The sequence below is a fragment of the Orcinus orca genome, chromosome 14 (assembly GCF_937001465.1).
Source record: "Orcinus orca chromosome 14, mOrcOrc1.1, whole genome shotgun sequence".
Taxonomy (NCBI): domain Eukaryota; kingdom Metazoa; phylum Chordata; class Mammalia; order Artiodactyla; family Delphinidae; genus Orcinus; species Orcinus orca.
This window is the reverse complement of record NC_064572.1, coordinates 31,386,182-31,599,509: the sequence shown is the minus strand read 5'-3', so window position 1 is coordinate 31,599,509 and position 213,328 is coordinate 31,386,182. Positions and strand designations below refer to the sequence as shown.

Genomic DNA, 213,328 nt, shown 5'->3' with positions numbered 1-213,328 from the left:
CTATCGCGAGATATACTTAGCCGTCTCGACCCTGACTCATTTACTTTCTTGCGAGAGACTCTTCCCGGCCGTTCTCGCCGTAGCTGAGGAAAGTGTCGCGAGAGCTGGTTGCCTTGGCTCCCTGTAGCTATAGCAGCCGCGGCGGTTAATGATGCGGCGGCAGAAGCGGTGAGTGCGACACTCAGGGGGGCGGGGCCGGAGGTAACAGGGTGCTGGGGGGTGTGTGTGGTAGCGCTTGGGGAGGGGGGTGGGGAAGGTCGGGTCGCGGGAGAAATGGGCTCGAGTGTGACGTGTGGGGTAGGACCCGGGTCCAGTAGCTATAGGGACAGGGCGCGTGTCTGCACTAGGGCACGCTGTGAGGGTTGAAGCTGGTGGGAGGTCCAGGGGGAGGGACCGGGGTGTATAAGGGTTCAAGGGGCAGGGCCCGGACTGTAAAAAGGGTGTTCGTGTTGGGAGCAAGATGGTTATGGGGACTCAGAATTGGGTAAAGTAAGTGGGAAGAAATGGGGTACAGCGAGGAGGAGGGTACGTTGAATAGGAGCCTAGAGGTTGGGCCCGGTTTGCTTTGCCCTGGCGGAGATGGGGGGTGCGGTGTCAGACCTTCGCAGTTTCCTGGGGTCCGCCTGAGGCTGGTCGGGGACTGCGCGCTAGGACCTGGGTCCTATAGGACATGGCGGGAATGGTGGCGTCCCGGAACTTTACCGCCCACCCCCCTTCCAAAGAAATCCCCCACGGACTCTGAGATGTGAAAGGAGGGTCCTGGTGAAATAGTATTAGTTGGAAAGGTTCTTTCGGTAGTGGTGAGTGGGATAATGAATGATGCTGCTCTGAAATAAAGTGTGGGGTGGGGGCGGGAGAGAGAAATTCTTGAGAAAAAAAACCTAAGATGTGCGTATCGAGTTGGAAGAAGGGGGTGTGCGCTAAGTTCACGTTTCTTTCCAGTTTCATTCAAGTGTAGAATTCCTTTACGGTGTACTTATGAAATTATATATGCGGTGTAAAATCAGTTTAGATCATACAGTGAAAGAATGTACAGTACGACATTTAAATCCTCCACGAATGTAATTTAAAAACTAAGAAAAGTGTTTCTACTGCAGCAGCACAAGGCTGAACACTAGGGATAGTTTTAGTTACTTGAATATAAAAACCTAGTGTTCCGAAAGTGTGTCTTTTCAGGTTGTTTGCCTTTTAAGAAATGGATGCAGTTTTATTTTTAGGAGACAGAAAGAGTTTTGAATATCCGTCAGTCTGGAAATAAAAGGAGTCTTCCGGGAGTTAAAAATCACTGAGAGGCAAAACATTTACTCTCTGAGTCTCAAGGACTGTTTTCTAGAGACAGGTTTGGATCACTATGCTGTTAACTCTTATTTCTAGTGAAAACAGTGGCATCAATTCAGGCATAAAAAATAATTTGTTCATTTCAATATACAGATACAAGCTTTCTGATAATTATTTCTCACTATCTTTTGTAGGTATAAATTGCAAAGGCATAACCTCTCTTTTTATTTATTTATTTTTTTTGAGAATTAACGTTTTATTTGACGGACTTGCTGAGGACTTAAGCCTGGAAGACAGCCTCTCAGATGACTCTGAGGGACTGCTCTGAAGATGTAAGGGAGGAGCCAGGATATATAGGAGTTTTTGCAAGAAACCAGGTAGTAGGAACATCAAAAGATCATTGTTAATTAAAGAAAAACAGGGACTTTCCTGGTGGTCCAGTGGTTAAGACTCCAGGCTTCCATTGCAGGAGGTGTGGGTTCCATCCTTGATAACCTCTCTTTTGATTATGTAACTGGCTTTCTCCATGCTGAGGTTCACAAATTCATTAATTAGAATAGTGGATTTTAATCCTTCTAGAGCTAGCCTTGATGTGGTTAGTTATTGAACCTATTCATTTGATATATGTTAGACTAAAACTTTTAATTTGTAATGTTAGTAGCTAACCTTTAAAGTCGAAATGCTTTTCTGAGGCAAGATAAAGCTTTATGTGGTTGAGTCCAAAAGATTTCTCCATGAATCCATTAAGGAGCTTTACTGAGTTCCTATTATGTGTAGAGTACTGTGTAAGGCACTGCAGGGGGGAAAAAAGATTAATTCATTCATTTATCCCTTCAACAAACGTTTATTGAGACCTATTTTGTTTCTGATTACTAAGTCTCCAGGATACAAATATAAGTAAGCCTTGCTTTTTGCCTTGGAATTGCTCAGAGCCTAGGAAGGGAGAGAAATAGAGTAACAAATCATTACATTGTAGTAAACACAATATATATGTGAACACAGGCTTATGAAACAAGGTTCTGGCCCTGAGGAGTTTACATAATAGTTGACAAGATTAAAATGGAAGAAATTATTTAAAAAAATATTAAGCAAATTCTAAACTATGCTGCATCAATAAAACACATTACGTTTTTCAGAAGAGATAAAATTAGAATGGAAGCTTGAGGAGAAAATTCACAGATCAGTTCATAATTTAATAGTGTTTTTAAAGTACTCTTAAATATCACTGAACATTTTTTTTTTTTTAATTTATTTATTTTTGGCTGCGTTGGGTCTTCGTTGCTGCGCGCGGGCTTTCTCTAGTTGCAGTGAGCGGGGGCTTCTCATTGCGGTGGCTTCTCTTGTTGCGGAGCACGGGCTCTAGGCACATGGGCTTCAGTAGTTGTGGCTCGCGGGCTCTAGAGCGTAGGCTCAGTAGTTTTGGCGCATGGGATTAGTTGCTCCGCGGCATGTGGGATCTTCCCGGACCAGGGCTCGAACCCGTGTCCCCTGCATTGGCAGGCGGATTCTTAACCACTGCGCCACCAGGGAAGCCCCTGAACATTCTTAAGTCAATAATAATGATAATAATAAGCATAAATGCTAACATTCATTGATTGATTATTAATGTCCTAGGCACATTATTTCATTTTATTTATTTATCCCCCCACACCCCCAATTATCTCATTTTATCTTCACAGCACTCTGCTAGTCAGCTGGTACTAATACTTCAATTTTAAACGTAAGAAAACTGAAGCTTAAAAAATTAAGGAAGTTGCAGAAGATCATAGAGCTAGTAAATGGCAGATTAGGGACTGGAGTTGGAAATATATGTGACTGGTAATCTAAGCAAGATTCCTTTCTTTTGCAGTAAGGGGGCCTTGGAATGGGGGTAGGGGGCCAGTCATTGAACGTGGAATTGGTCAGAAGATCAGAATTCAATCTCTGTGTCTCTTTATTCATAGAGTTTTCTCCCTCAAATATTGACACTACATATGAGGAACTAATTTGAATATTAGCATGATGCTGAATATGAGGTTTGTATTGTACAGAGAATTGAGTACATTACCATATTCATATTGTATATGATTGTATTGGGAGCTATGCTTGGGAAAATAGTTATAATAAGCAATTGTTAACATCTGTAAACTTCCAGAAAGTGATCATTTTAACAGTGGAAATGGTTATCTATATTCATATACAGGGCAAATGTTATTACAGCAGACTAAGGGATTTAGGTAAAAATTTTTGTACACTACATTTTTAAAAATTTTTATTTTTTTGTATACTTACTTTCAGGTTTTTAAAACTCTATATTCCAAAGTCCAAAATCTGATTTTCTGGTTGAAATTCAAATTTTATATCTTCCTTTTATATTGAGGAAACAGAACTTTTAAATGACTTGCCCAAAGTCATTTAATGCAGTGTCCCAGATATTCTTAAGAATTACATGCAGATTTGACAGTGAGTCAGTGATTTTTTTTCATTGAGTTGACTTTCTGCATCAGTCCCTCGTCAGTATAGATTTTAGCTGGAATAGCACGGGGGTGTGAATGAGATTCCAATGTTTTCTAACATCTTTTAACTAAGTGGGCTGTGTGCCCATATTTTAATGTGAGTTATTTTTGAGGCATTGAGACATTTTTCCAAGAAAGGTTTAGAGCAAGAGAGTGAGATGATAGGAAGAGCCTTCAGTGGTGAGAACGGGAACTTCTCCAGAAGGGTTGAAAACTGAAAGCAGTTGATGATGTGTAAAGAGAATAATGGTCTAAAAGCTTTCTGTAACTCCACCCACGACAGGAGAGCCTGGAGACTTTTTCTTCTACTTTGATACATACAGCCTCTGGAAAGATTCCGTCCACTGGGAGAAAGTATTACTTTCTCAGCATTTATATTAGCAATAGTACATAGACATTGAACAAACCAAAAACAATTTACATGGTAGCTGAAAAGTGATATCTCATTTTGGATTTCCATCTCTTTGGTTACCTGTGAAGTTGAACATTTTCCCGTATTTATTATTTTTTATTAGGCAAAGAATAGAATAAGCAGTTTCAAAGAGAGAAATATAAACAGCCAATAAAGAAATAAAAAACAGACTGACAGGCATAGAAAACAAACTTATGGTTACCAAAAGGGGAGGGAGGGGAAGTTTGGGATTAACAGATACACAGTACTATATATAAAATATTATTATTATTATTATTTTGGCTGCGTTGGGTCTTCATTGCTGTGTGCGGGCTTTCTCTAGTTGCGGTGAGTGGGGGCTACTCTTTGTTGCAGTGTGCAGACTTCTCATTGCGGTGGCTTCTCTTTGTTATGGAGCACAGGCTCTAGGCGCATGGGCTTCAGTAGTTGTGGCATGTGGGCTCAGTAGTTGTGGCTCATGGGCTGTAGAGCGCAGGCTCAGTAGTTGTGGCACACGGGCTTAGTTGTTCCTTGGCATGTGGGATCTTCCCAGACCAGGGATCAAACCCGTGTCGCCTGCATTGGCAGGTGGATTTTTTTTTTTAATACTTTTTTTTCTTTTTCATTTATTTTATTTATTTATTTTTGTCTGCGTTGGGTCTTTGTTGCTGCTCACGGGATTTCTCTAGTTGCGGCGAGCGGGGGCCACTTCTCGTTGCGGTGCGCGGGCCTCTCCTTGCAGTGGCCTCTCTTGTTGCAGAGCATGGGCTCCAGGCATGCAGGCTTCCGTAGTTGTGGCTCACGGGCTCCAGAGCGCAGGCTCAGAAGTTGTGGCACACGGGCTTAGTTGCTCTGAAGCATGTGGGATCTTCCAGGGCCAGGGCTCTAACCCGTGTCCCCTGCATTGGCAGGCGGACTCTCAACCACTGCACCACCAGGGAAGTCCCCATACATAAAATAGATAACCAACAAGGACCTACTGTATAGCACAGGAAACTATATTCAATATCTTGGAATAACCTATAATGGAAAAGAATCTGAAAAACAATTTGTTCTATCTATCTGTCTACCTATTTATCTATCTATCTCTGAATCACTTTGCTGTATATCTGAAACTAGCACAACGTTGTAAAATAGCTACTTCAATTAAAAAATGAAAGAAAGAAAAAGATGCTCAAACTCACATAATCTGGAAACTGCAAATTAAAACAATATTTTTTGTTGACTTCTTTGTCTTTTTTATTATTTAAAATATTTTTAATTTTTTAAATTAATTAATTTATTTGTTTTTATTTTTGGCTGCGTTGGGTCTTCGTTGCTGCGCGTGGGCTTTCTCTAGTTGTGGCGAGCAGGGGCTACTCTTCATTGCAGTGTACAGCCTTCTCATTGTCGTGGCTTCTCTTGTTGCAGAGCACGGGCTCTAGGCATGTGGGCTTCAGTAGTTGTGACACATGGGCTCAGTAGTTGTGGCGCACGGGCTTCGTTGCTCCGTGACGTGTGGGATCTTCCTGGGCCAGGGGTCGAACCCGTGTCGCCTGCGTTGGCAGGCGGATTCTTAGCCACTGCACCACCAGGGAAGCCCCTGTCTTTAAAAACATTTAAAAATCTTACGAATGTTTAAATTGTATACTTAATTTGAAGAAAGAGAAAAAAGTACATTCTTTAAAAAAATAATTCTTTATGTAGAGGCTAAGAAGCAAAGGTTCCTCTTCTAGAACTATCCTGTTTGGTGAATTTTCTTCTAGTTCTTTTTCCTGCAATATATGCAATTTCTATATCTATTTATATCTTTTTTAAGTCCGTGGATTGATAATTTTTTTTCCTGTAGTTCTTTTTTTTTTTAAAACCTAGCAATATGCTTTTGAGATCTCATCCTGTCAGTACACACTTTTTAACAGCTGATTGTATTTCAGTTTGAATGTCTGTAATTTATTTAATTGTTTCTTTATCTATGGACATTTAAGTTTTCTCAGATTTTTGCAGTTATCAGCAACACTGAAATGAACATCCTTTATTCTTGTCTCTTGTGCAAATGTCCTAGAATAACTCTAGAGTAGGTGCCTAGAATTGTTGTTTAAAAGGTATACATGTTTCTAATTTTGAAAGATACAGCCAATTTGCCCTACAGTCTGTGTACCATTCTTTATTCCATCAGCAGTTGATGAAATTGCCTCTGATACTTGATATCAATCTTGTACAGTTTTACTAATATAATGGGTAAATTTTAATTTATAGTTTCCAGATTGCTTGTGAGTTTGTGCATCTTTTTGTTTCTTTATTGGCTGTTTACATTTCTTTCTGTGAAATTTCTTATTCTGTTCTTTGCATATTTTTTAACTGGGTTTTCTTTTTTCTAAAAATTTATTTATTTTTGGCTGCGTTGGGTCTTTGTTGCTGCGCGCGGGCTTTCTCTAGTTGCGGCGAGCGGGGGCTACTTTTCATTACGGTGCGCGGGCTTCTCATTGCGGTGGCTTCTCTTGTTGCAGAGCATGGACTGTAGGTATGTGGGCTTCAGTAGTGTGGCACGCGGGCTCAGTAGTTGTAGCTCGCGGGCTCTAGAGTGCAGGCTCAGCAGTTGTGGCGCATGAGCTTCGTTGCTCCGCGGCACGTGGGATCTTCCTGGACCAGGGCTCAAATGCGTGTCCCTTGCGTTGGCAGGCGGATTCTTAACCACTGTGCCACCAGGAAAGTCCCACCCAGGCTTTTTGGTTTGGTTTGGTTTTCTGTGGCCGCACCAAGAGGCTAGCAGGATCTAATTTCCCAACCAGGGATCGAACCTGGGCCCTGGCAGTGAGAGTGCAGAGTCCTAACCAGGGAATTCCCAATACCACCCAGTTTTAATTATTGCTGAAGGTCAGGTCCCCCTCAGTCTTAGAATATATATAAGAACAGATTTTTTTGGGGCTTCCCTGGTGGCGCAGTGGTTGAGAGTCCGCCTGCCGATGCAGGGGACACGGGTTCGTGCCCCGGTCTGGGAAGATCCCACATGCTGTGAAGCGGCTGGGCCCGTGAGCCATGGCCGCTGAGCCTGGGCATCCGGAGCCTGTGCTGCGCAACGGGAGAGGCCACAACAGTGAGAGGCCCGCGTACCGCAAAAAAAAACAAAAAACAGATTTTTTTTTTTTCTTTCAGAAACAGTCTTTCAGGTTTTGTTACAAACAAAGATTCTGTTGGAAATGTAATTGGGATTGATTGCAACAAATAAATTACTTTATGGGTGAATTTGTACACCCATGAATTTACAATGTTGAGACTTTCCATTTAGAAACAGTGTATTCTCTTTATTTAGGTTTTAAAAAAATCCTTTAGAAAAGTTTATAGTTCTCTTAATAGTGGTCTTGCACATGTCTACTTTTCTAGTTATTTTATGGTTATTTAAAGTTGATATGGCAATTGGGATCTTCTACTCATGACATATAAAAACTTGGTTATTGCTGGCATATAGGAAAGCTATTGATACTTCTGTGTTGATCTTGAATTGGATAACATAGTAAATCTTTTTTAAAAATGATTTAAATGTTTTTTCATTTGATTCTTTTGGATTTTCAAGATAGTTATCTTTTTCAGCTCTTCATGTCTTTGCCAATTTTCATTTTGGTGTATGCAGTTTTTTTCTTATTTTGACATGTTTTATAGCTCTTTATGGTAAAAATATTAATCATTTATTATATAGCTTGCAATGTTTTTTAGTTTGCTCTTTGTTTTTATGGGAAACCTTTTTTTTTTTTTTTTTTGCGGTACGCAGGCCTCTCACCGTCCGTTGCGGAGCACAGGCTCCAGACACACAGGCTCAGCGGCCATGGCTCACGGGCCCAGCCACTCCATGGCATGTGGGATCCTCCCGGACCGGGGCACGAACCCATGTCCCCTGCATCGGCAGGCAGACTCTCAACCACTGCGCCACCAGGGAAGCCCTATGGAAACCTTTTGACCATCAATGGGTAAAACACTAGAATGGGCTACTGCAATAGTTCGAAGTTATCTTGACAATAGGAAAATTCTAAGAGAGTTAGAATTATTCAAACCAAGTCTGGTGAATAAAACTATGAATTAAAAATAGAGGAAAAGGGGTTTCCCTGGTGGTGCAGTGGTTAAGGATCCGCCTGCCAATGCAGGGGACATGGATTCGAGCCCTGGTCCGCGAAGATCCCACATGCCGCGGAGCAACTAAGCCCGTGTGCCACAACTACTGAGCCCGTGTGCCACAACTACTGAAGCCTGTGCACCTAGGGCCCGTGCTCCCAACAAGAGAAGCCACCACAATGAGAAGCCCGTGCACCACAGCGAAGAGTAGCCCCTGCTCGCCACAACTAGAGAAAGCCCGTGTACAGCAGCGAAGACCCAACACAGCCAAAAACAAAATAAAATAAAATAAATTAATAAAAAAAAAAAATAGAGGAAAAAAGGTCACTTCTGGGTTCAAGTGGGATTTGATTAGAAAAGTCAGAAACTCTTTTAATCTTGTGTATAGTGATGTGTCATCTGAGTTAAAGTAGTTGAATTTAAATTTGGGGAGACAATAGCTGAATAAAATTGATCAGGTTGAAAATACACAATAGAATATATAAATAATAATCATGTCTGATATTTAATCATACATATGGAAGAAGCTGGTTTTTCTGATTACTGTTATACCTGGGGAAAAAGGATAACTCTTTAGCAGCAATGTTCCTTCACAGCTCACTTCTGAAGGGAAATCCTGACATGTGGACATTCCTGAGTTTAGCATTGAGGGGGTGGTTGGCATAGCAGAAAGAATGTGGGCTTTGGAACCAAACAAACCTTGGTTCCCATTCCAGTTGTTCACTTATTAGAACTGTGATCTTTAGCTCATTGTCATAGCCTCCTCTGTAAAATAGTATGCTTAAAAAATGGTCTATCACATCAAATAACATCATCTACTGCTCAAAATTGATACTGCTGTGCAGCTTCATTACATGGTGCAAATATTTGTTCAATGAAAAGCATACTATGAGGAGGTCTGAATTCATATGTTTGCTGCTGAACCATCAGTAACACAAGTCAGATTAGGGATTAGGAGAACCAAGAACCTAGGGTTAGTACCATGTAGGTTAGGTACCAAGCACCTAGAAGCATGTTAGAAATGCAGAATTAGAATCTGCATTTTAACAAGATCCCCAGGTGATTCATATACACCTTAAAGTCTGAGAAGCAGTGATCTAATGTGCAGTATCTAAAGGAAGGTGGTAACTCCAACTCAAAGCAGTAGGGGTTGAGATGGTAGGAGCTATAGAAGATTAGGCAGGTAGTCACTCTGTGGTTCCAGATTATTCATTTATTCACTGTAGGACCCTCTCACCAAGCTGGGGGATACAAGGAACATCTTCTAGAAGACAGGGCTAGCATGATCCTGGTTGGGTGTCTGGTCACTAGCCAAGGGGTTTGGCATTAGAGCAATAGCTTTAGTCTCTGCAGGAATCTAGGCTATCTGTGCTGTTCAATATGGAAGCCACTAGACACATGTGGCTATTAAAATTAAATAAAAATTCAGTTCCTCAGTCATACCAGCCACATTTCAAGTACACGGTAGTCACATGTGTCTACTGTATTGAACAGTGCAGTGCAGATATTGAGCATTTCCATTAGTGCAGAAAGTTCTGTTGGATAGCACTTGAGAGGAATAGGCAGAGCTACCAAGGTAGGCTGGGTATTTGCCTTAAAGGCTGTGTCAAAATGGCCAAGTATAGAAGGCAGAGAAAAATCCATGAATTGCTGGTCACACACATAACTCCCCATCCCGTTCCAGAACATTTCCATTGCTGATAGCTGCTGATAAATTCCCTGTCCTGTTAAGGCCTGGGTGTGCCTGCAAGTGAAAGCATCAACTAAAAGGTAAGAGAGGGCAGAAGCTGACAAGGAAAATTTTCCTGACAAGGAAAATGTTCTGGAGAAATTGCTGAACATTGGGAAGAGTAGGAATGGCTGGGTATGGAGTTAGGAAAATCACATGAAGTACTAAAAGAGATAATTTAGCTGCTAGTAAAACACCATTGTTCCTAGAAGAAATAATACTGAAAATAAATTCTAATGTCCACGTTAATGCCGAACCAGTCACCAACTTGATCACATCTTCACTAAAGTTTTTTTTTTTTTTTTTTTTTTTTGGTGTATGCGGGCCTCTCACTGTTGTGGCCCCTCCCGTTGCGGAGCACAGGCTCCGGACGCGCAGGCTCAGCGGCCATGGCTCACGGGCCCAGCCGCTCCGCGGCACGTGGGATCCTCCCGGACCGGGGCACAAACCCGCGCCCCCTGCATCGGCAGGCAGACTCCCAACCACTGCGCCACCAGGGAAGCCCTTCACTAAAGTTTTTAAGTTGGTCTATCAATGTTAAAAATATGAACATTTTTTTAATGTTTAATGAGAATTAATGGGAAAGTAGAATTCAGTTTGAGGTTCAGTTTTCAGTCTTTCCCCCCAGAGAATGCATCTATAGAAAAGGCTATCCAAATTCTATTTATTTTTGTTTTGAGGTTCACTTTTCAGTCTTTCCCCCCAGAGAATACATCTGTAGAAAAGGCTATCCAAATTCTATCTGTTTTTTTTTGGGGGACAGTGCCATATAGTAAATTTGTGAATTCCTGTACTTCTCTTTCTTTATTGATGGTTTATATCAGACACATACATGAATGTAGGATTGTTGTATGTATAAAAATGTTTTAAATTTTGTGTTACTCTTTCAGAGTTTTCCTTATTTCAGTTTGGCTATGTAGGCAAGTGGCTTTGGCCACACCGCGCAGCATGAGGAACTTCCCGAGCAGGGATCAAACCTGCGCCCCCTGCAGTGAAAGCACGGAATCTTAACCACTGGACCACCAGGGAAGTCCAAACCAGTGGCTTTTAAGAAAAACCTATTACATTTGTTTTGCAAATAGAAAATATAGTCCTTTCATTGTTGGTATGCAACTAATGAAGTTTCTGACATTGACATTTCAGTATTTTAACACTTTCCCTTAACAGTACCTTCCTGTACCACATTGAAAGGAAGAAACATGTTCCAAAAAGCACATTTTTCAAATAACATTTCTTTTTTTTTTTTTTTTTTTGGCTGCACTGCAGGTCTTGCGGGATCTTACTTCCCCCACCAGGGATTGAACCCAGGCCCCGGCAGTGAAAGCGCTGAGTCCTAACCACTGAACCGCCAGGGAATTCCCTCAAATAACATTTGAGTTTTTAAATGAAAACAGAAGCTGAGGATAAGACTGTATTGGACTCTTGCAAAATATATTTTTGTCAGTCTTATTCTGACCTGTGTATAGATTCATTTTTTCCTAAGACATGAAAAGTAGGCTTTTAATATAAAGCTGGTGGTAAGTCAGTGACTTCCCAGAAGAAAAAAATGTTCATTTTCTCCTGAGAAGAAAATTTGGATAAATACTTTTTAGTTAATACATTAGTTTCATAGTAGGTTTGTAGAAAAATTCACTTACTATAGAAACAGAGCTTTCTCTTTGTATGTCATTGTCTCATTTCTGACCTGGGCTCAGCTCTTGTTTCCCTGTGCAGATCCACTTCCTTTGGTGGTGCATCCTGTCCTGGGTGTTGGCCCCAGTCAAAGCTGTATGGTGCCAAAAAAAAACAAGTTCCTTGATCCTTTTTTGCTATTTCAGCCTCTTATTTATCTTTACTTGTGGTCTTTGAAGACCAGAAAGGTGTTTGTGAACAATTGAGAATTACATCATGGGTGTTCCTACAGTGTTGGGGAACACCAGAGAGAGGCAATATCATTTTAATCTTGGGTTTTTCCCCTTCTTCGGGCCCACCAGGTCTAAGGAAACTTCTAGTTATTTAACAGAATTGAAATAAGAAATTTTGTAATTACAAAGGTAGGTTTTAGACACCTCAGAGTTACAAAGTATTTATTGATATTGAGAATACACGTTTAAATTATTCATGCTTTATCAGTCAACACCAATGTTTAAATCACAAATTGCCACATAGCAAGTTATTTTGGGTAGGAAATCTGTATGAACCAAACTCTGGTAATGATTTTAATTGGGCAAAGTATAGAAGTCTGATTTAGAGGTGTCTTTTCCTATGCCACCTCTAAAAATTCATGAAAAGAAACAACTCCCTTTAAAAATTGTACTTGTTCTTATTTCACAATGACTTTCATCCTTTTTATGCCTTATTTCAATAGATAGTTACTAAGCATCTGCTTTTTTTAATGTATAAAGTGAATTTTAAAAAAAATAATTTTATTTTTGGCTGTGTTGGGTCTTCATTGCTGTGCGCAGGCTTTCTCTAGTTGCGGCGAGCGGGGGCTACTCTTCGTTGCAGTGTGCGGGCTTCTCATTGCAGTGGCTTCTCTTGTTGTGGAGCATGGGCTCTAGGTGCATGAGCTTCAATAGTTGTGGCACGCGGGCTCAGTAGCTGTGGCTTGCAGGCTCTAGAGTGCAGGCTCAGTAGTTGTGGTGCATGGGCTTAGTTTCTCTGCGGCATGTGGAATCTTCCCAGACCAGGGCTCGAACCCGTGTCCCCTGCATTGGCAGGCGGATTCTTAACTACTGTGACACGAGGGAAGTCCCTGGTTTTTAAAAAAAATTATTTATTGTATTTTTGGCTGCGTTGGGTCTTTGTTGCTGCGTGCAGGCTTTTCTCTAGTTGAGGCGAGTGGGGGCTACTCTTTGTTGCGGTGCGCGGGATTCTCATTGTGGTGGCTTCTCTTGTTGTGGAGCATGGGCTCTAGGTGTGAAGGCTTCAGTAGTTGCAGCATGAGGGCTCAGTAGTTGTGGCTTGCAGGCTCTAGAGTACAGGCTCAGTAGTTGTGGCGCACGGGCTTAGTGTTCTGCAGCATGTGGGATCTTCCTGGACCAGGGATTGAACCCGTGTCCCCTGCATTGACAGGCGGATTCTTAACTATTGCACCGCCAGGGAAGCCCTAAGTATCTGCTTTTAAAATAAGTTTTATTAAGGTATAATTCACATATCATACAATTCACCTATTTAACGTGTATAGTTCAAAAGTTACTATATGTGCAGAGTTGTGCAACTGTCACTTCAATCAATTTTATTACATTTTATCAGTCCAGAAGGAAACTATATATCCATAAGCAGTCATTCTCCATCCCAACCCCTCCCTCCCTTGGCAGCTACTAATTTATTTCTCTCTGTATAGATTTACCTATTCTGGACATTTCATATAAATGGAATCATAAAATACCAATATGTGGTCTTTTGTGACTGACTTCTTTCATTCAGCATAGTATTTTCAAGGTTCATCCATGTTGTGGCATGTATCAATGTTTTATTCTTTTTATGGCCCCCAAAAATATTCCATATTCCATTATATGAATAAAGCACATTCTTTTTATCTGTTCATCAGTTGAGACATTTGGGTTCTTTCTGCTTTTTAGCTATTACGAATGAGATAAATGAGGTGCTTAGCCCACAAAATAAGGATACTAAGGGTTGTGCAAGTGCAACATTTAAGGAGGCAGTCACTTACTCTCAGGGTTGTGCAAGTGCAGGGTTACTTGATTGACCTTGAGAGTGAGTGCCTTCTTAAATTTTGTACCTGGGAGCCTCCAGTGTCCCCCCATAGTCTTGGCAGTGGATTGGCTTTCCTTGAGCTTCACTGAATATCAACCACCTAAAAACACTGAGTAAGAAGGTATGCTTTACTCTTTGTCACTCTCCTGTTCAGTAGCGTTCAGTGATCTGCCATTGACTATCAAAGACTAACCTGTGATTTGTGATTCTAGTTTTATTTCTAGTTAGATTTCCACTGTCTTATTTCAGCCAGTGTAAACTACTTTCTATTCCCTAACAAGTCAAAAGCTTTTCTATTATCCTGAGTTTGCCAAGTGCCATTTTTCACCTGGAACTGATACATTGAACAGAACCTATTTGTGGTGGCATTGATGAGGGTGAACCACTATTTGAGCTTATGAAACTAATCTTGTTCAGATTCTAGTTCCCAAGTATTAGACATAATCTCCTTCCTCTCTAGATCACAGGTATTTTTCAGGAAACTAGTTAGGAACTTTCTGACTAGATTTCTTACTCAGAATGCAGAAAGATGTGTGTCCCTAGTCAGGACAGATTCCATAGTTATGGTTTAAATTTTTCTCTTTTTTTTGTTTTGGCCACGCAGTGCAGCATGTGGGTTCTTAGTTCCTTGACAAGGGATTGAACCTGTACCCCCTTAACCACTGGACCACCAGGGAAGTCCCCAAATTGTTATTTTTCCTACATTTCCTACAGTATCCTCAAATTGCTTTGCTTAGTTCTTGCTGAGCAGTGCCCAAGGGGATTACTAACGTTATGCAACTGATTTGTTTGTGCCAATCTCTGTGCCAATAAAGCCATGCAAATTTGAGGCCATTAAAAGTAAAATCAAGTCATAGTAATGCATGTACATTATTTAAAAGTGAAATGATACTTTAAGGCTTATAAGGAAAAACATCTTTCTTCTGCTCTACTCTTCCTTACCGACTCCTGATTCTTGTTCTTCAGAGCACTTTTTTTTTTTTTTCTTTTGCAGTACACGGGCCTCTCACTGTTGTGGCCTCTCCCGTTGTGGAGCACAGGCTCCGGACGCGCAGGCTCAGCGGCCATGGCTCACGGGCCCAGCCGCTCCGCGGCATGTGGGATCTTCCTGGACCGGGGCACGAACCCGTGTCCCCTGCATCGGCAGGCGGACTCTCAATCACTGCGCCACCAGGGAAGCCCCAGAGCACTTTTAAATGTTGTCTTTTTTTTCTTTTTTGTATTTACCTTCATATATATTTCTAAATAGTATGCTTAAACTGCTATTTCCTACCTCCACCCCCATACACACACACTTTCTCTCCCAATGTAAGTATAACATTTTTTTTTTTTTTTTTTTTTTTTGCAGTACGCGGGCCTCTCACTGTTGTGGCTTCTCCCCTTGCGGAGCACAGGCTCCGCAGGCTCAGCGGCCATGGCTCACGGGCCCAGCCGCTCCACGGCATGCGGGATCTTCCCGGACCGGGGCACAAACCCGTTTCCCCTGCATCGGCAGGCGGACTCTCTACCACTGCGCCACCAGGGAAGCCCACTTTTACTTTTTTTTTTTTTTTTTTGGTTAAATTAGTTGTGGTAAGCAGAATAATAGCCCTCTCGAATATATCTGTGTCCTTATCCTCAGAACCTGTATGTTCCCTCATGGCAAAAAGGAATTAAGGTTGCTAATCAGCTGATTTTAAAATAGGGAGATTATCCTGTATTATCCAGATGGGTTCAATGTAATTAAAAGGATTGTTAAAAGTGGAAGAGGGAGGCAGAAGAGATGCTATGTGAGAAGGACTCAATCTCTGTTTCTGGTTTTGAATATGGAGGAAAGAGGACCGTAAGCAGAGGCATGCAGGCATCCCTTAAGCATCTGGAAAAGTCAAGGAAAGATTCTGCAATAGAACCAGAAGAGAACAGTAGCCTTACTACCACCATGATTATAGCCCAGTGAGAGTGTGTTGGGACTTTTAACCTCAGAAGTGTAAGATAAAAAATTTGTGCGTTTTTTTAAAAAAATTAATTTTTGGCTGCGTTGGGTCTTCGTTGCTGTGCGCGGGCTTTCTCTAGTTGCAGCGAGCGGGGCTACTCTTCGTTGCAGTGTTCAGGCTTCTCATTGCGGTGGCTCCTCTTGTTGCGGAGCACGGGCTCAGTAGTTGTGGCTCGTGGGCTCTAGAGCGCAGGCTCAGTAGTTGTGGTGCACGGGCTTAGTTGCTCCACAGCATGTGGGATCTTCCTGGACCAGGGCTCGAACCCATGTCCCCTGCATTGGCAGGCGGATTCTTAACCACTGTGCCACCAGGGAAGACCTCCATGTAAATTTTAGAATAAGCTTGTTTAGGTCTAAAGAAGGCCTTTCTGGGATTTTTATAGGAATTGCATTAAACTTATAGATTAATTTGGGGAGAATTGACATTTTTATCACGTTGAGTCTTCCAATCAATGAACAAGCCTGTTTATTTATGTCATCTTTGATTTCTTTCATCAAACTTTTAGCATACAGACCCTGTACATGTTTTTGGAAAGTGTATATACTTAAGTATTTAGTTTTTTTTACAGTGATTGTAAATGGTAATGTGTTTTTTATTTTGTTTTCTGCATTTCTGTTGTTAGTACAGTTCACCCTCCAACAGTACAGGTTCGAACTATGCAGGTACACTTATAAATGGATTTGTAAAAATAAATGCATACTGTAGTACTACATAATCCTCTGTTGGTTGAATCCGAGGTTATGGAACTGCCCATACTGGAGGGTGACTGTAAAGTTATAAGTGGATTTTCCTCTTGCTTAGGGGGTTCTGCACCCTGACCCCTGTGTTGTTCAAGGGTCAACTGTATATAGAAATGCAATTGGAACTTCCCTGGTGGTCCAGTGGTTAAGAACCCACCTTCCAATGCAGGGGATGCGGGTTTGATACCTGGTCAGGGAACTAAGATCCTACATGCCGTGGGGTAACTAAGCCCAGGCAACACAACTAGAGAAGCCCACGCCCCGCAGCGAAGACCCAGCGCAGCCAAAAAAAAAAGAAAAAAGAAATGCATTTGATTTTTTTGGTGTTAATCTTGTATCCTGTGGCCTTGTTATTACTTCTAGGAGTGTTTTTGTAGATTCCTTGGGATTTACTATGTAGACATTATGTCATTTGCAAATAGAGTTTTATTTCTCCCTTTCCAATCTGTATGCCTTTTATTTCTCTTTCTTGCCTATTACAGTGCCTAGAACTTCTAATATTATGTTGATTAAGAGTAGTGAGAGCAGACATCCTTGCTTTGTTCCCAACCTTAGGGGGAAAGTATTTAGTATTTCACCTTTAAGTGTGATGTTAGCTGTAGGTTTTTGTTTTTGTTTTTTTGTTTTTTGGCTGTGCTGGGTCTTTTGTTTTGGTTCGTGGGTTCTTCTTTGTTGCAGTGCACGGGCTTCTCTAGTTGTGGCATGCAGGCTCCAGAGTGTGCGGGCTCAGTAGTTGCGGCTTGTGGGCTTAGTTGCCCTGTGGCATGTGGGATGTTAGTTCCCCAACCAGGGATTAAACCTGCGTCCCCTGCATTGGAAGGTGGATTCTTAACCACTGGACCACCAGGGAAGGCCCCTGTAGGTTTTTGTGTAGATGCTTTTTTATCAAGTTATAAGCACATATTTTAAAAATTTCGGGTGAAATCATATTTCTTCTGCAGTGCTTCTCCAGATTCTCCCAAGCTAATATTTACCCTCCATGTTTCAACAGCATTCTGCTTATATTACTGTTACTGAACTCTTTCTTAATTGTTTTCTGGTTGATTTGTGTTCATGCATCCCTCCTTCAGACACATACACCCTCTAGGCTATGAGGGCAGATGCTGTTTTACTAATTTTCATATCACTAGTTTAGAACAGTGTGCCTGGCACCATTGAATTGTTTGATTGAGTGAGGGAGTGAATGAATGAGTAATTGAACAAGAGAATAAAAAACTCTCTCTCACAGGGCTTAAGATAGTTTTTAGTGATAAGGGTATGAACTTTGGAGCCAGACAGCATTCAAATCTCAGCCCTTCAATTTAATACTACTGTGCAAAGTTGGTCAAATTATGAAATATTTCTGAACCTTAGCTCTCTTATCTGTGAAATTAGTATAATAATAACCTACTTGAACAAATTAAGTGAAATAATAAATGTTAATTCTCAGTGCAGTAGCTATCATGTTGTAGGCACTCAAATTTTAGTTTTCTTTCCTTTTTTTCTTCATTGAACTGTATTTAATGATAGTGATTGTAAAATCACTTTGTGAACCGCAGAAAGTTTTTTCAAATACTGTTCATGTTTGTGTTAAAAACAGTCAAACTGGTCTTCCCTGGTGGCGCAGTGGTTGAGAGTCCGCCTGCCGATGTAGGGGACGCGGGTTCGTGCCCCAGTCTGGGAAGATCCCACATGCCGCGGAGCGGCTGGGCCCGTGAGCCATGGCCGCTGAGCCTGCGCGTCCAGAGCCTGTGCTCCGCAAAGGGAGAGGCCACAACAGTGAGAGGCCCGCGTACCGCCAAAAACAACAACAAAAAAAACAACAACAAAAAACAGTCAAACTAATTTTGATTATGTTGGTTTAAGGGGAAAAAATAGGGACATGAGAAAATGGAGAAAGTTTGAATAACTTTTGTTGAGCAATATAATGTGCCAGCCACTATGCTCAACACTTTACATATAGTAATCCATTTAATCTTTACAATAACCTATGAAGCACATACTTCCTCTGAAGGATTATTTCTTAGTTTTTTAATTGTAGTTTCCTTACTTCCACCCTTTCTAAATAAGCCTCAGGAATGGGGCTAATACACTTTAATGCAGATTTCAAACTTTGTATAGAATATGAAGAAGAATAATTATTTTATTTCTAAGCTTTCATTTTAGTATTTGGGGACTGTGTACTTTAGGTTAAGTCTTTGTTTTTTCAGCAAACCTTAGTGGTGATATTTATAGGCATTGCAGGTTTGGTTCCAGACCACCACAATAAAGAGAATACTGCAATAAAGTGACTCACCTGAATTTTTATATCCCACTGCATATAAAAATTATATTTATACTGTAGTCTACTAAGTGTGCAATAGCATTATGTCTAAAAAATGTACTTTTTTTTTCCCACGCTCCGAGGGCTGCAGTATCTTAGTTCCCTGACCAGGGATTGAGCCCGGGGCCGCAGCAGTGAAAACGCCAAGTCCTAACCACTGGACCGTGAGGGAACTCCCAAAAATGTACATATCTTAATTAAAAAATACTTTATTGTTAGAAAATGGTAACCATCATCTGAGCCTGTAATGATTTGTAATCTTTTTGCTGGTAGAGAGTCTTACCTCAGTGTTTATGGCTGCTGACTGATCAGGGTGACAGTTGCTGAAGCTTAGGGTGGTGGTGATGGTTTCTTAAAATAAGAAAACAATGAAGTTTGCCACATCAATTGACTCTTCCTTTTATGAATGACTTCTCTGTACTATGCAGTGCTGTTTGATAGCATTTTACCCACAGTAGAATTTCTTTCAAAATTGTCAATCCTCTCAAACCCTGCCACTGCTTTATCAACTAAGTTTATGCAATATTCTAAATCCTTTCTTGTCATTTCAGCAATCTTCACAGCATGTTCACCAGGAGTAGATTCCACCTCAAGAGACCACTTTCTTTGCTCCTCCATAAGGAGTAACTCCATATCTGTTCAAGTTTTATCACGAACCCCTCAAAGTCATCTATGAAGGTTGGGAATAAACCTCTTCCAAACTCCTGCTGATATTGAAATTTGACCTCTTCCCATGAAGCACAAATATTCTTTTTTTTTTTTTTTGGCCACGCTACGTGGCTTGTGGGGTTTTCGTTCTCCAACTAGGGATCGAACCCGGGCCCTTGGCAGTGAGAGCATGGAGTCCTAACCACTGGACCGCCAGGGATTTACCCACAAATATTCTTAACAGCATCTAGAATGATGAGTCCTTTCCAGAAGGTTTTCAATTGACTTTGCCCAGATCCATCAGAGGAATTACTATCTATTGCAGCTATAGCCTTACGAAATGTATTTCTTAAATAATAATGAAGCTGCACACCCAGATAGGGACTTGAACCCACTGTCTTTTAATTGTGATCACACACTTGGTCTCAGGACTTAATGAAGCTCAGGTTCTTTTTCTTTTTTCTTAATAAATTTATTTATTATTTTTATTTATTTATTTTTGGCTATGTTGGGTCTTCGTTGCTGCGCGTGGGCTTTCTCTAGTGGCGGCGAGCAGGGGCTACTCTTCGTTGCAGTGCGCGGGCTTCTCATTGCAGTGGCTACTCTCGTTGTGGAGCACGGGCTCTAGGCACGTGGGCTTCAGTAGTTGCAGCACGTGGGCTCAGTAGTTGTGGCTCACGGGCTCTAGAGCACAGGGTCAGTAGTTGTGGTGCACGGGCTTAGTTGCTCCGTGGCATGTGGGATCTTCCCGGACCAGGGATTGAACCCTTGTCCGCTGCATTGGCAGGCGGATTCTCAACCACTGCGCCACCAGGGAAGCCCTGAAGCTCAGGTTCTTTATGTCTCATCACAGAAAGAATTCCGTGAGAGACAAAGTGATAGATAAGGAGTGGATTTATTTAGAGATACACATTCCACAGACAGAATGTGCTCCATCTCAAAAGATGAGAATGGTTTTGGGAGAAACACACTCCACAGACAGAGTGTGGGCCATCTCAGAAGGCAAGAGGCCCTGAAATATGGGGTGGTTAGTTTTTATGGGCTGAATAATTTCATAGGCTAATGAGTGGGAGGATTATTCCAACTATTTTGGGGAAGGGGTGGAGAGTTCCAGGAATTGGACCACTGCCCACTTTTTGACCTTTTATGGTTAGCCTCCAAACTCATGGCACCAATGACACTGTAGGTGTGGCACTTAGATGCTAGTGTATTATAGTGAGCATATAATGAGGCTCAAGGTGCACTGGCAGTCGAATCTTCTGCTGTCTTGGATGTAGTTGATTCTAACCAGTTTATGTCATATCCTCAAGGGCTATGTCCTTTTTTTTTTTTTGGCCGCGCCCTGTGGCGTGTGGGATATAGTGCCCTGACCAGGGATCGAATCCACGGCCCCTGCGTTGGAAGCGTGGAGTCTTGACCACTAGACTGCCAGGGCAGTCCCTATGTCATTCTTTTAGAGGTTGTTCCCTGCCCCCTTCCCTTCTATTTCAATAAGACCTGAAAGTCAGTATTACTCGTTGATCCATGAGCTGCAGAATGGATGCTGTGTTAGCAAGCATGAAAACAACATTAATCTGGTTGTACATCTCCATCAGGACTCTTGGGTGACCAGGTACATTGTCAGTGAACAGCAATATTTTGAGAGGAATCTTTTTTTCTTATCTCAACAGTGGACTTAAAATATTCAGTAAACCATGTTGTAAACAGATGTGCTGTCATCCAGGCTTTGTTGTTCCGTTTGCAGAGTAGACTTAGCATAATTCTTTTTTTTAAAAAATATTTATTTATTAATTTGGCTGTGCCAGGTCTTAGTTGCAATATGCGGGATCTTTGTTGCAGCACGCAGGCTCTTTAGTTGTGGCGTGTGGGATCCAGTTCCCCAACCAGGGATCAAACCCGGGCCCCCTGCATTGGGAGCACAGAGTCTTGACCACTGGACCACCAGGGAAGTCCTGACTTAGCATAATTCTTAAGGGCTCTAGGATTTTCAAAATGGTAAATGAGCATTGGTTTTAACCTAAACTTGAAACTGTGCACCTCAGATTGGGACTTGAACCCACGTGCTGGGACTTGAACCCAGCCTAAACCCAGATTGGGACTTGAACCCATGAGTCTGGGACTTGAACCTGGCCAAAACACTGATTGGGACTTGAACCCACGGTCCTTTAATTAGAATCTCTCACCTGGTGTCTGGACTTACTGAGGCTCAGGTTCTTTGTGTCTCAGTGCAGAAGGAATTCAGGGAGAGGCAAAGTAATAGGCAAGAAGTAGATTTATTAATAAAGGACGCTTGTGAGAGATGCAAGTGGTCAGGCAAGGAGGCTCTGCCCCAAGGATTAAGTGGGCTACAATTTTATAATAAAAGGAGAGTAGGGGAGGGGAAAAGACAGCCTTCTTCAAGTAGACCTCAGGCTTACATCACTAGCTCCTCCTTCGTATTGGGCAGGACAGTGTCTGACCGTATGGGTCAAACTAGGACTGTCATTGCGCTTATTCAAATCAGTAGAAGGGTGGTAACATTTTTCTTTCACCTAATGACCTGGGACATATCTCCTGCTTTTATTTATCACTTTATAGTTAAGCAAGGCTGCTGTGTTCCACGACATTCTGATAGCTTTCTTGAGCGATCATTAACTTACAGTGGTCTCCCAAAGTTTCCTAGGTTTCCCTCTCTATAATCCCATACTGGGACTTCTACAACTACCTGTATAACTATCCTATCCTATCCCTATCAAAGTCACCAGTTGCATTGAAACCGAGCAGGACCTTGTGGGGCCTTCCTGGGTACAAAAGCCCCTCTGTGTCCCCTGTTTCTTGTTTGTAGAGAAACGTTTTAGTCTCCTAGGCCTTCCTTGAGTTCCACAGAGTAGACTCAAGCAGTTAGTAATTAGAGAAGTGAGGGAATGCAGAAGCAAAGGAAAAGCAGTCAAGCAAGAAAAGTAATGATAGCTTAAACAATAGTTCAGCTATAAAACAGAATCACGGGCTTTGCTGGTGGCGCAGTGGTTAAGAATCCGCCTGCCAATGCAGGGGACACGGGTTTGAGCCCTGGTCCAGGAAGATACCACATGCCATGGAGCAACTAAACCCATGTGCCACAGCTACGGAGCCAGTGCTCTAGAGCGCACGAGCCACAACTACTGAAGCCCGCATGCCTAGAGTCCGTGCTCCACAACAAGAGGAGCCACTGCAATGAGAAGCCCGCGCACCTCAGCAAAGAGTAGACCCTGCTCACCACAACTAGAGAAAGCCCATGCAGCAACAAAGACCCAACTTAGCCATAAATAAATAAATAAATAAATAAAAACAGAATCACAGGACTCCTAGTTCCTCCTCAGGTGATATACATAACAATCTGATGCATATCTTTGAGTTGTTCTGCAGAAAATAAAACCACCACCCAGGTGGAGGTGACTGCATGCTGACCACAAGTGCTAGACCCCAGACTGGTTAGAACCAGAAAGTTGATGATTAAAATTTCCAAAATGTCATCCTGTTATCTCATCTTCAACCAACCAGAAGAAAGTCCATGAGCTGATCTTGGCACCCTGCAACCCTCACCCCTAATGTTGCCTTTAAAAACCCTTCCCTGAAAGCCAACAGGGAATGCAGGTCTTTTGAGCATGAGTTACCTGTTTGCCTTGCTTGGCACCCTGCAATAAATGCTGTACTTTCCTTCACCACAACTTAGTGTCAGTAGATTGGCTTTCCTGCCTATTGGACAAGTGGACCTGAGTTCAGTTTGGTAATAGCATTAGCCCCTAACAAGAGAGTCAGCCTGTCCTTTGAAGATTTGAAGCCAAACTTTGACTTCTCTCTAGCTATGAAAGTCCTAGATGTCATTTTCTTCTAATAGAAGGCTATTTTGTCTACATTGAAAATCTGTTGTTTAGTGTAGCCACCTTTATTAATTGTCTTAGCCACATCTTCTGGATAACTTGCTGCAACTTCTACATCAGCACTTGCTACTTCACCTTGCACTTTTATGTTATGGAAGTGACTTCTTTCCTTAAACTTCATGAGCCAACCTCTGATAGCTTCAGACTTTTCTTCTGCAGCTTCCCTACTCCTCTTAGCCTTCATAGAATTGAGTAGAGTTTGGGCCTTGCTCTGGAGCAGGCTTTGGCTTAAGAGAATGTTGTGGCTGGTTTGATCTTCTACCCAGACCACTTAAACTTTCTCTATATCATCAGTAAGGCTGTTTCACTTTCTTATCATTTGTGTGTTCACTGGAGTAGCACTTTTAATTTCTTTCAAGAACTTTTCCTTTGCATTCACCACTTGGCTAACTGTTTCATGCATAAGGCATAGCTTTTGGCTTATCTCGGCTCTTGACATGCCTTCCTCACTAAGCTTAATCATTTCTAGCTTCTGATTTAAAGTGAGAGACATGTGACTCTTCCTTTCACTTGAACACTTAGAGGCCAGTGTAGGGTTATTAATTGGCCTAATTTCAATATTGTTGTGTCTCAGAGGATAGGGAAGCCCTTGAAGAGGGAAAGAGAAGGGGGGACAGCTGGTTGGTGGAGTGGTAAGAAGAAAGCAACATTTATCAAATTTGCCGTGTTATATGGGCATGGTTTGTGGTGCCCCAAAATAATTACAATAGTAACATCAAAGATCACTGATCACAGACCACCATAACAAATATAATAATAATGAAAAAGTGAAGCACAATAAAGTGAGGTGTGTTTGTACTTTCGACTTCCTTCTATAGGTGTACATTAGCTACCCCCAATATATTAGGTTCTTCAGTTTTATGAAATTGATCAGAGCAATAAATTCATTTATTGCCTAGGGCACATCAGTTTTTTTCAACAAATATCACAGTAAAGCTTGAATTGATTTTTGTTTTTTTCTTCGGCCGCACAGCATGTGGGATCTTAGTTCCCCCACCAGGGATCAAGCCGGTGTCCCCTGTAGTGGAAGTGCACAGTCCCAACCACTGGACCAGCAGGGCAGTCCCAAGCTTGAATTGATTTTTGAAAGAAGAGAAAAGCACCAGACTGTTTGAACTAGGATTTAAAATATTTCTCACTCAGTAATTTATATTTAGCAGGTTTAGACCTATTTTGATTAGTTCTCTCTCTTTTTTTTTAACTGTGGTAAAATACACAATGTAGAATTTACCACCTTAACCTTTTATAAGTGTACAATTCAGTGTATTAAACATATTCACATTGTTGTGCAACCAATCTCCAGAACCCTTCTCATCTTGCAAAATTGAAACTCAACACCCATTAAACAACTCCCCATTCCTCCCTCCCTGTAGTGCTTGGCAACCACAATTCTATTTTCTGTTTCTGAATTTGACTCTTCTAAGTACTTAATATAGATGGAATCATAGAGTATTTGTCCTTTTGTGCATGGCTTATTTCACTTAGCATAAGGTTCATATATGTTGTAGCATGTGTCAGAATTTCCTTCCTTTTTAAGGCTGAATAATATTCCATTGTATGTGTATGTTACATTTTGCTTACCCGTTCACTTGCATTTCTTCCATCTTTTGGCTATTGTGGATAATGCTGCTATGAACCTGCTTTCAGTTCTTTTTTTTTTCCCCAGTCTTATTGAGATATAATTGACATACAGCACTGTATAAGTTTACGTTGTACAGCATAGTGATTTGATTTAAATACATCATGAAATTATTATCACAGTAAGTTTAGTGAACATCCATTATCTCATGTAGATACAAAATTAAAGAAATGGAAAAAAATTTTTTTCCTTGTGATGAGAACTCTTAGGATTTACTCTCTTAACAACTTTCATATATAACATACAGCAGTGTTCATTATATTTATCATGTTGTACATTACATCCCTAGTACTTATTTATCTTATAGCTGGAAGTTTGTACCTTTTGATTGCCTTCATCCAATTCTCCCTCCTCCCCCTCCCCACCTTGGTAACCACAAATTTGATCTCTTTTTCTATGAATTTGTTTGTTTGTTTTTGAAGTACAATTGACCTACAACACTATGTTAGTTCCTGTTACACAGCATAGCGATTCGATATTTCTATATATTTCAAAATGATCACCATGCTAAGTCTAGTTATGATATGTCACCAAAGATATTACATAGATATTGAATATATTCCCCAGACTGTACATTTCATACCCATACTCATTTATTTTGCAACTGGAAGTATGTACCTCTTAATTTCCTTCACCTATTTCTTTTCTCCCCCCAGCCACCATTCCCTCTGGAAACCACTTATTTGTTCTCTGTATCTATAATTCTGTTTTGTTTTGTTTACTCATTTGTTTTGTTTTTTAGATCCCACATATAAGTGAAATCATTCTTCTTTTGATCTTTTGCACTGTAATTTGATGACTAGTGTTCTGTTTGGATTCCTTTCTCTTTTTTTGTGTGTGGTTTTACTATAGATCTTTGGCTTGTGGTTACCATGGGGTTCATATTTTTTAATATCTTTTAAAAACATTTTATTTATTTATTTATTTTATTTTTCTGCATTGGGTCTTTGTTGCTGCGTGTAGGCTTTCTCTAGTTGCAGCAGGTGGAGGCTACTCTTCATTGTGGTACGCAGGCTTTTCATTTCGGTGGCTTCTCTTGTTGTGGAGCACGGGCTCTGGGCACGTGGGCTTCAGTAGTTGTGGCACAGAGGCTCAGTCATTGTGGCTTGTGGGTTCTGGAGCGCAGGCTCAGTAGTTGTGGCACACGGGCTTGGTTGCTCTGTGGCATGTGGGATCCTCCCAGAGCAGGGCTCGAACCTGTGCCCCCTGCATTGGCAGGCGGATTCTTAACCACTGTGCCACCAGGGAAGTCCCTACCATGACGTTTATATATAGCTATATATCTATATGTATGTGATTATTTTAAGTTACTGATCTCTTAAATTCAGATGCATTTTGACAGCCCTGCATTTTTACTCCCCCCTGACTCCCCACCCATGTTTGCTGGTTTTGACATCATATGCTACATCTGTGTGTATCCCTTAACTACTTATTGTGAATACAGATGATTTTAGTACTTTTGTCTTTTCACTCTTCTACTAGCTTTACATGTGGTTGGTTTACTATCTTTACCAATGAGATTTTTCTTTTTGTAGTTTTTATATTTCTAGTTGTGGACTTTTTAAATTTTACTTAGAGAAGTCTGCTGAACATTTCTGTAAAGTTGGTTTGGTGGTGCTGAACTCTTTTAGCTAGCTTTTTCTTGTCTGTAAACTTTAGATTTCTCTATCAAATCTGAATGAAAGCCTTGAAAGGTAGAGTATTCTTGGTTGTAGGTTTTTCCTTTTCATCACTTTAAATATATTGTGCCACTCCCTCTAGCCTGCAGAGTTTCTGCTGAAAAGACAGCTGATAGCCTTATGGGAGTTCATCTGTAACTTGTTGCTTTTACATTGCTGCTTTTAGTATTCTGTCTTTATCTTTAATTTTTGCCACTTTGATTACAATGTGTCTGTGTGTTGTCCTCTTTGGATTGATCCTCTTGAGACTCTCTGTGCTCCCTGGACCTGGATGTCTGTTTTCTTTTCCAGGTTAGGGAAGTTTTCAGGTATTATATCTTGAAATATGTTCTCTGTCCTTTTCTTTCTCCTTTCCTTCTGGGACCCCTACAGTGTGAATGTTAGAATGCTTGATGTTGTCTGAGAGGTCTTTTAAGCTGTCCTCATTTGTTTTTTCTTTTTTCTGTTCAGCTTCAGTGATTTTCACTACTCTGTCTTCCAGCTTGCTGATCCATCCCTCTGTATCATCTAATCTACTGTTGATTCCTTCTAGTGTATTTTTTATTTTATTTATTGTATTCTTCAACTCCATTTGGTTCTTCTTTATATTCTCTAACTCTTTGTTAAAAACTTCTGACTTCTGACTCTTTTCATCCAATCTTCTCCTGAGTTCTTTGAACATTTTTTTTTTCTTTGAACATTTTTACAATCATTACCTTGAACTCTTTATTGGGTAGATTGCTTATCTCCACTCACTTAGTTCTTCTGGAGATTTATCTTGTCCCTTCATTTGGAACATATTCTTCTGTCACCTCATTTTGCCTAATTTGCTGTTTTTATTTCTATATATTTGGTAGATTGGTTATGTTTCCTGATCTTGGAGAAGTGGCCTTTTGTAGGAGACATCCTATGCATCCCAGTAGTGCACTTCCCTCTGGTCACCAGAGCTATGTGCGTGGGTCCTTCTGTTGTGGTGGGTTGACTACTATGGGTGGTCTGGTAGGTGTGGCTGGCCCCCTCTCTGGTTGGTTGCCATGTCCTGACTTGTGCAGAGGCTACTGGCTGCTGGTGTATGGGGCCAGGTCATGAGGAGGCTGGCTCTGGGGCTCCAGGGGTCCTGGGGCTAGTGCTGGCACACTGATGGGCAGAGCCATGTTCCAGGGTGGGTGGTTGTGGGGCTGGGGGTCCTGGATCTAGTGTTGGCCTGCCTATGGGTAGGGCTAGTTCCTGACAGAGCTGGCTGTGGGGTCTGGGGTGTCCCAAGCTGGTATTGGCCCACTGGTGAGTGGGGCTGGATCCTGAGGCAGCCAGCTGAGGGGTCCAAGGTGTCGCAGAGCTGTTGTCAGCTTGCTAGTGGGTAGGGCCAGGGCCCAGGGGCGTGGGGGTGGGCAGGTTCCTGATATGGTTGACTCTGGGGTCCTGGGTATCTTGAAGGTGGTATCAGCCTACTGGTATTGGATTCCTCTGCTGGTGCCTGCCCACTGGTGGGAGAGGCTGGCCCTGAGGCTAGTGCTGGCCCACTGGTGGGTGAGGCTGTGTCCCAGTGTCTCTGGCCAGTCTACTGGTAGGTGGGGCTGTGTTCCTGCTTGGCTAGCTGCTGGACTGAAGTGTCCCAGTACTGGTGCTGAGAGGCTGGTAGGTGGGGCTGGGTCTCGGCATTAATAAGCTAAAGGGTGGATTCCAAATTGGCGCTTGCCAGTACCAATGTCCGCATGGTAGAATGAGCTCCCCAAAATGGCTGCTGCCAGTGTCTTTGTCCCCAGGATGAGCTCCAGTTGTCTCCTGCCTCTCCAGGAGGCTCTCCAAGATCAGCAGGGGGTTCTGACCCAGGCTCTTTTCAAATTACTTCTTCTGTGCTGAGTCCTGGAGTGTGTGAGATTTTGTGTGTACCCTTTGAAAGTGGAGTCTCTATTTCCCACAGCCCTCTGCCTCTCCTGAAAGTAAGCCCCACTGGCCTTCAAAGCCAAATGTGGGGCTTGTTGTCCCGGTGCAAGACCCAGGCCTGGAGAGCTGGTTGTGGGCCTTGGACTCCTTGTTCCTTGAGAAGAACCTCTTCAACTGTAGTTGTCCTCCCACCTGTGGTTTGCCTACCTGGGGATATGGGTTTTGACTATACCATGTCACCACCCCTCCTACCCAACTTTTTGTGGTTCCTTCTTTATTTCTTTAGTTGTAGAAGATCTTTTCTCCTGGTCTTCCAGTTTTTCTCATCAGTATTTCCTCTGTAAATAGTTGTTATTTTGGTGTGCCCGTGGGAAGAGGTGAGTTCAGGATCTTCCTACCTCACCATCTTGGCCAGTCCTCTCAGTTCTTTTGGATATATACCCATAAGTGGAATTGCTGGATCGTATGATAATTCTGTCTTTAATTTTTTTGAGGAATTGCCTTACCATTTTCTATGGTGGCTGTACCATTTTACATTCCCACTAGGAGTTCCAGTTTCTTCACATCCTCATTCACAGCTGCTATTTTCTGTTTTTTTTTTCTTTGATAGTATCCATCCTAATGGGTGTTTTCAATTTTCATTTTGGTTTTGATTTGCATTTCCCTAAAGACTCGTGATGTTGAGCATCTTTTCATATGCTTATTGGCCATCTGTATATCTTCTTTGGAGAAACGTCTATTGTCCTTTGTGCACTTTTCAATCACTTGTTGTTAACTTCTAGGAGTTCTTTATATATTCTAGATATTAACTCCATATCAGATAAATGATTTGCAAATATTTTCTCCGATTCTGTGGGTTGTCTTTTCACTCTGTTGACTGTCTTTTGATGCTCAGAAGTTCTCTGTTTAAAAATTTTTATTATTTATTATTTAAGACATTTAAGAAGAATAATACAATAAGGAACCTTGTGTCTACTATCCAGCAAATTAAATATTGTTGTTGTTTTTTTTGTTGTTGTTGTTGTTGTTTTTTGCGGTATGCGGGCCTCTTACTGTTGTGGCCTCTCCCGTTGCGGAGTACAGGCTCCGGACGCACAGGCCCAGCGGCCACGGCCCACGGGCCCAGCCGCTCCGTGGCACGTGGGATCTTCCCGGACCGGGGCACGAACCCGTGTCCCCTGCATCGGCAGGCGAACTCTCAACCACTGCGCCACCAGGGAAGCCCCAGCAAATTAAATATTACTAAATAAGTTGAAGCCTCCTTGTTTTCTCCTTCTTGATCACAAGTCCCTTGCCATCTCTCAAAGGTAACCACTAATGAATTTGATGTTATTCCAACTAGTTTATATTCCTAACTCAGCCTGTTAGTGTATTAGAAGCTTACCATGACAGAGGTGAAAATACTGCAAAGGTCCTGTGGAAGGCTGAGATGCGAAGGGCTATTTATTAGATTTTTTTTTTTAAGTTGAAAGCCCAGTCCAGCACCGTCAGACAGTTTTATATAATAGGTGCACAGAAATATTTGTTGAATGACTATTTGGTACCCAGGTACTTTTTTAAAAAAAAATTTATTTTAGGGCTTCCCTGGTGGCGCAGTGGTTGAGAGTCCGCCTGCCGATGCAGGGGACACGGGTTCGTGCTCCCGTCCGGGAAGATCCCACATGCCGTGGAGCGGCTGGGCCCGTGAGCCATGGCCGCCGAGCCTGCGCGTCCAGAGCCTGTGCTCCGCAACGGGAGAGGCCACAACAGTGAGAGGCCCGTGTACTGCAAAAAAAAAAAAAAATTTTATTATTTACTTTAGGCTGCGTTGGGTCTTTGTTGCTGTGAACGGGCTTTCTCTAGTTGCGGTGAGTGGGGGCTCATCTTTGTTGCGGTGCGCTGGCTTGTCATTGCAGTGGCTTCTCTTGTTGCGGAACACGGGCTCAGTTGGTCTGCAGCATGTGGGATCTTCCCGGACCAGGGCTTGAACCCATGTTCCCTGCATTGGCAGGCAGATTCTTAACCAGTGCACCACCAGGGAAGCCCAATATCCAGATACTTTTGATTGAAGACAATTAAAGTACCAATATTACATCACTTTGAAGTGAATTCTACGTATCTTTTGAGTTAGTATTATTATGTGTTTTACCAATAAATGGACAGCTATGGCAGAGTAAATGTTTTCTTAGAAGTAATGAAACTGAGGGGCAAACTTGGGTTTGGAGCATTTAGCTGTAAATGCATATAGTGCATTTAGCTGCCTCTGTTAATTGAGACTTGTAGACAAGACAAGCAGAATAAGAGAATGGAGAAGTATTACATTCCTGGTTGAAGAAAATGAGTTGTAAGTTCTGAAAAGGGTGATTCGTCAGGTCTGACTCTGGGCAAGGACCTGTTGAAACAAATAGTGTGATGTTCACAGGGTAGAAGTGAAGAACCTGACCTCCATTATAAGCTGAAAATGAAATCCTTCTCTAGTGAGGCCATACTGGGAGCAGCAGCAGCTGCTACTGCTATGCTGCCGCCTGAATTTGGTGGCTATGTGAGGTGGCCAGAGCAGGAAATGATTCCGTGGCAGTAGGCATGTATAGAGAAGGACTTGTTCTGGCTCTGTCCAAGTGGTTACACAGGTTGTGGGTGTCACTTTAAACATACAAAGACCTGCTGGCTGGAGGAGGAGCAACTTCCTGAGGATCAGGTGCACATCTGAAGGGATGAGCTCATCCTTCTAACCAGACCTGCTCTAGATGCTGAGTGAATGTTTTCCTAATTGCAAGTCCTGCAGCTGGGAGAAGCAGGAAATGGTTGAAGCTTCAGGCACTTTGTGAGTAGCAAATAAACAGAAGCAATTTTGGGACTCTTTTGAAATGTGTGGTTGTGAATATCAAGTTGAAGGTGACACATGTGCACATTCATTTTTTTCTCTAAGTTGAGGTTTGCAGTAAAGTGTGTCGATGGTTGAGGAAAGCTTTGGTGGTTTTAACTTTATTCTAGTGATTCGTTTTGAGGTGACTTAATAGTTTATTTCCTATACTGTCTTGTTTTATTTTGCTTCTTTGGGAAACAAAAATCCTGGGGGTTCCTTTTTAATTTCCAGGGATCTCTATGGCTTTTTTAAAGCTTTAGTTAATGGGACTTAGCCGCTTTTTAAGTCCCCTGTGCTGGCTTTCAGAGCCCTATGCATGATTGTATTTTGTTTTAATTTACCTAAACTATTCACTATAAGTAAGCTTCTTTAAAATTAAGTTGGCTTAAAAAAGAAATATCAATTATTAATTATTTTTTAGTAAACTTTTTTCTTTTGAGATACTTCTCAAAATTCACACAGAAATAGAGGTCTGATATACTCTTTACCCAGTTTCATCCAGTGGTAATATCTTGTAAAACTGTAGTGCCAAATCACAACCAGCATATTGACATTGATACAGTGAGGGTACAGAATATTTTCATCACCACAGGATACATCATATTACCCTTTTACAGCTATACCCACTTCCTTTGCATCTACCCACTCCTTAACCCCTGTCAACCACTAACTGAAAAATCAGTTTTTAAGCAAGAAGCTTTGTGTGCTGTCTTAAGTAGTTTTGTGTTAGAGATCTACATGACCTTATGAAAAGAGCCCTAGGCTGCAATAGGAGATTTTGGTTCATTGTAGCTCTTTGACCTTGGGTAAATAATTTAAATTTCTCTGTTCTTCGGTTTCCCTATTGTAAAATAGGATAATGGTATATTAATTTCTATTTAACCTATTTATAGGATTTTTGAGAAATTCTAAAGTTCTTTAAAAAATAAGCACTCTATAGATTATTACTAGCAGCAAGGACAATAGTTTTCAAACTAGGAAGTATATAGCAAATTGTAAACTACAAACTATCCCAGATGGCAAGAATGATCATTTTAAAGTGAATTTAAATTTTAAGGCTCAGTTGAATTTCAGAGTACTGAATTAACTGGCTGATGATCTCAGAGTCACTGTTGTTAATCTTTGAGAAATCATAAAAACCAGAGAGAGACAAATGTCCTGATATCCAAAAAGAGGAAAGTAGTTGGAAAAGTGCAGACCTGTAAAATTAATGTTAAATACAGAAAAATTAAATTATAAGTGATCAAACAGATGATATGGAGTATTAACCCAAAAGATTTAGTATAGGCTGATTTATCATAACAAATTTCTTCTATTTCTATTCTTAAATTCTATTACTTCTATTTAGAATTACAAGGTTAATAGATCAAGAGATTGTTCTTGTTACAGTCATAATCCCACAGTTTCCCAGTCTTTCTTTCTTTTTTTTTTTAAATTAAGGGTACTTTAATTAATTAATTAATTTTTATTTTTGGCTGAGTTGGGTCTTCCTTTCTGGGCAAGGGCTTTCTCTAGTTGCGGCAAGTGGGGGCCACTCTTCATCGCGGTGCGCGGGCCTCTCACTTTCGTGGCCTCTCGTTGCGGAGCACAGGCTCCAGACGCGCAGGCTCAGTAGTTGTGGCTCACGGGCCTAGTTGTTCCGTGGCATGGTCTTCCCAGACCAGGGCTCGAGCCCATGTCCCCTGCATTAGCAGGCAGACTCTCGACCACTGCGCCACCAGGGAAGCCCCAGTCTTTCTTTTTTTAACAGCTTTATTGAGATATAATGCACATACCATATAATTCACCCATTTAAAGTATACAATTCAATGGCTTTTGGTTTATTGCATTTTTTTTTTTTTAAAGTAGATGTACCATTACATTCTCCTAGAATTGTACAAGGGCTCCAGTTGTCAGGGTTTTTTTGTTTTTGTTTTTTTAATTAATTAATTTATTTTTGCTGTGTTGGGTCTTAGTTTCTGTGGGAGGACTTTCTCTAATTGTGGCAAGCAGGGGCCACTCTTCATCGCGATATTAATGTTTTTTAATGTTTAAATTAATGCAATTTATTTAAACATCTTTATTGGAGTATAATTGTGTTACAATGTTGTGTTAGTTTCTGCTGTATAACAAAGTGAATCAACTATATGTATACATATATCTCCATATCCCCTCCCTCTTGCGTCTCCCTCCCACCCTCCCTATCCAACCCCTCTAGGTGGTCACAAAGCACCGAGCTCCCTGTGCTATGCAGCTGCTTCCCACTAGCTATCTATTTTACATTTGCTAGTGTATATATGTCCATGCCACTCTCTCACTTCGTCCCAGCTTACCCTCTCCCGCTCCCGTGTCCTCAATTACATTCTCTACGTCTGTGTCTTTATTCCTGTCCTGCCCCTAGGTTCATCAGAACCATTTTTTTTTTTAGATTCCATATATATACGTATTAGCATACGGTATTTGTTTTTCTCTTTCTGGCTTACTTCACTCTGTATGACAGACTCTAGGTCTGTCCACCTCACTACAAATAACTCAATTTCGTTTCTTTTTATGGCTGAGTAATATTCCATTGTATATATGGGCCACATCTTCTTTATCCATTCATCTGTTCATGGACACTAAGGTTGCTTCCGTGTCCTGGCTATTGTAAATAGTGCTGCAGTGAACATTGTGGTACATGATTCTTTTTGAATTATGGTTTTCTCAGGGTATATGCCCAGTAGTGGGATTGCTGGGTCATATGGTAGTTCTGTTTTTAGTTTTTAAGAAAAAAACTGTTCCATACTCTTCTCCATAGTGACTGTATCAAGTTACGTTCCCACCAACAATGCAAGAGGTTTCTTTTTTCTCCACACCCTGTCCAGCATTTATTGTTTGTAGATTTTTTGATGATGGCCTGTGTGCGGTGATACCTCATTATAGTTGTTTTTTTAAAAATTAATTTAATTTATTTATTTTTGTCCGTGTTGGGTCTTCGTTGCTGCGTGCAGGCTTTCTCTAGTTGCGGAGAGCGGGGACTGCTCTTTCGTTGCGGTGTGCGGGCTTTTCATTGTGGTGTCTTCTCTTGTTGTGGAGCATGGGCTCTAGGCACGTGAGCTTCAGTAGTTATGGCACGCAGGCTCAGTAGTTGTGGCTCACGGGCTCTAGAGCGCAAGCTCAGTAGTTGTGGTGCATGGTCTTAGTTGCTCCACGGCATGTGAAATCTTCCTGGACCGGGGCTCAAACCCATGTCCCCTGAATTGGTAAACGGATTCTTAACCACTGCGCCACCAGGGAAGTCCACCTCATGGTAGTTTTTTTGTTTGTTTGTTTGTTTTTGTTTTTGTTTTTGCTGTACGCGGGCCTCTCATTGTTGTGGCTTCTCCCGTTGCGGAGCACAGGCTCCGGACGCGCAGGCTCACCAGCCATGGCTCACGAGCCTAGCCGCTCCGCGGCATGTGGGATCTTCCCGGAGCCTAGCCGCTCCGCGGCATGAACCCATGTCCCCTGCATCGGCAGGCGGACTCTCAACCACTGCGCCACCAGGGAAGCCCCTCATTGTAGTTTTGATTTGCATTTCTCTAATGATTAGTGATGTTGAGCATCCTTTCATGTGTTTGTTGGCAATCTGTATATCTTCTTTGGAGAAATGTCTATTTAGGTCTTCTGCCCATTTTTGGATTGGGTTGTTTGTTTTTTTAATATTGAGCTGCGTGAGCTGCTTGTATATTTTGGAGATTAATCCTTTGTCAGTTGCTTCGTTTGCAAATATTTTCTCCCATTCTGAGGGTTGTCTTTTCTTTCTCCCAGTCTTTCATGATACATTTATAGCTGTTATATAGTAAAATATGGTTTGGTTGATTGACTAAATGAATGTGTTGAAGATTGAATAATTGTATCCACTTAGACTCTTGATTTCACCAGGAAAAGCCTCTGGTGGATTTTCTTTGGACCTTGGATAGAGTAAAACAATTTTATTTTTATTTATTTATTTATTTATTTTTGGCTGCGTTGGGTATTCATTGCTGCACGTGGGCTTTTCTCTAGTTGGGGTGAGCGGGGGCTTCTCTTCATTGCGGTGAGCGGACTTCTCGTTGCGGTGGCTTCTCTTGTTGCGGAGCATGGGGCTCTAGGCGCATGGGCTTCAGTAGTTGTGACACATGGGCTCAGTAGTTGTGGTGCATGGGCTTAATTCCTCCGCAGTATGTGGGACCTTCCCGGACCAGGGCTCGAACCCATGTCCCCTGCATTGGCAGGCAGATCCTTAACCACTGCGCCACCAGGGAAGTCCCATTAAAACATTTTTAAAACAAGTTAATCAGAGATGTAAGTATTGCAAAGATGCAGGAGTAGTTAATTTGACAGATGATAAATAAAGCCTTAAAAATTACGTCCATAGGGTGAAATCATGGGCTCAAACTGAAATTATACTTAGCAGGAGTAAGTCCTTGAATATTTAAATTCAAAACTTCAAATGCACAATAACAGGATGAGGAAGAGCTGGTTGGGCAGCAGTTCATGTGAAAAATATCTGGGAATTTTGGTTAATCACAAATGTAGCAGCAACTGCCTGTGCAATGTGGCTGCTAAAAGCACCTTCAGCTATATTATGTTTATCCAGGTCATAAAAGTTTTGGTTCCAATATATTTTTGTGCTAGGTTGGAAATACATTTTGCATATTGGTTTAAATGGACACTGATAAAGTTGAGAGCATTCTAAGGAAGGGAGACTGGACCAAAAATGGTCTGAAAACCATTTATGTAGGAAATTGTTGGGATTTGAGGAGGGGAGTATTGAGAAATTTTAAAATAATTTTAAACATTTATTTAAATTTTATGCAATTTAAAATGGAAACATGGGTATTTGTTATATAATTTTTCTTTCTGTCTTAGAAATAAAACAACAGAGATAAAACCAAAGCCCCTTCCCTCTACCTCCCTACAAGGAACTTTATCTTATTTTTATCAAAGTAATACATGTGCATAGTTTTAAAAATGTGGGTCTTCTCTGGTGGCACAGTGGTTAAGAATCCGCCTGCCAGAGCAGGGGACACAGGTTTGAGCCCTGGTCCAGGAGGATCCCACATTCCGCGGAGCAACTAAGCCCATGCACCACAACTACTGAGCCAGTGCTCTAGACCCCGTGAGCCACAACTACGGAAGCCGGCGTGCCTAGAGCCCGTGCTCCTCAGCAAGATAAGCCACCGCAATGAGAAGCCCGCGCACCGCAATGAGGAGTGCCCCCCGCATCGCTGCAGCTGGAGAAAGTCTGCGTGTGGCAGCGAAGACCCGGCGCAGCCAAAAATAAAATAAATAAAAATAAATAAAATTTAAAATGTGAATAGTTTATATGTGTAGAAGGAAAAATAGCAGTTATCCCCCCCCCACAGAGGCAACTATAATCAAGTGTCTTAAATATTTCTAATAATATAATCATATCAATTGCTTTTAAAAACTGTTAAATGTATATAAAGTGTTCAATATAAAGAATATGAAGTGTTGGCGCTTTTAAATACATATATGTGTTCTCCGGTATATTTTCACCATAGTTATGTGATTTGGGGTCGTTATTTATTATTTATATTATACCAATATTGAACCTGAGCTACATCATGTACAATGATGATAATTCTTTTTTTGTTTTGTTTTGTTTTGAAAAATTTCATCTTATTTATTTTTAAAACCAAACCACTAGGAAAATATATCACCGTCTTGAAACAGCAAACAGACAGGCTATATTATCAAGTAATAAGTTGCTAAAAACACAACAAGGTCCTTAATAAAACGATAAGGTGCCAGAACTGGGGCAAGAACAACCCATGTCGCAAAAGTGGTATTTGGTAACGGGGGCGGGGGGCTGTGTCCCATTTTTTGCTCTAAAAGAGTCACAGCTTGCCCCTGAGTTGCTTACTTTTTCTCCTTTGACCTTCATGTTGCCAAGGGTTTGTTTCAACAGAGCTTTGTTATTACAGGGGGCAAAGTAAGCAATACTGGGTTTAGGCTTTCATTCTATTTTGTTTTATGAAAACCAGATTTTTCCAAAGCCAGTACTTCATAACTCTCTTAATTAAGCAGCTAACAATTCATCTTTCGCTGTTCATTCCTGAATACTAGCATATAGCACAATCAAAATCCCATTTCCCTTCAAGGGTGAGTGTCACTGCAAGATTGTCTTGTGATTCGGCTGGCTCTGCTGCAGACAGCCTCAGGGCTCATCATGGCTGCCAGTTAGAGGGAAAGTTTGCTTCCCCTACCAGTGTGATAGCGCTTCTTATATTTTTACAGGGTCTCCAGGCCGAAAGATGTCATGTGTGAGAATTTTAAGAAATGCGCATCCACATTTTGACGGCCAGAAATGAATACCTGCAAGGACCCTTTCAAAGTTTTTATCCAAACTACCTCCCCCAACTCTACATCTTAAAGTAACTTCATGCCCTTGTATATAAAACAAAACCAAGCAAAACAGATCCCCAGAAGCCCCCTTCTAAATTAGTGACCTCATGGATTTTGTTTTATTTCCAGTTTGTGGAAAATGTTGTAGTGATCCTTCTGGTAAACAGCTCATAGTATCTGTGCCAGGATAAGCACTTGCCACATGAAATTCAGGCTCACAAAAACTCTCCTGTGCTATCTTGTGCTATCTCTGACCCAAATTTTAGCACCAATTTTTTTCACTTTCTAGGATTCAAACACAAGGGAACCAGTGTCCAGAGGCAAGTGACATAGGCCTTAAACTTGAAGCCATCCTTAATTTCCTCATTCATAAACTTTCCTTAGAAAACTCAAATCCCCATTCCTCTTTTTAAACAGATTCCTGCCTTCAGCCCGAATGGCCAATAGCAGACATCTATTTCCCAATGGACGAGAGACACTCCTTCATCTTCTTGGTCATGGTTGGGGTGAGGTTCATGTGGTCATCCACACACTTGTTCACGCAACTCTCCAGCTGCTGCTTCGCCTGAAGCTCTTTACTCCCTGCATCTATTGAATCTTTGGCTTTGTCGTTGCAATGCATAGTGCACCGGGCCAGACCATCCTGGAACTTCTCCAGCTCGCTGGTCACCAGGGCCTGGGCTTGAGCCAGAGGTGCATGGCAGCACGCAATGCACTGGTGCACTTGCTGCATGGACGCCTGGCTGTCCTCACAACAGATGGCGCTGCAGTGGGACATGAGGCCCTGCATCTTTCCCAGATGTTCTGTCTCTCCAGACTCTTCACCATAGAGTCTACCGCCTCCTGCACCAGGAGCTGCTGCAGCTCTGCCATGGCGACCTGGCGCTGCTCCCTGCTGGCCGGCACCCACATGGACTCCCGCTCAGGAGCCCGCTGCCTCGCTGCTTCCTGGGTCACTGTGGCCCGCCCTTTCCAGATAATTCTTTTCTTATACAATTTTTCATTTTCCTAAGCATAATTGCCTTGCTTTTTTCATTTGCTCGGTTTTTAAAGTTCTAATCATTATTAAATCATTCCCAGACCCTTAGCTAGGACCTAAAACTCTGCTCCATTCATTCAAATGCAGTAGATAAGTTATCAGTCCTTTTTTTCACCCTTAGAGATCTACCTTGTATATTCCATTTTTAAAATGATACATAGCATTAAATCTTAAGACTGTATCACATTGTATTTATTCATTCCCCTTTGATGAACATTTAACTTGTTTTCAGTTTTCCTCTAATTAAGGAAGATACATGTGTGAGAATTTTTCTAGGCTATGATGAGAAGTGAAATTACTAGTGTATTATTCATCTATTGCTGCATAACAAATTACCTCAAAATTTTGCAACTTAAAGCAGCAAATATTTGTTATCTGTGTTTCTGTGAGTTAGGAATCAGAGTGTGTCCCTCATAGGCTGTAATCAAGTTATTTATTTATTTATTTATTTATTTGGCTGCTTTGGGTCTTCATTGCTGTGTGTGGGCTTTCTCTAGTTGCGGAGAGCGGGGTCTACTCTTTGTTGTGGTGGGCCGGCTTCTCATTGTGGTGGCTTCTCTTGTTGCAGAGCATGGGGTTTAGGTGTGTGGGCTTCAGTAGTTGTGGCTTGCGGTCTCTAGAGCACGGACTTAGTAGTTGTGGTGCATGGGCTTAGTTGCTCCGTGGCATGTGGGATCTTCCGGGACCAGGGATCGAACCTGTGTCCCCTGCATTGGCAGGTGGATTCTTAACCACTGCACCGCCAGGGAAGTCCTTGTAAACAAGTTTTTAACAGGAGCTTTGATTTCATCTGAGGACTCAACTGGGGGAGGATCAGCTTCCAAGTTCTGCCTCTCCTGTGGCATGATTCCGCTTCTCACGGGTTAACTGACGGAGGACCTTAGTTCCTTTCTAGCTTGTTGGCTGAGGCATCCTTCAATTCCTTGCCTTGTGGGACTCTCCATACAACATGGCAGCTGGCTTCCATGACAGTGAAGAAGATGGAAGCCAGAGTCTAATCTAATCTTGCAAATGACATCCCATCACGTTTGCTATATTTTGTTAGAAGCAAGTCAGCAGATCCAGTGCATACTTAAAAGAGTGGGGATTACATGAGGGGATGAATAAAGTTGTGAACTGCTCCGAGTCTTGGTTGTACTAGAGTATTTAGCCTGGAAAGGGCGACTAAGGGAACACATGAGTTTTGTCTTATATAATTTGAAAGGCATATGTAAAGAGGAAATAGTAGATCTCCTCTGTTTTTGATCAGAGATTGAACTAAGAGCAGTGGGTGGAAATTAAAATGTATGGCCTTATAAGATGATGTGATTTCTGTTCTTGAACATAGTCTGTTAGGGGCTGGGTGACCTCTTGTAAAAAAGATTACAAAAAATTTTCTTGCATTAGATTAGAAACTTTAAGTTCTCCAAAGATTATTTCTACTCTAAAATTTTATAATTATAAATGAGTGAGTTTCAAACTGTTAGTATTTGAGTAGTCTGTTAATCACTAATCAGGGAGAAGTGTATAGGCTTACATGTGTATTTGCACATACGAGGTTTCATTTAGAAGATCCAGGTTAAAAAGTTAAGAGGAGAGCTATAAATTTACACTTTAATTATTTAAAATCACTGTTCTTTTCCTGCTTTTTTTTTTTTTTCGCGGTACATGGGCCTCTCACTGTTGTGGCCTCTCCCGTTGCGGAGCACAGGCTCCGGACGTGTAGGCTCAGCGGCCATGGCTCACGGGCCCAGCCGCTCTGCGGCATGTGGGATCCTCGCGGACCGGGGCACGAACCCGTGTCCCCTTCATCGTCAGGCGGACTCTCAACCACTGCGCCACCAGGGAAGCCCTCTTTTCCTGTTTTTATATTCCTTTGGCTACCATAGAATGTTTACTACTATAATTCTTATTTTAAAATATTAGCAGCAACTCAGTTTTTTCTTCTAACAAAAAATATTTTCATTGTAAAAGAAAAAATAGAAAATACAAATAAGGAAAAAATAAGAATACTTTATAATCTTCCCACCCAAAGATTATATTAACAATAACTATGTTAACCTCATGGTATAATGGTATATAATCTCTCTGACCTTTTAATTTAATTTTACATGTACAAATACGCACAGATTTATTATTTGTGCTAATATGTTCTATAGCATCACAGCAAACACTGAATTAATGAATACTGAATCATTGCTCCTAGGGGAAATACAGGATTAGGTTCCTATGAGTCTCTGGTCCCATTTTTGTTAACTAATCAACATGTAACCTTGTTTTATGTGTGTTTTTTTTAAAGGCACATTATTTAATATATATTATTGATTCACTAACATTGAACTCATGGTGAATAGCACTGTGACTTAATGCCTGAATGAACCTTATCTAACACACATATTTTCTCCAGAAGGCACATCACAGCCTTCTTGCACTTAGAAACAATAGACTTCAGTACTACACTTGGGGGTTATTTTAAACAGTGAAATCACCAACCAAAAGCACAAAAATGTGAAAAATGTTGTACTAAATAAACCACTAAAAGGACACTAGTTAGTAGTATGAGAGCTGAAACAGAAGGCTGAGTATTGCCTTCAGGCTTTGACCTAGTTGGGAATGTGCACCTCAGGCAACTCAAAATTTTCACCATTCTGTGCATTCACATGTCCATGAGTGATCACAGAAGTGTTGCAAATATTGATTTTGAGGTTACAAATTATTTTAGTGAGTAGGAAAATTGGCATATGAGGAATCCATGTAATGAGAATTGACTCTGCGCGTGTATAGTAGCTTTTGTTTTCCATTTTGCTTGATTTTATAAAAATGAAATATTTTTGAAAATACTGTTATAATCTGCTCTTTTCACCTAACACCCTAATCATTTATTCATTCAGCAAGTTATTTATGGCATGCCACTATGTGTCCACATAGTGTACTAGACTCTGGAGATACAGTAGCAAATAAGATAAACAAAGCCCTTGCCTTATGGAGCTTACATTCTAATGGGGAAGGTAGATAATGAGTAATGTCTGGTAGTGATAAGTACAATTAAAAAAACTAAGGCAGGGTAAGGAGATAGGGTGGCAGTTGGTAATTTTATTTTATTATATTAATTAAAAATTTTGTTTTTCTTTTTTTAGAAGTTTATTTTTTGGCTGCATTGGGTCTTCATTGCTGTGTGTGGGCTTTCTCTAGTTGCGGTGTGTGGGCTTCTCATTGCGGTAGCTTCTCTTGTTGAGGAGCATAGGCTGTAGGTGTGTGGGCTTCAGTAGTTGTGGCGCATGGGCTCAGTAGTTGTGGCACATGGGCTTAGTTGCTCTAAGGCATGTGGGATCTTCCCGGACCAGGGATCGAACCCTTGTTCCCTGCATTGGCAGGCAGATTCTTAACCACTGCGCCACCAGGGAAGTCCCTATTATCTTAATTTAATATACTCTTTTTAGGTAAACAAATATTGACTTTATTCGCAATTGGCCATTTTTAAAAAAAATTTATTTATTTTACTTATTTTATTTTTGGCTGCGTTGGGTCTTCATTGCTGTGCACGGGCTCATTGCTGTGGCTTCTCTTGTTGCAGAGCATGGGCTCTAGGTGCACAGGCTTCAGTAGTGGTGGCTCACAGGTTCTAGAGCACAGGCTCAGTAGTTGTGGTGTTCAGTAGTTGCTCTGTGGCATGTGAGATCTTCTCGGGCCAGGGCTCGAACCTGTGTCCCTTGCATTGGCAGGCGGATTCTTAACCATTGAGCCACCAGGGAAGCCCTGGCCATTTTAATTAATTAATTTTTATTGAAGTATAGTTGATTTACAATGTTGTGTTAGTTTCTGTTGTACAGCAAAATGATTCAGTTTTATATATATCTATATATTTTTTCTTTTTCAGATTCTTTTCTATTATAGGTTATTATAAGATATTGAATATAGTTCCCTGTGCTATACAGTAGGACCCTGTTGTTTATCTATTTTATATATCGTGGCGTATAGCTATTAATCCCAACCTCCTAATTTATCCCTCCCCTACTCCTTTCCCCTAAGTTTGTTTTCTAGGCAGTTGCCAATTTTATTTATTTTTTAAATTTTTTGTTAAAAATTTTTATTTTTTTTTTTACGAAAAGACAACCTACAAAATGGGGGAAAATATTTATATTTTCATTTATAACATTTATAAACATTTATAAATGATACAACAGACAAGGGCTTAATTTCCACAATATACAAAGAGCTCCTACAGCTCAACAATAAAAAAAACAAATAACTCAACTGAAAAATGTGCAGAAGACCTTAATAGACATTTCTCCAAAGAATACATATAGATGGCCGGTAGGCACATGAAAAGATGCTCAACATCACTAATTATTAGAGAAATGCAATTCAAAACTACAATGAGGTACCACCTCACACTGGCCAGCCTTAAAATGTCTACAAATAACAAATGCTAGAGAGGGTGTGGAACCCTCCTACATTGTTGGTGGGAATGTAAGTTGGTGCAGCCACTATGGAAAACAGTATGGAGGTTCCTCAGAAAACTAAAAATAGAATTACCATATGATCTAGCAATCCCACTCCTGGGCATATATCCAGAGAAAGCTATAATTCAAAAAGTTACATGCAGGGCTTCCCTGGTGGCGCAGTGGTTGAGAGTCCGCCTGCTGATGCAGGGGACACGGGTTCGTGCCCCGGTCCAGGAAGATCCCACATGCCGCAGAGTGGCTGGGCCCGTGAGCCATGGCCGCTGAGCCTGCGCATACGGAGCCTGTGCTCCGCAACGGGAGAGGCCACAACAGTGAGAGGCCCGCGTACTGCAAAACAAAAAAAAAAGTTACATGCAACCCTATGTTCATAGCAGCACTATTCACAGTAGCCAGGACATGGAAACAACTGAAATGTCCATTGACAGTTGAATGGATAAAGAAGATATGGTACATATACACAATGGAATACTGCTCAGCCATAAAAAAGACCGAAATAATGCCATTTGCAGCAACATGGATGGAACTAGAGGTTATCATACTAAGTGAAGCAAGTCAGAAAGAGAAAGACAAATACCATATGATATCACTTATATGTGGAATCTAAAATATGGCAAAATGAACCTATCTATAAAACAGAAATAGACTTATAGAGAACAGACTTATGGTTGCCAAAGGGAAGTGGGAGGGAGAGGGATGGACTGGGAGTATGGGGTTGGTAGGTGCAAACTATTACATTTAGAATGGATAAACAAGGTCCTACTGTATAGCACAGGGAACTATATTCAATATCCTGGGATAAACCATAATGGAAAAGAATATGAAAAAGAATATATATATGTATATATAAAAAATGGAGTCACTTTGCTGTACACCAGAAACTAACACAACATTGTAAATCAACTATACTTCAAAAAAAACATTTTTTTTTTTTTGGCTGAACTGCGCAGCATGCGGGATCTTAGTTCCCCAACCAGGGATTGAACCCATGCCCCCTGCAGTGAAAGCGTGGAGTCCTAACCACTGAACCACCAGGGAATTCCCCAGGAATACATTTCTTTAAATTGGTATGGACTCATAGATATTTATCTTATTCTTTAGCCTATAACCCAATATTACTTTCTTTTTCTTCTCAAATTGTTTCAGATTTGGCCATTGGGCACTCCTTTGGTTGTCTCCTGTGTCCCTTTGATATACCTCTATCAATTTAGGATATTTGTTGTGTTTTGTTTTTAGCATTTCCTTACTTTTTGACATTATAAGATGCTCCAGGCTCATCTCATGTATTTCTTGTCCCAGGCCTAGAATTAGCCATTTCTCCAAGGAACCTTGGATTCCTTTATTGGAGAACAGTATTTGAAACTAAGATGTCAGGTCTAGGTGTGCTTGTTGCAACTGGTGTGTCATTGATTCTAAACATTCTCAGCTGACAGCAAGTAAATATATGCGTGTATACATATACACATCTGTAAATATTTCTAGATGTAACCATCTTTATTTATTTATTTTTAAAAAGTGTTTTATTTTTTGGCCACGCCATGCAGCATGTGGGATCTTAGTTCCCTGACCAGGGGTCGAACCCACACCCCCTGCATTGGAAGCGCAGAGTCTTAACCACTGGACTGCCAGGGAGGTCCCCCATCTGTATCTTTATTAAGCTAAACACAAGTTTATACTCCAACTCTAATCTGTTACCACATGGATAATTTTAGCCTTTTCCTCTGTCTTATCTGTAACTTCCCATTCCAAACGTGAGAAACCTTCCACTATCTCCCATTCATTTACTTAATTGTTCAATTCCAGTATACATGTATAGTGTTTTTCAGAATTGTTAACTTGTACACCTGTGGGAAGCATCTGTACTAGCTAGAATGGCAGTGGTAACGTTCAGTTTCTTTGCCGTTAGTCTTAAAAACTCCAGTCATTTCCATAGTTGCTTAGGTCAGTACCTTTATCCACTACCCCCTTCAGTGAGGTTGTTTATACATTTGTATGTTTTTATTATGGAAAATTTCAAACATATACAAATGTAAGGAGAAGAGTGTGTTGAACTCACCTGTACCCATCACCAGCTTCATGAACTATTAAATACATGGTAAGTTGTGTTTCATCTATCCTTCCCCCACTCCTCCTTAGTCAACCCATAATTATTTTGAAGTAAATTTCTTACATATTATTTCATCTGTAAATATTCCCAAATGAGACTTACCGTAATTTAACCAATCTCCTATTGACAGACATTTAGTTTTTACTTATTACAAACGGTGCAACTGTAATATCTTTCTACATTATCTTTGCAAACTGCAGGGTAAATTTCTGGAAGTTGAATTGCTGAAACAAAGGGTATAAGGATTTTTTTTTTTTTTTTTTTTTTTTTTGCGGTACGCGGGCCTCTCACTGTTGTGGCCTCTCCCGTTGCGGAGCACAGGCTCTGGACGCGCAGGCTCAGCGACCATGGCTCACGGGCCTAGCCGCTCCAGGGCATGTGGGATCTTCCCGCACTGGGGCATGAACCCGTGTCCCCTACATCGGCAGGCGGACTCTCAACCACTGCGCCACCAGGGAAGCCCCAGTATAAGCATTTTAAATTGAGAAATACCACCAAATTAATTTTATTTCTACCAGGAGTGAATGAGAATTTACCCCTCCCCTCACCCTCACCTGCTCTGGTTTCACCAAACTTTTAAATACTTGGCATTCTGAGATACAAAAGGTGATAGTACTTTTCTTTTACATTTCTTTAATATGAATGAGATAGGACATTTTCCTTATCTTTATTGTTCATCTATTTTTTCTCTCTGTGAACTGGACATTTAAATTCTTTGTTTAAGGAAAGAAAATAAAGTGGCACAAAGGACCAGTTCCTTTCCCAAACCATTAATACCATGCTGTCATGTCTCCCTTTTCCCGTGTTCCCAGTTCAGATCACCAACTCGGGAGTGGTGTTTAAGTCTCTTTAATGAAGGTAAATACTTGCCCATCTTTTCCCCCTATCCTTTTGTCCCCCTTTTCACTCACCAAAGGTTCATTAGTTCTCTGCTTTCTTTGCACCTTGAGCACAGTCAGATTGTTTTTCAAACAGACGGTTTTAAGTCAGCTTCTGAGAGTACTCTGGGGAAATTTGCCCAAAAAGCAACAGGAAGGATTTCTACAGACATGTAGGGAAATGTTTGTAATTGTTTAGCAAAGGGTGTGCCCAGCAAGTGTCGTTTCAGGCTGCCTTGTTCATCTGTTCTGTCTTTCCACCCAAACGTAACACTTGTACTCTGACTTTTGCTGCTGTGACATGTTGGTGTCATTTTCAGCCTTATTTTTGTCACAGTGAATTATCTGTGTCCATTCACTTTGGACATACATGTAATCAGTACTGTTGACTTCTTGATTAGAGAAATCGTGATTGCATTCTGTCCTGAACTAAATGACAATGTCAGACAGTAAGAATGCCCTGACAGCCTGATTTTCTTGCTTATGTATTCTTTAAAAACAGCTATTCAAAATCTCATACACACATAAGTTGTTTGCCAAGCATTTGAAGCCATCTAGTTTTACCAGGTGGCAGCTGCTGTTGTTTATGGGAACCTAATTTAAACCACAGACATGGAACAGTGTCCTTGTTTTGCAAAGAGGAAAACTGTGATTTTTTAAAATAATAGCTTTATTGAGATATAATTCACATACCACACAATTCATCCATTTAAAGTTTTACAATTCAGTAGTTTTTAATATCTTTACAGAGTTGAACAACCATCACCACAATTAATTTTAGAATATTTTTATCACCTCCAAAATTAATGGTATATCTATTAGCAGTCACTTTCTATTTCTTTCACACCTCCTCTCAGTCCTAGGCAACCATTAATCTACTTTCTATCTCTGTAATTTGCCTATTCTGGATATTTCATATAATTGGAATCATACAATAGGTGGTCCTTGTGACTGGCCTTTTTCACTTAGCATGATATTTTCAAGGTTTATTCATGTTGTAGCATGTATTAGTACTTCATTCTTATAATGACAGAATACTGTTCTATGGTATGAATATATCACATTTTATTTATCAATTTATCAGTTGATATACATTTGGGTTGTTTCCACTTTTTGGCTATTATGAATAATGCTGCTATGAACATTCATGTACAAGTTTTTTTTTTTTTTTTGCTGTACACGGGCCTCTCACTGTTGTGGCCTCTCCCGTTGTGGAGCACAGGCTCCGGACGCACAGGCTCAGCAGCCATGGCTCACGGGCCCAGCCGCTCCGCGGCATGTGGGATCTTCCCGGGCCAGGACACGAACCCGCGTCCCCTGCATCGGCAGGCGGACTCTCAACCACTGCGCCACCAGGGAAGCCCCATGTACAAGTTTTTAAGTGAACATATGTTTTAATTTCTCTTGGAGATTATCTCTCTACCTACCCACCTACCTACCTAACCTACCTACCTACCTATCTATCTCTAGGAATAGAATTGCTGGGTCATATGGTAACTCTATGTTTAATCTTTTGAGGATCTACCAGGCTGTTTTTTACAGTGGCTGTACCATTTTACATTTCCAACAGCAGTGCAGGAAGATTCAGATTTCTTTCCACTCTTGTTAACCCTTATTATTTTAGCCATTTTGGTGTGAAGAGGTGGTTTTGATTTTCATTTCTTTGTTTAATTTAACCATGTTTTTTAAAAATTATTAATTATTAACAAGCTAATAAAAAGCAGTTTATTTTTTAGAACAGTTATAGATTTATAGAAAAATTGAGCAAATAGTGTTACCAAATTCAGATTCTGCTGCTCGCTCACTGCTCAAAAGCTGATACTTGACAGACATGTTGGTTGGAAAGGAAAGGTTACTTTATTCAGGAGGCTGGCAATCTGGGGAGATGGCAGACCTGTGCCTAAAAACCAACTCTGACGATTCTGCTTAACCATGAAAGTGTTCTATTTATTTATTTATTTGTTTGTTTGTTTATTTATTGGGTCTTCGTTGCTGCACGTGGGCTTTCTCTAGTTGTGACGAGCAGGGGCTACTCTTCGTTGCGGTGCGCAGGCTTCTCCTTGCGGTGGCTTCTCTTGTTGCTGAGCATGGGCTTTAGGCGCGTGGGTTTCAGTAGTTGTGGTGCACAGGCTTAGTTGCTCTGCGGCATGTGGGATCTTCCTGGACCAGGGCTCGAACCTGTATCTCCTGCATTGGCAGGTGGATTCTTAACCACTGTGCCACCAGGGAAGCCCCATGAAAGTGTTTTAAGGGAGAATCATTTGGGGAGGAGGTCAGTCTTCCTTATTTTGTGTGCAGGCTTTCTTCTGATTGGTTGGTAGTGAAGTAACAGGGTGGTGTTCCAAGAATCTTGTGCACAGCCTGAAGTTACCCTCCTCTACCTAGGTGGGGGCCTTATTTCCTACAGAAGCCCTCAAAGGTATTATTATGTATATTCCTTGAGGAGGAACCAGGACCCTGCTTTTATTGCTGCACTGTTTCTTTCTTTTTAAAAAATATTTATTTATTTATTTGGCTGCATCGGGTCTTAGTTGCGGCATGCGGGATCTTTCATTGCAGCGCACGGTCTTCTCTCTAGCTGTGGCCCTGACCAGGGATTGAACCCACATCCCATACATCGGAAGGCGGATTCTTAACCACTGGATCACCCGGGATGTCCCTGCACTGTTGTTTCTTAACTGCTCCTCCTTTGTTTCTGCATTCACTCCCTTCCCTGATAAGCAACTGTTTGAATCTGCCCTTTGGAACTCAGGGAAAGTCAAGGTGGCTGAATGAAGCCTGTTTCCTACAAACAGGAAACAGGGGACATGGAAAGGATTTATACCCAGGTGGGCCTCACAGGGTCCCGCTTCCTTTCAGTAGTAGAGAGTTACCCTATTGTGTCTCTCCACAGTTTCCCCTATTAGTAACATCTTACACTAGTGTGGCACATTTGTTGCAGTTAATAAACCAATATTGAAACATTATTAACCAAAGCCCATAGTTTGTTAAGATGTCTTCATTTTTTTTTTTTTTTGGGTATGCGGGCCTCTCACTGTTGTGGCCTCTCCCGTTGCAGCGGATGCGCTGGCTCAGCGGCCATGGCTCTCGGGCCTAGCTGCTCCGCCGCATGTGGGATCTTCCCGGACCGGGGCACGAACCCGTGTCCCCTGCATCGGCAGGCAGACTCTCAACCACTGCGCCACCAGGGAAGCCCCAGTTTTTAAAAAAAATATCTTTATTGGAGTATAATTGCTTTACAGTGTTGTGTTAGTTTCTGCTGTATAACAAAGTGAATCAGCTATATGCATACGTATATCCCCATATCCCCTCCGACTTGTGTCTCCCTCCCCACCCTCTTTATTCCACCCCTCTAGGTGGTCACAAAGCACCGAGCTGATCTCCCTTTGCCACGTAGCTGCTTCCCACTAGCTATTTTACATTTGGTAGTGTATATATGTCAATGCTACTCTCTCACTTCATCCCAGCTTAGTTATTTTTCTGTTTAAGTCCACATCTAAAATTCCACATTGCATTACTTATCACCACTCCTTTTGGTTATAATGGTTTTGCAAACTTTGATTATTTTTGATGACCTGGACAGTTTGGACTACTACTGGTCAAGTATTTTGTGGGATGCCCCTCCATTGGAATTCATCTGATACTTTTCTCATGATTAGACTGGGGTTATGGGTTTTTGGGTGGAAGATCCAGATATATAGTATCATTCTCATCACATCATATCAAGGGTAAATGTTGTCAACATGATTTATCATTGTTGATATTGACCTTGATCACCTGCCTGAGGCACTGGCTGTCAGGTTTCTTCACTGTAAAGTCACTCCTCTTGACTATTTCCATACTGTATTGTTGAGCAGCTTTTCATGTGCTTATTCATTTGTGTATCTTCTTTGGAGAAATGTCTATTCAGAACTTTTTTTAAATTGAGGTTTTAAGAAATACCCATTTTTAAATTGGATTGCTTTTATTATTCAGTTGTAAGTATTCTTCATCTATTCTAGATACAAGTCTCTTATCAGAAATGTAATTTGCAAATATTTTCTCCCATTTTTTTGGTTATCTTATTACTTAAAAAAATTTTTTTTTAATTAACTTATTTTAGGCTGCATTGGGTCTTTGTTGCTGCGTGTGGGCTTTCTCTAGTTGTGGCAAGCGGGGGCTACTCTTCGTTGTGGTGCATGGGCTTTTCATTGCGGTGGCTTGCCTTGTTGTGGAGCACGGCTCTAGGCGCAGGCTTCAGTAGTTGTGGCACACGGGCTCAGTAGTTGTGGCTTGCAGGCTCTAGAGCGCAGGCTCAGTAGTTGTGGTGCATGGGCTTAGTTGCTCCGTGGCATGTGGGATCTTCCCGGAGCAGGGCTCGAACCTGTGTCCCCTGCATTGGCAGGCGAATTCTTAACCACCGTGCTACCAGGGAAGCCCCATCTTATTACTTTCTTGATGGTGTCCATTAAAACATAAAAGTTTTAATTGTTATGACGTCAAATTTATCTATTTTTCCTTTTGCTGCTTGTGTCATATCTAAGAGGACTTTGCCTAACCCAAAATCATGAAGTTGTATGCTTAAACTTTCTTCTAAAAGTTTTAATAGTTTTAGCTCATTTATTTAGATATCTGACCCATTTTTATTTATTTATTTAAAATTATTTATTTATTTATTTTCGCTGTGCTGGGTCTTATTTGCTGCATGTGGGATCTTCGTTGTGGCCTGTTTAATTGTGGTACGCCAGATCTTTAGTTGCGGCATGGGGGCTTCTTAGTTGTGGTATGCAAACTCTTAGTTGTGGCATGCATGCAGGATCTAGTTTCCCGCCTGACCAGGGATCGAACCTGGGCCCCCTGCATCGGAAGCATGGAGTCTTACCTACTGGACCACCAGGGAAGTCCCTGATCCGTTTTTAGTTAATTTTTTTTCATATGGTATGAGATAGGAGTCCAGCTGCATTTTTTTGCATATGGATATCCAGTTCCCTTGTAAGCAGGTAGGGTTGGGGTTCCCCAGAGAAAGAGAACCAGGCATGGCTTTCTTGATATAAGAGTAGCCATTTTTGGCCTAAGCCATTTTATGATCTAAGCCTGGTCACAGTGCTAGTCCTTGAACAAGTCTCAGTAATTAGTGATCTTAAGGGAACAAAAGAATGCAAAAATAAGCAGACCAGTTGTCAGACAAGAGAAGTAACAATAGCAAAGATAATATATCAGTTGTAAAGACTCCCAGTTCTGTTTCAGTGGTAAAGATTAGCATGAAGTGCTCAACCACCAGAAAAGCTGGAACTTGAGGGATGATTATGTTGACCTTTTCTGACCCTTGTGACTTCAGTCAACTAAAGCTTGGACTCTGTCGTTGGCCCAAGTCCCTTCATGAATATGCATGTACTCTTAGCTTAAAACTTTCCCAATTTTGCTATTTGGGGAGACACTGCTTTGGGAAAGATCCTTGGTGTTCTCCTTACTTGCTGCAAGTAATAAATCCTTCCTTCTCCCAGTCTTTGGCTTGGTTGTGTCTTTTGGCTGGACATGCATCAAGAGGCGAACCCAATTTTCGGGTAACAGCCTCAACGCTATTTTTTTAAAAAATATTTATTTATTTAATTTATTTATTTGGTTGTGCTGGGTCTTAGTTGAGGCAGGCAGGCTCCTTAGTTGTGGCTCGCCGGCTCCTTAGTTGCAGCAGGTAGACTCCTTAATTGTGGCAGGTGGGCTCCTTAGTTGTGACGTGCAAACTCTTAGTTGTGGCATGCATGTGGGATCTAGTTCCCTGACCAGGGATCGAACGTGGAGTGTTATCCACTTCGCCACCAGGGAAGTCCCCAGTACTGTTTGTTAAAGAGACTGTTCTTTCCCCCTTGAATTGTCCTGGCATGATGGTGTGACTTTGTTTTTTTAAAGGATTTAAAAAAATTTTTTATTTATTTATTTTTGGCTGCATTGGGTCTTCGTTGCTGTGTGTGGGCTTTCTCTAGTTGCAGCAAGTGGGGGCCACTCTTTGTTGCAGCGCACGGGCTTCTCATTGTGGTGGCTTTTCTTGTTGCGGAGCACGGTCTCTAGGCATGTGGGCTTCAATAGTTGTGGCATGCGGGCTCAGCAGTTGTGACACACGGGCTCTAGAGTGCAGGCTCAGTAGTTGTGGTGCACAGGCTCAGTTGCTCTGCGGCATGTGAGATTTTCCCTGACCAGGGCTTGAATCTGTGTCCCCTGCTTTGGCAGGCAGATTCCTAACCACTGTGCCAATGATGGTGTGGTTATTAAGGTTCAGTTGAACATGGGGAAAAATTTAGCACGTGTGTGTGTGTGTATGTATATATATATATATATATATATATATATATATTTTGGCCGTACCACGTGGCTTGCAGTATCTTAGTTCCCTGACCAGGGATTGAACCCAGGCCCTGGCAGTGGAAGCATGGAGTCCTATCCACTGGACCACCAGGGAATTTCCCCTAGCATGTATATCTTAATACATTATTAGTAACTCTACCCCAAATCAGTTATAAAATGCTGAAATGTGGTAGAAATCTCAAAGGCTTTCACTACAGCTAGAGAAGACCAGAGACGATTTAGGATAAATATTGCCCAAAATGTAAATTACTCTGCTGACAGCATAGCACAACTGTAGACTCAATTTGGTTCTTGTGAAACCTCTTAAGGAGAGTTTTTGCCTTTAGAATCTTCTGAGTTAACACGCATAATTATTTCAGTGACATAGCAAGGTGTTATCAGAACTGGGAGCAAATTGCTCTTCATTTTATTCACAATTTTAGTTTGTGGCCATCCTGAAATTTTGGCACAGTCACCACTGTCCTTTAGTCCTCTCATTATGTGCCTGCCCTAAATCTTCACAGATTTGGAGTAAGAGCACTAGAAGAAAGAGCTCTAGAAGTTGCGCTCTGGTGCCGAATTGAATCTTGGAGACAGAGTTTTGGGTGAAGTAGAAAAGAATAGCTTTATTGCTTTGTCAGGCAAAGGGGGACACAGAAGACTTGTGCCCTGAAAAACTGTGTGTCCCAATGTGGGGGGATTTGGTGAGGATTTTTTTTTTTTTTTTTTGACCATGCCACATAGCTTGTGGGATCTTAGTTCCCTGACCAGGGGTTGAACCTGGGCCCTCAGCAATGAAAGCAAAGAGTCCTAACCACTGAATCGCCAGGGAATTCCTGATGAGGAGTTTTACAGCAGTGGTTCAAGGGTGGGGTTGCTGATAAGGATCAGGGTGTGTGCAGGCCCTGCACACCTTTAATCTGGCCTCAGGTGGTTTCCTGATGAGCTTCTGGAGGTTATTAAACTGTGACCTTCTCTGGAATAAAGAATGCTAATATCTTCCATTTGTTGGGGATTTTAGTTCTGTAAAAGAGCTCAAAGATATCATTATGAGTATCCCTTGAGGACCCTGCCCCAAGGCTACACTGTTGTTTGTTGGCTGCTCCTCCCTTGTCTCTGCATCCCCTCCCTTCCCTGATTAGCAACTGTTTGAAAGGCTTCCAGGCCCAAGAGCCCCACAGAGTCCTGCTAGGTTTCACTAGCATTTAGGTGATTCTGTGGTGCTTGAGAGATATTTGACATCCTTACTCCTCTCTAGAAGCTTTCAGTCTCTTTGAAGAAATTTTAAACCATTGTTCTAGAGATATGTTGGCTATATTCATAATGACATAGTGCTATTTCAAATAATTTTTAGGATAATGCAAGATGTAATTAAATATATGAATTTAAATGATAATGATATTATGACATTAGAAACTCAAATAAGTGGCCCCTGACTGCCTTTCCTCTTTTTTCAGAGTCCATTTGTGTGAGAAATACACAGAACTGTTTTTGGATGGTTTGTTGCTTAGGTCTGTGGTTAACAGCCAGAGTTTATCCGAAGTATGTCCTTAGGATCATAATTGTTTGGTTTTTTTTTTCTTCTCTCTTCCTTTTTTGCATTATACCTCTTCTTAGTAATGGGTACTTGAGTAAAATAATCAGCTATTCAAGGTACATATGCTATTTACTGACACTAAATAAATCTCAGAATATAAACTAGATACAAATTAGCTATATAGTTTTTATTGTTTTCTATGGACTTTCCAGTATATTCTTCTTTACAATCTAGAGTCAAAGGCTAGAAGATTTTCTCTTGGGTTCCTTGTTAACTAAGATCAAGTCCATATTTTATTTTCATTTTCCAAACTCCAGTTTAAGCTTTTTTTTCCCCCATGTGAACACATAGCCAGGAGTCAAATGCTACTGTTCCATGGGCTTCCACTTGATATAAAGCAGTCTTTACTCTGCCCCTCCCCACCTCAATCCTCCATAATTTATTTAAAAGTCTCCAAATTTCCTCACTGCTCCCTAGAGTGCTAGAATCAAGGCACTTTTATTTTCCAATCTGGCTCCTACTCTGGAGCCACTCAACTCCTTCCTTTCCACAAATATCAGCATTATCATTAGCATCTCAGAAATAAAACCCAACAAAAATGATTTTTGGGGTTACTCCAGGAGGGAGTCACCTTGGTTTTTCTTAGAGAAATTCTGTTTCTCTTTTATGACTCTAAGAGAAGCAAAATATTCTCTTATTAAATTGAACATTCTGCTGTACCCTACCCCTCTGGATAGTGGATGTGACCAAGTGGGAGTTTTCGGCCTATGTTCTTCCATATCACCCCCCCACATACCCCACCCACCCACACAAGGATTTCTCTTGATTGTTTTATTCAAGTCTTAGAAGTAGTTTCTCCCTGCTAAAATTTTTTATATTTTTTCAGAGGTCTTTGTCTGTATAGTCAAAGGTGGACTCTTATGGTGTAACATTCCCTGCAAAGTACTTGAAAAATAGGACAAGTTTTGTTGAAGCACAGTTTTACAAAGTACTGTTGTTATTGAACCGAACTTGAGTTCACATGCTTGGAGCCTAGGAAAGCCAATCTGCTGATACCAGGTTGTGATGAAGGAAAGCACAGCATTTACTGCAGGGTGCCAAGCAAAGAGAACAGTCAGTTGTGCTCAAAAGACCTGAACTCCCCAGTGACTTTCAGGGAAGCTTTATTTGTCTAAAGTTTTTTTGATGTGGACCATTTTTAAAGTCTTTATTGAATTTGTTACAATATTGCTTCTATTTTATGTTTTGGTTTTTTGGCTACGAGGCACGTGGGATTTTAGCTCCCTGACCAGGGATCGAACCCGCACCCCCGGCATTGGAAGGTGAAGTCTTAACCGCTGGACGGCCAGGGAAGTCCCAGGGAAGGGTTTTTTAAAGGCAACATTATGGGTGAGGGTTGCAGGGTGCCTGATCAACTCATGGACATTCTTCTGATTGGTTGATGGTGAGGTAACAGGGTAATGTTCCTGGAATCTCAGTCATCAATCTTCTGGTTCCAGATAGTCTGGGGTCTAGTGCTTGTGGTTAGATGTAGTCACCATTCTCTACCTGGGAGGTCGGTGTGTGTGTGTGTGTGTGTGTGTGTGTGTGTGTGTGTGTCTTAGTTTCTGCAGAACAGCTCGAAGATATGCATCAGATTGTTATCAGTATCCCTTCAGGAGGAACCAGGAGTCCTGTGACTAATCTAATCATTGATTGCATGAGGCTGCTCTTTGGAACTCATGGAAGGCCTAGGAGACTAAAGCCTTTTTTCTACAACCAAGAAACTGAGACACGGAGCGGCTTTTGTACCTGGGAAGGCTCTGCAGGCTCCTGCTCAGCTTCACTGTTGTAACCAGTGTCATCCAACTTCAGGATCCCTGAACATTTAAAAATGACATCTAAACCCATATATGTTAGTCTCCCTCTTTGTTTGGGAACCCTTGACTGAAACTCCCCACCTTGGCTGGGGAGGCAGGATGATAACTGCTTGCCTGCATTGTCTCACAGTAGGAGGTCCTGAAGAAGAACATGGTTCTGCCGTGGAAAACTAACTGGGAGAATTTGGGAGGAGCTGAAAGGAGGGAGGACACGCCAGTCCGTAGTATGTCTTGTAAAACTAACCTGGAAAAATTTGGGAGGGGCCAGAAGGAGGAGGGAGGAGACAATGTGTCCTGGCAACCTCCCATAAACCTTCACGATGAAATCCATCTTAGCTGAGACATGCCTGTGCCACCAGGAAGGACCCTGAGTCAGACCGAATATGGGCCAAGCAAGATGATTGGCCACCTGGAAACTGATCCCCTTACCTTAAAACCTGAGACTGTGAACCACGGGGCAGAGGAGTTCTCCTAGGTTCCCTTACCCTGTTGCTCTCTGCTCGGGCGCCCCTTCCCAGTAAAGTCTTTTGCTTTTGTCAGTATGTGTGTCTCCTCGGATTCATTTCCGAGTGTTAGACAAGAGCCCACTCTCGAGCCCTGGAAGTGGTCCCCCTTCTTGCAACATCTTGACCTAGCAATCATGCCCACAAAAACACTCCTATAAGCAATTTGGCACTCATCTAGCACAAAGCTGTAGTTACTCAATTTATTTTGGGTTGAGATGCCTAGTGGTTGACACAGGGTTCTCTTTATATGAGACAGAATCTCCTATGCAGTCTTGAAAAGGAAATAAGAAATGTCCAAAAATAACTTATACAAGGCAGAATGTGAGTATGTAGGAGAGTTTTGCATGAAGTATTTTCTGAGGGGCTTCAAAAGAGATTACAGTTCATAAGGTAAGATTTCCCTGTGGATCGCCTCCCTTGCCTGGCTGAGATGAGAAGTCATGTTACCTAGTTGCATTGTAACCAGGGTTGCCCCAGTATTCTTAGTTTTATTTGATTAGTTCCACAAGGAGTATATAACCATCTCTTAAGGACTTGATTGGAGAGCTTGACCTTGATATTTGTACACTCTTTTTTTGTATTTAGCACTGATCGTAGAAATCCTGTGTTTCACATTTTGAAATGACACTAACATCTCCACCACCCCCTCCACCAAGCACTAGGAGACCTGAATTAGAATGCTAATGGTTAGCAAAAGAAAAGCAATAGTTTCTTTCTTTCTTTCTTTCTTTTTTTTTAATTTGGGCACTTCCCTTCTTGTGAAAGGACTACTTTAGACTAGTATATTGTTAAAATGTAAGAGCTTAATTAGTTTTGGGTAGTGCCTGCTTTTGTTTAATTTTGCCAATAAATCTTAATTAAATCTTTAAAAAAATCAACCCATACATTTTCTCTCAACCTATAGAAATACAACAGAACTTCCTATTTGGCAAGGATTCTGCTGATGAGTTTTTTCATCAGTATGCTTATAAAACAACTCCTTTCAATAAAGCTGTTTTATAACAGGGAGTAGTACATAGAAGGGTGTGCGTTGGTCCTCTGGGGCCTTTGTGCCCTGCCTGCAAATGTGAGTTCTGGGTGGAATGATCACATGTTTGGGGGTAGGACTCTGCCTGCTGTTTGTTCTTGGTGATATAATTTGGCCTCTTCCCTGAGAGAAGGGGGGAGATTTTTCACTGTCCTCGCCTTTCAGGTTGGGAATCTTTGAGAGTCCAAGCTTTTAAAAATTGATTCCTGAATCCAACCTCTCAGTTTACACATTAATTTTCTTTAAGAGTGTGTCTTGTTTAAGATAGTTGGAAGAGTTTTGCGTCTTAAAATGATTTAATTCAATTTAAGTCTAGACAGTCTTGGAATTATGAATTAAGGATTCAAACATGACACTGTTTTGGTTTTCTCAAAAGCACTACGAAAGCGTCTTCAAGTGCTCCTTTTGACTTAGTGCAAAGGACTTTTTTAGTGCTGGCCCTCCATTTGAAAGCAGCTGCCACTCCGCAAACCTTATTGTTATACTGCTGACCTCTGTCATCAGGAATGCTCCGGGAGGAAACAGACTCCTAAATGTTTTTCTTAAGCCTTTATGAAGTTTGTGGTGTGTCCTTTCAAGTTACTTGTGGTTAGTTTCTTAAGTTTACTTTGTGTTTCGTTGGAAGCTCCATGTTTTTAGCTTTATCATGAATTGTCAGTGCTGAGTTCCTGGTAGGTGGTAAAAAGAATTGCCCTTTCCCTGTTACTCTGTTCTGCGGGAAGCCTTTGTGGTTTAAATTCACAGTTTCCCATTGTTGCTAGCTTCAGTTGTCTCCTCCCAACGTACCCTTCCCTCCCCAGAACTCTAGCTCTTCCCTTGCCCCTCCCCATTCCTGTATCACTGGTCCCACAAATGCCCTTGTGATTTCTGGTGGCCTTTTGCTGGAGGTTTGAGTGTGCTCTCTGGTAAGTACGTGCTTATGGTAAAACTGGGTGGGTGGAGGGATGTAGGGAACTGGTCAGTCTTTGTGAAGTGTTGCTTTTAACGGGCAAAGTTTAAACCTTGAAAGTGAGGTTAACTTCTTAACTTTCAGAAGGCTTCTTTAATGCTGACTGTTGTTTCTGTGCTTCCCTCCTCTTATTCAATTATTAAGGCTTTGGAACTTTGATTTTTATTATTGGTTTAAAAACCCATTCTCATAGATTTTCTTGAGCTCATAGAATTAAAGGGAAGGGTTGTGGGTTTAGTATTTTAAATTTCCTTCAGATAGAAGGTTATTTGTGATTTCTTTATACTTATTTTCAGTATTAACATACTGATAAAAGAAATAATGAAGAAGAGGTCTTATTTTGTGGCTAAGCTGGAAAGTAGCATTTATTTCCAGAATTGGAATGATTCTTTTTTCTTCTCAGCAAATGTTGGCAAAATTCACTAAAATTTTGGCAATATATTGTCAATTCTGGGAAATGGTTTGCTGAGTACTGAGGATAACAGATGGTTCTGGGAATTACTTTTGGGAAGTTAGATTTGTTCATTAGCACCTTCTCTCTTGAGATGTGAGGTCTATAATCCTTTTGAAAGTAAAATATTTAATATTCGGTGTTCAGCTTAAGTCAAATATCACTTTCATAATGGGCTTTCTATTTCCTTGGATTATACGTTTTGATCTTCAACTAAGAAACAGTGTGTGTGTGTGTGTGTGTGTGTGTGTGTGTGTGTGTGTGTATGTGTTGACATTGAATGGATGATATTCTGGTATTTCAAGCAGTTATAAAGTTATAAGCCTTGGGTTCTTCAGAAGTACTGCTAATTAAAAGTCATTTTTATGGTAGATGATGTGAGGGAAAACTTGTTTGTGGTATTTCATTGCGGTTCAATTGAATCACTTACTCAAGTGATAGGTGCACTTGTATAATAATGAATTCCTGAGCTCTACTACCATGTGGCAAGTGCTAGTTTCTATGCTAAGTGCTTTGCATTTACTTCTAATTCCCAATATGACCTTGTCAGATAGGTAGTATTATCCCTTTGGGAAACAGTCATGCATAGGTAGAACATGGGTTTTTCTTTTTTTGGAAAATGAGGGAAATAATCCCTACTTGGTAGATTAATTGTGAGAATTAAAGGACGTACCATGTGTCTGGTGCCTAGCATAAAGTTGGTGTTCACTAAGTGGTGGCTACTGTTATTATAATTTTACAGCTGAAAGAGCTGGGGGGTAAGTACTTTGCTTAAGGTCTCTCAGTTGTCAGAAGTAGAGGTGGGATTCGAACTGGCTCAAAACCAGGAGTCTGGCAGCATGATTTTGTTTGAGTATTAGAAGGCTTTTAGAGTAGATTTCAGTGGATCCCCGCCCATCCCTCCACTCCTGCCCCCAGAGAGGAGGGGTTCTTGATACATGCCTTTCTTTCCTTCGTATCCTCTGTCACCTTCCCAGTCATGTGCTTGGTCTCTCACACTGGAGTTGCTTGTGCCATTCAGTGCCAGTGTTCTCCTAGCAGAAACGAGTCAAGCCAGTGCAGTCAGTGGCTTTAGATAGAGCCATCATGCTTTCATTATTGTTTGTGCTCAAATAATTTGGGCAGTGGTATGTTTATTTTTTTTTAATTTTTTAAATTGTAAGCTCCTTTTTTTTTAAGTGGTATGTTTATAATGATTAATAAATACTGCATGGTTGCAATTGAACATTTAAGTTGAAAAACAATCTTAGGGTTTAAAAAATTACGAAAAAACTCTCTAGTTCTAAGTTACTGAACTAGAGGATAATATAAGGCAACTTTATGGAACTCATAGTTATCATTTTGCTATCCTGGGGCCTAATGTATTCACTATTGACTTTTTTCCCTTTATCTACCACAGTTACTAGTTTGGCGCTACTAACAGTATGTTTGTTTTACATTTATTTATTTATTTATTTATTTAAGTTTTGGCTGTGTTGGGTCTTCGTTTCTGTGCGAGGGCTTTCTCTAGTTGCGGCGAGCGGGGACCACTCCTCATCGCGGTGAGCGGGCCTCTCACTGTCACGGCCTCTCTTGTGGCGGAGCACAGGCTCCAGACGGGCTGGCTCAGTAGTTGTGGCTCACGGGCCCAGTTGCTCCGCGGCATGTGGGATCTTCTCAGACCAGGGCTCGAACCCGTGTCTCCTGCATTGGCAGGCAGATTCTCAACCACTGCGCCACCAGGGAAGCCTTACTAGCAGCGTGTTTGAGGAAGAATGTTGTGTTTGTTCTACTGGCTATTAGGTAGAGTATCTTTCTTCCATAGACCTTTGGGAAACAGAAGGTATGATTTAGGTATGATACGATTTAGGCAGGAGATTCAGGGAAGAAATAAAGAGATGACTGGTTATACTTATAACTGAGTTATCTCTAAATTGAAAAATGTATTTCAAAAAACTTAGTCCTTCATTTATTCTTTTATTTAACAAGTGTTGAACATCTGCTGAGTGTAAGGCAATGTCACTTTCTGCTTTTTATTCTAATAAAGTACTCGGGTGTTGGTTAAGAACTGATTAACAAAATGTTCCTGGGAGGGAGAGATTAAATCCCAATTGGTAGGGGACAGTATTTAGAAAATCTTTTGGGAAATGAATTAAATATAAATGACTACTCCTTCCTAATAGGGTGTGACTATCATTAGTCTTTATTACTATAAATTGCCAGCAGGATGGCTTCTTCAGACAGGTTTGCTGAGTGGAGTGGATTATTAGTATTAGGAAATACTGGGAAGATGGGGCTGGGGGAAGGGTAATACAGATGACCCTTGAACAACAGGGACTGGAATTGCATGGGTCCACTTATATGCAGGTTTTCTTCAATAAATATACATTTTCCTTATTGAGCAAAATGCCGGGTGTATACATAGAACAACTCATTTTTTTGTGTTTTAAGTGTAAGTATTTTGTCACTGAAGTTTTTTGAGCTAAATAGTAATTGATCAGAGATTGCTTTTGGCACCATTTTATAGGTAGGATTAGAAGGGGGAGAATAGTTTGGAAGTTACCACAGTAGTCGAGGTGAATTGTATTGAAAATGCATTATTTTTAGAATACATTTTCCCTCATTTTGATGTGGCTTTTGGTTTGTGCTATCTATTATAGTTTAATCTCATAGAATTTTTACAGTAAGTGTGTGTGTGGGAGGGGGGCGGTGTGTGTAAGAGAGAAAGGGAGAAGGAAAGAGAGAGGATGGGTATAGGGGATGCAGTTATCATAATCACAGCTACTATTTATGGAGCTCCTATTTTGTACCTGGCCCTAAGTGTTATAATTTTGTTGCAATACTCTCAAGAAATCACATTTATTACATGTAGTAAATGACCTGAAAGTGATGTAGCAGGATTGGAATTTAGATTCATTTTATCCTGCTTCTTCATAATTATCATCAAAACATTTATGTCTCATTTGCTAGATACTGGGCTAATTATATATATATATATATATATATAAAATATATATACACATATATGTATGTATACACACACACTATTTCATTTAACTCTCGTAAGAGTTGTATGAGAGACATATATATATTTTTAAATTCCATTTTACTGATGAGGTACCTGAGACTTCAATAATTGATTCAATAAGTTGGTCAAGATAACACAGTTGTTAGGTGGTAGAGTCCAAACCTGTTCTACCATGTGAACTCTAGGTCCCTAAGTTTTATTTCTATTTATTTATTTATTTTGAAAATTTATTTATTTTATTTATTTATATTTGGCTATGTTGTGTCTTTGTTGCTGGGCATGGGCTTTCTCTAGTTGTGGTGTGCGGGGGCTACTCTTCATTGTGGTGCGCGGGCTTCTCATTGTGGTGGCTTCTCTTGTTGCAGAGCGTGGCCTCTAGGCCCGTGGACTTCAGTAGTTGTGGCTCACAGGCTCAGTGGTTGTGGCTCGTGGGCTCTAGAGCATAGGCTCAGTAGTTGTGGCACATGGACTTAGTTGTTCCACGGCCTGTGGGATCTTCCCGGACCAGGGCTCGAACCCATTTCCCCTGCATTGGCAGGCGGATTTTTAACCACTGCACCACCAGGGAAGCCCGGTCCCTAAGTTTTATAAATCACATTGTGTTCCCTGGGAATGGTGCCTCCTGGATCTCCACTATGATCATGGTGTTTCCTGAGGTTATATAATGTGGTTGGCCCTGCAAAGGCTGCACTTTAAACCACTATGTTCTTTCTACTATCATGCTGCCTCCCTTGGAAGTCAGTAGATTATCTATATAGCTCTGGATCTTTATAAGGAGGGGCTAAGTAGCCTGCAAATGTCATTTCTTTTTATTTATTTTTAAAATTAATTTATTAATTTATTTTTGGCTGTGCTGGGTCTTAGTTGCAGCATGTGGACTTCTTAATTATGGCATGTGGACTCTTGATTGTGGCATGTGGGCTCTTAGTTGTGGCATGCAGACTTCTTAGTTGTGGCATGCATGCGGGATCTAGTTCCCCCACCAGGGATCGAACTGGACCCCCCTGCATTGGGAGCACGGAGTGTTACTCACTGGACTACCAGGGAAGTCCCCAAATGTCATTTCTTAGTCGTTACATTTGTCACTTAATAGTAAAGTGAAACATGTCTTGTTTTTTTTTCCAGCTGCTTTTGGACAAATTTATTGTAAATGACAGTTTTCTAAGCTCTTACAAAAAGAAAAAATATAAGGCTTTCTCTCCTTTATCAGCATACAGTTTTTCTTGTTGTACATGATGTAATAATTTGAAGCTGCCAAAGTCCAACCCTCAGGAAATTGTTTGAGTTGAGTAACTGTATTCACTGGGGAGTTTGTGATAACCAGCCCATAAATCAACAAATAACGTGGACTTTTTTATGGTTGTAGATGCTATCTCTTTTTATTTTTAAGCTTGAATCAGAGCAAATATTGATTGAGTTGATACAGTCTTCATTAGAAAAAACCATCTGTGATATCTCAAGCTAGATATGGAGATTTGGAGGACTCTTATTTAAGGAGAGTCAGAGTTTATCAGAATGTTGGAATTGGCTGTTCTAGGTACTTATCCCTTCAAACGAGAAGTTTTCTCTTTAAATTAAACTTTCAGTGATTCAGTGCCTATTATATTCAACTTCTGTGTGGAATAAAAAGATACCCTTAAGGAATATGTGAGGTACTCCATGTACACAAATAACTGTAATATGGGGGAGGATGGGAATGCTTATCTTAGAGTGGAGGATGAGTGAGGGGCACTTAATAGGTGCTCAGTGAAATGTCTGATGAATAAATGAGTGAGTAGATATAGCTGGAAAATGGTGGTAAGGTCTAATGATTCTCAAACTTTGTGTAGGTGCCAGACATATTTAATTCAATCTTATAAATTAGTAGTTAATTTTACTAGCGGACTATGTGAATGTAAAAATATGCAATAAAAAAAACACAATCATGGACTTCCCTGGTGGCTCAATGGTTAAGAATCCGCCTGCCAATGCAGGAGACATGGGTTTGAGCCCTGGTCTGGGAAGATCGCACATCCTGTGGAGAAATTAAGCCCGTGCGTTACAACTACTGAGCCCACATGCCACAACTACTAAGCCCGTGCGCCTAGAGCCTGTGCTCCGCAACCAGAGAAGCCAATGCAATGAGAGGCCTGAGCACTGCAATGAAGAGTAGCCCCTGCTCGCCACAACTAGAGAAAGCCCGCGCGCAGCAACAAAGATCCAGCACAGCCAAAAATAAATTAATTAATTAAAAAAAAAAGAAAGCACAATCATGAACATGAGTCAATAAGAAAAAAAACCTGTCAAAATAGGTCCTGTTGACTGCTTTGGGATTTTTTTTGTTTTTGTTTTGTAGAAAAGAATAGTTTTATTGCTTTGCCAGGCAAAGGGGGACACAGCGGGTTCCTGCCCCCGAAAAACTGTCCCTGCTTTTTTTTTTTTTTAAGTTTACTCTTTGTTCATGTTTTTGCCTTGTAAGCAGTGGAATAAGTGGACAAGAAAAAATTATGGGAGAGAAACTTGTGAAAACTCCATCCATTAATTTCTCCCCTTGTGAATTATAAAAATACCATTTTTCTCTAGCCAAAAGAATACCCATCTCTGGAAGCCATTGAAAAGGTGAGTGTCGTGGTATTTTAGGAGTCCTCTGGTAGTCACATATATAGGAATGGAGACCTGTCAGAGAGTCAGAATGTGTTCCAGTAGTCCAGAGGGGAGAGGATCTGGACCTCAGCAGCAGCAGCAATGAAAACAGAATGAAAGGAAATAGAAATCCACATCTGGCCCCCTGTTTCTAAATAGGAAGTAGTTACCAATTATTAAACAGCTTTCTCAATGGTTGGTTACCTCTGGTCCAGAGTCCTTTCATTCTGTTTTTAGGGAAAATGAGTTTAAATTCCAATTTTAGTTTTACTTTAAGTAAGGAAACTATAAATTAAAGATAATTCATCTATGAATTATAGATAATTTAGAAAATAGAGAAAAGAGGAAAAAAAATAATTCATCACCCTAACAAGACCCCTGCTATTTTACATTTACTTATCCTTGATCTTGTAGATTTAAAAACTTTTCTAATAGTTCATTCTAGGTAAATCAAGCTCTGAGAAACAGGTTTCTGAACTAATAACCCATTAACTGCTAAACTTTGATGTTAAACATGATAACCCCAGACATTTCACACAAGCCTTCATTGGACTCTAAATTTCCCATGATCACAAACTATTAGTCCACTTACCTTTATAAGTATAGATGTTAATCCTCCAATTGCCTCTATTCCGCATTGGGCCCAAGCTTTCATCTCCCTCAATGAATTATTTGCACATTTAAAAAGTTTTTTATTTGAACCAATTTTGGACTTACAGAAAAGTTGCAAAAATAGTACAGTTTTTATATAGCCCTAACCCAGCTTCCTCTAATCTTATCATCTTATATAAGCATAGTATAATGATCAGAACCAGGAAATTAGCATTGGTTCAATACTGTTACATAAAGACCGTCAAACTTCAAGTTTCTTCACCATTGTTCTTTATTGAGGATCCTATCTAGGATCTCACATTGCATTTTAGACTTTTCTCCTCCTTAGTCTCCGAGGTTCTGTAAAAGTTTCTCAGTCTTTCTTTGTCTTTTATAACTTTGACATTTTTGGAGGGTATTAGTCAGTTATTTTGTCAAATATTCCTCAATTTGGATTTGTCTGATTTTTTTTTTTTTTCCTCATGATTGAACTGAGATTATATGGTTTAGGCAAGAACGTCAAGAAATGTGTTCTCAGTGCATTATTACCATGGGATTCATGATGTCAATATGTATTATTGCTCGTGATGTTTGACTTGATCACTTGGTTAAGGGGGTTTCTGCCTCATTTCTCTACAGTAAAGTTACTATCTTTCCCTTTGTGGTTAATAAATGTCTTGGTGGAGATACTTTGATACTATCATTTGCATGAATGTCATGGAATTCTCTACGTATAGAATTAGTAGTATTACTTAGAGACCTCATTGAACTTCATTTAATGATTATGAAATGAATTCCCTTAAGGGAGCTATCCCTTTCTGAGATATCTGCACCTTACTCCTGGTTTCATCAAAGGACCTTCAGGTTCTGCAGGAATAAATCCTTTCTAGTCAGTATTGGTCTCAGTTACACTCATATCCCATTCATAAAGAAGTCTCCAATGCTAATGCTAATAAGCTATAGATCTCTGAACCTCCTTTACCCCACTGTCTCTTAGGGTGACAGGCTCTTCCTGTGGCCCAGTGTCCTTCCAGGCCTCATCTCTCTTTATGGTTAAGCCAGTTTCATTTTGCAAACAGTTGAATGACTGTTTTTTCAGGGTTTTTTCAGACACAGAGGCTAAGAGAAGCTGACTTTGTTGGTGAGGAATATAGTAGTAGATAATTAGGGCGGCTACGTCTATAGCCTGGTTTAATACTTTGGCCTGAGAAAAATGGCAGCACATTATGATGCATTGTGTATACTCGTTGTGAAGTAATCATTCTCTGTATTTCATTAATATAGAGAAATGTTTTTTTCTAGAGGTCTTCATTTTCTAGAGGTCTTCATTTTCTAGAGCTGTACCTCTAATACTGGCAGTCTTGAGCCATGATCTTTTAAATTTAGCCCTGCCATTTCTACTCTGTCAACTGTGTGTGGATCCCTAGTAGAATTATTACAGTCAGCCCAAGAATGAAAAATTCAAAGAGTACAATTTAGATCTATTTAGTGCTAACAAAATTTATATAACGCATAATGTATTAGATGGCTTTGATTAGTAAAATACATATTTATTACTATTACCGAATTTAAAGTAGATTTTTTTTTTTTTTTTTTTGGTGGCCTCTCCCATTGCGGAGCAACAGGCTCCGGACGCGCAGGCTCAGCGGCCATGGCTCACGGGCCCAGCCGCTCCGCGGCATGTGGGATCTTCCCGGACCGGGGCACGAACCCGCGTCCCCTGCATCAGCAGGCGGACTCTCAACCACTGCGCCACCAGGGAAGCCCTAAAGTAGATTTATGAATCATATATTTTCTCAAGTAACGTATACTATAAAAGCTCAGTTTCTGTAATATGATTCAGAGTCTGTGGGACCTGGAGCTTATATAATTCAGAGGGCCCACTTTAAGGGAAACAGTTTTTTTAAAAGAGAAAAGTAGATATTGGGCCTGAGGGCCTGTGCAAGAGAGGGGCCCTTAATCTTCATGGTTTCTTCTTCTTTTTTTTTTTTCTTAATTCTACCCCACCTTGCCCTTGCCTTTCAGTGTTGTCTGCACATATGGTGCCTCTCCCTTCCCAAGGAATTGCTTTTACTAATATCATTTCCTGTCACAATTCATGGTTTTTTCTTAAGCTTGCCTCTGGATGTGGGGGTCTGCAGAAAGGTTGGGACCCACTGTTTTCTGTCATTTCACACATGGGAAAGGTTTTTTAGCCTGCTCACAGGAAGTTAGTGTGTTCAGATTGGGAACAATGTGGGACATACAATTTAGTAACTCTACTACATAAAGAAATAGGTAATAGGTGATAAGATGACATGCTTCTTTCCCAATTCTGGCTTCTAAGCTTCCTAGTTTACCTGATGTTAGAGACAACAAGGTAATGCAGGCTGTTTTGACTTTAGTAAAGCCCAGGAGCTAGGTCGTAATGATGATTAAATAAGTATAAAGTAGATTAAAGATTAAATAAATATAAGTATTTATGTTCACATTTTTTATTTCTTCATGATTCAGACTTGGTAGGTTGTATATTTCTATATTTTAATTTATTTCTTCTAGATTATTCAGTTTGTTGGTATATAATTGTCCACTGTAGTTTCTTATGATCCTTAGTATTTCTCTGTTATCAGTTGTAATTTCTCCTTTTTAATTTCTGATATTATTTATATGAACCTTCTCTCTCTTTTTTCTTAGTCTAGTTAAAGATTTGTCAATTTTATTTATATTTTCAAAAACCCAGCTTTTAGTTTCATTGGTCTTTTCTGTTGCCTTTCTAGTATGTGTTAATCAACTTGATATGAGAATCCCTTCACACAATGTATTCATATATAAAATCATCACATTGTACACTTTAAATACATTACAGTTTTATCAATTATATCTCAATAAAGTTGGGAAAAAAGGAATTTATGAACAAGCTTATTCAGAGTCTATTCAGCAATAGTAAAATATAGGTTGCTGTATCTTCTTCAGAGTTGAGAGCAACACGGCAATAAGATTCTTGTAGGCTCTTTCTCCTCCTTCCATCTTTGATTGAATATTCCATTTTGTTTGGAGTTGGCTGGAAACTAATAAATGTGGATATAGATAATGATACATTTTCTGCAAAGAGTTTGGGAATAACTAGCTGACAAATAGCCTACTATTTGTTAGTTTGTTGTAGTCTAGGACTATTCTCTGCAGGATGCTGCATGCCCTTTGGTTGCTACTGCTACAAAGGCAAAATCAATCAGATAGGAGTATTAGATAATGGACTATGGAGCCATTTAAATTTAAATTTGAATAAATTTGCATCTAGCACTTAGTTACCAATATCAGGTGGTGGTTGTTTTTAATCATCATCTAATTGGCTAACCTGAAAACTAAGCAAGATTCCGTATTGAAAACTGTATATGGGGCTTCCCTGGTGGCGCAGTGGTTAAGAATCCACCTGCCAATTCAGGGGACACGGGTTCGACCCCTGGTCCCGGAAGATTCCACATGCTGCCGTGTGGCACAACTACTGAGCATGTGCTCTAGAGCCCGCGAGCCACAACTACTGAGCCCACGTGCCACGACTACTGAAGCCCGCATGCCTAGAGCCTGTGCTCCGCAACAAGAGAAGCCACGACAATGAGAAGCCTGCACACCGCAACGAAGAGTAGCCCCCACTCTCTGCAACTGGAGAAAGCCCTTGCTCAGCAACGAAGACCCAAAGCAGCCAAAAATAAATAAATTAAAGAACAACAACAAACAAACTGCATATGGACAACTTCTTTGGAAAAGATTTCCACTAAACAAATAATGCAATGCTCACCAAGTTTGTTTAGCTTTGGGCTTTTTGTTTGTTTGTTTTTTTAAACTAAGTATCTAAGGATATGACTCAGATGCATTTATACAGAACTACCTCACTAGGATCTCATCTGCCCAAAGCTGTGTGATGTCCCTTAAAATGTTTATATTGACAGCGAGGAAAGCCTGAAGTTTTAACTGAATCACATAAATATTAGAATACCTTGCTTTATAAGATGAAGTAATTATGGAAAGTTTATGTATATGTGTACACATACATACATACATATATACACACACATATATATTTAGAATCATGCTTTTTAGTTAGAATCACAATTTATAAATAGAAAGATAGATTATATGACAAATAAAATAAACTATAGTGAACTATGTAATGTATCCCCACAATAACAGATATTTGTATATACACAATAACAGATATTTGTATATAACACAATTGGCTTCTGACCTCCATCCTTTCTCTATTCTCAGATGGGATGGAGGGGAACAGGGAGAGGGGAAGGACCCTAGAAACAATGGTCTGATAGAAACATTAATTTCCCTTACAATTATAGAAAATTTATATAGGAATTCAGAAATGGGGGAGATCCCTTCAGGCTTGGGGTAGTCAAGGAGTGTTTTACAAAGGTTTTTACAAGGAGGCTGGGTTACCTATAGAGGGGAAGTAGGTTACTGAGCATCCCAAGTAGGTAAAACTATTAATAAGATCACAGAAATGGGAAAAATGTTTGGGTAGAAGTTTTTTTGTTTTCTTTTTATAAATTTGTTTATTTTTGGCTGCATTGGGTCTTTGTTGCTGTGTGCGGGTTTTCTCTAGTTGCAGCGAGCAGGGGCTACTCTTCGTTGTGGTGCATGGGCTTCTCGTTGTGGTGGCTTCTCGTTGCAGAGCACACGCTCTAGGCGCACAGGCTTCAGTAGTTGTGGTGCACGGGCTTAGTTGCTCCACGGCATGTGGGATCTTCCCGGACCAGGGCTCAAACCCGTGCCCCCTGCATTGGCAGGTGGATTCTTAACCAACCACTGTGCCACCAGGGAAGCCCTGGGTGGAGAAGTTTTATGTAGTGAGATAAAAAGAGATAAATATAAAATATAAATTAAGGTCAGATTATGTTATTAAGAATCAGACTGAGAAGTTTGGACATTATTCTTCAGGAGGGACCTGGGAAAGGTTTTTGTTTTTTTAATTGACACTTTAAAATATGCTTTAAAAAGTGTTTTTTAGAATCTTTGGTAGTCTATATAAAATTACAAAAATTTATATTAAAATACCACAATCTTTTTGGTATAGAGTTCTGAGTTTTGCTAAATGCATAGAGGTAGTATAGTATAACTACCAGCACAATCAAGATACGTTAACAGTTTCATCAGCCTGGTACTGCCCCTTTGCAATCAACCCCTACTGTCACCCACAACTTCTGGAAACACTGGTCTATTTTGACTTTTAATTTTGACTTTTCCAAGATGTCATAAAAGTGAAATCGTATAGTATATAGCCTTTTGAGTCTCATCATAGTACATTTGAGATTCATCCATATTTTTGTATATGTCAGTATTCTTTCCTTTTTATTGTTGAGTTTAATGTATGTATGTACCACTTACTAGTTGAAGAACATTTGGGTTGTTTCCAGTTTTTGGTGATTATGTGTAAAGCCACTATAAACACTTGTGTAAAGGTTTTTATGTGGCATAAGCTTTCATTTCTTTTGGGTAAAATACCTAGGAATGGGATTGCTAGGTCAGATGGTAAAAGTATATTTAACATTATATGTAATTGCCAACAGTGTCATTTTGCATTTCTATCAACAATTTAGGAGACTTCCAGTCGCTCTGATACTTCCTCATTAGCCTTTGTTATTGTCAGGTTTTAAATATTTTTGTTTTTGTTTTTAGCTACTTTAGTAGGCATGTAGTGTGGTTTTAATTCCATTTCCCTAAAGACTAATAATATTGAATATCTTCTTATATGTTTATTTGCTATCTGTGTATTTTTTTAAATTTATTTATTTTTGGCTGTGTTAGGTCTTTGTTGCTGTGCACGGGCTTTCTCTAGTTGCAGCGAGCGGGGGCTACTCTTTGTTGTGATGCGCGGGCTTCTCATTGGGGTGGCTCTCTTGTGTAGCACAGGCTCTTGGTGCGTGGGTTTCAGTAGTTGTGGCTCGTGGGGTCAGTAGTTGTGGCTCGCAGGCTCTAGAGCACAGGCTTGGTAGTTGTGGCGCACGGGCTTAGTTGCTCCATGGCATGTGGGATCTTCCTGGATCAGGGCACGAACCTGTGTGCCCCGCATTGGCAGGCGGATTCTCAACCACTGTGCCACCAGAGAAGTCCTGTGTATTTTCTTTTTTTTTTTTTTTTTGCGGTAATTGGGCCTCTCACTGTTGTGACCCCTCCCGTTGCGGAGCACAGGCTCCGGACGTGCAGGCTCAGGGGCCATGGCTCACCGGCCCAGCCTCTCCGCGGCATGTGGGATCTTCCCGGACTGGGACACGAACCTGTGTCCCCTGCATCGGCAGGCGGACTCTCAACCACTGAGCCACCAGGGAAGCCCGCTTTGCCTGGTTTTGAGTCCGTATTTGGTATATATCAGGGTCCTCCCATGTGTGCGCACACATCTCTTAGCCAAGATGGATTCTAGTGAAGCGACCTATAGGTAGGTTGACATCTCTTGCTATGAGGTGATGCCCCCTCCCTTTTGACCTCCAAAGAGCCTTTCTGTGCATGTATAGTCAGGAAGGTCTTCTTGACCTCAAGAAAGAGAAATATGTTGTCTCTATCTTTATCTGGGCAGTGCTCAGCTCTTCTCTCGTGCCTGCTATTTTGGAGTATCTGTCCACAGGGGACAACTCCAGCTGCCCAGCCTGGGGCCCATCTATCTCCTGCCTCAATGCCATTAGTAAAATAAATAAATAAATAAATTTTAAAAAATGGGGGATAAAGAGGAGGGACTGTTTTGGGGGGGAAGGCGGTGACTTCAGATTTGGACATGTTAAACTTGTTTTGAAAGTGGGACAGTGTGCACATAGTTGGTAATTTGGTTTCAGAGTTCATAAGATTTGTGATTTATCAAACCAGAAGTTATGGTTGAAGTTCTGATGGAAAAGGGGATGAGAACACTCATGGAAAGTACTCTAGACAAGACCAAGAAGGTCTAATTTTAACTTTAGGGAATGTTTAGGTTTTTTTTTTTTTTTTTGGCTGTGTTGGGTTTCATTGGTGCACGCAGGCTTTCTCTAGTTGTGGCGTTGCAGAGCATGGCCTTCTCATTGCAGTGGCTTCTCTCGTCACAGAGCAAGGGCTCTAGGCACGCAGGCTTCAGTAGTTGCAGCACATTGGCTCAGTAGTTGTGGCTCACGGGCTTAGTTGCTCCGCGGCGTGTAGGCTCTTCCCAGACCAGGGCTTGAACCTGTGTCCCCTGCATTGGCAGGCAGATTCTTAACCACTGCACCACCAGGAAAGTCCCGGAATGCTTACTTTTAAGAAAGCAACAAAAGAGAGAGAAAACCGACTGTCAGAGCAGTAGGAGAACCAGTGTTTGTCATTCTCTCATTTTTGTCATTCTTTTATTTTCTTATTAATTCACCCTATGAATTCACGATTGTGTTACATCAGGCAGCCAGTGTTAGGTGCTGCAGAAAAGTTAAGAAGAATGAGGCATATGGAAAAAGCCAGTGGGTTTTGAAATTAGATTTCTTTAGAAGGCAAATGTTCCATGAAGTAGAATTGTGATGGTGGAATAAAGGAACAGTACCATGTTCTGAAGACATTAATGATGAGCAAGGAGAAGCAGCAGTTGTAAATTATTTTACAGAGACTTTTCGCAGTGAAAGGTTGAAAAAAATTTAGGACAGTAGGCGTAAGGATTTAATAAGTTCAAGGTGGTCTTTGCTGTTACTGGGTTTTTAAAGAATATAGGATATCTATGTGGTTATCTTTAAAGGGAAAAGAGCTCATGAGAAGGGAATGTTTGGATGGTAATAATAACAATAACAATAATTTATATAGCAGTTACTATATGCCAGACATTGATATCCTCATAATAAGCGAGAAGATACTATGGATATAGTTTGTAATTATTGACATGTGGAGTGTACCAAGGAATTGAGGTAATTGCCTGCTGATTTATCAGTGCAAGTATAGATTCTTCAGTAAATTATAAGTAAACTGCTATATAGAATAACAGAACCAGAAATGTGGGCAAATTTTCTGGAAACTGTTGGGATATCTCAGTGTTGTACAGTTTGACTTCCTATTGTTTGGGTTACTTTTGACTTTAATCACTAGGGATGGGGCTACTGTTCCTTCCTTAGAAACTGAGATACTCTTCATGGCTTTTCCATTTGAATCATTGATCAGTTGAACATGGTCAGTGTTTGTAGACCTTCTAAAATGTTACCCTATTCCTTGTAATAGACTCAGTTGTTTACCTTTTTATGTTAAACTTTTTATTTTATTTTTTTAAACTTTGTATTTTTTAAATAATTGTAAAATTCAAATGTTTCTTCAAGCACATAGCTAAATCATACTGACATGTACCTTGTTCTATGTGAGGCCTATTGTTCTTTTTATATAATTAGAAGACTTATTCCTGCTGGCTTACAACTTTCTAGTATCCTGAGGTCCCCAAACAGAAATTTACTTTTCAGTTTTTAGGCTCAGCAATTCACTCATTCAGTGAACTCATTATTAATTCTTTGTTTTGAAAACTTGCTTTCACATACCTAGCACGTTAAATCTTAGTCACTGTGTGAAATACGTATTGTGCCACCGTTCCATAGACCCAGAAAACAAAGTTCAGGACACCTAAGTTATTTGGGATTACATAAAGTAGTAAAAATGTAGAATTTGAACCCATGTTTTTCCAACTCCAGGTCTAGTCCTAGTCCTCTTAATAATATCACAGTTACTCTACATCACTTGCTCCTGACAACAGCTTGAACTTACACTGTGTTTCGACCTCTCCTTGTCATAGAAATAGGATTCAAGCTTTATTTCCTTTTAATTTTTCCTCATATCTATACATTTTTGTATTTTTCTTTTTCTTTCTTTTATTTTCAGTTTGGGATTGCCAATATCATCTGGCATGGTTATTATCTACCAGCTTAATGATTTTAGTCATGATTTTGCATTGAGTTACTAATACTTCATACAGTACAAGCTAATTCTTACATAATTTTAAGTTCTTGTATTATTTGCAGATATCAATTCCTTTTCAACTTAAAAAATAATTTAAAACTTACAAACAAGTTGCAAGAAATGGAACAAAGAATTTTCATATACCCTTGAGCCAGATTTATTTATTGTTAACATTTTGCTATATTTGCTTTACTATTTTCTCTCTCCTTCTCTCTCCATATATACATAAGTATACATGCATACACACAAATTTTTTTTTTTTCCTGAACCATTTCAGAGTAGGTTACAGACATTATGCTCTTTTACCCCTAAAATACTCTGGTATTGCCTAGGAAGTTCTTTTTCTTTTTAAAAATAGGTTGTTAGAGCCATGTTGGTAGAACTCTTTATTTTCTCATGTATCTTTAGTAGATGGACTATATTGTTTGGTGCTAGACCTGTAATTTAAGTGAAATATTTTGTCATCAGTATTTCTTGGACCATTTGTTATTACCACTCTTGGCTTTGTTCTTTTTGGCTCTCACCTCTGGTTTCTGACACACCTAGCTCAAGTGTGAGAGCTTTTTGCCTTACTCTACATAATGCTGCCATTCAGAGCCTGAGAATCTTTTTTTCTGCTACTGCCTTTTTTCCCTTTGCTCCCTGAACTCAGGGGTGTGTATCATAGGGCAGGCTGAGTTTCAGTGAGCTCCTAATGTGGATACTGGAAACCCCACCTGCCTGCCAAGTCCTTTTGGCTTTGAGCAAAGTGGAGGGTTGGTATTTGTCATTCTTTTGCAGCAGTTGAGCTGAAGGAATGCTGCATGGCTTGTTGGAAGTTGCTTAGTGGCCTCGAGTGGGGTGTGTATGGGGTGTGTGTAGAGGGTTGAGGGTCATGTAGTCTGTGTAGGAGACATGGGGTCCTGCCTGGTGCTATATGCTAATCATCAGGCAGTGTTTATTGAGTGCCTGCTTATGACTAGACTAGCACTGTGTTAGGAGCTTTTGGAATAGTATAATAAAATATATAATTAAGTCACAGTAAGTAGTCAAACAATTCTAGCTCTGACACCAGCTTTGATTTGGGCAAGTTAATGTCTTTAAGCCTCCCTTTACTCTTCTGTGAAACGGAACTATTAATACCTACATGATAGGGCTGTTATGAAGATAAAATAAAGAATATCGGTATTGTTTAGCACATGTCTGACACTAGTTAGTATTTCATTTCATACAGTCATAGTCAGGATATATGACTGACACCATATAAAACAAATAGAGATTAATAAAAACAAATACAGAATAATATGACACTATAATGTATAATCTAATACTTTAACTGTGACCTGTAGATTATAAATAGTCTGGGAATTTAGAGAAGGGAAAGAACAGTCTGTGCAACCGTTTAATGTTCCTGTGCCTCAGCTTTTCCACTGAACACACTATGGATAGTGCTAGGTGAACCAAGAATGATTAAGATGTTATAGCATTTTTGCTTTTTTAGGTCATCCATACGATGGTGGGAAGGAAGGGAGAAGCTTGGGAAACTGTTAGAAACCAAATTTAATATTTAACATTCTTAATTTTTTCCTTCTGTGGACCTGGCAGCCTTACAGGAAAACTTAAAGGTGAATATTAGAAGCATTTCCTTCCAAGGAAATTTTCCCTTGTTGCCTCACTGGCATTTTAATTAGTTGAAAATTAATGTTGGTCAATGGATGGCCTCTGATTGTGAATGCCTTGGATATAATCTGAGGATTAAGTGATTTGTAACCCAAATTATCTCTCTGATCCTCTGGCAAAAAATGTAACATACAAACAAACAGGTCAGAAGAAGATTTAGTTCTTTTGGACTGGATGTTAAGGACATATGGTTTACTCACCATGAGGGTTTCTCTGGGATGGGACATCTTTACTCAGAGCCTAGACTGATAACATGACCCTCCCACCTTTAAATAGGCTTTTATAGCCATGAGCATTTAAAATACCTTGAAAAATTTCTGTACTCACAACATCCAAAACAAACTGTTTCAATTTCTAGTTTGGTGTGTGTTTACTTGGTAACTTTTTTCTTAGCCTGATTTTGGAAAGTTTGCATTCAGTTCTTATTTTTGTCCAGGTCCACTTTCTTCTCCTCCTAGAAAATTTGGGAGGAGGCTCCTATGAGACTAAAGCTGCGCACACCTTTTTCTTCCCACCTCTTTGGTTTGAGTGTTTCTCCTTTTTGTTGTTGTTAGGATTTCTTTGCAGGGGTGGGGTGGTGAGCATTGTTTGTCTCGGTTTCAAGTTTTAGTGAGAGGTGAGGCAACGCTGATCTTGGCAGAAGCGCACAAAGCTAGTAGAGTCATTAAATGACGCAAGCTTTTGATTGTTTTTTTTTTCTTTCTTTAAAGCTCTCTGGCACAGCTGGCTAGTCTAGTCACAGAGGAAAAGAGAAGAGACTTTCTGAAGTTCTGGATGGAATACTAGAAAATGTTGGGGGCATATTAAAAAACAGCAGCAGAACAACAACAACAGAAACTCCATTTATTTCAGACAAGCTTCTTAGCTTTGTGGAATCTATGTCAGTTGCTTAGAACTTGGGTTTTTACTTCAGAGGATGATGGGACGAGGCAATAGAAGGCGAGGAGGGTTGCGTTGGATTCTTGCTTATCCGTCTGCCTCTCCTTCCAGTTGGAAAATTCTTCAATCCACAAGAAGCATTATAAACAAGCCTAAAGAACACATCCTACCCTGATCCTGGATTCTGTTGGAGTTGAGAAGTACAGCCACTTCACCAGGGTTTTATGGAGGCAGTTCAAGAAAAATCGAAGGAAGGATTTCTCTGTTTGAATTAATCCTGTGCCATGTTACATTTTGGGCATTGCTTGGAGCAAGTAGAGGACAGCTCTGTCATGTGGATCTAAGGATACCTGAGTTTCTTGAGCTGCATATATGATGTTTGAAATGTTGTCAATTTAAAATCTTTCAACATAAATTTGTTAAAAATTCTGGATTCTCTTTATATTAAGGACTTCAGCAGACAGAAACTCCCTCCCCAAAAGATACAAAACTTCCTCTGTGTTTTCAGGCTAAATGTGAACAATAATGTCTTGGAAGAGAAATTATTTTTCAGGGGGCCGTGGTAGTGTCCAAGGGATGTTTGCTCCTCGAAGCTCAACCTCCATAGCCCCCAGCAAAGGCCTCAGCAATGAGCCAGGACAAAACAGCTGCTTCCTCAACAGTGCCTTGCAGGTAAGGGTAATTTCTTTCTTTTTGGTGAACTTTGACTTTCACTTGCTGATGCTGTATTTCTGATTACTCTTTTAAATCTAATACTTGATAGTCTCTGTTTGAGGTCAGCAGCCTAAGATCATTTTTTAAGTTAATCTCTGTGATCGTAGGCAAGTCACTTTATCTCTTTGAGTCTCAATTACCTCATTTGTAAAAGAGGAGAGTAATAATGATAGTAGAAATAATAACTGTAACTACTACTACTTAGCTGTCTAAAGGGAGGTACATGGACTAGATGATCTTACTACTTGTTTATTGACTTTTTTCCTGAACAGTCTCTACTGTTTCCTTTTTTTCCATTTGAGACGAAGGTGTCTCATCACCCTAGTTGCTTTCCTCTAGTATAGAAAGCAAAATTCTTTCCACAAGTGAAAGATTCTCAGGTATGTTATTCTTTTTTACTTTTTATTGATGTATAATATACATACAGGAAAATGCATGTATCATAATTATACAATTCAGCTTTCAAAACTGATCACAACCATGTAAACAGCACCCAGATTAACAAAGAGCTGATTTCCAGCTTCCAGAAGACTCCCTTGTGCTCTCTTCCAGTCACTAACCACTCCCCAAGGGTGAACACTATTGAAGGGTAACCACCAACCATAGATTAGTTTTGCCTGTTTTTGAACTTAATTTAAATGAATCAGGTATATTATTCTTGTCTCATAATATTCAGGCTCTTAGCACACGTTCTGATCGGGGTCCAGTCTTTGTCTACTTCTTCATCTCCTTCCTCTGAGCTCTCCTGCAGTGTCTGGTCAGATATGCTTGCACAGAGCTGGTAGAAAATAAATTCCTCTAAGGTGATTATCTACTCTAAATTTTCCCTTTTTGTCTTGCTTGCCACTTTAGCTGTCTCAGAATCCCAAAGCTTCCTGTCTGTCTGCCTGCCCTGCCCAATCAGGGCCATAGCGTGTTCGGTTCATCCCCCTTGGTCTAACTTTCAAGTGATTGCTTTCCCCTTTTTTCTCCTCTTCACAGTAAAAGTAAATGAAATTTGCCACCCAAGATAATTATGCTTGGGTAAAATATTAGCTTTACACCTCAGATGTATGAGAAAATAAGTTGTTATGAGAGAAAAAAAGACAAGACAATTGGGAACATATGTATATGTATAACTGATTCACTTCGTTATAAAGCAGAAACTAACACACCATTGTAAAGCAATTATACCCCCCCCCCCCAAAAAAAGACAAGACAACATATTTGATATAAAAAGCACTGGACTTAGGAGACCTGGGTTCTAGTTTTAGCCTTTCTTTAGACTAGCCTTGTGACCTTGTACAGGTAATAGTATTTTAATTTCCTCATTTGTAGTACAAGGATCTTGTCAAGCTTATTTATTTATTTACTTATTTATTTTGTATTATGAATCTTCATGTACACATCAACCAGGCTCAACAATGATTAATATTTACCAGTCTTAGTTCATTCACTGGCCCCCTTTTTTTGCTGAATTATTTTAAGCTACTCCCAAGCATTATGTGATCTTTAAATACTTCAGTGTATTTCTCTAGTACATAAGGACATGAAAAAAACCATAATCTTAAAGACTTTATCACACCTAAAAAGTTTAGCTAAAATTATTAATATTATCTAATACCCAGTCCATGTTTAGTCTTCTCAGTAGTATTAAAAATGTCTTTAAAAAAAAATTGAGGTAAAGTTGATGTACAATATTATATAGGTTACAGGTGTACAACATAGAGATTCACAATTTTTAAAGGTTATACTCCATTTATAGTTATTATAAAATATTGACTGTATTCCCTGTGTTGTATGGTATATCCTTGTAGCTTACTTATTTTATACAGAATAATTTGTACCTCTTAATCTCCTACCCCTATCTTGCCCCCCACCTTCCCTCTCCTCACTGGTAGCCACTAGATTGTTCTCTATATCTGTGAGTCTGTTTCTTTTTTGTTGTATTCACTAGTTTATTTTATTGTTTAGATTCCACATATAAGTGATATCATACAGTATTTGTCTTTCTGTCTCTGATTTATTTCACTTAGCATAATAACCTCCAAGTCCATCCATGTTGCAAATGACAAAGTTTCATTGTCAAGATTATTTATGTAATGAAACTTCCATACTCTGTTTTCAAATTTTTATTTGAAAACATTAAAAAATTCTATGCTGTCAAGAGTCAAAAATTCTATGCTGTCAAACTAAAGAAAGAGTGTAAGTACCTTCACTAATTACTACCACAAATTGTATGCAGTTGCAGCAGGGGCGGGGGTGGGTGTGGGTGTTTGGTTAGGCTATTTTCCCCCCACGTATTAGTTTTTTGAGTCACTTTGCATAAACTAATAATACTTTTGTAATTTAGAGGAAGGTAAAAAAAGGTGTTGATATAGATGTGTGTGTGTTTAGCTCCTATCAGGCCATAGTCCTGTTTTTATAATTCTGTTTTTTTCTATATGTTCTATTTTTATTGTCAGTCTAAGCAATAATATTTACAAATTTCTGTTCTAATTTCCAGTGCCATATAGAACATATAACTTACACACACATACCTATTTTTATATTTATACTTGGAAGACATTGATAGTTTTGGAGTGCCTGTTATAATCATGTTACAAGCTGAAAGTAATTGTTTCAATGAGCTAATATTCTAACTTTTGGTATGAAAGCTGTGTTCACCACAGATGTATTGAACCCATTACATTTATTATAAAAAGGCGTTGCTTATTTGGAAGTGTAACGTGTTTCAAAGAACTTTTGGAAATATATATCTATAGACACCAAAGTATGAAGAAGCCTCGGAGGTGTGCTATAATCTGGTGCTCCAAAAGTAGTGCCTTTTCATATATGGTGCTATTTAAATGTTTTCCAGATAAGAGGAGCTTCCTAAGGCATTTATGCTATATATTACACCATTTCTCTTTCAACTGAACTCATAGTTTACTCAGATTTCGTGAGTTTTTTTATGAAGTGTCTTTTTGTATTCCAGGATCCCATCCAGGATACTACATTTACATTTACTTGTCCTGTCTCCTTAGGCGCCTCTTGGCTGTGACAGTTTCACACAATTTCCTTGTTTTTGATGATTTTGACAATTTTGAAGGGTACTAGTCAAGTATTTTGTAGGATGTCCCACTACTGCAGTTTGTCTGATATGCTTCTCATGATTAGATTGGCGTTATGGGTTTTTGAGAGGAATACCATAGAAGTAAAATGTTGTTCTCATCACATTGTATCAAGGTTACAAACTATGAACAGATTTTCTTTTTAACATCTTTATTGGAGTATAATTGCTTTACAATGTGTGTTAGTTTCTGCTGTATAACGGAGTGAATCAGTTATATGCATACGTATATCCCCATATCCCCTCCCTCTTGCGTCTGCCTCCCACCCTCCTTATCCCGCCCCTCTAGGTGGTCGCAAAGCACCAAGCTAATCTCCCTGTGCTAGGCAGATGCTTCCCACTAGCTAGCTATTTTACATTTGGTAGTCTATATATGTCAGTGTTACTCTCACTTCATCCCAGCTTACCCTTCCCCGTCCATGTGTCCTCAAGTCCATTCTCTATGTCTGTGTCTTTATTCCTGTCCTGCCCCTAGGTTCGTCGGAACCAATTTTTTTTAATAGATTCCATATATATATGTTAGCATACAGTATTTGTTTTTCTCTTTCTGACTTATTTCACTCTGTATGACAGACTCTAGGTCCATCCACCTCTCTACAAATAACTCAATTTCGTTTCTTTTCATGGCTGAGTAATATTCCATTGTATATATGTGACACATCTTCTTTATCCATTCATCTGTCAATGGACACTTAGGTTACTTCCATGTCCTGGCTATTGTAAATAGTGGTGCACTGAACATTGTGGTACCTGACTCTTTTTAAATTATGGTTTTCAGGGTATATGCCCAGTAGTGGGATTGCTGAGTCATATGGTAGTTCTATTTTTAGTTTTTTAAGGAACCTTCATAGCGTTCTCTATAGTGGCTATATCAATTTACGTTCCCACCAACAGTGCAAGAGGGCTTCCTTTTCTCCTCACCCCCTCCAGCATTTATTGTTTGCAGATTTTTTGATGATGGCCATTCTGACGATACCTCATTGCAGTTTTGATTTGCATTTCTCTAATGATTAGTGATGTTGAGCATCTTTTCATGTGTTTGTTGGCAATCTGTATATCTTATTTGGAGAAATGTCTATTTAGGTCTTCTGCCCATTTTTGGATTGGGTTGTTTGTTTTTTTGATATTGAGCTGCATGAGCTGCTTGTATATTTTGGAGATTAATCCTTTGTTGGTTGCTTCGTTTGCAAATATTTTCTCCCATTCTGAGGGTTGTCTTTTCTTCTTTTTTATGGTTTCCTTTGCTGTGCAAAAGCTTTTAAGTTTCATTAGGTCCCATTTGTTTATTTTTGTTTCTATTTCCGTTTCTCTAGGAGGTGAGTCAAAAAGGATCTTGCTGTGATTTATGTCATAGAGTGTTCTGCCTATGTTTTCCTCTAAGAGTTTGATAGTGTCTGGCCTTACATTTAGGTCTTTAATCCATTTTGAGTTTATTTTTGTGTTTGGTTTAAGGGAGTGTTCTAATTTCATTCTTTTACATGTAGCTGTCCAGTTTTCCCAGCACCACTTATTGAAGAGGCTGTCTTTTCTCCATTGTATATTCTTGCCTCCTTTATCAAAGATAAGGTGACCATATGTGCATGGGTTTATCTCTGGGCTTTCTATCCTGTTCCATTGATCTATATTTCTGTTTCTGTGCCAGTACCATACTGTCTTGATTACTGTAGCTTTGTAGCATAGTCTGAAGTTCAGAAGCCTGATTCCTCCAGCTCCGTTTTTCTTTCTCAAGATTGCTTTGTCTATTCAGGGTCTTTTGTGTTTCCATACAAATTGTGCAATTTTTTGTTCTAGTTCTGTGGAAAATACCATTGGTAGTTTGATAGGGATTGCATCGAATCTGTAGATTGCTTTGGGTAGTATAGTCATTTTCACTATGTTGATTCTTCCAATCCAAGAACATGGTATATCTCTCCATCTGTTTGTATCATCTTTAATTTCTTTCATCAGTGTCTTATAGTTTTCTGCATACAGGTCTTTTGCCTCCTTAGGTAGGTTTATTCCTAGGTATTTTATTCTTTTTGTTGCAATGGTAAATGGGAGTGTTTCCTTAATTTCTCTTTCAGATTTTTCATCATTAGTGTATAGGAATGCAAGTGACTTCAGTGCATTAATTTTGTATCCTGCTACTCTACCAAATTCATTGATTAGCTCTAATAGTTTTCTGGTAGCATCTTTAGGATTCTCTATGTATAGTATCATGTCATCTGCAAACAGCTTAGTGACAGCTTACTTCTTCTTTTCCCATTTGGATTCCTTTTATTTCTTTTTCTTCTCTAATTGCTGTGGCTAAAACTTCCAAAACTATGTTGAATAATACTGGTGAGAGTGGGCAACCTTGTCTTGTTCCTGATCTTAGAAGAAATGGTTTTAGTTTTTCACCATTGAGAACGATGTTGGTTGTGGGTTTGTCATATATGGCCTTTATTATGTTGAGGTAAGTTCTCTCTATGCCTACTTTCTGGAGAGTTTTTATCATAAATCGGTGTTGAATTTTGTCAAAAGCTTTTTCTGCATCTATAGAGATGATCATATGGTTTTTCTCCTTCAATTTGTTAATATGGTGTATCACATTGATTGATTTGCATATATTGAAGAATCCTTGCATTCCTGGGATAAACCCCACTGGATCATGGTGTATGATCCTTTTAATATGCTGTTGGATTCTGTTTGTCAGTATTTTGTTGAGGCTTTTTGCATCTATGTTCATCAGAGATACTGGCCTGTAGTTTTCTTTTTTAGTGACATCTTTGTCTGGTTTTGGTATCAGGGTGATGGTGGCCTCATAGAATGAGTTTGGGAATGTTCCTCCCTCTGCTATATTTTGGAAGAGTTTGAGAAGTATAGGTGAATGTTTGATAGAATTCGCCTGTGAAGCCATCTGGACGTGGGTTTTTGTTTGTTGGACGATTTTTAATTACCGTTTCAATTTCAATGCTTGTGATAGGTCTGTTTATATTTTCTATTTCTTCCTGGGTCAGTCTCAGAAGGTTATGCTTTTCTAAGAATTTGTCCATTTCTTCTGGGTTGTCCATTTTATTGTCATATAGTTGTTTGTAGTAATCTCTCATGATCTTTTGTATTTCTGCAGTGTCAGTTGTTGCTTCTCCTTTTTCATTTCTAATTCTGTTGGTTTGAGTCTTCTCCCTTTTTTTCTTGATGAGTCTGGCTAATGGTTTATTAATTTTGTTTATCTTCTCAAAGAACCAGCTTTTAGTTTTATTGATCTTTACTATTGCTTCCTTCATTTCTTTTTCATTTATTTCTGATCTGATCTTTATGATTTCTTTCCTTCTGCTATTTGGGGTTTTTTTGTTCCTCTTTCTCTAATTGCTTTAGGTATAAGCTTAGGTTGTTTATTTGAGATTTTTCTTTTTTCTTGAGGTAGGATTGTATTGCTATAAACTTCCCCTTTAGAACTGCTTTTGCTGCATCCCATAGCTTTTGGGTTGTCGTGTTTTCATTGTCACTTGTTTCTAGGTATTTTTTGATTTCCTCTTTGATTTCTTCAGTGATCTCTTGGTTATTTAGTAGCATATTGTTTAGCCTCCATGTGTTTGTGTTTTTTAGTTTTTTTCCTGTAATTGATATCTAGTCTTGTAGCGTTGTGGTTGAAAAAGATACTTGATACAATTTCAATTTTCTTAAATTTATCTAGGCTGGATTTGTGACCCAAGATATGGTCTATCCTGGAGAATGTTCCGTGAGCACTTGAGAAGAAAGTGTATTCTGTTGTTTTTGGATGGAATGTTCTATAAATATCAATTAAGTTCATCTTGTTTAATGTGTCATTTAAAGCTTGTGTTTCCTTATTTATTTTCATTTTGGATCATCTGTCCATTGGTGAAAGTGGGGTGTTAAGGTCCCCTAGTATTATTGTGTTACTGTCGATTTCCCCTTTTATGGCTGTTAGCATTTGCCTTTTGTATTGAGGTGCTGCTATGTTGGGTGCATAAATATTTACAATTGTTATATCTTCTTCTTGGATTGATCCCTTGATCATTATGTAGTGTCCTTCTTTGTCTCTTGTAAGTCTTTATTTTGAAGTCTATTTTGTCTCATGAGAATTGCTACTCCAGCTTTCTTTTGATTTCAATTTGCATGGATTATCTTTTTCCATCCCCTCACTTTCAGTCTGTATGTGTCCCTAGGTCTGAAGTGGGTCTCTTGTAGACAGCATATATACGGGTCTTGTTTTTGTATCCATTCAGCCCTTCTATGTCTTTTGGTTTCGGCATTTAATCCATTTACATTTAAGGTAATTATCAGTATGTATGTTCCTATTACCATTTTCTTAACCGTTTTGTGTTTGTTTTTGTAGGCCTTTTCCTTCTCTCGTGTTTCCTGCCTAGAGAAGTTCCTTTAGCATTTGTTGTAACGCTGGTTTGGTGGTGCTGAATTCTCTTACTTTTGCTTATCTGTAAAGGTTTTAATTTCTCCATCAAATCTGAATGAGATCCTTGCTGGGTAGAATAATATTGGTTGTAGGTTTTTCCCTTTCATCAGTTTAAACGTGTCCTGCCACTCCCTTCTGGCTTGCAGAGTTTCTGCTAAAAGATCAGATGTTAAACTTATGGGGATTCCCTTGTATATTATTTGTTGTTTTTCCCTTGCTGCTTTTAATATTTTTTCTTTGTATTTAATTTTTGACAGTTTGATTAATATGTGTCTCTGCGTGTTTCTCTTTGGGTTTATTCTATATGGTACTCTTTGTGCTTCCTGGACTTGATTGACTATTTCCTTTCCCGTGTTAGGGAAGTTTTCAACTATAATCTTTTCAAATATTTTCTCAGACCCTTTCTTTTTCTCTTCTTCTTCTGGGACCCCTATAATTCAAATGTTGGTGCATTTAATGTTGTCCCAGAGATGTCTGAGACTGTCCTCAATTCTTTTCATTCTTGTTTCTTTATTCTACTCCCTGGCAGTTATTTTCACCATTTTATCTTCCAGGTCACTTATCCGTACTTCTGCCTCAGTTATTCTGCTATTGATTCCTTCTAGAGTAATTTAATTTCAGTCATTGTGTTTTTCATCACTGTTTGTTTGCTCTTTAGTTCTTCTAGATCCTTGTTAAATGTTTCTTGTATTTTCTTCATCCTGTTTCCAAGATTTTGGATTATCTTTACTATCATTACTCTGAATCCTTTTTCAGGTAGGTTGCCTATTTCATCTTCATTTATTTGGTCTTGTAAGTTTTTACCTTGCTCCATTGTTTGTAACATATATTTTTGTCCTTTGATTTTTTTTTTTGTTGGGTGGCGCTGTGTTCCTGTCTTACTGGTTGTTTGGCCTGAGACATCCAGCACTGGAGTTTGCAGGCAGTTGGATTAGAGCTGGGTCTTGGTGCTGTGATTAGGACCTCCAGGAGGCCTCACTCTGATTAATATTCACTGGGGTCTGAGGTTCTCTGTTAGTCCAGCGGTTTGGACTCGGAGCTCCCATCACAGGAAGTCGGGGCTGACCTGTCACCAGCCTGGGAACCAAGATCCTGCAAGCTTTGTGGTGTGGTAAAAAAAAGAAAAAGAAAAGGAAGGAAAGAAAGAAAGGAGCAGTAGAATATCAAAGTGTAAAAAACAAAATTAAATTAGAAAGATAAAAAATGTTAGGAAAAATAAAACTATAATTTAAACAACTGCAACAAGGTAAAATAAAACCACAACAGAAAAAAGAAGAAAAAAAAGGGGTGGGGTGAACAAGCCAAAAGGAGAGAATAATAACAAAGTATAAAGAATATAGTAAAATTAGAAAAAGTAAAAGATTTATTAGGAAAAATAAAAATATAAAAGCATCAACAACAGTGAATCAACAAGGTGAAACAGAACCCCAATCTGAAAGAGGAAAAAAGAAAGAAAGGAAAAAAAGAAAAGCCTTGGCTATGGGGGCGGAGTTTAGGTGGTGGTGGAACTTAGCAGGGGTGGAGTTTAGGGTGGGGCAGGATATAGGTGAGTTGGGGAGTGACATTTGGGTGTGGGGCAGGGCCTAGGCTCCAGAACCCACTCAGCCGTAAAAGGCCTTGGGGGTGGGGCCTTGATGGGGCAGTGTTTAAACATGGGGCGGGGCCTCTGCTTAGGACCTGCACGGGAAGGAGAGAAGCTGCACGTGGAAAGGAGGGCCTCTGAAGTGTGGAGTTCTGGAGTTTGGAGGTAGGGCCCTTAGTGAGGGTGTATGGGTGGGGTTTAGGCCCAGTGTGTTGGAAGGTGTCTCTGAGTGTAGAGGTGGGACCTTTGGTGGGGGTGTGGGGGCGGGGCTTGTGTTCTGCACGGCAGGAGGGAGGCTCTGAGGACAGAGGATTAGGCCCGGGAGCCCAATAGACCCCCTGGTGCATAAGTGGACAGAGAAGGTGCTGGCCTGGTTCCCTTCCGTTCCTTTGTGCCCCTCCCCCATTGTCTCCCTCAGGGTCCCCTCTGCTGCTGATGGACCCCTAACCATGGGTGGGCCCTGCTGGGTGTACCAACTCCTCCCCTCCCTCAGCCACCACTCAGGGTTGCCAGTCCCAGAGGTCCAGCCTTTACTTTTGCTCCCCCTTCCCTCCCTCCCACTCCTGCAGGCCCGTGCGGCTGTAGGGGGCCTCAGTGGGCAGAGGATCAGGCCTGGCATCTCAGCAGGCTCCCGGGGGCCCAAGTGGGTAGGAGAAACCTGGCCACGATCCCTGTTGATCCTCTGCCCTCCCAATGCTCACCCAGTTTCCCCCTTCAGGCATGGGATCCCTTCCCCCAGCCGCCCCTCAGGGATGCCAGTCCCCTCCCTTCTCCACTTCTCTTCCCCCTTCACTCCCCCCAATGGCCCACATCCTACCTGGTTGCTGGGGGTTCCTCCTGTCCCCTTAGGTGTCCGTGGTCCCCCACCGGTGCCTGGTAGGTACCCTAGTTGTGCAGAGACGTGAATTCCGCGTCCTCTTAGTATGCCATCTTGACTCTGCCCCCTATGAACCGATTTATTACTGTTGATATCACCATTATTTTTTTTATTCTGTTGACTTAAGGAGGTCACACCTCTCTCAGAAAGGTCCAAAAATTGAGAAATCTAACAAAGACAAAATTCCACACTACCATTCAAGCTTCTAAATAAGTTTTAAAATATTCATGGTTTTCCTGTGTGGACCATTGAAATAAATCCTTATTCCGCAGTTTTTAACCCATAACTTCCCTCTTTAGGATCACATTTGATGTATCTAGTATCATATTTTCTCTGTGTGACCTACTTTATGTTCGAATTAGTGTGTTTTCCAGAATATGGTCACCTATCCCTCTGGTTGGATACCTCACCGTTTTTGACCTTTTTTTTAATACACTAGAATGAGCTTTTCTCTTGGGAGTAACAATGTCTATTGTCTACCTATGTTTGCTTGACTTCTTGAATTTGAAATTAAATGGGGTTTTTTCGTAGAGTAATGAAGTATTTTCCCTTTTCATCAGGTTTTATGGCACTTGGACATCTTCAGACGTAGCTTTAGGCAGCTTACAACTCACAAATGCATGGGAGATTCCTGCATCTTTTGTGCTCTCAAGGTAAATACTTCAAATTTGTTTCTTCTCACTGTCATTAGGTTAATGATCAATATTAAGGTGGTTTGGTTATTCAGGTTGATGCTAAAGAATTTGTTACTGCATTATTTGCATGTGGTTTAGTACAAAGGATAAGTATGATTAGTTTTGCTTGTTTCAAAGAACTACTACTTGGTTTAGGTATTCTGTTTCTCTGAACCTTTTGCCCTTACAACTCTATTTAATGTGATTGGATACTATTCAAACTTGCTTAGACTTTGAGTATTTATCCGAAAAGCTAACACTAAATTTTCGTTTTGAAAGAATAAACAACCAACTGTTTTTCATGGAATTAACTATTGTCTATTAAAGCTAAATTTAGCAACAAACTCTTTCTATTAAGAAAAGCCAGGGGGCTTCCCTGGAGGCACAGTGGTTGAGGGTCTGCCTGCCAGTGCAGGAGACATGAGTTCGAGCCCTGGTCTGGGAAGATCCTACATGCCACGGAGTGACTAAATCCGTGTGCCACAACTACTGAGACTACGCTCTAGAGCCCCCGAGCCACAACTACTGAGCCCGTGTGCCACAACTACTGAAGCCTGTGCTCCTAGATCCTGTGCTCCGCAACAAGAGAAGCCACCGCAATGAGAAACCTGCGCACCGCAATGAACAGTAGCCTCCGCTCGCCATAACTAGAGAAAACCCGCGTGCAGCAACGAAGACCCAACACAGCCAAAAATAAAAAGAAAAAAATTTATTAAAAAAAGAAAATCCAGGGCTTCCTTGGTGGTGCAGTGGTTGACAATCCGCCTGTCGATGCAGGGGACACGGGTTCGTGCCCTGGTCTGGGAGGATCCCACATGCTGCGGAACGGCTGTGCCCGTGAGCCATGGCCACTGAGCCTACGCGTCCGGAGCCTGTGCTCTGCAACGGGAGAGGCCACAGCAGTGAGAGGCCCGCGTACCACCAAAAACAAACAACAACAACAACAACAACAACAACAAAAAGAAAATCCAGTACTAAAATTTTCCCATTTTCCCATTCCCTAATATTTCCTATTATCACATGTAATAATCAATAGGTTCTTTATATCAGTTGCGTACCCCATTATCTGACTCCGAGTTTTCCATTTCTGAATAAAATGAAACTGAGGATTCATTTAGAGACAAATAAAATGCCCTAATGTGAGAGAGTTCTCTTTAGGTAAGTTGCTAAAGAGAAAGAACTAGGATGTGGAAGGGCCCATTCTCTATTACTTTTCCAACACTTATCCTTGCTGTTTTCTTGGTCCTGATATACAATGGGTTATTTATGGTTGGATGAGTATGCCTAAGTTCTGAGTAAGCTTCTAGAGTCATTTTTCAGTCTGATGAAGTCTGAATTCTTGGTTTGTCACAGGGATGCTTGGTTGTGATCATTATTAATTTAGTTGCTTTTATACCTGAGAGCAGGAATTGTGACCAAAAAATCCAGGAGAATTTCACAGTTAAATTTGCAACAACTGACTCAAAACAGTTTTTTGACCAACATCAGTTTGAAGTTTTAGTCCATGGTAGGCAGATATTTCTGGAAAGAGATAACTGAGTCTTCTGAACTTTTTGCCACTAGGGTCACAAATATCTTTTTTTTTTCCACCCTTTGTTTGGAACCATTATAACTTTTAGCAAAATATAGAATATAAATTATTGGTTAATAATTAAAAAAGAGTCATGTACCACAATGTTCATTGCAGCTCTATTTACAGTAGCCAGGACATGGAAGCAACCTAAGTGTCCATCAACAGATGAATGGATAAAGAAGATGTGGCACATATATACAATGGAATATTACTCAGCCATAAAAAGAAATGAAATTGGGCTTCCCTGGTGGCACAGTGGTTGAGAGTCTGCCTGCCAATGCAGGGACACGGGTTCGTGCCCTGGTCTGGGAAGATCCGACATGCCGCGGAGTGGCTAGGCCAGTGAGCCATGGCCACTGAGCCTGCGTGTCGGAGCCTGTGCTCCGTAACGGGAGAGGCCACAACAGTGAGAGGCCCGCGTACCGCAAAAAAAAAAAAAGAAACGAAATTGAGTTATTTGTAATGAGGTGTTTGGACCTAGAGTCTGTCACACAGAGTGAAGTAAGTCAGAAAGAGAAAAGCAAATACTGTATGCTAACACATATATATGGAATCTAAAAAAAAAACATGGTTCTGAAGAACCTAGGGGCAGGGCCGGAATAAAGACGCAGATGTAGAGAATGGACTTGAGGACATGGGGAAGGGGAAGGGTAAACTGGGACGAAGTGAGAGAGTAGCATGGACATGTATACACTACCAAATGTAAAATAGATAGCTAGTAGATAGCTAGTGGGAGGCAGCCGCATAACACAGGGAGATCAGCTCGGTGCTTTGTGACCACCTAGAGGGGTGGGATGGGGGGATGGGAGGGAGACGCAAGATGGAGGGTATATGGGGATATATGTCTATATATAGCTGATTCACTGTGTTATACAGCAGGAACTAACACAACATTGTAAAGCAATTATACTCCAATAAAGATGTTTTAAAAAATTATTGGTTAATTGGGGAGTTTAAATATGAAATTTTAATAAAACCAGATATTTTACAGTTGTAACATTTCTGACTATGCCCATTCAGACAGAAGTCCATCCAAAAGAGCATTCGGCTTGATTTTTCTGAAAGGTACATTGGCATTAAGTATCTAACTTTAGATAAACAAGAAACATAGTGGTCCTTTGGTCAGCAAGTCCAAGGGGAGTCTGGTTCATGGCATTAAAACCAAAAAAACAAGGCAAGTTACTTGCTAGAGATCTGAATACTGGAGAAATCCCTGGTAGAACAATCTCCTGAAACTGGAAACTCCTATCTGTAACAAGAAGGGATGACGGAAATTACATGACCCTCTGACATGCCTTTGATTAGTCAGGACTGTGCCATATTCTTCACTGACCCAGATGGGACTCTGGAGAATTGGCTGTCATAATCTTGCTATGTTTCATTTTCCACAGGGACAAATTGTTACTTTAATATAAATCAATATAATTATATAAGTCAGAAAGATGAAGGAAACCAATCACCAGACCTTATGGGACACCTTCTGAAATAGCCAGTTACAGAAAGGAAGTTGTTTTTCAAGCTAAAGGGGCTGAGGTTGTATCTTGGGAGTTTTTCAGAGAAGCAGTTGCTTATGATGGATAGGTAAATGGGCTTAGTGGATCAAAGGCTGTGTTTTGGGTCTTTTTATAAGCTGAGGATGTGTTGCAATTCTGATGCTTTCCTCATCACATCATTGCCTGATCTATCCATTAGATTTCTTTTCCTTCACTGCCTCTTTTGCTGTATTGGAAGATTAAAAATTTGATTTTTTTTTCCCCTAAAGTGCTTTTCAATCTCTCAGTGCTAAATAAATGTTAAATAATTAGGCTCTAATTTGCACATACTTTGTTTTAGATGGCATTGTTTGCATTCTTTTAATTATTGTGCACTTAATTTGAAAATTATACTCTTAGACTTTCCAATAAACGTGCTTAGATAACTCTTTATTTGTATAGACAAAAAGGAAATTAGATCCCTACTTCATGTTATACCAAAAGTAAGAATTTCAGATGAATTAAGGAGGAAAATGTGAAAGACAATATACTTCATTTTAGAAGAAACTATGAGAGAATATCATGGCCTAAGAGATAGAGAGGATTTAATAAATAAGACATGAAAAATGCAAAGTTAAAAAACTTGATACGTTTTACTATAGAAAATTCAAGAACTTCTATTCATCAGAAGACTCCATAAAGACAATAAATATACAAGGCTACAAATTGGGAGAAAATATCTGCAATATATATAATCAACAGAGGACTGGTATCCAACATAGAACTCCAGAGAAGAATTCTCATGAAGAATAAGTAAATAATAAAATGAGTCAACAGGAAAATGGACAAAACACATAAACAGGCATTTCTCGGAATGGGAAACTCAATTGATATTTAAGCATATGAAATAGGCTTACCCTCTTTAGTAATGTAAGAAATGTAGATTAAACCATACCCTTCAGATTAGTAGAAATTTAAAAGTCAGATAAAATTGTTACCTACAAGGTAGAATAATGAGAATTTACATAAATTTTTGGTTGGAATATAAATTGATACCACTATTTAGGAAACCAGTTTGTCATTACATTTGTCAAATAAAATTGAAGTAGCAGGTACCCTACTACTCAGTAATTCTACTCCTGGATATTCATTGTAAGAAACTTCCTTGTACATACATACCAGAAGATATGTTTGGGGATGTTTAAGGTAGCATTTTTTTTGTGATTACAGAAAAATGAAACAACCCATTCCAACTCTAATATAATCGATTAAAAAATGATGGTTTATTCCTAGAGTAGTAGTTTATTTCACTTCTATATAGTTGTGAAAATGGATAGCCTGCAGCTACATGTATCATTTTGAGTTAATCACACAAGCATTATAGACAGCCATCAACTTACGATGGTCTGACTTAACGATTTTTTGACTTTATGATGATGTGAAAGCAATATGCATTCAGTAGAAACCTTACTTTGCATTTTGATCTTTTCTTGGGCTAGTGATATATATGGTATGATACTTTCTTGTGATGCTAGGCAGCTGTAGCACGCCTCAGCTCCCAGTCAGCCACACAATCATGACGTTAAACAACCGATACACTTATAACCATTCTGTACCCATACAAACGTTCTGGTTTTAACTTTCTGTACGGTATTCAATAAATTCGATCAGATATTCAACACTTTATAATGAAGTAGGCTTTGTATTAGATGATTTTGCCCAACTGTAGGCTAATGTAAATGTTCTGAGCAAGTTTAAGGTAGGCTAGGCTAGGCTATGATGTTCAGAAGATAAGTTAGCCATGTTTTCAATTTACAGTGGGTTTATTGGGATGTAACCCCATCATAAATCAAGGAAGATTTGTATATTGAATGAAAAAAGCAAGTCACAGAAGACTGCTAAACTATGATTCCATTTATATACAAATCCAAAACAGGCAGAATAAATAACATATTGTTCCGGGATACATACATATGATAAAATTGTAGAGAAAAAAGGAATGATTTTCACAAAATTCAGGATAATGGTTACCTCTGGAAGGTGGAATGGGTAGGATATAATCATTTGTGGATACTCAAACTCAATTTTTCCATTCTTAAATTGTGTGGCAGGCACATGGGCATTTATTTATTATTCTTTGGCTGTGTATACACATCATGTTTGTTCTTTATTTGAATGATGATTTTTATTATAAATATAGAAAAATACTGCAATCATTCTGGAAAGTATACTAAAGTGTAAAGAGGAAAACTGAAAATAGCCTGAATTCCACCACAGGAATTATCATTTCTCTTTATGCCTCTTCTCTGGTCTATAATATTTCTAGTAATAGGTCTTTTTGCCCACCGTTTTAGTAAAAAGAGTACTTCTTTTTTTCAGGCCCTTAATTGCCTTTCCATCTCTAGTATCTTCCTATTTCATTTGTTCTAACCTAAGACTACCCTGGAGTGCTATTTTGAAGTTACTACCTTCTTATAATCTTGAAGTGGCTCCCAGTTGTCTCTTAAATCACTTAGAAAAGCAGGATTATGGACATTTAAAAAACTAATTTCACACTTCCTTTTCCCTTCCTCTCCTTCCCCAGGCACTCCATTTCATCTATGATAGCAGATGGTATACTTACTATGCCTGCCTCTTAGACATTGCATTGCAGACAGATGTCATTCACTTTGCCTGCATCCCTTGGCACCCAAAATAATAACAAAAATAATAACAATAAACAGAACAATAACACATCCCTTTTAAGCCAAACCACATCTGCCTTTCAGAAATTTATCTTCTTCATGAAGTTTTAAAAATACTATATCTACATCCGTAATTGATTTTAACAGTGTTTAGCATGGCTGAATGGGTTTTTGGGAAGGTGGCCCAGCTTTTCTTCTCTTTTGGTGTTCCTCACAGTGCCTGGACCATAATATAAACACAACTTTTCTGGGTTCATATAGTCTTTTAGTACTTCTTGGTATTTTAGTTATGGAGTTTAGGGTATTGCCTTTTCCTTTTCTTTTTCTTTCTGTCTTTTATATTCTCTCTCACTCTTGTCCTGTTTAATAGAGATTTTCATATTGTGACTTTTGGTCTCATACTTTTTTTACTAAGTCTACTAATCTAGGCCTTCATGCCTCATTTAGTAAGGGAAGGGAGAGATGTGGGGGAGGGGAGGAGGGAGGCAGGAAGGGGGGTTGATGGTGGGAAAGATCTGCTGATGTAAGAAGTCAAAGTCTGGGATTCTGTCTGCAGAGCAGTTATCTGGTATCCTGCCGTTAAGTTACATGTTAACTTTGTGGTGTCCCAGTGTGGGTGTATTCTATATATTTTTTTCTCTATGGGTGTAATTATATATATTTTTCTCTGCCTCCTATTTAAAAAGGAGGAATATTTGATGAGGCTAATAAGAATTCCTTTTTGCTGATACTTCATGACCTGTTTGCATTCTTTAATGCTGTTTGATTTGTAAAATTCTTATTTCTTAGATTTTTTTTAAAACAAGAGATTCCAAACTTCCTGAATTTGAAGTACTCTGCAAAACTTGCCAGTTCTTTATAAAGTCAGAATTATTTATGTTAGAGCATAATTGCTTATCTCTAGAACCTACTATTAAGTACAAAAAGAAACACAAACATGTTCCTTGATGAGTCAGAAGCTAGCTAACTTTCCCTTAATCTGATGTTTGGATGAAGGATTTGCCCTTCCAAGTCTGGCTGAAAGATATGTGTCCCTGCTCTCTCTGCAGTTGTTTACTTAAAATGCATTTACTACTGGCCTTATGTGAATACCTTTTGGATCATGTCTTCTTCAATATTTTTGTTTTTTTCTTCTGCTCTATGAACGTCTGCCAGTAGTCCTGTGCCTAGTGATCTTCATTGGTACCATAGTATATGTTGCATCCAGTACTTTTTGGTGGTTTGTACACAGTGTTTATGATAATCCATTTCTTTTGGTCCTGTAAAATATACTGTTTTTTTTTTTTCTGTGTTACTTGACACTAAGTCCCTAAAGTAATTACAGTCTCAAAATCTTGCATGCAAATTATTAATGAAGAATTTGTGTTAGTTTGTCTTTCTGCTTACTTTGAACCGCAATGCATTTCAACTCTGACTTAGCAAATAGAAGAGATTTGTGGGGGACTTCCCTGGTGGCGCAGTGGTTAAGAGTCTGCCTGCCAATGCAGGGGACACCGGTTCGGGCCCTGGTCTGGGAGGATCCCACATGCCGCGGAGCATCTGGGCCCGTGCACCACAACTATTGAAGCCCGCGTGCCTAGAGCCCATGCTCTGCAGCAGGAGAGGCCACCGCAGTGAGAGGCCCGTACAACGCAATGGAGAGTGGCCCCTGCTCACCGTGCAACTAGAGAAAGCCCTTGCGCAGCAGCGAAGACCTAGCACAGCCAAAAATAAATAAATGAAAACATAAATTTATAAAAAAAAAAGAGAAATTTGTGTGCTAATTACCCTGTCCCTTCTAAAATACCAAATTTATTCCCACCTAGTATTACTGAAAGATTTTTCCTGACCTAAACTGTTGTCATGCCTATAGCCCAGAGCTCTGATTTATTATTCATATTGAGTCTGCTCTTACACCCTGGCCCCCAGGGTATGACTTGACTTTGGTATTGGTTTATTTATTTATCTCTGTCCAGAGGAGGAAATCCGTCCTCTGTACTTAGTATGCCACAAAGATTTTGTTCTCCTTCCAGGGATTGTACTAGAGGCTTTACAGTGCCAGGATGTAGGACAGAGTGTTTTTTGTTATAGGCAAAGAAGAATGCTGCATTGATTGATTAAATCCAACAAACCTTCTCAATTAGTGATTTTTTTTAAAGGATGTTAGTATAAGGAATAAAAGCCAGGGAATGGTGGTGGTGATGGAGGTAGGTAGGTAGGAAATAGGTTTTTGTATATAGGGGTCCTGGAATGTAAGTCTGTACCTGTAGAACAGTAAGACTGTTGTGAAGGGGCAGGAAAGTCTGTGTTCTGCTGATAGCTCACTTGTTAATTGAGGGGAAATTTGAGAGTTCAGGGAACAAATCTCTCGATATTTTTTTATTGTGTACCATGTAGCTATTCCTTTACTGGGGACTGAAGCATAAACATATCGAGTAAAGTGGTATAAGGAATTAGTCTGGTCATTTTTTTGTAGACTGTAGGAATGGAAGGTTCTTCATTGTCCTATAGTCATGGCCACTATAAGAGGAGTAAACCCATTATCCTAGACTGGCTATTTATTTAAGCCAGGAAATTAGATTTCTAGTATGTTACCTGGAAATTTTAGCTAGTAATAAATAGCCCTCACATAAGGAAGGTATGTCCTTATGTCTAATGCACCTATCCATTTGAATTGAACTTCCTTCCTGTTATGCTTATCTATGTGATATGAACATATTCATATATGAACATGTGGTCTTTTGGTTAACCTTTCTTTTTTTTTTTTTTTTTTTGCGGTACGCGGGCCTCTCACTGTTGTGGCCTCTCCCGTTGAGGAGCACAGGCTCTGGAGACGCAGACTCAGCAGCCATGGCTCATGGGCCCAACCGCTCCGCGGCATCTGGGATCTTCCCAGACCGGGGCACGAACCCGTGTCCCCTGCATCGGCAGGCGGACTCTCAACCACTGCGCCACCAGGGAAGCCCTGGTTAACCTTTCTTAAAGTTGTATTAGGCTGTACCTAAATATTCTTCTTTTTTTAAAATTAATTTATTTTATTTTTGGCTGCCATGAGTCTTTGCTGCTGTGTGCGGGCTTTCTCTAGTTGCAGCAAGTTGGGGCTACTCTTCGTTGCGGTGCGCGGGCTTCTCATTGCGGTGGCTTCTTTTGCTGCGGAGCACGGGCTCTAGGCGTGCAGGCTTCAGTAGTTATGGCTCGCGGGCTCTAGAGTGCAGACTCAGTAGTTGTGGCACCCAGGCTTAGTTGCTCTGCATCATGTGGAATCTTCCTGGACCAGGGCTTGAACCCTTGTCCCCTGCATTGGCAGGCAGATTCTTAACCACTGCGCCACCAGGGAAGCCCTGTACCTAAATATTCTTGACTAATTTAGTCATTGACATAACTTGGATAGTATAAAACTCAGGCTCTTATCCTTTTAAAAATTCTGGAGTTCAGAATTTTACATGGTATTTCAAATAGAGGGGTATGACTATAAGGAAAAATATAGCAGATCATCATGATTCTTTCCAGAGTTTATGGCAGAACCTGAAACTTATACAATCTCAAAATCTTTGTTCATGTCCAGACGGGTCCCCCTTTTTATTTCCCCTGTGGGGTAAGTGGCTTTGATATTGATTCTTAAAATTTGATTTGAATACTGTTGGTCATCTTTAAGGTCCTACATTTCTGATCTTGGCAAAAATTCCAGAATGACTGTTACATTTTTATAAATCTCAATATTAGTTTATGATTTCCCACTAAAAGCAATACTATTCCCTGGTGAATTTGGCCTGTCTCTGTCTGTCCACTGTCTTGAGGTCTTGTTGTTTCTATCTGTGTCTCTGCCTTTGTGTATGTGGGTGTCATTTTTGCATAGGTAGCAGGAATGCGTGTGAAAGGTAAGTTTATGATGGTCTTTTGCTTCACCACTGTAAGTCCAAGGTATTGGGTTATAAATTGAATGCAAATAAAGCCCTAAACTCATGGGGAGATATGGTATTGGTAACTGAATTTGATTTAAACGGACTGATATAGGATATGTGGGTAATTTTCTAATAAGGAAGTCTAGAAGGTAGCTATTTTAAGACATAAGGTTAAAGAATCTCAAGAGAGAAACTGGCCAGCTGTTCTCTGCTTTCTCTTCCTGGAGCAAGAATTTCTGTTAAACTGACTGCATACCTTTTTCTGAGTGTGGTAGTGGTATTATGGTTAAGTGTTTTTTTTCAGTTTTATTGCGGTATAATTCACAAATAAAAATTATGAGATTTAAGGCACACAACTTGATGTTTTGATATATACATATATTGTGAAATGATCACTACAACAAGCTAATTAACATAGCCATCACTTTACATAGGTACCTTTCCTTTTGTTTTTACTGCATAAATGTCACTTCAGAATTGTCACTGAATTGTCACTAAAGTTGTTATATTTAACAACTTTAATTTGAAGAACACATATTTGGTCAGCTCATAGACTACAAACCTTGGGAGTTGCAGCTCACACTTGTCAGGGGAGATGTAATCACTGATTCTGTTATATCACAAAAAAATCACTGAACACTAGAGAAAGGGTTTGTTATATGGTTATGTTTTAAACAAAAAGGGTTCTTATTTTTTAGAGGCATATCCTGACGTATTTACAGATGAATAATGTCTGGCATTTGTTTCAAAATGATCTGGGAGGAGGGTGGGTGGTATATATGAAATGAGATTGGCCACAGGTTAGTAATGGTTGAGGTTGGATGATAGGTACATGGGAATTTATTGTGCTATTTTGTCTACCCTTGTATGTTTGAACTTTTTTTTTTTTTTTTTGCGGTGCGCGGGCCTCTCACTGCTGTGGCCTCTCCCGTTGCGGAGCACAGGCTCCGGATGTGCAGGCTCAGCGGCCATGGCTCACGGGCCCAGCCGCTCCGCGGCATGTGGGATCCTCCTGGACCGGGGCACAAACCCGCGTCCCCTGCATCGGCAGGCGGACTCTCAACCACTGCGCCACCAGGGAAGCCCTGTTTGAACTTTTTGGCAATAAAATGTTAAAAATCCAGTGTTACTGGTTTGGATGCCAAAATGGTAAACATTTCAATATTCTTTCCCCTCTTGAAAGAAAACGTTCAAAATTCTTTTGAACATACAAATCTAGGGTGAAAGTTCTATTTTCCAGCAGTCAGTGACTCTCAAGGAGTAGCTCCTTTATTTTCCTTTCAAAGGGTTGTGTTTACAAACAGACTCGATTGGCCACATCTAGGTTTATGGTTTATTTAGGTCTATGATTTACAGGAGGTGTGGAAAAAAAGGGATAGTTATGAAAGCCAAAATGATAGATTTGGGAAGCTTAGATCAAGAAGAGAAACTCTAAGAATTGAGTTAGTAGTAGTGTATAACATGTGTCACGCCTTTGTAGAAAGTGTTGCTGGACACCTCTCAGGGATGAGTTGAACTGCTGACTGGGGCACTTTTCAAAGACCTTGGGCCCATAAAGCATCAAATTTAGTGACAGCCCTTTTTCTTGACCTGTATCTTCTCTACTCATGACTTCTTTTTGATGCAAAGATAGGAAATTCTGAGAGAGAAATAGACAGCTGTTCCCTCCTTAAAGACAAAGTCTGTGTTTTAGGGGGAAAAAAAGGAAGAACTTAAGCAACAGCTGCATTTGTAGATGACAAAGCACAAAGACTTTCTGTCTTTATGGCACTTTTATCTTATTTACATGGTTTTTACTAATCCAAATAATTATATGCTCCTGTGGGTAGAATTGTTTGCTACTTGATCCAAGAGAGATGGATGGGGAAGCACCTGCTTTTAGTCATTAGTCTTGTTGCTTTTGCACTGCATCCAAGAAAATAGTTAACAGACAAAAAGTAATTTGCCTTTTCCTGAGAGTGAAAAGGAAGACCTCTTTGGTTTCACTCTGTGAAGAACGGCAGAGAGAAACCTCAAAGGTGGGTTTTTTCTTTATTGAAGTGAAACCATCAGGGACCCCACAGGGGAAAATGATTCCTGGGTTTTGGTTCTTCCTGCCCTTTCTCCCTCTCTGCCATAGAACTCAGCAATTGGAAGAATACCAGTTTTTGTTCCTTATTGGTGCTACCACCTGTTCTTATTGCTGAACTAAATGTTCTTGGCTTTCTTTGGTGTGAACAGGATCTCCCTCTGGGAAAGGTGGGAGGAGGGTGAAAAAGGGAACAGGAGGAGGCCCATTCCTGCCTTGTGCTCATGTGAGAGGGACACACAGGGGTTAGTGTGCTGCCCTAACAGAGGGGCTTTGTGCTACAGCTTCTTCCAGAGCTGCAGCTCACAGATGCATGCTGGGCAGGCTCAGGCTGCGTCATCCCTGATACACTTGCTTCTTCCTAACAGTGGCAGAGCAATACTGGTAACAATAATTAAAATATTGAATAAGAAAATAAAGAAGATGCAGGCAGAGGCTATTCTGAATACATTCAGATACTCAGTGTGTGTGGAGAAAGCTGTTCGTAATTAAGAGGTTAAAAAAAGAGTAGCATGGAGATGATGCCACTGAACACAAGAGCCAGATCTGTTGTTGCATATCCACTATGGGCGCAGTCAGAGCTCTGACTTTAAGTCTTTCTTTTTCTGTGCTAAAACCCTTGTTATCTAGGTCATGGGAAATCTGCCTCTCTTGAATACAAGCAGCAGAATAGAGAAGAATTTCTTCCTTTGTACCTAGACCTTAGAGACTGGGTAGGTAGCTCAAGGTAGAAGCCTTTCTGACTCTCAAGGCCCTTCTTCATACATCAGTAGCAGGCAGTAACCTAAAATGAATCCCAAATAGAATGATTATAATAACAGTTAACACTTAGATAGCACTTTGATACGGTCAGACTTTAGTCTAAGATATAAGTAGAAAGATAGATAACTTATTTAATCCTCAAATAATCCTAGGAGGTAAATACTATTATTAATTCTCTTTTAGAAGAGGAAACTGAAGCATAGAGAAGTTAGGTAACTTGTCCAAGGTCATATAGATGGTAAGTAACAGGGCTGGGATTTTGAACCCAAATACTATGGTTCCAGAGTCCATACTCTTAACTATTACTCTATGCCATCTCTCAGTGGATCTCTGTCCTTTCTCAAACAAGGTCATCTGAACCACAGAACACAGAAAGTATTTTGAGTGACTATTTTCTTAATTCTCTCTAGGATGGTAACATAACTAGTACTATGCATAGGAGAGAAGTTAATTCATTAGGAACTGTTGCTTTAGAGTATTAATTCTTGAGGAAACCCAGTTGAGAGAGACTAAAGGGGCTGCAGTTTGCATTTGTTGTGTTTGTACAGAACTATCCTGAAACTAATTTTCCATCGGTTTGTCTTGGAACCGGTTTGAGACTCTGAACAAAGGACCAAACCTCATCCATCCCTTGCTCTAGAGGTAGAGCCTTTGTCAGCATTAATGTCTTACCATTAACAGTTGAGAAGAGTGGCAGGTTAGGATATGATAGTGGTCACTAAGTTTTGCAAAGCTGAGGTGACTTCCCTTCAGCATATCATTAAGTGTTCAGATCACCTTATGTAGAAGCAGCCACTACTTCTTTTCCTACCTTCCTTTTCCTTTTTTCTTCACATTTCCCCAAGTTTCAAAATCCCATTGGTCACTTGGCAGATATCCAGTTGCCCTCTAGGAGTGTTTAACTGTGGACCCAGACCTTTACTTTTGGTCTAGTTTAAGGAGTCACTGATAGACATTCTTCCACTTCCAGCACAAATTATGGAAGGTCTTGCTTTGTCTTTACCTGATCTTATAATAGACTTGTTAAAACTTTCTAGGTCACTCCAAAATAAAGTAATTATAATAGATTTCCCCCCAGCCCCATGCTTATTAAGTAATACTAAATATGTTTTTCTGGTGCTGCCTCCTCCACATCATATGGAATTGTTTGTAGGGAAATAATAGCAGAGTTCATAGTAAATTGTTCTCAAGTTGCTATAGGGATAGATGTTCAGTGTGTATGAGGTGGAATGATGCTAGTAAGAGAACAGAGGTCTCTTGAAATTAGCAGAACAAGGTTTAGTCCCATTTTGCTTGAACCAGTTGTGTTACCTTAAGAAAAATTTTCACCTTTTCTAGGTGATTCTTTATGTGCTTATAAAAGAGAAGGGAGGGCTTCCCTGGTGGCGCAGTGGTTGAGAGTCCACCTGCTGATGCAGGCGACACGGGTTCGTGCCCCGGTCCGGGAAGATCCCACATGCCGCGGAGCGGCTGGGCCCGTGAGCCATGGCGGCTGAAACTGCACGTCCGGAGCCTGTGCTCTGCAACAGGAGAGGCCACAACAGTGAGAGGCCCGCATACCGCAAAAAAAAAAAAAAAAAAGAGAGAGAGAAGGGAGTTAATATTTTCCCTTAATAAGATCTAACCATATAAAATCATTCATTCAAAACTAGTTGTTGATGGCCTACATGCCATTACTATTATAGATGCTGGGAGTGTAGCAAGGAATTTAAAGGGCAAAAATTTCTGTCTTCATATTCTAGAGAGTACAGTTAGACAATAAATAAGTAATATACATGGTATGACTGCTGGTAAAAGTGCCAAAGGGAAAAATAAAACAAGTAAGGGTGGGAAGTTTAGAAAGAGTGGGTGGAGCTTGCAATTTTAAATAAAATGATCCAGAAATACTATATTGAGAAGGTAATATTTGGGTAAAAATCTGAAGGGAATGAGTGACTGAGCTACTGCAAGTAAAATGTCAAGTAAAATGAGGACCAATAATTAGCCATTCTAGGTTGGTGGGACCTCCTATTCTTAGCTCACATAAGTAGGTTTATAAAAGTGATCTAATTTCTGGTCTCGTTAGTAAGTCTGAGAGTAACCCTGGAATTTTTTAATATGAATAAATTACTAATGAGGATTTCAAGCTGGTGACATTCTTTGGCATGTTGACATGTAACTAATTTATCTGGTGGTTTAGTGTGGATCTGGGCTATGTGATGTCAAGGAGCACATTCTAAAATCTCTGTGCAGAGGATCCAATACCACTTGAGAAGGACACCTCAAAGCAGGTGCCACTTGTTGCCACTCTTTGTTTCCATTCTCTGGATATCATATTCATCATTGTTTCAGATATAGGTAAAGATGGAGAAGGTAGATACATTTAGTTACACCAAAATAAAAAACTGCTGCACTTGAAAGATACCAGAAGACTAGAAGAAGGTATTTTCTGCAAGTAATACTCATAGAAGACCCAGAAAAACTAAATGTAGTTAGAAAGACTAAAATTAACCAGTCTGACTGTATTAATTGCTGATAAGGATATGGGGAAATTTATTTATATTCATGCACTGGTAGAAGTTTAAGCTGGCATAGCCTCTTTACAATAGCAAAAAATTGGAGACTGTTAAAATATCTGTCAATAAAGAAATGGATAAATAGATGTGATATAGTAACATGATATAATACTATACAAATGGATAAATAGATGTGATGTAGTAACATGATATAATACTATACAGCAGGGGAAAAGGATGAAATATATGGCTAACCTCAAAAAGAATGCTGAATTTTTTAAAAAATTAAAATTCAGTGTGATACTTTTTACATGAAAGACACATACACACAAGCATACTATGTATTATTGAGGGTTATATACATACACACACACATATATACACACATACAAATATATGTAAAAGTATTATAAACAGAAGATTGTGCAACAAACTCATAGTGAGTGACTGGTCTTAAAGGGGACTTTAGCTTTATCTGTAGATTGGAAGTAAACATGATAGAATGTTTATTTCTTAGTGTTAGACACGTAGGTATTTGTTATATTATTCTTTTTACTTTTGGGTAATTTTATAGTAGCTAAACAATTTAAAAGAAGGGGCCAAGTTTCATACGATGAGCCCCCAGAGAATAATTTACCAATTCAGTGACATATAATTTATCTTTATTTATTGTAGACCATCTACCTCTTTCTATATCAGAGGAAATCAGAGGTAACTGCATTGCATTAACTCATGACAACCGTCTCTCCTAATGAGTCCTTGATGGTATCACACTCAGATGGAAGAGCAAGGATCCTTATTAGCACATATCATGCCCTTTATTATGAGTCTCATTTTTTTTTACTTTTTTATAACTAACTGCAAGCATATCAACACATTCAAAGTACATTTGGCTCCATAGCTGTAAGCATGGAGATCCTAGCATGACAGACTGGGATGCCTCGAAGCTCAGTAACAGCATTGTGCTTTTCCCCTTGTCTAACCTCTTCCCTACAGGGAATCTTTAACCAGTTTCAGTGCAGTACTGAAAAAGTGCTTCCATCTGACACTCTCCGCAGTGCTCTGGCAAAGACTTTTCAGGATGAACAGCGTTTCCAGCTGGGAATTATGGACGATGCTGCGGAGTGCTTTGTAAGTGCTGGCCTCTGGCCCTCTTTGATATGGGGTGAGACTGTGGATGGTCTCCATCAGGGACTGGCTACTTTACTGTGCTCCTGGTCTCTACAGTTATAACTAGGAATTTCCCTAGTTTCTATAAGTTGTTTCTGCTACTAAAGTATGAATTGCCTAGTGGATTTATTCTTTTTCCTTCAGGCTTAGGGTAGTTTTGTGCTTGCCATCGCACAGAACAGTAGCTCTCACCTTCAGAGGAGACAAGGCCCATTAAAATACAAATTTCTGGGCTCAACTCCCTTGAGTTTCTGTTTCAGTATGTCTGGAATGGGTCCCAAGAATATCTCTTAACAAGTTCCTAGGAGATGCTAACACTGATGCTGCCGGTCTGGGGACCACAGTTTGAGAGCTCCTGCATAGTAAAGATAATTAAACAGGGAATAGCTGAGTCCTTAGCACAAGTGTGATGTGCTATGTACATGACTACTTTGCTCCCAGTGACTTTTAGTAGAGGACCCTAACTCTTCTCAACTCTGGGTTCTATTCATCAACCTTCAAAAGACTCTATGCAACCATTAAACAATCTGAGTGATATATATCCTATTATAGGGTAAAATATAGGCCAAAATCAGGGGTGCCCCTGAGAAACTGGATCACTGATTTATTGCTGGTAGGAATGAGCAATGGTATACCACTCTGGAAAACACTGGCAGTTTCTTAAAAAACTAAACTTGCAAACTACCATATGATTCAGCAGTTAGATTCCTGTACGTGAATCCCAGAGAGATGAAAACATATGTTCATACAAAAACCTGTACGTGAATGTTCAGAGAAGCTTTATTTGTGATAGCCCCAAAGTAAAAAAGCCCAGATGCTTTTAATGGGTAGATGGTGAAACAAACTGGGGTACTTCTATATCAGGGAATACTGTGCAGCAATAAAAAGGAATGAACTGTTGATTTATGTAACAAGTTGAATGATCTAAAGGGAGTAATGATGAGTGAAAAACGCACTATCAATAGGTTATGTACTATATGATCTCATTTATTTAACATTCTTGAAATAATAAAATTATAGAGATGGGACAACATGTTAGTGGTTGCTAAGGGTTAGGTTTGGAATTGAGTGGGTACAGTGTTAAAGGAATAGCAGAAGGGAGCTTTGTGGTGATGAAAGAGTTTTATATCTTAATTGTGGGAGTGTTTACACGACTATACATGTGATAAAATTGCATGGAGCTACACATACACACAAATGAATGCATGTAAAACTGGTGAAATCTGAATAAGCTCTGTGGATTTTATTGATGTCCATTTGCTGGTTTGGATATTGTATTATAGTTAAGTAACATGTCACCTGTGGAGGAAACTGGGTGAAGGGTACATGGAGCTCCTGTATAATTTTTTTGAAAACTTTCTGTGAATTTATAATTATTTCAAATTAAAAATTAAAAAAAAAAAATCAGAGGTATTCCTCCCTTCAAGGAGGATTGCTGTTTCTCTGAGTAAACTGCCAACAAATTTGTACTTTTGTCTACGTACTGCTTTTTGTCCTTCCCTGTTAGGAAAACCTCCTGATGCGGATTCACTTCCACATTGCTGATGAAACCAAAGAGGACATATGCACTGCCCAACACTGCATCTCCCACCAGAAATTTGCAATGACGTTGTTTGAGCAGGTGAACCTTATTTCTATTCCCATCACTTCTTAGACCTTTTCTTCAAGAACACTTTATCCTAGGATGTAGGATGTCAAATGGGTGCCAAAACAGTTAATGACTGTGGCTGCTGGTTTTGCTTTTTTCTCCCTGGGCTTAGTGTGTATGTACTAGCTGTGGCGCCACTTCTGATCCGCTGCCTTTCATCCAGATGGTGCATTATATCTCCACTACTTCCCTTTGGTGAGTCTTATAGGGTTCTCTGTTTGTATACTTAGGCAGTCCTTCAGTTGACTGGGTTTTAACTGAAGGTACCCAAATAGCTTGTATCCTTATTGCTGAGTATTTGCTGTATTGTAGGAACTCAGAACAGTAATTTAAAAATAACCTTGTTTTCCTTCTTTCCTCTCCCATCTGTCCCCTTTTCTTAGTCTCAGGTTCTGGCCAGCAGAGTGGGAGGAGGAATGGGGATTCTATGAGCTTTGGATTTAGGGACAGGCAGGCACACTTACTCTGTGGGATACTGAGGCTGGTCAGGATGAGGGGCTTTGGCATAGTGGGCAGAGGAAGAAAGTCAAACATGTGAGTTAGGAATTTGCATGAATGATTTAGCTATAACCCTGTACAACTCCCAACATCATCCCCCTTCAATTCTCCATCTCGAAGCAATCAGGCTATTTGTATGCTGGAAAGACGAGAAAAACCCTCACCAAGCATGTTTGGTGAGCTGCTGCAGAATGCCAGCACCATGGGGGATCTGCGGAACTGCCCGGTGAGTTAAGTGAGGGGTGGGGTTCAGAGTGGGGAGGGAAACCCTGAGATTAGTGGAATTGAGGCAGAGTCAGTGGGCAACATTTCTCACTAGCATTATATATGTATTTCAGAGCAACTGTGGAGAGAGGATTCGGATTCGCCGTGTGTTGATGAACGCTCCACAGATTATCACAATTGGGCTGGTATGGGACTCGGACCACTCAGACTTGGCAGAGGATGTCATTCACAGCCTGGGCACCTGCCTTAAGCTGGGTGACGTGAGTGTTAGTTACCTTTATCTCTTACTTGGAGTTCTTCTAACTTACTATTGCTCAAGGGCAGTGAACTCTGAACACAAAAGTATATCCTAAATGACAAATATTAAAGAGTTTTGAAAAAATATATTGTGTGTATCTGTACACTCAAAAGCAAAGGCTTTTGGGAAGATATGGGATGATCTTGGCCTTGAAAGACAGAATGGGCAGAGCTTAGCTACTGTTAAAAATCAAATAGAGTTATCATATGCTCTACTTATCATTAGTTAATACCAGTGTAGAATAGGGAAGTGTATTCAACCATGGGAGGTAGTAAGGTCAAAGAAGTGAGCAGTCCTGACTAGTTCTGCTATGGGAGGAGAAGAAGGTAGAAGTTGATGACATGAGTCCTAGAATATTAAATTCATGGTAGGAACCAACATCTGCTGAGAAGGTAATGAAGTGGCTTGGAAGAGAATTCTAGTGGAAACAGACTTCAGACACGGGCTGTTTACCTTATCAGCGGCGTACCCTATTATAGGTACAGCCAGGGTTTTCCTTCAGTCAGAAAGTCTGTGGTTTCTTTTCTGCTGGTTTCCCTCTGGGAGGGTCCTGTGACTAAGGAGATCCCTTGTTGTTTTTTAATGTCATTAAGCCATGGTTGAGAATAAGTGAACCATCTGGGATCTTACTTTAGGTCTCCTTGCCAAGGAGTCTCTGACATAGTAGGCTATGCACAATTAAAGATCATTTTTCTAAATTTCTATAGCCTACATATTCTGTTCTATTCTAGCTTTATTTTTATGATTGATTTTTCAACCAAACAGATTCCTCAAGGCAAGAGTCCTTGCCTTCAAATATTTTGTATGTCTCTTAACACCTAGGACAGTGCTAGATATCTAGGAATTGAAATGTTGGTAACCAGTATGGTGGGATTGCTCCCCCTAAGGGCTTTCTTACCTTCTACTTAGTGTCTCAACAGGAAATTTATATTTGTGGCACCAGCTGATAAATAACCTTTGAAACTTGAGAATGTTTTGTTTTTATGTTTTTTTTAACATTCCTGGCTCATATTAGAATAGGCCCCAGCAAGAAAATATTATTAAAAGGTATGAAGAGGACTTCCCTGGTGGCACAGTGGTTAAGAATCCGCCTGCCAATGCAGGGGACACGGGTTCGATCCCTGGTCCAGGAAGATCCCACATGCTGCGGAGTAACTAAGCCCGTGCACCACAACTACTGAGCCTGCACTCTGGAGCCTGCATGCCACAACTACTGAAGCTCACGCGCCTAGAGCTCATGCTCCACAACAAGAGAAGCCACCGCAATGAGAAGCCCACACACTGCAACGAAGAGTAGCCCCCGCTTGCTGCAATTTGAATGAATGAATGAATGAATAAATAAATAAATAAAATAAAAGTTATGAAGAAACATCACCACATTACCAGTTTGGTCACTATCTCTCTGACATTTCGCTAAAATTTTGCCTTTTTATGTTCATTTCTGATGATTAATATGGATTAGCAAAAGGAGAAGCAAGTCAGTACCTTAATTAAGAAATGATGGAGTCTGCTGAGAGATGATGTGAGAGGGCTGAGTATGTGACTATTCTTTCCTTTCTCCTCTTTCCCCACAGCTGTTTTTCAGAGTGACAGATGACCGGGCCAAGCAGTCTGAACTGTACTTAGTAGGAATGATCTGTTACTACGGCAAACATTATTCTACATTCTTTTTCCAAACAAAGATCCGCAAATGGATGTATTTTGATGATGCTCACGTCAAGGAGGTAGGAATATTCAAGTCCTTCTTGACGTGTTTGGTGAATGGAACAAAAAACTGTGGACAGTTACTTGTCTTCAGTGTTTCATTTTCATAATTTTAATGTCTGTCTGCCTATCTATTGAATTTATGAGAGTGTCAGTCTTGTCTTCCCCAACAGACCAAGTTCCTTGAGGACAGGATCAATTTATCTTCTGTTATTTTCTCGGAATCACCTCACCAGCATTCAGAACCATTCTGAATTTATAGTTGAAAGGGCTTTTCAAAAAATGTGTTAATTCGTTGATTTGAGCGAGAACAATCTAATGCCTCAAATTAGGTTATAAGCTTAGCACAGAGTTCAGAATTCCAAATCTTGTAATTAACAGTGGGTCATACTTTGTCCCAGGGCTGCTATAAATTATTCTCTGATTGTTATCTCCCTGAAGTACTCTATCACGGATTAACGTATTTTGGGGATAGTGTAGAGAAAATAAGGCTATAATGATATTTAAAGCTGGAAATTTGGTACTATCTAAACCACAGAGTGTGTGGCTGAAGTAGTTTAGGTGATCTGTGTGAGTTAGGAAGCCTTTTGTGATAAGATTAGCAGCTAGGAGACTGCTGACTATAATCTACACCAACCCATGGGCCTTATGTAGTGTCCTCTACAAATAGTAAAGTCTTTGTTAATTCCCTGATTCTCTTCTCCATCTCTTTTTTACTGTTGTAATCTTGGGCAACTTATGTAAATTCTTTGAGCTTTAGGTTTTTCATTTGAAAAATAATACCTGCCTTATAAAATATTAAATCAGATTTGTATGTAAAAAGTATATAAATGTTTCAGTTAAAATGATAATTCAGTTATAAATTTACTGAACGTCTATTATGAAATAAACACTGTGCCAGTGGTCTGACTCCAAGAACACACCATCTAAGAATGTGACTGGATCAAACTTAAAAGAGAGTGAGTTTGGGGATTTGATTGGATTGTTGTTTCCATGGCTCTTCTGCCACTTTTTTCCACTGCCATGGCAGCGCTGAATCCAGCACAAAGCTAAGGCTGAGAGGTTCAGCTGTATATTCTAAGCAGTTTGACATTTTATGTCCTGCCTTGTGTGAACTCTGAGACGGAATGTCATTTATTTTCAGGAAGTCTGTGAGAGGGTTTCTGTCTGCTCTTTAGCTTCATGAAGGTGATTTTAATATTTAGGAGAAAATTATAGAAATGCAAATTTCAAGCAAGGGCTTTTATTTGATGTCTGTGAAAAGAAATTGATCACCAAGTCAACTGAAGTCCCCTCACATAGCATATTCAGCTTTGAGAACTTTTATTCATAATTGAATTGATGTTTCACAGGAATAAAAGTAATTTTATTCATCATTCCTATCTCTTATAGGGTTTTAGTGCTTTCTAAAAGGATTTCATTAAAAAAGACTTAACAAAAAATTCATTGGGGGCTTCCCTGGTGGCGCAGTGGTTGAGAGTCCGCCTGCCGATGCAGGCAACACGGGTTCGTGCCCCGGTCTGGGAAGCTCCCACATGCTGCGGAGTGGCTAGGCCCGTGAGCCATGGCCGCTGAGCTTGCACGTCCAGAGCCTGTGCTCCGCAACGGGAGAGGCCACAACAGTGAGAGGTCCGCATACCGCAAAAAAAAAAAAAAAAAAAATTAATTGGGACTTCCCTGAAGGTCCACACTTCCACTGCAGGGGACGTGGGTTTGATCCCTGGTTGGGGAACTAAGATCCTACATGCCACATGGCGCAGCCAAAAATTAAAAAAAAAAAAAAAAATTCATTAAGTTTAGGTCCAAGATCTCTTTTGTTGTTTCTTTACCCAGTTCTTGTCTTTTCATCTCTTTTATTTTCTTTAGAAAAATAGAGTAGAAAGATATGTGTTGAATTATGGATATGAAGTATAATTTTCATGCTTTTTCTGGTTGTTTCTGGTTCAGATTGGGCCCAAATGGAAGGATGTGGTGACCAAATGCATCAAGGGACATTATCAGCCTTTGCTGCTGCTTTATGCAGACCCCCAGGGTACCCCAGTGTCCACCCAGGACCTGCCCCCCCAAGTTGAGTTCCAGTCGTACAGTGGGACATGCTACGATAGTGAAGATTCAGGTGAGCAGCCTAGCTCTTTACTTCTCCCTCCCCACTCCAATGTGATGACTGGACAGTAGGGTCTCACAGTCATGAGCCTAGCACTTAACCTAGCTTGGAGAAAGAGGATTCATCAGAAATAAGAAAGAAGTGCCAACTCATGCTGAAGCCCAAGTTGTGTCAGGCTTTGTTTCCTTCAGTGTTTAGGAATATATTGTCTAGATCACCTGGCCCCGTTTCAAAAATGAGAATGAAATTATGTTCATTTCTCAAAATGAGAAGGAAATTATGTTCAAATTATGTTCAATTATGTTCATTTAGAAGGAACTTATGAGGTATTAAGTTTGTGAGGGAAACCTCACTATTTAACCTTCTAATATCGCTAAGATGACTCATTCTTACTAGCAATTTAACAGTGACTTGAGTTGTTAAGACCCAGAAAATGATATGAGTTACTACAAAGCTCGTCATTTTGTTTGGGATGAGAGATTTTTGTTTTAAAATGCCAAGTCTGGTAGCAATATTTCTTAGCTTATGAATCAGCTGTTCACTTCTAATTCAGTTATTTGGAACTTAAATCATGTTTTCCTGTAGAAACAGTTGCAGCTTTATTACTAAAGTCTCAGGCTATCCCTCAGAAACTCATCCTGTAATAGAAATACAACCCTAATGGTTTTGGCTTGATTCCTAAAAGGAGGAAAAAGTAATGTTCTTTTCCTCTTCTGGATCTAAGGCTGGCTGGCCCTGAGTATAATGAAAGAGAAGATACTTATCCTTGGAATCTTTTCCCCTCCCTTTTGTACCTCCCTCCTGTTTGGTATGTTCTTCCCACCCTTGTGCCCCACCCAGACCTGCTCTGCTGCTTCTCCCTTCAGTCAAACACCCATTTACACTGTTGTGCTTATCTCAGCTAGGTGTTCAGAGGAAAGTAGTCTAATTGAACTAATTCACACCAAAGTATAAATAACTGCCCCATAATGTCTCATAGATATTAAAAATGCTTTTAAATTTTTAAAAGTGACTTTTCTGGCAGTATAGGAGAAAAATTATGGGATAGGGAAACAAGGGATAGGGAAACAACAGGTTATGTGTGCCAGGTTGGCCTGGGACTTGCCATCTAAGTAGATCTTACTTTTCACAACTTTTTCCTTTCTTCTACTTTTCCCCCCTGTAGGTTTTCTAAAAGCCCCACAGTTTTTCACAATGGCAGGCAAAGGGAGGGCTTCAGCAAGGTAGGGGCAGGAGTGGGAGGAATTGTGTGTCTGGGTTATCTGAAGTTGGGTGTTGGGAAGAACGGCTCTGGTATATCCTTCTCACCCTTCCATTTAGGAAATTCTTACGTTGTGAACCTTTGTTGCCATCCAGCTCTTCGCCCCCTCTCTATCACTGTCCTCTCTTTCCTCACCTTTGCATGTCTCCTCCTTCCCTCAGGGAGGGAGCCCTCCATCTCAAGTGATACTCGAACAGATTCCTCAACGGAGAGCTATCCCTGCAAACACTCCCACCATGAGTCTGTGGTCAGTCACTTCTCTTCTGATTCTCAGGGAACAGTCATCTATAATGTGGAGAACGATTCCATGTCTCAGAGCAGTCGGGACACAGGTAGGGACTTATACAGTGGACCCTGCTTGCCTGATTCAGTTCTGCATAGAGGGTCTCCCAAGAAAAAGAAACTGGGGCAAGTCAGAAATGTTTGTCATGCAAAGGGGGAAATGCACAGAACTTGGGTAATTGAGAAGGATGAAAGAAAGCAACTCACTTCTGAATGAATGATGATGTTCCCGTCAACAGCAGCCTATCAGTAAGGACAATTGTAATGTGATTATTTATTCTGAAATCTTTTTCTGAAGGCTTTTTTCCTGCTGTGCTCTTGATCCCTGTCATTCTCATAGTGCCCCATTAAACCTTGTGGTCTTGCACCTCATTTCCTTCTCATGCCAGGCTTTGTTTCAAAGCCCTGAAGGGTTTTGAGAGAAGGGGCATATTTATGGATGGGGAAACCTGCTCATCACCTTGCTGGGCTTCCTGAAGGACAGAGAAATAAAAGGATGGAAAGCTAGCCTGTTTGTTATTGTGAGTTCCATGCAGAGAACATTCTTGAATTGCTCTGTTAATCTACAGAAGATTGTGCCTGTGTTAGTGGAAGAAATCATTACAGGGCACAAAAGTAAGAACAGTAAGTGACTGACTGCTGAGATGAAAAGTTCATCACCTAAGGCATAGGACAGTGCCCATACTCTTAGAGACTTGGGAATTAGTGATCCCATGGCTTCAGATTGGTGGTTTACATCCTGTGCATGCCCTTTAAAAAAAAAGAGAGAGAATTTCAAACATATTCAAAAGCATACAGAATAGTATACAGCCCCTTCATGTACCCATCACCTAGTTTCAATAATTATAACTCATGGTCAGTCTAGTTTTATCTGTACCTCTGCCCACTTCCCCTACTCATGGATTATTTTGAAGCAAATCCCAGACATTATATCACCTTTTCCATAAATATTTTAGTATATATCTCTAAAAGAATCATTTTTTAAATTAATAACTTCTTAACCAATGAGCATTCAAATATCCTATTATCTCATAAATGTCATATTTTTTAATGGTTGGTTTGTTTTTGACTCAGAATCCAAATGAGGTCTACACATTGTGATGGGTTAATAAGTCTTTTACATTTCCTTTAATCTGTAGGTTTTGCCTCTGTTTCTTCCTTTCTATTTATTGTTGAAGAACTAGGTAGTTTGTGCTGTAGTTTTCCCACATTTTAAGTTTTGCTGATTGTGTCTGTATGGTAAACTGTAGAGTGTTTCTCTCTCCTCTATATTTTTTATGAATTGGTAGTTGGATCTAGTGGTTTGGTTGGATTCATATTGGATTTCTTTTGATGACTATTGCATAGGTGACTACTGCAAAGTGTGATTTTTTTAGATTGTATTTCTGAAACTGTGAAACAGGGAGAAACCAAGTCACAGGATAAATAAGGAGAGTCAGGTTTATTTTAAGGGTTTGTGAATGGCTGGGGGTGGAGGAGCATGCCCATTGGATTTTACATTAGTGGATTTCGTTGTTCCAACTGATAAGTCTTTCTTATGGGCCCAGAGATAGCAAATGATTAGATAAAAGCAATAAGAGATTGCGTTGGTAATTGAAAATATGTAGCCATATCATTGCATATCATACCTGAATATGTACAAGGATTTTCATAACTAACATATGGAAGCAAATTTCTGTTAGCTCTCAGATGTTTGAGAACCCTAGGGGATTTCCTATAAGCCTATATTCCAATTTAATTCAGTTGCTTAATTCACCTTTGGCTTCTAGCAGCTTAGATGATTATATCCTTTAGAATCTGACCTTTGCTGTTGTCAGATCACACTTATACATTCACATACTGTGGGCGTGAAGTATGGCAAGTTACATAAAAGAGCCCAGATCTCCTGGGTTTCCCAGTGATTAGTATTGAGGAACTATGAAGTGTAATCTCTGGGCGAAGTCAAGTTTGGTAAAGCATGGGTTATGGCTGGGAATGAGAATTATTCAAAGTTCAGATGTCCTTTGGAATGATTCACATTTAAGGAATGTTTAGAACTGGGTCTTAAAGCCATATACGATCAGAGCTCTTGTGGGCAAAGGCTGGGGCACCTAGGATAATACCAGATGTAATAAAAATTAAACTTCACTCGGTATGTGTTGCTACCATGATATTCTTATATAATCTTTAAAACTTTTGCCTTTTAAAAACTACCAAGTAATGTGTCCTTCTGGGTCACTGGGAAGGATTATGAGTGGGATCGAGATTGGTAATTGCTCAGGAGACATTGTAAATTTGGAAGTTCCCACTAAATACTTGAGCTTTTCTGCCTTTATCTATTGAGAGATTCCTGCTACACTTAAATCACATAGTCTTGGCCTCTACAGCTTCCGATCCACTAAGTTTGTGGTACTGCCATGAATCCCAAAGGGAGAGTAGGTTCTCTAAAGGATGGAGGTCAGTCTCAGATACCAGCTTACCCCCATTTCCTTGTTTTTTTCAGGACACCTGACTGATAGTGAATGTAATCAGAAACTCCCATCCAAGAAAGGGTCACTGATAGAGCGCAAGAGGAGCTCTGGTCGGGTCAGAAGGAAAGGCGATGAGCTTCAGGCCTCAGGGTACCACAGTGAAGGCAAGCCCCCCTGCATAGTTTCTCTTTCTTTACTCACTCTGTCACACTCACACTCCAACTGTGGCTTCTCCTGTCTGCTCAAAGGCCTTTCATTCTTTTTTGACTCTGGGGTCTGGGTGCCCGTGATGACTTTAAACATTTACAGTTGTTTCATCCTTTGTGTTTTTAGGAGAAACACTGAAAGAGAAGCAGGCTCCTAGGAATGCCTCCAAATCATCCAGCAGCACCAACAGGCTAAGGGATTTTAAAGAGACAGTCAGCAATATTATCCATAACAGACCATCCCTGGTTTCTCAGACCAACCTAGGATCTCCCTGTGGGGGGAGGGGAGGAGACCAGACTGACAAAAAACCTCCTCGGAACCTGCCTTTACACTCTCGTGACTGGGAAGTAGAGAGTACCAGCAGTGAGTCAAAATCCAGTTCTTCTAGCAAGTATCGTCCAACATGGAGACCCAAACGGGAGTCTCTCAATATTGACAGTATCTTTAGTAAGGAAAAAAGGAAGCACGCTGGCTATACGCAGCTTAGCCCCTTTTCTGAGGATTCAGGTAAGGAGATAATTAGGGAAGAATTGAGCTTTTGAATAAAGTTGATTTTTGTATTTTTAAAAAAACCTGGGTTTTCTGGTAGACTTGGCAAGGTGCATTTTTACCTTGAAGGGTAAAAATTTTACCCTCATGGGTCGCCTTTTGGGGATATGAGTTCAGTGAATGAGTAGCTAGAGGGAAGGGTTAGTTATATCTTGATTTGAGGCAGATGCTAAATCTACCTCCTTTTCCATACTTGTTCTTTCATTGAGATAGCTAAAGAATTTACACCAGACGAATTAAGCAAGCCACCTGCTTACGACATTAAGACTGGCGGACCAAGACCCCAGTACAAGATCTGGGGCCCATTACGGCCAGGCTGTCACCTTTTAGAGCAGCACCCTCGCCTAATCCAGCGAATGGAATCTGGCTATGAGAGCAGTGAGAGGAACAGCAGCAGCCCTGTCAGCCTGGATGCAGCCCTGCCTGAGAGCTCGAATGTCTGCAGGTATTGTTTGGCCTTTGAATAGCTACATTGTCCCTTGCAGAAATGTGAGCCAGCAAGAGGCTTTTAAACTCAGACAAGTGAAGAGATGGACTTTATTACCATCTTGTGGGCAAGCAAAATGTGCTCGATCAACTTTCTATGGCAACAGTACCCTCTGCTGGGAGAAGCAGCAAAGACATTTGAGAAAGGAGAGGCAACTTTTAAAGTATTATATATAAAATAATTGTTTAGTAAATAACTTTTTTTTTTTTTTTTTTTTTTTTTTTGCGGTACGTGGGCCTGTCACTGTTGTGGCCTCTCCCGTTGCGGAGCACAGGCTCCGGACGTGCAGGCTCAGCGGCCATGGCTCATGGGCCCAGCCACTCCGCGGCATGTGGGATCTTCCCGGACCGGGGCACGAACCCGCGTCCCCTGCATTGGCAGGCGGACTCCCAACCACTGCGCCACCAGGGAAGCCCAGTAAATAACTTTTATTGAAAGAATGAGTTAGTGAACCAAAACTTACATAGTTATACAATCAGAGAGAAAACCCAATTTTTATTTATTCTTGCCTTTTATATTAGGCTTTTTTATTTAAGATCACCGGGGATTCTGTGTCTTACGAAGCCAGTGATATTCATAATTCCATAAGATAATGATGACAGTTTAATAGTGGTCATTGCACCCTGTCCATAGGGCCCATTTGCTTTATAACTTTCAGATCTCCATATATTGTTTTTACTGAGTTGCCTCAGAGACAAGTTTCCTAACAGTATATAGCTTTGAAAGGAGTGATATCTTCTGTAAGAGTGATAACTGTATCCTCATACTTTCCCACTGCTCTTCCCTGACATCAGACCCTGTTTAGTTTTACACATGAGAAGATGCTACAAAAGTATAAGAAAGAGGAAGCCAATCCATATGAGAGCATTTGTTTATTAATTCATTAAATAAGTTTTGTGCCAGACACTGCTAGATGTACAAAATGTGAATGAGGTGAGATAAGATGGGGGAACGAGTCAGTATTTCAATTTTCAGAAGTAGTTTTGCAGATATTTTAATTATATTAGTTCGATGTTTGGGGTTTTTGTTGTAGTTTTTGGAGGGAATTTAGTCCTAGGAATGTTGCTAGTTATCTGCCTTCTGATGCTTTCACTAGACTGGTTTCTGTTTTGAAGGGATACAAGTGCTAAGAGATCAGCTGGGTTGGCCCCTTCCTGGCGTCACATCCCAAAGTCTCACAGTAGTAGCATCCTGGAGGCAGACTCCACAGTATCCAGGAGTGGCTGGACAAAGAATCAGCCCTTCTCAGGTAAGCGCAAGGACGTTGGATTTGGAGAACTGGATTTTACTGCCAGTTCTATTTGGGAAACAGCCTAACCTGAGCACATTTGAAATTAGAGGACAATTGTACTTTGTTCCATCAGAATGTAAATGTGAAGACGTTTGATCTGCTCCATCTCTGGATTTATCTTTTTTTTTGTTGTTGTTCTCTATCATGGCTTGCCTGCTTGCTCCTTTCCACCTTGGAGAGAGCCCTGGAGGGAGCAAGAAGGAACAGAAATATGGTGAACAGTATCAGTAGCACCTGCTTTCTTCAGGAGAATAACTCCTAGGGCTTTCCTTGGTATAGAGGCATTCTTGTGGGAACGGATTTTTTATTGTTTAGTATTATGAATTGAGATAACAAAGGGGACATGTAGGCTATGGGCAAAACTGGGAAATAAGCAGGTCAGAACTCCCCTTGCCCCTGCCTCTATATCCTGTCTAGTATCCCTGCTTTGTTTTTCCTTCTTGAATGTGCCTGTCCCTCCTTCTCAAAACAAGCTTTAAAGGAATGATCTAACTCTTTTACACTAGATGAATGTGACTGAGAATAGTTTAAAGTATGCTTTCTCTAAGAGAAACTAGCATTTTAACAAGTCAAAGCCTGAAGATAAAGGGATATTGGAATTTCAGGTATGAGACACCAAGCATAGACATTTGAGGTAGTCATAGGTTTTATATCCTTTTTACATTCTTCTCACAGCACACATATATACTTACAGTGCGTATTCAAATAAGTAAAATAAATCCTTTACTTACTCACAGCTGAAAATTGAGGTAGTAACTATGTAGTCTCCCGAACATGGAGACTTTTTGTGATGCTTGAAGGAAGGTGGTGAGTATTCAGTATTGTTTAGTTGGCTGAGGAGTTTTGGGGTCCATTCGTCTAACTTAGAAATCAACCTTCTCTGAAAGATGTGTTTCATCCCTTTTTTTTCTGTATGTTAGATCAGTTGGGAGTAGGGTGTGTGGGCAGAAACCTAACTATGGTCTGGTTTAATGAGCTTCTGAATATAGATATGTGGCCAGCTCACTAGGGAGACCAGGACAGAATATTATGTGCCAACCTGTAGAGATGACACCAGGAACATTACTAGTCTGACCACCAGTTCTCTTAATGGCCACTGAAAGTTCTTAAAGGTGGCTGGAAGGGTGATATGCAGCAGAAATAAAAAGGCATGAACACTTTTAGGTGTGAGTGCCATAGGTTGCTAACATCTGGCAGAGCAGAACAATGCCTGTAGAAGCAGATATCTCTGAAATCCTGGGCTAGAGTAGGTTATAGTGAGAAATCCATGGAAGAGATTCATTCTTCCTAATGAAATTATAGGTTTGGTTTATTTCCCACATTTTAATTTATCTCATATTGACTAACATTGCTTTGAGAAACTTGTGCTCTTCCATGAGCCTGTTCCCCCTTCTCTTTCCTTCGACAGCCAATAGTTTTTCAGCACACTAAAGACTGAGTCTCATGATTTCACTGATAGCCCTAATTCTAGATTAGCTGGATAGAATTCACCAACTGGATTCCTCAACTGGTAAAAGATATTTGGCAAGGAGTTAGAATAAATTCCTCACACACCAAACACCCCACCATCCTCTTTGTATAGTAAACCCTATTTTTTTAATCTGGTGACACTGACCACCCTTTTAAAACATTACAGAAGTAAATGTTAGCCCAACAATTCAGTAACTTGCCCATTGCCTCTTCAAACTGAAGGAACCACTGTTATCATTATGGCATGTATCTTCCTACATCTCTTTCTGTGCTTTCTATTCTATGTAGAAGTACATAGATAAGTTTTTTTATTTATACATCTTTATTGGGGTATAATTGCTTCACAATGCTGTGTTAGTTTCTGTTGTACAACAAAGTGAATCAGCCATATGCATACATATATCCCCATATCCCCTCCCTTTTGAGCCTCCCTCCCACCCTCCCTATCCTACCTCTCTAGGTCATCGCAAATCACCGAGCTGATTTCCCTGTGCTATGCTGCTGCTTCCCACTAGCTATCTATTTTACATTTGGTAGTGTATATATGTCCATGCCACTCTCTCACTTCGTCCCAGCTTACCCTTCCCCCTCCCTATATCCTCAAGTCCATTCTGTAGTAGGTCTGCGTCTTTATTCCTGTCCTGCTACTAGGTTCATCAGTACCATTTTTTTAGATTCCATATACATGCGTTCACATATGGTATTTGTTTTTCTCTTTCTGACTTACTTCACTCTGTATGACAAACTCTAGGTCCATCCACCTCGCTACAAATAATTCAATTTCGTTTCTTTCTATGGCAGCGTAATATTCCATTATATATATGTGTCACATCTTCTTTATCCATTCATCTGTCAATGGACATTTAGGTTGCTTCCATATCCTGACTGTAGTAAATAGTGCTGCAGTGAACTTTGTGGTACATGTCTCTTTTTGAATTATGGTTTTCTCAGGGTATATGCCCAGTAGTGGGATTGCTGGGTCATATGATAGTTCTATTTTTAGTTTTTTTAAGGAACCTCCATACTGTTCTCCATAGTGGCTGTATCAATTTGCATTTCCACCAACAGTGCAGGAGGGTTCCCTTTTCACCACACCCTCCTCTCCAGCTTTATTGTTTCTCTCTCTCTCTCTCTCTCTCTATATATATATATATATAATTTTATTTTTTTTTGCGGTATGCAGGCCTCTCACTGTTGTGGCCTCTCCCGTTGCGGAGCACAGACTCCGGACACGCAGGCTCAGCGGCCATGGCTCACGGGCCCAGCCGCTCTGCGGCATATGGGATCTTCCCAGACAGGGGCACGAACCCGTGTCCCCTGCTTCGGCAGGCGGACTCTCAACCACTGCGCCACCAGGGAAGCCCTCTATATTTTTTGATAATGGCCATTCTGACTGGTATGAGGTGATATCTCATTGTAGTTTTGATTTGCATTTCTCTAATAATTAGTGATGTTGAGCATCTTTTCATGTGCCTCTCAGCCATCTGTATGTCTCCTTTGGTGAAATGTCTGTTTAGGTCTTCTGCGCATTTTTAATTGGGTTGTTTGTTTTTTTGATATTGAGCTTCATGAGCTGTTTGTATATTTTGGAGATTAATCCTTTGTCAGTTGCTTTGTTTGCAAATATTTTCTCCCATTCTGAGGGTTGACTTTTCATCTTGTTTATGGTTCCCTTTGCTGTGCAAAAGCTTTTCAGTTTCATTAGGTCCCATTTGTTTGTTTTTGTTTTTAGTTTCATTACTCTAGGAGGTCGGTCAAAAAAGATCTTGCTGTGGTTCATGTCAAAGAGTGTTTTTCCTGTGTTTTCCTGTAAGAGTTTTATAGTGTCTGGTCTTACATTTAGGTCTTTAATCCATTTGGAGTTTATTTTTGTGTATGGTGTTAGGTAGTGTTCTAATTCCATTCGTTTACATGTAGCTGTCCAGTTTTCCCAGCACCACTTATTGAAGGCTGTCTTTTCTTCATTGTATTTTCTTGCCTCCTTTGTCATAAATTAGGTGACCACATGTGCGTGGGTTTATCTCTGGGCTTTGTATGCTGTTCCATTGATCTGTATTTCTGTTTTTGTGCCAGTACCATACCATCTTGATTACTGTAGCTTTGTAGAATAGTTTGAAGTCAAGGAGCCTGATTCCTCCAACTCCATTTTTCTTTCTCAAGATTGCTTTATCTATTCAGGGTCTTTTGTGCTTCCATACAAATTGTGCAAATTTTTGTTCTAGTTCTGTGAAAAATGCCATTGTAGTTTGATAGAGATTGCATTGAATCTGTAGATTGCTTTGGGTAGTATAGTCATTTTCACTATGTTAATTCTTCCAATCCAAGAACATGGTGTATTTCTCCATCGGTTTATGTCATCTTTGATTTCTTTCATCAGTGTTTTATAGTTTTCTGCATACAGGTCTTTTGCCTCCTTAGGTAGGTTTATACCTAGTTATTTTATTGTTTTTGTTGCAGTGGTAAATGGGATTGTTTCCTTAATTTCTCTTTCTGATTTTTCGTTGTTAGTGTATAGGAATGCCAGAGATTTCTGTGCATTAATTTTGTATCCTGCAACCTTACCAAATTCATTGATTAGTTCTAGTAGTTTTCCGGTGGCATCTTTAGGGTTTTCTATGTATAGTATCATGTCATCTGCAAACAGTGACAGTTTTACTTCTTCTTTTCCAATTTGTATTCCTTTTATTTCTTTTTCTTCTCTGATTGCTGTGGCTAGGACTTCCAAAACTATGTTGAATAAGAGTGGTAAGAGTGGACATCCTTGTCTTGTTTCTGATCTTAGTGGAAATGAGTATGATGTTTGCTGTGGGTTTGTCATATATGGCCTTTATTATGTTGAGGTAGTTTCCCTCTATGCCCATTTTCTGGGGAGTTTTTATCATAAATGGGTGTTGAATTTTGTAAAAAGCTTTTTCTGCATCTATTGAGACGATCATATGGTTTTTATTCCTTAATTTGTTAATATGGTGTATCACATTGAATGATTTGCGTATATTGAAGAATCCTTGCATTCCTGGGATAAATTCCACTTGATCATGGTTGATGATCATTTTAATATGTTGTTGGATTCTGTTTGCTAGTATTTTGTTCAGTATTTTTGCATCTATGTTCATCAGTGATATTGGTCTATAATTTTCTTTTATTGTGATATCTTTTTCTGGTTTTGGTATCAGGGTGATGGTGGCTTTGTAGAACGAATTTGGGAGTGTTCCTCCCTCTGCAGTTGTTTGGAAGAGTTTGAGAAGGATGGGTATTAGCTCTTCTCTAAATGTTTGATAGAATTCACCTGTGAAGACATCTGGTCCTGGACTTTTGTTTGTTGGAAGATTTTTAATTACAGTTTCAATTTCATTACTTGTGATAGGTCTGTTTATATTTTCTAATTCTTCTTGGTTCAGTCTGGAAAATTGTACCTTTCCAAGAATTTGTCCATTTCTTCATGGTTGTCCATTTTATTGGCATATAGTTGTTTGTAGTAGTCTCTTATAATCCTTTGTATTTCTGTGGTGTCAAGTTGTGATTTCTCCTTTTTCATTTCTAATTTTATTGATCTGTATCCTTTCCCTTTTTTCTTGATGAGTCTGGCTAATGGTGTACCAATTTTATCTTCTCAAAGAACCAACTTTTAGTTTTATTGATCTTTGCTATTGTTTTCTTCATCTCTATTTCATTTATTTCTTCTCTGATCTTTATGATTTCCTTCCTTCTACTGACTTTGGGTTTTCTTTGTTCTTCTTTCTCTAGTTGCTTTAGGTGTAGGGTTAGATTGTTTATTTGAGATTTTTCTTGTTTCGTGAGGTGAGATTGAATTGCTGTAAACTTCCCTCTTAGAACTGCTTTTGCTGTATCCCATAGGTTTTGGGTTATTGTGTTTTCATTGTCATTTGTTTCTATGTATTTTTAATTTCTTCTTTGATTCTTCAGTGATCTCTTGGTTATTTAGTAGCACGCTGTTTAGCCTCCATGTATTTGTGTTTTTTACAGTTTTTTTCTGTAATTGATTTCCAATCTCATAGCATTGTGGTCAAAAAAGATGCTTGGTACGATTTCAGTTTTCTTAAATTTTCCGAGGCTTGATTTGTGACCCAAGATGTGACCTATCCTGGAGAATGTTCAGTGTGCACTTGAGAAGAAAGTGTATTCTTCCACTTTCAGGTGGAATCTTCTATAAATATCAATTAAATCTATCTGGTCTATTGTGTCATTTAAAGCTTGTGTTTCCTTATTTATTTTCTGTTTGGATGATCTGTCCATTGGTGTAAGTGGGGTGTTAAAGTCCCCTACTATTATTGTGTTACTGTCGATTTCCCCATTCATGGTTGTTAGCATTTGCCTTTTGTATTGAGGTGCTCCTATGTTGGGTGCATAAACATTTATAATTGTTATATCTTCTTCTTGGATTGATCCCTTGATCATTATGTAGTGTCCTTCCTTATCTCTTGTAACAGTCTTTCTTTTAAAGTCTATTTTATCTGATACAAGTATTGCTACTCTAGCTTTCTTTTGATTTCCATTTGCATGGAATATCTTTTTCCATCCCTTCACTTTTAGTCTGTATGTGTCCCTGAGTCTGAAGTGGGTCTCTTGTAGACAGCTCATAATGGGTCTTGTTTTTGTATCCATTCATCCAGTCTGTGTCTTTTGGTGGGGGCATTTAATCCATTTACATTGAAGGTTATTATCGATATGTATGTTCCTATTACCATTTTCTTAATTGTTTTGAGTTTGTTTTATGGGTCTTTTTCTTCTCTTGTGTTTCCTGCCTAGAGAAGTTTCCTTTAGCATTTGTTGTAAAGCTGGTTTGGTGGTGCTGAATTCTCTTGGCTTTTGGTTGTCTGAAAAGCTTTTGATTTCTCCCTTGAATCTGAATGAGATCCTTGCTGGGTAATCTTGGTTGTAGGTTATTCTCTTTTATCACTTTAAGTATATCCTGCCACTCCCTTCTGGCCTGCAGAGTTTCTGCTGAAAAATCAGCTGAAAAATCCCTTATGGGGATTCCTTTGTATGTTATTTTTTGCTTTTCCCTTTCTGTTTTTAATATTTTTTCTTTGCATTTAGTTTTTGTTAGTTTGATTAATATGTGTCTTGGTGTGGTTCTCCTAGGGTTTATCTTGTATGTGACTCTCTGCAGTTCCTGGACTTCAGTGACTATTTCCTTTCCCATGTTAGGGAAGTTTTCCACTATAATCTCTTCAAAAATATTTTCTCAGACCCTTCTTTTTCTTCTGGGACCCCTACAATTCGAATGTTGGTACATTAAGTGTTGCGCCAGATGTCTCTGAGATTGTCTTCAATTCTTTTCATTCTTTTTCCTTTATTCTGCTCCTCAGCAGTTATTTCCACCATTCTGTCTTCCAGCTCACTTACTCGTTCTTCTGCCTCAGTTATTCTGTTATTGATTCCTTCTAGTGTATTTTTCATTTCACTTATTGTGTTGTTCACCTCTGTTTGTTTGTTCTTTAGTTCTTCTAGGTCTTTGTTAAATATTTCTTGTATTTTCTCAATCTGTACCTCCATTCTATTTCTGAGATTCTGGATCACTTTACTATCATTACTCTGAATTTTTTTTCAGATAGATTGCCTATTTCCTCTTCATTTATTTGGTCTTGTAGGTTTTTACCTTGCTCCTTCATCTATGACATATTTTTTTGCTGGCTAATTTTTTTTTTTTTATGAGTGGGGTTGTGTTCCTGTCTTACTGGTTTTTTGGCCTGAGGCTTCCAGCACTGAAGTTTGTGGGCTCTTGGGTAGATCTGGGTCTTGGTGCTGAGTTGAGGACCTCTGGGAGACCTCACTCCGATGAATATTCCCTGGGGTCTGAGGTTCTCTGTTAGTCCAGTGGTTCGGATTTGGAGTTTCCACCACAGGAGCTTGGGCCCAGCCCCCGGTTTGTGAACCATGATGCCGCAAGCTGTGTGGGGTGGCAAAAAATAAAACAGAACAATAACAAAGAGTAAAAATAAAATTAGACTAGGAAACTAACAGATATGTTAGAAATAAAATGAAAATAAAAATATAGATGAAACAACAACCAGAAGGTAAAACAGCACCACAATAGTAAAAAAAAAGAGGAGGGGGAAAAAAGAAAAAAAAAGGCAGAAAAGGCCTTGGCTGTGGGGGCAGGGCTTAGGCACAGGTGAGGTTTAGGTGGTGGGCGGGGCCTGTGCTTAGGACGCACAGGGCTGGAAAAGGCCATGGGGGGGTGGGGCTTAGGCTCAACATAACAGTAGGGGTCCAGGCATGCCTCTGGTTTTGGGAGGTGGGGGACCCAGCCTGGGAGCCAGCAGGCTTCCCAGCCCAAGTGGGCAGGGCACACTCCCTCTGTGACTCTCCTGTTCCTCCGTCCTGGAGGGCCCCTCCATCCTGCCTGCCTCTTCTGTTCTCCTCCAGCCTGCCTCATATGCCCCCAGAACCAGTGTAGTAGAAGGGGCCTTTTGAGGGTGTAGGACCGGGCTTGAGAGCTGGGCAAGTTTCCCGGGCCAATTGGGCAGGGGAAACACCAGGCATGCTCCCCCTGATCTGAGCCCCCGAGGCTCCCTCCAGACATGGGAACCCCTCCCTGCTCCCAGCTACCCCTTGGGGGCGCAGGTCCTGTCCTGCCTCCACTTCTCCTCCCCCACTTAGTCCCCCAATGTCCTACCGGGTCGCTTGGGGGTTCCTCCTGTCTCCTTGGGCATCGAGGTCCCCCACCAGCATCTGGCAGCTGCCCTAGTTGTCCATAGGTAAGTTTATTACTAGCATTTAAAAATAAATAAAAGGGAGTCATACTATAGATATTATTCTGTCACTTGATTTTTCACTTAATATATCATGGACATCCTTTTAGATCTGTTTGGTTCCATCTGTGAACACTGAAAAAATTAAATTTTTACTACTATCAATATTTTCCAAACTCATTAAAAAGGTGGTGGAAATTAAGAGGGAGAAATTGACTTGTTTGAAGCTTCCTGGTGAGTCACTGGTAGCACATGGTAGAGAATGCTCTCTAGTAGTTCAAAGCATAGATTATGAATTTAACCTATTTGACTTTAATTCAGCTTTACCGTTTGCCATTTTTGTTACCTTGGGTAAGTTATTTATCATCTTTGTGACTCAGTTTCTTCATTCTTAAAATGTGGGCAATTATAGTATCTACCTCACATATTATTGTGAGAATTAAATAACATATGTAAAAGTGCTTACAGCTATGCCTGTCACGTAGTAAATACTCAACAAATGTTAGTTGTCATGTTGTTATTGTTGTTATAATGCACCCAATAAATATTATTATTATTCATGGCCTAGGTATCATCCTGAATCTGAAATGGAAAGCACTATGCAGATATGAACTCCAGACTGAAGCCAAGAGTTCCAAAGGAAAAGCAGTGCTGTGGCCATAAATACAGCAAGTGCTTAGTCTTGGTTATGGAAATGTGGCGACTTCTCTTCTCCCTTGCTTTTATTCCAGGTGGGGAGATATCTTCCAAAACTGAACTGGATGAATTGCAGGAAGAGGTGGCCAGAAGGGCCCAGGAACAGGAACTTCAAAGGAAACGAGAGAAGGAATTAGAGGCAGCTAAAGGGTTTAACCCTCATCCCAGCCGCTTCATGGACTTAGATGAACTGCAGAATCAGGGTAATTGTTGTGAGCATTAGGTTGTGGGTGATGGGGACAGAGAAAGCTGGGAGGAAAAAAGTATTCAAGCTCATAAATTCTGTCTTCTCTTTAGCCAAGTTATATTTTATCTTAATTCAGCCATTTCAGTGAGAGCTAGTTAAAGTAGGAGGTGACAGGCCTATTGGTTAGAGACAGGCACTGATTTGGGGCCCATTTATTAAAAGCTTGTAGATTGGAGATAGTATATTGTTCATGAAAAATATTTCTGATGAACAGCTATATAAGATGTAAATTAAACTACTCACAATTCAGAAACAGCAGAAAAAGGCAGTGAGTGAGCCACACTGACAGTGAGGGGAATTCTTCTCGCTCAGCAGAAATATGCCCTTGAGATTTCCTACCTGGAGCTTCAGGGAAGTGGATCTACCAAACAGGTTCTAAGAACACAGAGCCTGATTTCCTTTTGATCCTCTGATGATTCATATCCCAATCTCACACGATTTTCATGGACTTTATTTCAGCTTCTCCAGCTGCCCCACATTAGTTACTTTTTCTCCCTTCAATTGCTTTAGGACATCACTTTGTACCAGCAGAGACTAGCCTTCAAAATAAGAGTTCAAAAAGGCTGAGGTATCTATTTTAAATAGGCCCTGAAACCTATATCTGTGTTTTTCTATGAAATGAGTTTATTATTCAGAACCTCCAGATGCAACAAATTGTGCTAAAGTAGTGTAAAGAATAGGAGCCGATGCTGTTTTGGGTGGCTGCTTTCTTTTGATCACTTCTTTCTTCTTATCAACTCTTAGGAAAACTTCCTGGGCTTATTTGGGGACTACTTTTCTCTTCTAATCCTACTGTCTTTTGATTCAAGGCAGTTGTTGCTTTATACTTTCCAAGGCATTGTTTTTTGTCTCCAAATTAGTTTACCATTCCTAATTTCTTAGATGTCCCTATGTTTCAATAGTTTTTTCTTCCTTTTTGTCCTTAAGCTATATCACATTGGTGTCTCAGGTTCATATTGCTTCTGAAAGAGGGGTCTTGTCATCTTCCTCCCTTGCCTTTCTCCCCGCTCTGTCAGTTGGGTAGTACCTTAGAGTTGAGAGTGGATCCCTCTGGCTGTATTTCATTGTCAGTTCTCCATACACTTTGGTTTAGAGCAAGGAATGGAGTGCTAAGATTCTAGAGGATAAGAATTAAAATTTAGTACAATCATTGACCAACTATATAGTTTGCCTATATCTCTGTAGAGAACTTTTTTTGTTTTAATTGCTCTAGCCACCACCTCTGATTATAAAGGTTGTATAGATTCAATTGATTTCAGATATAGTGAGAAAACTTCAGGCCTGAGTACCCCCTACCCCAGGGACCATACCTCTAGCAGTGGAGTAGAACCCAAATGTCAAGATCTTCAGAACCAACTTGTTACTTCTACTTCCTTCTCATTGTTCTCCGAAGCTATTGGTGAATTAGGGAGTGAATGTTAGGGGTATGGAAGAGCTTTTCTTACCATGTACAGCTGGAGGTTAATGGAGGATAGGTGCATGAGGGGAGAAATGATTTTTTTTTTCCTGTGAGCTTGTGAAAACTCACCGTTAATCCCATTGTAGGTGAACTTGGGTTACAGGTTACTACTAATTTATGGTTATGAGTGAGTAAAAGGCAAGGGGATATATAAACTTGAGAATTCTTTTACAAAAGTTGCCCTTACAGTACTTTCTTGCTTTTCATGTGGCGCTGTCCCTAGACTGTCCTGCACCTGCTTTGGCACACATTCACTTTCAGGGGAGGAAGCAACATCTTATGCTCACTGCAAGGGAAGGTGACTTTTTTACAGTAGGTTTGGTGAGCAAGGGCGTGATAGAAGTAAATTAGCAGTGCTGATGAAAGGTATGTGTGTGCAAACCAAGAACAAGGGCATTTCCACTGGCCTGGTAGATACATTGAAGTTAGGAACCGTAGAACACCTGTGCCCAAGAGGGGTATTGATTTTCCAGGTGCAGGTGGTACAAAGAAAACTATGAATTATGTAGGAAAGAAGTGTTACAGATGGCTTTTCACAGAGTACTGAAGCCACTTTTGCCTTAACACAGCAGTGGAGGTCTTGGTGGAGATCTGGGGCGTTGAACACAGGTTGCCAAGATGTATCTTGTTGCACTGTAGAGAAGCACGTCAGTTCCAGGCATAAGAACCCACCCTTCTATTATAGACAGTACTTTGTTCTTTCCTTGAGGGCCTCCCTTAGAGGTCTTGGAGTTGGAATATGTGGTGGACAATGACATGCCCCTCTTTCATGGCTTTGGTAAAGTCTCAGCTAAGGCAAAAATGGATGTCCTACGTGTTTCAGAGAATTCTTAATAGTTATGGTCAGTTGGAGTAAGGGTGGACCAGAGGCTCAGCAGCAATGATCTATGTGCACTGAAGGGAAAAAACAGCACATAGGAAAAGTTGGAACAGATTGTTATGAAAATGAAAAGTGCTGGCCCTTTCAGGGAGGAGTGACGGCTTTGAGAGGTCCCTACAAGAGGCAGATTCAGTGTTTGAAGAGTCGCTGCATCTGGAACAGAAGGGAGACTGTGCTGCCGCTTTGGCTCTCTGTAACGAAGCTATCTGTAAGTAACTTTAACCGCTATGGCTATGGCACTTTTCACTAACTTCACAATAGGTATTATTAGTGTCGTCACTCAGATAGGATAAAAACAGCTTTTAAGTCTCCTCACTGTCACTCCCCCAAACTGAGGCACTTTAGCTATCTTTTGCCCTTCAGATTTCTAAATGTGCTAGGCGTTGTCACTGTGGCCTATGGATATTTACTGGGAAAACCTCAGCAGAAGTCTACAAATGAACTATCCAGCCAGACCTACCTTCTAATCCCAAAATAAAGTTAGATCTCAGATGTGAGGTTAGTCTGCTCTTTCTCTAGTTACTGACTAGTGAGGTGGAGCTTAGGGCAGGAAGAAATGAATAAATTGACTGTGACTTCCCAGGCCTGTGACTTTGTATTGCATATTTGATTTTTTATGTTTCTCCCCTGCCTTCCTGTTATGCTGCACCATAAGGTTACAGCAAGGGACTAAGGCTTAGAATTTGTATCTGGTTCTTTAATGTGACCCACAAGAAACTGTGTTCTATAAAGACAGATGCAGGTTTGGATCTTATTTCTGCTGTTGGCCATCAGGAAGGGGGAGATGGGAGCAGAGAATGGAGACCAGAGTCGGACAGGTCAGTTGCAAAGGACAATGAGAGTGGCAACGTCTAAGATGGAAGCACCAGTTTATCTTCCTGACTCATTTTAGTTTAGCTTTTTGTTTGTTTTTTAAATTTGAATTAACCTGTTTGGCCTCCATGGCTTCCATGAATGTTCCTTATAGCCAGAGGCAGCTCTGTGCCCTGGACAACATATGCATGGTCCACGCCTTGTATTCCTGCTGCATATTTTGAGTTTTACTGCATATCTTTGCTCATTTTTGGTTGAATTTTATTCTTTTTATTTTTGTTTGTATTTTTGTGTTCTGTTTCTGCTATATTTTCTTTTGCATTTTAGCTAAACTAAGACTTGCCCTGCATGGTGCCAGCTCTAGCACGCACAGCAGAGCCCTAGTCGATAAGAAGCTGCAAATCACTATTCGAAAAGCACGGAGCCTGCAGGATCGCATGCAGCAGCAGCAACCATCTCAGCCGCCGTCGCAGCCCTCAGCCTGCCTCCCCTCACAGAGGGGAGCCCTCCCTCAGCCAACAAGGTAGTGCCTGGGAACCATTGTAGTTTATGGACGCCAGGGGAGGAAGTGACCATGGGTGCTCCATAGCCAGCTCTCATTGTCTTGGCGACTCCAGGGGAGAGAGAAGAGTCCTCTGAAAAGATTTCTTCTCTCAGGTCAGACATACAATGAAAAGCTCATCCCACTGCTGAGTCCTTTCCTTAATAGTTCCTAGAAAGATGCAGAGAGTATAGCATAATAAATAGACCACTTGTCTATATTTCCTGTGGGTGAGTTTGTCTCTGGACTTGTGTAATAACATGACTATTAAATTTGTACATATTATGGTCTTAGACATGGCAATCTGAATTACATTTCACTTTGCAGTAGAAACCGTGTGATTTATTTTGGGATTTCAGTGCTTCCTGTCCCTCAAGGAAGTAGAGAAAGCAGTCTTCCTTGCTCTGATTGATCCGTTGAGAGGAGACACAAAGATTCCCTTTGTTTTGCTTCCCTATGGTCAGGAGTAGGAAAAAAGTCCCCATGGCCATTGGTGTAGTTTCCCCATTTTAGCCCTTGAAATTGGCTGTTACTGAGAATAGATAGATTTAAGTAAGAATTAATTTTGGCTGTTAACAAGCCTGAGTAGTTTTCAGAATATAAACATTATAAAAGAAGCTAACATTTTTTGAATATTTGCTCAGGCACTAAGCTAAACTCTTTTATGTTTTATTTTATCTAATTCTCACAATAACCTTAGGAGACAGGGATTACTATTTAGCAATGGTTTATAAATAAGAAAACTCAGGCTCAGAGAGGATGAGATAAGTAAGGTACCCAGGATTACTCAGCTAGTAAGTGGTAGAAGCATGGAATTTAAATCCAGGTCTGTTTGACTCCATTAGGCTTTCCTTATAAGTAATATCATATTCTTCAAAATGTTGTAAGGGTGATTGAATGACTATGCCCACAAAAGTTTATAGTGTATTATCATTCAAATTTAATGCTCATAGCTAGGATCTTCTTCTTTCTTCTTTTCTCCTATTGTTTACCCCATTCGCTGAATGCTAATTTGAGAATCTGATCAGAGATGTGTTTTGATTATAAGCAATTTAGGCAGCTAAACTCTTTTCAGAAAACTTCTGCCATTAGATGTGTGTGAGTGATTGAGGTTTTATCTAAGTGCTTCTAGCCCTGAGTTCTTTAGGTCAGAAATACAAAACAATTAGTAAGAAATCTAACTGCAGTTAATCCCTACTTCCACTCCCAAATCTCAAGAGAGTCACAGCACATTACTTTGGGGAAATATCTCAGTAAACAAATACAACCAAATCCAGATTATAAAAATACATTTGAGGGCTTCCCTGGTGGCGCAGTGGTTGAGAGTCCGCCTGCCGGTGCAGGGGACACGGGTTCGTGCCCCGGTCCGGGAAGATCCCACATGCCGTGGAGCGGCTGGCCGTGGAGCGGCTCAGAGCCATGGCCGCTGAGCCTGCACGTCCGGAGCCTCTGCTCCGCAACGGGAGAGGCCACAACAGTGAGAGGCCCGCGTACTAAAAAAAGAAAAAAAAAAAAAAAATTGAAATGGTTGATTTTTATATTAATCCCAGGAGCCCAAATCATCCTGTACTCTGTAAATGTGGCCTTCTGGTTCTTTTGGCTGATCTGCCTCTCAGGACCCTAGGGATGAGTGATTTCTAGGCTTTGCTTACCTTCTATTGTCATTTGCATATGGCATGAGCAATTTTTGTTTTTGAATTTGTAAGTAGAATATGATTGGAATGGGACTTTACAGGGAATGAAGAATATTAGCAAGAGCTTTATTTACTATTACTGTGGGCAACTTTGATGAGGGTATTTAATAAAGAGAATTAATATTACCTGTTACTTAGGTGTGAGCCGACTATGTGCCTTCTCTTGTGAACCTCTGATCTGTTGACTCTACTTATGCTTGTCTTTCCATTTATTTTCACTATTACCTCTGTGAGTAGCTAGAAATGGAAACCAAATGAACAGTTATTTTTGTAAGTGATCTTGTCAATTAAGACAGCTTATGACTGGCTCTCTCTGTTTATTTCAGTGAACAGCCTATCCCGCTCCAAGTATTGTTAAGCCAGGAGGCCCAACTGGAACCCTACATGAATACAGAGTTTGGGGCCAGTTCTTTCATCTACTCATCCGCTTCCTGCCATGAGTCACACTCGCCATTATTCCCAGAGTCATCTGCCCTGTCTGCTCCACAGCACAATTCCTCTGGTGGGTCTGCCTCGAACCTTCTTACTTCTGTTGAGGTGGACAGCATTGACCCCTCTGTGTTCCACAGGCAGGGCTTACATAAAACACCAGGGAGAACTGAGAAGAATTCTCATCATGGTTGGGAACCAGAGGGTGAGCTGCAAAGCTACAGGGGGGACAACAGCAGCTGCACAAGGTTCCCCCAACAAGGAGGAAGAGGCACTGATCAAGAACAGCTATTTCAAGAAAAGAGGGATCCTGCTGACTCATCCCAGGTGATGCCTTGGCTACACCCAACTGGAACAACCACCTCTGAGAGAGGAGATGCACACAGTCTAGGCTGTGGTCCTTCAAGTTCATCAGCTCAGTCCAGCCTTTCTCTGTACAGGGCCTGCCACTCCATAATGCCTGCTCCTTCCTCTTCTGTGCTTCACTCTCCTAATACCTTACAGAAAACTAACCAATGCCTCCAAACCCAAAGCCTCAAAACTTCATTGACTTCAAAAGTGGACGGAGGCAGCGAGGAGCCCTATAGGCCAGAGTTTCCTACCGCAAAGGGGCTTGTCCGCTCTCTGGCAGAGCAGTTCCAGAGGATGCAGGGCACCTCCACAAGGGTTGGTACAGGTTCCCAGGATAGAAGTTTGCCCAACAGTCTAAGGAAGGACTCTTCCCTTTCTGACTCAAAGCCTCCATTCCCACAGGGTCAAGGGAAAGGTCATTGGCCTTGGGCAAAACAACAACCCTCTGTGGATGGTAGGAACAGACTGCCTTCCTGGGGAGAGCCTGCTGATCATCCTTCTCTTGCCATGAACTCTGGGCTGCCTAATGGTGAAACTTCTAGGGGAGGACAGTCCAGGTTGGCAGAGTCAGGTATTTACCATGGGAAACCGTCTCAAGTGAGAGATGCTAGGCCTAAGGAGCTGGGCAGCAGTGTCAACTTGGGAACTTCCTTGCCTTTGGATTCCTGGTTGAATGTTACAAGGCTTTGTGATTCTCAGCTTGGGGTCCCTGGGCCAGGAATGAAGTCCTCCCCTCCTGATTCCCATACCTGTGTAACTTATCCAGAAAGAAACCACATCCTTTTGCATCCACATTGGAACCAAGACACAGAGCAGGAGACCTCAGAATTGGAGTCTCTCTACCAGGCCAGTCTTCAGGTTTCTCAATCTGGCTCTTCTGGATGGGGGCAGCAGGAAGTGGCCTGGAACCCACTGAGCCAAACAGGTAAGAATGCAACCAGGGGCAGGGGGTGTGGGGGGCATCGAAAAGCTGAAGGCAGGAAGATAAGATCAGAAGGGGGATGGTGTTCTATGTAAATAATATCCTCAGCTTAGGAGGCAGCAGTAGAACTTCTGACTTTATTCATAAAGACTTCATGACAAGGGCTAGACATTTTTCTGGCTAGAGTGGAGAATGGGGGCAGAATCATCACTCACAAGCTAGTTCCCTCCTTCTAAAGAGACCAGTGAGTATTTGCCCAGGGCTGCTGAGTATGAATGCTAAGGAGTGGTTCCTAGGCCTTTGAGAGTGACTTAGCATGAGGTATGGGAGGCTGGGAGGAAAAGTCATTCTTCTATGGCTTAGGAACAAGCTCCAACTTGCAATGAGGATGTTCACGTTGAGCCAAGTCTCCAGTGTGGCATATCCAGATCGTACTGAACCAGCAATATCAAGACCTTCCCTGATCCGTTCAGGAACTACCAGGTTTAGAATTTTCAAGGTGGTATGCTTGTAGGGTACCTGTTCACCAACTCTTTGTGAGATTATGTTGTGTGAAGAGTGAAGTCTAATGTTAAATGCACAGCACAGAATTAGTTCTGTAAACTGAAGACATGAAGGATATTTATAACTTAAGATTGATGTACTTAAGAACTCCAAAGCCTGAACTATTGTTCTGTCTCCATCATTAACTGTCAGTAAAAATTTGGACAAGTCATTTAATATCCAAGTTTTTACTTATAAGATGAGAGAATTGGTTCAATGATTTTATTTTATTTTATTATTATTATTTTTAAAATTTATTTATTTATTGTTTTTGGCTGCATTGGGTTTTCGTTGCTGCGCGTGGGCTTTTCTCTGATTGTGGAGAACGGGGGCTACTCTTTGTTGCGGTGCGCAAGCTTCTCATTGCGGTAGCTTCTCCTGTTGTGGAGCACGGGCTCTAGGCGCGTGGGCTTCAGTATTTGGGGCATGTGGGCTCAGTAGATGTGGCTCGCGGGCTCTAGAGCGCAGGCTCAGTAGTTGTGGTGCAATGGCCCAGCTGCTCCGCGGCATGTGGCATCTTCCTGGACCAGGGCTCTTCCCAGACCGTGTCCTCTGCATTGGCAGGCAGATTCTCAACCACTGTGCCACCAGGGAAGCCCCAATGATTTTATTTTTTAAAGATACCTTCCAACTCTTTAAATGATATGTATGATTCTGTAAAATTAAACTCAGAAATTTATCTTCAGTTTAGGTGGTATAGTTCTTTGCATGCAGCCAACCAATATTTAATTATAACCAAACAAGTGGTTATTGAAAATCTGCTATATTCCCAGGAGCATCAGAGTGGGGGATATCATATAAATATAAGATTTAATATTAAGATATGTTTTTTAGCATCTCCACTCTAGTGTAAACTTTGCAATAACATTTATTAAGTGCTCCTTAGGTATTAATACATAGGACAGGGCAGTATGGGAAGATTACAAAGAATGAGGAAAAGTTGGAGTTTGCCTCAATTAGCTTCCTCTCATATAAGGGAGAAAGAATATACGAATGTCAAGTATTTTAAGAATCATAAACACATATAAAAGTATATTGCAATTAAAACTGAACTAACCAATTGAATGTCAAACATTATATTACAAACAAAACAAAACAAACCTTATGTTACCCCAGATAGCAACATTTTTTATTGTAGATGGTTTTGAAAATATATAAAGTAACAAAAATCATTGATAACCCTGGCAGTAGTTTCATGAGTTTACTTCTGGCTTTGGGTTGCCGCCCCCCACCTCTGGTTGACATACTTTTTTTTTTCCAAATTTCCCCTAGTTTACTTTTTTTTTCTAATTAATTTTTATTGGAGTATAGTTGCTTTACAATGTTGTATTAGTTTCTACTGTACAGCAAAATTAATCAGCCATACATATACATATATCCCCTCCCTTCCGGACTTCCCTCCCATTCAGGTCATCACAGTGCACTAAGTAGAATTCCCTGTGTTATACAATATGTTCTCATTAGTTATCTATTTTATACATAGTATCAATAGTGTCGTGACATACTTTTTTTTAAATTGAAGTATAGTTGATTTACAAAGTTGTGTTAGTTTCAGGTGTACAGCAAAGTGATTTAGTTCATATATATATGTATATATATATATATATATATACATATATATATGTGTGTGTGTATATATATATATATTCTTTTTCAGATTTTTTCCATTATAGGTATTACAAAATATTGAATATAGTTCCCTGTGCCATGCAGAAGGTCCTTGTTGTTTATCTATTTTATATATAGTAGTGTGTATATGTTAATCCCAAACACCCATTTTATCCCTCCCCCTCTTTCCCCTTTGGTAACCATAAGTTTGTTTTCTACGTCTGTGAGTCTGTAGTATTTCTGTTTTGTAAATAAGTTCATTTGTGTCATTTTTTTAGATTCCACGTATAAGTGATATCGTATTATATTTGTCTTTCTCTGACTTACTTCACTTAATATAATAATCTCCATCTATGTTGCTTCTGGTTTTGTTTTTTATGCATATATACTATATATTTATTTGTTTTGTTTTTACAAAAAGCTGGATTATAATATATGTATATAGTTTAGTCCCATGATTTCTTACATTATATCCATAAGCATTTTCCCTTTGGAAAAAACTGCTTTTAATGACTATAATATGCTGCATATAAATACACCATAATATATTCAACCATTCTACTGTGGTTGAATATTTAGGTTACTTAAAATTTTTTGATAATACAGCATTGTGATGAATATCCTTATACTTAAGAGTTTGGCCACATTTCTGATAAACTCCTTAGGATAAACTTTTTGAAGGGTAATAACTAGTTGAAGGTTATAAACTTTAAAAAATCTCTTGATACATACTGGCAAACTCAGGAAGATTATACTTCTGGTTTTTTTTGTTTGTTTGTTTGTTTTTTGCGGTAAGCGGGCCTCTCACTGTTGTGGCCCCTCCCATTGCGGAGCACAGGCTCCGGACGCGCAGGCTCAGCGGCCTTGGCTCACCGGCCCAGCCTCTCCGCGGCATGGGGGATCTTCCCGGACTGGGGCACGAACCCGTGTCCCTTGCATCGGCAGGTGGACTCTTAACCACTGCACCACCAGGGAAGCCCTATACTTCTGAAAACAGTATGAAAGCGTACCTAGCAACCATTAATTTTTACTTAATAGTGAACAAAAACTAATTTAAAAAATCCAGTTAATGAATCAGTCCTCAAAACAACTTGTGAAACCAAACTAGGTTTTATTTTGGTTAGAGTCTCTTTTTTATTTTTATTTTATTTTTATTTTTTTTAGAGTCTCTTTTTTAAATTGAGTCTTTCAGAACTGACGTGGCAGAATAAAGAAGAGATCAGTGGAATAAATCAAGAAGTGGACGATGAAGGAAAATGCCAGTTAGGATCCATATATGACAGAATATATCTTTAGGGGAGTCTTGCTTTATCTTATTGTAAAGCATTTATTAAGCACCAAATTACTTTTTTTCTCCAATTTTATTGATATAGTTGACAAATAACACTGTATAAGTTTAAGGTCTACAGTGTGATGGTTTGATACATGTATATATTGCAAAATGATTACCACAGCAAAGTTAATTAACACAGCCATCACCATACCTAATTACAATATCTTTCTTTCTTTTTTTTGTGGTGAGAACATTTAAGATTTACTGTCTTAGCAACTTTCAGGTATATAGTAATACAATATTGTTAACCATAGTCACCATGCTATACATTAGATCCTCAGAACTTATTCATCTTATAAGTGGAAATGATGTGTACCCTTTGATCAGCATCTCTATATTCCCCCCACCCCCTGGCTCCTGGCAGCTACCATTCCATTCTCTGTTTCTATGAGTTTGGCTTTTTTAAAGATTCCACATATAAGTGTGATCATATAGTATTTGTCTTTCTCTGTATGACTTATTGCTTTAAAAAAAAGAAAGCTTTATTGATATATAATTTATGTACTGGACAATTCACCTATTTAAAGTGTACAATTTAGTGGTTTTTTAGGATATTGACAGAGTTGTCCATCCATTACCACAATCAGTTAAAGTATTTTTTCATCACCCCCAAAAGAAATCCTGTACCCATTAGTATTCACTCCCCAGTAAACCTCTAATCTATTTTCTGCCTATAGATGACCTATTTTGGACATTTCATATAAATAGAATCATATAGAATGTGGTATTTTGCAACCAGATTAGTTTTGACATGACTGTAGTTCCTAAAGGGTTATGTGAACACTGCCCTTGACCTATATTCTAAATTTCATAGTATTTTGAAGTTGCTCACACATCATCTTAAAAACTAAAAATAATGTTTTGTTATGGATAACTTCAAATATATTCTAAAGTAAAGAGTAAATGCTATAATCACCCCCTTGTTCTTATCACTAACTTCCAAGATGATTATCTTGCCCAATTATCAACCGATGGCTGATTTTGATTTAGGGACCCCTCCCCCGCCCCTGCCACTTTCCCTCCCCACTGGATTATTTTAAAGCAAATCCCAGACATTATATCATTTCCTCCATAAATAGTTTGGAATGCATCTCTAAGAAATAAAGACTCTTTTAAAACGCAGAACTATAATATTATTATACCTAAAAAATTAGCAATAATTTCTTAATATAATACAGTAACTAGCCAGTATTCAATTTTTTTCAATTGTCCCACAGGTGTCTTTTCACAGTTGGTTTATTTCGAATCAGAATCCAAACAAGATCCACACATTGCATTTTGTTGATGTGTCTCAAGGCTTCTTTTAAGCCTGTAAGATTCCTGTCTCTTTTTTCCCCTTGCCATTTATTTGTTGAAGAAATTTGGTCATTTGTCTTCCGCGTTTTAGATTATATTCTAGGAGAGGTTTTTTTGTTGTCATTTTGTTTTTAAAACATGTTCTCCTAAGACCCTCTTTTTCCCTATAACTTGGTACTTAGGGCTAGAAGGTTTGATTCTTGATTAAAATCAGGTTTACTTTTTAAAAATAAGAATATTTCATAGGTAGTACTTAGACTTCTTATATCATATCAAGAAGTACATAATGTCTGGTAGTCTTTCTTCTTGTTACTATTGATCAGTGAGTAGATGTCACCTTAATTCTATCAAATCAAGAAGTCCCCTCAACAGTACTCCTTACAGAAGGCCACCTCCACCTCTGTTTAAGTATCTTTAAAGGAATCAGTGTCTACTCTCTTCAGGAGGTTCCAATGGCTACCTTCTTGTCTAGGTAGGAATCACACTTGACTTGATTAGAGGAGCACCAAATTCTAACCATTACAGCTGTAATTCTTAAATCTGGCTGTCCATCATAGTCACCTGAAGAATGGGTTTTTTTAAAAAAGGAAGAAAAATTTTATTATTATTATTTTTAAAATAAATTTATTTATTTTTGGCTGCGTTGGGTCTTCGTTGCTGTGCGCGGGCTTTCTCTAGTTGCAGCGAGCAGGGGCTATTCTTTGTTGCAGTGCGCGGGCTTCTCATTGCGATGACTTCTCTTGTTGCAGAGCATAGGCTCTAGGCACATGGGCTTCAGTAGTTGTGGCACGTAGGCTCAGTAGTTATGGCTCACGGGCTCTAGAGCACAGGCTCAGTAGTTGTGGTGCAAGGGCTTAGTTGTTCCGTGGCATGTGGGATCTTCCTGGACCAGGGCTCGAACCTGTGTCCCCTGCATTGGCAGGCAGATTCTTAACCACTGCACTACCAGGGAAGCCCAGAATAATTTTATATAAATGGGATCATAGCACACATGATTGTTGTTGTTGTTGTTTTATATTTATTTATTTATTTTATTTTATTTTATTTTTGACTGCGTCGGGTCTTAGTTGTGGCATGCAGGATCTTCCGTTGCGGTATATGTGCCCCTTGCTGCGCTGGGCAGGCTTCTCTGTAGCTGTGGTGCACGGGCTCCAGAGCGTGCAGGCTCCAGAGCACGTGGGCTCAGTAGTTGTGGCACATGGGCTCTCTAGTTGTGGCCTGCATGCTCAGTAGTTACGGGGCATGGGCTTACTTGCCCCATGGCATGTGGGATCTTAGTCCCTGACCAGGGATCGAAGCCATGTACCCTTCATTGTAAGGCAGATTCTTAACCACTAGACAGCCAGGGAAGTTCCTATGTTGTTTTTACTACAGACAATTTTTGTTTCTCTCTCCTTCCCTCAAATCAATCCCTACCATTTATCCCCCACCACCTTCTCAGACAATAGTCTAATGTGCATATTTCTGTATTTCTCTGTTCATATAATCCTATATAGACCTACATATATAGTGTTTTTTTTGTTTGGGGATAATATTACAGATTTTTTTCCTTTATCTCAACAATACTTGATGAAAATTCCTCTAAGTCATCTAGTTTAACTCAATTCATTCTTTTTAGTGGCTGGACAATATTTGATATTGAGGATACTGTAATGTATTTAGCCATTCTGCTATAGATGGGCATTACTTTATTTCTAGTTCTTGGCCACTACAAACAAGGCCGCAATAAACAGATAGTTTTGCTTCTTATTCCCAGGAGTAGAACTGTTGGTTAAGAGGATAAATATATTTTCAGTCTTAATGGTTATCTCTAGATTGCTTTTTAGGAAAACTATAACATTTCACATTTCTTCCAACAATGTTTGAGGATATTCTCCCACACTTTTTGTGGAAACCTTTTAAAAATAAATATTCCCAGGCTCCAGCCAGAAAGATTCTGATTCAGTAGGTCTGCAGAGAGGTACACAAAGCTGTATTTTTTAAAAGTTCTAGATGAATCTGAGGTAGTATTGGAACCACTGCATTTAAGCACAAGGAAATATTGAAAATAACTGGCCTTCTTGCTTAGTATATCAGCAATATCAGAATCAAAATAACAAATCAAGACATGAATTGGCAATAGACATATATATCAAATGTAGGTCAAGGATGTGTGCATTTTCAGAATGGAAGGCTTAATTAGTTGTATTGGGGTGAGCGCCTTGGGAGTCACATATCCAGTTTGGAACAGCTCATCTCTTAATAGTCTCGCAAGATTTTGAGGAAGAGATAAACATTTAGAATTTGTTTAGAATTTAAGTGAAGAAAAGAGAGAAGCTGGGGCTTCCCTGCTGGCGCAGTGCTTGGGAGTCCGCCTGCCGATGCAGGGAACACGGGTTCGTGCCCCGGTCCGGGAAGATCCCACATGCCGCGGAGCGGCTAGGCCCGTGAGCCATGGCCACTGAACCTGCGTGTCCGGAGCCTGTGCTCCGCAACGGGAGAGGCCACAACAGTGAGAGGCCCGTGTACAGGAAAAAAAAAAAAAGAGAGAAGCTAATGGGGGAAGTAAAAGAGCACTGCACATACAAAATGTTGCTGAAGAGCTCCTGCTCATAGTATATAACTGGAAGTGTAAGTGCAGAGACTTGAGTTTTAATCCTGGTTAAACTACTTACTACTTGTCAGATCCTGGAACTCATTTTCCTGCTTTGTAAAATGAGTCGGTTTAATATGTGATTACTATGATAATTTTCAATTCCTAACCAGACTGGAGATAATAGTTCCTTTGTCATCACAGACACTCTAGAGAATCACTATATCAGATAATTTCCTCTGTATGTATTATAAGTCTTGGGCCCAAGGCTGACAGAAGCAAAGCTGATTATATTTACTATTCAGCTATCTGTCCACAGAGCCCTTTCTCAACAAGGTTCTTCAAGGCCTGTGTTCTGAGATCCTTATGGTCTTATAGGAAGCTATCCATATTCTGAAACTCCTGTTTCTACATTCCAGGAGCCCATCCTCCAGTGGATTCAGAGATGCATATTTGTTATTTAATGAAACAAGAATTCCTGAGTTTTGTGCTGCCAGGCTGAGTTTAGACTCCAGGAGAAGAGATGGCTTCAACTTGTATTTATGTTTTCCTCCTCAGGCTCTACAGATGGTGTAGGAAGGAGGTTGCGCTCAGCCCCTGGCCTTGATCTCTCAAAGACCCCAACAGCAGAAATAGAGCACAGTCTCCATGAAGCCAATACAGTGTCCACTTCTCAGGTAGCCACCTCAGGTGCTAAAGTTTTGGGCATGGGGTGATGTGTTGGGAAAGAATTATGGAGAGAGATGAGTGGTAGGGTTGGTGGTAAAGCAGCGGCATGGTAATGTGGGGCTGTTGGAAGAGAAGAAGGTCTATGATTGGGCTTCTTCTTTTTCTTTTTTTTAACATCTTTATTGGAGTATAATTGCTTTACAATGTTGTGTTAGTTTCTGCTGTATAACAGTGAATCAGCTATACATATACCTATATCCCCATATCCCCTCCCTCTTGCATCTCCCTCCCACCCTCCCTATCCCACCCCTCTAGGTGGTCACAAAGCACTGAGCTGATCTCCCTGTGCTATGCGGCTGCTTCCCACTAGCTATCTATTTTACATTTGGTAGTGTACATATGTCAATGCTACTCTCTCACTGCGTCCCAGATTGGGCTTCTTTTGAGTGAGAGGAGATAGCCACATGGCCACTACCTTTTAAATACGTCTAATTCAGATATCTACTAGTGAGTCTTACCCTATTCTCTCCCATATCCCTCGGGACAGGGTCTGTGGGAAAACCACATGTCTGGTGTTCTGTGTCTGCCTGTGTGTGTCTGTGTGTTTGAAGGCTGCACCTGGCCGAGGCCCCAGCAGGGAGTGTGGGGAGGATGATCAGTATGGTGCAGAGAACTTTCGGCGCATCTCACGCAGTCTCAGTGGCACCGTTGTCTCAGAGAGGGAGGACGTCCCAGTCTCTTCCCACAGTTTTGTAAGTAGAATCAGGGTCTATCTATTCAGAGCATCCTCTTTCTCTTGCTAGGTAAAAATATACTGCAGGTGAAGGGGCAGGAGAAGCTGAAAGTTGTAATCTGGGGGAAAGCCATATGCACTCAGCAAAAATGAGGACACATAGTCATTATTTTCTTGACACACATTTACTTGGAGCCTAGAAGAATGTCCCTTCTCTGTAGCAGTTCTGGAAGGTGTATTATAGGCTTCCCCAGGATGAGAAGAGTACTAGCAGCCTCAAGAGGAGTCTTGGAGAAGCCACTGCTGCTGACTGGGTTAGAACCCACTGTACTAATCAAAGGAAGAAGATAAGAGAGGGGTTGGAGTATTTTTTTGCCTTTTCTTCCCCATCCTAGTACATGACTGAGTAGGGTCCAGTGTGCTTTCAAGCTGAAATGAAGCATGTACATTAGCAAGAGAAGGAAAATGATTTAAAATCCTCATCCTTGGGGCTTTTCATATGGCATTAATGCAGTAGTCTATATGTGAAAGGGACAGGGACACCCAAGTCAGCAGAGATCAGCTAATTCAAATAGTTTCAGTGGTTGGGTTTCTAAAATGTGCCTTTTGAGAATTTCACACACTTGCCCAAAGCAAGTTGAATTTTTATTTCAGTAGGGGTCAGGATACAAAGCACCAGTATATTGAAGCATGCTCACCAGGTCAGTTTGATAAATACTAAAAAACAGGTCTTAAATATGTGATATAAAAATGTACAAAAAGAAAACTGTCTCTTCCACCACTTCTTCAGATCCAACTTCTTTCCCTAGAGGTAGTCATTTTTTCCAGTTTATTGCTCATAAGTTTCTAAAGAGCTCTGAACAGTTGGCCATTCTTTTTGGAAAAGGTGGCCTTTTCTTCCCAATATTTGTTCTCATATACCTTTAATGGCGAATTGTTATTTTCCTAGGAGAGTTGGCTTCCTTTGTCCTGACTTCTGTATCATTCATTTATTCATTGATTCGTTCTTTTTTTTATTTTTTTGATGTGGACCATTTTTTTAAAGTCTTTATTGAATTTGTTACAAAATTGCTTCTGTTTTATGTTCTGGTTTTTTGGTCACGAAGCCTGTGGGATCTTAGCTCCCTGCCAGGGATCGAACCCACAACCCCTGCATTGGAAGCCGAAGTCTTAACCACTGGACTGCCAGGGAAGTCCCGATTCATTCTTTTAAACAAATGCTTTTTGAGCTTATGTTCTAGGTATTGTGCCAGATGCTGGGGAAGTGGTGGTGAGTGAGCTAGATACAGTCCCTGCTCTCATGACTTTACAGTCTACTGGGGGAGACAGATAAATAAACAATTGTAATATAATATGATAGGATTTAATGCTATGGAAGCATAATAGAGGGGACATCTAAACCAGGCTTGAAGAATCAGGGAAGTCTTCCTACAGGAAGTAAAAAGAATGTAGCAGATAAAGGGACCTGAAGCAGACATTAACTGAGTTAAAAGAAGCTCATTGGTATGGCATGATTAGAGTCTGGTGAGGGAAGGATGGAGAGTATTGACAAGTGGGACTGGAAACACTATAAACAAGGGTCATATCATGAACCACAGTAAGGAGTTCAGGAGGATAGAAGTGGACATACTGGAGAGCCAATTAGGAAGTAAAAATTAATGTGTTTGGTACCTGCTTGCCTGGATATGGAGAAAGGAGAATCAAGGATAATATCTAGGAGTTGTAGGTTGATAATGATAATATTTGAGGGAGGAGAAGCAGGAATATATTTGGGGGGAGAGATATCTGCAATTTTGGATATATTAAGCTTGAGTGGAGACAGGTATCTGGTAGGCCTTTGGTTGTGAGACATATAAACTTGAAATTGAGATTCGAGAATCATAGCCACTAAAAAGAGGAAAAGAGTATTACAAAAAGAGGCGAGGAACCAGGACATATCCCTGAAGAGTATCAGATTTGAGGTGGTTCTTCTGAAGAACCCAAAAACGAGACTTGGTAAAAGAGACCAGAGAGATAGAAAGGAAACCAGTGAAGAGTGGTGTCTCTTTCTTCTATGGCTGTGTCACATGCCGAGAGGACTAGCACCTGGTCCTTATGCTATATGGTAAATGCCTCCCATGTGCCATGCTGTTGTTAGGTGCTATGAGCACACACTGATGGAACAACACAAAATATCTTACAATCTAGTAAAGGAAATAAGATATACTGGAATATAGATTATTTTATTTAATATATTATTTATTAAGTGCCTGTAATGTTCCAGGAGCTGTTCAAGGTGCTGGGGATACTGGAGTGAAAATAAGTGTATTCTACTAGGAGAGAAAGACAATAAACAAGTAAACCCCAGACAATGTGTGATAAAGAAGAATAAAGCAAAGGAAGAGGATAAGGAGTAAAGAGGTAATAGTGGTTATTCTCAGGGCTATTTTTGATAGAGTAGTGAGGGAAATCAGCTCTAAGAAAGTAACATTTGATCAGAGACCTCAGTGACATGAAGGTGTAAGCCACGGGAAGAACATTCCCGGTAACAGAAACGCAGAGTGTAAAGGCCCTGAGGTGGAATGAGCTTGGTGTGTCTGAGGAATGTTAAGAAGGTTAGAGTGTAAAAGGCACAGGAATGGTAGGAGATAAAGTGAGAAAGATCAGCATTGCCATATCACATAGGAACTTGCAGGCCACACTAAGGAGGTAGTGGGCTGGAGATAGGAAGACTAAATTGGAGGCTGCTGCAGTGGTCCAATTGAGTTTAAATATAAAACCTATAGGTAGAGGGCTTCCCTGGTGGCGCAGTGGTTGAGAGTCCGCCTGCCAATGCAGGGGACACGGGTTCATGCCCCGGTCCGGGAAGATCCCACATGGCGCTAAGTGGCTGGGCCCGTGAGCCATGGCCGCTGAGCCTGCGAGTCCGGAGCCTGTGCTCCACAACGGGAGAGGACACAACAGTGAGAGGCCCGCGTACTGCAAAAAAAAAAAAAACCTATAGGTAGAAATGACATTACATGGCATAGGTAACTAATGGAATTGTGGAAGAAAAGTGCAAAATCAAGGGCAATGTCAACATTTCAGTCTAGGTGACAAGAAAATACGGTACCAGGAGGAGGAGTTTGGAAGAATGTTGGTTCAATTTTGGACATATTAGTGTTTCATATGTTAAAGGGGATATTTCAGAGATTTTGCCACAGAAGTGAATGTTGAATGGAGCATAGAGCAGGTCATAAGCATCAATGGGTACAAACTTGACAGGCAGCACCAAAGTGGAGACTGTAGAGTGTAGCAGTAATGGGAGAGATGGAATAGAGAGTTTTTGATTGTACATTTAGGGAGATATATATTAGTTCCCAATATTTAGAGAGAGTGTAGAATTTTCTTTTTCAATCTCTCAGGCTTTCTGAATTTCTCTCATTTCTTCTCTATTTTTAATTTCTTAATTTTTAAATATGTATTTTTTAGAGGCTTTTGTTACTTTTTTTTTTTTTTTTTTTGGCCATGCTGAGCAGCTTGTGGGATCTTCGTTCCCTGACCAGGGATTGAACCTGTGCCCTTAGCAATGAAAGCACATAGTCCTGGACCGCCAGGGAATTCCCCTCTTCTCTATTTTTAAATTTCTATCACAATCTCTCTAATTCTACTATTAGCATTAAGGAGTTTGCTAAAGACCTTGATGTTAGGTTTGGGAAGGTGAGGGTTATGAGGAAGATAGATTAAGGGAAGAGAATCTGTAGTTTGGTGTCTCCAGTTCATAGTGGTCAGGATGTTTCCTAGAGGGGCTGATAGGGAGAGTGACAAGTAAATTGGGTCCCTCTCTAGATTAAGGAATGCTTGTACTCTAGTTCCTTCCATCTCCCCCTGCTTTCCTCACTGTTTACCCAACCATATCCTGCTCTGTGTTAATCCTCATCTCTATGTTTTTTTGTCTTGTCTCATTATAAGGATTCATCAAACGCGAGGAAAAAGCCTTTGGAAACCGGGCACCGTTGTTCCAGCTCCTCTTCCCTCCCTGTCATCCATGACCCTCCTGTGTTTCTCCTTGGTCCCCAACTCTACCCATCCCAACCACAGTTCCTGTCCCCAGATGTCTTGATGCCCAGCGTGGCAGGGGAGCCCCATAGACCCCCAGGTAACTCTCCCCACAATCTACTATTATGTGCTGGAATGTGGTACATTTCCAGGGACTTGGAAGAATCAAATCAGTACACCTGTTGGGGGGTGGGGGAAGAGGGGTCACAGGTGGGGTTGTAAAGGGATATGAATGACTGCTTTAAAGATGAATTATGATTGAATCATTTCTTGGGCAACATGGTCTAGACCAGAGTTCCCAGAATCTAACTACCCATGAAAATGAATTGCTTCAGTCATGATAGGATATGCTTTTTTTTTTTTTTTTTTTTTTTGACGAGCAGGCTCAGCGGCCATGGCTCACGGGCCCAGCCGCTCCGCGGCATGTGGGATCTTCCCGGACCGGGGCACGAACCCATGTCCCCTGCATTGGCAGGCGGACTGTCAACCACTGCGCCACCAGGGAAGCCCAGGATATGCTTTTAAGTGACCAAGGGGAGTTAATACCTAGTCTTTAAGATCCCCCAAAACAGGAAGTGTCATCTCTATCAGCTAGTTTCCTCTCCTTCTATCCCGAGTCTCAGTTGAGCGATGGTCTAGGACAGCGGTCCCCAACCTTTTTGGCACCAGGGACCAGTTTCGTGGAAGACAATTTTTCCACAGATGGGAGGGGCAGGGGGGATGGTTTGGGGATGATTCAAGCGCATTACATTTATTGTGCATTTTACTTCTATTACTATTACATTGTAATATATAATGAAATAATTATACAACTCGCCATAATGCTGACAGGAGGCAGAGCTCCAGCGGTAATGCGAGTGATGGGGAGTGGCTGTAAATACTGATGAAGCTTCGCTTGCTCCCCTGCTGCTCACCTCCTGCTGTGTGGCCTGGTTCCTAACAGGCCATGGACAGATAGCAGACCGTGGCTCCGGGGTTGGGGACCCCTGATCTAGGAGGACGAGGTGTGAATGGGAGACTTGGAAAGACCCTTGGAATATCCATGCCATGTATAGAGACCCAGACAATCCTGGGGAAGGTGGACAGTATCCTTTTGGCTTTGACCCTCCACAGCTAGATTTGTTCCTTTTCCTCCTTATGGGCTGAATCTACAGTTTAAGGCAGTGATTCTCAACGGGAAAGGGGAGGTGCTACTGGCATATAGTGGGTAGAGGGGCCAGGGATGCTGCTAAACATCCAGCAATGCACAAGCAGTTTCTTTGCACACCCCATCCCACCCCCAAAACAAAGAACTGTCAGCCCAAAATATCAGTAGTGCCGAGGTTGAGAAACCTGTCTGTGGATATGTAAATCCCCAGGGCAAGGGATGGTTGTCATTCTTAGAACAGAAGATAGAGTAGTATTGTTGATATTTGTGTCCAAATTTTAGGGAGCTTTGGATACGCAGGCCTTCTGGACGAATGGACTTCATATTACTCAGTGGAACAGCCAGGTAGCCAGCCTCCTTTGACAGTTATTAGGGGTATCTGATTAGTCAGGCAGCATTTATTGCAACTTGTTCTGCACCAAATGCTACAGTGAATACAGGGAAGAATGAAGGCAGCTCTCTGCTCTCAAAGAGCTCAGAGTTTCAATAGTCAGATATACATATGTGTAAGTATAGTACAGGTGTTGATGGAATTTTAAAATAAAGAATGAAAAATATTGTTTAGAAGTGATTTTTTGAAAATTAGTTATTTTGTTTCTTTTAAGTAAAGGGGAATCAATGTATAGAAAAGGCATTTCACATTATGTATGTGGGAGTGGTGCAAACAAAAGCAGAGATCTTGGAGAATGAGCAAGAATGTAAGCAGACACAGCTTAACTTCAGTGAAGGTACCATGTTCAGAAAAACTGAGTGATGTTTTGGAGTGGTGGCTCTTAAGGAGTAAAGTTGTCACAGTGAGAACATACATTTGCAATATTAGAGAGCCATTTGTGTGTGACTGTGTGTGTGTGTGTGTGTGTGTGTGTGTCTTTTGGAGGAAGGATTATAGTGCAGTGAGACAGAAGTATGGCAACATCCAGGAGACTGTTTCATTTGCACAGGCTGGAGGTAAGAGACTTGATTTTAATGTTTATTAAGAATTTTAAAAAATGAAATTAAAAGCAAAACTAGGTTCCTTCTTTCCCTTATGTGTATGTTCTTGGAGAGGTGGGGAGTTAGAAGGAACAGCCAGAAATGGTCCTCTGGAAAGGAGAATGGTTTTACTGAAGATGCTCAATCGTTGGGTTTCTTTTCTCTTCCCAGGAACTTCGAGGAGTGTCCAGCAGTTTCTGGCTATGTGTGACAGGGGTGAAACTTCCGAAGCGGTCAAGCACACAGGAAGGACTTTGAACTACCGGAGTCTCCCCCATCGAACCAGAACAGATGCCTCCTGGGGAGCATGGTCAGAGACCAACCAGCATATTGGCGCCAGATTCCTGACTACTCCAGGGTGCAAGCCTCAGCTAACTCACACTGCCACACTACCAGAGAGACACCAGGGCCTTCAGGTTCCTCATGCTCAGTCCTGGGAGGATCTTTTCCATTCACCCTCCCACGTTCCCATTGTTTACCCTGTGTCTCTGCCGTCAAGCAGTCTTCGTGTACCCCTGAGGTCAGCTTGGAATTCAGGTCCTGTTCCAGGGTTTCGAGCCCCTGGTCCTCGAAGAGTAGATATGCCCCCAGATGATGACTGGAGGCAAAGCAGTTATACCCTGCAATCTGGGCACAGGAGGACAGGGAGAGAGGAGTTTCTGTTTGTTCTAGCAGATGCCCCTGGAAGAGAGCAGATCAGGGCTAGAGCCATGCAGCACAGCAGGTGGTAAAGGTCACCCCTTTCCTCTCCTGGAGCCACAGCTTTCTCTATAGAGTTGGTACCCTGCATCCCTGCTGGGGCTGTGCTAGTCTCATCTCAGCATAGAGTTGGCACCTTCTCCTAGGGGTGCCAGGAACCGCTAAAGAGACCTGGCTCTTTGAGAGGGAATATTTGAAATTCCAATTTCCATTCACCTAGCAAAAGGAAGCAGCTGCTGTTTAGGGCTTTATTTGACCCACCTTAAAGATGAATCCATATTACTCTGGACACTAGCCATTCCTTAGGATCTTAGGGTCACCGTTTTATTCCTGAATACTCTATGCCCCCACCTCCACCTGAGCCCTCGTATTCTGTTCCTTATTATATTACCAACTTCTTTGTTTTATCCACCTGTCCCTATTACCTGACCTTCTGTCTTCCCAATCCCCCATCCTTGGAGGGACATGTAGCCCTGTAGTCTTGGTCTTGACCACAACATTCAGGCTAACCCACCTGCCCAGATTGTCCCTCTGCCCTCAAACTTTTGGCCTAGAATGCGAGGCTGCCAACATAACAATTGCTCTTCTGAACAGATGGAGTCAGGCACACTAACATACCCTCCTGTCCTCAGCAGCAGAGCCATTACTGCCACTCGCTCAGTCGCCGTTGTAAACCCTGAGAGTCAGCTGAACTATTTTAGGGCCAAACATACTGTTTTTGTAAAGTATTTTTCATTAATAAATCTATAAGATAGTTCTATTTAATTCCTTGTCACTTAATTGTCTATTTAATCCCTTTTGTATGCTCTTGCTCTTTTGTATTGGGGTGGGGAAGCCTGGAGAAGCAAGAAATACCAATTCCCAGAGGCCTGGGGCTCTGTATATGGCTTTTGACTGAGTGAAAGTGAGCAGCCAAAGAGGAATTGAAGGATAGTTGAAGGGTATATATTCAAGGTAGGAGTCAATGGGTCCTAATATGGAGTGACTTTCCTTGTTATTATTGCCACTAGTATATTTTCTATCCCTTTCCTGCCAAGAGGCACTCAACACATTACACACTTTCTCCTTCCCTCCTTAGGGAGATTTTCTGGGGATTCAAACTCCTCTTACAAACTCACTCCTGATCTAGGTACTCTTGGTGCCCTCCCTCTACAAGTTTGTGATGCGCCTCGTATCCTTTCCTTGCTCTCTTCACATGGCTGCCCCTCCCCTTCCCCTGTGGAATTATTGCACTTCCATGCCAGAAAGATCCATTTTCACCCCTGCCTCACTCCCAAATTCACCTCCCTCTAAAAAATATTTTGTGAGTTCCCTTTGCAAAGAATACCCATTGGGCATTTCTCTTGTTTTACCCCAGCTCTCACGATCACTGAGATTGACGAAATGAAGAGGTAGAGAGGTGCTCTTTGAGACCTTTGAACAACTGCTTATCTAATTATCTCCATCTATTATGAACAGATTCTGAGCACATGTAGTATTGAGCAGGAGGATGTGCAGGCATTTCTCACCCTATGCTACTTGAATCCTATGCCATCAAGATATATAGATCTTAGTGGATATGCTGGTCTCTGTTCATGATCCAGTACCTTTCCTGGTGTCATACACACTTCTAATAATTATTGATTGAACAGTCAGTTCTTTTTTTTTAAAATTAATTTATTTTTGGCTGCACTGGGTCTTTGCTGCGCATGGGCTTACTCTAGTTGTGGCGAGCGGGGGCTACTCTTCGTTGTGGTGCACGGGCTTCTCATTGCGGTGGCTTCTCTTGTTGCGGAGCACAGGCTCTAGGTGCGTGGGCTTCAGTAGTTGTGGCTCTCGGGCTCAGTAGTTGCGGCATGCAGGCTCTAGAGCACAGGCTCAGTAGTTGTGGCACACAGGCTTAATTGCTCCACAGCACGTAGGATCTTCCCGGACCAGGGCTCGAACCTGTGTCCCCTGCATTAGCAGGCAGATTCTTAACCATTGTGCCAGCAGGGAAGTCCCGAACAGTCAGTTCTTGTCCTACTACTCCGTTCCCCATGAATGTCCGTCTCTATAAAGTTTCCATAGAAAACCTGGGCCGACATTTCTGTATACGCAGAGAAATATCCTGTGAGGTATTTCTTATGAGGAACTAATTTCCAGTTCCCTACTTACTCCTCTGCCTTCGGAATCTCTGTTTTCTGAATGAATCAAGAGGGAGGCTGTGTCCTTTTCAGGTGAATTCTGTACTCTTTGAACGTCTCTTGGTGTCATCCCTTTCTTTCCTCTTACGTGTTTTGATTCTTAACCCTTGGAGCCTAGTCTGCTCTACCTGCATTGTTACTCTGTGCCTCCAGACTCTTGACAGTTCCAGGCTCTAAACACAAGGGTCAGTCAGGTTCTCTCTCAGACTCCATTCTGAACTGTTGCTTTGCTCTAGAATCTAGAATGCTTCCTCTATTTCTCCTTTCAGTTACCAACCAAAGTACCCGGATTCGGTAGTCAAATTGTTATATATTTTTTCTCTATTAGTAGAAGATTCTTAGGTTTGATCGTCACCCCATCTTACTGGGAGCTCCATAAAAGCCGGTGTCCTTTTCCGTAGCACTCATTCACCGCAGCAACTAGATGCAGACAGCCATCTCTTCTCACTCTTTTGTTTCTGCCTGCCCAGAATTTTCACCTGATCCCTTGGCTCGTCCCGTTTCTCTCCTAGCCTCAGTAATTTTGCCCAAGTCCCTAGAGCCTGCTCCGCCCCCGCCCCCGCACGCGCGGTGCATGCCGGTCTTAGCCCCTCTGTAGGGAAAGAGGGTCCGCCATGTTCCCCAGCGGCGCCGCCGCTTGGCTCTGGTAGCCGCCGCCCCCGCCCCCAACCCCGCCCGGCCCAGCGCCTAGCCGAGCCCCGGGCCCAGCATGGCCGCCCCGGAGCCGGCCCGGGCTGCACCGCCCCCACCCCCGCCCCCGCCGCCCCCTCCCGGGGCTGACCGAGTCGTCAAAGGTGAGAGGTGGACGAAGCCTTGAGGGCCTGGCCTGAGGAGGTAGCTGTGTGAGGGCGGGCGGGAGACCGTCCCCTCCGGAGCGGGCCCGGAAGGGCGGGCGAATGACTGGCTGCCTCCCTTGGGGAGTGGCCCCTGGGCGGGCCCCTGCTGGGCTGGGCTGAGTTGGTGGCGGCGGCTCCGCGGTCTCTCGCTTGCCTTCTGGCCGTGGCGGGGGTTTCGCCCTGGGGGGTCTCCTAGCCGAAGGGGTGAGGCTACTAGTCGCAGAGCCCCTTTCTTTTCCTGCCCGGTCTGTCAAAAGCGGCCCAAAGGCCGCGATTAGCTTCCTGCACCGCGACAGCTGCACGCCTGGCTTGCCTGGGCGGACCGAGGGGCTCGGAGACCTTCAGCCACGCGGCGCCGGGCGATGAGCAGTCAGAAATCACCTCGGCTTTGGCCCACGTCTGCTCCCCAATGACAGCCGTCTGCCCTATTCGCGCCTAGTTAGCGCCAGCCGCAGGGGTTCGGCCCTCAGGTGTCACCCCGCGCGGAAATTGGGGGAACTGTATGGGATCGGACAAGGGTGAAGGGACGAGCCAGAATTTGGGGGCCCCGGCTTTAAGTGCAGAATAGATGGAAAAAAGACAGCATAAAAGAGAAAAAAGCTTCAGGGATAGGAAGAAGCATTTACGTAGAAAACCGTCAACACTTTTTGGTCAAAGGCCAAGAGGGGTTAGCCCTCCTTTGCAGGCAGACACCCACACACTCCCCCTAGAAGAAAAAATTAAATATTTCTCAGCTGGTGCAGAATTTATGGTTGTTTAACGACCACAGGTCAGCAGATTAATTTAAAATAGAGAAATTGAGGGCTAATTGAGAGTTGCTTAAGATTTCCACGCTTTCTGGGAGAGCCCATCAACTTGAAGCACTGCTGCGGAGGTGAAAAACATAATTTGAAATGATTTTTCTTTATCCTGTAGCTTGGTCAGTAAATTGAAATCATTTTAGAATAAAGGTTTCCTTATTGTATCACATTTATTTTTGAAAGATAGATACTTTTGTTTTATTTATTTATTTAATTCAGCTTCTTAAGTATACTGGCACAATGTAAACACTGTTAGCCCAGTTTTGGAAATCTGACTAGACATGTTTCCATTAAAATATTTAAAAACAAGAAAAACTTTTTCCTTTGTGTTTTTTTAATTTTAATTTGTCAATTCGAGTCTCCTTTAATAATAATAACACTAATTTGTATCTAGGCTATGTAGATAATTCAAAAAACTTAATAGTATATCTTTTCAGGCCAGTTATTGGAATGAACTTAAAAAAGAGTTTATGGAATCCTTGTCCTGAGAAATCTTTTAAAAAAGAGAAAGAAAAATGATTGGTAGTTCAGGCATTCATCCTATTGTGAAATCCTGAAGTTCTGTGGGGGTGGGAATAGGAGACATGGGCTGCCTGTTAATTTCCTGACAGTATACTTGTGCTGTCTGTTAATTTCTCTGGGTACTTTTCACCCTACTATTAGATGGGACAACCAGTCACATTGCTGAACAGTGAGTTTATGCTCTCCTTATGCTTGTGAATCTTCTTGTTTCTTGTCAAATATGTGGTAATATTTCCCTTGTACTGCTTTAATACAGTAAAAATAAGATTCCAGACATAAGGCATATTCCTTAGGGGTGAGATTTGAATGCAAGACACAGTCATGTTTGCAGTTTATTGGTATGAAATAAAAGTCACTTGATTTAGGTAAATAGGAGTTTGTTGGTAAGAAAATTATAGTTTAGTAGAGCTCATGGATATAAGATCTCATGTGCTTTGTAGTATATTCTTCAAGACAATTTTCTTCATGGAATTTGTTAGCTAGTTGGAATGACTGATATGGATCACATGCTTTAGATATAGTGTGCAACAGACTGGTTTGTGCTGCTCATGGAGTCTCTGGCTTCCTTGGAAGTTACTGGGAAACTTACCTTTCGTATACAAATCTCCTTTTAGATTTCATCTTCAAGCTTTTCTTGTCTTTCTCAGTCAATAATTGTACTCTCATGTTGCATTTGATGACAAAGAACACCAGTTTCCTGAAGATATATGACCACAGTGCTAGTTCAACTTAGGTTTAACTTGTTAAAAATCCAGATTTCTTTTAAGTCCAGTATGTGCTAGTTTTGCATCAGTACCATTTCATAGTAGTAATGTTATGGAGACCATCGTTGACGTTGAATACAAGTAGTCTTTTTACTCCCTGAAACTTTTCCTTGTTGTCTCTAAATTTTATACTCTTACACTTCTAGTCAGGAGGCCTATATTTTATGGTCACATAGGTTTTGAAGGGGAAATAGGTCTTTCTGTATTTAATATCAAATGCCTGAAATTCACATCATGTGAAGTTTGAGATCTTGGGATACTATAGGTGATTCATGTATAAATTATCTATTCACTGAAATTATTAGTGGTAATTCCATATCACTGATTATGGGTGATTAGGTTTCCTGGTTAGTTAAAGAAGTTCAGTTCTGAGCCTGCTCCAGCTGCTGGCTCTGGTCAAATTCTGTTGGAAAGTTGGTGTAGCCCAAGTGGTTTAGGTGAGATAGTATGCCCTCTTGACAATTTTCTGTTAAGCATTTTTCTATCTTTAGCTAAGATAGGAAGTTGAAAATAAGAAAATAGAAACAAACTAGGAAAAACAGCTGACTGTATTGGCGTGAATGCCTTATTGACACATCAGCAAAATTGGTGTGTGTAATTTAAGCATAAAACCCTGAATTTATGTATATTGCTCTCCCTCCTCGCCCAGAAGTTTGCTTGACCTGAATTGTTCAGGTACTTCCTTTTCTTTCCAGATACTTTTAAAATGTACTTTTTGCCGTATAGATCAGGTCCCAGATTTGTAAAACTAGATTATCCCTTGAGATTATTAAATCTATTACTCCTGATACAAAAATTCACCTTTATCACTTAGAATGCATTGTCTATATTGTGTATATGTTCATTTTAGCACCCACAATGTGACTCTCTTTTGCATTCAACATGTTTTCTTTATTTCATAGGTTATATTATCCTTATCTCTTAAATTATCAGACTTTCAGATTGAACCAAAATGCTAAAGAGTGTGTGTTGTAAGTTTTTTAGCTATTATATATCTGATGGGCAGCCTTATGATTCATTTAGGTTCTCTTGCCAGCTGCCCTGCTTATAAATCTGAGGCTAACGTGTTTTCCAGTACCTTAGCTTTATTAGGATTGCTTATTTTCATTACAGATTTTTAGATGACCCACAAAGGTCTCGGGGTCACATAGCTACTTCAATGTTTTTTACTAGTTCTATTTCATTATATTTTAAAGCAACTTGCATTTTAATTTTTGTTTACAAAAGCTATTTTGTGGACTTACCTATCTAAAAAATATAACTCTTGAAAATGATTTTTCTTTTTCTTTCCACCTTTGTTAAACTGTTCAGCATACTAAACTAAATCTTCAGTACCATGTGTCCTATAGAAAGCAAAGGAACAGAGAATATTGTGTGTGTGTGTGTGTGTGTGTGTGTGTGTGAGAGAGAGGGCGGGGGGGAGAGAGAGAGAGAGGGAGAGAGAAAGGGAGAGAGAGAGAGAGAGAGAGAGAAAGAAGGAAAGAGAACACTGGCAACAGGTCATCTTAGAAGGAAAATGCCAAGGAGGAAAGCTGTTCAGTAGTGAGGCAAAAGTTTTAGGTTCGGAGCTATTGAATGAATTGGCAAGAGTTATAAGGAAAAGTTTGGTGAAAGAATTTTGATTTATTAGATGAGGTGTGTTTTAGTGCCAATCATATGACTTCATTTCATTATAAAAATGTTTATTTATACACAGAGATGAAATAAGCTAAAGCTAATTGGCATCCTTGTATGGTATGTAAAATTTATTTTGGAAATTCAGAGTAATCAAATAGCAAATATTTATTTAATGCCTGCTGTATAGCTAAAAACTGTAGGGAAACAACAGAAGTGTGAAAGATAAATTACAGTCTTGGTCCTTGGGGAAATAAGTACTCATAAAAAGTTAATCATTTATGTCATAAGGCTGGGTGTGATTAATAATTGCCAGATAAGTGGCAGACCCAGCAAGCTGAGTTCAAAGAAGGTAGTGATGATTCTGGACTGGAGTGGTCTAGCAAGGGTTTGTATAGGAGGAAAGAGGTCTTGAAGAATGGGTAAGATTCAAATAAGCAAAAGATTGGGACCATTTATTTGTGCAACATTTATCGAGTATGTGCTTTGTACCAGACATAATACTAGGCATTAGGGATACAGAATTGAAATAAGTAAGATAGATTCTCTTGGAGGCAGTCTGGTGGGGGAGACATTATTGCAAATAAATAATATAATGAATTAGATACAAAGTGCTGTTGGAGCTGTAAAAAAGGAATTAACTGTCTTAATTGGAGGGAAACTTTACTGAAAGGATTATGTTTTGAGTGGAGCCTTAAAGGATGAGTAGAATTTCTTCAGATATAAGGTAGGGCTGGGATAGAGAAAATATTTTCTGGTAGAGAAAACAGCAGCAGAAAGGCATGGAGTTTGAAAAAAGCATGAAATATGTGACAGTATTGTGTGAAGTTCTTGGCAAGCAGGAGATGAAGTTGGAAAGGATTTTTTGTACACCAAGTTGAGGATCTGAAACTTAAGCTAAGCAGTATAGCCTCTGGATAATTAAGAACACTGGATGATTAAGCCTCTGGAGTCAGACTGCCTGGGTTTGAACCTAGTTCTACTTTAACCTTTTCACTGAGGACAAGATACTTAATATCACCAACCCTCAATTTTCTCATCTGCAAAATAGAGTTAATAATATGGGATTTTTGAAGGATTAATAGAGACAATTCATGTAAAATTTGTACCGCAGTGCCTGGCCTGACACATGGTAAGTACTCAACTAATGATAGCCATCACCATTATTATTATTGAAGGTTTTAAAGTAAAGGAATGACCCAGTATTTTGGTTTTTGAAAGCTAACGTGATATTGTGTAGAATGAAATATTATAATGGGAGAGGCTTAAATCAGGATGTCAGAAGATTAATGGAGTAGTCCAAGTGCAGAATGACCACAGTATGAATTAAGAGAAGGAGAAAAACCAGATATGACACAAATTCTGAGTAATATTAGAAAGTAGATATATTGGATCAGTGACTGGGTGTGGGAATGAAACAGGTGGAAGAGCAAACCTTTTTGAGAAAACAGTAATCAGACTAATTTTGCTTTAGTGATTGTTTGAGCATTGGTAGTTGAAAGCAGAAGAGATTGGAGTGACATGGAAGATACTGGGAATGGTTAAGAAAGACTTTGAAAATAAGTTTCAGGCTGTTGTTCCCTTTATTCTTTAGTCCTTAAGAAACCACCCCAAATTTTGGGGTAGATTTATCTACCTATGCTTTGTACAAAAAAGGGGAGGGAAAGTAGAGATTTTAGTTAGAGTTTTCTCGTACACAAAGTAATAAGAACTTGAACTAACATTGCAGCAATGGAGGTGTTAAAAAAAAAAAAGAGAGAATTTGAAGAATCAGTAGGACTTGGAGTCCAGAAAGAGAACAATGACACCAAAATTTTAAGTCAGAGTAACAGAGAATGATGATACCATAACAAAAATAAGCCAGGAAGGGGAACCAGTTTTTGAGGGAAGATTATTGTGTTCAAAGAACCACCACACATTAAAAGGAATCCAAGGGATACCTGGAAATTTTGAAGACAGTGTTGTAGGATCTGCTGAAATCTTTCTTTAGAGCATGCTTCTACCTGTGGCATCTGAAGGGGTTATACCGTTCTTGGTGAAGAGGAGAGTTTTGATGACTCTTTTAGTCAGAAGAGCATTGTCATTGTGTTGGTATAAGACAGGTAGTACTGGAGTAGCATTCTGAAGAACTCAGCTTCAATCATGGCTCTACCCCTTACTAGTTGAAACACCTTGAGAGAGCCATTAACTTATCTGAACGTGTTATCCTATTTGTGCAATTGAGATAAAACTTGCCCTACTGAACTCACAGGATGTCTCTGAGAATCATAGCGTTATGTATGTGAAAGCAGTTTGTAAACTGTAAATAAAGCACTATAAATATATTGTCATTGCTACATAAATTAGTGTAAGATAAGTAATTTAGAAACTGTAACTAATGTATCATTAATTCAGTAGACATTAGTATACATGTTCAAATCACTAGGTATGTAGAGATGAAAGACAGCTCCCTCGCCTTCAAGGAGCTCATAAACTTGAGGGGGAGACAAGATACTTACAGTACAATTGATAAGTGCCATGATGTAGGTGTGCATCAAATGCTTTGCTATGGGACCACAAGGAGGGGCACCATTAACCTAGCCTGGGAACAGGAAACGTTTTCAAGAATTGGAACACTGAAATGAGGTTTAAGGACAAGGAGAAGTTAGGCAAAAGGTGGGACTAGTGTACCCCCAAATAATAGGGCGTGCAAAGTACAGAGATTTTTTTTAAGTGATGTAACTTTAAAAATGAAGATTAAATATCTGAAGTATAGGATGTGTCCGGAATGTGAGTTAGTGGCAAAAGATGAGGGTTGGAAATGTAGGGAAGGGTCAGATTACAAGGGATCTCATATGGTATGTTAAGAGACACAATTTGGATTTTATATGATGAAGCCAGTCTTGAAACAGGAGGATGTTGAGATTTGAATTTTAAAAAGTATTCTGAGTTATTGTGAAGCATGGGCAAAATTGAAAAGATTTTAGTAATTTTAGAAAAAAAAAAAAGTCCTTATTCAGTGTCCCAGGACCAAAGAGACAAAACCAGATCAGAGAATTATTTAGGACCTATTGACCATGTTAGGGCGAGGAAGAAAAAGACTTCTAGGATAATTTCCAGATGAGTAGCTGTATTGGTGATAGTTTAGAGGACATTAAGTTTTGGACATATTAAGTTTAAGATACTTATGGAACATCCAAATGAAGATATTTGATAGTTTAATAAGGATTTGGAGTTTAGTTAGGGGCAGGGTCTGGACTGAATAATATATTTGGGAGTCCACAAAATACAGATTTTAGTTGAAGCCATAGTTATGAATGAGAGGAGTGTGATATGAGGGCCAAGGACAGAATCCTAGGTCACACTGTCCTAGGACCAGAAAAAGGACTAGAAGTTCATGAAATAGGCTGATCAGGTATGACCAGAGAATTAAGAGAAAAACCAGGTGAGTGAGTTCAAGAACCCAAGAGAGGAGAGAGATATAAGGTGAAGGAATAGAGCAGAAGCCAGATAAATGTGGATTGAGGAAAGTAGACAAAAAAGTGATAAAATGAAGCTATACCCTGTAGATTACTCTTTCAAGAAGCTTAGTTGTAAAATAAGGGATATATATGGTAAAAACAGGGATGAGAAGTAAGGGAGAATTACTTGTTGGGGTTGTTTTTAAGATCATAGAGACTTTAGTACAGTCTCCCCTCGGTATCGGTGGGTATTTGGTTCCAGGATACCCCTCCCCATTCCAAAATCTGTGGATGCTCAAGTCCTTTATGTAAAATGTTTTAGTATTTGCATATAACCTACCTATATCCTCACATTTACTTTAAATCATCTCTAAATTACTTATAATACCTAATACAATGTAAATGCCATGTGAATAGTTGCCAGAGAGGCAAATGCAAGTTTTGCTTTTTGGAACTTTCTGGAACTTTATTTTTTAAATATTTTCTATCCGTGGTTGGTTGACTCTGCACAGGAAAGCCTGTGGTTGTGGAGGGCTGGCTGTATGTTTATCTGCTCAAAGGGAAGAACCAATGGAGAGTCAGAGGCAGAAGAAACAGAATAGGGGCATGGGTGGGTGGGAAGGGTGAACTGAAGTGAAGAGGTTGGGATAGTGGGATTCAGAGCACAGTAGAATGTTTAGTATTGGATGGATGGAATACCTCTTCCTTGATAGGAAGAAATGTAAAGTGGATACTGGCATAGATGTGGATGGAGAGGGACAGAAAAGTGACATTTGGTCTGAAGGTCTCAATTTTCTCTGAAAAAGATTCAAGTTGACTACTGAGTAAGAGAGAAATTAAGTGTAGGGTTCAAGGAAGAGGTGATCATTTGAAATCTCCACTGAGGAGAATGGGAGAGAGCACAGACTAGAACGTTGAATAGATTGATGGCAAGTGCTAGTGACCAACTAAGTTGGAGACCATGAATTTGTAGTAGCACTGAGCTGTTTTGATGATTTTTTTTTTTTTGCGGTACGCGGGCCTCTCACTGTTGTGGCCTCTCCTGTTGTGGAGCACAGGCTCCGGATGCGCAGGCTCAGTGGCCATGGCTCATGGGCCCAGCCTCTCCATGGCATGTGGGATCTTCCTGGACCGGGGCACGAACCCGTGTCCCCTGCATCGGCAGGCGGACTCTCAACCACTGCGCCACCAGGGAAGCCCTGTTTTGATGATTTTATACTTAGCATCCAAGTTTAGAAATTTAACTCATCCAAGAATCGGAGTTTTGTAAGTAGGGTAAAAGGACAAAAGGACTTTAAACAATTCAGGATGTTGTTTAAAAAGTGGGTGGGTGATGGAATAGCTTCAGAATTGCAGCAAGCAAAGGTATCCAGAAGGGGGTTGATTAGGAGAGGCTGTCCACGTTCTTGATATAATTGGAGAACAGATGAAGAAAAGGGAGTGAATCTGAAAGGATTAGAGATTTTGATCATGGAGTAAGAGGTTAGAATTCAGGATTTCAGAGCTGGAGCAGAAATTATGGCTAAGGCTAGGGGAGTTGAAGTAGAATGGAGCTCCAACCTCTCAGTTCTTGGGTTTACATAGGTCATCCACATGGACATTGATGATGGTGGTGCTTAGAGTGGAGAAAGCTTTCGAACCAGGAAACTGAGTTTCATGTGAGAGATGACCAGAAATTTAGTAGATGGCTGGGACAAGAATAAACTAGCCAGAAATCATGAACCTCAAACGAGGAAGCATTTTCTTCTTCACGGGAGTGATGATGTTGGAAGTGGTAGTGGGGAGCTGAAAGAAGACTGTAGCCTTTTCTGCTCAAATAGTGGAGTGTGGAAAAATGAGCATCGTCAACTTTGGAAAAAGTGTTTCAGAAGTGTTGTCCTTCAGGAGGACTAAGATTTAATTAAGCTAGAGAGATGAAGACAGCATTCTGTGAAGAGCTAAAATGTGTGTGTGTGCGTGCCCACGCATGTGCACACAGGAAAGAAGGGTGAATTTTTAAAAAATTTTTTATAATGGGAATTCTGCAGGCCTCAATGAAGAGGATTGGGAGGGAGGAGAACAGCCTGAGGATGGTATGGTGTGAACAAAAGAAACACAGAGAAAAAAATCAGGAGGAACTTTATTTTGGACAGTTGCCAGTAATGGCAATGGTGAGCAGCACAGACATCTGAATGATATTTTGGAGTAGTTTTTAGGTGGCACAGGCTGCACCCCAGTTGGTGTTGGAGGCCTCACGGGGCTAATAGTCTGCAGCCTTTGCTTAGAGTTGGGCAACAGGATTAGTTAAGTCCCAGGATTTCTTACCATTAGTAGAAAAAATAAGATCTCTGCTCTTCCCCCATCCTTGATCAGTCTGTGTCCCTGGTTTATTTTTTCAACTTCCTACATTAAATTTTTTGAGGCCTTGTCTATCAGCCACCATATATTAAATCTGAATTAAAATAGCTTGTGAAGGTTATTGATTACTATACAGATATGACCTTCATGCCAAAATTTGTGTTAAAGGAAATTTTTCAACAGAACAGTTTGGTTAAAGTGAATATTACCAAATCAAGTTTTCTAGTGTTGGAAACTTGGTGATTTTATGATTTTATAGCTCTTTAGGTTGTTCAAGCTAATCCTCCATTTTACCCATTTCAGTTATTGACCATTCACATTATATTTACATACATTTTATGTACTGGTTTTTCCCTATCTCAAACATAGAAGAGTTGGAAAAATACTCTGAAAATAAGGAGAAAAAAATATATAGGATGAAAACCCTAGAAAAACAGGAATAGTTGGCTGAAGATGAATTAGAAATGTAAAAAACCATTTAGGGCTTCCCTGGTGGTGCAGTGGTTGAGAGTCCGCCTGCTGATGCAGGGAACACGGGTTCATGCCCCGGTCCGGGAAGATCCCACATGCCGCGAGCGGCTGAGCCTGTGAGCCATGGCCACTGAGCCTGTGTGTCCAGAGCCTGTGCTCTGCAACGGGAGAGGCCACAACAGTGAGAGGCCCGCGTACCGCAAAAAAACCCCCCAAAAAACCCAATCATTTAAAACCTGAACTTAAATGGAAATGCTTTAAAGTACCTTAGGAGTTGGTGGTAGTAGTTGAGAATATTAATTTTTGATGAAAAAAATTTAACCCTCTATTGACCAACAGGGTCAGTAATTAATTTCCTATTAGGCCAAATTCTATTTGGTTAGTTTTCTTTTGCTTAGTTAGATCACCTGCTATGGCTCCTTTCTCCAGCTGCCAAAGAGCACAATGCCTTTGCCTCTTATTTTCTTATTTACTGACATATTAAAACATTCTTTTGAAACTCTCTATTCTCCACTATCAGTGTTGTGTTGTTAGAACAACAGTTTTCATCTACTTTCACCTATGGTGGCATTTCTTCACCCCTCAACCTGTACCCATTCCTTAAAAAGTATACCAACTGGTGTTGAAATTTAAAAGTATGCCTTGAATTGAAAAAGAAGTAGAAAACATAGGTCTGGAGGCAGTTTATACTTTTTTTCCCCAGATGAATAAAGACATTCTGACTCTTGGTTAAAGAGGAGCAATAATAGCTCAGTGTGACTTGCAGTGGGGCATTCGCAATGTGCATGAAAACATGTAGTACCACAGGCGACTGGCTGAGTGGGGCAGAGAGAGATTGTCTCCCAGATCGGTTTTTAGGAAGTTCTGTATTTTGAACAGAATTCACCTGTTAGTTGACTTATGTTGTTGATTATTAGGAAGTATGCATAATCTAGAATGCAACATTTTAAACAGTATCTTTTTTCCTAAGTAGAGGAAAAATTCTCTTGGTCTGATGAGAAAAATATGACCCCATCTTGATCTCAGAAATTTGTATTTAAGAGATATTTAAACTTTTCATTTTCATGATGTCCCAGAAGTAACTTTTATTTAGTAATTGTTAAATTTTGTAGGTTTTTTTTTTTTTTTTTTTTTGCGGGACGCGGGCCTCTCCCGTTGCGGAGCACAGGCTCCGGACGCGCAGGCTCCGGACGCGCAGGCTCAGCAGCCATGGCTCACGGGCCGGACGCGCAGGCTCAGCAGCCATGGCTCACGGGCCTAGCCGCTCCACGGCATGTGGGATCTTCCCGGACCGGGGCACGAACCCGTGTCCCCTGCATGGGCAGGCGGACTCTCAACCTAAATTTTGTAGTTTTTAAACAATTGGTTTACTGTTAGGGGCAAATTTGGTTATAGCATATAGTATGATGGTTTGTTTAATCTTTGGTTGGAGAAGAACGTACGTTAAGAAAGGTTTTTATTTTTTTGGAATCTGACATACTATATTTGGGGGAACAAAATGTATTTTAATGTCTTATTCTAGATGCAGTAAAAAGTAATGGGAATAGATGTGTTCTAAAGAAGGGGGGGAAAATGCAAGTTCAAGTTTTGTTTTACTAAGTATCAAAAAAGATGAAAGCAACAGGGATTGATTATTTCAAAGTCTTTTCGAAATGGTTGATATCCCTCTGCCTTAGTTCTTATCTCACTTATAAGAACTGAGTTCTTCCTAACTTTTTTTCCTCCTATGAGAATGTGGTTATTTACTCTTCTTAGGTAATTGATGTAATTCTAACCCAGCCCCCTGCTTTTAGTTTTTTTTAAGTTGTACTGTGAAGAAACAGTTTGTCCTATACTTTTCCAGTCTTCTGCATAATAATTGATGATCCCAGTGATGGCCCTGAAACATCAAGAAAATAGTATGTACTGTATGCCCAAATATAAAGTGACTTTTTTCTTTAAAAATTTTATTTCAGAAAAGAGAGATCTGCCTTACATTTGAGTCTATAGGTAGACTAAATTCTTACTATAAATTTCTCTCTTGCTTTTTTTAAAAAAAAAAAAATATATATATATATATTTATTTATTTATTTGGCCGAGTTGTGTCTTTGTTGCTGGGCACCGGCTTTCTTTAGTTGCAGCGAGTGGGGGCTACTCTTTTGTTACGGTGCGTGGGCTTCTTGTTGCGGAGCACGGGCTCTAGGCATGCGGGCTTCAGTAGCTGTTGCTCGCAGGCTCTAGAGCGCAGGCTCAGTAGTTGTGGCTCACAGGCTTAGCTGCTCTGGGGCATGTGGGATCTTCCCGGACCAGGGCTCGAACCCGTGTCCCCTTCATTGGCAGGGAGATTCTTAACCACTGTGCCACTAGGGAAGCCCTCTTGCTTTCTTTATTTTGAAAAGCAAAGTACTGTTTGGTAAAGGGCCTAAAACTACTTCAATCCAAGCTGATTTTGAATGCATAAAGAGGTCATTTGTTGGATTCAGTAAAGAAGGAATAAAAAATTTTAACAGATATGTAGTAACTTTTCCTAGGTATATGACCTCAAAATTGTGGTAGATACCATTGAAAATGGACCTTCACGTTTTCCATTCCATTTAACAAATATCAGTTTAAATTCAGTATTTTAAATCTCATTTCATTTGAACAGGAGCAAAGTATTTTCAATTATAGTGAAGACAAAAATCATTGTACTATTTTTTGTTGAAAATTCCCAGTATATGAAGAAGATAATAATGTTTAAAGACAATAATGTTTAAAGAGAATGGTAATACAGTCATGAGAAATGAATCACAGGCATGAGAGAAAAATATTGATTTTAACATTATAAGTAAGAATAAGTGACTGGATTATTCAATGACAATGGATTTAGAGCTTTAGGTTGAAATCAGTTTGTCTTTTGTTTTTTCATCTGGCGTTTCTTATTATGATTAAATTCTTACGAATAGAAAAAAGCAAATATCAGTTTAAAACAATACAGTTGGTAATTACTTGTGGAAATCGTAAATATATGCTACAGGAGTAAAAAGGCCAACTCTTTCAGTAGTTAGACAAATGGAAATTGTGGCTTAGGATAAATTTGCAGTGATAGCATTGAATATGTATTTAAAAAGTGCTGTATCTCAAACAACTTAAATGGGAGTGAGGATGATTTGCTTTTGAAAAGTATGTTAGATGACTCAAAAAATGAATCCAGTGATAAGGAATACACTGATGTCAAAAATTTGTGTAAAGATTTTGAATGAAAGTATTTTATGAAACATGAAGGTAAGAGAAAAAGCAGTATTTCAAAATTATCGTGATTTATTAATGTTATTTCAAATCTATATGTGCATTTGAATTAATTTAAATTCCATCAATAAGCATTTGGCTGTTTTAATCTATATCCCTAGAAGTTTCTATTCAAGTTGGCTAGCAGGCATTGTTTTATATATTTTTAATAGGAAGTTGGTAGATCACCTTATATTTGGGATTTCTTTCTATTCATGCCTATGTGGTATTAAATTATATTTATTGTACTTCATTTAAGATGAAGAATATATGTTTTGAGAATTCTACCAAAAAATGTTTTTGCTTAAAGAAAAAAGCTTTAGTTATCCTGAAAGAACTTTTAATTTTGTGAGACAGTTTATTTCTCTAATAATTCTTCTGTTATTATATATAGATTATTAATAAGGAAGTATAGTTTGATTACTCTTTTTTTAAAAAATTAATACCCCATCCAGTAAATGAAGAAGCAAAACTTCAGCTTTTCAGTTTTTACTCTTATTTACCTAGATCCATTGATTAGTTTTTATGTTAATATATTAATAGTGATTTATTTTTTATTAATTAAAAAAAATTGCAGCTGTCCCTTTCCCCCCAACGCATCGCTTGACATCTGAAGAAGTTTTTGATATGGATGGGATACCCAGGGTTGATGTTTTGAAGAACCACTTAGTAAAAGAAGGTCGGGTAGATGAAGAAATTGCACTTAGAATTATCAATGAGGGTGCTGCCATTCTTCGGAGAGAGAAAACCATGATAGAAGTAGAGGCTCCAATTACAGGTACACTTATTTATGTTTTGGATATTATTTTTTTTACTGCACCATTATTTACTTACCTAAATATAAAGCTGTTTCTTCTTCATTCATATTGTATACTAAATTAATATTACATGGACATTATCTTGAATTTCCAGATTATTTTCTTTTTAAAGTTTTTGCCTGTTTTCAATGAATAAACATGATCCTAAATAATCTGAGTGCAGAAGTTAGTCTAGTATGCTTTTGTGAAGGTTTCATTAGTTGTGTTGGCCATCACTGAATTTGATTCAACAAATACTTATTTACTTTGTTTTCAGTCATTAGGGGCAAATACCTCAATGCTGTATCAGATACCAAAAGTGATCATTTACAGGTCAACAGAAAGTATGGAGTTAGAATGGAGATTTTACTGCCACCATTATAATTTTGTCATCCTAAGACATGCATGCTTGGCTTCCTAAAGAGGAGCTTTATAAAGTTAGATGAAAATTTTGTCACTGACTACAAATTTCATTACTTTTGTTATATCTCGTTCTAGATCTTGAGCACATGAACACTTGTATACACATCATCCCTATCATGACTCCTCATAGATTACTTCCTTCTTAGACCTTTCTTGATATAATTTTACACTATCTCTTATGTAAAATAAATTAGAATTTAAGTAAAATTTGTTATTTCAGAGTTTTTTTTTCATATCTAATAATCTTCTTGTTTCAGTGTGTGGTGACATCCATGGCCAATTTTTTGATCTGATGAAACTTTTTGAAGTAGGAGGATCACCTGCTAATACACGATACCTTTTTCTTGGTGATTATGTGGACAGAGGTTATTTTAGTATAGAGGTAATAATCATATACTGTCATTTGATTTGCTTTTAAGTGTTATCATAGATGATTTCCATTAATTCCTAATAAAATAAGTTCCTTAAATTACCTGTATTGGGTTGTTTTTAATACCTCTGCATATTCTAAAGTTTTTAGTAAAACTACTATTTATTACTCTTCTGTCTTTCAAACTATTCTTTTAATTTTCTTTGTGCCACTCTTAATGTAATTATAATTGCCATTTTTCCCAGTGGAAATTGTAAGCAAACTAAGGGGTCTTTATTGCCCTGTTATCTAGTGGCCCTAAGGAGCTAATGCTGTTTATCTCTCTTGCCCTTAAAGGCATTCACCCATGCAAAAAAAAGATTAATTATATTTTTTCCGATTAAATAAAATATATTACAGTGCGTTTATTGCTCAAACTCTAGTACTTCTATCCCTCCTTCCATAGCAATTAAAACCCAAATATATCATATAGAATCTTTATGCATTCTGAAAGTATTTGTTTTAAAAAACTTGAGACATTAAAGTGACCTGTTGATTATCACTTAGCAGTAGATGGTTCTTTTTGCTCCTTTTACTTTTCTAATTATATAAATTAAGATATAAATATAGAACAATTTGTATTTTCTAATATATGCATCTCTTTCTTTCCTTTTTTGAAATGAAAATGGAACCCTATTATAAGGTTCTGTAACTTCCTTTTTTCATAAATCCCTATGCTGTGATGTCATTCCAGGTAAATAATTATAAATTTATAGCATCATTTTTAATAGCTGCATTGTATTCCATCGACTAAACAAGTCACAGTCAATTTAATCAACTTATTATTAGGCATATAAGGTGTTCCCAGTTTTTTGCCATTATAGGTGATGCTTCTGTGAGCCATATTATTTATACATCTTTATATACTTTATATATATATATTTATACATCTTCATATACTTGCCCAATTATTTCTACAGGACAGATTCTTACAGGTAAAATTGTTGGGTAGAAGCTCTACAAATAGATAGGTGTGTTAGCATTAATGTGTTTCAAGCATATTCTAAGCACTTAATACACATTGATTAATCTTTACAACAAAGTTATGAGGTAAGTACTATTATTTTATCCATTTTATAGAGGAGTCTGAGGCTTGGAGAGGTTAAATAACTTGCCCATGGTCATATTGTTAGTAAATGGTGGAGCTAGGCAGTTTGACTCTAAGCCTGTGCTCTTAACCATCTCCCCCACTAGATACTGAAGCTTTACCTGGTGAATTTCCATGCCGATTACTGTTGTTTAATTCTCCTCCAGTGTTTTCAACCTCCTTTCTGAGGTATGCTAGGATCCTTAGTGGGGAAGAGAGCTCAGGGCTCTGTCCACCCAAATTCCCTTGGGAATTTTATTATCCTTAGTTGTTCCTCTTTCCATTCATAGTTTCATCATCAGCCTCCTCAAACTTCCCTGGAGCCTTCAAGAAAACTAGAAAATTGCCCTCCTTAATATAAAGATTGGGGGCTTTTTTTTTTAAATTCTATTCTGATTGGGGGCTTTGACAAAAACAATAAAATAAAAAATTTTAGGAAGATTACTTGGTACCTGAGCATGTTGGTATGTATGTCTTTGTATTAGAGGGTTTAGTAGCTGACTGTTAATATATTTTATTGTTATAAAAGGAAAATAATAAAGAGTCAGAATAAGGAAAAAGGACAGGTGTTTAATAAGTATTTCCCCAGTTTAATTATTTTTTTCTTGTGAATAAAATGAAGATGTGAATAGTTACACATTTCATATACCTTAACTTGTTTAAAATAAAGTTTGTGGGAATTCCCTGGTAGTCCAGTGGTTAGGACTCTGCGATTTCACTGCCAAGGGCCCGGGCTCTATCCCTGGTTAGGGAAATAAGATTCCGTAAGCAGCACGGCCAAAAAAATAAATAAATGAAGTTTGTTTTTTCTTTTTGTATATGATTATGTAAACCAAGCTTATTTACATATGAAATAGTCTTTCCTTTTTTTTTTTTAACCAAATAAGTAAAATGTGAGTCTGTTTCTTTTTTTATTTTTTTAAATTTTATTTTTTTAACATCTTTATTGGAGTATAATACAACGGTGTGTTAGTTTCTGCTTTATAACAAAGTGAATCAGCTATACTTAGACATATAACCCCATATCTCCTCCCTCTTGCGTCTCCCTCCCACCCTCCCTATCTCACCCCTCTAGGTGGTCACAAAGCACTGAGCTCCTTGTGCTATGCAGCTGCTTCCCACTAGCTAGCTATTCTACATTTGGTAGTATATATAAGTCCATGCCACTCTCTCACTTCGTCCCAGCTTACCCTTCCCCCTCCCTGTGTTCTTAAGTCCATTCTCTATGTCTGCATCTTTATTCCTGTCTCTAGGTTCCTTTATTCCTGCCTCTAGGTTCTTCAGAAACATTTTTTTTTTTTTAGATTCCATATATATGGGTTAGCATACGGTATTTGTTTTTCTCTTTCTGACTTACTTCACTGTGTATGACAGACTCTGGGTCCATCCACCTCACTACAAATAACTCAATTTCGTTTCTTTTTATGGCTGAGTAATATTCCATTGTATATATGTGCCATATCTTCTTTATCCATTCATCTGTTGGTGGACACTTAGGTTGCTTCCATGTCCTTTCTATTGTAAACAGAGCTGCAGTGAACATTGTGGTGCATGACTCTTTTTGAATTATGGTTTTCTCAGGGTATATGCCCAGTAGTGGGATTGAGTCTGTTTCTTATGTTAGGTGTATTTAGGGAAAAATAGTTGCTGTACTGTTTTAATATTCTTTTTATTAAGAAATTGAATTATCTTTGAATCATTTCACATAATAAGCACCTACATTATATAAGGCAACATTCATAACCAACAATGTAAACATAAAGCATGGTTATTCTCTTCATTAGGCAGCATGGCATAATGTTTAAGATCAGAGGATCAGAATCCTATCTCCATTACTTAGAGGTTTTGTGATTTCGGACAAGTTACTTAAGCTCTTTGCTTCAGTTTCCTCATTTGTAAATAGAGATAATATTATATACTTCGTAGGGTTGTTTGAGGAATAAAGGAGGGGAATTAATTATATAGTGCTTGGCACATTATAAGTACTCAATAAATGTTAGCTGCTATTATTTTTGACATTGTTATTGTTTTATTTATTGGTATACCTAAGGAGGAGCCCAATCTGCTAATTGTTTTTACAGCAAACAATTTGTAAATCTAAAGTAATTAAATTATTTGACTCATTCATTCAACAGATATTTATTGCTCTTCTGCTATTTGCTAGGTGCTTTTCTAAGAGTGGAGAATCAGAAGTGAATAAGATGACAAAGTCCCTAATTTCATGGAGCTTATGTTTTAGTAAGGGACAAAGAGAAAAAGATAATAAAAAGATAATGAAGAGTGATAGAGATTGTAAGGGTAATAGGGTTAGAAGAAAAGAAGCAAAGATCAAACAGCTTAGTTAAACAAAAATATAAGATTAATTCACTGGAAACATTTTCTTTTGTAGTGTGTCTTATATTTATGGGTCCTGAAGATTCTATACCCAAGCACATTATTTCTTCTGAGAGGCAACCATGAATGCAGACACCTTACTGAATATTTTACCTTTAAGCAGGAATGTGAGTACTGCCATGAGAAATATTTTCACTTCCTCAGTATTCTTTTGGAGTGATGTCGGTAGTAAGAGTTTGACGATTTTTACAGTGCAACATGTAAGAACAGATTTTGTGTCCGAATGTGTCAAGCTTTGAGGAAGATTGTCTAGTGATCTCTAGTGTTTAATTTTATTCAGATATTTTCATTTCAGTATTTCCTATTAAGTTTGATTTTTACATATGTACCTAGGAACAGTTTTGAGCTCTGTATGTAGTTTTAACGTTAGAATTATTTTTTCTAACAGGATGAATATAAACCAAAAGAAAAGAAATGTTGCGTTGGAGATTTCTCTCCATCAATATTGAGGCGTTCCCATGAAAATTCTTAGCAGATTAATCATCATTGCAGATTGTTTTACTTATTTTTTAATTATGCAGATGGTTTTAAACACACTATTAATGAATGGAAGGTCATAACCTACAAAGTTTACCCCATTTCTCTCTTAAATTATTATGGCTGTGGTAATCTAATAGCTATAAGCAACCATATGGTATGGAGCAGTGTTTGACCTTTTTTCACACCTCATAGCTGTGTACTTGTTAATATTCATGGCTGTATTAAGTCTTAGAGTTAAGATTTAAAATTAGAAATAACTTCAGAATTATTGAGGCTCAATACATGATTCAATAAAGATCGATATAGTGATGGATAATGGCAGAGGTGGCAAGCTCATATAACTTCAAGGATCAGGTGGGTAACCTAAAGAATATAAGATGAGACCTGGGAAGTGCATGCTTGACCTAAAAGCAATCAAATTAAAATTTTTATTAAACCACAGTGTTGGAAAACAGATCTGTCAGCAGACTATCAGTTTATAACCTCTGCTTGCTGGATATAGATTTTCTCGTATTTGAATGTTACAATATTAAAAAGTGAAGTAGGAACTAAGTTCTTTTTTTCCCTTAGATAAGGAACAAGCGGTCCGCCAAAATCCCACCCAAAACATAAAATATCCAGGAATTTAAAAGTATAAAGGAGCAAGAGAATGTGTATGATATCTACTTAAAAGTAGATGAGAGTTTAGTTTGGTAGTCTTTCTTGTGTTATATTGGCTTCTTGCTTCACTGCCCATTTTAAGTGTTCATTGTAGGCTAAAGGAAAGCCTCTGCTCCTGCAACATATGAATAAAATCTTTTTTTTAATTGGATGGACCTTGAGTTTTGTTGTGGTGATATAGTAGTCTTGCCTATAACAACAAAGTAGTCACTGACTCTTAGAATAAAATAAAGTATTAACACTTTTAACTTTTAGTTCTAGTTTTGCCTTTCTTGGCCTATAAAGGTGAAGAGTTTAACTATTTTTAGAGATTTGACTTATTTATTTTTAGTAACATTTTATGACTATCTGCTGCATACACAAAATAAATTTAGAGAGAGCACATATTTTGTCTTCACAAGATCAATAACATTGCTTATCCTTCTTGATTCAATGGGGCAAGATGCTGGCCTTTTTAAAAAAAATTTTTTTACGCAGTAAAATTTACTCTTTGTGGTGTTTAGTTCTGAGTTTTGACAAATGAATAGAGCTGCCTACCACTACAGTCATGATACAGAAAAGTTTTATTGTCCCTTAAATTTCTCCTTGCTGCCTTTTTAAACTCACCCCTTTACCCAGTCGGAACCCCTGGCTGCCACTTGGCTGTTTCCCGTATCTTTAATTTTCTTACCTTGGTTTTAATAGTCGTGTGTATACACACACACATGTTTTCAAAATGATCAACAAGTTATGCAGTTTTCAATTATTGAATTTTTTTCTTTTTCTAGGTAAAATTAAATATTCAGAAAGAGTCTATGAAGCTTGTATGGAAGCTTTTGATAGCCTGCCTCTTGCTGCACTTTTAAACCAACAATTTCTTTGTGTTCATGGTGGACTTTCACCAGAAATACACACACTGGATGATATTAGGAGAGTGAGTATATATTTTAGTTCCAAGAGTTGATTCCTATTTATAGTATTTTGTTGGATAGAGACTAGAAGCTTCAAACCTCTCTTCACTGCCAAGATTAGGTAATGGTAAAAATTAATATACTGATATTTTATGGAAATATCTTCTAACCATTCAGAACAATGTAGTATGGACGATATTTAAAGTTGGTACCACTTTCCTATGTCCATTCCATTCTCACTTTTTGACAAGTTATTTCTGTTCTTTATTTCTTTTCTTCTTTCACAGTTAGATAGATTCAAAGAGCCACCTGCATTTGGACCAATGTGTGACTTGCTATGGTCTGATCCTTCTGAAGATTTTGGAAATGAAAAATCACAGGAACATTTTAGTCACAATACAGTTCGAGGATGTTCTTATTTTTATAAGTAAGGAAAAAAATCCAAGTTTAATCACATTGTAGTTGTTAAAATAGCATATGCTTCATATAGAAAGTCATTATTTTACTTAATTTACTCTTTTTCCCCACAGCTATCCAGCAGTGTGTGAATTTTTGCAAAACAATAATTTGTTATCGATTATTAGAGCTCATGAAGCTCAAGATGCAGGGTAAGAATTCTGTTTCCCTGACCCAAATTAACACCTTATATACAAATCAAACTTAGTAACCATGATTGATGCTTTACGATGCATATTAAGCTATTTGTTTTGCAGCTATAGAATGTACAGAAAAAGTCAAACTACAGGGTTCCCTTCATTAATAACAATTTTTTCGGCACCTAATTACTTAGATGTCTACAATAATAAAGGTAAGATGTTGTTGATAAAAAAATTGTTAAACAACTTAATATATAAATTGACTTTTTTTTGAAAATATAATAGAAAAGGGGTATTGTTTGAAACTGTAACTATCCAAATCTTATTATAAAAAAGTATAAGATATAAGGGAGGGGAGAGGGCAAGAAATAAAAATCCAAAATGTGAAACTTAAGTCATATGTAACCAGTCCACAACTTGTCATTCACAAAAGCTGCCTTGTGAAAGAATGTTCTGAGGTAACTACGTCAAGCAAAAATAAACATGATTTTCTCAAACTCCCCTTTCTTAAATCTTCCCCCTTATAGTCAAGAGAATGTTTTCTTGTTTGCATAAAGCTGCTGTTGCTGCTTTGACCATTTCATGTATTTGTACCGCATAGTTGTTTTTCATGTCTCTTGTTTTATGTTCACTGATCTAGGTTTGCTTTCCCTTTCTTATTCCCTACTTTTATCTCTACTGCCCCATGATGATTTGTAGTTGAGGCTTTGATTAAGTCAATCTGACCTCCTTTCTGGGATACATTCTTCCCTTTCCTTTCTTTTTACTGATCTTTCTTCCTTTTTTCTTACGTCTTTTTTTTTTTTTTTCGGTACGTGGGCCTCTCACTTTTGTGGCCTCTCCCGTTGCGGAGCACAGGCTCCGGACGCGCAGGCTCAGCGGCTGTGGCTCACGGGCCCAGCCGCTCCGCGGCATGTGGAATACTCCCGGACCAGGGCACGAACCCATGTCCCCTGCATCGGCAGGCAGACTCTCAACCACTGCACCACCAGGGAAGCCCTTTCTTACGTCTTTTTAATTTCCCTTCTTTCTAGTGGTTCCTGTTCCCCCTTCTTCCCTCCAAATTTGCTCTGTCTGTAATAACTGGGTTTACTTTAACTTTGAACACAGTTTATTGAGAGATAATACCAAAGGATCTTAATCTAGTTAAGTGTGTGCCAGGGACACTAAAGATGAGCTTGAGTATGTTTACGTAGTTCACATTTTCAGAAGAGGAAATTAAGAAGCCAGCTTCTATTCTGTCTTGACATGTCTGGAATTCAGTTGACTATGCCATAGTTTCCAGGGTCACACTGGAGTGGTTGTACCAGGAGGAAAGAACAGAAGGTTAAAGACTTTTAAAAGTACGTTTAGAGAAATAATGAGGTCGTTGCTAAATATGGGTTGTGGTGTGAGTTCAAAAGAGGAGTGGAATAAGAGTTTTTGGAAGAGTATAGATCATAGTTAAAAGATTAAAACATTTGCCAGAGATCAGACAGTAGCAAGCTGTATAATAACTTGGATACAGAGTATGCTACAAGAACTCCATACTGTATTAATTACCAAAACAACCATACCATTGACATTAACTGAGTTGGTAATCTTTAGAAGCTAGTATCATTGTAGCCTCCAAGGATTATGCCAGTGCTAAAATAGTCTTTTAAATTGTATTTTGGTTTATAAATTTTGACGCTTCTATAAAGATACCTAATGAAGCATGGCTTCATTTTTGAAGAGGAACATATCTAAGTTTGGATGCCATCCTCAGAATTGATTTGTTACATTTAACTTTCTACCTGTAACCTCCCCTTGTCAGTACTAAAGGAGATAGTGTTCAGTGCTCTGTTGACTACTGACTTACTGGTTGTCCTTTGTCAGTTTAACTCAGGAGGTTAAGGGATCAGTTTTCTTAGTACTCAGAAAAGAAACTCAAACCATTGAATCTGTCTTGTCAGAATCAAATGTCTCTTGGTAGTTCTGATTCTGTACATAGTGTTAATGACTTGAGTGCTTACATGGTATGGGATATGTTTGTAATGTTTCATTCCATCTGTAAGGCAATTTTCTAGATTCTTTCTCTCTCTTTTTTAAAGCCGAATGCTTTGTATCAGCCCTTAATTTCTGAGGCTAAATTTAAAATATGTTTATTTCATGGGAATTTCATAAGGGAAACAAACATATTACTTTTGACTCTATATGAGCTAGAATCCCAAATCTTGGAATTTAACATCTACATTTCAGTGCTTTACATTAAAATGAAAAAAGAAAAGTAACCACATAATTATTATAGTATCTACAAAGCATTTTATACTTTTATGTACTTTCATGTGAAATACATTCTCTGACCTTAAACTTCTGAGGTAGGCAGGGTGAACATATTAGTCTTATTTTATAAATGAGAAACAGATTAGTTAATTTGCTAACTATTGCACAGCTAGTATATGCTGTAGCTTAGATTAGAATCTAGCCCATCTAGTCCAGTGTCCCATAAAATAATATAACTAGTGACTGAAATCTATGTCAGATTAATTTAAGGTATTGTTTATATCAACTTATGAAACATTAAAAAGATACCTGAAATTGAGAAGAGTATGTTACCTGTATAATATTTTCTCTTTCGGTATTTTAATGGAATTTTTTTCTATATGAAGTAAAATATTTTTTGTAGTAGTTTCATTTGATTTCTTATAATACATGAAATAAGTACATTCCTACATTCATAAATAAAATGTTCCAAATTTTTTTCTTTTTTTTTTTTTTTTCTTGCTTTATTTCCATTTAGCTGTCCTTTTCAGGTTGCCTGCAACTAAAAACACCCTCTTAAATTCTTCCAACTTGTATGAAATTTTAAACCTAGAAAATTGCTCATTGTCATTCTGTGTTTCCTCTAAAAACTGAGTTTTCACAATTTTGGATTTAGTAAAAGTGCATGTTTATCATTGGATTATAAAGTAAAATAAACATTCGAGAAAGACTGGGAATTTCATTAATAATGACAAGTGAAGATCTGACTATGCTCTACATAAGAGTGTGTTAAAAGCAAAAGTGTGTTACTACTAAAAATTTCTACCTCCCGCCACTAGCCCTCATTCTACTCACCCCTTGATTCCCCACCCCCTTAAAAAGATATTTTTCTGCTTATATGTGTTTTTAGACTTTTAGAGCTAAAGGCAAATTGTTACATTGACATTCAGACTTATCTTGCAGCTGCTGTATTAAAGTATGAAAATAATGTGATGAATATTCGACAATTTAACTGTTCTCCACATCCTTACTGGTTGCCCAATTTTATGGATGTCTTCACATGGTCTTTACCATTTGTTGGAGAAAAAGGTATGATTTTTATTTTAAAAAATTGTTTTATTACTGTTATATTTGCTCCAGTGTACTATTGCAGGCATATACTACTTGCTAAAGGAAGCTGAAGGCTAATTTCACTGTGGCTACAGCTCTACTTGTGTCAGTGGGTGTGGATATGAGAGCCTCAAAGATATTTTAGTTAGCTGTTTACAGCCCCCATCTGAGGGTGTCTGGAGGACTGGGAGAAGACTTATAAATAGCCTGATGTTGTCTTCAGCTGTTGGGTTTTCTTTCTTTTTTTCTTTAGCTTAAATATTTTATGAAGGAATAGAGGAATAGCTTTGCTTTGGAATGGACACTTTTACATATTTTAACACCACTTTTGGGGATGTCATGGCAATTCATGGGAGAATTTAATTGCCCTCATTTGAGGCAATATTAGTCATTTTGTAGCAGTTCTGTACTCTCAAAAATGATAAAGAGAAATTCAGATTCTGACCTGATATTTCTTCTCTTATGTAAAAAAATATGTATACAATTTTAGTGGTAATGCTTTTCTGATAATTTAGAGATTCCTATTACTATGTATTTAATAGGCTTTTTAAAAAAAATAAATGCTATTTAAGAGATTTTGTTTTTGTATTTTATTCTAGTTCTTTAGAGTTCCTAAGATTTCCTTACCTTATCACATTCTTCTTTTTCCATTTTAGTGTTAATTTTCCCACAAAGCAATACCTCAGTTTCCATACGTGGAATATAAGAATATTAGAGTACAGACATGATTGTAAAACATTTTGTTCTATATCCCTCTCTATTTTTTCTCACCTCTTCTGTGTTACAAAATGTTCCTTTCTGTCTGAGATATGTTACTTCTGCCAAGGCAATTTTTCGTTCTGCATTTCAGAGTTAATACTTAAACTGTGTATGTTAAACAGTTTTTTTGCAGATTGCCTTTGGTCTTTGTCAGTTATTCCGTAGGTCAACATTAATATGGGGATAGAATTACCCACTTTAGCATTTGAGAAGGGGGCCAGTAAAGGGCTTAGGTGCAAGGGATGCATTACACTTATAACCTTCTATCTTTGGTATATGAGAAATAGTTCAATGATAGCATCATCAGGCTAAAGGAAATTTAAGAATTCATCTTACTCATTCTCCTGCCTCCAGGCTAGACTGCAACACAAATATTTTAATGAAGAATGAGTGGGGTGGGGGGTGGGGAGAGCAGGGAAGATAAGGTAGGAGGAGAATGGATATTTCTAATTTGATTTTCTTATGCCTCCACAAAAAAGGAAATATTTCATTATATCTAATCTAAATGTTTATGCTATGAGTATTCAAACAAGGAGAGAGAAGATAATAGGTTTTCTCAACGAATGCACCTATCAAAAACCAGGACATCATAGAATTTTAGATCTCATAGTATACTTAACAACCATGTCGTCTAACTCCTTTTGAGAAATGAGAAAATTTAATCTAGTTTCTGTGGCTCTCTCATAAGTGAAGAACAGTGGAATTCAGTGATCCTACATTTGAAGTCTGCTACTAAGTGATCGTCTGTTCTTTTTTGCCACTCTAAATCATCTTAGCTATTGTGAGGACGTATTCAAACCCTTTGACCATTTTTGTTGTTTTTCTGTGGATCTTCTCTAAATTATTCATATCTTTCTAAAAATGGGAATCTCAGATTTGAACATTATATGCAAATAGAATCCTAACCAATGTTGAGCACAGTAAGAAAATTTTCTCAAACTCTTTGCCTAGTTTTCCATTTTAATACATGTTAGCTGTTTAAATAGCCTAACTACTTCTTCATTCTAATGAAAATGTTCTTTTGGTGTGAAAAGCAGCAAATGGCACTTCATTTGATTCCGCATCGAAAAAGCCAGTTTGACTCTGATCTAGTCCCTGGGAAGCAACTAACCTAACTAAGCCAGAGGCTTCCTTGGAGGCTGGTTTAATCCCAAAGTTAGATGAAAGTAGTGTTTTTTAGCCTTTTGGGGGCTTTTTATTTTGTTTTTAAAAAATGTTAGTTGTAAAATTTCCAGCACGATACAAAGGTAGAGCGAATAATATGATGAATTCCTATGTACTAATTACTCAGCTTCGACAGTTATCAAATCATGGCCAATACTGTGTCATTTATATCGCCATCCACTACTTCCCATGCCACACCTCAATTATTTTGAATCAAATCTCAGCTGTTATTTTTTGTATCTATAAATATTTTAGAATGAATCTCAAAGATAAGGACTCTTAAAAAATTAAAGTACACAAATACATTTATTAATTTCTTAATACAAAACCCTTTTGAGAATCTCGTGAAAGTTACAGACTTTTCCTCCAGAAAATTTCATGTACGAAATATATGTACCATCTGTACGTATGTAACATTTTGAGGATGTTTACAGATCTGAAGTGGATTGGTAACCCCACTCAGGCTTATTGGCCCCAATTTAAGAACCTCTGTTTCAGAGAGTCCAGCATAGTGTGATCTTCTGTAGAAGGTCATACATGTAGGATTTGTTCATTTGCTAGATTTTTTTGGAAAGTCTGTTTTATTCAAGGTACTAAGGATACACAAATACAAGTAAGATATTGGGTCTCTGCAGATTAATAGGGGACTAAAGATACATAAGTAATGATAAAATGTAATATGGTAAGCGCTCCAAGACAAGCATAGTTTTATAGGAATTAACAAGAGAGAGGAGATTATATCTGTCAGAGGGATTAAAGTAGCATTTGAACTGGGGCTTAAAGAATGGTGGAATTGTGCTGGTAGATCTGGGCAAGAGAATTCTAGGTGAGAGAACTTCCCAATCCTGAGTCTGAAAGGAAGAAAGCATAACATCACTGACAAATGTTGAGGGGTTCAATTAGATTAGCAAGTAAGATGTATGAAGGACAGTAGTAGAAAAAGAATGAAAAGTTAAGTCAGGGTTAGATCAGGAGGATCTTAATCACTTAAACAGAGAATCTGGAACTTTGATAAATGGTGAGAAGCAACTGCAACAGAATATAATCATGATAGTCATTTAGAAAAATTACTCTGGTGAAGTGAACTGCAAGGAAGACTAGAGATTGGGAGACCTGTTGTGAAGCTTCATCAGGAGTCAAAATGGAAACATAATGAAACCCTGTTAGCATTAGGAATGGAGAGCATGGGAGAACTGCAAGAACTGTAAAAGAATCAGTGAGACTTAACAAGATTGCATGTTTAAGAGGAGGGAATGGTTGAAAATGGCTTGGATGTGTTGAGTCTGGTAATGATAGTGCTATTAACACACTCTGATGAAACTTCTGTTATTCTAGCAACCGCTTACTTCAGTTATAGCTTCTCTTCATCTTCATTGGGATTGCTAGGCCTTTGAACGTGTTTTCTTTTTTAGTCAGATCCCCCCTTGCCTCTCTTTCTTCTTAACACACCTCCAAACTCCTTTCTCTCGTTTTTCTACTTTGTTCTATAAATGTTAGCCCCAGTAAAGTCTAACTATCCATTTTTTCCATTCTTACAGTCAACATATAAAGCACTGTTGGAGATATTTATACAGCCTTATGATTTGGTACCACCCTTTGATTTCTAGCATTAGCTAGGCTCTCAGTAGTACCCAAACATCCTTTATATCACTAGTCTGCTTCCTCACTCATTTCCGTTAGGATATATTCTAAAATTTTATCTTTTTTACTTAAACATTTTCTTTTTCTAGCCACTTCCGTTACTCTCAGAGAGAACACGTACCATTAATGGGAGCTTTCTGTACTGACTGTTCCCCTGCTTTATAAATTGCAGTCTTTTTTTTTTTGTCCATGCCACACCGCTTGCAGGGATCTTAGTTCCCCAACCAGGGATTGAACCCGGACCCTTGACAGTGAAAGTGTGGAGTCCTAACCAATGGACTACCAGGGAATTCCTAATAAACTGCACTCATCTTGAATTCTTATCCTGCTGAAGATGTGACCCTTCTATCCAGGGCTAGCCTTTCTAACTTGTCCTTATATTTCATTACCCTTCTGCTTTTTCAGGAAAGTTACTGTATTATTTACATCTTCTATATCTTCAAACTCTCTCTTCTAAGCTCTTTTGTAAATTGTTCAAATGTATATGATCTTTAAATAAAAAATAAATAACATTTCCTTTTTCTGATATCTTTCATTGACTACTACTGTGCTATGATTCTCTTGCCTTTCCTTCACAGCTAAGCTTCTAGATGGAAAGCACTACACACTTAAAAGCTACTATTTAGTATCCATAAATGACTCTGGTAACTTTCAGGATAAACCTTAGCCTGTCACATGTGGACCTTCCCTACTTTCTCTTCAGCCTCACTTTTTGTCTTTTTCTTTCACGTTCTCTATGTTCCAGGTATGAAACAGCCCAGCCAACTTCCTTAATGTACTATATGCTGTTTAAGTTTCATGCCTTCTTACTTTTTCTTTATTTTTTCATAACAGCTTTAGTGAGGTATAATTCAAATACCATACACTTAACCTATTTAAACTGTGTAATTCAGTGGTTTTTAGTATATTCAGAGATGTGCATCTGTCACCACAATCAGTTTTGAAACATTTTCACCATCCTCCCAAAGAAACCTTGTGTCCATTAGCATTCACTCCCCAGTTCCCCCCACATCTTCTTTCCAGCCCTGTGCAACCACTAATCTACTCACTATTTCCATAGATTTTCCTATTCTGGGTATTTCATGTAAATGGAATCATGCAATATGTAGTCTTTTGTGACTGGCTTCTTTCCATAATGTTTTCAAGGTTTATCCATGTTGTAGCATGAATCAGTACTTTATTCCTTTTTATGATCAAATAATATTCTATTGTGTGGATATACATTTTATTTATCCGTTCATCAGCTCATGGACATTTGGTTGTTTCCACTTTTTGACTACTATGAATAATGCTGCGATGAACATTCCTGTACAATATGGTTTCATTTTTCTTAGGTATGTAACTGGGAGTAAGCATTGCTGGGTCATATAACTCTGTGTTTAACCTTTTGAGGATCTGTCAAACTGTTTTCCAAAGGAGCTATACCATTTTACAATCCTACCAGCAGTGTATAATGTTTCCAGTTTTTCCATATCCTCGCCAACACTTGTTATTATGTATCTTTTTTTATTATAGCCATCATATTGGATATGAAATTGTATCTCATTTCCCTAATGAATAATGATGTTGAGTATATTTTTATATGCTTATTCGACATTTGCATATCTTATTTGAAGAAATGTTTATTTCTAAATGGATTCATTTTTAAAAGGATTATTTGTCTTTTTACTATTGAGTTGTAAGAGTTATTTGTATATTATAGAGGCAAGTCCCTTATCAGATACACGATTTGCAAATGTTTTCTCCTGTTCTGTGACATTGTCTTTTCACTTTCTTGGTGATATTCTTTGAAGCACAAGAGTTTTTAATTTTGATGAAGTCCTCTTTATTTTTTCTTTTGTTGCTTGTGCTTTGGTGTCACATTTAAGAAACCATTGCCAAGCTCATGAAGATTTACTCCTGTGTCTTCTTCTAAAAACTTTATAGTTTTAGCTCTTACTTTTAGGTCTTTGATCCTTTTTGACTTAATGTGTGTGTGTGTGTGTGTGTGTGTGTGTGTGTGTGGTGTGAAGTGGGGGTCCAACTTCATTCTTTTGTATGTGGATATCCAGTTGTCCTAGCACCATTTGTTGAAAAGACTATTCTTTCCCCAGTGAATTGTTTTGGCACCCTTGTAGAAAATCAGTTGACCTTAAATGTGAGGTTTTATTTCTGGACTCAATTTTATTCCACTGATCTATATGACTTCTTCATAGTTTTTCTAACTTCTGTTTAGAGTGCTTTATCTACCCTCTCCACCTGGCAAATTTCTGCTTCATGATTCCTCTACCAAAAGCCTTCTTTTCTTTTTTTTAAATAAATTTATTTATTTATTTTTGGCTGCGTTGGGTCTTCTTTGCTGCACGTGGGCTTTCTCTGGTTGCAGTGAGCGAGGGCTACTCTTCGTTGCGGTGTGCGGGCTTCTCATTGTGGTGGTTTCTCTTGTTGCACAGCACGGGCTCTAGGTGCGTGAGCTTCAGTAGTCATGGCATGCGGGCTCAGTAGTTGTGGCTTGCGGGCTCTAGAGTGCAGGCTCAGTAGTTGTGGCACACAGGCTTAATTGCTCTGTGACATGTGGGATCTTCCTGGACCAGGGATCAAAATTGTGTCCCCTGCATTGGCAGGCGGATTCTTAACTGCTGCTCCACCAGGGAAGTCCCAAAAGCCTTCTTTTCTTCAGCAGATCTTGTGCATAACTCTGCGTACTTTCAGCATAGTGCTCATCACTTTTTTGTGATGTAATATGTATATATATAACTATTTATCCTTAGTAGTTAGTAAGCTTTTACAGGGTAGAGACTGGACCTTTTATATCTGAATCCCAGAACTTGAGCACAGTGCCTGACATGTGGTGTGCTATTAATATACTATAGGGGAAATAATAGGGGCAGTATTGAATTTTGTTTGAATGTGTTCATTTCAAGGTGCCATCAGGACATCCAGGGGCTAATATTCAATAGGCGTTTTTATGATTAATTGAAATTTGCTTATACCTTTAATTTTTTTATTTACTCATTTGTCAAATATTTACTGTATGCCTCTCATGTGCCTGGCATAGTACCAGGCTCTGGGGATGCAGTAGTAAACAGAACAGCACCCTGCACTCATGAAGCTTTCATTTTAGTAGGGGAAACAGACGATATACAAATAGTCTGAGACAGTTGGCAGTAAAACCAGCAGGGAAATCTAGAGATTGAAGGAGAGGTCGAGACTGGCAATAAAGAGTTTGGAATCATCTTCAAAAGGTGGTAGTTGAAAATATATAATAATGGATGGAATCACCAAGAGATTGAACATATAAAAACAACAGGACTGCAGAGAGAATCTTGAGAATGTCCAAATTTATGGGAAAAATAGTCTGAAAGGTAGAAAAAACAGAAGAGTAGAATCCTGGAAACCAAGGGAAAAGAGAAGGCAAAAAAATATATAGAACGGTGAAGGAGAATTAAACCTAAGAAAGAACCATGGGTTCCAGTTGTTAGATAGTCATTAGTAGTCTTAGGAATTAAGTTTCAGGGGAATTGCTGGAGCCAGTTTTTAAAAGATTGAATCCTGAAACGTTTTGAAACAGTGGAACTGTGCCATGGTTTTTTCTTACTCCTTTTTTTTTTTTTTTAAATATGTATTTATTTACTTGGCCGTGCCGGGTCTTAGTTGCAGCATGCGGGATCTAGTTCCCTGACTGGGGATCTAACCCAGGCCCCCTGCATTGGGAGCACGGAGTCTTAACCGCTGGACCACCAGAGAGGTCCCTTTCTTACTCCTTAATGCTGTATCCATAAATGAAGAATTTAAATGTATGTATTTAGATGTTATTCATCCCTGTTCTTAGCCCTGTGGGGGCTTCATTTTTTTTTTTTTTTTTTCCTGAGAGACCTGAAAACTTATTCCATAAAGAATCTCTCAGGCTCGTTAGCCACTTAATTTCTTTCATTTTAAAAGCCCTCATAGCTTTTAATTCCATCATTTCTGCTATCAGAATATGTTCGTCTTCTTGGATCATTTGTATAAATAGTTGCCCTGTATACATATAGATAGTTGAATATGATAAACTAATGTGTAACTTTTTTTTTTAATAGTGACAGAAATGTTGGTAAATGTTCTGAGTATTTGCTCTGATGATGAACTTATGACTGAAGGAGAAGACCAGTTTGATGGTATGACTATTCATTTTACTGTTTTTTATTGTGAAATAGAATCTTTTAACTGCCCAGCTTTAATATACTCTTGTAAAATATAGTCATTGCTCTCAAATGGCTATGCTATTTGATAAGTGACAAGTCAGTTTTTCAGATATTATTTATTTTAAGATTTTAAAATCATTTTAGTAATTTTTTTTTTCTGTTGGTATGGGGAAGAAAATGAATTTAGGGAAAGGGGAAATCTGGAAGAAAGAACAGAAGGAAAGGAAAATTGAAGTGCTAATAGAATGTGGTTCTTCATGAATATGGACACTACTTAGAGAAGGGAGGATAAAAAGGCTTTTTTTCCCTTGGTACTGTATTCTTAGTGCATCAGAAACATACCTGAATACCCAATGCCGTTGTCACTTCTTCCTTTGAAAACTCAAAGTAAGCTGTTCTCAATTTATGAGTGGTTATGTTCTAAGAGACCACTTGTTAGTTTAGTTTAAAATTCAGCAAGCATTTTTTCCATACAAAGTTATACATGGTTGTTAGTTCTTATGTAAGCCAACCAGCCTATGTACCTAATGCACATTTATAGTATAAACTAATACAATAGAAACAAAATTACTTTTATTTTTATGTTCTGAAGTTTTTATTTAGAACTTAAATTTAAATATTTATATTAATTAACTGAATGAACAAAAACATAAACAGTTTGTAAGCTGAAAACTCTTTATTCCCTTCCATATGCCCCTCACATCTTTGTTGCAGCATACTTTTCATAGTTTTAATTCGCATATAAATGTTTCCATGTATTAAACATGGTCTACATATTGGTAAAATTCGATACCTACATATTTCTAAGTATATCAATATACCATAATCTTTGTAGTTAGTATTATATTGTTTGGCATTTGGGTTGCTTTAAATTATCTTTATTATGAATAGCATGCAATAAACATTCATACAATAGTTTTAATTTTCCTTCTTGGAATAAATTTCTTGAAGAGAATTACAGAGTTAAAGAGAATGAAGAGTTTTAGCTTCATTATTTTAGCTATGAACTGCCAGATTACTTTGCATAAAAATTGGACCAATATGAAGTGTTTCTAGCAATGAATCTATAGACCTGTATTTCTTCACAGGCCCACCTAATTGGGTTTTGGTTGTTTTTACTTATTTTGCTTGGTGGCTATAAATTACAGTTGGTTTAATTTACATTTCTTTGAATTCTCATGATGCTAAGGGAGAAATTACTATCTGCTTTCCCAACTATGTAAACTGTCCCTATCAAGTGACCATTTAACAAGTAAAATCTGAGTAAAAACTGTTTAGAAATTTCTCTACTTACCAACAGGTTTGATTCTTAACCACAATTTTAAGTCCATTTGTTGAAAGCACAAAGTGACTATATACAAGTGTCTGCTAGTGCCATCTGTTGGTGGCAGGCAGGGATGTGCTTTTACTCTGGTTTATAGTTTTGTTCATTGAAATAAATTATATCAGTTCTTTTTTTGTTTGGATAATAAGATTTAATGAATAATATTAATTTTTCCTTATTTTAATTCTCTATGATATTTTGTAGACGCTTTTAGTTCTAACATATTTCATCATATCTGTCTTTTCCATAAAATTTTTAAATAGTTTTAACTAAATATTTATTTTCCATGTTCTGCAATCACTGTTGTAAGACTAGTTCTGGGTTCAGATTCTAGTTCCTCATAATGGCTATGTGACCTCGGGCAAGTTACTTAACCTTTCTGAGCCTCAGTTTTTTTATCTTCAAAATGAAGATAATAGTTCCTACTTCATAATGTTATAGGTACTGATGTAATGATCAATAATATAATGAAATCATTTTTGTACATGTTCCACTAATTTTTTCAATAGAGTTTTCTGTTAATTTGTCAAATTCTGTGAACTATCTAGTAGGGGTTTTAATTGGTGTTACATTAAATCTATATCTGAATCTAGGAAGTTTTTAAAAAATAATATTTAATTTTCTAAACTAAGATCAAAATCTCTTGCTCTATATAATTAGTTCATTTACTATAATTTCTCCTTTTAATATATTTAATATATAATTATTTAAAATTATATAGTTTTTCTTTGGGAAAAATCTGTTATTACCAAGTTAAATTAATATTTCAGTGTTTTATGTTCTTATTACTATTGCAACTGGTATCTCTCTTATATTTTCTGACTGTATAAAGGAATTATATGTTTGTGGGTTTATCTTATGTTCAACAAGTTGGATCAGCAGAATTACTTCCTACGGTAATTTTTGTTTTCCTTCACTTTAAAAAATATGTCATTTGCATAAGGCTGATATTGTTTATTTTCTACATTTTTACCTTTTATTTCTTTTTCTTCAAAAATTTTGTATCTGGGCTTCCCTGGTGATGCAGTGGTCGAGAGTCCGCCTGCTGATGCAGGGGACACGGGTTCGTGCCCCGGTCCAGGAAGATCCCACATGCCGCGGAGCGGCTGGGCCCGTGAGCCATGGCTGCTGAGCCTGAGCGTCCGGAGCCTGTGCTCCGCAACAGGAGAGGCCACAACGTGAGAGAGGCCCGCATACCGGAAAGAAAAAAAAAATTGTATCAATATTGTTAATAGTGTTAAATAGGAGTAGTGATAGGTGATGCTTTAGTCCTCTTTCCATAGTAAAAAGGGAAAAAAGTTTCCTTGTTAAGTCTAATATAGTACTTGGTTTAGATACTGATGATTTATAAGAAGATAGATACTGAATCATTTTTGGGAATTCAACCAGAAGTAAATATAAAATTTTATTATATTCCTTCTAATGAGATTTTATGTATCTTATCAACATTTTTCCTATTAATGATAAATTATGCTTATTTATCAACTTGTTATATCATTCTTACACTCCAGAGATGAATCAAATTTGATCATTAAAGAGGCACTGTAGTTTAGTGAAAAGGATCAGTGGTTCAGGTGTCTTGGTGCTACCATTATACTAGCTGTGTAATCTTGGGAAAGTCACCCAACTTCTCAAAATCTTCTCTTCCATAGATTGAGGGAATAGAGAGGATGAAAATTCTTTCCCACTCTTTAAGTAATTTAAAAAATTATGACAATGTTTCTACGGGAAAATACACTGAGTTCCATCTTTGAATACTAGAAATAGATCTCCCTTCACTGCCAACATGGCAGGTGCAATTACTCCACATTTATTCACCCTTACACTACCAAGTATTAAGAGCAGGGACGCCAAGAAATTTTTTTTTTTTTTTTTTTTTGCGGTACGCGGACCTCTCACTGTTGTGGCCTCTCCCGTTGCGGAGCACAGGCTCCGGACGCGCAGGCTCAGTGGCCATGGCTCATGGGCCCAGCCTCTCCGCGGCATGTGGGATCTTCCTGGACCGGGGCACGAACCTGTGTCCCCTGCATCGGCAGACGGACTCTCGACCACTGCGCCACCAGGGAAGCCCAAGAAAATTTTTTGAATATGGGTATGGGAGTTTGCATCAAGGAATGAGAGTGGCTTGGGGGAGAAAGAACCTTGAGGAATGGAGGAAAGGGGAGGAGTTTAGGATAGATACTAGGATGGGATAGGGAAACGAGCTACTAGAACTACATTTGTTTCCCTTTCTTACACATATTCCCTTATTTCTTCCCCTTAACCCTGTCTTTTCTTCTTTCCTTTGAGCATGATAGCATACCTTCTCTCCTCTCCTTCCCCTTTTCCTACTCAGCAGTGGAACCATGTTATGGACTGGGCCTGGGAAGAAATCTGACTTAGAAAGAAAACTTGTTGGGTTGGGGATTGCTGTGGAGACACAATAAGGGTTTAGCTTTTCTGTGGGGGAAGGGAAAGAACAGGATTGGACATTTCCCACTGGGAGGAAGGAAAGAGTAGATTTTGCATATTCAAGGCTGAAATTGGCTAAAGGAATAAGACTCTCTTTCTTCTTAAGTGATGGCCTTTGGTATTCTGTATTGTTTAATGTACATGTGGGTTTATTTTTAAAGGCAAAAATTTGCATAAACATATTGCATGTGTAAATGCACATAGTGTTCCTTTTAGAGGTGTTATGTAATCATTAAAGGGAATTTCTGAACACTGATTTCTATGATATTTAGAATGCATACTGTTTCTTTCAGTTATTTATCTTTTGTCTTGAGTTTGGTAAAGGAAATACATAATCCATATGTGTTATAGTTTTACTAAACTGAAACTTTGCATTTCCTATAATGGAATCATGTATCTCAGCATTAGAATGGAAAGCTCAAATGAGACATCTCTGCTGCCTACTCTAAGAGCTATTACTTGCTTTGAAACAATCTGTTGCTATTTGTGCAAAAAGATGTCCCTAAAACTCCCAGATTGGACTGGGAACAGACAGCACATACTGTTGATCCTGAGTATGTGCAAAAGTTCCACAATTCTGATTCAAGAAATTGTGTGCTCTTGTTATTATGGAGTGTGGGAGGCTTAGCCTTTCCTTTATTGGGAGTGGGTAAGGTTTTCCACTGAGGTAGTTTATAAAGTTACCTACATTTCTCTGTGTATGCTACAGATTTTGCAGATGTTGGTGTCCTTGAAGAACCACATGAGTTTGTATCTCATTTGTGTCATTACCTTTCACTTAACATACTTCCATGGGTGACACATTTCCTTAAGGGTATTAATATAAATGTGCGATTGTTGTTAGCACAGTCTTTTATCAGTCTTATGTGTTTTCACGTGTTTTTTTCTGTCCCTAATTTGTCTACTTTCATCAAATATTATAGTCATTCTGTCCATAATTTCTTCTGAACACATATCTTTTAAGAAATCTTTCCTTTAGAGCTCTACCCAGTGGCATCCCTCCTTTATTTGCCAGATCTTACAGTACTACATTTTTCAAATTTCAAATATGAGGACCTTCATTTTTCTCCCTTTCTTTCTACATTCATTCTTCAGTACCACTGCCAAGTTAAATCTCTATCTTTTTATTTGTCTCAACCACCTTTTCTCCATCATTCACTTCCTTTTTTCTGGACTCTCCATCTGAAGAACGGCTCATATATGGCAATAAAAAAGGTACAGACCAGACAGAGTAACATTGTTTTGAAATATGACTTCATAAGTTATTCTCATGTCCATGTAAGTTTGTGTATTCATTAAGTATACTTATGCAGAGTCCTCTTGGGCCTTGTGCAAATTTAGTTTAAGTTTTATCTAAGTTAGAATTTGATGTTTTTAGAAGTCATATTCCAAGATATCTGTCTTTCTGTGCATGGAAATATTTTTCCCTCTTTTTCATTCCTCTTGTTTTAAAATTTCATTCTTTTGCTTATTTGTAATGTTTTGTACTTTTCCCTGCATGACTAGGGGTGTTTGATTGTCTGTCTGATTCCCCAAAGTAATTTTACTGTGGACATTTACTTTAATATTATGCATGATGTGTTTGTAGACTGATTTAAAATCCTGATTTGTAAAGTGTTTTTATATTCCAGTGAATTTTTAATTTGAAATCAGTATAGTTTACATATCATTCAGTTTTATAGATATATAAATTAAGGCTGAAAATGTGAATGTATCTCATTACAGCCATCCTCCCCCATCTCTGTACTCCTCTCCCCCAGTCTGGCTATTTCAAAAATTCTGTCAATTTTAAAACAAAATATATTAATTTATTTGAAGAGAATCAGACTTACCCTATGTCCTTGGACAAGACACTTAGTAAAGTTAGTTTCTTTGTCTATAAAATGAGGAAATTGAACTTTGCAGTATCTCTAATGTCTTCAGATTCCAATATTCTATGATTTTGAGATTTTAAGTAATTTTTTTGGCATCTTAGAAATACCTGTGTAGTACCATGGACCTACACAGTTTTGGATTTGTAAAAGCTATAGCTTCAGCACTCATAATATTACACTTAGAGCATCATAAACATGGTTGTGGAGCCTATTTTCTCTAAAATATGTCTTTTGTTTTCATCTTTGAAATTGGATCTCTTTTTCTGTTTCCTTGCAGTAAGGTCCAGTCATCATCTTAGTTTTTAATTATATGTATTTGTGGACTGCTTGAATTTTAAATAAGATGCTCTAGCCCAAAAGACTTTTGGTTGTTCAGACCTCTGTGTACCTAAGGCCCCTTTTGGTCTAGTGTCTTTAGCCTTTCCTTAACCTTCTCCTCAACCACGGTGCTTCCATATGTTTGTTTTCATCATGTTGAAGCACAGTTCTAAGGAACCACACTCTTGGGTCCAGAGTGATTCTAGTTGCTGTATATGAGATAACAGGACTGAGATTGTTGTTGTTCTTTCTGGAGGCCAAGGGAAGGAAGATAACAACCTCTGAGTCTTTATTCAGGCAAAGATTCAGTTATTTTGATATATTCTCTTCTGTATCAGTGATAGGCAGTGCAGCTAACCATTTGGAGATGAAGCATTAGTGATTGTTTAGCCATGTTTTTTGGGGAGTCTTTTCTCATTGCTCACTCTCCTTGTGTCATACTCACCTAGGGATGTAAAAGCTTGTATATATTTGCATGACCTTAGAGGACACTTAGTCCATGAGGTTGAGATGTACATTGTTGAAATGCTGCTATGGTCCCTCGTTCTGGGACACCTGCCCAGTAGTCGCTTCATATCACTGTTTTCAGACCAACTTTGAGCAAGGAAGCTTCTTTTGTCATAGTATGATGGGATATTTCCAGCCTGCATGTCAAAGGCTTTTATGATAATCAAACAGAAGTCTAAAGGTTATGACCAGTTCTAGTCTGTTAGTCTGCATGCCATAGGCTCTCATGAGAATTAAACAATGACTGTAGAATTGTTACCATTTTTTTGTCCTCTGGTTTGTGATACAGGTTGGACTCTAGTTTCTTTCCCATTGCTGTTTTACTGGTTAGTCAGTAGTGTGAGAGTGATAAAGTTGGCTGATTACTTTTCAGTTGTATCTGTGTCAGATCCCAGTATTAGATCAGTGCTGAGCTAAACATTGAAAGAGAAGCTTTTTGGCATGAGTTCATCTAGTTTCTTCCATGTGAGCTGGTGGCGAGGGGCTTGGTGTTGGTTCAGATGAGAGTGAAGCAGGCTAATAGAATGGTACAAGTATGGATGCCCTAAACTTGAGTCTTTCTTTCTATTTATTCCATTGAAAGTAGGTTCAGCTGCAGCCCGGAAAGAAATCATAAGAAACAAAATTCGAGCAATTGGCAAGATGGCAAGGGTCTTCTCTGTTCTCAGGTAATGATATATTTTCCCAATGATTTGTTTTACAGAAATCACTTTTATTATACTTTATTATAAGCGGTGTCCTGTTTGATATCTAAAAGCAATATAGTAGCATTCTTTCTATAAAGAAGTTGTATACTTACATGTTGAAGAGGGGAACACAGGTCCCTTTGAAACTAGTATTTTTGACCCTTGTGATTATTATTGTTCACCTTTGGCATCTCTTGTCCTTCTGTGATGAAAGTATTAGATCTACACCTTAAAATTAGAGCATAATAAGGAGGAGGGGGCACATTTTAGAGTGTTCCTGATGAACTTGCTCATCTATAAAGGAAGTCCTTTTTGCTGGAGTCACAAATTGTCTTCCTGGGGTTAATTCAGGAAGACCAGGTTTAAGGGTGCACATGAATGGGTTAGTCCTTAAAAATTTGTTTGCAAAACTGCTTATATCAGACATGAAATACCATATTTTATCAATATTATGATACCCATTGGTGATGAATCTCACCACATATTTAATAAAGCTTTTCAGGAAGAACAATATGTGTCTCAGTTGTACGGCATACCCTCATATCTGAAACATTTAGAACGTGGAAAAATGTATATCTTGGAATTGAGGAAAATATGGTAATAGCAATGAATGTCATAAGTTACATACATGGCCTACATCTGGGCCCCATCTCCTCTTTTAACCTAAGTACTTGTTGGAAGTCTCTGATCTTTGTTATATCTCTCTGCTATAGGGAGGAGAGTGAAAGTGTGCTGACACTCAAGGGCCTGACTCCCACAGGGATGTTGCCTAGTGGAGTGTTAGCTGGAGGACGGCAGACCCTGCAAAGTGGTAATGATGTTATGCAACTTGCTGTGCCTCACATGGACTGGGGCACACCTCACTCTTTTGCTAACAATACACATAATGCATGCAGGGAATTCTTTCTGCTTTTTAGTTCTTGTCTCAGCAGCTGATACAAGCAGAATACTATATGATAGGTAGTGTCTGATTAATAACCTGACCAGGCCAGAAAATGATAAAATGGGTATTCCTTTCAATTGAAAATAATGATCGGTCTCTCAGCTTTTCATGAAATGATATGGGAATAACTCATATCATAATGTCTGAAATATTTATTCGTTTGTCTAATGCACCATTTTCTTTTTAAAGCTTCAGTTTCAGAATGTGAATCAAGGATATCCATATTACTTAAATGGAAATGTAATTCCAAGTTTCTTATTTTTTTATCTTTCTAATTTATGTAATTGTATTAGACTGTGCTTACATTTTCAGATGTTAATTTTAGAATTAACAATCTGCTTGAGCCCCAGAACATTACTTATGCACTTCACTTGCCAAAACATTTGTGCAAGGTTTTGTACCCTGGTAAATGATGCCAAAGTTTGTTTTCTGTGGTGTTTGTCAAATGTTCTATGTATAATTGACTGTCTGTAACACGCTGTTTCCTTCCTCTGCAGATGTAGCTGCTTTCCTAAATCTGTCTGTCTCTCTTTAGGTTAGCTGTATGTCTGTAAAAGTATGTTAAGTTAAATTACTCTATCAGACACTTGTCTGTCTTGATGTAGAAGCAACTTTGTAGCACCTTGTTTTGAGGTTTGCTGCATTGTTGCTGTACTTTGTGCATTCTCAACATGAATGTAACGTTAGATATTAAGTCATTGTTATAAGGGGTGGAATTTAAATCCTGTAAGTCAAAATTGAAAGGGTGTTATTAAGTGTGCCTTTATTTTGCATGAAAATAAAAAGAATTATACGTAAAGCATTCCTGTAATCTGGCTCATTGAATATTTTATATTTAAAAAAAAATCTTAAGTTTTTTTGGAGTAAGTATTTGTGTAAATACTGGGTTAACTTTTTGAAAGCCCATTACAGATTAAATAGAAGAAAGTGATGTGAATGTTATAGACTATACCCAATAACTGAAAGTCTAGATTTCTTTCCCTTGTGGTTGGAAAGCAGAAAATGTGATATGTAAAGCCTTAATTTATGTTTTATTGTAGTCACTTTTGACAGCCCTCCAAGGGTCATTGTTGTATTAAAACAGGAAGCAACAGATCTGATGTCTTCTCAGTCATGTTTGGTGTTGTAATTAGTCAAATTTTTAAGGCAAAAAAATAGGAAATTTTAATTTTAAATTTTGAATAAATTTAAATTAGATTGACTTTTCACAATTTCATTTCACTCGGTCTCATAATAAATGCTTAAATAAATAAAAAGAATTTTTCTGTAGATAAATAATTTCTACTTGTAGCCTATACATGTTCTATTTATATGTTATTGTGTTGTCTGCTACCACTACTGGTATATGTGAGATATATAAGTATGTTTTGAAATTATATCTTCAAATTTTCATTTTGAATGAGGTTTCTTTTATTGATTTAAAAAAAATCTGCTCTGATTTTCTTTATATTTCTTGCCCTTCATTTTTCTTATTATCTTGTAAACATTAGGAAAATGAGCAAAAAATAATTTCATTAAAACAAATTAAGAAGACCTTAAACATTCAATAAAACTAGCAAGAATGTTAATAGAAAAGGATGAATTTTAATAACTTGAAAAATGCCATATCCTTCCTCCTGTTTGTTCAGAAAAGGAAAAGAAAACCTAAAGGGTCTCACACTTAAGTAAATCTAAACTATGGTCATCTCTCAGTTATCCTTGGATATTTTGTTACTTTTATGTTGTATCCACAGCGAACCTTTCTTTCAGATTTCGCAATTAGTGCCTGCTAATTACATGCTTTGTTGAGAGCTCAGCACATCTATTTATTCTTAATTTGCATGCAGCCTGAAGCTCAGTCTTCCAACTTTGAAATCACCCCCAACTGCAGGGAAGGATTGAAAGACAGCTTTACTGAAGGGACTGTCTATTCCCGGCGTAGAGTGAGTTACTGGATGGTGCTGAGCTTAAGGGGTCCGATTTGGGAAACTAGATAGCTCCCTAGCTCTGCCAGCAATGGATCTTGATCGTGTGGTTTACATTTGGTTGAAGTGATTTCTCTATCATAAGACAAACCCATTTTGAAACAAATAACAAAACTCATACAGAAGTATGATCACCCATGTGATTTTTAAAAATTTATGTAACATTTAAAATTTTAGTAGACATGACCCCTGACGTGAATACCTGAGAGCTAAGTATTGCAAAAAGAAAGTTTTAAAATTCTAAGACCTCCGTCCTATTGTCAGAAAATAGAAATTGTCTCATCAATAACTTTACAGTTAATTTATGATATTTCTCAAGTGTTTTTACAAACTGCATAACTCTGTTGGAGTAGGATTTGATAATCATATTTTATGTGCATTTTCTTCTTGGAAGTTTGATTGGGAGCTAGCCGTTATAATGCTACCTTCATGAGGACCTATATGAGAAAATATGTGGCCATCTATATTATAGTAAGGTCAATTCCTCTTGATCACTTATCCTGTGTAGTATTGAGGAACACAGTTTGAAACAGCATTACACTCAAACTTAGTAAGGTCATGTCAAGATGCCCCATAAAACTGAAAAAAATTGAGGAAAAATAGTGCTCTTCAGATAGAATTTTGCAATTATCAGATCTCTTTCTTTCCAGCTTAATATGTAAGCTTCAAATGATCTTCTTTGAATTCTAAGCATTCAAACTTAACATGGTATGCAATTTTGAGTGTGATGTACATTTTGTGTCCTAAAAAGCATTTAGGAGCATTTAGAGGCCTTGGGAAAGAGCAGAGAATATAAATTGACCTAGAAAATGCATATAAAATTAAAAGCCCCCAAAAGTGTATTGTCATTTTCATAATTTGAAAAAAATTTTTATAGACTTTAAAACTATTGACATACTAAAATAGATACTAATTCTTACAGTGATAATCAGTTTTTTATTTTTAATTTATTACTATATATAAAATACAAATTATGAAATATCTCATATAAAATCACTTCTGTTACCACAAGCTCTTTAAAACATAGATTCTGATAGGCATTTTATTTTTCCCTATTTAATTTCTAAATTATAAAGAAAATAGTCCATGTTTTGAAGAATAGGAATTCCAGGGCTGATCCAGTAGAGGTGGGTCATTTATCCCAGTTTTCTGTCTGGACAAATTCCAAGAGTATTTTCCAAGTGTACAGGGCTAGATTTTTTAAATGGTGATTTAAATAAGTACAGTGGGTATACAATAAGTATATCTGCTTTAATTTGTAATATGATTTAACAGTTGAGAAAAATTAATTCTTCCTTTATTCAGTGTTTATGCTCCTTTTTTGGGGGTCCCCACTTTACTATCTGATTGAGATTACAAACATCTAATTTAGCCTTCTTTAATTCCTTAGATTCATCAGTGTCCTTTCACATTAATAACTGCTTTGGATAAATTTTATTATTTCTAAATCATGTGTACTGCTAAAAGTTCATTTTAGGAATAATTATTCTAATTGGCCTTATCATTGAAGAAGCAAAGTAGAAGGGATGGAACATTATCAATAGTATGAATTTGTGCACTTTGGGTAAAGTAAGAATTGAGACTTGGCAGTATTATCAGGCAATAATGTCCTCTGCAATCTTTGGTCCTGGTCCTCAGTGTGAGTGCTTTATACAGTTTGAACCCAGAAATGAACCAAAAGAATCTTTGACTACAAAAATATGTATGACTAAATATGTTGCAATTCTCTAAATGGGCCAGAGACAAGCTATACCAAGAATGTATTTCTCATTTATATGACCTATATGTATGTCCATATCATGAAATGAACAGGATTTATTGCCTGTAAGACCTCAGTTCTATCTCTTGATTCCTCTCTAGTTGGTAGATGGGCTTGAAAACATGCTCAGTAGCCTTCTTATTGTCACTTGAGGCTGTTAGTAACTGAGGTAGATTTGAGTTCGTGATACACTGAACATAAATGGATTTTTATATATGTTACATGTTGATATCTTTAGATATCTTTAGATATTTGGAACACCAGTTATAATAGAAAGGACGTTTCTAATAGATAAGAGGAGTCCTTTTAGATTACCCACAGAGGACAGCACTATGGAACTGTTCTAATTAGAGTAATTCACCAAGTTTACTGACCATAAATTTCATTGTAGCCATACCAACTTTTGCAGCTTATGCTTTGCCCTATGAATTAGAAGTGACAGGAAAAGCATTGCTGACCCCTTCTAGTTTATATCTTAGGGGACCAACTGGTGATAAGTTAGACATGAAAGAAAAGAATCTCATTCTGTTTGCTCTACTGCAATTCTACCATCATAATTTCACTCTAGAGAATTTCCTTGTGATTGTGATGGATGTGACATAATAAACATGTTGGAAAATTCTAACGTCATCAAAATACTGAATTCAAGATGGGTAATTAATACTAGTGTGCATTTGCATGGATGCTGAGGTGTCTGTGTTTACAATAGGTCTATGTGTTCTGTGCTCTGAGCGATGGTGTCTTAGTGCTGTGTGTAAACTGTGCTGTGTCGGGAATTGGGGGATTGGATGGGGCTCTCTAATACGGGTACTATATATGTTAAATTGTAAATGATAATGTAGTATGGGGTACTGTTATATTTTAAGTAATCATTGCCTTTTCTGCTGTACGATATGACCCTTCTCATCTCTCTCATTCATTTTGCATGCCTCTGCTCACTTCTGTACAGCCACAGTTGAGGCTATTGAGGCTGAAAAAGGTACGATCAGAGTCCTTGCACTGGGCAGAGATCTGTGGTGTGTGGGTGGGCATCAGTGAATGTCCTGTGGGTGTGTCTTACTTCTAGCTTGCACAGTCCAAGATGAATCAGACTCACTGACTCATCAAGTTTAACAGTCATATCTTTTTCTTCTTCTTCTTTTTAAATCACAAGGACTGAGTTCCATAGTGACAATTTGGTTTTTTCCCTTTTCTAGTATAGTAATGCGACCAGCATTTAATGTTCCAGAATTCTTTAGAGTACAGCATGTTATGGTATAATATTATAGCATTTACAGTTGCAAATAAAGATCTGTTCCATATTTTGCATGATTCTGTGCTACTCAGATTTTTAAATTCTGAAGTGCAATCCTCTCTAGATGTAGGTTTGGTATACTCATGATATAAAAATGACATACTCATTTTCAGTAATTCACCTGAGAGTGCAGAGTTGTCACTGTGATTTTGTGCTGCAGTCTGGGCTAGTGTTTGCTGATAATATTACATCGCGTATATCATGTATTGGGTTGGTATTCCACGTTGCTGAAAGCTTTGCTGCCCCAACCCCTTACTTGGTTCACATGCACAGACTCTGAGTCCCAGGGATTGCATATTAAAGCAACCAAATTATAACCAATAGTATGGAAATTTTTTTAATGTACATTTTAATAATAGAGGATACATCACTCCAGATGAAGTGAATGAGAAACCATAACAATTGGAGGAGGATTGCCGTTTATTTTGATTTGGGTTTCCAAAGAACAGGCAGTGAATGGCCAGTGAATTAAGGAAAACATCTCCTAAAATATGGAACTATAAATACGTTTTACAATCTGCCAAACACAGATCTAACTCCTGGAGGCATTTCCTACCTTTTTCATTTCATATTGGCGGTAATGGGGCGATAATACCTTGACCTCCAAGGTAGTTCTGATCTGCTAAATTTTAACTTTCTTTTCTTCTCCCACGCTCTTGGTACAGATTTGTATGTTGAGGATTAACCTTGTTTAGCCTCCTCACTTGCCCCTACTCTTGTTGCTGCCTTACTGTGATAGTCACTGGTGATCTTAGGGCCTGAGGTAGGAGATAATTGATGTAGTAGAAGTCAGGTTGAGACCCTGAGACCATTGCCTGGAGGTCTTGGGGGCAGGGGAGGATTATTTTTGTGTGTGTGTTTTTTTTAAGGCTATGTAACACTTGTCGTCTATGAAGCTGTCATGTTTATATTTAGGTTTAAACATGTCACATTTTTAAGGGGAAATCTAGAATGGGGATAGGCTTCAGTTAAAGTAAGATTTAAATGTTGCTATGTACAACTAATTTCTTTCTTCTTAAAAATCATTAATTATGTTTTTGAAATCTCAGAAATGTTTTTCAATTACTGACGTATCAAATTTGCATTTTGTTAAGCAATACGAGGATTCTCTCCACCACATAGAATCTGCAGTTTTGAAGAGGCAAAGGGTTTGGATAGGATCAATGAGAGAATGCCACCCCGGAAAGATGCTGTACAGCAAGATGGTTTCAATTCTCTGAACACCGCACATGCCACTGAGAACCACGGGACTGGCAACCATGGTGCCCAGTGACCCACGGCTTCCCAGGGACTCTCACAGCTCGGGCCCCAAATGGACAGATCACCCGAGGAGCTGGAGGGGTCGGTCAAGCTGACTGTAAATGTCACAGTCCCTCTGGAGAAACCATTGTGCTTTTGAGACCCCAGCCCCCTTCCTGGATGGAGGCTTGAGGGCCCTGGGACATGTTGTGCTATCTGATAAGATTGGGTCATCGCTGCCAAGGTGGAGAGCAGTGAGCAAGGGGCTTGGGGCAATTTCCAGTGGAGGGCAACTACACCTCCATTTATGCTTGTGGTTCACACATTTAAGTTTACAAATGAGATTTCTTTTTCCCCTCAGTAGAATTAGATTTTGTTTTTCAACCATAACTTCAAATACAATCCTAAGAGATAATGTGGACTTTTTTTTTCCCCCATGAAATGTCTTTAAAGGATGAGTTAGCATGGTCTTAAAATACATTTCCGAGGTTACTAAGCTGTGTTTTGAATTATGGGCAAAATGCTGAGAAACCCAGTTGGCATTTATACAAAATGCTGACCTCAGGTCTGTAGTTCCTAAATGTGGCTAATTCTGTAATATAGTCTTGGTATTTTTCAATTATGAATGCATAACCTATTTCTAGGCAGACTCTCTTACTTGTACACAAATCCAAAAACTAATTTAGAATCTTTCTTGCCCAGATCTTTTGAGATTTACACCCCAGAGATTTAAGAAGAAAATCTCTAAATTTCAGAATTATGAAGAATTACAGAATTACTCATTTAAGGTACTTTAAAAGAAGTTTGTACATTGTCAAAGTAAATTTTAATTCAAATCATGTCTGTAAAACTTGACGTATTTTGTGTATGCATGTTTTCATTTTGCAAATATTTAATATATAGACCTATGATGTACAGGTACGACATGTATAGGTTACCTAGATGTTATGAGAAATTTTAGTTTACTGTGAGTACTCAAGTTGCTTAAATAGCCACCAGGGTGATTTACTGCTGGCTTCCTATCATTTTATGTTTTGATGCAAAGGAAATTTTAAAATGTTCTGGAAGTGTTTTTGATTAAGCAGTGCAGCATAGAAGCAACAGTTCTGTTCAGTCATTCAGATGTTAGTGGAAGCATAAAAGTCAAGACTGCATGTTGAACATTTTCTTTCGATAGTTACAGAACTGCTTGGTTAGACTAAATGGAACCATGTGCTAATTTTTCACAATTACTGACCTGTATTGATTGCCACAGTAGTTTGGTATTTCCCTTTACTTTGGTGGCCTGCTTCCCTCATGCCCTGGAATACAACTCAGAGCTCCAGGCAGCGGAACCATCTATTGTTTGTTTGCCAGAAAGTGCACCCTGTATGGTCTCCTTTCTAAGTTGGAAATATTATGCATGTGCAGGACTATTTGAGTATTTTATAAACAGTAGCACACAATAAATTCCATGCATGGGCCGCTGCTCCTATCTCTGTGTTGGGTTTTATTTGGAAGATGTAGTCTGATTTGACCTCATGCAAATCAGAAAATCCTGTTAGTAGAATTGGGATATTCAGAGAAAATTATCTAATGGGTAGTTCATGGTAATATGATGAATTAAATTCTTGTCTTCATAAATTTTTCCTTTTTTTTCTTTTTTTTTACTTTGCTTATACTTGTTTTACATGAGCATTAGTAACTGAGCACTCTGGGTGCCTATTATAGGCCTAAATCTGTTATTTAAAATCAGTGTTTCACTTAACTTTTAACTGAAAGAAAATGTTATTGTCTAGAATTTTGTTACAGTAGTATTTCGAATTTATTAAGTTTTAACAATAAGAAAAGAATAATACTGCATTTTCGTTCTTTGTCACAATCAAAATAAGTATAGAATTTTGCAAATTGAGCGAAATTTGCATATTGTTCAACATTTTATAATAATATAATTGTATAGCAACTTTAATTACATTTTTCAACAATAATTATAATGATACACATTATAAAGCATTAATTTAGGGACTTCCCTGGTGGTCCAGTGGTTAAGACTTTGCCTTCCAATGCATAGGGTGTGGGTTCGATCCCTGGTCAGGGAGTTAAGATCCCACATGCCTCGCGGCCCAAAAAATAACCAAAACATAAAACAGAAGCAATACTGTAACAAATTCAATAAAGACTTAAAAAAAAAGCATTAATTTAACTTGAAGTATATATACATGCCTAATTCAAGGTAGCAAGCAGAACTCCAATTGTTGATCATTACAGCTTCTGCTTGCTGTAATATTAACTTGCATCCCAGTCCATGAGCTGCCTTTACAGTTATTATGTACTGTATACCTTAAATATTCTCTTGATGTTATTGGTCTGTGAAAACTATGCATCTCTAAATTAAGAGCTTAACTAATATATCAGGTAGCAGGAACTTCTTTAGTTCCTTAGGTCCATTACTAGGGTTATATAGTGTTTATGGGAATCATGGGTAAACATAAAATATCATTAGCAAATCAGAAGAATTAGGGTTAATGGCAAAAATTAAGAAGAAAATAAGAGGAAGGAATGGAACTCAGAAAAAGTGGTATACATGAAGAGTGGTAGAATATCACTCACTCATAGATCCCTTCCTACTTTTTTTTTTTTTTAATTTATTTTACTTATTTTTTGGCTGAGTTGGGTCTTTGTTGCTGTGCACGGGCTTTCTCTAGTTGCAGAGAGCGGGGGCTTCTCGTTGCGGTGTGCGGGCTTCTCATTGCGGTGGCTTCTCTTCTTGCGGAGCATGGGCTCTAGGCTCGCGGGCTCTAGGGCACAGGCTCAGTAGCTGTGGCTCACAGGCTTAGTTGCTCCGCAGCATGTGGGATCTTCCCAGACCAGGGCTTGAACCTGTGTCCCCTGCATTGGCAGGAGGATTCCTCACCACTGCGCCACCAGGGAAGCCCCCTTTGTACTTGTTGAATAGGCAGCTCTTTCTAGTCTGTCTTCTAACTAGTTTCACAACGAACCATAGAAGTACTTTTAAAGGTTTTTTTTTTTAATGTAACTCATGATGAATGCAAATTGTGAAAAGTTCAGATCTTTCTAAATTGTAAATTTAAATGTCTACCAGAACAGTAGTAATGATGGTGAAATGTAAACTATTCAATGTCAGTTTTTTTCTATATATCATCTCCCTTTATATTCAAAGATGACACTTCTGAGTTAGAAAAGACAATCTGAGTTCTTTTACCTTTTGCAGTTCAGCCATTAACAAACCTCAAAACCTTTCAATTTTCTGCCAGTTAAACTTGAAATTGGCCTGAAACCTTTGCTTAAAATGAATTACCCCTATTTTATTCAGGATTTTTGCCTGTTGCAACTGATTTTCCTTTGTCCACAGCTATTCTACATAATGTTATGTAATGTTTTTTTTGCATCCTTAACACTTTTCTTCCACCTTCCCTGCTTGTAGTTTGTGCTTTCTACATTTTGGGGTTCCTTTGGAATCCATTCTCTGCATCTGTTCATGCATAGATTTATTTGCCACGGTCCAGGACCTTATTGCAAGTGGTTCTGTTCCCCAATTTGCTGATGTTCACAGAGGCAGGTAAGTGACATAGCTGGGCCCACATATAAGCAGCGTCAGGTTGTAGAGTCATACAGGACCACTGCACTAACAACTCTGATAGGTTCTGGAGCTTGATAGCTCTAAGTGAAAAGGAGCTAGAAATGTGGAATTAAATTCCCTGGATCAGCATCCATTACAGGAAGGAATGAGATGTTTGAGTTCTTTTCTATTTTCTCTTCCTAGAAATAGTGTGTGTTTTTGGTCTTGCTTACTTTAATATTCCAGAAAATTTTATTCCTCTTTTAAAATAAACAGGTGGAATGCCCCTGATGACATTCACTCAGAAAGTGCCTTGCTCTCCTTTCAGGGAAATTGAATTTTACAAATTAATTCTGGACGTTTCCCCTCCAATTGATTTCTTTCTGTACCATTAAATGACCATTTGTATTCTCCTTTTCTGGGTATCATATTTGTACTTAAACCTACATTGGTCACTGTTGAGTTGTGTTTGAGCAGTGTTTGTTACGTTAAAAAGGACTTGGGGCTTGGGAGAACTCATCCTGTGTCTAGATTGACATCTAGAACTCTAGGGGTTCCTGTTCCTCTGGGCTAGTGTTTACCTTTTCCAATCAAATACTGACTTCTGAACTAATCCCAAGGGCTTTTTCCTGACGCTGTGGACTGGGAGCAGAAATGCTGCCTTAGTAAGAGAGGTCCAGGAAGCAGTAAGCTTCATCTTTCCTCAGCCTGCCTGGCCTTTGGTGAGTTTGGGAGTGTTGACAGAGTTCTGAGCCTTCCTGGCAGAGAAGGAAGGTCAGAAAGAGAGAAGTCCAAGGGCAGGGGGCCAGGTCCTTATTTGCCTCGTTAGGGAGAATTCAGTGTTGTCTGTCTGGTTGGCAGGGCATACCTTATCACAGAGACTCAGCATTTCAGCAGTTTGCAAAGGAAAGTGATATGAAGGGACAGCTGCAAATCAGCCACAACGTAGATCTGAGGAGATCAAGCATTTACTTCACTTGGAAGGAAGAGAGAAGGAATGAAGCTGAGGGCTTAGCAGGGTAAGTTACTTTTCCATCAACTCCTCTGCTTGCTTAGTTTATAGTTGAGTAAAGTATTTATCACTCCAGGGAGTGTTAATCACTGATAAAGCAGCTGAATGTTGTCCTAATAGCAATGTTTCTAATGTGTTTCTCCTTTTCTTTTTCTCTTTCCTAACCCCTTTTGAGGATCCCCAATGATGAGCTTCACTCACCCTTCTCTTCCCTACTCCCTAAAGACATTTTTTGTTTGCTGGTGAACTTGAGAAAATTAGATGGGCCTCACTGGTCTGGAGATGGTGAGAAGATGACTATGATTTAGGTGAAATTTGAGGCTGTTGGTGGTAAGGAGGGGTGAATATGGGAGACCTAGGTGTGGGGATAAGCTAGCTAATATTTTAGAGAATTTAGAGATGAAGGATAAGAGTTTTTGTAGGCCATCCAGTTCATGTCTCCTCTCCAGTCCTTGGTGTTGGTGTTCTCTCTCTTATATACTGGGAATAAATTAGACCCCAAGTCACTGCCTTTGTTTCTCTTAGGTCAACTCCCCACCCCCGAACTTGGAGGATACTAGGCCTCATTGCAGGAAAGTTAGAACTAGGGGGGCTGGGTACACAAACTCAGACATGAGCCTGATGATATATACAGATGCAAATGCAAAGACCTGGCTCCTCATTCCCACCTTCTTACCTTCCTGCCAGAAAACTATCCATTTGTATCAGGAACCAACTGTAGACACAGAGGAAAATATGGCATCAGGGATTTCACCAACTTCATGCCTCGCCAAGCTGTGTGATCGATCCCTTGACTTCCAGCCAGTTCATCCAGTCTTCCAGTGGACTTAATCTTCCATGGGAGGAAGATCGCTCATTGGAAAGGTGGATAAGTACCTTTCTGGTCTTAATTGGCTTCCATTGCAGAATAAAGGCCTTTGGTTGAATATCAGGAAGATATTTATTATTACTTCTGGAATTTAAGACTATTGATTTATCTCAAAGATACTTTTCCTCCATACCTGTAAAGAAAAGATGAGTCCATTCTTTCAAGGTTTAAGAAGGTGGTGTCTTGCCAGAGGGGGCTGGGTAGATACAGCATATGAGTACTTATTCTAGAATTGCAGTGGTTCTGGGAATGTGATGAGAATGTTTGGTGATTAAAAGTGGAGGAAAGGGCTTCCCTGGTGGCACAGTGGTTAAGAATCCACCTGCCAATGCAGGAGACACAGGTTTGAGCCCTGGTTCGGGAAGATCCCACATGATGCAGAGCAACTAAGCCCGTGTGTCACAACTACTGAGGCTGCACTGTAGTGCCCGCAAGCCACAACTACTGACGCCTGCATGCCTAGATCCCGTGCTCCACAACAAGAGAAGCCACCGCAATGGGAAGCCTGCGCACCGCAACGAAGAGTAGCCCCCACTCCCTGCAACTAGAGAAAGCCTGTGCGCAACAACAAAGACCCAATGCAGCCAAAAATAAATAAATTTTTAAAAAAAAAAGTGGAGGGAAGAGCCAGGTCAGTTTTTGGAAATGGCGTCCTAAGGTTTGAAGGCAATTCCATCTGCCCTTTAGGAAAGAGAGATAACCCTTAAATCCTAAAATAATGTACTATCTTTAGGTCTAATTTCTTCTTTATTGGTGGGAATGTAGAAGATATGATACGCAGATGAACTTAGTTATCTCTGTTTTGTGGACTCTGAAACTGGCCGTTCATCTGTGGGATGAGGGGGGAGAATAGGGGTGGAATGAAAGGACGAGGAGAAAGAAACTACAAAGGAAAATCAAATTAGTTCCTCCATTAACCTGAGGACCGTGGTTTGCAAGAGCCATGTTGTAAGATAATGGATATTAGCTGGATGATTTGGGGAGGGTTTTTGTTTGATTGTTCTGCCACCTACATCTCAGCTGAATGATGATTCTGGAGTATTTTCCTAACAGATCTAGTTCAGAAGGATTAAATGTCAGACCATTTTTGTAACAAAACACAATTCTTGATTTGAACTTTTACCTCATTCACAATAAAAAACAACCACTGTCAGCATTATCCTCTTCATTTCCCTGTCCCTGAAGGCAGTTTATCTGGGGAATAAAACAATTTTTTAGCTTCAAAATCTCTATAGATACCTTTCTTCTTTTTTAAATTGAGGTGAAATTCACATAACATAAAATTAATCCTTTTAAAGTGAGCAATTAAATGACATTGAGTACATTCACATTGTTGTGCACCCATTACCTCTATCTAGTTCTAAAACGTTTTCATCACCCCCCCCAAAAAGCCTATAACCATTAATCAGTTACTCCTCATTCCCCCTTCCACCCAGCCCTTGGCAACCACGGATCTGCTTTGTCTCTGAATTTACCTATTCTTGATATTTCATATAAATGCAATCATATAATGTGTCGTTTTGTGTCTGGCTTCTTTAACTTAGCATAATGTTTTTGAGGTTCATCCACATTGTACCATGTATCAGTACATTTCTTTTTATGGCTGAATTTATATATATATACATATATATATACACACACATATATATGTGTACGTGTGTGTGTGTGTGTGTGTGTGTGTATATATATATATATATCCCAATTTGTTTATTCATTTATCTTTTGATAACCTTTAGTTTGTTTCTACCTTTTGGCTACTGTGAATAGTGCTGCTATGGACATTTGTGTATAAGCATTTGTTTGCATACCTGTTTTCAGTTATTTTGGGTGTATACCTAAGAGTGAAATTGCTGGGTCATATGATAATTCTCTATTTAACTTTTTGCAGAGCTGCCATACTGTTTCGCACAGCAGCTGCACCATTTTACATTCCTACCATCAGTGTAGGAAGGTTCCGGTTTTTCTGCATCCTCACCAACACTTGTTGTTTTCTAGTTTTTTGATGATAGCCATCCTAATGGGAGTAAAGTGGTGTCCGTGGTTTTGATTTGCCTTTGATTAGTCGTGTTGAGTATCATGTGCTTCTTGGAAATTTGTATATTTTCTTTGGAGAAATGTCTATTCAAGTCTTTTGCCCATTTTGTAATTGGGCTGTTTGTTGTTGTTGAGTTTCAGGTGTTCTTTACATATTCAGGATATTAATCTCTTATCAGATATATGATTTACAAGTATTTTCTCCCATTCTATGGGTTGCCATTTCACTTTGTCCTTTGATGCACAAAAGTTTTAAAATTTTGATATAGTCCATTTTATCTATTTTTTCTTTTATTGCTTGTGCTTTTGGTGTCGTATTCAAGAACTTGGCAAATACAATATCATGAAGCTTTTCCCCTGTGTTCTTCTAAGACTTTATAGTGGTTTTTTTTTTTAACATGAAAGTTACCATTAAAAAAATTTTTTTTTCATTAGTTAATTTATTTTTGGCTGTGTTGGGTCTTTGTTGCTGCACGCAGGCTTCAGTAGTTGTGGCTCATGGGCACTAGAGTGCAGGCTCAGTAGTTGTGGTGCACGGCCTTAGTTGCTCTGCGGCATGTGGGAGCTTCCCGGAGCAGGGATTGAGCCCGTGTCCCCTGCATTGGCAGGTGGATTCTTAACCACTGTGCCACCAGGGAAGCCCCTAAGACTTTATAGTTTTCTCTCTTACACTTAGGTCTTTAGACTTAATAATCCAGCTCAAACCATTCTAGTTCCTTAGTTCCCAGAATTTTCCCATCTACATTTGTTATGGTCACACTCTTCTTTGTGTTTAGAGTTCCTGTTTCCCTATCTTTGTGTATTCACAGTATTGCCATATTTCATGGTCTGTTCCAATTGCTGCTTCATAAAGTCTGTCTGTAGCTCACCAACTGAGAGACTCTCTTCTTCTGATCTCCCATTAGTGCTCTAGTTTCACTTTTCTTGTAGGATTTATACACTGCCTTATATTATAGTTTATATCTAACGTCTAAGACATATAGATGTTAAGTATGTTTTTTCACATTTGTTTCTGTTATAGTATTTTGCAAATGATTTTATCTGTTTATCAATAAATATTTATGTTTTATTTTTTCCAGTATAGTCCCTTTTGTTTACTCAACCCTCGTGGAAGGAATGGGAAAAGACAGGCCAGGGAAGGAGGACACCACAAGAGTTCTCTCTAGGTAGTGAGTGGGTGTGGGTTTAGTTCTACTTCAGAACTCACCTTTTTAGAAAATTTTCCTAATAATGTGCATAACTTGGCATTGTAGTGCTAATTTGGTATTGCATTTGATTTCTACTTTTTGGTTTATTGCTTATAAATGTGATGATAGGTCTTTTAAAATGAATGTTTTCCTTCCCCAACTAGATTAGATTGACTGTTTCTCTAGTTAGATGGTAGTTTCGGACAACCAAAACTTTTTTTTTTTTTTTTGCAGTACGCGGGCCTCTCACCGTTGTGGCCTCTCCCATAGCGGAGCACAGGCTCCGGACGCGCAGGCTCAGCGGCCGTGGCTCACGGGCCCAGCCGCTCCGCGGCATGTGGGATCTTCCCGGACCGGGGCACGAATCCATGTCCCCTGCATCGGCAGTTGGACTCTCAACAACTGCGCCACCAGGGAAGCCCAACCAAAACTTTTGTTGCTTTTTCCTCTAAGTTGATGTTTTAAAATACACAAATAGTATACGAATATATTCTTTGTATAAAAAGTCACACATTACAAACAAGTCTAAAGTTCCCTTTTATCGATCCAATTCCCATCCTAGTGCCTTTTCCCTTCCTCAGAGTTAATCACTGTTATTAATTTTATATGAGCCCTGCCAGACTTTTCTAGGCATCTATATTGTATATAGAACTTCATGTATAATACATATATGTATAATTATAGTCACATATAATTATTTCTCTTTTTCACAACTGCCTGTGGTGATCAATAATCTGTAGATATGAAATAAATCTTACTGATACCTGGGCCTGAGAGACTGGAATGACAAGTGAAAGGTCAAACATATGAAAAAGCATCATATGTGTCCAACTTACAAAATTCCATTCCATATCTGTTCTACGTATAGTCCCCAGGTATCACTGGACAGGCCATGGCTCCACGGTCCCGATGACGAAGGCACAAGAAACTCCCCTCATCAGTGGCTCCCGTGGTTGTGACCCCACCCACAGTTGTGACTCCTGTGCCTCTGACCCTCTCAAAACCTGGACCTAGCATTGATAACACTTGGCTTCTTCTCCTTGGAGAATAATGTTCCTGGCCTATCCCAGCTGATCCTTCAAAGCTGAACATGAAAAGCTATGAAGAATACAAGTGAGTGACTAACTCTATGGAAGAGTGATATATTGTCACTGGTAGAAGTGATTCATAAGGTGGAGAGGGAGTATAGCTTGGGGAATATGGGGTATTTGCAATGAGGGATTTTCTCATCCTGACTTTTGCCAGTTTTATTACTATAGAAGAAATATAATTTGCTTAAAAGAGAAACAATGGGAGTAGGAGAGGTGCAAATATATAGGAGACAAGGTAAGAGTCATGAGAAATTTTGGAGGTGTTTTTCCTATTGCCACTCCTTCTTCATGCTGTTTCTGCAGGTTGGTGCTAGATGGGGATACTCCTGTATCAGGCTTTGGATATCGATGCCTTCAAGAAATGTTCCAGAAGATGGAGGACACATTCCGATTCTGTGCTCACTGTAAAGTACTCCCTAGTGGCCTTTCAAACTCCAGGGTCCTCCGGCAAGAGGTGATTAGTTGGGGGCTAATAGGGGAGACATCCGGAATGATCCTATTCTAAGACCTCATTGCAGGAGGAAAGGTCTGAGAATTTTCAGAATAACTTCAGGCTTGCTCCTCATTTTGTGTGATCTAGGCCACAGAGAAATTAGAAAAGGGTTGCTTATAAGACTCCTGATTATTTTGGTATTATGGGGAGGTTAGACAGAGACCAGAGTATAATCCTTTCTACCTCTCTCCTCCTTTTTTTTTTTTTTTTCTTCTTTTTTTTGCGGTACGCGGGCCTCTCACTGTTGTGGCCTCTCCCGTTGCGGAGCACAAGCTCCAGACGCGCAGGCTCAGCGGCCATGGCTCGCGGGCCTAGCCGCTCCGCGGCATGTGGGATCTTCCTGGACCAGGGCACAAACCCGTGTCCCCTGCATCAGCAGGCGGACTCTTAACCACTGCGCCACCAGGGAAGCCCTACCTCTCTTCTCTTGAGCACTTAAGTGGTAAGACCGTATCTGTCTGGGGAGGTTGGGGTCAAGCCACACCTGTGATAACAGGGCAGCCACAAACTCCTGCTATTTTTTTGTTTCTGTAAGGGATGTAAAAAGTTAGTTCTAGACAGAGGCTGAGGTGTCACTGTAACCCAAGAGAAAAATTACGTTCCCACTCCCTCCTGCCTCCTGTGCCAAACATAGTCCCCAAATTTGTTGCAGCAGCTGTCATTCCTCTCCCTACTTTCCTCACCTGGTGATCTTTCTTCCCAGGTGCAGGAATATCAGTTCCCTTCCCCAGGAGTCCCCCATTCACCTTTGAGGTATAGGAACATCTGTTTCTGGGCCTCATTCTCTCAGGTGCAGAAGTGTCTATTACTGTGGTCCAGAGTGCCAGAGGTCAGACTGGCCAGCACACAGGAGGGTTTGTCAAGAGCTGCGTCTTGTAGCTGTGGACCGTCTCATGGAATGGCCTCTGGTCACAGGTGGAGTGACAGTATTGGGGAATTTTGCCATAATGGTCATAGTTGATGGTACTTGGAGAAATATATGAAAGCGTGTTGTTTTGAGGAAAAAATGAGGAACTGAATGGGACAGGGCAGTCCTGGGGACAGGTTGGGAGAATGAACATGGAGGGAATATTGAAGCCAGGGAAGGATTAGGTCATTTCTTATTCCTTCTTTCCTGCAGGTGGTTTTGTCCTTCCCTCAGGACCTTGGTCTTGGCTGACTGAAGGCGCACAGGGCTGGGACACCTGGTTTTCTATGTGACGTTTACAGCTAGAGGCTACTCTGGATGCTATGCTTGGTAGTCAGGCCATGACCACCCTGTGGGCCAGTGTAGGATGGCCAAGGCCAGATCCAGATGTCCTGCAGGGCTCTTTGAAGCGGTTGCTGACAGATGCCCTGTCACGGCCCTTGACACTGGGCTTTGGGCTTCGGGCCTTGGGGATAAATGTTGGGAAGGTCGGGGGAAGCACAGTGCACGTGGTTGGTGCTTCTCATGCAGAGACATTCCTCACTCACCCTGGGACTATGATGAACTTGGCTACATGTTTCCTGGGCACCTTGGCCTCCATGTAATCATGGTTGGTGTAGATGTAGCTGCTGGCTTTTCACAGAGTGCCTCACCTTCACTCCTGGAACCTGGCACAGTTCAGCTTAGTAGCCATAGGGGCCTCTATCATGACTTCTGGGAGGAGCAGGTAGAGTCTGGGCAGATAGCCCATCCAGATTTGGTGGTGGCATTCCATCCAGGTAAGAGTCATTTGTTTAGGGGAATACAGGGTCGGTCCTCTGGGAGTTTTCCATCCTGGCTCTTGTACCTTTGGAACCCCATTCATTTGGTCAGGTTGAGCGTAATATAATGAAGACCTTGGTTGATCATTAGCCATATGTGCTACACCTGGGTCCATAATTTTCCATTAAAGAATCTGGGGCGGGTGATGGTGGTAAATGAGCATTGGAGGTGAGCAAGGTGAGGGGTGGACGCAGGCAAAGAAGTATGTTGGTTAGGGTCTGCCTTAGCGTTTCCCCTTTCTATTACCATCTCCATTTTTGTTCCATAGGTTTCCATGCTTCCCTGGACCTGATGGAGGCTTGGCTGCCCACCCTCTTGCTACTTCGTGATTATGAGATCCCTACAATGATTACTGTTTACAGGTTTTGACCTCCTCCTATTTGTGATACCTCCCCAATTCACTCACACCTCTATGTAGATGAGCTCATTTCTCTCCCCCTTGCTCATCTTCTGCCTTCTGGTGAGGATTTTCTTCCTTCCCATGCTTGGCTTTCTCATCCCTTCAAAGTGCTATGCTAGTTAATTGAGTAGTTAGTCTAGACATTTGGGAGGGAGGGATAGCTGTTGCGTTAGTCCAGCCTTAGGTAATTTTTGGGATTGATGGGCAGTTCCTCTCCTATCTCTTTCATAATCAGCAGGGCAATTTTTCTTATCTGTCTCCCATAGCCAGCAGGAGTTGGCAGCCTCTTTGCAGATTCTGGTGGACATGGATACACACATCACAGCCTGTGGAGCTAATCCTTTTGCGTCCCTCAAACCTGAACAGGTCTACTCCAACCCCAACAAGCAGCCAGTATACTGCAGTGCCTACTATATCACGTTTCTTGGAAGCTCCTGCCAGCTGGATAAGAGGCAATTGGAAGAGAAAGTAAATGGCAGGGTATAAATAGCTGAGCCAGATCCTGACTGGATGTCTAGAAAATGCAGAGATTGTGATGAAATTACCTGCTGATGCCAGATTATTGCCAACTTTCAAATCCACTATATCGTAAACTTAATTCACTTGTCCTGGTAGATTCTAAGCTGAATGGGAGCTCCTGTATGATGTGACTCATTTCCAAGAGGTTAGCCACATGTAGCTTCTAGAGACAGGATTCTAGATTTAGTGTGTGGAGACAGGATTCTAGATTTAGTGTGTGACAAAAGGCCCTTATATCAGTCTTTGTAGAGCCTTAAGTTCCTAAGAGTTTCCTTCATGAGAAAGTTATACGTTTTGACTTTAACCGGATGGCACCAAGGAGAAGAATGGCACCTTATTCTTCTGAAAAAGACTTTCTTCTTATACAGCAATTTGGGCTAAAAAATGCAGAAGTCTTAATGACTTGAAGTAGTGGAAAAATGAGGAAGTCAAAGAAGTGGTTGGGAACGTGGGGGAGGTTGTGAGGATTGGCACACTGTTCTACTTCCTGGCTTTTTCGAGATACATGTCTCATTTTCCTATTTTCTCTTGGGGACTTCTAATTTTAGAGCAGCTTTTTGCCCTTGTGTTGTATTTTAGGTATCCCAGGGTGTATCAGGGTTACTTGAATACACTGGAGTTTGTTATCACCTGGTCTATACCACAATAAACTCAGTTTGGGGCTTCTTAAGTCACTTGTTTTATCTTATTTCCTGTTCACTGCCAAGTGTTACTTGTCTACACAGAACATCTCAAGATTGGAGGTTTCTCTCTTGCCAAAGGAGTGATTAACATCAGCTCTCTTTTTGGGTCTGCCATTCTACCACACCCTGTCTATTGTCATCCTTCTCTTATCACACTCTCAGGATTAGGATATTCCCTGGATATTCATTTCTACAACTTGCTGTGACCTCAGCCTCTCCACTTACATCCAGAATATATATATAGAACTCTTACAACTCGATAATAAAAGGACAAATAACTCAATTTAAAAGTGGGCAAATGATCTGAACAGATGTTTCTCCAAAGAAGATATACAAATGATCGATCAGCACATGAAAAGATGCTCAACATCGTTAGTCATCTGGAAATACAAATCAAAACCACAGTGAAAGAAAGTGCTTCTTTTGCTAGGATGACAACAATAAAAAAGACAATAACAAGTGTTAACGAGGATGTAGAGAAATTGCAGCCCTCGTACACTGCTAGTAGGGATGTAAAATGGTGCAGCTATTTTGGAAAACAGTCTGGCAGTTTCTCAAGAAGTTAAACATTAAGTTACCATTTGATCCAGTTATTCTGCTCCTAGGTGTGTACTCATGAGAAATGAAAATATTTGTGCACAAATGTTCACAGCAGCATTATTCATAATAGCCAAAAGGTAAAAATAACCCAAGTGTCCATCAACTTGTGAATAGATAAACAAAATGTGGCATATACATATAATGAAATATTTGGCCATAGAAAAGAATGAAGTACTGATTCATGTTACAACATGGATGAACTTTGAAAATACGCTCATCCATGTTCATGTTAAGTGAAAATCCAGTCATAAAAAGACCACATATTGTCTGAGTGCATTTATATAAAATGTCTAGAGTTGGCAAATCTATGGAGACAGAAAGTAGATGAGTGGCAGCATAGAGATGAGGATGGTGAGCATATTGGGGATGATGGCTAAAGTGTATGGGCTTTATTTTTGGGGTGATATAAATGTTCTAAAATTGTGATGGTACAACTCTGAATATATTAAAAACCATTGAATTGTACACTTTACATCAGTGAATTATATCTCAATAAAGCTGTTACCAAAAACAGTTTTTTAAATCAGAGTGTAAAAAATGAGAATATTTGTTAAGTGCTTAACAGTGTCTAGCATATAGTATGTATTTAATAAATCGTAGCTATTATTGAATACATACCACTTTGAATATTATTCAGTAACATAAATAGATTGAACTTACTGAGCAAGATGGTTCGACAATGGAAAAACCAGTCAGAATGCCATTTTTGTGGTTCAGATGATGTAATGCATGTATCAGCTAAAGTGACCAATGGTAGTAGTTAGGGAAAAGAAGAGGTCTAGCTATAACAAGGAAAGTAAACAGGTAGATAATATTTTGTAGCTGGAATGTGAAAGTAAAATCTATAGGGCTTAATTACTGATTGTTTTGGGTGAAATGTGATATATCTATCAGAGTCTAATCAGGAGACAGAAACCACACAGTAACAGGTGACACAAAAATTTCCAGCTTAGAGTGGTGGTGACAGTACATAAAAGTGCCTTAGCTTCATGCTAGATGCTGAGGATTCCAAATGGCTTTTACCCTTAGAGTGTTTACAGTTTAATAAAAGACTGATGTTAAGCAGGGGCAATATAATGAGTTACATTTTCTAAAGTCAGCATATGAAGTGAAAAAGCTGTATTTTCAAACCTACATTGAAATTCCCTTAGGATAACACTCCATTG

The 213,328-nt window shown here is 39.5% G+C and overlaps 3 protein-coding genes, 1 long non-coding RNA gene and 1 pseudogene across 28 annotated transcripts; 4 read left to right on the top strand and 1 right to left on the bottom strand.

The window, feature by feature from the left end:
- The first annotated feature begins 273 nt into the window (after window positions 1–273).
- LOC125961113 (uncharacterized) lies at window positions 274–19,825 on the top strand. Its single transcript, XR_007471434.1, has 2 exons — window positions 274–3,293; window positions 9,932–19,825. It is a non-coding gene; the product is annotated as an uncharacterized LOC125961113 (long non-coding RNA).
- An 11,381-nt stretch (window positions 19,826–31,206) lies between these two features.
- USP54 (ubiquitin specific peptidase 54) lies at window positions 31,207–149,401 on the top strand. 13 transcript variants are annotated; one of them, XM_049697265.1, is made up of 23 exons: window positions 31,207–31,221; window positions 76,221–77,061; window positions 87,607–87,699; window positions 103,652–103,786; window positions 105,333–105,446; window positions 105,586–105,668; window positions 106,092–106,197; window positions 106,310–106,462; window positions 108,069–108,218; window positions 110,146–110,314; window positions 111,725–111,895; window positions 114,328–114,459; window positions 114,629–115,009; window positions 115,265–115,496; window positions 116,654–116,787; window positions 125,747–125,914; window positions 128,386–128,505; window positions 129,438–129,633; window positions 131,672–133,050; window positions 140,958–141,076; window positions 141,680–141,820; window positions 145,732–145,918; window positions 148,109–149,401. In XM_049697265.1, exons 2-23 carry the CDS (start codon window positions 76,915–76,917, stop codon window positions 148,666–148,668), a joined length of 5,070 nt encoding a protein of 1,689 aa, XP_049553222.1. In that variant the 5' UTR covers window positions 31,207–31,221; window positions 76,221–76,914; the 3' UTR covers window positions 148,669–149,401. The 13 variants fall into 13 exon arrangements, 11 of the variants coding, with proteins under 11 accessions (XP_049553222.1, XP_033289995.2, XP_049553223.1 ...); XM_033434104.2 differs by lacking the exon at window positions 31,207–31,221 and having other exon boundaries at window positions 131,672–132,696; window positions 132,892–133,050; XR_004485002.2 differs by lacking the exons at window positions 31,207–31,221; window positions 148,109–149,401 and adding an exon at window positions 144,065–144,201 and having other exon boundaries at window positions 145,732–145,799.
- LOC125961110 (protein FAM136A-like) lies at window positions 38,069–40,500 on the bottom strand (annotated as a pseudogene).
- A 155-nt stretch (window positions 149,402–149,556) lies between the features above and the next one.
- On the top strand, window positions 149,557–199,461 carry PPP3CB (protein phosphatase 3 catalytic subunit beta). 13 transcript variants are annotated; one of them, XM_049697296.1, is made up of 16 exons: window positions 149,557–151,595; window positions 165,410–165,610; window positions 166,310–166,434; window positions 169,938–170,049; window positions 171,850–171,995; window positions 172,260–172,399; window positions 172,503–172,580; window positions 172,692–172,780; window positions 175,755–175,880; window positions 183,524–183,601; window positions 188,592–188,618; window positions 190,686–190,770; window positions 191,502–191,599; window positions 191,921–191,971; window positions 196,404–196,433; window positions 197,843–199,461. In XM_049697296.1, the coding sequence occupies exons 1-16, from the start codon at window positions 151,511–151,513 to the stop codon at window positions 198,019–198,021; spliced, it is 1,650 nt and encodes a 549-aa protein (XP_049553253.1). In that variant the 5' UTR covers window positions 149,557–151,510; the 3' UTR covers window positions 198,022–199,461. The 13 variants fall into 13 exon arrangements, with proteins under 13 accessions (XP_049553253.1, XP_049553252.1, XP_049553251.1 ...); XM_049697295.1 differs by having other exon boundaries at window positions 172,686–172,780; window positions 190,689–190,770; XM_049697294.1 differs by having other exon boundaries at window positions 172,686–172,780.
- A 5,691-nt stretch (window positions 199,462–205,152) lies between these two features.
- Window positions 205,153–212,685, top strand: MSS51 (MSS51 mitochondrial translational activator). The gene is given in 9 exon segments (XM_004273122.4): window positions 205,153–207,668; window positions 207,670–207,724; window positions 207,727–207,760; window positions 208,042–208,185; window positions 209,010–209,146; window positions 209,352–209,687; window positions 209,690–209,917; window positions 210,229–210,322; window positions 210,627–212,685. Coding segments are annotated over 9 exon segments (1,377 nt in total). The 5' UTR covers window positions 205,153–207,539; the 3' UTR covers window positions 210,847–212,685.
- Window positions 212,686–213,328: the final 643 nt, after the last annotated feature.

What these genes read in the sequence shown, in the direction of transcription:
- USP54 (XM_049697265.1), top strand. Translation starts at nt 76,915, where the DNA reads ATGTCTTGGAAGAGAAATTATTTTTCAGGGGGCCGTGGTAGTGTCCAA. An exon ending in CTCAGGGTACCACAGTGAAG is followed by an intron (nt 114,460 to 114,628) that starts GCAAGCCCCCCT and finishes TTGTGTTTTTAG; the next exon opens with GAGAAACACTGAAAGAGAAG. An exon ending in GAGAGCTCGAATGTCTGCAG is followed by an intron (nt 115,497 to 116,653) that starts GTATTGTTTGGC and finishes TCTGTTTTGAAG; the next exon opens with GGATACAAGTGCTAAGAGAT.
- PPP3CB (XM_049697294.1), top strand. Translation starts at nt 151,511, where the DNA reads ATGGCCGCCCCGGAGCCGGCCCGGGCTGCACCGCCCCCACCCCCGCCC. An exon ending in CATGAAGCTCAAGATGCAGG is followed by an intron (nt 172,581 to 172,685) that starts GTAAGAATTCTG and finishes TTTGTTTTGCAG; the next exon opens with CTATAGAATGTACAGAAAAA. An exon ending in ACGGCAGACCCTGCAAAGTG is followed by an intron (nt 191,600 to 191,920) that starts GTAATGATGTTA and finishes TTCTTTTTAAAG; the next exon opens with CTTCAGTTTCAGAATGTGAA.